Source organism: Xiphias gladius, chromosome 1, assembly GCF_016859285.1.
Source record: "Xiphias gladius isolate SHS-SW01 ecotype Sanya breed wild chromosome 1, ASM1685928v1, whole genome shotgun sequence".
NCBI classification, from domain to species: Eukaryota; Metazoa; Chordata; class Actinopteri; order Istiophoriformes; family Xiphiidae; genus Xiphias; species Xiphias gladius.
This window is the reverse complement of record NC_053400.1, coordinates 21,202,793-21,491,150: the sequence shown is the minus strand read 5'-3', so window position 1 is coordinate 21,491,150 and position 288,358 is coordinate 21,202,793. Positions and strand designations below refer to the sequence as shown.

Sequence of the window (288,358 nt, the reverse complement as noted above, 5' to 3'; positions counted from 1 at the left end):
CAAAAATAACACATGGCAATTCAGTATGAGTTTATTTCACCATCAGCGCTATAAACAATGACATTTTAAAGCTGACATTTCAGATTAATGCATTCCTTAAGTGACTGCCACATATTTCAGTGTGTGTAAGTATATGTAGTTTTGTACTGTGCTGACATAAACAGGAAGACACAGACATTAAAATGAACCCAAAAGAAAATAGCATGGAGCATAATTACGGGATAAAAGGCACATGGATAGAAAACTGGATGAGAAGACAACAAACAATTAGACGAAGGATGTGTGGCTCTATCAAAAAGACCTTGCAAATTTAGTTTTTTATTCCCTTTTCTTTTTTTCTTTTTTTCTTTTTTTAAATTGTGTGGTCTATGCAGAATAGTCAATAGCAAAACATGTTCCCAACCAGAAACTGATAATAAGCAGGCAGGATTTATAAACGTTTTCATTTCCAAATTACATTTTTCTCAAAGATTGGCATAAAGTCCCTTTTATTGACCATACAGTAACATTTCCAGTAGAAGCACACAGGCAGAAAAAGAAAAGAGAACAAGTCTCCCAACATAAACTCTTGAGTTAGGATAGTTTTCAGTCTAAGTTCCTGTTTAATTTGGATAAAACAAACAAGGTAAAAGTGTGTTTGTGTCTGTGAGTCTAGTAGGCTATGGCTAACAGAGTAGAAAGGGCTCTGCTGCTTAAAACAATGGTTAAATTCCAGTCTGATCACATGACTGCCTGCTGGCACAGTACTTGATCTGTATTCAGAAGCTTTTGTAGAAGAATGTGAAGGTGCAGGCTGTGCCACTACCTCAGACTAGGCAAATTCTCCCATGCCCATTCTTTCATTTTTGCTCCTGCAGTATGAAAATATACAGCATAGGGAAAAATGCAAAGACAGTACATCTACATCCATTTACTTGCAATGACTGGTATTCAGGCTTAACCTATTAACTGTGCAGCTGCTAAATGTATTTACGGTGTTTGCCACCACAGAACAGCATTTTCTAGGTCTCTGTATTTGTCCAGCTGCTCTCACTACAATTCAGTTTTACACATGAATCTCATCTGTGAAATCAGCATCAGGGAGACCTGTATGGGATTTTGATTTTGCAGAAGAAGGGTAAATGAGTATTGCAGCCTGAGTAACAGAATTGAGAGAGAGACGGTGTGTATATGTGTCTCTCTGTGTAATAGATGAATGAGAAAGAGAGTGTGACACAGGGGGAAAAGGAGAGAGAGAAAAAGAGCAAGAGCAAGGGACAGAAAGAGAGAGAGTGTTGTGGCCTAAATCTGCTGTTCCTTGCTGCAGAATGGTGCTAAAAAAGGCTTCAGGCTGACAAACACCATTTGACAGAAGCCTTTGTTCGGTTCCCTTGCTTAGACATTCTTACAGGTACAGGCAAGAGAGCGCAAGTCGGTGAGAGACAGAAAAAGTAAAGGAGAAGGAGAGATGCTGCTGCACATATATCAACAAACAATGGAAAATATGGTATTGCCACACCAGAATCTCTTAACTGCAAAAGTCCCAGTCTTTGAAATTTCATATCCACCCATAAGCTTGAAAAATATTTACAGAACAAAGCTGACTAGATACACTAACATCATTTTGTACAACAAAAACAAAATGTCCAAAAGCAAAAATTTACTCTTGTAAACTATAATAAGCTAATATGAAACATATCATTAACTAACGCTAAAAAACATTTTAAAAACAAAAAATAATTACTCACACAAATGTATCTGTAAGGTGAACCATGACACTTATTAAGATGAATTTAAGTTTAATTCCTTGAAAGACAACAAAAAGAGCCTTCTGCCTATGCACAAAGTATACTCATGCTCACTGAGAGACACTTTGGATGAAAGGCGTATTTGATGATCTGTTGTATTCAGGAACATGGAACAGTGTTATGTCCTAGGGAAAAGACTGCCTCTAAGCCCTACAGCCAATCAGGGTAAGCGAACCATCTGGCTTGGGGAAAAGCTCTGTGGGAAGTATGTCAAATTCCTTTTTCCCCTCCTAAACTGGGAGATAGTAACACGATTCCCCTCAATCAGTCTAATGAGTCAGACTGCTATTCCTTCGGTTACTTCTTAAATCACAACCACATGTGAAGCAGGTGTAACTCTTCTTATGACCATTTGTCTGCCAATCAGATTAACCAGTCACACACTATGTGCAATGGTAAACAAGAATAAAAACACTTAACATTTGGTTTTCTTAGTTTCAGAGAGACAAATTTGATACACAAAAATAAAAGAGGGGTCAGGGGAAGAGTAACAAAAATATTTCTGATAAATGCTCAGAATAAACACATACTGGAAGTAATCTGTGCAACAATTTACCATCTAATGAAATGGCAGCACTGGAGGTCCATCTAGTAATATGGCATGATTGACAAACACCTCGTAAGCCAGACAGCTAAACTAACAGCAGTATACTGAGTATCATCCTGCAGCTACAACAGCTGTTTTCAGTCTGTGCGTTCTTTGCAAGTCAAGTAATGTAAATAATTTCTCAATAAGGCTACTGGTTTTTCAGCTAAATTTGAGTTTTGTATCTTTGTTCCAGTGAGACATTTTGCCCTTTAGGAACAGAGTTTATTATAAAAGGCATTTTTTGCACCCATATCTCACGTAGCCAGACATCCATGTCACCTAGATCATTGAAGTCTGGAGAAAAATGCCACTATTTGATTGGAGATTAGTTTGAAAATGACTGCCTCCTGCAACAGCACCTCTTCTTAGTTTTCTATCTACGAGTTCTACGTAGCATAGTGTGCGACTAAAGGCCCATACAAACATGATGAAATGGAGGTCTGGTTATAGATGACTCTGATAGTTCAATCCAGAACAAGTGTTAGATGTCATGAACTCTGGCCCGATTCAATAACCACCCCTACTTCACAGTAACAAACAGAACAGTTTACTGTGAAATATTTAAAGAAATAAGCAACACACATAATAGCTATCAAATAGATAGCTATTATCTGATCCCATTTCAAGCATAGATGATTAGGCAATTTACAAGAGTAATGGTAACAACATTAAAACTTGTGTTAAATATTAAGTACACCTTGCCTTGCATGATTCCGTACTTCCAGTACAGTTCTTCAAAACAAACCCTCCGTCCACCAGGAGATGCAACTATCCCTCCTCTATTCCTGAGCCCTCTCCCAGAGCAAAGCACTATTGGAACTCAGTGATTGCTCCAGAGGGAGTGTGATGGTTTATGCATGCTATGTCTTTATCTATCGATTCATGCATTAATGGTGCAATGTGCTTACTCAGCATCCACTAACCTGTGGGTGTGAACATGATATATGAAGTTGGAATGGTGGGATTATAGATGTATGACTGTGGCATATGTGACAGCTGTGTCCCACCACGAGATTTGCACTCACATGTGTGTGCATGTGTACTTCGCTTACCTGCCATTGCTGATCTGCCGAGGTGAGTGACGGAGATGGTCCGATGGTTCAGGCCTGTCAGGAGAACGTGATCGGCTACCTCGCCCGTGGGATCGATTAGAATGGTTTGATGTCAGTGAATATATTTCTGAAATGTCTGTGAAATTTACATAAACTATGTATTAGCAATTAATCAATGACGTAAATCAGGGTAGATTTAAAATAATAAGGAAGCTGTTATTTCAACTGTGATTTAAATGATCCCTTCTCAAAAATATATAGATCTGTCTTTTTCTTTTTACAGTCACAGCTTGGGCAATCAAATCCTTGCTGGATCCAACAATGCACTGCTACATGTGTGTTGTCTCACCATCTCTGTCGGAGTTATTAGCTGATGGGATACTGTCATCAAGGTCAGGAATGTTGAGCAGTGTGGCTCGCTCATCTCTCTGCACAACCATCTTTAACTTGCCCTTTGACCTCTCAATCAGCTTCTTGGCATCTATAAGTGATAGGTTCTCTGTAACTGTGCCATTGATCTGCCAGAGGAAGAGAAGCAAGTCAGCATAAGAACTGAATAGATAAGTTATCATCACTGCAGAATTTTGCTGTAAAGCTCACAATGTGCTTTAGAAAACGACGGGATCATCACAAAGCAAAGAGGAATTATGAACGGCCTAGTTCTACCTCACATTAACAATATTTGTACTGTAAATATAATATATATATATCCACTCAGTCCCCCCCAGAGACTGAGTGGATAAAAATTCAGAGGAATAATGGAATGTGTGGTATTCCTGCTGGTGAGCCTGCATACTAATGATCTGTGACCTCACTCTGTGAGCCAATTTCTGCAGCTCACAGATTACCCCAGCATACCAGAATAGCGGATACTTCCCCCCTCTTCCACCCCACTTCACTCCTTCTAGTCATGAAATTATTTAAAGCCATTTCTTTACGCATTCATCTTTTACATTTATTCTAGTAATCTCTTTCTCAGTTTTCTTCCCCATTACTGGGTTATATCAACTTGAAACACCCCTGTCTTAGCCATATGCTCTCTCGTGCATTTCTCTCACCTTAAGTACAACATCTCCCTCCTGGATGTTTCCATCCCTGGCAGCAAGGCTCTCAGGAGAGATGTCCTTCACAAAGATGTGGCTGGCTAATCGGAGTCCATATTCTGCTTTCAGAGTTGATAAGAATAACAAAGTAATATTAGCAGAGCACATCAGTCTAACCCTCACTTGGTTCTCTGCAAATAAGATTAACAATTCTCAATTTCTCATTGCACTGATTTACCTTTACTATAAGTACCAGTAAAGATGAGATATTCTGTCTTTTATCTCATATGTGCAAATGTTTTTTTTAAGAATGTGTTTCAGTATTTTCTTATATGTTTTGAGTTTTATGTAAATTGGATGTATCTACAATATGCATAGTGATCTTTGTGTTGCCCACCTTCATTTTTGCGGGACTTGACAAGGGTGACCTTGGCAGGCCTGGGTGGAGCAGACGAGGCTTGTGATCTGCGATCAGAGCGTGGTGAGATGCTCCTCTCCCGCGAGGCACTGTGATCCCGCCTGCCACTGTTGCTGCGCTCACGTTCGTGACGCCTGCCAGTGCCCGTGCCTCCGCTTGCTCCTCCGTAAGCACTTTGGCCACCACGATTACTATGGTGCTCATAGCCATCATCCTCATCACTGTCCTCTTCCTCGTGCTCTGACATTGTCTCCCTGTCTCCTGGCCGTGAAACAGGAATCTGCACTTTCCTTTTCCTACGGATAGTCTTGGAAAACAGTTTTGAATGTTAAAAGGTGAAAACATTAGTGTCTCACTCACATCTAAAATACGCATGACAATATCATTAATGTTGCGAAAACATTCTGTCAAACAACAATTCGAAGTAAGTGAACACAATCTGAAAACCGAGCTCTGTAACGTCAGGGGTCACTGTGAAGGTATGTTACCGTAATTCAGAATTAGTAGATAGTCTGTGTTGAACTTACTATCTTTGCATTTTTGCCACTCTTGCGGAGTTGCTGCACAGCGTAGGCATGCTCTACGTTGTCCATAGAGACAGCATTGACCATCACCACTCGATCATTTTCTCTGACAAATTAAACCAAAAAAAATTAACAATGCATACGTGGTTGTAGAGATTTATGTCGGTCTACATAATGCAGAATAGTTGGTGCTTATATACGGAATAAAATGTAACAGGGAAATATTAAATAGAATCTTATTTCAACTAATTCTGAGGTCAGACTAACTTTGCTCCTACAAACTTTTTGTATTTCAACATTAACATGAAGCAAAAGATTCAACATTATTATCAAACAATAATTATGGCAATATAGTCAAACACTTACTGCAGCAGGCCCTCAGCAGGACCTCCTTTCAACACATCAGATATCACAATGGATGTTTCTCCACTCTGGAAATGGGGGTTGTCTCGTCCACCTGAGATAGCAATGCCAAACCCAAATCCAGGAGCCTATACACAAAGAATTACACACAGAACTGACTAATATGGCATAGATGGCAGATACATTACACCTCCTTTAAACAAAATTAGACTAAATTAGAGTATCTGCAAGCTAATTATCAGTTAAACTGTTACTTCAGTGAAGTAATGTTTTTTATGAAGTGACGGAGGGCTTTAAAAGACTAGGACATTTACTGTAAACAACAACAACATTGCATTTGCAAGTTATTTTGCTAATTTTCCAAGAGGTTTCCATAGAGGCTTTGAGTACTGCTGTGCTTTTGCTTAAGCAAAAGTCAGCACCAAGGCAGCAAGCCATGTGATGTAAATGGCTAATCTTACAACCACACCACAGGAGAGTTGCAAGGCTGAGAACCGCAGGCCACACCACACCGGGCAGCTCCTTCAGCCTCAATAAAGCTGCTACTAATTAGATTACAGCTAGCAGGCCAGTCTAGACAGGTACTCTAAAAAATTCCGCGACACAACAGTATCAAATAAGTAGAGTTTACTGTCTCAAAGCAAAGTACATTCAGAAATTCAGCATGCAATAAGACAATGAGTATATTAATTTACCTGCTTTCTATGGGAGAATATGGCTTGGAATAGTTTGATAGTTAACCTGATAATGCTGATTGTGCCAGAGGGAATGGTTAGTGATATTCACTGATCCTAATGGAGCTACTGAAGTTAGAAGGTACACTCTATCATAATTCCATGTGACAATACACAGGGCAAAAAGCACATGGCCCAAAACTATCCTCTCCCTCCTTCCCTGGAGTTGTGTTAAGGAGAGGAATATGTTGCCAACAGGAAGGAAGTGAAATGAAGTAGTAAGGAAGTGGATGCTGATTTCTGTCTTCCTTAGCATTGTTTCCTGCCATCTGGGTTCCCTGACTATTGTTTCATTACCACACATCCTGCTGCTACAGCTGGCCCACTCAGTACAGAGTGAGAAGGGAGATGGATGGGCAGAGGATAGAGAGGAACAGCGAGGAAAAAATGAAGAATAGACAAGACGTACAACAGGATTAGGATGCCAGAGACAGGCACAGAGGGCAAGAGGCAAAAATAAAGAAAGGGGAGAGTGGATTAAAGAGTTGTACACACTTACCCTGTGAAGGGTCACTGTGTGCTGTTCCCATATGACCGTTTCCTCCATCGCTGCACTCTGCAACACAAGACACAAGGAGGAAAGGATCAGTAACCTAAAGCCAGTTTATTAGATACATATGTACATTCAAATGCAATCAGAAATTAAAATTCAATCTTCGTGAACTGTGTGAACTGTATCCAATGCAATTCGTCTTTTTGGCCAACCATTCCACTGAAACAACAAATTGCTTCTTCTTGAAGAAACATCAAACTAAAAATGGACAAAAGAGATGTTGCTGTGGCCATATTTTTAGATTTAAAGAAGGAATTTGATAATGTCAAATATCAGATACTCATCTTTAAACCAGCAAATTTTAATTTCTCCACTAATGCGCTGAAATGGATGTCTTATCTTGAAGCCAGAGTTCAGCTTATAAGGGTGGGTATTGAAACATCACCCCTCCAGAGTAATGAACTGGGTGTGCCCCAGGGATCCATCCTGGGACCTCTCTTGTTCAGCTTATACATAAATGATTTCCTATCAGACTGCTCAGGGTGTCAAGTTCAGACGTATGCAGATGATACAGTAATTTATGTCCATGATGTGTATGCCAGAAGAAGATTACCATTTCACTAACTTGTAATTGTATCTTTTAACATTTTATCAAGATAAACATATTAACTACTCTCTTATTTTATAATTTATTTTATGTTTTTTGCTGTGCCGCATGTCAGTATGTTATCAAAGATGGTTGTTTGGTGTTTTGTTGCTTCATGCTGCTTGCATGGCTATATGTAGTGAAATGGTGTTTTTGTTGTTGTTGTATTATTGTACTAATGTTTCACTGCTTCCAGTTGCTTTGCATGGCCTGGGTTTTTGTCTGGATAATTCTCATTTGTTACTGTTGGTGTCTTCTGTGGCGTTTCTGTAAATTTTATAGCTATGAGGGCTCTCAAAACATCTTGTCAAAGGACTGCAGTCCAATCTGGCTAAAACTGGCACATTTACTAAAATGTTGATTAATGTGTGTTGTCTTTATAAATAAGTAAAATACTACAGCTATAAACACCTCTCTGAAAGTGTAAAGAAAATGTTAACAATGTTAATATTCATCACAACCATGTGACAATATGATTTGGCTTTGCATGACATAATTTCATATAAGATAGTTCGCTGGGGATGTGTTTCCTATTTTCAAAAACAGCTTTTTATATGATTAATCAAATTAGAACTGACGACAATAATCACTGACTTTACAATATAGGGCATTTTATTATATATGTATTGATGCATGGTTTAATTTTTTTTTTTTTTTTTACTGTGAAATCTTTCTGTATCTATAGGGAAGTGGAGTACTGACACAATGTAGGCACATTTAACCTGCCAAGCCTTAATGCAGCATGCAAGAAATACTTACATGACACATACAAAATGTCACTGGCTGATGAAATCTGCAACAAAATATTGTTTTTTTATGAAGCTTTAGATAAGAGCACCAGTATAAAAGCTACATGTACACTTGTTTTCTTATCCTGTTTGGTTTCAGTAGGCAGAGTTGTCCTTTGCTTACCAGCAAGGTAGACTATTTTGCTTATTTGCATGACTAAGTCCTGGAGTCACAAAAGTATACATGTGAAAAGATTATGAATGACAGCAGCATGAGTAAACAGCTGGCAGAGCGTAGTTGGGGCTCCAAAGATTGAGTGAACATTTCTATATGCACTGTTGCACTTTCAAAATCTTCCACCTGCTCTTCCACCTGCCCTTCAGACTGCATTTCCACTTGGTTTTTTAAAGCTGTATTTCAGAATGTTAGTCCAAATATTTAAGCCATTATTAATTGCTCTGTTTACTGGTATTTTCCCCTCAAATTTAAACATGCCACTGTTTACCCCCTTTTAAATGAGCCTTCTCTAGATCCTTCTGTTTTAAGTAATTTTAGAACCATCTCAAAGCTGCCATTTTTATCAAACATTTTAGAGAAAAAAAACTTCTCCACCCAAACAATTTCCTTTATGAGTAACAATGAAACCTTCCAAAAAATTCAATCTGGTTTCCCCTCTCTACACAGCACTGAGACTTTCCTAGTCAAGAATAAGGGTGTCCTACTACTTGCAGCCTACACTGGCCTGTACTACATTTTAATTCTCCTTGACCTCCAATCAGCCTTTGATACAGTGGACCATGATATCGTATTCAGCAGTCTGAAGAACTATGTTGGCATCAGTAATATGGCTCTGAATTGGCTAATCTCTTTATCTGTCAAACAGGTCCTTCTCTGTAATGCTTGGCGATGCCTCCTCCTCTTCTGCTCCTTTTATTTTCTGGGATTCCCCAACGGTCTATTTTGGGCCCCCTTTTATTCACCATATACGTGCTATGCCTGGGACAAATCTTGCATAGCCATGACATTTTTTTCCGTTACCAAATGCGTGACACCCTATTATATATCCTGATAAAGCCTGGTTCTAGGAATGCAAATATATTATATCCTGTTTTGCTTAAATTAAAAATTGGATTTCCAAGAACTTTCTGCAGCTGAACAAGTCCAAGTCAGAGGTAATTATATGTACCCCCTGTGGCCCCAGCACCAGCGGCATTAATAATCTTACCTTTAGTCTGGGTGCCTTATCCAATAATATTCGAAAAGAGGCCTGCAACCATGGTGTAAATGTCCTTTGCTGCTCAAGTCATTAAAGTGCTGCAGTCCTGCTTGCCCAATTGAGAAGGCTAACCAGGATCAGGACTTTTCTTTCCTCTGCAGATTTAGAAAAGGTCACACATGCTTTTATCTCTTCCAGACTCTATCAGCAGGCAAAACATCCAAATTCTGCAGTTGATAGAAAATGCTGCTGCCAGGCTATTAACACGCACTAAGAGAAACGACCACATTACACCAATTCTTGCTGCCCTTCACGGGCTTCCTGTGAGTTTTAGAATTGATTTTAAGATTTTACTCCTTTTAAAGCCTTGAATGATCTGGCTCCTGCCTACATCTGTAATCTGCTAAAACCTAATTCTAATTCAGTTATATCATAAAGGTTTCTCTGTATGCATGATTCATCTGTTAGTATCTTTCTTTTTTATTTTATTTAACTCTTCCTGACTGTTAATTTCTCTTTGATTCACCATTGCTGGTTCCACCCTATGAAGCACAGAAAATGTGAAAATGTAAGAATCTGATAAGGTTATTATTAGATCAAACAGACACCCCTCAATTTGTGTCTCAAAGGACTGTATTTTTTTTTAACCCCCAGACTGCTTTGTCCCCAGCTTTAAATTACAGTTTTACCCTGCTTCCCCCCAGCTGATGTAGCAACACTGCTGTCCTGTCTCTTTACCTGCAGGGAGTGATGGTACTGCTGTGTGTAGCAGAGTGCTGAGCACAGTTCAATGTGGCAGGAGAAGGAAAAAAGACAAACACCAACACAGGTGGCAGGGTGCTCATTTACTACACCTTCTATAATCACCCATTTAAAATAACATACCTTCTCATCTGTGCACCCTATCATCATAATAATCTAGCTCTCTAACCCCTTAATCATCACCTAACCCTCATACCATCTCACCCATCACCTCAACATCATCATGGTCATTACTGTCATCACGTTACCTTATCCTAAATATAAAGTTTACAGAAGGTTCACACTGCAGAGTTGTCAAGTGCATGTGATGAAGAGACAGACCAACAACCAGCTGATAAGGGTGTGTGGTGTTTGTTGACATGTCAAGACATATCGTTCTGTACGTTTGTTGAGATAAAGACACGACCAAACACAAAAAATGGAAACTAGATACTAGATCTAGATAAAGTATTTGGTTTTTTTCATCTTAAGTTTTATTTGTGTTCATAGCGACAAGGTGTGGAGTCACAGTCAGTACATTTTTACATGCATACAACTTTGAGCTGAAACCTTTAGTTGATTATTCAATTAGTTGACTGAAAGAGAATTAATTGGCAACTGTTTTGATAATCAATAAATCATTTGAGTCCTGTATCAAGCAAGATGTCTCCAGCTGACCTAACAGGTGCTCGTTCATGAAGCAGGTAGTAGTACAACAAACAAGAAAGACACCTCTTTGTTTGCCTATATGTTCAAGGAATAAATTAATGATATTATTTCATATTATTATTTCAGGACAGAGTGCCTTAGTTTTTTTTCAACGGTTTTCTGCATTATTCAATATCTAGGGAGGCTTCTGGGATCTTGCTTTTAGGATAATAAATATATTTGGATTTTGGACTGCTGATCAAACAAAACAATATTGAATATGCCACCTTGGTCTCTGGGAAGCAGACTTAGGCGTTTTGTCACAATTTTCTGACAAAAACAATCAATACTGAAAATGATCTTTAATTACAGTCCTGAACTTAATTATTATTATAATAAATATTATTCTTAATATCGACATTAAAGTTTAAAGTCACTTTCACAGCCTTTAGCATGGCTTTCAAATCACCTCAGTCGCAGTATTCAACTGTCAAGGTAATGTCCAGAATGTTAGGTAGCCTACAGGGAATTGCAGGTCATGTAAATGCACTGTATGAGGGGAGAGGTATTTTCTGCATTTACTGTCTCCTAATCTGGGTTTTTGCTTGAATCTTTCCCTTTCACTCCTCTGCACCAAATGACAATGAATCAGTTGGCCAGAACCTCTAGAATACACAGTTAACCCTTTGACCCTAATTTCCATGGCAGCTCTGTGTAGATGTTATTTATGTCCATAATTGGCGCAGAGGGCTTGGGTGTCCCCCCTCACTATCCCTCCTTCCCCTCTCCCCCCTCCCATGTCTGCCCTTACAACTCCCACAGTAATGCCACTATTATGTGAAGGGACCTGACCCATTTAACCACGGCTCCCCCTTACATTCCCAAACACATCCATTCCTCTAAAGTGTTTTGTGATATATTCATCCATCCATTCATCCATTCATTCATCCAACAGTCCGGGCAGACAGAGAGGGGCTATGACATGAGAAACAACAGCATGCTGGGGTAATGTGACCAGGCGGTCAGGCAGGCAGGTGGCTTTGTCCTTGAACTCTGGATTGCACTGAGAGGCAGGGAGAGAGAGGAAGAGGAGGGGAGCAAGGCTTAGGGCTGCCTGTACAACTTACATCTGCAGTACTAAGCGACAGGGTACATAAAAACTGTATTAGATGACACGTTAAAAGGACATGATTGTTCTTATTCTCTGCTCGCATTTTACACACATTCACACACAAATTAATGATAACCAAAACTAAATCCATATTCAAAAGCAACCTGAAAGAATGTAAAGGACTTGTAAATCTTCCGTGCAAAACATATTTTGCTCCACCCATCTGAATCCTCTGAAAACTTAAAAGTCCTACACACCCACACCTACTCACCCACACACTGACCATAATCCTTAGTAGAGAGGGCTTACAGTAAGTGGAGGATGTATGAGCCATAAGGGTGTAGACAGTCTTGAACCAGTAACAGGCAATAGGTCAAGTATATAAGTCATAAGTGAGACAGAAGACTTACAGATTAATAGCCTGACTTCAATTAAATTTCTATTTAACATTTGACTGGGCGTTGTATGAGAGAAAGAGTCATTTTATGTCCAATATACTGCAGATTTGCAGCGTGGCAGCCGTACTTTCCATTATAAGGGCTTAAGAGAAGGGAATTGCTCACACTGTTTCTAGATTTGGTTTTTAATAAATTAAATGGATTACAACAGTATTGAACAAATTAGTGTTTTCAATGGTGCCAAAGTGTAGGGATATGTTTCGTTATGTTTAGCTTACAAGAGGTAAAATCCCTGCCCCTGACAGGTATATCAGGGGCAGGTACAATCAAGACAGTTTGTGAGATAGGTTGGTTAGGAATGAAGCAGGATATAAATTCAGATAAACTGTTTTTATCTAAATTTTACTGATAACCACATGTGCAGAGGCACTGTCACAGAAGAGACAGAAATAATACAGGCAATGTTTATGAGAGATACAAGGTTAACTGGGAAACTCAAGTAAACTGGTGACAGCCAAGATGGTTAAGGAGAGAGAACCTGTCTGTCTCTTAGGCTGCTTGCAGTATTTACTCCATTGGGACTGTCTCTCAGATGAGATTATTATAGTAATTATTCACTGCAATGTGAAGTGATGATTAACAGACTGGCTGATTGCCTGTGAGATATAAGCAGGGGAGAAAGTAGACAGCAACAGAGCGTAAGTCTGAGGAAAACTGATAATTATGCCAACACTATGATTTATTTTGAGACATCAGAACAATAATAAACAGTTCAGTTTAACCAGGTGAATCTCAACAGCTAATATTATGCAATGTGGATGAGGGAGGCCAGCATGGTCTCATCTTTCATAAAATAAAAATCCACGGAGAGGAATTGGTTATCTCATGTAGTTTGGTACAGGAGCATTTTAGATCATGCAAAAGCAAAGATCACAAAACATGTGGGGCCAAAATAAACATGAGTAAAACAATGATAAAAAATATTGATGGGAACAAAGGATGAGGTTTATCTCTGAAGTCACTGAGTTGTGTGAAACAATGGTGTGCTTGATGTTGCAGAAACTGACTGCAGCCCAGTGTATTTTTTACATCCATATTAGTCAGACTTGAGCTCTGGCCAGTAAGGCCCAGGGCTGGGAAACAAAGAGCACCCATCAAACCACACACGTGTACTTGCCTGTGCACATGTGCACACACACACACACACACACACACACACACACACACACACACACACACACACACACACACACACACACACACACACACACACACACACACACACACACACACACACACACACACACACACACACACACAAGCTGAGATCTAACACTACAGGGCCTCTTTGTTCAAGCTACAGCCAGCCTGGCTTGGCCCTGCCTGGCCCACCATAACACACAGTCCAGTATAGATGATAACAACTCACTCAGGCTCTTCAAAGGCAGAGACTAATCCAGTTCTTTTGGGCATACTGATGCACTGACTGGAAAAATGGGTGCTGAAATGGATAATAATAACCTGCTGCAGAAAGCTATGATAAATAGGGTCAGGTCAAGCATGCAAGTCTTCAACGCATACCTCTCACTGTACATATTCCTCAAATGTGTTCACATTTACATAGAATCTATACGAACTGAGTACACATTGCCAACATCTTAAGAATCTGTGTACTGTAAGCCCATCTACTCTGCGACCAAATGAAAAGTCAGCTAACGAGAATCACTGAATTTTTTTGGAAATAGACACATTCAGCCAGAAACAGCCACAAACAAGTTGACCTGGGTCACATACTCAAGTTGGAGGTATTGAGAACACATCAATAATCAAGCACAGAGTCACGCACAGTCAAACACAACAGTATTTACCCCTAGTTTTTTCTTATCCAATAGAATTACCTTTTTTAACTTAATAGGGAAATTGACAAAGCAGCGGGGGACAATGAAGTCATCTTATGAGTCGTGAGCTGAGAGGAAGTTTAGAAGCTCTTAATCAGTGGTTCACCAATAAAACTGTTGTCCAATGGTCCTTTACTCACCACCTCCCTACATCGAACTTCCCTTCATCTGAACCACAGGAATGCTTCATACAGTGGGCGTATCAAATGCAAAGTCTAAGAGACTCTTTTTGAAAAGAAAAACAGGATAAAATGTTGGACAAATAATTAAAAAAGATGAAAGAATAGCTCGTGGCTGACATTTCTGCTCTTCAGTCAGAACAATTCTTTATTCACATCAGGCTATTCTGAGAAATACTGAGCAAGGGGCTAATAGAAGTGAGTGTCTAGATGACGACAAGTGTGAGGAAAAATCCTGACAAAGCTCTAGGTCAGTGTGCCTGCTCTTCTCTGATAGCCCAAGACAGGATGTAAGCAAGAGCAACCACAGCACCCACAGGAAAACACTCCACTTCCTGTTTGCAGGAAATAGCTTCAGCTTCCAGCAAAATCCTTGTGCACACTATTGAAAATTCCTTCTAATATAGCTCACCTCATCCTACAACCTAAAAAAAATCCTCACTTGGAGGGAGTCTTAGAGGGCAAGCGGTCATGTATTAAAGACCAGGACTGTAAAATATTATAAAGGCTATTTATCTCACTGAATTTTTTTTTTTTCAAATAGACTAAGGTCAAATTGTTGTTACTAGGTGGTCCTAGTTTTTATTCGTGGCTATTAGGCACTCCTGTAAACTCAAAAACATACGCAAACTCAACCACACACACCATCCACGAAAGGGAAAAATTCATCCCTTTACTACATAAATACACAGCTACTATGCTGCTCAGTTGTACTGCGGAGGGGTCGAAATACTGCAATAAAGACAGCCGGGCTGGTTGCATGTATTACAGGCCTATAAATTCATGAACAGGGAGAGGAGAAGAGAGGGAGAAAAGAAGCGAAGAGAGGGAGAAGTGAAGAAAAGAGAAGAGAAGACAAGACAAGACAAGAGAAGACAAGAGAACAGAAGAGAAGAGAAGAGAAGAGAAGAGAAGAGAAGAGGCAAGACTAACAGTTTAAGATGACTGTTTAAAACTGGCAGATCCCACAGAATCACTACCCTGTACTAACAGCTCACCCCATCACTGGGGCAATTGTATCTATGGTAACCATATCTCCCCTACTAACTGGACTCAAAGGAAAGAGTGAGGCAGCAGTACACTCAAACAACACATAATTAGAGACACATGCACATGCTCTTTCTGGAGGGCAAACACTCATCAGCAAACAAATGCAAATGCATGAACGCCACTAATGTATGCTTTTACATTCCGTCTTTCAAATTAGTGTGTTCTGTCCTGTCCATTGAAGTGCAAATGTAACAACAAACCCAAAAAATAACTGCCATCACCTTCATCTAAAAACAGATGACTTCAGCAGTAGCCATTTTTTGGGCAGGTTTTGACTAATGGGAGGAAAAAGGGCTACACACACACGGGTGTGCAGATGAGGGCAAGTAGCCAATAGGCAGATGACAATGGTGATGCAGAGCCTCAGTCAGCAATGATGTACTGTTGTGCTGACATGCTCAAATATGCTTGAGTTAATTAGTTTCAAATAGCAGCTCTACTCTGTCACACAGCTCTGTTAAAACCCCTCCATCAGAACTGTCCTCAGCACAACATACAGGACACACACACACACACACACACACGCACACGCACACACACACACACACACACACACACACACACACACACACACACACACACACAAACACACACACAAACACACAAACACACACAAACACACACACCTCTGACTGAAAACTATCTGACACAGTCACTGCTAGAATGGTGAGGGTAGGAATAAAATACAAAACCTATAATCCAGGCTTTTGGATTAAAATGTTAATCTGAGCCATGCTTCCCTCTGAAGCGTACTGCTGCTGTCTCATGAAAGTAGACAAAGTGAAATGGATGGATGGGTGGATAGATGGATGGATGGATAGATGCAAAACTGGAGAACACTGTCATGTCAGCAAGTATGGCTCTTACATTACACTATTAAACCTTTTGGAAAGAGATGAAAATCCTATTCAAGTAGCAGGGAACATCTGTGAACACATGTCTAACTGTCTTACTGCTGTAGCAACCTGCCAACTAGCAGATGACTAGTCTGTCTATGTTTTATCTAACCTTTAAATACACGGGATTCTGTCACTTTACAAAGAGATTACACATCCCAAAACAGCTATGTGAACCTGGGGTTTTTAGAAATACCCCGAGCAGATCCTAATGATCCATATCAAGGATGATCCAGGCATATTTCAATGGCTTGATATCGGCTAAAATGACGCAGATCAAAATCAGATCCTTTCATTACTTTGCTGTGTTGTGTCCACCTCAGCCTGATCATGTTGCAACTCCTCTTCCTTAGGATAAACGGCTTCTACAGTGCAGCAATCCTGCTGCATAAACCAGTGAAAATTAGTGCGTGAAAGTGAAATATTAATGGGTGCAGCAGTGAGTGACACCGAGTTCAGACACTGAGGTTGGAAATATACACGGATTCACTAAGCTCCGGGGCTAATAATCATTAGCAAAGCAGCATAGGAAACATTCAGCTGCAGCTTCTCATTTTATCCCATGCTGAGCGTCGCTTTCATTGGTTAAACAGACAAATGTTGTCAGTAGTACGTCATATCAGTTGTCACTAATTAATGTTAATGCTGTCAGAAACTTGATGACAGGCCTAAATTAAACGTGGCTGTTGATGGTTTGCGTGCTCTTTGCACACCGCTGTCAGTACTTGTCAAAGATAGTTAGTGAGGGGAGAATCTCCTCCTCTGTAACACCACTAGACACTATATTTTTGGACCAGGACCTTCAGTATTTGAATCAAGAAGCTCATAAAAAATAAGGTGTGAGATTTAACTTGTCTAGCTGTGTTATTTCAATGTGTCAGACCCACAGGCTATTTAATAAACATTTAAGTAACATAAATTAAGTATGGGATCACACTGTATCAGCAGACATCCAATATAATTTGGATTTGGATCGGGGTAAAAAAAACAAAAACTTGATCGAGACATCACTAGTCGTTTTGGATGAGGTAAAATCTGCCTCTGACAAATTTAAGCTCAACATTTTTACCCCTGCGAGATAATGTAATGATGTATACACTCTTATATTTGGGTAAAATCAATAAAGCTGATAGTTAGATACTGTGAGTCAAAATCTTGTTAATTAATCTGATGAGCTTCCTTCAAGGAATTGCTGATCCAAATCAGTTACACACAATGAGGTATACTAGTTTTTAATTGAAAAAGAAAAATGAGCAGTTTAGGTATCAGAAGCACCATTGGGAGAGAAAAAGGGGATCCCTGTATCCCTAATTCTTGGTAGTTGTTCATTAGGAGATTAATTACCCATAACTGCTTAACGTATTATGCTCAATTTTCATAAAACTTGAAATGACGAGTCATTCTCCACTGGAGTTTCTTGTTATGAAGGCTGTCGTGGCAGATATATATAATTTTATTTAACCAACACAGGACATCACTGAGATCAAAATCCCTTTTATATGAGTGCCCCGGCCAAGGTATCAAAACTATATGGATCATTAAACATAAAGGTTACAAAGCATATAACACAGACCTATAATGAATTAGATAAAATATGAAGAAAACAATGAAGGATTAAAAAACACATATGGGGGTCCAAAAGTCAGAGAGCACATTCTCATCACTTGAATAGGAAAGTGGTCTCAGACTTTTGAACCCCACTGTATGGGGTCAAGTATATACCCTTAAGAAGGGTAAAGTAATGAGGAGCTGTATATAGTTTGTTCTCTTAAGCACTTCATCTTTTAAACACTTCGATTGACTTGAGAGCATGCTTTTAAAATAAATGACCACTGTCTACTCAGGAGCCAAAACTTAACATTTCCATACGTGAAGCACAAAGGTAATGTATTTCTGGTTGAATAAAACAAAAGCTTCATTGAAGCCTCTGGGTCAGGTGTAGGCTCTGATCATTTTCACTGACCATAGTGCAGCTCCATAGAACTGATGTGCAGTGGGCTGTTCACTTTTATCCACTGACCCAGACAGACAGCTAAGCTATGCTAGCATCTCATGTGCAGCTTATCCAGCAGCAAAGTCATCCCAGCTCAACCACAATAATTGTTCTCTGCCTAGAGAGACAGGCAGAGTGTTGAGGTCACAGAGGAGAGTGGTTACTTCTGGTGGAATTCTGACTTTCCATTTTTCCACAATCCTTCACATTGGTTTAGTTCAAACTGTGGGTTTCTCACAAGCTTCAAAGTTTCAAATAGCCTCTCGGACACCAGTTCTCACTTTCTGGATTTGAGGGCCCCACTCTCACAAATATGAAATGTTTATTTAAGAGCTGAGAGATGTTTTACTGAAAAGAGCAGTTTTCTTTTTTCTCCTTTGGGACATGCAGGTAAAGGAGGGGGTGGCAAGGGTCCAAAGCTGGAACTGACACTCATTCACATACATAATGTATGAATATATTCCTACCTACTGTGATCTGCCATCCAATAAAACTATGATTATTTTCCTCCTTTCAATAATAAATTAATGAGGTTCAAAAATCTAAAAGGGGGATGACTGATGGATGATCTTGGTTGATTAGAAAGTCATGGGAGGAAATTGTTTCATGAGCAGAGCCTGACCGATATAGCTAACTATAAAATGTATATAATAGTATTTATTGGTAACACTGCATTCATGTACAATATGGAGTGTATATGGGGGTGGGGGGCACTAAATGCTGCAAGGACACATAGTTGATACGTATTTGTTTTTAATTGTTGTTTCGATACACTTATGCTTTTTATTGTTCATTTTTCTGGTGGACTGTATGTAGACGTGTGCATACAAAACATACAAGTGCTTGTATAAAAACACTGCTTTGTTTTGGAATTTGTGGGAGCCAACTGTAAGCCAAGGCACTGAGAACAATAACCAGATCCAGCACTGGAACCTTTGGATTCAGCCAATCACCGTATACACAACTATCAGTATTCTCACCCTACCCCGCCCATCACACACACAGACTCTACAGGAATGCGCAGATAAGGAGACAAGGCCCAACTATGCCTGTTTCTCATTCCAAACGGTTTCCCTCACCTTCTCTATGCCCCACGCTGTGGATCTTACTGCCTGAACCTCCATTTCTGTTTCATTTTGTCTCCTATCCCCATCTCTTCTCTCACTGATAATAAGCACAAAATGAAAGGCCAAAGATCAACATAACCAAGAAATATAATGTGATAATATAATGTAACTGGGACTAGGTCAATTTAGTATCAGAGAGCCAAAAATACACAAGTTTCAGTGACTATATCAGTGACTGTAAAGGCGAGGTGAAAAAGATTCATAGTTTGGTAGTTTGGTTACTGTCATGAGGTTTTAAAGTTTCTGAGAAGTTAACAAAGTTTAAATGAGTCAGTCATTGTTTACTGGAAGATATATGTTACCATGTGTTGTGACACTTTTCTCTAAAATTCCCTGCAACAAACCACACCAAGTGAGCATAACAGGTTGTTAGAGGACAAAAGCCAAGCAGCATAGAGTTCAAAGGGTTAAAGGAGTGTCCCTGTTGTGTTGTAAATATTGTGAAACTGAAACATTTGACTTTTTGGAGTATGTAAATTATTCTATCTTTGTGAGGACACTCACTGAGTGCCTAGTGCATTCCCTAGCCCCTTACCCTAACCTCATCCATCACCATTAAATGCCTATCCCCAACCTCACCCTAACCCTAACCTAAACCTAATTCTAACCCTCACCCTAAAAGAAAGCCTCACCCTCAAACAGCCCTTTGAAGGTGTGTCAGAAGGTGAAGGTGTCTTCATTTTCCCAAAATATCCTCATTCCATAGAGGTAGATGGCTCAAACTGTTACAAGAAGTACACACACACACACACACACACACACACACACACACACACACACACACACACACACACACACACACACACACACACACACACACACACACACACACACACACACACACACACACACACTAAACAAAGGAGTGATTCAGCAAGGGGTCTATCACTTTGCTCATGTTTGCCTGCCTCCACAGCCCACACATGATGACCAAAATTAGCTACTACCAAAAAGGACAAATGTAGTGGGTCTTAATATTTGACACAGAAGTAAAAACATAATGCCTTTCAATTTTCAAGTTGCACAACATTATTCAAACTACGCAACTCTGAACCAGAACTCATAGTCTGCAGATTCACAATGTTGCCATAAAATAAGAAGCCAAGCCCACTCAACAGCATTCCCAAGCCTTCTGAGGATTTTGCTACAATAGGCATGTTGTGGGGCAGAAACTACAGTGAATTAATGAGTTACTGTCGGAGCTGCCATTTTCCCAGCACTCAACTGGCAAAATAATTACCGGTCCCCCAAGAGATGAGAGATGGGGGGGGGGTGCACGCATTCTTTAACAAGATGCACAAGGACATAAAGATACTAAATGACTTCTAAAAAAGAACTCCAAATCACTCTTACCAGAGAGGAAGCTTACACCCTCCAAAGCACCTAATGAACTAATTACAAACTGCGAATAACAAATGTTGCAAATCTGTAATGAAGCCTAATAATCTTGTTGTTCAGTAGTGTACATACAATAAGTGATGGAACAACACTACGCTGTTTTCAGAGGGCTGGAAACTTCAGACTAAAGGACTATGGAAACACATCCATACTGTCCTGATCACATTTTTTGCCCCTGATCCAGGTCCTTTACTTTAGAGTATCTGCAGAAACCAAGTCAGAGTTTTGTTTATGACTGCAGCTGCACAGTACATAGTTTTCATATAGGAGGCATACATAAAGTAATTTAAATAGTAAAGATATATTCAGCCATCAGTCCTAAGTAATATATCCAGCAGAAAATGCTTTCTGTTGATCGCTTCCTATTAATATTATTCCTATTAATATTAATAATATTTGTATAGTTTCTTATTACATAGTCGATTTCCGAGAAAGTGCTTTGAGCCAATATAGCAAAACTTTAGAGGTTTGAAGTACATGTAAACTGGTGTTGCAATAGGCACAACACATTTCAATGCGGCTCTTCTTGCATCACTCACTAGCCCTCATTGTCGTATCATTAACTGTAACTGCTAGCTGCTATTTGTTTATTTTGTGTAATCTGCAGTTCACCTGCTGTTAACCTGCTTGTAATGCTGTGCCTTTCCAGAGTATTAAAGTAATGCATGTGGCATTTTGGACAGCTGATGTATATGGAGCAAACAAAGTAACTGAGAGACACCGGGTTTTACATGGCCAACATGACTCATTAAAAAAAGAAAGCGTGGCTCGGCCCCCATCCAGAGTATATCCTAGGGGCAACCCTACTCCACACTATAGAAAGGAGAATAGAATTCAAGAAGTGACTTTGTATATCTGTTGGAGTTTGTTTTTTTAAAATCAGTGGCAGTACCACCATCTTTGATGCTCTGAGCTGCATTTACCGCTGACAGATTCCTATTTTGTATGAAAAACAGCAACAAAAATCACAAAAGCTATGAGAGGGCTTTTACATTGGGAAACACTATTAGCCTAATAATATAATAAAATAACTGTGCATATGTACTCATGTCATGATTGTTCATGATACAGAAAGTTGAGTGCACATCCATTCCTAAATTTAAGCCAGGTGCATTAAAAATGAAAAATAACAGAAAAAAATAATATCAGGTTTAAGAGTGTTTCCCATTCATTGATTTATTTGTGACAGCCCACCACAATATCAACACTGACCGCCCAACATTAATTTTATATTTTTTTAACTATTTCAGATGGGTAAAGTCTTGTTTCATTGTAGACCTTTGCGAAGTGCCTTGATTCGCTCAGCCCCTCCTTGCCCAACTCTCTCTCTATTTTTCTCTCTCTCTCTCTCACAAACACATTGACAAGAGACCCCTCTGTCATAGTCGGATTGGCCTTCGGGTGCACCGAGAGAAATCCCGCTGCATCGGTGGGCCATCAAAAAATCTATAAAGTTTTTACTGGCCCTGTCAGTCTCTTTACTAGCCCTCTCTGTGTGCCTGTCATCTGGGGTGTGCATGAGAGCGTGCTGTGTGCATGTGCTGGGACTGGGCTCACTATCCAATCGCCAACCCAAGCTGAGTCAGTGAGGGGTTATTTATTAGTCATAAAGTACTTGGCAATTAAAATATTTGCAGTGGAAAACCTTATGTAGGGTATTACTTAATAATTAATTTATACAGAAACATGGTATACTGATGATTCTATGAACTATTCCAGCTAAAGCAGCTCACAAGGTCTCCCATGAGCTGATTAAAATTTCCCCAGACAGAAAAGACAGTGCTATACTCCTAACATTGTGGAAGATAAGCAAATGAACACACAACAGTGTGTGTGTACGTGTTTGTAGGCATGTAGGACAACAAGCCTTGGGATGAATCTGTTCCAGCCTCTTTCTCTCTTCCCTTACCAGCTGAGCCACGGCTGCCACATGCACTCTCTCTTGTCCTTCCCCAATCTTTCTCTCTCTCTCACACACACACACACACACACACACACACACACACACACACACACACACACACACACACACACACACACACACACACACACACACAAAACACCCTGTGTCAAATCCCGTATGCCTGTAGTGGGAATGATAAATCCCTGCAGAGACCTACCCTGCCATGCCAGAAAGCACGTAGGGCTAGCTTGGAATGTCTTAGCTTTGGTGGGCTGTCTGTTTGATAAGGAACAAGGGACTAACCGAGACTTAGGGTTAAATGACATTAGGGAATGTCATATAACCCTAACTAATAGATTTAAGTCTAGAAAGATCCCCTTGAAAACTAATTCAGCCCAGTCAGATTCAAACACGACCAACAAATAAACATTTAAATGAAGACATGACTCTATCTCAACAACCCTCTAAACCTTGCTGACAGCTACTAAAATGATGCATTGAGATCTAAACTGAAGTATGATGATGACTACATGGCCCATTTTTGTGTCATTTTTTCAGAAACTCATATCGGTGAAATGCTGAAAAGAAGTTTAACAATTCAGAACCATACCTATGTCGCTCCAGAAACAGATGTTGATGTCTGAGTGAAGCAGATAACTGTTAATCATCTATTGTACAGCCTACTTTGAATAACATTCCCTTTAAGATATGTTATGCATGGCACTGCCAAAACCAAAATGAGGATTGTTTTTGCAACGCTACCATTTTGTACACACAAGCCCTTGACCCACACCGAAAAAAGGACATTTGCTCCCCCATATTTTGCTGTAGTATTTGAATTAATTAGAAATAGTTATTAATGCGCTATACAATATGCTTTATAACATGAAAAAGGCTAAGAGCTATAATGCTGTGATTATAGTAGAGAGAGGCAGTCTTTTTAAGATCTGCCATGTGACTCAGATTGTAGTCGATGCATCTCCCCCTCCCACTCCTTCCTTTCTCCATTTCACCCCTCCAATAACCCTTCCTCCCACAGAGGGCACTTTCCTTCTTTTTCTCATTTGCTATCCACCTGCCTCATGCTGTGTGTATCTGCCTTGGATTTCCCTCCAGAGATGAGAGTTATGCAAGTCAGATATCCTTGATAACTTCAGATTCCCCTGGCATTAACGCAACACAGACAGCTGCTTTCACTCAAAGTTTTTAGCTAAAGTCTGACAGAAGGTGATACTCAAGTAACAAAAAGCTTACTTTGATCACAATCTATGGTTTTCTCTTTTTCAATGAAAACTGGACTCCTACCTTTAGGATTGAAGTATACTGAATCTGGGAATCCGGCCATAATCATACTGAAATTAAACTTACTCTGTATATGGTAAGTGAGTTAAATTCTGCTGTGTTCCATGAACTAAACATTGTTTTTTTTGACAAAATAAATTATACTTGTGTTTAGATCCAGAAAGGTTACAGCTGGGGACAAACTAGCCAAAAAACTGAAGCCCAGCTGAAGCAACAGACCCCCAGCTGCTGTCTTCAATATGGGCAACTGGCAGCCCTCTCATCTTGTATAGAGACAGCTTACACCTGCTCTTTTTATGTGCTGGGAAGACTTAAAATCAAGGGGCCTTTACTCAAAGCCTCGCCTGTTAGTGTGAGCAAGAATAAGTGCCATAATTCCCACAACTGGACACTACTGGTGTCTTATGTGGTTCTCGACTCACCTGTCTTCATAGTGTTTGGCAGTAGCTGCTGTCTAAAGTGACCCAGACTGCACTGATCACTCTTTACCATGTGTTGTTCTCAAAATTACCTCAGCTGGGCCCAAGACTGTTCCTTGTTACATTTTTGGATAATGACCCCAGATTTTATATTATTTAGTCCTATGTTTCCATTCAATAACAATAACCATTTTTATAGTTCCCACTGCACACCTGACCATCTTCCAAGAAGAATTTCTCTCTAGCCCAATTTATAATTTCTGCCTCCGCACGTCGGCATGGTCTACAAAAGTCTGTGTCACATAAATTTTGTAATCTGCCCTGGGTCTGTCCTGATCCACATGCACCTCAAAATTTATCTCCCTGCAGACCATTGACATTGACAAACATGTTAAGTCGTCCATGCAGATAACCAGTCATTTGCTTCCACATCCGTTTCGGACTATGTCCAGTCTTTCTTGAGGAGCTTTAGTAATATTTTTTAGGAGGTTCACACTGATAAACTAGTTGAGGAGAAGTAAAATGTATCTAAGGGTAAGGCTGTGCGATATGATCAAAATCTCACATGCAAATATAGATCATTTCATATCCAGATAACAATACATATGGACTTATAGCACATTTTCTGTAACTTCAACAAATAAATAGTTTATATAAATATTAGCACCAACTCATGAAATCCCCTGAGTCTGGGTTTTTTTCTGAGCACTTGACTGTACTCTTGTGGCTCTCATCCGTAGACCCTTTGATGTCCCTGTGCTGTTTGACATGATTCTTGCGCAGGTGTTAAAAGAAGTTAGCAGTGTTTGAGTCTGTTGTGGGTACTGGTCTGACGGCATAATTTGCAAAATATTACTGTTACGAGTCGGGCTTTTATACCAAAACCACGTCCATGCAACAGAAGTAGCCCCTGTTTTAGGCATTAGCTCCTGATTTTGTCTTGGCTGGTCAGAGTCCTTCTCCTGTTGGTAATTACCCCATACTGAGTCACGTTCACTCTCCTCCATGTTTGTTTGTGTTGCCTTCATGCAGATTTTCTTCCTGCATGTGTGACATGTGGAAGAAGGCAAAGCATTGTCCAAATGACAAACAATATCGCCATTAAGAGTGGGATTTGCGAAATAATGAAATAAACGATAGAGCATAATACGAAACAATAGATGATCTCTATCGTCACAGGACATATGTCATATCGCATGGCCCTATGTGAGGCCCTTGGGGAAGTGTATCAACGGAAAAATGGGATAAATGCTTTATAAACTGATGATGTAACTCCTGTTACAGACATCCGACATTAGCTATTCCAAACTCTGTTTATCACTTACCACATCAGCCCTGATTCTCCTAAAAGGACATGGAGCCTAGGACAGAGAACAAAAACACCACCAGGACTCTGTTCCTTTCCTGGGCACTTGGTCATCTAATTACATTTCCCTCCTTCAGTGATGTAAATGGAGATGTTTAATCATCAAAGCAAAATAGAGGCCTGCTGTGCAACTCTAATTAATACAACCTCCTCCATCCAAATGCATTTTCCACTTATTTCAGTCTGTCCTCTCAAAACACAAGTCTAAAGGCTGGAGGGACTGCAGATGCTGTAAATTACATTTCTTTTTCTCACAATAGCAAGCAGGAATGGTCAAAGGCCAAACACAAAGAATGATGCCAGCATTTATCATAGTGACAAAAAGTTAATGTCATCTCTTCAGTGGATTAATATGGTTTTCAGCTAGTTTGATATAAGTTAAATGATTGATTCATTTAAAAACAATGTATCAAGTGATCAATAAAATTCAAATTTAAATGATACTATTAAAAATAGATATAATATTTAAAAATTTATATAGTGATCATTTCCATTGCTAAATAAGTAAGCTTTATTAGTCTATCTTTAAATGATGACCAAATAAAGTTTAAATTAAAAATTACTTCATGTGTCATCCTTTCATTTAATATTAGCCAACAAGCACAGCCAGACTTTATCTGTGTCTTTTAAACTGCTAGTTGTAACTATGTATCCTGAGATTACAAGATATCTGTCTGCCCCTGACATAGATATGTAAAATCACTAACTGTCTGTGACTGGCTCAGTTGTTTCTGTAACTGGGGAAAAAGCCATTCATGAAAGCACCAAAACTTTTTTGAATGGCTGTGACTATAATTCAAAGGTCTGGAACCAGGCTAGTTTTCAACCAACTTTGGAAACAGTGGCAACTACAGAGGCTGTCCTTTCCTCTGTCTTTGGTGCCAGGGTAGGAACTTTGGCAGCAAACAGAAAAATGTTTCCCTTTCCGTCTTCAAAGAAAAACATCCTCCTCTAAACAGCAATTAACATAAACTGTTATTTTGTAGTGTAGGTCTATCATGACAAACTGAAAAGCAGTTTCCACCAAGACTGGGTTCGATAAAGTCTTTTACTTCTGTTCATCCCCAATTGTATTTGCAAAAAGGTGTTACTACTGAGTGTTTGCTAAATACGTACTGAAATATCCTACTAACCTAATGACACACTATTAGTACACAGTATTGTGCAATATCATTACTGACCTCTGAGTCATGAGGTCAATACACCCAAATTTGTTACTGTATTCCTGAAAGACGACACTGCACCATTTTATTACGGTTTATCATTATCTGTAGCTTTACGTGTTATGTGACTAACACTGGTGTTATGGCAGTTTATGACAACTCATCAGGTGGGTGTAAATATATGGATATTGAGTGATAAACAGCAGAGCAGGCTAACACAGTGGAAGACAAGTCGTACTTTTTTCACAGATTATTTCTGACATTGCATGATGGAATCTATTACCAGAAAATTTAGATATGACAAGTTCGTCTCACTAGGTGCAGCTTTGGATGCTTATAGTTTTTACTGTCTTTGCAGATTATCGTTGCTCATTTTACTGTAGCACATTACTGAAAACTACGTTGCTCTACGGAAATGCTTTCACAGAACTGTCTTCCAGGTTTTATAGTTTCACTTTTAATGGAAAGCAAACAACAATGTTCGAAAGTCCTACCTACTGAATAAAACACTTTAACACTGGGATTTCCAAGACAATAGAGAATAATATGAAACTTAAAAGTAAACACTGGGATTCCAAATAAGATCATGAAACGCGTTTGGATCATTACTCTACGGCAATCATAATACAGTTGTAAGTTTTATGTCAAGGTGGGACCGAGGCCATTGTGTACAGTCCAGCATAACGTCACCAGTTGACACGATGAAGCTGGTTTCGTCTAACTGGAACAACCGCCCAAACCTGAATATCACTACCTCTATTAAACAAACACAGCACATTCCACACTTGTCAAACTGAAATGAATAAATCCCCTCACAGAAAAAGGCTATTTAATACACTGTGAAATTTTTTTAGCTCTAATATGAGCACTTACCCATTTAAATTCTATTTAACACAACTTTTTTCTGTAATTAAATTAGGTATTATTTTAAAGACATTGCAATCAGATGATGCATGTTTGAAAATGCAGAATTCACCTAGTGATAAAAGCCTGCAGTATATGCTCAAGACTCTTCTACTGTCTCTCAACACCTGACCTGACCTAGCTTTCAACAAATTTTGCAGGGATGCTTCATTGATGACTTAAAATATAAAATACATTACATAAAACTAGAAAACATGCAAGGCTCGCCAGACATTCATCCAGGTATTTTAAAATGGCCAGCAATTACACACAGCTGGTACAGTGCAGCAGGTGAAAACAACACATATTAAGCTAGCGGTTCCCCAAAATGGGCTTCAGGGACCTAAACAAGTGAGTAAAGGGATGCCCCAAAACGGTGAATAGTTCAAGTTTTATACTTCATTTACTTAAGGTCATTATATTAACAATGTTTATAAGGATCACACTATGGATAACAGGTGGCTCTTTCTCCTGGATTGTTATCATCACATTACTAACAATAATAAATGTTTTACAAGTCTTCCATCAAACAAAACCTACAACGCATAACCTAAAACAAAACATTCTCAGAACAGGCTTTCATAGGGCAAACTTCCTCAGTTACTTCTTAGATCCATGGTGATTTCCTATTAAAACTGGCACTCTAGATATCAACAGGTAGCTAGGCTTAGACCTACTACGAACACAGCTGGGCGAGTTATCACTTGACACCTTATCGACTGTAACAGCCAGTATAAATCAGATTACTTTGAATTTCGTACACTAGAAACAGCATGGCTGGTTGTAGGCTATGCTACTAGGTGCAGATTTCAGAATAAACCCTAAGCCAAACATACTCACACACACTCTCACCCACACAAACACAACCACCGTTAGCCATACTATGTTACCACTGCCAATAGTCTACAAAGTTACGTAGAAAATCTACAGTATAATGAACCACTGTTAGCCTTTCAGTTTATCATACACATTATATAAGCCTGCAGCACAATGTTGGAACTAAACACTTAACACTTGAATTGTATACGTCCAGGTACCCACCTTATTTGAAGCTTTGGAGGACATTTTACTCTCCTATTCCGCTTCAAAAGTGGCTGGTTAAAAGTTGCTGCTGTCTCTGTTAAGATAATCACTTGGGAGAGTGCGCTATTTTCCTTCCAGTTGAATTTTCGCCCAGCTGCCGCCACGCCGGGCTACGTTGTTATTTTATTTTATCCAGGACGACGGGAAACATGTCACGAAAAGCCGTGTGGAAAGTACAAAGTTCATTATCTTATCTTCGTTGCCCGGAACGCTAGCGTTAGTCCAGTCAGGTATCGAGTCATGGAAGAAACTCGAGTTGAGGAGAAAAAAAAAAAGCGTAAAAAATTACCTTTCTTTGACGTTTCGTCGCTAACCGCTGGATGAAAAGTTGGGAAGAAGAGGCATCACTCGGACGGCGTACAGCAATGGCAGGCTGAGTGAACCTCTCCCTGGTCTCGGCTCTGGGAGCAACGGCCGTGTCGCGTCTGTGCGGAGCGGACCATTGGACGCATGGAGGGGTGCAAGACTCTGGAAAAACGGGGGCATTGTCCATTTAACCCGAAACGTCTTCCCTAATAACGACTTTTTCGTTGGACTACTGGTGACTATAGATTATTGCTTAATGGTTTCGTTTAATTCTCTCTTTTGTATCTATTTTTATGGCGGCCAAAAAAAATGGGCACCCCTGTTATCCCGTTGAATAAATCGTCCGGGATACAATAAGGAGAAGCGACGCCGCTGTCTCTGCTGATGCTGAATGCTCACTTTCACCGTGTGGTGATGGTCAGTGTTGTGTTGGCATGTGGCAGTAGTTCTGTAGTGGTCTTTACAAAAAAATCTCAAGTTGGAGGGCAAAAACGCATTAGAGCTTTGATGCTCCTCTGTCAGACTCAGCACAAATTGTTGTTATATATAGCTACAGGAAGCCTGCCCCTCAGAACAAAACGGCGTGAGCAGAATATTAAAAAAGTTAGTTGCATAATGACCAAATCTCTTCCCCCTCTCGGTGTTTGTGCAGTGTTTTGGGGTAGTGCATCTGTTAGATTACAAAATGTGTCACGTACCTAAACAGTGAGTCCTTATTTGAAAACATTTCTTAGCACAGCGAAACTTGCAGTGTTTGTGGTTAAGTCACCTCACAGGAAACCACAAAAGCCATTCAGTTATGTTCCTATGACTTCCTAAACCACACCCCACCCACAGGATGCAACAATCTCAGCGAGCATTGTTTCACAGTTTACCTCTGTCTCCAGCAAACAATATATTTGATATTAAAGTGAGCCAAGGTAGAAACACAAAATGATGAAGTACTGTGACATTATGAAAGTTTTCAGTGTCCACTGTTACAGTACATGTGAATCTGAGCATTTAAACACAGAGACACACCCTATCTTTTCCAAACAAACTGAGCAATTACATTCCTTCAATCTAGCCCCTCTAATGATTACTTCCTCTGTGTCTTTCTTGTTCAGCTGTGGAGGAGGGCTTGGCGGCAGTGTAGGTGGTCTAAGGGGTTAATTCCCACCAGACATAATCCTACAAGCCTAAGATACCGCCAATCAGGAGTAGCAGACATGTCTTGAGGGTTGCAAGCAGAGGATGACCTCCATAAAGGCCATTAGAAGAAGAGGATCAAGGCAGATGAACAGCTCTAAAACCTGCAGTCATACATCAGCCAGGGAAACACATACTCACTTCTAAAGTATGTTTGAAGAAAATATTGACTGGGACATACAGTTTTCATCACAAGGGTTCAACAAAAAAAACGAAAAAAAAAAACACGGACACACACAATACAATGTTAAACATGCCCCTGGGATGATACGTACTAGTATTGATGCAGGTCGCTCGCTCCTTCTGAAGCTTCTCAAACGCCTGTCAGGATCGATCAGTGCGGACAGCAGGATGTTCAACATGATCACTCAGGTGTCCACTAACAGTAATTTGCAATCAAAATAACCAAACTTGAGCTACAAAATATTGCTGATCCCCTCTAAAAATGACAATAAACAGAAGTCTTTCCCCTGCTGCTCGCTTCACTCTCATCCACACCTGTGATGGTACCTCAGATGTTCTGACAGAGAGGAACAAGACATTAGTGAGACACTCCAATCAAAGCTATCTTTGTCTTTTATGCTTGCATCTCTGTCCCCATCTCTCTCTCTTTTTCTCCGTCTCTCTCTCTCTCACACACACACACACACACACACACACACACACACACACACACACACACACACACACACACACAGGCACACAACTCTTTCGGGCAATAGGCAGCTTCAAAGCTCAGGTGCGCTCATGGAAGAGCAGGCACATGGAAAACAAAGGCGCACATGCAGGCCCACATTTGGTTGGAGCACATCACAAGGTTCATTCAACCCAGCTTCTCCTGCAGCAAAAAGGCTAATGTAGAGTGAAACAGCATAATGTGTACACCCTAAAAATGTAAATCTGGTTGTTGATGCGCATAGAGGCATTCACTTAAGCAAACACATAAATATGTGATGATGATGATGAATAAAGAAGAATGTGATGTTTGATGTGAACCAGTTGTTTTCCATTGGTGAAAGTTCTTAAACAGATGTTCTTTCCCTGTTTTCATCTGTCCTGCGTTAGGTGCCTGTGTGATCCCTCCTGTGCCCTGTTGACTCATGGCTGCCCTGCAGGTCCAGCAGAGGCTCTGTTTCTACTTACTAATAGAAACCTTCTGGACACACGGGACCATCTGAAGTTCTCTATCAATCTGTGTCACATTATTGTAGAACAGATCAACTACTCTACACTGAGAACCCATTCGGCTGTCGGTATTAATATTAGTATTAGTATTAGCATTTTAATATTCTTTAGTATGCAAATATTGGTAAACAACAATTTTTGTAGGTATTTTGTGTTGAAATAATCAGTTTGAATGATAAGGCTGGTGTTATTCTATTTTTTCTTATTGTCAAAAAAAGGCTAAAACCAACAATGAGTTAGTCTGTCTCAACACATTTTCACTTCCCTTCCCTATCTCTTCGTTCTTACTCAACATGTAAATCTGTGGAAATGGGTAGCAAATACACTATATAGGCTTTTTTTTTTTTTTTAAAAAGGTTAAGTAAGTTTCTTGAACAGCTGAGTAATATAGTTTTTATCAAAAGTTACTCAAATATGAGTAAATTGTAACTTTCAACTGTGAATTGATACAAATTTGATGCACCTTTGTCTATGAGATTGACTCAAAATAAATACTACAGTGCCCTACAGTGTTCATGGTAATGAAGGAACATGTCTTTGGACAACAAAGGAGGCCTATGGCACAGAGGAATAAACTGTATCAGGCTTTGAATACATGTCGGTTTGGGTCTATTTGTTGGAATTTGTTTACATTAAGAAAAATATAGAATATCACTAGCCTTATACTTTAAATATAATTTTAACCTGGATTTCATTTTGAGAAACTTTCACTTACAGAATGTTAATCTGCTCAGTAAGCCAACAGAGGAAAGTGTTGTGGCGTAACCTGCTAATGATCAATATACAAATGTCACATCTCTGCTTAAAAAGGCGAACAGTTTGAGACCAGATTAGTATCATATGCCAGGATTAGCAGGCATCTCTCAAATTCATCCCCTTCCTTCCAGGTCAGTATTGTTCAAGCCTTTTTGAGGGACTCAACTAGCAAACACAAATCTGGTTTCAGGATTTCATGAAACATGGAGTTTACATGTAATAAGATATGGTTTAAGGTTCAATGTCAAATGCAATCATCCATAAAATCATGGTAATTACAGGGCTCCTTTCCTTCCTTCACCTAATTCTGATTACAGAACATGAGAAATAAATATCTATAACACAAAACCATAAATAAACACAGAATAGAACTATATTCCACTATAAAAACTGTTTAAAAGGTGGGTTAAAAGAACCATTCGAACAACAGCTCGGAAGACTGGCTGAAGCTTTTAACCTACATTTTACTTTCCACATATCAGCTTAAATATCGACTGTGCAAACACACTCCCTGACTACTGCTTTACATCAAAAAGGGTTTTCACAGGGTGCGAACAAGGCCAACGGGGCATGGAGTATACACAGCTAACCTTATAATAATAACTCAGGTCTCCATCCTCTAAGAGAGCCTCTAAACCTGATCTTCCACTTAACCTGTCAACTGTTTCCAGCCCTGCAGTCCCTCTCTTCCATATTCAGTCACAGCACAGGACGTCATTCACACCCTGCCACATCATACAGTAAGCACACCTGTTTCCAGCAGCACTGTGCAGGTGAGCTGTTGAGCAGTCTCTGGCTAAACCGAGAACTTCAGCATAGTTAACATATAATAGATTCATTAAATAGGTTTAGATAGAAAAATAATATTGAAGAGTCTACAGCCATGCTAGCAGCTCTGCGAGACTCTACTTAGGCATTAAATACTAATTAGCTAAGTATTGGACAAATAGAAGATTTGACCTGGTGATGACGCTAGAGGAAAGGTCCAGTGATCATCAAGGTCATCACAGTTCATGCAGACGGGGGCATGAATGTGTGCACCAAATTTCATGGCAATCCATTTCTAGAACCACCATGAAGGGCTAGAGAAAAAGTCACAGGATCACCACAGTTATAACGATTCTTTATCTGGGAACCATGGATGTTCAGAATTTCATAGCAATCCACCTGATAATGCCAACATTTTGGTGGCACTAGAGGTAAAGTCAGACATTACCACTGGGGACCATGAGTGTCTTTACAAATTTTCTGGGCAATCCTTCCGACAGATTTCAGTCTGGAATAAAGTACTGGCCCTACCGACCGGCTGACCAACAGACCAACATTGCCATTCCTAGATACATGCCGCTAGCAAGGCTAACAACATCAGCTATTGTAAAATCAACCAGTCTTTTTTCTTTCATCTTGTTTCACAACGTCTACATATACTCTTTGGCATGCTTTCATGGCCTAAAAAGATAAATGGCATTAGCCATCACAAAGCAACTGTAATTAATTTCACAAATATCAAAGGATACACTGTTCTGGGGAGGACTTCAAGAATGGCACTTAGTAAACATTTGAATGAAAACATAAAGATTTTCACACAGTTAAAAGTAGTTTCTTATTATTGGAGTTAATATTCCTGATGTCTTCAGGTCACTGATGTTCCTCCAAATTCATTCACAAGACACCCTGGGTAAGAATAGTCTGAAGTGCTGTTATTTGGAGAGACACTTAGTTCCACTCAGGTCTTGTGATGAAGAAAAAGCTTTTGGAGTACTAAATTTACCATGGAGTGTCTTCAGTCACTGATAGCGAACCAGGCTACTTTTAATCTTCTGAAGACATTTACTCCAAGAGGCAGCCTGTGATCAACCAACCAAAAAAATCTCTTGCTCTTTCTCTTCTCAACAGACAAGGATTGCTGAGCCTTTTATAGCCAGAGAACAGAGACTATGCTGCAGTGAACCTGGTTGAACTCTACTCTGCTTCTTAGCAATATTTCAAGTAACTTAAGTAATGGCCTAAGTTGCAGAGCACGATAGCAGGTCTACTTGAAATTCTACCACTTTCCTACTTCTGTGGTTATTTCTCAGTAAACAGGCTGTTATGATTTTCCTCCTTTGAACCAACCTGAATACTGAATGTTGAACCTCTATTTTTTGTTTAATGTGAGACCCACACCCATTAAAAGTCAATATACTGTATAAATCTGATGAGGAAGAACTAGCCATTACGTCATGCTTTCCATCCACGTGACGACCTCATTGTTTGCTGCAGAATGAGGTTGTAAATTAAAAATATTGCAAATCCCAAGGTACAATCCACAGTGCACTCAGCTAAATCTAGTGTGTGTGTGTGTGTGTGTGTGTGTGTGTGTGTGTGTGTGTGTGTGTGTGTGTGTGTGTGTGTGTGTGTGTGTGTGTGTGTGTGTGTTTTGCCAGTAATTACTTCATGAAAAACAATTCAACCTTTTCCCTTCATTGTTGCGATAGCATAGCAGACAGTGCAAATTTAACTTCAAGCAGTATTTTGTTGCTGCCCAGTCTTATTTGTTTGTAAAGATAAATGTATTACACTGTGTCTGTGCTGTGCCAGTGTGTCCTCCAGCTCAAGACACAGAGAGAAAATACAGACTGTTCTCCAGAGTTTCATATCACTCTCTATGGATAATCGTGTTTTTTTTTTTTGTAGTGATCCACTTTCTAAGACTGATATCAAAATCTAGCAAAAAAAAGAAAAAGAAAACAATTATCATTACAAAAGGGAAAAAAAACAACTCATTAAATCGCTATAAAATAAAGAAACTAGAAATATTCACTCATAAAGAAAGGCGGAAAAAATCCATTGTTATCAGAAAAGATCTGTTAAATAAATTGTACCCAGGCTGCACCTATATGTGATTTTTACCTTTATCAATTACACAAAAGTGCACTAAGTGACAGGTGCGTGAACAGAAATGTCACATTTTACCTTTCAGCAATGTGGGGAAAAGAGTGAGAATAAGTAAAGGCACCTTGAATTTCAAGCAGAATGTCTTTTATCTTTAAGATTTTATCTCTGTCATTTCAGTGCTGCTTCTGACCTAGCAAGAGTGATGTCTAATGAAAATCTAATAGGATTTGTCATGGTTCTTTGAAACAGTAACAGCAAGTTCAGAAAATCTGACTTTAATTCAAATCACTGAGCATAAACAATGTTGCTGTAGTGTTTTCATTAAAAACTAATGATTCTACACTGTTCTTCACTGCTTCCCCCATGATCAGATGAGCAATGCTCAGCTGGATTTGCAAAACATGTGAGCTCAATGGTCAAAAAAGAGACAACATTAAAGCAAGTCAAGAAATGGAAAATTGCTTGTGGGTAATGAATGGAGCTGTGACAAACAAGGACAAAAAAGTGGAAAAGATCTGTGCAAAACGTCAGCAGCCTGACAATACAAATCCTCTCACATCATCAGATAGTCATAATCACACGCTAAATAGCAATCAAAGGAAAAGTGCAAGTTCTTTATACCAGTAACATTTTAATCTGTGAGGGCTGGACAAGGTAAATGTATACCCTAAATGATTGCAAAATGTAGAACAACTGGCTTTCAGTAAAATACATAACTTGTCTAGCATGACTGAAAGGAAGAATATTAGCTTTTCCTAAACCTGCTGCAAAAGCATCCCAGGCAGACCGATCATCGTTCATGTATTGGATGTACTCTAGTTAGTTAGTTGAGGAGGTGCAGGTCAGCTATCCTCTAAGTACATGGTTTAGGAAAAAGTCAAGTAGAGGTACTGAAGTACTGCAACACCTCATGTATAAAAGTCAGCCTTAGGGCCGCACCTGGTAGAGCTCAGAAAAACAAAACAACAAAACACTGACACCAGCAGCAGAGACACATTATCAACCACACAGAAATATACAGCAATTATGCTGCACTGTTACTTCTAACAGGTTTATGTGTCACCTCAGAGAGACTAAGAGAGGGAGCAATAAAAGCAGCAGTGAAACTGTCTGGAAGTACTTTACAAGTTCACTGATGAAACCTTAAAGCCTATCTACTAAATCACAATGAATCATAACCTCACCCTGTAATCCACAGATGTGGACATTAATAGAAGTACAGTGCAATAAGAAAGTGTTACGACAGTGAGATGATTTTTCATTGTTTCTGCGCATTGGTTTTGAAATACAACAATAAAAGTGGGGTAAACGTCCTGACTCTCAGCTTTGAGGGTGGTTACAACCGCATCAGACGAATTTTATGATGGATTGATATGTTAGGCTTTAAAAAGTCCTTGGTTGTCTTGTCTATATCATCTATTTGAAAGAATAGCGTCCTGCTGCATTACCTCTGATTTGGGGACAGTCTAAACAGGGCTGTGAGTCCTACGCTGTTCGGCCAATGTCACTGTAACTCACCATACAGACTTTGTAATTACTGTTCAATTTCTAACCCAACGAGCTGGAGTATAGCTGTAACAATGAGAAACGCATGAATGTCCTAGTACTTTCTAACCGCACCGCATGCCACAGAGGTGAGATTAAACCAGGGAAGGGCATCAATGTTGTCAATGTGCAAGTGCCAATATGTCTGCGTCTCGACCAACCTGTGCGAGTAGCCAAGCATAGTGTGAATCTAGAGCTGAATAAATAGGCAATAGACACAAGGGCTCCAAAGCTGCCCCACTTACACTGAGAGACAGAATTATGTCTCGGTAAGTCCAACAGCTGCAGCTCAAGTTACAGTGTCGACAGCTAGCAGCAGGCACTGAAATGCCGTTTGACACATACTGTAAGTGGCATGTAATTGATTTAACAGGAAGAGTAAAGATTTACAAGTCTAATACAGGCGGCAACTACAGATTTCAGCCTGCCACGCTCTGCGAACACAATTAACTTCCGTCAGAGTAAGATTTATTCTGCAGGGGCCCAACAGCACAGTTGCAATCTCAGCACATGTTGCTTAGGCCATGTCAACTCTAAAGCAATTTGAAAATGCACCTTAGCTTCAAAGAGGGTTCAGTCTAATTCACAAAATCGATCAAATTTTCAAATTGGCTTTGACCCAGTTAACCATCCAAGCAATAAAGAAAGTTAAATCTTGTTCTTTTAATTTAGTTTAATTAAAGAGTGAGAGTTGTTTTACCTCTGTCCACACCCAGCATCACCTATGGGTGTGGTTGGGTGTGATCAGACGTGTGTTTTTTCGGTACCGCCTAAACCACAATGATTTCACAGTGCACTTATATCTGGTGGAGTACATTTCTACATAACTGCAGCACAGTGAGAAGTGAAACCAAAGTCAGAAAAAACAAGTGCGTCAAATAGCAGTTTGCAAACGACAGTTCTGCAAAACGATGAGTCTGGAAGAACAGATGATTTTGACAAATATGCCTTGTTGGCAGCTTGGTGGTTTGTGGACATTTACAATAATGTTTGTTCTCTTAATCTAAATTCTCTTTAGTCATTTATTTTGCAGTTTAATCTCACATCAATGATGCACATATTGTTATATAAAAAATATGGGTATTACCATTGACATTTTGTTGCTGTTGTCACTTTACAGTCTAAACTACTATACAGTTTTAAACGAGCATATTGCAAAGTCAATTACAAAACACATATTATGAGATTGGGCCTTTTGATGAGCAAAACAGGTGATTACCAAAAGACTTAAAGGCGTAGAAAATGTTCCTTGATTTTGCTTCTATTCAAACATTATTATATCTCTGAAATTGACAATCCTCTGTCTACATTTTAAAATGGCTTATTTAGAACTGAAAGCAGGGACAACAATATGCGTTTTCAAATTCAGTGACAGTGATGTGGAATTGGTTTGAGACATAAAAAGCTACAAAAAAACCTTTCGAAAAGAAAGGGCTCATTCCACCTTTTACTGATTGTAATTCTCTCCTGCTTGTGTCTGAGTGTTAACTGTAGTCATCTTTTCACCTGAGGACAAATCTGCAGGTTCATGGAGTAGTCAAATATTTATACTCTATATTTTCAAGGGTGAAAGAGCAAGGGAAGGTCTAAGCGGAGGAAATGTCACCGTGATAAACAAGGACATTCACCATTCACTTAAACCTGCAACACCCAGTACCTGAGGAGGCCAGTGTCAGTGTTCCTGCGTGCCGTTGTATGTTAAGGCAATTCTCTAAATACCCCTTTTACTGGGTACTGTTAGTATGAATGGATCAACCCATGTTATCTTATCTACACTAACATTCTGACACGATTTGCTTTAACCTTTCATGTGGTGACAAAAAGAAAAGAAATCCTATAAAGTTACACCACGTGATCGCCACTGCTTCCAGTGTAAACACTGCAGTGACAACAACCCAATTGTCTGATGTGATGTCAACGCAACTACACATGTAATGATATTTATCCATATTGACTAACTGTCTGGTAAGACTGTGGGTGGATTGTTTGTTTGTTGGCATTAGGCTTGATTCGAATAAATCAATTATATACACCAACAAGACATGTTGTTCTGGGATCTTGGAAACATTCATTCAAGATACGATATTAAACTAATGGCCATGTGAAGCTTCTCTGTGGATAATAAGGACAAACAGTGTTTTCAAATTGTCCTCGTTATCGATCAAAGCTACAGTATATCCCAAAAATGAACAAAGTAGTTTGAATGAATTTTGTTCCGATAATCTCACTTGTAATCACAAGAGAAGACACAGTGTTGTAACTTAGTGGAAACAGCAGACACGGCCATTTTTCATAGAGTGATAAATGTTTTCTTTTTGATCACAGCCTAATTTATCTCTCGCAGATAGAATAATCCCATGTGAGTGTTCCTTGTATTTTTGAATGTGACAGCATCTTAGACCTCAACAGAACAGGTAAAGTTAGACACCTGTACAGTATTACTGTAAACAGATTTTAATACAAGGCTGCAACAAAGGATTATTCTCATTATCTATTAATCTGCCAATTATTTTCTTGATCAATTAATTAATTTTTTGGTCTATAAAATGTCAGAAGATAATGAAAAACGCCCATCACAGAACAAAAGCCGTAGCTGACATCTTCAGATATATTGTTTTGTCCAACTAGTCCAGTCCAAAGCAAAAAAATATTCAGCTTACTATCATATAAGAAAGAAAAGCAGCAAATCCTCATAGTTGAGAAAATGGGACTGATGAATACATGGCATTTTTTGGTGGAAAGAATGACTTAAACAATTAATCAAAATAGTGAAGATTGATCTTCTGTCAATAAACTAATCGCTTGTTCAATCAAATGTTTCAGCTCTATTTGAATGTTTCGCAAATGGTAATGGTTCAGAAACCCAAAGATACACAAACTAACAGTGCGGAGGTTAGCAGTCTACATCCTCCACAGACCAAAAATGCGGCAGGCACATTAGTGAGGTCTGTCTCTGATGATGACAGGAAAACACAAAATGAGGAGGAGATGTGATGATGAGAGCAAGGAAATCATTAAAGGAAAGGAAATAAGATTAGAAGAAAGGAAGGGAAAGGAAATGAGAGGAAAGGAAAGTCAAGGAAAGGAAAGGAAAGGGAAGGAAAGGAAAGGAAAGGAAAGGAAAGGAAAGGAAATAACATGAGAGTAAGTAAATGAACAAAGGAACAGTAAATAGGGGGAGGCAAAGGAGAGCAAAGGAGAGCAAAGGAGAGCGGAGCAGAGGAGTGGAGATAAAACATGGAGAGGAGTAAAGGGCAAAAGAGAGGAGTAAAGGGATTAAAGGGGGAAGAAAGGAGTGCAGTGGAAAAAAGAGTTGCCAGCTTGGAAGAAGAGAGAGGGAGAATAGTGTAATTTAAAAGGTAAAGTTGATAAGATGCGAGAAAAGGGAGAGCAGTGGAAAAAATAAGGAGAAAGGACGGGAAAAGCCAGCAAAGAGAGGAGGAAACAGTGGATGAGATAACAGAGAGAAGGATTGAGCTAAACTACACTAAACTGTACCACAAAGTTGTGACGAATGAGGGAATGTTTCAAATCCGGTGAACTTGGCATTGGCCTCAGTTAAGGACGTGCATCTCACCCCCCCGTCAGTTACTCCTTCCATGGTACTGCCTGTTACTGCCACATTCCAGCGGTATGAAGCTGCTCGCACTGGGCAAAGGAGTGGAAACAGCAGGAGTTTCCAGAGAGCCAGGCACTGGCACTCTACACCCCAGGAGAGGTGGAACAGTTCAAGCTGACAAAAACAGCCCTGATTTTGTAAAATCAATTGAATTAACACATTTACCGCTGTACAGTAAATGTGATTTAATGGTTCAGTGATAATGAGGTAAAATGATTTCTTGTGACTGTTGTAGTTATTGGCAGATAACATCAGAGATGAAATCAGAAAAGGGTCAGTCAGTGAAAACCCCTTGTGCTCTCTATATATTCAATATGATTTTTGAAATGCTGAATATGACACAGTAGATTGAGAATATAAGATGTGACTTGAGCAGCTTGCCGTGTATTCGGTCGCCTTAGTGACCTGACATCACTTCACCGTGAGTTTCAGTAGATTGACAAAGTGTACGCAACTGGATGTGTGTGTGTTCGATAAGTGCTTTGAATCAAGGCTACTCAACACACATTATCTTTTCCCCTCTGAGTTCAAAAGAAACACAAGAACTATTTAAGAAACGACTGAATCAGGCTCCTCCACTGCCACTTAACCCCTTCTCTCTTAAGTTCATGACATTGAATGCTCCTTCAATGAAATCACGAGCCTACAAGAGGAGATGATGTTGTGTTTTGGGCAGAGTAGAGGAAGGAGAAGTGGTAGAGGGTGGTAGCCAGACCCAGCTAGCCAGAGAGGCGGATGGAGACACGGCAGCCACGGGGGCCGCTTCAAGCCTGGTGGTGATGAGATGCGATGGGACCCGACCCTGCAGAAGCCCCAGCCAGTGTGTTAGCTGACTAATCCTCTTGCCGTCCAGTGCCAGGATCCAGACTCATCAGCTTTGGTGTTCTCTTGTCAGACTCATTTTTATAACGTCCCACTGGTCAATTCTAACCACTAATGCCCAACACAACGGCCCCTAATGCCAAGTGATTATGGAGTGCTGTTTTAGCACATTTGTTGCCTGAAAAGAAAGAAAGAGCCACAAGGCAGTGGGCTGGCTCCCTGCTCAAAGGACCAGCCTGATGAACTCAGCAGAAAGGGAGCGGACCTAAAAGCCAATCTAAGCCTCCTCTCTCATGGTGGGCACTGTGGGGCCTGAGCTGGGTCAGGACTGAGCTGGGCGGTGGGCAGGGATTTACAGTGCCCTATTATACAGCATATAGAAAGGTCCCGTGAGCTCATACGTGGGGCGAGACTGAATGCGTATATCCGAACCTTTCCTGCCTGCCCAGCAGAGAGATGCAAGGGTTTAGGTTTCCATTTTAAGCTGGTAGGGACACAAGGCTGAATCAGGACATATCAAGGAGGCAAGAAATGGTTATGGTATGGATTTTAAAAAACGTAGATTTGCTTGCTGGGAAAATGCCACCAAAGCGGTTGGAGAGGAAGGGTGTATTAAGTAATCTATGTACAAAAAAAATCGATTGGTCCATAAAATCTCAGAAAATATTTAAAAAATTGTTTATTTTATAAAACTTCAATATGAAGAAATACAGAGTGCCATATCAAAGTGCTGAAAACGGTATGACGGTATGAGCTAACATCTCCCATGACCCACACTTACAGTACATTGACCCGCTGACAGCACAGAAAAGTTTGTAATTAAATAAGGTGCACATTATAGGACTGCATACTTTTGTCTTTTATTGTAACTACTTTAACATGATAACTATCATAGATATCTGGTGGACTATGTAATTGTGACAGAGTTTTCTAAAATACCTCAAATATATTACATTGACATTTCTGCACAGCAATTTCTTCTTACCTCTTGTTACGTGCGGTATTTACTGATACCAATATAATCGTAATAAGTGAATATTGGTCAGCATATCTGCCCAGACTGGTCTGGTCTCCATTATTATTGGTTAGATCTGCTGGCCAGATAGAATAGAAACTTGAGTTACAACAAGGATGAGTGATGAGGTGATGGTGAGCAACTCATCCTCCCCCCGTGCTTCTCCGGAGCACATGACAGTTTGGATGGGATCAATCCAAGATAAAAGCCAGTTTTAGCCTTGAGATTACAAGATAAAACATTGGTAGGGATATTCTGTGTTCAGATTCAACTTTAAAGTTTGTTTGCCTCTCTGCCTCGTCATTGTCTTTTTTTTTAATAGATAACAGTCTAATAAAAGCAAAAATGAACAGAAAATTAAATGCAGAGTGGGTATGTTGTATTTGCCTTTGCTGCACAACCAACCGGGAACTGAGCTTTGTGTAGAGATGTTATCCACCTCTGTTTGCTTACAGCTCTTGTTATCACCTGGGACCCTGCTCAGTTGAACTAGTGGCACTGGCCTAACCATGTGACATGTACAGTAAACAACATATGGAAGAAGCACTGATGGGACAATATCACCAGGGCAACACAGAGTAAAAAAAACACTTTATTGCATCACTGCTGTTCTACTAATGTTCATTCAAAGCGGCCAAGCCAGCTCGGTTCCGCTATCATTGATACTACAGGTTTTATACACCACTAAGCCGAGCTAAAGTGGACCACAAAGGAAAAAGCTGAAGAATCCTGGCTTTTTCAGATATGATTGCGGTTATCACAGCAATATTAAAAACCTTAGAGAAAGACTGGAAATGTAGAGATAAATGCAAATTCCCATTTTCAGTCATATAAAAGCAGATATTTTAAAGATAAATTGTTCTTCAGCAACATCAAATTAATGTTAAAAGTATATGTAAGCCAGATTAACATAAATCATGAAATTTAATAGTGTTTCTGATTTTGCTATTACTTTGATTTTCTAAGACACAAAAATCAAAATTACAAAATATGAGGGACCTAAAAATCATATGGTCTCATTGCTGTCCATCCCCAACTAAGGGAACATGCATATATTTAATAACAAAGTGTATCAGAGGGAACACTATGCAGGGCACACCTACAAGGCTGTGATTAGTTCTGTTGTCATGCTGTTAAACAGTGTGTAATATGCAAGAGCAGCAGTCCTGTAGGAAGGTCAGACGGTATGACACACCAGGACTCTGCAGGATAACAGCATTGTATACTGGAATGTGTCTGAATCACAGCAGGATTAATCCTGGACTTAGAGATATAAATATAAAAATATACTCTAAAAATCTGTGGCACGGTGGACATTGTAATGTGTTTCATGTGACTTCAATGATTAATTTCGACCTATTCTTGTATGGTGTAAATTCAGGTATAATCAGCAAAATGTAATCTAATTTGAAGAAAAATTATTACTGCAGTTAATATACAGGTGTCTCAAAAATATCTGATATGTTACTTGGTAAGCCTCAAATCTACAGCAGGAATAGTAAAAGGTTGAAAATAATCCCCTTTGTATTTGTATATAAGCTACACGACATTATGCATGGACAAGATTAAATGGATTTCACACTGAAATCCCTTCATTGGAAGAAACACTCAACTGCAAGCTTTATAGGACTGAGCTGCCTGTGAAAAGAACTGGCCATTATGCTTTATCTTTATGCTAAGTAAGTTGTTGAATTAGGAAAACGGTGAATAGCAGTAGCAAAAGTCCAACATGAAACCATTAGGTTAAAGATTGCTAGAAGAAATTTATATTTGGATTAATGTCATGTGAATTACACTTTTTATAAAATCTTTTGGTCTACCATGGAAAATTATGCCATCACCAAAGCCCATAATACAGTTACGATGACTGTAAGACGAAATCAGCACAAGGCGTATTAACTTAACCTCAACATGCCGAGTTTAAAGTTTCTTCACACGGTTCAAACTGTAAAGATACACTAACAGTCGCCCTTTCGAAGTACTTGTTCAGAGAACAGAGTGATCAACAAAAATGAAATATCCTTCAGTGTTTGTTGCAATAAACATATACCTACAAAAAACATCTCCTTAATCGTTCTCCAGAATACTAAGCATTTAGATACGACTGACATGGATTAAACATATTAACATCAAATGCTAACAAATAATATAACAAGCTGGCAAAATAAAACCACTCTGCTTAACTATAACCTTCCAAAAAACGGCATTTGATTAGCTCTGTGCTCATCATACATTATCAAAACGGTTCTCACGTTCACTCACCACACATGCGTGCATATGCCTGACACGGTCTGACTCCAGCTACAGTTAACCCAGAGGGATGCTCTTGCCCATGTATGTGTCCCTCCGCATGCACGAGCGAGTGTGCAAGTCAGTGCGTTTGCCTGTACGAGTGGATGCAGGGTGATCCTCGGCAGCACACACTGTGGACTGAGAGCAGAGCCAACCTGGTGTGACATCTGTGAAGGCCGTGAGATAATCTACATGACACTGCCACTGATAGCAGTGGAGATATTGATTTAAAAAGCAACGGCTCTAAAATTAGACTCCTATGTGTTCTGATTGAGCCACAGGCATGGACCTCTGTGGTAATATGAGCCCATGGGCCGAGCTGACTGCAGCGATCAACGCTTTGATGATGGAAACTCCTACAGCTCCAGCAGTCCTGACTAAAGTCAACCTAACAACGGTGGGGCCCTCTAGCCTGACCTCCCATTCCCTTCCTCCCTCCATCCTCTCTCCCTGTGATAACAGAGACATTCCTGAGCTCCTTCCCTGCCTCGCCACAGGCCTCTCCCTTAATTCCAGCGGAGTGTGTGGAATGTTGGACTGGAGAGCCGAGCGGCCAGAGGCAAACAGACGAGAGGAAATGAACAACATTAATAAACTCAGGTCTGTTATGGCTCCTGGTGCTTGAAGCACCTGGATGCCTACATCAGGATGGGCCGGCACACGTGCATGCACACAGGCGCACACAGTCACTGTCATACACACACACACAAGCAGAGCGAACATCTGCCATACAATGTGCAAATCTGGAGCAAGCCTGTCCATATGTAGCTGTGTAGTTGGATTAACTATCTAAGAGAATCAGAGGGTTGGATTACAGGAAATGATGGGATCTTTTGAACATGCATATTACAGATCAGTTCAATGTGCTGCTTGGGATCCCAACAATAAAATGTTGAAGAACCCAGCAAGAAAGACAAAACATGACTGTGTTTTATGAGAACATTTTAACAAGCTATTTATCAAAATACTGTTTAGGAATGTCTTTTTCTATGATATATGATCTTTCTAGTGATGTACAGTACTGTTACCATGATTCTAGATGCCTAATGAAGTTGAATAAGCACTACTTTTGAATCTAAGATTACTCTGCTACGTAGCCTAAGCCACTCAAACAGAAAATCAGCAAAATGAGCAAATTCCACAAAGTAAGAGGCCGGTCTATTAGAGTCTGGCCAATTTCCCTTTAACAAGTAAAAGGTGTGTTTGTGAGAGACAGAAAGAGAGAGCAGAGACAGAACAGAGCAGAGAGAAAAATAAAGCCGCTACTGGTCAGGTGAGCAGAGCACATGGGCGACTGAAATAGGGAGATAAACCAAGGGAAGATCAAAGGGAAAAAAGGAAGAGATTTGGCAAATGTTATAATCTCAACAAAAAAGAGGGGAACACTGTTCTGGGCGTAACAGTCAGAGGCAGAGTGATGGCCTGGAAAAAAAGATGAAGGGCACAACATATCAGAAAGAGTGATATACGGCACTGCAGCTGAGTCCAACCCGGAGCATAAATCTCCACCACTCCTCCGTGCTTCTGGAAATCAATTCTCTCCATTCGTTGCTCTTTTATTTATGGGTCACCATTAGGGATAAACCATCAGCAGCTAAGATGAGTGAGTTGCTGTTACAGAGGGAGAGGTGGAGCTTGGTGGGGTAGAGGGGGTGTCACCAATACATCCAGCTGCCTCAAATGAGCAACGACATTTGGCGTCAAAGCTTGAAATGTAACTGCTGCAACCTTGCAGGCTATTAATCATCACCCTAGGACAAATACTGGATCAAAATTTCTTCACATCCTAAAACTGTTTACATCGTTTTCAATTTCATTTTCAAATTTGTGAGCATTCGATTTGTTATTGGGGGAGTCAAAATCAGGTGATGTTTTCCCTTCCAACCGGTTTTTGCTCCTGACAAAGCCGATGGCCGTCAGTGTGCGTGTTTGCATGCGTGCCCATATAGATGAATGTGTGTCTGGCTGCCAGTCTGTCTAACAAGAACGTAGCTCTTCACACAGAGACAACAGGATCAAAAGCGACAACGTCGCTGAGATGTCACGTTCACTGTGACTGCACCAACCAGAGGGGTCTGTCGTACTGTAACCTTCTCCAGCACGCACTCGACACATCTCCCTCTCTGCCCAGTTTGTCTACCGCCACACCGTCCCTTCCTGCTATTCCTGCCCACCTTGCTCGGCTTCTCGTCTGCCTGTCTGTCTGCCAGCCTGCTTCAGGACTAAGGAGGCCAGTCAGCTTTATTAAAAGAAAACAAGCAGGAGAAATAACAAGGGATACAGGGATATGAAGACAGTTAATCTGCTGGCAGCGTCACTGAGGCTCTGAGGGAGCTTCCACTGAAAATAAGCCAGAAATATACTGTATATTGTCTGAGGGTGCCTCACTGAACAGGGCTCTTCTGACAATGCTCTTTGGTCAAGGCTAGGCGGGGATTCTGGAAAATACCACCTTTATTCCTTGCAGCCCCACTGAATTGCTAGCTTATTCAGATGGCAGCAGGCAGACTATCAAAAGAGGCAACAGAAAAGTAGAACAAGGATATGATATATGTGCAACAGAATAGATCAGAATAGAATAGAACAGAATAGGACAGAATAAAAAGATAGTAGAGCACTGTTCTTTTCAGTCTTGGAGCGTTCTGGCAGGCTCCAAGAAAAGGCGCTGACCCATGGATGACAAAATCCCTATCACCTGACTGATCAGTCGTTCCCCACTGCTCTTCTCTCTGACCTCCCTCTCACTTTTAATGAAATATCTCCAGCTAAGACTCGACACCGCCTCATAAATATGAGCAGGAGTGCTGGGGAGGTCATATCTTCCTTCTCTGTTTCATCAAAAAGAGCAAGAACAAAACATCAGAACATTTTGCGCTCATTGTCCACGCAGTCTTCTTCAGCTGCTCCCTGTACAAACATCTCTTACGCTTTCATTTCACGGAGTCATGCTGACGTTTGGCTCCAACAACAACATTTGGAATTAAACCCACCACAGCTGCTTATTTTCAAAACCGACTCTCCAACTACTTGCTATCAGCCATTGGATAAGATATGATGTTAAAATTGTTATACTGGCAAATATTTGCTAACAGCACTAAAGTGCAGATAATTCTGTGCCCATCCCTCTCTTTTTCACTCTCTGTTCCTGTGGTGCTACACAGATATGGCACTCTGCTTGGCAGGGAGATCCCCAGTGGGCTTTTCTGGAATGTCAATTTCAGTTAATTAAATCTTTTGGCATCTGCTTTGCCCATGAAGTCAATGGCAGCCACAATAGTACAGGAATCTGCAGAAGATCTCTCACAAGCTTTACAGTGAAATAGTGAATAGTGAAATATACATATTTAGCACACATGTGATATTAATGTGGTAGCTTACTGGAATTCATGGACTGTAGAAATTCACAGGTCCATCAAAAGGAAGAGATCCACCTTCCTGTGACTCATGATTGATGGAGGCTCGGGTGTAGCTCACTTTTATCTATCTGTTTCTTCTTTACCATCCAACCTCCTTGTCTCACTCCACATCTGAACTCGCTCCATATCAGTTCGCAAGTGTAAGAGTGTAAAGACACGTGTGTGACATATGAAATATATCTACTCATGCTGAAGAGCAAATTCATCCTCTCCCGTTCAGACAGTAAAAATGGAGACCAGTGCAGCGAGGGTCAGTGTCCTGCTCATTGGGAGTGTTGAGGTGGTTAGTGGTGAAACTCTGCCCTCTGCAGGATGAAAGCTCTCATTGACCTGGTTTTCAGACAGGTTGACTGGAGAGGAGCTCCAGTGCTCTATTATTCCCGTCAATGTAGCAAAAGCACTATTAGTGGCCACACGGGTGTACTGCACAGTAGTTTTAGAGTAAATAGGTCTTGTGTTGCAGCCTGCGCATGGTAGTTACAAAAACAATGGACAGAACTGGCAGATACATAATATAAGGTATATAAAAATTTAATAAATTGTTTATAAGGCACCTAAACGTAGTTGTAAGCCGATATACATGTTTATTAATGTATGTTCCAACAACTGTAACTGTGGGCACCCATAAGGGGAGGCTGTAAATGGATGAAGAATGACAATATAGTTAAACATAGTACTAATAAAGTAATAAAATATGTCTTCATAGGAGAAGCTTTAATTGCTGACAAATACTTGTCATTACAAATGTCTTTATATCTGCTTATCACTACATTAAATTGTTCTATAAACCATTAAATGTTTATATACTGCCTATAAATGCTGAATGATTCAAACTGTTTCACGCCACATGTATCCTAAAGCTGCAGCTATTTTTATTTAGATTTGACCTTTAACCCCAAAGGCCACAGAGATCTGCTGTGGAAGTCAATCAGCAAAAGATGCTGAGTCATTTTCCTCAAAGAAACACAAACACAAGCACACGCGCACCCACACACACACACACACACGCACACACACACACACACACACACACACACACGCACACACACACACACTCGTGCTCATTTAAATACTGAGGCATCAGTTGCCAAATTGAGGGAATTTTTGATCTTGGTCTTTGGAGTCCTCGGCAAAATGATTGATCATTTATCCATCATTTAAGAAACAGCAACACAAGAGAACGCATCTCCACTCTCTGTACTGCTGTTATTGTTGTTGTTATACCTACAGTATAGTATTCAGTATACAGAAATATCTGAGCTAAAGTAACTGGTCAGTTAGTGAAAATAGGTCTCATCTCAGGTACTCGGCAGCGACACAGGCCATCTCTGCTTTGGTTAATGGACTTGAGAGGAGGGGCCATCAAAACTGTGAGCAGAGTACATCCCTCAGCAGGTAGCATCCTGAAATAGCAACCTTGATCCTAATGGTGCACAGCACAGCCCCTGGCTTCTGACAAATCCATCCTGAGAGCCCCCCTGTCCCCGAGCAAACAGTCCCCCTGAGGCATGCACACACAAAAACAGACACAAACACACACATGCAGTGACGGACAGAAAGACTTACACACAGACACACACATATCTCCATGCACCCGCTGGCTCTGATTAACCCATTTCCTCTTGGTTCTCTTTGGTTTTTTTTTCCATCACTTGCGTTACACCTCTCTGCAGACAGACACCACAAAGCCAGGTTGCAGGTTGGCATCGTGACTTCCCCGGGGGCGTCTCACTTTACAAAGTTTCACATTTCTGGTGGTCAATTTACTTGAGAGGGAATATAAAAGTCAAACGTGAAATGAGAGCCCCTGGAGGTGCCGGCATGGAGGGTAAGGACAGAGCCAGAGAAATCTCTCTGTATATCTGCACTATTGAGGAGACTGACATTGTTGAAAGGGGGCAACATACACAGGTGATAAAATGAAGTACGGGGACAGAGGTGACATTATAGTCTGCAGTTCCACTTATAAGATAAAGACATCAGATGAGTAGGAGGTATATTCTGTTTAAAAACTGGTCATATTTCAAAACTTATATCAAGATGACTGACTAACACGGAACATAGATTTTCCCAACATATTTTCAGCTCAGTGCAGTTAAGTGCTACAACACAGAAAATAAGTCATTTATTAATAAGTTATTTATATGTTGAGTCTTTTATATATGTGTACAGTTATATGTTTTTGTTTATATGTAGCTTCTTCACTCATTATTTTTTCTTTATATCCCATGTTATGTGTTTTTTTCATTAATCTAAATTGTTTGTTTGTGAATTCAAACTTTCACTCGTTTGAGAATCTCTGTTTAGGCATTGGAAACGCAGCCAGTTCCTGTGTGAGAGTCAAAATAATTTTTCAACGATAGAAGTTCAAATAGTGTGGATAGGAAGCCCTAAAAACAACCTGTTCAAGTATGTCACACAAACTACAATTTTGATTTGTTCTCAAAATCAACACCTGAAATAAAAACAAGTCATAAAGAAAATTCAGTACTTTAAAGTTAACTAATGAGGACAAGTACAAAAACAGTGGACTCACTACTTATCTCACCTGATCAGGGATTACTATTTTCATGTTTCTGTTGTAGTCTATGGACCTTGAAATTCATTGATTTTATCATTTTATGTCTGTGTTTTTTTCAGTTAATGAAGATATAATTGTCTCGGGTGTTTGCGGTTTGTTTTTGGTGTTTTTGGTTTGTTGACTGTCAGTTGCAGCCTGTGGCCAGAATTTAATGGTAGAAACTTTGAGTTCCAAACGTATTTAATTCTGACACTTTGTGTACGATGAGTTCACTGCTTTCCTTTGCACCCCTTCTCCCTGCTAATATAAATGCTGAACTGACTGACCTTTAATAGCGAGACATACCATCAGTTGTCTTTCACAACCACGGTACTCATCACACTGATGATCTGAAGTGTGGTAAACTGAGAGGGATAAAATTTAGCATAATAGTAACATATCTAGAGGTGCTACAGTAAGACAATTAAGGGATTAGTCGATCAACAGGCAACTATTTTGTTGATCAAATAATTGTTTTAGTCATTTTTTTGAGCAACGATGCCAAATATTTGCAGTTTCCAGCTTTGGAAACGTGAGGATCGTGAGGACATGTTACTAACCTGAATATTTTTGGGTTTCAGATTGTTGATCGGACAATACAAGGCATCTGAGGATGTTACATTGGGCAGTTGGAAATTATAACAGATATTTTTCACAATTTTCTGACATTTCATGGACAAAACAATTAATATTAATAGGGAAAAATAATCTACAGATTCGATACTGACAACAATTGTTGTTTTGCAGCCCTAAACATACGATCATCATACGGTGGCTAAATAACAAATATACTGTGTTATATAACAGTCATCTTTGATGCAAGGCTAGCTAGCAGTTTGAGGTAAGCATCAATGGAGGAGCAGAAAATAAGCTCTCTTCAAGAGCTACATCAAAGAGCACAGACACTTTTCACCAACTGAATCCCTGAAATAAATAGATAAATAACCTTTTGACATAACTGTACACTTCAGCCAGGTTTATCTCTGTGCTCTGTGCTCTCAACATAAAAACTGCCTATTCACATTACTTTAACCTATTCGCATTGTCACCCTAATGTCCGACACCCAGGGCGAAGTAATTGCGTTGCCATGGAAACAGAGGAGAGAGCTTCCGAGAATCCATCCCATCTCGTTAGACGAGGCTGCCGCTGCCACTTGGAAGAGGATGAACGTTGAAGTCATAAATTAACCCAATCTTCTCTTTCATAATCCAACACGTCTTACGCACGAGCCATCGACTGTGCGTTCACAGCTGACGCAAAAGGGTTTCCATCACAGTGCCTGAACCGCAGCCAAGAAATAAGAGAAAAAATAAAAATACAACAAGCCATCACTGTTTCAGAAAATGGAGAATCATAATGCAATTTAGCTTAGTTTAAAGCTTCGGACTACAAGGTGTTGTGATTGCTTGTATGTGTGAAAAATTATTCGCAGCAAAACATTTCAGCACTGAGACTTGAAATGGAGCTTGGACCAACACGATGACGGATGGTAGAGCAAAGCTAAAATTACATCAAAACACCAGAGCTACTGAAGGTCACTGTGGAAACACTATCATATATGAGGCGAAAAATGACTACTGAGTGTGTAATAGGAGAGTTACATGTTACCATGACTAAATTAAAGCTTATCCGGCACAAGCTCTTTGAAGAGATTGAGTGGAAACATTGGTATCCTACAGGAAAGCAACACAGGGCCACAGTATGTGCCACTGAGAGCGCCGCCGTGTCAGCTGGTCTGATTTGATCAGTAAAATGAAGTCTGCTCCTCTGTTAAGTAAACATCACAGGGTAAAACAAAGAGCATGACGGCGAGAACAATAGGTCATCTTCCAGCTGTAGCACATGAGATCAATAATATAGGGCAGGGACGGGGTAGGGCTGAGCTTCTGGTCATGTGGGCGAAACACCAATACTGCTACTTTTCTTCAATCAATAGATCATTCATCATTCACCTCTCTTTTAATTTTCCATCCTTCCATCACTCCTCGTTGTTCTCCTCCTGTCCTTACTCATCCCATCAGGCTGGTGCCCTCTAGTAATTTCTCCACGCCCCCTCTCTGCCCTCCTCTATCCTGTTCCTCTTCTGTCCCCATTTGAGAAATGCTGACCTGCAGACTCCCTAATGCAACCAATCAATATCACACAGAGGACAGCAGACCGCCGGACATACTAATATGAAGACACACTTCCTGCAATGTATGCAGCCAGGCATCCCTTCAGCCACTTCTTCCAAAGATCTCGCGCACAAACAGCACGCACGCACACACACACACACACACACACCGTGCAAACCAAGAGTGATTGATTAATTTAATTTAATTTCACGTGATCTGTTCCATATGACCCTGTGTTATATAAGGCCTTAAAGGCTGCCGCCAGGGATGTCATAGATCATTGCTCCATCTATATATGGAACCAGCATTGATCCTGCCTGCCCTTCCTGTCTGATATTACAGATGCATAGTGCCGCGGGATCAGCTAACATGAGGGGCAGGGAGCATGACCATTATGCAGGTGGGCTCCGTGCATTCAAACAGCGAATGAATCCCTCTGATCAAAATCAAAGCCACAGGGAACCTGAAAGCTACAGCCTATAGATTTGCTGCTGGTTAATGGCGAATGCAATTAACAAGAGGCTTCATCGGCTGTCCCGGGGGGCAGGCATGAAACCACAGCCTGCAGAGGTGGTCAAACACTATGAGCTGAAAAAGGAACACAAACTGACGAGTGAAAAATACACAGAGGAATGTCAACAGGTGTGTAAACCCTGTCCTTTACTTTGACTTGCTATTCCTTTACTTTAATGCAAATTTATAAATTTGTCTTTTTTGGAATTCAATACTTTTGCTGTTATCATCATCATTATTATAGTAGTAGTAGTAGTCAGTGGTGGAACAAATCTTAAGCTCTTTTATTCAGGTAAAAGACGCAATATCACAATGCAAAATGTACTCATTATCCTGCAGAATGGACCCTGTCAGTTTTATGATATTATATACATTATATGGATTTTTCGTACTGATCCATTAATGCGTGAGACGCAGTTTAATATTATAGCTGGTCAAAGTGTGGGTAATTTTAACAAAATTATACACCGTTGGATGGTTAGCTTTTTAACAATGTATAATATTTTCTAAACTCAGCACGTGTTTTGTTGGTAAGTTCTTGATCCGCAAAGTAACTACAGCTGTCGGATTAATACAGAGGAGTAAAAAGTACAATATTTCCCAGGGAAATGTAGTGGAGTAGAAGTATACAGTAGTATGAAAATGGAAAATGTCAAGTAAAGGATTTCCAAGTTGTACTTACGTAAAGTGCTTGAGTAAATGCACTTAGTTATTCTCCACCACTGGTAGTAATAGTAATAGTAGTAGCAGTAGTACTAGTATTACTAAAATAAAAAAATGTATTGTTGATAGTTAATGGTTGTTGATGGCACAGCCAGAAATCTGACATGAAAGCATTTTGTTTTTCAGCAAAACCATAGCTGATAGTGACAAAACTCTCTGAAAATAAATTATTCGCAGTAATTAATCTCCCTAATATCTGTTATTAGCAGCCGAATTTTTCTATTTCGTACTATCATTATTATTTTTTTGATTTTTATTTTCATTTTAATAAGATTTCACAAACATAGGGCATACATGCCCCTGCCAGTATGTTAACAGTATTTCTTTCAAATGTGGTTTGCAATGACTTATCATGCTAAGAAAATAAAAATTACTCCATTATAATTTCATAGAAATGTGCAGATGTGTAAACCCCCCAATTCCCATCACACACACCTCAGTCTTAAAGAAGTCGTATGAAAACACTGACCTCATGTTGTATTTTTCCTACTTTGATGGGTTTTTTTTCCTCTGTTTAACACTAGAACTGACGCGGTCATTGAATCAATACTGAGAACATACATACAGTATCACATACAACCTGCCTTTGGCTTTATGTACACCACTGTCAATAATAAATGTATTAGTGCAGACCCCAGAGGACGGTGAAGACAGAGGAAGTCTCAGTCAGATGTTACATGCTGACTTCACGTGTAAGTGTCTCTTTATTGCATTATATATCTACCAAAGTTATATCTGCAGCCTCACTGTGAGTGTTTCTGTGTGTGTGTGTGTGTGTGTGTGTGTGTGTGTGTGTGTGTGTGTGTGTGTGTGTGTGTGTGTGTGTGTGTGTGTGTGTCCAGAACAGTAATAAAACCCTAAAGCCAAGACACCTGGCTCTTTTAAAAGTTCGGCCTCATACGCGACACACACAGACACATGCATATTAACATCCGAGATATCTGTTGAATTTCAAGATCGACTTTTTATATATAAATTCTTTAGAAGCCTTGTTACCCTCCGAAGAAGTAGCAGGTGGACTTACACAGCTTACAAATTCAGCAGCTTTCGACTGATGTCTGGTGTTAATTTCCCACACTGATGATGAGTTCCGGAGGCTTACAGCTACTGTGGGCTAAATAATTTGTTCAGAAATAACCACTGTTGCTGCTGTAACGGCATATCCGGACCAGACAGACACGCAAAGGTACAGGCACAGCACAGGCACACAGTCGTAATCACAGAGGCTGCAGACAATTTCCAGTGGCCTGTTTCAACTCAGGTAAGATAAACGACTTTTATGTGGAATGCAATTTTGTCCTGTTGTGCCTTGGGAAAAAGGGATGAAGAGAGTGAGTTATAAGGTGTCTGTGGAGCCTCCTGTCTAACCAGGGAAAATATATTCATCTAATCGGAAACATCCTGCACTCTGCTGTCAAACCATTCTCTCATTCCTCATATGGCCCATCCATGTCATAACGTCCACTCTTCCCTCACATTTATCACTCCGTTTTGTAATCTCTCTTTTCCTCTCTCTCTGTCAGTCAGTGTTTGAGCGTTTGCCATCTCTGGTCTTCACCCACAACCCAGCAGAGAACCACGGGGGCTGCCTCACCACCGAGTACACGATGAAGTATGTTCGGTGTCTACAGGCACCGTCTCTCAAACAGATTTTTCCACACGTGGTATTTTACAAGATGGTTTCGTAAACAGAAATCATTTACCTGCTATTCAATTAAATCTAATGACTTGCTGTACTTGAGCTCTACTTTTGGTTCTGACCACTTGCTTGCTTGGACTTTTCCACTTTGTTTAATCATCAAGAAGGTTTCGAGACCTGCTTCCATTCAAATGAATAAGGAGCATCACCACACATTGGTTTTCATTGGGCATTTACCTGTAGAAATCTCAGTGCTTACACTACCAGTTAAATAGTATAGATTTTATTGAGGTCGATTTCTTTTGGTGTAAAGAGGCAATTTTTTCTGAATTCAACCAATTAGCAAGACATCCATTTGTGGTCATATAAAAAACATTGTTTCTGCAATTGTGGTTAACCTGTTTTTGTGTTTTTATCTCTGCTGAAAAACAAATAGGACTTACGGTATATTTTTCTTTCCCCTTTCATCTCTTTCCACTAGTCTCACTTTCTCTTCTTGCGAGATCTCCAGGTGTACGTGCACACATGCCCATAGTTGAGTTGAGTAACATGTAATGCACTGTGTTGTATGATGTATGCAGGACGAGTCAACTTATGTTTATACGTTGGCTTTCTGTTGTGGATGTACACATCAGTGCATTTGTATGCTGCCATGTGTGCATGCAAAAAAGGGTTACTTCTGGGTGTACTGTACTGTAAATCCATAAATGTACAGTAAATGACACACAGTATACAGACACGTATGTGTATGAGTACATATGTAGCATACTATTGGTGATTTGCTGCATGCATATCTGTAGGCACACACTGCGCTCTCACCTGGGCAGTGAGATCGGGGGGGGGTAACGATGAAATTAATACATTTGATTAATGTATTACAATAAGCAAAATTACTAACTGAAATCAAAACGCACATCTTTTTCTATGAAATTGCTCTGCTAGCTACCCAGAAGTTAATGATCCAGTGTGGTTTCATATGTTGGTTGGTTTTAGCTGGTCACCACAAATCACATTTGATTGTTTACATTCCGCCCTGGAGATTTTGATATAAAAAAATACTCGAAAATGATTTTTGACACGCTTTTATGCCGCGTTCACATAACATGGGATCGTTGGTAGAGATGGGAAAGACAGTGTGACAGTTTAAGGCTTAAGACAATAACTCCGATATGTCGTGTATGCAGCATTAGCATGTAACTAAATGCTAAATAAATAATCAACACAGGGACAGGGATTAGAACTTGGAAAATGTATACTTATTTTCACAGTGTCTTGACAAATAAGTTTTAGTTGCCTGAGCTTTGCTAAACCTGAAACATGTAGGTGGCAGATCAAGTCTTTGGAAACCTATTTTGTTGTTTGGTTTTTTTTTGTTATTCACTTTTAATGGTCCTCTGCTCCATAAGTTGAGAATTTCTGTGTGACACCCTTTCAAACCACAAAGGAATAAAATGAAATTACAATACATGGTGGTAAAACAAAAAAAATGTCTTTTTCCAAAAAACGTTCTTTAACTGACGCTAACCCTCATTAGAAACCTTTTCATGTGTTCTTGTTGTCTTATTTGGACAGATGAAGTGAAAAATTAAGGCCAAAATGCAGCAAGATCTATTGGGAATCAAACCACAGCCCAGTGATCAGACACAGAGCAGTGCCACATGGATCGCACTCACACAGTGTGTATTTTCAGCTCAAGGATTTTGCATCGCGGGTCACACTTCACACTTTACAGCAACACACATGCAAACTCATACACACACATCTGTCTATCCTCTGACATAGTTGCAAAGAATGAACCCTTTGCGCCACAGTGAAGCACACATTGGCAGCTATTTTGCATTAGAAGACAAACAGAGGAGAGGAGCTTTCGGTCTGTATGGGAAAAAATAACAGCTAAAATCCCAGGTGAGTTCACCCAGTTTAACCACAGACTTTAAAGATTCTCTTCTCTCCAGCCTTCACGGTGCTGTTTTTATCACACAAAAATAGCTGTGAGAGAAAGAAAACACTGCATTAGTAGATCATTTCTTCCATCTATTATTCACGCTTGAGACTTACACTCATGGACATCTTGTGATGGTCCACGGCAAGGCTAGAGAAAGGAAGCTAATGCATTTGTCTAACATGCTCCGAGCAGCCGATACCGTTGCGTGGAGTGAAAGCTCAGTGAGATGAAATGGATACTGAGGCCTTTTTAGTCTGCATCTTCGATATTCTTGATGGAAAGGGAGAGGCGGAGTTGAGAATTCTTGAGCAAACTTTGACCTCAGTTGAATATTGCACAAGATAAAACATGCTGTATATGGCCTGAGATTTATTGTTGGTATGTAATGTTTTAGTTGGGAGAGAGAAAGGTTGTAAAGATTGTTGCTTCTGAAGGAATTCACAGGTTCTCTTGAGGCTGTGTTTGAAGACTATCCTTGCTGATGGATGGTCTTTAAATATAGAACTTTGAAGCATCACTATGACTCTTCTTCCAACTCTGGCTTGTCTACGGTGATGTCTTTCTGCAGTATTCACATCATTGACAGGCGGATTTGGTAACGTAAGGCTTGTACCGGAGCAAATCACAGCTTCAGAAGCTGTGAGACAGATTTCCTAGATCGTTCAAGTCTGAAACAACAAAATCACATCTTATTTTCATCTATGGCAAAACAGTTAATTGTATCTATATTGTTTATCCACTTTTGTTTTTTTGATTTCATGGGCTGTCTCTGTTGTTGTCTTGCCTGTTTTGTGGTTAATGTGCATTGACGATGATGAAGTGTCCCACTAAGTTTGTACAGTGTGACAGTGAGCCAGCATGAACAATACCAGAACCCAGAAACTGAAGCGGCTAAATGTGAAATCTTCTGTGAAAAGGGTCTATATGAATTTCTGCATGGTGGCCGTCTGTACTATTTACACTGGACCAAAGGGGACTTTGTTGAGGAAGAAAGCCCCATTCTGTACAGATTTTGTGTTTGAATACATTTAGAATGGGCTGTATTGTTTTACTGTTAAAAGGGACCAACAGAGTGGTGAGTCTTTCTGTAGATAAACAGTCTAACAGAACACCTCACGTCACCTTGAGAGAGGTAGCAAACAGGTTGCTGGGTAGTTGTAAAGTATAAATGACAGACAGCTTGTGAACAGAGTTGTCTATATATCCTCTAAACTTCTAAGCATATCATAACATTGTTTTCAGTTTACAAAACTCCGTAAAAGCTCTAAACTGGGAAGTCAACCTGTCAGTCTGTGAAGCTAACATGAGCTAAAGCAGCTAGCTGTCAACAGTATCAGTCAGACGTCAAAACATTATTATGTGTGACTTAACTGCAGTTTGTCATCATTACCATAACTGGCCAACTGTGGAGCTGTTAACAATGATATAATCTCACATATGAATATTACTGAGTAATGTCATTAATATAGTAATATCTTAAATGTGAGCTAAATTGATACATTCTTCTTTAAAGAATAAAAAATAGCCAAGTTTACTTAGAAGTTGACTTTGCTCTGACTGACTGGTTTGAAAAGAACACGTAACTCCATTATTTTTACCTGACTCTAAACATATAGAAGGACTGATCAGACTGGACTGACAGTATCAGTCAAAAAAAATATTAGTCATAAAAAATGACAATTAGATATTTTCCTCGAATTGCTCAGCCTTATTTTTACCCCAGTAACAGTGTTGCTATGGTTGGACAATGCATCTCCCCCTCAACCCAAGAAGCTCCATGAGTGCTACAAGGTTTTGTTTTTGTGGATGACATAACACCAAAGCCACATCTAACTTTCATTAACCACGTGCCTCTGCAGCTCCAGTGCAACCCACCACTGCCCTTACTTCAATCATGTCTGAAAAAGGTAAGAAAAAAACAGAAAAACCAACAAACTTACATTTAGGCCAAACGACTCACTGCCGAATATTATGCAGCAGAGCACTCAAGGTTAAATTTAAAAATCTATGAGATATTTTTGCCTCTCTCTCAAAATTAGAAACTGACAGGAAACTTCATGCCAGCAGTCAATCAAACTGACACACTTGGTCAAACGGACGCAGATGTTTGTCTGTGTGTGTGTGTGTGTGTGTGTGTCTGTGTGTGTTGCATCATTCAGGTTGGCGAGGCTGTGCTGAACACACCCATGACTGCCACCTCCCCACCCTTCGACTTCCTCTGTCCACCTTCAACCCATCCTTCACATCAATAATGGAGTAACTTGGTTGAACTGCAAATGCTGCCTCTTTTGAACGTGATCATAACGAGTCCCTCTCCTACTCCGACGACAGGCTGGCTGCTGTGCAGGGGAAGAATAATGACTCCTTACACAGACACACCAGGCAGCTCCCAATTAAGGCCAGCTAAAATACTGAACACCCAATGAGTATGCACACACACACACACACACACACACACACACACACACACACACACACACACACACACACACACACACACACACATACACACACACTCACACACTCACTCACTGCAGACTGTCAACATGGAGAGGAAGGATGGGGGTGGATGAGGAAACATCACACTGTGAAAATGTATTAAAGGAGACATCTACAGAGGGTCAAGATGTAAAGAAAGTAGTGGGGGGAGAGAGAGACATTCAGTAGTGATGTGCAGGCGAGAGGTTTATCAGTATCTGAGTGTCCACTGCGTTCCCATGCCACAAAAAAAAAAAAAAACAGCCTTACCAAGCATGCATTAGTGGCAGGTTGGCATGCTTTTACATCATAAACCGTTGGTTGCTTTCCCAAAAGCCACATCACTCATAAAATGACTCACACACACACACACACACACACACACACACACACACACACACACACACACACACACACACACACACACACACACACACAAACACAAGTACGCATGAGTTGACCGGTGGGGAGAGTGGGCCAAAACGCAGTTCTCAGCTCAATGGACAATCCCAGAGTTAGTAAGGGTTTTTAGGTCCAAGCAGCTTACCCAATCATTTATCAGATTAATACTTTTCATGAGAATAAACCAGTCATAGAGAGAGACATACGGAACGTGTTACACTGTGCTCATCTGAAAACCAAAGAAATATTGCATAACCAAAGGTCATCCTGTCTGTGTGTGTGCGTGAGAATTGGTTCTGTAGCTGTTGTAAATGTTAAATTTGAATGAAACCATTAAGATAAAATAATGTGTTTGGACTTCTTGGACATTAATTCTGTCAATTCTGTCAAACTGTCAATTAGTAGATGTAATCCAAGCTTATATTTAATGCAGGACTATAACATAGTATTGCCACAGGAATACATAAACATTTATATATATATATATATATATATATATATACTTATACATATACATATATCTTTTTTTTTCCCAGCACCCCCCTCTGAGGTAGTACATGTTTGACTGTCTCAGCATCTCTCTGTTTCTTTTATGAGATTGAACACAAACTAGAAAGAATAATGGAATAATCATTTAGTCATTTTGTTACAGATTGCAATCTTTTACTGGTTTCAGCTTCTCATATTTGGAGAATTTAATGCATTCACTGTCATACATGACAGTAAGTTGAATATCTTTGGGTTTTGGACTGTTGGTTGAATAAAACAAGACATTTAAAGAAGTCAAGTTGGAGTGTGGGAAACTGTAACAGGCATTTTTCACTATTTTCAGACATTTTATAGACAGAACAATTAATCGATTAATCAAGAGAGTAATTGGCAGATTGCTCGATAATGAAAATAGTCATCAGTTGCAGCCTTAGTATCTTGCACTCAGTTTTTACCCTGTTAAGCCGTGAGTGAGCCTTACATTGGAGTCGAGCAGATCAATGCTGTCTAGGCTCTTGCTGCGGTGAATGCGCCCTTTGATGCGTCGCAGAGAGGGTTTACCCTGGCTCATGGGCAACGAGAGGGTGGAGGTGGCAGGCATCGCCATAGCACCAGCGCCACCGGTAGCACCGTTAGGCCCATCTGAACACCCGGGCGCACCTGAGGGGGATGTGTCTCCATCTGGCGGGGTCACCCTGCAACAGAAAAACAAAGGAGACATTAACATCGTTGCAGGCAAAAAAACTGACGTCAACAAAGCACAATGATACATGATTCTTCAGTGATGGCAAAACTGGATATCTAACATTTCTTATTTTCTTTTCATCATCTGCCAAACCCATTGGTTCCCTGCCTGAAGTCATGCTCATGCACTCTTGTAAATACCCTGCAAGAAATCTAGTTACCCATTTTCAATGACAGAAAATCATGCTGTGTTTACTAGGTTTCTCTTAATCCCTTACCCCGTCCCTTGCTAAAATCACTTTACTGCAGAGAGCTAACCATAATCAGGGTACTTAAAGCTGCGCTAATCAATACGCTTATATGAAAAGTTGGTCTGTTTTCAGTTCAGTCTCGCTGCTCGTCAGTGTCGTTCTCAGCAAAAAAAAAAAAAAAACTTTGATAAACCCAATGTACTCCTACTTCTCAGCCCTAACAGACCGTGGCTGGTGAACAGAGTGGAGCATTTAGCAGTTAAAGAGCCACATATTTCCCTCAGGAGTTGGTGGAGACCGAAAAGGTTCAGAAACTAACTTCAGGTCAGTGTTAATGCTGTTCTGTGTCTGATGAATGTGTTCATTTTGACATATCAGTTTAATACGGTGATATATAGATATGTCAAAGTTGTGTTTACACCTTGTTGAACTGCCCACAAAGTAGCCATTTACATGTTTAAGTGCATGTGAATGTACTGTGTGTCACCTGAATGCACCTCTTACATTTCATCTCTTGCTTCAGGCTGTACGGTGAGTAACTGAATACTCAGCTTTTATTTTCACAGTGATGACACAGCTGACCAGCTTTAATTGACAACACAAACATATCTGAGACTTTGGGTGTGTTTTAAACTCTTGAATGTTTCTGATGTTGTATAGCTCGTGGACTCAACACCTTGACGTAATCACATCCATTAAATACCACGTTTTTCTCCACAATGACCACGTTTTCTCCAAAGAGCAATCCACAGTGCACACAGTGCATGCAGGCACCGCTGCATGCTCTCTTGCTGCCTTTACTTTTTTAAAGGACATCCTCTCCCGTTGGCTGCGGTGGCATTCAAGCAAGTGTGAATAATTGTGTGAATAATTGGGCTGAATGTCAGCGGGTAGCCAGCCATCAGAGACTAGGTATGGAGCATCTACTTGTCTTTTATTATTGGGCCACAATGAAGCTGCTTTGCCTCTTATATGTTCCTCAAAAAGGGAAATCTTTGTAACACCACATACATGTGGTTTAAACACTACTGGGGCTAGCAGACAAACACTGTCCTTTACTGTACGTTGAGTGTACGTATAATAATCTTCTACGACAAACTCAGTGTAGCCAGTTAGAGTTGAAATAACAAGTCGCTTAATTGATAAGTCAATCAATAAAAAAGAAGGTGATCTATTAACCTTTTGGGTAAATTTTCAAGCAAAAATCCCAAACATTTGGTGGTGTCAGCTTCATCATTGTGAGTTGATTGTGCATTTCTCTGATTTACATTATTACAAATCAAATACCTCTGGGTTTTTAAGTGTTGGTTGGACAAAACAAGTCATTTCAATTCGCCTCCTTGGGTGCTGGGAAATTAAGACGGGCATTTGTTCAGAATTTTTCCGACATTTCACACAGAAAAAGATTGACCAATCAAGAAAAGAATCCACAGTTTAATCATTAATGAAACAATCACTGGTTGCAGCCTTATAACCACCTCAGATCGGCAGTACAGTCATGCATCACAGCATGAAACCTTTGAAAGAGAAGATGGACTGTTTGTCGTACTTGTGATGTATCATAATGACAAGTCATCAGTCAGTTCCAAGGCTTGTACGAAAGTATTAGACGGTGTTAGAGCAGACCACACATGACAGTCTTCAGGGGGGGAAAAAAATTAACCCTTGACAGCCTGAATGTCAGCAGGTTTACTGAACTGAATGGAACAACACATATACAAAGCAATATTTCACTATATTGAAATTAGGCATTTATTTTATTTACTTCAAGGCTGATTTTTTTTCCTGTTTTCACCAGTGATAAAATAGGTTTAGCTAATCACAACAAGCAACAGCCACAGGGCTACGTAACATCGACGGCAGATCACATTACTGTTTACCTCTGGCAGCAGCCAGTGCTCTTTGGTAAAGTCACTTAGATCCAGTTAGCAGTAAAATGAGAACACATGTTCTTGTAAATGGAGCCCATAAAGCTGGACAGGTGCTGGCACCGGGTCCCTCCCCTGTCCACTGACACATCAACTTGCCGTAAGATTCATGGGTTCATAGAATAGTCATTACCAAAACACATCATCATCATCATCATCATCATCATCATCATCATCATCATCATCATCATGATGATCTGGTCATTTTTGCATTCATTTATTTCATGACACGCTATATGTTAAAAGGTCTTAAAGCTAAGGATGTTGTTGCATTTGGTTCCAGGAAAGCTTCTTCTGAACCAATAACCAGTGAAGTGCAAAGTGCTTCAGTGACATTGCTGTAATACGATAATGCTGACTACCCGTAGCTGATCACTTGCTCCAGCATTGTGACAGCATGTATGGTAAGCACTTTCCACCTGCATTTAGACCTAAAGCTCTGTCGATACATGTTGCCGTTGCCTTTATGTCCAGTACAAGGTATGGATTTCAAAATGTGTCTATTGATCGAAGCTTCAATAAAATCAATGGAGAAAGTGTCTAAATTACGACCTCACATTGTAGTAACTAATTTAAAACAAGACAGAAACCTGAAAGCAAACTTTCAGTATATTTAACTAAATATATTTTTGTTTTTTCACATTGTCCAATTCCTTTTTCTGGAGCTGCAACTCTGTTTGGATGTGAAAAAGCAAGAAAACTCAAGGCAGATCAATAGCAGCTCAGTGTGTCTTGTATGAGAACTGCACTGTCTTAGCGGAATACTTCTCACTTAAAACTAATAGCCTGGAGACCTGTTTTGTATCTGCTTTGATTCATACCGAACAGTTTGATGCAAAATAAACACACGCATGCTGATTTACTATCCTGATGTTGCCATGGAAAAATTCAGGGCCAAAGAAAGTGCTAGGCACTGTGCCCCGTTCACCCTGGCCTCTCTTATAGAGGAAGAAAAGTACCATGACAGAATATCTTCCTAAGCAGAATTACTCATACTTTCCTTGAATACTAATTAAACAGAATTAAGATTTTTTTTAATTGTGTGTGTTAAAGAACTGTAAAAGCACAAGGGATACTCTCATATTTTACTCTGAGAAACAGTTGCTTGGTTGCTGTGCATACAGTTATTATAGAAAAGACATGAATGTCTGTACCAGATTTAATGGCAATCCATGTAGTTTTGACTCAACACCAAAAATGTTAACATCACGGTGACGCTACAGGAAACATGGGGGAATCAAGTCATTAATATTCGTCCTCTGTGGATCATGAGTGTCTTTACCAACTTTCACTGCGATTCACCAAATGGTTTCATATTTAGTTTAAATATTTCAGTCTTGACCAAAATGATGGACCGACATGAGGACAGACCAACACTGCCATCCATACAGAGCCATGCACTAGCAAGGCAGAAACCTTTTGTTTTTAAACATCCACATTCTGAAACTAAATTCAACATAAACTGAGAAATCTGCCCTCTGATTAGACTCTGCTTTGTAATTGGATTATCATTTTCCGATCAGATTCAGGTGTAAAGACAGGGTCAAAATTTGTAACTTAACTTTGTAAGCGTCACACTCAGTGTGGGAACTTTGAGCCCTGAGTTTTACATACGGTATTCTGTAAAAAGTACTTCTTCACAAAAGCACTTGTGTTTTCACAGTGTCTTTGTGTAACCTCAACACTGATATCCTTTGTTCACAGATTTTAATCACACTAATTTTTTTTTTTTTTACAAATACAAATCTTTTTCTACACATGTACAAACTGGAATTTCTCATGCAGATTTATTTTTCAGGTTTACAAAGGTTGATTTACAACAACTAACTTATGATTTGTTTGTGAACATTACTTTACAAGCTCCAAATCTTAAAATAAAAATCTGAGCCCGCACTTCCAGTCCCCGTCATCTACTGTGACCTGTACACAATGCATTTGGGTATTTACTAACAGCCGGGACTCGCACACAGAATCGAGCGGAGCCTGGTCTCTGTCACTGTAATCCCAGTGTTGCTTTTACAAGGGGAGTCCATTCACACATCCAGAAGCGGTTTATGGAGCTCTGTGGGTTTAAACAACACTGTTTCTAAGAATGAGGAGTGCTGACATGGACTGTATCTGTGTAACGTAAGGAGGGCGGCTTGCAACCTGTAGCTCACTGTGCTAATCTTAGACTAAAAGATAATATAACTGAGGAGAAACAGAGAAACATGAGTGAACATGCGTCCATGACACTGTGATTATGATAAGTAATGTTTTGTTTTGTTTTTTGGAAGATAGTGGTCTATTTCTGCCATACATTCAGCTGAATATCATACTGACATTGTCTGAAAAATAGGGCTTCAGTAGGATCGGAGCAAAGGTTAAGTAATTCGGAGCTGTAGAGTAATTCAGTGTTTGTTTTTGGCATATGCCTGTAGTTTTACATTTGAGTCATTTCTAGGAAAAAAAAAAAAAGATTTTATGACCCGGTACAGACTAAAAGACTTTAGCATTGATTTAGCATTGCACTCCTATAACATTGCCAGAGTCACTGTTCAGTTTAAAACAATAACGCTCAAAATCAGGTGTGATTCAGGTGTGTTATTCTAGTAGCGGCGGATGTAGCCCTCATGTAGAGATGAGGAGCGGGCTACAGATCTCGGGTAGCCTCGATTCTTTCCAACTCCACACCTCCAGGATTTTTTTCACTTTCAAACCTGTAGTCTTCAGACCCAACCGACGCTGCCCCGAGCGATGTCACGTGAGGAAATTCGTCACATTTCGCACAGCTCCGTCTGCAGCCACAAAAGGCTTTTTTTCCTCATACGCAGCAGTACTCCCCGAGACCCTTTAAGATGGCCACTTTCTCTGCATTTTACAGTTAATACACTATAATCAACCCAGACTTACACCACTGGGATATGAGCCACCTACATGTCTGGAGCAGACAGGCAGAGTACAAATATTAAAACTCTACAGACCACCAGAAGGAGCACAAGTATGACTGCTCACTTGCCGCTGACCAATGAATGATTTATCCTCAGTGATGCTGCAGGGTTTTAGGAAGATATATTGAGCCAAGCAAGCCAGTGGATTAGACAGTCTGGCTGTCTGCACAGACAGAGGTAAGTTTCACTTTTCACTGCCCCTGGAGAAATAGGGAGAAACTCACAAGCGGGCCGGAGTGCACTCACAATACGTACTCAAAGTGACCCCTTCAGTAAAAACAACAGACAGAGCCTGCATCGTATAGCACGAAAATGAAGAAATAACAAGAAACATTAGCCACTGACTGCAGTGAGAGGCGAAGTTTATGAATATTTCATGAGACTTCAGCCCAAAATAGAGAATCTCCCTCCTGCCCTGGATTTAAGAGGTCACTGGCAAAGCTTTACAGATTACCTCATCCCAGAATCCCAGCAGTGTGTAAATGTTGTAGACTAATTTTAGAAAGATCTTTAGTTGATTCATTGGTTCGTGTATCGGCAGAATAGTATGTTCTTCAATTATTACATAGGTATATATATAAAACCATGATTAAATTACAGTAGAAAAAATTAATACATTTGTGGAAAAGGACAATTAATGGAAAGAGGATTTTGTTGCAGAACATCATTAAAAGATTATGAAGCTTCATTTTTGACCTTGGAAACAGCAGTTGACAAAACAATCTCATCACAGCATTCATTTAGTAGCTTGGTCTGGGGCATTCAATAATATCCCATGAATCAGCTGTGTAGATTTTGGAAATTCCATTTTTTTTTGTCTGAGGACCACAAGGACCTAAAAGCTGAGATTCAAATGATGATGACCACGTAACCTCCACAACTATTAAATGGACCCTGCTGTGATACTGTGACTTGGAACCTCAGCTTTTGAGCCACTGTGGACAAGAAGTCCAAGAGGTGCAAAGAAATAATGGAAATCCGATCCTCTACATTTCCATGACAACCGGCCAAACTCTATGTCTGCTGATGAAGATCGTGTTATCTGACCGAAAGCTCCAGAAAAGCCACTGTTAGAAGTGAGGTTGTTTTCTCCTAATTAAAGGAGGATTTCGGGCAGCAGGCAGCGTCTGTGGTCGCCTTCCGTTGTTTTAGAGGCAGGACGGCGGCCCTGTCTCGTGAACAGGTGAGCTCAACTCTGTCACCTCGGCGTCGCACCTCGCTGTGTCGCCGTGGCAACCGCGGCGCCCTCGGAGAGGGGGGGGACGATACAGGTGCTGATTTTGCCGCTGCGTCACCAGCAGAGAAGAGACAGGTCAGCGGAGAGAAACGCCACAGGGGCGACATCAGCTTCAAAGTCTGACGATCAGGTCTGACTTTGAAAAGTTGCTGTATCAAACGTGTCAGACGAACCGTCTCCTCTATTTAGCTGCGCGACGTGATTGCACGACGTGGGGGGCAGCAGCAGCAGCAGCAGCAGCGGCAGCAGCAGCAGCCTGCGGTGCACAGGTTGGTGGGATCGGTGATAACCGGGGAACCCGTGCCGGCGAACTCGCCCCCTGCCGCTGCCGGTTTCGGGCAGTGGCAGCTGCGCGCTGCCTCGGGGCACCGTGCAAGAGCAAAACACTAAACAGTGTTGTCTGTATTCCGTGGTCCTGGTTCATTGCCTAATCTGCCACAACAGAATAATAATGTGACATGGTGATGTGTAAAACCAGTATGTAAAATATACAAAAATCTTATAGAATATTATAATACCAATACCTACCAGAACTAGCACTAAAATCAAGCCCTCACAGCATATATTTCATATTAACATTACTGCAAAGCCTCATATGGTCATTTGTCAACTACTGTTTTAAGGTCAAGAATTAATCTTTATCCTCATATTTTCCACTTTATACTTTGTAGTGAATATAAAAATTAAATAAATAACTACAGCCACACAGATTTAAACGTCATGCGTCACCTACAAAATGGCCAGTTACATTTAACTTTAACATTTGAACACAATTCAACCAGTGAAATACTTTTTGTAAGTGTGTAGTCACCAGTTTAGCCTGTTCGGGGTTGTGGGGCAACCGAGCTACATCCCCCCCGTTACCTCCCAGTTATTATGTTATGACAGATTTTCAGGCCGAGAGCACTTGGCAGAAGAATTGTTTCCGCTTAGTGCGGACTACAGGGAGAAAAGCAGGTGTGTCTCATCCCCATCCTGAAACTTCTGACTAAGCAGTAAGGCTCCTAGTCTCTCTCTCTCTCTCTCTCTCTCAAACACACACACACACACAGACACACATATATAGAAATACACACACACACACACGTCAGAGATATGATCCCCCCTCAGAAGTGTATATCATGTCCAATAACTATGGAATGTGGTCTGACCAAATGGGTCCTGATGAGTTGCCTTTTCATCCTGGGATTTGCCTTTGTTCATATCTTCCAGCTCATCCGGTGACAGTGATGCATCCAAAATAGCCCCACTGACTTTTTCTCTTTCCATTTATATTCCTAGACCTTTTCAAAGAAGCTTTTACCCAACCGGTAAGTTAGTCATTTGTTTTATTTTCCATATAAAATCACACATTTGTCAGGGCCCCTATAACAAAGCTGGAGAAAATAAATATAAGAACGAAAAGAAACTAATGGAAACAGGTGAACAAAGGATGAAGGAGCATGGTGCTGAGGGGCAGAGGTAGAAGAAAAGGGGCTGAACGACATAAGGAGAAGAACCATAATGCAAAGGGACAAAGGACAGAGGGACACTGTCAGGGTATGGCTTCGAGGTTGCCCCGACTGCTCCGTAATGCTTGGCTGTTCAGCCGGAAGTCATGGCAGATGATGAACATGCATCATCCTGCTAAGGGGACCCACTCCTACTTCAGGGGACAAGTGGTGACAAGAGGTGCATGACACATCCTACTTGATCTGGATAACCTCACTGACCCTCCCTAACAGAAGAATAAGACAAATGACTAATATACTGGCTGGCTAAAAACATCCTTGAAACAGTCTGAGGAGAAAAAACAAAACAAAACAAGGAAACCCATTTCAAAGGCTGTTATTTACTAGTTGGGAGTCTGTAAGCCCTTTAAAAGCCACCTGGGCAGAAGAGGAGGGGAAAGAAAATCTGTGGCGGGATCAAGATTCTGATTAGGCAAGACAGGCCTGACAGATGGACAGACCAGATTAGGCATATAGACATGTATCAAACAGGATGGGACAACGCTCATGTCCGAATACTGTCTGACTCCTGCGGAGAGGAGGGTAACAGGCAGGTCAACAAAAACCACCGCTCCCATACACGCGTAACAGACATCAACAAAAACGCAAGCACAGTCAGCCTCAGAGCCCGTCAAACATCCATGTATGAGCAGATCAGCTGTGAAGACGAGTTGGGCGAAGAGCGGAAGTGGAAAGCAGTAGCTTGAGTTGCTGCCCTACCTACTGAGTACCGCACATGATCCCACCAATCATAAGCATGTTTTAAACATTGTGCTTGGGGATTGTTGCAGATAACCGCCCATCACCAGGGGTTACGCTCTGAAACACTATATAAACAAACACAGGAAGAGGGGTCAGTAGCAATGAGCTTCAAGCATATATTGACATGTGCTTCAATGCAAAACTAAAAGCGGTAACTCAAACGCGATTGCCACAGCACAAGACTAGTGTACTCTCGTGGCTTCGTAGCTTCATCTAAACTGGCAAACAAGCAAAGATGTAGCTTGTTGTGAATAATAATCAATCAGACACGGGAGCTCTCTGAGGTCATTATGGTCCTTGTAAAATATTCTCCGATGTCTATATAGACCAGGTCGTGATTACAAAAAAAGCAGAATATCTATTATTCACAAATATTTATCCTTCTGTATGAATTGCTCTAACGTCACCTGAAATCTACGATAGTATCTGCCAGGGTTCGGTTTAGTAGGTTGTTGAAAGCTGGAACAGGGCAACAACATCTGCTCAGCTTCTGCTTGAGATGCACGCTTAAACCTTCATGCAGAGAACTCCTGTCCAGGAATTTCTTTGAACAGAACCATTACTGTATATCACAAGGCTTAATATATCTTTGTCCCTCCTCCAGGTTATGCCGTACAACCCCAATATACAGGTTCAAAAATGAGACTAGAGGCCGCAGCCGTTTTGACACAAAGCAGAGTGGGGTGTTAAAAAAACATATACTGAAGATTTTCCATGTTTAGGCAACAAATTTAGGCATAATTTTCTTCAGCTCAATAACTACATATTATATACAATATAATTACGTTACTGCTGAGTTGTACTACAACTTTTTTGTTGTAATAATTTCATACTTTGCAGGGAAGAACATGCCTGAATTCAGGTCAGTAAGCTATGAAAATCAGCTTGCAGAGACATAAAACTTCCTTCCGATGAGACACTTCTGTATAGGTAATCTATAACAGCGCTCCACTGAAATTTGTTGTCATGTGGTTATTATCGCCTGGTATATCAACCCATTTCACTGACTTCACCGTATCAGCCACTTTCTCATTTTCAGACGTCCTCTACTACACTACAGTGTAATTTTGAAACATTGTACTAAAGTGCGTTAAGAAAAACGAAAAGCCTCAATTATGTAACATTAGAAAATATTAATGGTGACAGACAGATTTAAATCTGCCAAGCAGAGGGAAAGAAGGAGAGAGAATAAATTGAGATTTCTTTCAGACAAAACTGTACCCCCTCTGCTGCGTCCTTCTCTATTTGTGGGTCAGCAGTGATGGATTCCATCTTGTCAGCCTCCTGTGAGCCATCGTGACAGTCGAGAGTCACCAGAGGCCGAGAACGTGTGACTCACAGATTCTAAAAGTCATTGCTGCTTCGCGTCCAACTCTGACCGGAGACGATGAGTCTCTGATAGGCCTCTGTTACCGTTACTGCTGCCAACAGGCTCTTTAAGCTCCTATTACCAGACCCCTAGTGAGGCTCAGCATTTCGTGACTCCAGACCTGCCCTGTGTTAGAACCGCAGCTAGGCTCAAGAGGATGCAGCTGGAGAGTCAAGGTTTTGCATCACGGTAAGGTACTTCCCTACTAAGGGAGTAAAATTGGGAAGAGTAATAAAGAACAAAACATCTCGAACAGAGACACTTTGCATTTGCACCGAGCCGTAACAGGAAGGGGTATATAGTTGTTTCGTACGCACCTTATGAACCAAATATGACTAGTTATCATCTCAAATATTTCAGTACCGATGCCATAACAAAGCTTTAGTTTTGCTAACAATGTCAAACTTATATTTTATTCAGTGCGATACTTTTAGGAGTAGAAACATGCCTGAATAAACTAACTAGAGCTTAGCTAAATACCAATTCTGATCATGAAATATCTGTGCAAAGAATAAGTAAACAAGACTAAGAATCTTACCTAGCATTTGATGCCAGCTCTCAGTCCAGGTCCAGAAGTACAGTTTGCACCCAAAATGCTTCAGCAGTGTGTTTTTGGCAACCTTTCCTGTTGTCGTTGTTTTCCGTCTGCCCTACCATGCAAGCCCATAGCCCCTCTACATTGCATTTACTTTTCTCTGCAAATTATAGCAACACTTAACACAGATTACTGGACAGAAACAGTGTTGACGTTGAACCAAATTTACAGTACACTTGTCTCTGCAAAGGCATCAGTCATGCTAGCTCCTTTCCGACGTCACGAACCAGAGTCTGTCTACTTACTATCTGTGCAATACTTTGTAATTAAGTATGAGCAATACTGACATACTTCGTTTTTGCGGATTACTCACAAATACTCACTGATTTCAAATTTTTAAACTACAATTTGATATCGATAACATACTGTAGTGTGAATATGTCAGATGTAAATCTTTTTGCCGGCTGAAATCAACAATGTGATTTCCTCCATATGTCTGCCTCTTTAAAAGTGTCAAACACAAAGCTCACGTGTGAAATGCTGTACTCTTAGTCTGGCAGAGTTGTACAGGATAAAAAAACTCACCAAATTGTTTCGGCAATAAACTGTTGAAATTCAACAAAGCAGTTACTGTGGAAAAAGTGATTTTTTTTTTTCTTCCCAGTTTTCAGTATTTTAATCGGACCCAAAAAGTTATCACTGAAGGCCCTAACCCATAGACAAAGAAAAACACAGACACACTTGCACAGAGACCCAAAAATCTCCCCCCGCGCGCACACACCCACACCAACTAACACATAAACACACACCACAGGATGCTGTAAGGGGGGGTAAGGGAGTGAGCCACGAGTCAATAAACCCTGTGTAATCTGTTCCCTTTAGTGGCATAAACCATCTGAGAGGAGATTACAACCGTTCTGCCAAAGTAAGAACATGCGAGTTCCTAATGGACAAAAACACTGAATACAAACACACAAACACACACGCACGTGTGCGTACCTTTGCTTATACTCTACAAAGAACTGTGGAGAGTAAGAGTAGTGTGTTCCAAGACTCTAATACAGTCATGACTTGTGTTTTTAAGATCAGACTTCATGACTTTAATACAAAAAGGCTTTTCTGACTTTAGGGAGAGAGAGACAGAGAGATACTGAGGAGAAAAAAAAAAAAGAGTATTTCTGCATGTTTTTCAGAAAAGTACTGATTATCATGACAGGCCCACCCTGGACTTGGGCTCCTGCTGAGGTAAGTAATGCGCGGCATTGTCAGTTTGTGTGAGATTATGCACCATGGCCTCCACGAGTGGAGCTGGAAGAGTGGAGGGGGTAGGATAGGGGTTGCTGTATGTCTGTGTGTCATGTGTGTGTGTCTGTGTGTGTTCCTCCGAAGAGTTGGGAGGGAGGACGTGTGGACAGGCAAATTAGAGGGTCTGCTGCATATGTGTGTCTACGTGTGTGTGTGAGTGTGTGTGTTGGGGGGAAGAGGGGACGCTGGCTTTATGGATCATTAAGCAGGTGGACTGAGAACACCAGGCGGAGCTGTCACTGTGGAGGGGAGCAGAGTAGACATCTGGCACACAACCAGGGCGATACACCCACATGTTAGGAAGAGCCTCAACCAGTGTAAGCACAAGTCATCAAGCTAATTATTAATTATAGATCATCTCAAACTAATTACAGTGCAGTGGTTATTACAGACCACTGTGAGCTGTGTATGATAACAATTTGTGTTTCTTGTTTTATTCAGCGAAAGGAGTCCTAGAAGTGTCACTAGCGATGTGGCGGATGTAAGAAACAAACAAAACCCCCCACGATCCACTGCTCGCCCCAGTCGCACAGACCTCTAGTCAGAACTTTATCACCTGCAACTTCCATAACAAAATTTGGCGCTTATTACACGTGGCCTTACGGTGCATGTTTTCAGTTTCAAGTTTTTATATTATTTCCATCTTGGCAAAATTGTGGCAATTATGCCACAGAGATGGATAAAGTCCAGGGGACTTGTTGAGAAGCCGCCCTCCCCCCTAAATGTAGAAGGATCTACAAAGATTGTTGTTGTTACTTTTCACCTTACTTAAATTTCATTCTTATTGCCTCAGAAATATCAAAGCAATTCATATGGTAAATGCATTTTTTCTGTCAAAATGCTCAAGTTACTGCAAATGAACTACAAAACCCTGTAAAGTACATGTACTGACTGATTACATCTTGAAAGCACCTGGTCAGGATATGCTCTTAGCAGCTTTTAGCTTTACTTAAATTAGATTATGAAAGAGGTGGTTATCATGTTTATCTAAAGAAAGCTGAATCATCATTATGCCTGCATCATCACCCATGTAAAAAATGCAAACTGCATACACAGTAGTGCAATAAATGACACCAAGTAAATACTAGCTCTTTAAAAATGACAGACGGATGGGAGTAGATTTTTATTCAAGGAGGTCGATATGTTTTGGAAGATCATAAAACCATGTGGTGCCCAACCAACTCCTCATCTGTACTTGTTCATGAAAGAATCACACCATTTCCCTTTGTGTCTTGCATTGCTATAAAAACCCGAGTCAGCTCTACATTGTGTCACTCCTGTATGTTCACGCAGTTACCGCTTTTAACGCAGCCAGAGCTCACGCCGTCTTTTTCTCGGATTTCACCACCATCATTTATTTCTGCATCGTCTCCCTCACAGCGACACACAAACTCCAACCTACGGCACGGGCAGAGAGTATACCGGTATTTTGCACATTTTACTGAACAATCTCAAAATGACTCTGCCCACTGGTCAAATTACTCGACTGTGCAAAAACAGATTAGTCTGGTTGCTTCCAATGTTTTGATTCAGTGCAGGTGCCACAAAAGTGGAAGAGAAAACCAAATTCGAGGCAATATGGCATGCTACCAAAAATGTGTTTTTCTGGGCTGATAGAGAATTGATTATCATGTTGCAGCTAATACTACAATTAACAGAACTTGGATGGATGGACTGATGGATAAAAATAATAAAATCAACTATGTCCCTTCAGCATCTATCTATTATATTGCTACTTCTATTAGCTCAATCATTGTCACACATCTGGAGATTAACTTGAAGTAGAAGTAAACCTAAGCCATTTCAAATCTTGTAAATGCCTCGCATCACTGATTAGTACCTCATTCTGAGTATTATGAGTAATTGAGTTACTTCGCACTGAATAAACACAGACATGGCGTGCAAGCGAGCCCATGGGGTGACTCCATGAAACACACACTGCAGGCACACGCTGGCTCAGCTTTCCTTCGTTAAGGGCGATACAGTAATCCTGTTTTAATGGCCGTGCCCCTTCCCCCACTGTGATGTGATGGCCCCAGACATGTCACCGCGCCTCTCTTAAGGGACAAGTGTCAAAGCCCAGTCACCACAATGTCCGTTGCAACCCATTTGACGGCAGTCACACTAGCAAAGAGGAGAGAACCCATCCTTTTCCCCTGTGTGATGACTTCTGATTCAGTCAGTTGCGTTACTACAGGCGACTGTGCATGCAAAGTTCGAAAGTCATTCGTTCCTATGTTTAGGATGAACTCCCCCAGGAACCAGTTTGGACATCCATTACAATAAACCAGTGTTTGTCTTCTCACTGCAAAGTAATGCCAATGTGGAAGGATTATGCCTCACGCTGAATGTTATCTATGTGAATTACAGAAGAAGAAGAACTGAATGTGCCCATTGTAATGAGAGCCTATAATTAGACCGAGCAATATTCTGCTATGTCATGTTTTTTTGATTTTCCTTTTTTTTTTTTTTTTTTTTTTTTAAATTAATGAGGCTACTAATATCAATAAGAATCGGAAAAAACGTAGAGCGTACTTTAATATGACCCTAATGGTGACGTCTTCAGACGTCTCATTTTGTATGACCCACAGTCCGAACCCCACAAAAAAAACATCCTGTTTACTATCACATAAGCAAAGAAAAGCAGCAAATCCTCACACAGAAAACGCTAGAATCAGAGAATGTTTGGCTTTCTTGCTTCAAAAATGACTTAAAGGATGAATTAATTAATAATTGCTGATTAATTTCCTATCGACCAAACAATATCAAGATCTATATCAGTGTAAAGTGATAATCTCTGGATATTAGTCTGTTGGTTGGACAAGACTAACATTTTAAAGATGTCACCGTGGATTGTGGGAACCTGTGATGGCTATTGCTTAAGTAAATAGGGGTTTCATTAGATACTCAACATTACAGAGATGAAAACAAGTGAGGGGAGAGAGATGGGGAACAACACGCAACAAAGGCCCCACATTTTGGTTAATGGTCAGCACCTTAAACCCCACCAGGATGCTAGGTGATGGGGCTGTTTTTCACTATTTTCTGGTATTTTATGGACCAAATGATTTACCGATGAGTTTAAAAATGTACAGCAGTTTAATTCCTAGTGAAACGAATCCCTTTTTGCAGCCCGTACAATGCAGTACAACCAATGAAAAAGAGAGACTGATGGTATCAGATGTTTCCAAAAGCCGAAAAGTGACATAACGTCGGCAGCCTGTAAAGTAGAGAGCGGGTAAGTTTAGTGGGTGCGGCTGGGTGCAAGGAGAAAATGCATAGCTGGATAAATAACAACAGACTTTGATGATGGGGAGATGTGTAAACACACGGAGGTATACACAGCCAGTGATAGGGAACCACTTAGCATAACTCCTACACACTGTGCTCTAAATACAGACGGCATGAGGCTACTGAATAAGTGATGAGTGGAGAAATCAGCCGACATTTTTTTTTTTTTTGTAACTACATCAGAGCACAGAAATAGATCTGAGAACTGGGGAAATACAAATCAGCCACATCACTCTTACAAGCTTCAGAATGAACGATCGGTAACAGGCCCGAAGGAAAGAAAAAAACATGGAGTGAGAGCAGGTGCAAGTGAATTTATTTCGAAGCCGACTGTAGGCCATCGGACGGCCCTCAGCATTGTTTGCTACTGTTGCTGTGAATACACCTGCTCTGTGTTGTCCGCCTGCCCCGACCGCTGCGTGTGAACCCCCCCACCGGCGGATCATAACAAACGGAGCCCACCAGGCGACACACAGAATTAACACGGAGGGCCGCGCACGGCGCGCCCGCGCCCGCGCACGCACCGTGCACGGCCGCACAGGCGGCTGCCCAACCGTACAAGCCCTGTCGTCCCTGGCGAGGTGCCCGCTTGCGTGTGCGTGTGCGTCTGCGTGTGAGTCCGCGTGTGTGTTTGTGGATATCACCGGTGCGAGTATGAAACAGTTGTCTGAGGCAAAGGGAGATGGAGGCAGCCGACTTCCGCCAACAGCTGCTCAGCTTTAACTTCACACGAGAGACCCGGGCTTTTTCTTGACAGCCAAGCTGAGGGGCATTTTTCTTTTTTTTTTTTTTTAAGCTACATCCTCTCCACATGAAAGGACACACCACCTCTGCCACTCTTTTCGCGCACGCACCGTCACGCGCTCCCATCCACACGCGCGCCTCCTCCTCCTGCTCCTGCTCCTCTCCCTCCATACTCACCACAGCTGTCTCTTGGCGGGGAGGCAGTCTTTGTTGGAGGCTGTCACTCCCATGGCCATCTGCATCACCGTGATGTATTTCTGGTACTTCATTTTCTCCTCCTTTACCACCGCCGCCGCCGCCGCCGCCGCTGCTTCTGCTTCTACTTCTAGGAATCCGCGCGCCACACAAGCGGCACAGGTGAGCGTGCATTCAAATGTCTGTTATTGTCCCCTGGCATCCGCGGCATCTTCAGCATCAGAAACGCCATTTCCAGGTCTGGGGGACTGCTGGCAGGGAAAACGCTCCCCGAAGAGCTCAAGGAAAGGTACCACGCCGCCGCGACCCATGTCTGCGCTGACTCCCTAATCTCATTAGAGCTCAGAATAGATTGGCTAATCCATTCAATTTTAGTCAGGACCGTGTCATTGTTGTGGTTCGCACACTCATTCCTCTCCTTCTCGTAATTTTGTTTTGTTTTTGTTTTTGTTTTCCCCCCGGCTTGCCTCTGTGGAGCAAGAGGCAACAGAGTCGGAGAGAAGGATGCAGCGGCGATGGCACCCAAACGTCTGCGAGGCAGGAAGGAGAGTGCGCGTGTGTTCAGCGAGACAGAGGGAGAGAGAGCAGGGGAGTGACACGGGGGGTGGGGTGTTGGTGGTGGTGGTGGTGGTGGGAGGGGGGTGCAGGCAGGAGGAGAGGGAGAGAGAGAGAGAGAGAGAGGCAGGCGGCGATGTAATGGCTCGAGAGGGGGGAACCTGACTGATGCTGAGTGAAATCTCGTGCGTAGTAAAAATCGCAGGCAGAGGTTCCGATTCTAGGTGACATTTTGTCCGGGGCTGGTCCGTGAGGTAGAATTTGGGTTGTTAGAACCACAGTTCATGAGATACAACTGGAGTTCAGAGAGGAGGAGGAGGAGGAGGAGGAGGAGATGGAGGTGGAGGGGGGTAAGCAAGAATGAAGCATGTAGAGAAAATCAAAACAACAGCCAAACAAAAGAAAGAAATTTAATGCAACTCATAGGGTTTAGGCAAACTTCCAGATATATCAAGCCGCAGGCTGAAAAATCTGCTACTGTCGCAAATGTAACCCGACCCTGAAGTTTGAAAAGCAGTAACATTTACACAGTCCACAAAATAAATATTCCTATTCCTGTGTTATTGTTTCTCTCATTTCCTACTTGCTGTGTGACCATCCCTTCATGTTCATGTTCAGGTTGATGTCTGCTGCATTTCTATGCTCGCAATGTGAAACCTTTCTAAAACAAACTCACCCTCTTGTACATCTTATTCTCTGCCCATAATTTCTAACGTTGTAACTAGTACCTCACATTTTCACTAATGCATCTCATCGTCATTTATACATTGAACCTGTCTTTATTTTTTCCAGTTTTATTTGATTTGAAAACGTATATATATGTTATTTTTGTTGTGTGCTGTTTGTAGTATATTTATACTATGTATTAGAACTAGATCAATAAATCAGCCATTATGTTTGAGGTCATTTAGAAACCTTGTCACAGTTTGTCCACCAGAGAGCAATGTCAAGTTTTTGTTTTTTTTTTTTTTAAGCTACATCCTCTCCACATGAAAGGACACACCACCTCTGCCACTCTTTTCGCGCACGCACCGTCACGCGCTCCCATCCACACGCGCGCCTCCTCCTCCTGCTCCTGCTCCTCTCCCTCCATACTCACCACAGCTGTCTCTTGGCGGGGAGGCAGTCTTTGTTGGAGGCTGTCACTCCCATGGCCATCTGCATCACCGTGATGTATTTCTGGTACTTCATTTTCTCCTCCTTTACCGCCGCCGCCGCCGCCGCCGCTGCTTCTGCTTCTACTTCTAGGAATCCGCGCGCCACACAAGCGGCACAGGTGAGCGTGCATTCAAATGTCTGTTATTGTCCCCTGGCATCCGCGGCATCTTCAGCATCAGAAACGCCATTTCCAGGTCTGGGGGACTGCTGGCAGGGAAAACGCTCCCCGAAGAGCTCAAGGAAAGGTACCACGCCGCCGCGACCCATGTCTGCGCTGACTCCCTAATCTCATTAGAGCTCAGAATAGATTGGCTAATCCATTCAATTTTAGTCAGGACCGTGTCATTGTTGTGGTTCGCACACTCATTCCTCTCCTTCTCGTAATTTTGTTTTGTTTTTGTTTTCCCCCCGGCTTGCCTCTGTGGAGCAAGAGGCAACAGAGTCGGAGAGAAGGATGCAGCGGCGATGGCACCCAAACGTCTGCGAGGCAGGAAGGAGAGTGCGCGTGTGTTCAGCGAGACAGAGGGAGAGAGAGCAGGGGAGTGACACGGGGGGTGGGGTGTTGGTGGTGGTGGTGGTGGTGGTGGTGGTGGGAGGGGGGTGCAGGCAGGAGGAGAGGGAGAGAGAGAGAGAGAGAGAGGCAGGCGGCGATGTAATGGCTCGAGAGGGGGGAACCTGACTGATGCTGAGTGAAATCTCGTGCGTAGTAAAAATCGCAGGCAGAGGTTCCGATTCTAGGTGACATTTTGTCCGGGGCTGGTCCGTGAGGTAGAATTTGGGTTGTTAGAACCACAGTTCATGAGATACAACTGGAGTTCAGAGAGGAGGAGGAGGAGGAGGAGGAGGAGGAGATGGAGGTGGAGGGGGGGGGGGGGGGTAAGCAAGAATGAAGCATGTAGAGAAAATCAAAACAACAGCCAAACAAAAGAAAGAAATTTAATGCAACTCATAGGGTTTAGGCAAACTTCCAGATATATCAAGCCGCAGGCTGAAAAATCTGCTACTGTTGCAAATGTAACCCGACCCTGAAGTTTGAAAAGCAGTAACATTTACACAGTCCACAAAATAAATATTCCTATTCCTGTGTTATTGTTTCTCTCATTTCCTACTTGCTGTGTGACCATCCCTTCATGTTCACGTTCAGGTTGATGTCTGCTGCATTTCTATGCTCGCAATGTGAAACCTTTCTAAAACAAACTCACCTTCTTGTACATCTTATTCTCTGCCCATAATTTCTAACGTTGTAACTAGTACCTCACATTTTCACTAATGCATCTCATCGTCATTTATACATTGAACCTGTCTTTATTTTTTCCAGTTTTATTTGATTTGAAAACGTATATATATGTTATTTTTGTTGTGTGCTGTTTGTAGTATATTTATACTATGTATTAGAACTAGATCAATAAATCAGCCATTATGTTTGAGGTCATTTAGAAACCTTGTCACAGTTTGTCCACCAGAGAGCAATGTCAAGTTTTTGTTTTTTTCCCCAACTGTAAAATGTCCCACTCAGTACATATATTGCTCATAATTAAAACTAAGTACACTGAAAAAAAAAAAAATTTGTGTATTATTTTGATTGTGTTGAAGTCTGTATCAGTGAGGCTATGCTACGTATTTATTTCGCTATGTGTATCGACCACAAACATTTTCCTCAGGATGAGTGGAGGTATAGCCTATCTTATGTTATCCTTTCTTATCTAATCTTACATAAGAACAACAGGGTTGTTTTCATCTCATATAACTACTGACCTTGTTGCTTAAATCTCAATCTCCTTAAGTAGCTACACAGTCCTACTCTGCAGGTTTGACTGGAGGAGGAGGCGAATCAACATGATCTCATTGGCAGCTCAGTGAAACTGAGCCAAGCAAAGCTAATTAAGAAACAGCTCTGAAAGGACAAAAGTAACAGTAAAAATAATCAAACTCATTTATTTTCTTTTTTTATTTATTTGAATGTGCTTAATAACCAATTACAGTATAAATAGAGAAAATGTTTTTCTAGCTTTCAATAACGAGATTGAACAATATTATGTATACTTTGGGATTTTAAAGTTGATATCAAGATTAGTAAACCCACTGTAGCTCTTTATTATTCTATTGTTTCCAGGCCTCTATGATAACGTGTGTTTCATTCTTTTTCACATGTGCTATCTCTTACTGCCAAACCCACGGAGTAATGTGAGGTTCAGGTTACCTTTACTCACCCTTTAGGGGCAGATAGTTCATAGAGTCTCTGCAGATGCTGATCAATCCAGTGATTGATTTGGGATCAAATTTAAATGCCCAGTAAACAGGAGTCTTTAGTGAGTCCTCAAGGACGAGGGGGGCATCAGAGGAGTCCATGTGCATCTTCAAGTTACTCCATGTGTGCTGGTATGTTTCTGCTGGTATGGCATCTGTCAAAGAGGCAAAATAGTGTTTTCTTTAAGACCGTAGAGTGATGAGGAGGAGTATGATGTAACCATAAACTGATCACAGCCTCCTTTTGGATAAATCGCTTGGGCAGGACCATTAACTGTTAAACAAGTTGGCAGTGAAGCTGGAGAGCATCGCCCATTTTTTTACAATGAAACTGCACCATGAGGAGAGACAGCACATCGCTGTCACTGTATTTACATATTTGTTCAGACTGATAAACAGAGTGAAGAAAGGGAGAGGTGCAGTGTATAAACCATATTCCTCTTGAGATGGCCCATGCACTGGAGAAAGTAAATCTAGATATAAACTCTATCAGGAATGAATAACACCACAATAAAATTGCCAAGGAGAAAAGTCAGGCATAAGCAGGTAACTCTTTTTGGACTGGACAAGCTGGTGAGCAGCTGGCGGGGAAGGTCAGTAGGAAACTGCTGTTATCAGCACTGCTTGATATTGGCAGCTATGAAAACAACAGAAAATTTACCAGCAAAAATCTCAACATAGCCCACCTCGCCTTTCCCCGGACTCCTCTGATGTGTATTTGCAGTTCTTGGAGTTGGAAAGAGGATTAAGTAAACACACACACATACACACACACACACACTAGTGGCACGAAGGAGACTGAGAAGGGTGAGGTCACCACCGCATTGATATGGTTTAAAGCCAGAAGGAGGGTAGAGACTGTGAGTGACGCACGGTCCACAGCAGATTGTTGATATTCTCCTTAACCTCTGGTAATTAACAGAATTTACTGGTACTTTGGTGATACTGACTTGCAAATGGCCACCATTAGCATAAATACTTAAAATAGATTCTGAAGGTCTCTGAAAATTACATACTTACTACATACATGGCTGTTAAAGTGCTTAGCATGTGCTCACTTCTTCTGTGTTTAATTTGTCAGCCTCAAACATATGAACTGCTGAGTGGTTCTCTTACTGTATTTGTCATTCAGACATTTGGGTGATGGCCACAAGCACATGTCTTCAGAATGCATCTTTAAACTTCACACATTTGCTTCAAAAAACTGCACCAGGGGTCTATTTCATTATCTTTATAGTCACAGATATAAATGGCTAACTTGCCCAAAACCCAGCTGTCACAGCTGTGATATTACGGTGGGTTAGTGAGAGATGGAGAAGAATACTGGATTGGTTTAAGAGTGAGATTTCCCTCAGGAGCAGCAACCATCCAAATGTGTTGATCCCCCCCTCACCATAAATTACACTATCCCCTGGCCCTTGGCCATGATTAATCACATGACCACAGCAGCCAGATTAAATCTGTAGCCTTGGACTGTTCTCCTGTCTCACTCTCGCCCTGCCTCTCTTTCATGCACAGGGCACACAAGTAATCAACAAGCGCACAGCACGAGCGGACACATGGACAACATTAGCTGAGCACAGAGTATCATACACAAACAGATTACTATGTCTGTGTCAGCCTAGAAATTAGCCACCGAGTGGCTCTCCGCGGCAACACTGGCTCTGGGCTCGAATGTTTTAGGTGGCCCTAACACATCTTCTTCGAAAGAAAGAAAAATGGTGTACGATGAACAGGTATAGTGAAATCAGCCCTTTACTTTCACGTAGAGCTGAAGTAGTTGATCAATCGGTCGATTGACCATCTGCAACCAATTTCATATTCGGTTAATTGTTTAGGTCAATTTTCAAGCAAAAATACCAAACATTTTGATGTTTCAAGCTTCCTAAATGTGAAGATTTGCTGCTTTTCCTTGCAGTATAGTAAACTGGTTATCTCTGGGTTTTTTGGACTATTGGTTAGACAAAAATAATTAGATTTTTCCTTCTTTTCCCCCTGATGTTTCATAAACCAAATAATTAACTGAGAAAATTATTGATAGGTGAGCTTGTAGTGAAAGTAATCATTGGTTGCAGCACTACTTTGATATCATCTCTGACATTTGATATGACAATAACATAAATCCTGAAAAAGAAAATCTATTGCCACAAATATGAAAGTAGAATTCTCATTTTAGCTTAAACCACTTGGTATGATTTTTCCCTTACTACTAAATCATAATGTAAAGAAATAAAAAAAAAAAGAAAGATACACAACATGCTTGTCAGGTTAGAATTGTTTCTGTAAATAAAGTTTGCCTTTAATTTTGACTAAAGGCACAGAATTATTGTATTTAAATGTTAGTGTGACTAAAATGTGACACTGAATTAAATAATATAAGCAGAATGTCACTATGGACCCATCCTTATTTAATCTGGACTGTAAATGGTGAGCTAAAATTAGATCTAAGATGGCACTGGAAGCACTTCCAAACTGATTTGATCATCTAATAATACAGTAATGTATTTTACTGTAGAGGTATAATGCCGCACTGTAATAAGTTATTATAGCAGTTATGGTTATTTTCTTCATTTAATGTGCTTATTAAACAGAGACAACACAGATTAAAAACAGTTGCATGAGGAAAAGTAACAATGTATGTAGGGGTCTAGCTTAAGCTAATTAGCATCTCCTGTCCCGGGTTTATATGTAGGATCACGGAAAACTTAAAGACAACCCGCTGATGCTAGAATGGTAAAAATGGAGTACAGGTCAGTGCTGTAATGCAGTGTGAAAAGCAATAATTAAGAGCAGTGTCTGCATGATAAAAACCTGCCTGTGACATGTGTGAGACATGCCAGAGAGCACTGATGTGATAAGAAGGCACACATGGACCGCCAGACATGGAAGATGCAGAGGATGCATAAAGCATGTGAATCCAACCAAGGGTGACGCAATATGTAAATGAAACAGTTTGTTGAAGTGAATCTGCCTCCTGTTGTTTCTACAAAGTTGCACGCGAAATGCACAGGACTCGACCCAGTGAGAACACATGCGCACGCGATGCAGTGTTTCTCTCGGTCTACTCCAGAGTGCCTGACTGGCCTCTCTCTCTCTCTCTCTCTCTCGTCAAAGCTACAGAGAGGAAGGTAGAAATGTGGATAAAAACACCTTTCTGTGGCAGCCATGTTAGCTCCAATATCCCTCCATCTAAGTAACAGGTGGACACAGCTGACTTTTTTTTTTAATTTTTTAATTTTTTTAAACCACTCAGCATCAAGCAGTTTTAGGGTAGAGCATGGAGGTGGTTAGGCGTTGGAGGGTTGAGCGGAAGACCAACAGAGGGGGAGACTGGGAATGAATGCCAGGAGCCCTGGATTCTAAATGAATGCTGTTGCTGCTCGGCCAGTGATTTATGGTGCAGCTTCAGGGGTGTGGGGAAGGAAAACGAGGACGGTGCCACAGGGAGAGGGATATACATGTAAACAGATAATTCTGACTGGCAGTTGCAGAGAACAGATAATTTTCATACCTGTGTGTGTGAGTCTATAGATTGGTGTGTGTTTATAAACTGTATTACTTGACAGCAAAGTGAAGCTTTGTGCTCCTGTGACTCCAGTCAGCAGGGTTCGACGCCAGCAGCCCTCTCCCCTCCTGCTCTCCCACTGTCACCTTTATTAATGGTCTGCCAGGGGGAGACTTTCTCTCCGAAGTGTCCCACTGTAGGCTCGGATTTGCTGAGGTAAGTGTTGAGCAGAGGTATAAAGAGCCTGTGGGAGAGAGCAGCTCTGCCTCCTGTTAAAGACGCACCATTTACAGGCAACACACTAGCAATATACACCGTTTGGTCTAAAGGTTGGACAACAACGCTCATCTGCGTGATCACATTGTGACAAAATCTGTTAGGTTCATACCTCACACTTTTGGTTAAAGAAATACCATACACTATATGATGCAAACACACTCGTGTGACAACCAGTCATCACATGGTGTCACCAAATTCACCAAAGAGTTTGTTAACTTTTGACACAGCCAGGCTAGTTGTGCCCCCCCCCCCCGTTTCCAGTCTTTATGCTAAGCTAAGGCGATCAATTCCTGACTGTAGCTTCATCTTTAACGGACAGATATGAGAGGAATATCAATCTTCTCCAACTCTCTAACTCTAAACAAGAAAACGAATAGACCTATTTCCCAAAATGTTTAAGGGCTTCTTTATACATTGCCATGAACTGTATCTGTCGTATCTTTGAGACAGGGCATTCTAATTTTGAAAATCAACGAAATGACAGGAAGGAACCTTTCATATTATTAGCAATCTGTTTAAAATTTACTTAGTGCAAGGGTCCTGCAGAAACAGTGGTTGGTAAAAGGTTAAAAAAGGTTTGTGAGAGTGGGTGTATTTGTTTCTCTTTGAAAGACACTATTCAATTGTCAGATAAAGAACTTGATGCCCTTTCAGTTTGGCTACTGTAATTCAGCAACTCCTGATAGGCTTTAAAAGACACAGCACATCAAAAGTCACAATATAAAGTCATGAGAGCTTCTTAATTAAAAGTCAATATGCAGCTCTTGGGAGGTACAGAAGAGCTAGACATCATAGAAAAAAAAGACAAGGAATACAGAATAAGTAATAGATGGGTTATTGGATAAGCTCTCAGTCTTTAGTCAAACCTCTTTGGCTCAACCTTCAACTAACCCTTCTGAGGTATTAAACATCTGCTGAGTGACAATCCATGGATTTTTGTCACTTAGTGAAGGTTGACAGAGCGTACATTTTTTTTTTTTTTTTTTTTAATGATGCGCGGCTTTACATTCCCACAGTTGCAAATTTCACACCTGGGAGCTGCTCAGTACGACCTCTGTGTTCAGACAGTTTGTTAGTAATTTTGTTGGATTTTTCCATAGTGCATGGTTATAAATCACTTCACTTAAATCCTAAACATGAGACATGAGGGTATTTTTATTTTTTTCTCTCCTCTAATCATGCATGTAGCTGGCTGTGCGTTTGTATACAGTACAGCGCTGTAGGTGCTGCCATGCAGCGTTACATGTGTGTGCTGTGCAGGCTGTTGCTGTGCATCTTATCACAGCGATCTCAGCGAAGAGCTAATAGGCCGTTTATGCCTACATCTATGTAAGCAAGGCATATAGCGTGGCAATCTGCTTCTGTAAATGTGCCTTACTTCGTCAACTGTAAATGAACAGTTATCTTATCCTGGTTCTACTTCTCACATCTAATTGTTAGAGGTGCTAATGATGAGATTCAATGTGAAAAATAAATATGAAAAGCATCAGCACGCCTTTTTGTACAAAATTAAATTTGTTGCAGTAGCTTTCAGTTAGAGATCTGCTTCAAGCATCCTTGCTTGAACACTTCATATGGTTGAAAAAGGCTCTGACAGAAATCTTGCCTTGATAAATACATACTTTACAGACCACAGCATGCAAGCTTTTCCCTTTTTTTTTTTTTTTTAACTTGAATTTGAAATGAACAAAATTAAGACCAGAAAAAATAGTAAAACATGTAACATCTTATTTTGGTGATACTATTTGGTTGCTAATTAATATCACTGTATTTCTATGAGTACTGCATACATCAAGAATTGCATACATCCTGTATCTTACTGTATATCAACCTTTGTTCTAAAAGTTGTCCTTATAAAACTGGCGTGTAAAGTAAGTTACTGGGCAAACAAATAAAGGCACCACTTTGTATTGTTTTGTTTTTCTTTTTAGAGCGCAGAAACCTACATTTGACACAACACATAGTACAAAAGTTGTGCTTTATATTCTCAAGTAGTGACATGCTGTGGTTTGCCAGCCAATTAACGGAGTAGGCAGGCAAACCAAACCACAGCGAGGCCAGTCAGCTTGCATGTCCAAAACGAAACACGAGAAGGGAGAGATGAGACAGTCCTGTGATAATTCATTGGACAGGAGTGTGCAAGCTTCAACTGCATGTACGTACATCGTAGAGTCCTTTGCCCTTTATTGCTATGGCTGCACTGTGTGATGCGTTTCTTACATAACAACACATTCAATGTAAAGCTTACTCCCCAATACGCACATCTGATGTACTTTTGAGAGAGACACACTCCTCCAGGAGCAGTCTTCTCAGGCCATGACATGCAACAAGGGAACACGCACACCAACTTGCACCAGGTAGCCTGTCACATAGGCAGCCTGGTGCTGGGATGTCTGGAGGAGGATAATGATGGATAGGAAGGAATCAAGTTTAACAAGTTTCCTGAACTTTTGATACAGACATCCCTTGGTCAAGTTAGTAACAAGATGCATCACCATGCACATTTCTAGCCTTTCACAATGTAAAATTTTGACCTTTTATCTATAGCACCCCCATTCCTTTTTCATTAATTTGATTTATACTGAGAACATAGTGCCAAAATGCAAAAAGGTACACTTTACTGTAGCCTGGAGATACATTGAGCCTCACCCACCTCACTGGAGACAGCCTGTTGTGGTCTGCAGCCTCAGCCAGAATTATCTCAAATGCTAGTTTTGTATAAATCACACCAGTGGTTTACTGCACATAGGTTTCTAGTTACAAGTATCAACATCTTGATGAGTCATAGCAGCCTCACTAGACCAGTCAGTGTAATCAGAGAGGATGTGTGGATATTTGCAGCTAAATTTAGTTTGTAAGTGAACTTGGATATTTTGACATTTAAAAACAATGTAGCACTGTAAGAGTGGCAATCTCTGTATCTCAAGGTCTGCAAAAAGTTGTACTTTCAGGCTTTCTGCCTTACATACAGTATCACTATTTTGCTGTTTGAATCAATTAATTATCATTTGTCTGAACACTTTGAGGTCTCCTCTCACATTAACAGTAGTGTACATCAAACACATGCAGAAAACTTGGACAGGGACGGAATGCTAAACAAAAGTGCTACAATATGGTAAAATATTGAAACCAAATGATAAAGTGTATATAGGGTTGGGTGGAGTAGGTGAGTACACATGTGCGAAAGAGAGAGGGGGAGCGATTGTGCTGCACGGAGCAGATCTGCAGGGCCAAGGTCAAGGTCACAGCAGGCTTACTTCCTGCCATAGGCAGAGGTAACCTGAACCAACAACTGCAGCACAAGAGAGCACTCACAGTCTCCAGCCGGGGTGTGAAATGAAAAAAAGGCTTGCCCTTGTGCTGGTGTGAATGGAGAAATATGGGAATAATGGAAAACTTGTGCAAATTTTAACATATAAGCAAAGGGAATTTTAAGTCTTATGTCCACAGACTAGATTTTATTGTTAGTAGTGTGATGCTTTTCTTTTTCATTTTGAGATTAATGTCTTATAGCAGCATTTAATTTTAACCCATTCTTTTGTATTGGGATTTCTTCAATTCGAGACATTTGTTAAATTATAATGAATTAATCAATTAAACTCAAACACGAAATAATCATAATTAAACCTCTGGTACACATTATTTTACAGAGACATTTATAACACCTTCTTTAATTCAGCCCGCACAGAAACATGCACTAATGCTATCAAGTCATCCATTTATGTGCTTATATTTATGAAGCAAAAACCTTGGCCATAAGCAATTTACTTTCATTGGCTGGTTGCCCATTTTATTTGAGTTAAATGACCCAAGAGTGCCTTATGAAGACAACACGAGGAAGAAAATATGTGTGAAACCAGAGATAAAACATTTTTAGCAGTGCTGAAATCAGCTCACCAAGAACTCTCACTGAAAGGATCTCTTATAAACTGTAAAATGTCTGTCTAGCTAGGAGGATTTGGATTTCGTTAATCATACTCGCTCCATGCTTTGTTGATGTGATGAGCTGGCGGGTAAAATATCTGAATTTCATAGAAGATCTGAAGGGAGAGGGAAATTACATTCAACAAGCTTCCAAGAATTTAAACCCAGGATGCTAGAGATTTTCTGAAGCCACTGAGGAACCAAAACGCATTAAGTAAAACAGAACTCAGATTTAGACATTAAATATCCGTATTACCCAAGCACAGACCACCGATTAGTAAGTGAAGAAAGGGGTTTTTAAAGCTAGTCCGTCCATGTTTCCATAACCCCCTTTAGAAGAGTACCCTACCGATTTTGCATTGCACTCCTATGCCATGGGCAGTTTAAAACCAAAAATAAAAGATAAAAACAATGAAGTAGAGTAACACAGATCATCTTCTTTATTCCACACATCCTCCTTCCTTGGATGAACAGAGCAGGGAAACAGCTGCTGCGCAACAAGGTTCCACTGAATCACTGAACCCCAACTCAGAGTGGGACCAGTCATCCTGCTGAGGAGATTTATGTCATCTACTCCTATCCATGATTATATAATACCCACAGCTCATGACCATAGGTGAGATGAGTGGCTTACTGCAGATGATCCAAATGTCAGGTACCGACAAAAGTAAGTAAGTAAGTTTTTTACGACTTGCAAGTGTTCGTGTAACTGGACAACTCAAGAACTTTGTGTGATTACAAAGTCATGTGAGGGTTAAAAATAGCCCACTATACATTGACAACATAACACTACATCAACTAAGTTTGAATTGAATTACTTTGAACGACAGACTTTTGTTCATGTGAGCCATCCATGTTCGTTTGGTTATTTTTCACTTACATTACATTAAGCGTATCAACGTATATATAACAGAGAGATATTGGAGATTGTGGTACAGTAAAGCCAAAACATCATCATGACATATAGCAGAGTTGCCAATGTACTGTCACTTATCGTCAGATGTCAACTGAGCCCCCTTGTCGAGACTCCCCTGTCTATCTTGGATGTGTTTGACTTCATGCTAAGAATTCAAACATGCTGTAGCTTTCAGAACAGATATGGGAAGATTTGACGACTCAGCAGTATCTCCCAGACAGTATCTGTCTTGGAAAACAGCTTTGTAAGTATTTTCAAAGCAAAGAAACCAACCTAGATTTAAAACACTCCTCAACCTTGATTAGGTCTGAAACAATTAGTCAATTTATTGATAAGTCAATCCGCGGAAAAGGACAATTCTAAATTGTATGGAAACGGGGAAACAGCTATCCGAGCTCTGTCCAAAGGTCCCAAAATCTGTATACCAGCTCCTCTAACAATCACAGATTTAAATGTTATATCTCATTGGTTTAATTTCAAGAAGAAACAAAGTTTAAAAACTACAAATCGTGGTTATGTACTGAACTATTTGTTGGGTGGGCAACCTCACAGTGACAACACGACTGCTGTTTCCTCCCCTTTCCTTTCGGGAGGCAACCAGCTTCCGTATCATCTCTGAGGTCATCAGCAGAAAGTTAGAGCTTCGGAGTGACAGATTACTGATGAAATCATAAATGACCCCAGGTAAATGAGTGAGCCATCTCAGTCAGGGCTTCTGACTGCGGAGTGACTCACGTTGTATGTTCCTGCCCTACGGAGGCACGCAGAGCAACAGTCAGAAACACTAACCAAATGGCGCTCCTCCGTGCAAAACTCCACACAGCTTGTGCCCTGCTCTCGTTGCCTGTTAGGGAAGGTCTACAACAGTAACACAAACTGGCAGATTAGTCTCAACAGTTTAGAATTTGCCACAATAATGACAGCCTGAGCCTTCCTGCTATTTGGCCTTGGCAAGCAAGAGAAAACTCATAAAATAAGCAACCTAATACAAACCAAAGCATATCTGTAAACTATTTGTATTAACTTTTTTTTTGATGTAAGCTCTGGTTATTCCTTCTACAAAACACTATTAATGGTTGTTTATTGCTATTAAGTATAGCTATTACTGTAAACGATTTTGTTATCTCCTAAATGTTTGTACCAGTTTCACACTAACAGTCCAAGGAAGACACCTTTGTTAAATTAGCAGGTTACAGAAAACGGATATATGAGTTTGAAAGGCAGTGCCAAACACACAAGTTGTGTGTGTGTGTGAGTGTTATAAGAAGAGGATGGTGCCTGTGTTTAGACAAGAGCATCCTGTGACAGTAAAACAAGAAGGTCTCGAGATCACAGAGTCTCAGAGAACAAGAAAGAAGCCAGACGTCCAATAATATTCTTTAAATTGTTCGTGTCTGTCGTCTGTTTATGTTGTTTCATAATAAATGAAAAAAAGCTGACACTTAAGTTCATTTCTATTCAGTGATGTCGTATGTAAACTTTGTTCACATGAGAACTTTTCAAACATTTAAGTGGCTATTAATCAATAAAAATAGCTACAATTCTCATGAAACAGATGCAGTTATGGGTTATGTAAACATCTTTTGACAAATTTGGATGTTAAAGAGTGATTTCACATGCCCTCCCTTGTTCTCACTGTAGAAAAACTGTACCTAAGGACACATCTGAGGTACTTGTACGTTCCTTGAGTATTTCTAGTACATGCTACTTTATACTTCCACTGTTTCAATACTACTTTTAACTCTACTGCATTTATTTGATGTTCATAGTTACTTATTACTTTTTAAATTTTTTAAATGAGCATATAAAATATGATTATTGTTATAAAATAACTGAAAATAGCGAGAAGTATATAACATTAACTCAACCGTGACCACTTACAACATTAAAATGTTGCTTTATGCATCAGTAATAATGCTAAAATATTATTTATATAGAATATAAAACTGACAAGGGCCATTCTGCTGCATGATGAGTACTTTTACTTTTTAGAATTTCAGGACATCTCGCTGATAATACTTGGTGTACAGTACTCCAGTAATTTAGCACTGCACGTCATTATAGTTGGGGGGAAACGAAGACTGTTAGCTAGTAAACATGGATGTAAACAATGCAGGTTTCAATTGCTCAAAGAAATCGGCTTTGCAAATTATTTAATAGGTAGGAAATGCATCAACACGTTTGTTAGACTTCAAGGATGCACACAGTGTGTTTTTTGGTGAGAAACGTTGAAGGTAAACATGACTTTTGTTTGGTTACAAGAAAACTCCACGGGGGGCCTTTCAGTAAAGGATATAAACACTGCTATCCACAGAAAAAAAAAAGAAAAAAAACTGGATGAAATGTAGCTGCATAAAATGAGAGGGCAAATTTATAAGAGACAGAAAAGATGATGGGAGGAAAGTTAAGAAAGAAAGGAAGGTCAGGTCATTAATCTAGATGGCTGGTGCTCAGCGGGGGGGGGGGCACCCCAGGGAGCAGCCATTTCTTAGTGATGCCATCCTCCAAACTCTAAAACATGACTCACTGTGAACCCAAGTAACTAAGAGGGCAAATAACATTCACACATGGTCTGGCATAGCAGTACGAGTCCTTGGTGAGACACAAACTTGGCTACAGTCACTGAAAACTTTGATTCTCTTGGCATGTTCTGTCTCGCAGGTGTCCTCTGTTCAAATGCATCTTTCACTGTGTGTGTTGCCTAACCGATACCTCTGTGCAGCCTTGCGAACATATAAACACGTGCAAGCATGTGCACGTGAATGTGAATGATGTCTGAGTCCACAGTATACGCTTTCCTAACAGTGAGCCTGTTCCCCTAAAGGTAAGCCTGTGGAGCCTGCGACATTTCCTCTCACGCGACTGTCAGACGCTGCTCAGCTGTTGCCTGCATGGTCTCTTAACGGTCTGTGGAGCAATGTACCCTCCTTTCCCTCCTCAGCGCACCAACACACCCCAGTGACCGAAGCAGGGTTAAAGGTCAGCATAGAGCCTACAGCCAGCACCAGAGCGGTCACTCAGGAAAAGTTTCCTTTTCTCCACTCAATAGCTTTCACTGAGATATGTGTAAGTTTACAGAGCCTTAAAAAAACATTTGCCTGTGATATTTTGCATCTTAAGACATTTTGAATTTGAAAGTAGTTTCAAATTTACAATAAAGTTTGGTGGCAGGACTTTTTAGTGTTGAAATGTGCATGTGCCTTGAAGAGACCCTTGCTTAAACATGTATCAAACTTTCTCTGCAGGTCCGACAAACAGAGAAAACACGGCAGCGCCAACATTTCTCTGTAGCTAACACTGTTGCAGTTTTAACACAACATAAAGTGGGCAACAGCAGCATTACATTAAAAATCACACTAGTATCATTATAGCCGGCAAATTTGGTTGTGTGTATTCAAATCAGCTCAGCCCTGGCTATAAAACACAACAGAGACGAGCTAAAAAATAAGCAGGAGGATTTGCTTTTGTTGTGGTTCTGTCACTTAACAGTCAAATACTGTCACAGATTAAGGATAGCATTTAAGTAAGACAAAAAACAGTAATCCATGACAGCTCCCATCTATGGATGGACGATATGGAAGAAATCCTACATCACAGTATATGACACATATATATACTGTATGGTACATTGTGAACAATTTTGTATAAAATCAATTGAGAAACTGTTAATGGACAAAATAATCAAAAATGATTGTTTTTCAGCTAATCCAGAATTTTAAATACCTGCAAATCCAAGTACTTTATCACAATGGTGCAAAAATCGTAAAACGAGAGTTGACAGCCATTCTAGCGGCTCTGTGAGGTTGCACGTAGGCACAACTATGCTTTGAGCTAAATGCTAATGTCAGCATGCTAACATCCTCACAGTGTCAATGCTAAGATGCTGATGTTTAGCAGGTATATAATGTTTACCATGTCCATATCTTAGGGTTAGCAAGTTAGCATGCTGACATTTGCTAATTTACACTAAACACAAAGTACAGCTGAGGAGAATGTTTTTAGTTTTGCAGGGATTTAGTTAAAAATATTTATGAGCAAATATGAAATAAAGGACGAACAGAAGTTCTGACTAGGAGAAAAAGTAGGGGTTGAAACGACCTTAACACTATGAGAGAGGCATGAATGTCTGCACCAAATTTTATGGAAGTCCATAAGATAGCTGTCGAAACATTTTGCTCATGCCACAACTGTCAACCTACAGGTGGCACTACAGAAGAACTAAGGGGATCAACAAAGCCAGTAGGATTCATCCTCTGAGCACCGTGAATGTTTGTACAAAATTTGATAGTAGCCCATTCAGCAGTTATTGAGATATTTCCATCTAGTCAAAAGTGGTGGACCCTCCAGCCCAGGACACTAGCATGGCTAAAAATCAATCATAAAACACTCTGGATCTCTGGTTTACAATATTGCCCACAATGACCAGACTCCCCCAGAGATGTTAAAGGGACAGTTACCAAGGTATAAACAAAAGGGTGAAATCTCAGACAATAGACAAATGTATGTTATCTGAGTGTGTATATCTTCATATCACCTATAGTCCACCTCTTACTGTCAGATGCTGTCTTCATTTGTGCAACTACTGACGTTAATCACTTCAGGACATACAGACGGGTGACAAATTAAAGCCAGCATAAAGTGTCTTGGTAAGGTGTTGGGCCACCACATGCCGCCAGAACAGCTTCAATGCGCCTTGGCATTGATTCATTAATGGATGGTGGCATTGTCATCCTTTTTCTCCACTCATTTTTCAGGTTTTTTTCCTTTAATTTGTCGCTCGTCTGTATTTACCTCGTCCTGAGTGCAGCCACTTAACGTGGCTGCGTGAGAGTGAAGACACTCCATATTTTCATTTTAGCAGTGGACACTCTGGGCTACCAATCCATGTTACAGGTTAGAGACACAAGTGAGTGAAAGAGACACTACATCAAAGATGAGGCTGAGAATAAAAACCCATCCTGCGGTGGCCTTAATCCTTCAACACCTGCGATTTGAAGCATACTCCTTTGATGTTGTTGGTTCAGCTGGAGAGAGAGAGAGACTTGATAGGGAGACAGAGGAAGAGAAAGAGAGACAGAGAAATTGTGAGATAGTAGACTGTTCATTTAACAGAACTACGCTGAATGCAAGTTAAGGTGACAAATTGGTGCAGATAGCAAATCACCTCTTCTATAACTCTTCAATGATATAACTCCGGCAAGGTTTACTGCTCCATCTCGCTGACAAAGTACTGTATGAGAATGCTGACTGGCTATTTGGTGATGTCTGGAAGCAGTAAATATATAGAATTCAAAGCCAGAGGCAACTCATAAAGTCACCATTTGTAAGTGAGCTTGTCTGGGAGCTATGGAGATTATTTTAAACAGGACCCTCCTTGATCCATACCCACCTCTACTGGATAGTTGCCCCACTACGGACAAATGTCTCTACAGGCCTTACATGGTAGGGAAATCTCTAAGAAATTAGCTTTTTGCTCTTGTGCTGTTGTTTTTGTGTAATGTTTAATTATGCTGCTCATTATTTATGCTTTCTGGTGAACATGTTTCATTAAAGATTACATAAATGAGTCAGTGTACCCACTTGAATTCCCCTGTGAATGTAGCCTTCGCTTGACCAAAACCGTCCAATTAAAACATACTGTATGAAGCACAGTTCTTCGTACTGTATTATTCCATCTGAAACATAGCCACAGTAGTGGTGTAGCAAATAGCAAAGGAGTCCAAGCCAAACCAAAACCAGGGCAAACAGAGACTAAAGGAAGACCCACACCACATCTCTGTATCAGGATCACAGCTGAGTCTCATTTGTGAGAAAAATCAAAACAAAGGCAAATCTATGTAATGGCATAATGGTTTTCACATTAAAATATTACAGCAAAATACCAGAGCTGAAACAATTAGTCGATTAACAGAAAAGTAATCAGAAACAAACTTGATATTCAACTAGTCATTTGAATCATTTTCTTTAGCAAAAATGCCAAACATTTACTGGTTTCAGCCTAGCTAATGTGAATATTTGCTGGTTTTCTTAGTCCTCTATGATACCAAATTGAATACCCTTGGGTTATGGATTGTTGTTTGAACAAAACTAGTAATTGAAAGATGACAGTTTGGGCCCTGGGAAAATATGATGGGCAGTTTTCACCATCTTCTGACATTTTATAGAGCGAACAATCACTCACTCAGACTAGAAAATAATCGTAAGATGAATTGAAAACAAAAATAATTGTTAGTTGCAGCCCTAAAACATACTACCACCAGCAGTGGCAATGCAGTAATCTAGGCTACCACACAATGGAACAATATCACAGGGGACAGAGGGGAGATGGATGAGGCCAGGGCAGCCAGCTCTGCCACCGCAGGCCATTTTCTCTGTCTAGCAGGAGGGAAGCTGAAAGGACAAAATCACAAACAGCAAGCAAAGCAGAGGAAGAGGACAGATCCGGTAATTTTTACATAATTGAGATTATATGAATAATTCCTGGATATCAGAGGACACGCAAACACACAACAGACCAGAGTCAAAGAAAAGAGCAAGAGGCATGCAAAATGTAACAGTTGGAGCATGAATGTTCTATCATAATATATGCTCAGTTGCAATATCAACTTTAAGTTAGGACTGAAGTTAATTTTTAATGAAATTATTCATTTGTTAGGGCATAAAATATCAGGGAAATTTGTAATAGGAAACACCCATCACAATTTCACAGAACCCAAGGTGTCGTCTTTAGATTGCTTGTCTTGTCCAACCAAAAATCAATTACCAAAAGATATTTAATTTAGTATATCATAAGACAATGAGCAGAGTCATTAGTCGAATAATCTTTTGTCAGGCCACTATTCAATTAATCAACTAGCTGTTTCAGTGCTCCATTTAATTAGGGATGACTAAATAATTTTTTCATTATAGATTAAACTGATCTCTAAAAAAAAAAAAAAATAGAAAAAATAAATAAATTCACATCATGATTCCCCATAGTTCAATGTGGCATCTTCACATTACTTTTTTTTTTCTTCTTACCAACAGTCCACAACCCAAAGATACGCAATTTAAAGTGATATAGATCAGAGAAAACCATCGAATCCTCAGTTAAGAATCTGGATCCAGAGGATGTTGGGCATTTTTGCTTGATAAATGACTTAAATAATAAGCCGCTTATCAGTACTGTTGTGTATACAATTTATGTCAATACACTAATCGATTAATTGAGTAGTTGTTTTGGCAGTACATTTAATATTTACGGTATTTCATGTGTCATCATTGGGAGAAATACAGTTTCTAATTTTCTGGTAATAATTAGTAAGAAAGTAACTCCAGGGATGTTGTACTGTTTTTTGTGCAAGAAAAATAAAAGGGTAACCGACAAAAATTTTCATTTTTTCATATTTTTATAGAAATTGAGCTGTTGTCTATTTGTGAAGGTCAGTCAACAGCAGATAGATGATTAATGTTATCTCCTGTCCTTCTGCTCATATCAAACCTCAGTGCATGTACCACCATGTACCAGCCCCTCTTTCCAGTGCTTTGTTCTGAATGGAGTGTGTTGGGGGGTTGGGTACAGGGAACAGGGTGTGGCTTCACTGTTGTCATGGCAACAGTGTTATCACTGCTCTGAACCCCCTCAACCAGTCAGTCTATTGAGTGGAAGAACTCGGTCGCCAAACGGCAGTATGTGCAGGCGAGCTGGCCAAAATATTACAAATAAGCACGCAGAAACCTACATGGAGTCTCTCGCTTGGTGCATGCATGTCACACCAATAGAAAGCACACAGAGCTGAGCAGCTACACATGGACAAGAAAGATAGGTGTGCTCACTAGTTTTCCAAGCGTTTCCTGTGTGCAAACCCTTAATAGGCTGGGATAGAGCCCATTCCAGAGTGACGTGCCCATCAGTTATACCAGCAGCTTCATGGCAATAGTGCCGTACGGCAATATCTTCCTTAATAAGCTGCCGCTGTTATAAAACACAAGGTTACATGACATTACTTGGAATTGTAAAAAGGAGTCAATGGGTTCTTTGCGTTTGGCTGTGTGGTAGCAATGAGCGCCTGACCTGCAGACAACCCCACCGAGGAGGTTATAGATCATAAAGGAAAGGTGCTGCTGTCCGCAATGTGAGTGAGTCTAGAAGCCAATGCACACCTCATGATGTTACTGTGAACAAGTGAGAACAAATGAACAAATGAATACTGACAATATACAAATGCAATAACAGCTTTTATCGGCTTTTCATTTGTAAAAGAATGCATTTACCTACAGCAAACACTTCTGGTCCCGAACATTAATTATATCAGCTGTATTAGATTGGAAAGTAGTTTAACAATATGCTAATCTACGGTCCTTTTCACCAGGTTTAGCTAATTAAAAGCTGGGTAAACCCCTTTTGCAATTCCATCAACTGAAAGATTCAAATCAAGATCCAATCTCTAATTCAAAATCACAGTCAACACAGATTTGCTTTCCGAAAGTTGTTGATTTTAGAAGATATGGTGACTCGCTTCCTTAAGAGACAGTTACTCAATAACAGCTGTGCCTAATTTTAAAAAAAAGTCACCTCAAGTCAAGACTGCTTGATCAATACAGTATTTTACTTTAATTTTCAGACTGAACTGTAATAAGCCATAGAAAATGGACTATGACTTAGTTTTCAACTGTACTATATGTTGCAAAATATTACCATCTGGTGGTGAAATGTAGTACTGTTGCAGGGCAGACAAGTGACAAACTATAGTAACTGTATAGTAATTGTATTTTCTCCACTATAAATGAGTGGCGAAAACATAACAAATGCAAATGTTTCCATACATAGAAGGAGGGGTCTTTGAATAGTTTGGTGAGCATGAAAATGATGTGAATCATATGCCATGGCCTTCGCAGTCACCAGATCTCAACCCAACTGAACACCTATAGGAGATTTTGGTCCAACGTGTTAGACAGTGCTCTCCACCACCTCCATCAAGACACCAAATGAGGAAATGTCTTTTGGAAGAATGGCTTGTATCCCTCCAGTAGAGATCAGGAGACTTGTAGAATCAATGCAAAGGCCCAGTGAAGCTGTTCTGGCGACACGTGGTGGTCCAACACCTTACTAAGACCCGCCTGTACCTTACTGTACATCGTATAAGAAATACCGTGGCTTGTAGACACCCAGTTCATTCAGTAACCTGTGTGTGTGACAGTTCAGGAGTAGGGACATTTTACGTTTATCTGCTTTTTGCGACATCCGACATCCAAGGATAAACAGAGACATCACTTGAAAAACCATCCTTTCAATATGTCAGCGCGTTCGTTGATTTGGGAAGAGAGTCCAGGAGACGACTTATTTCTCAGTTTAACAATTTATTAAAAACCAGAGGATCAAATTGAACATGTACATGGATCTTTTCTATTCAGAAAACCACAGTCTGCAAGCAGTTCACTGTAGCCAACTTCTGTCTGTCTTAACGTTTCAACGGGTTTTATTATGGGAATGTACATCTATCTGATTGGTCAAAAAAGTTGGAGAGGCACCGTGGTTTAGGCTTAGCGCTCCCTTGGTTGGTGGATAGGTTGGTCCCTCCTTTCTGCCACAGGCTTCCACCAGTCACGAGAGACAGCGAAAACAAGCCCCGCCTCTTTGTTTACTTCCTGGTTCTGACCCTCGTGACTAACTGAGCTGTTTCTTCCCAATGGGCAGGGATGCTGTCCTGCCACCTGCGTTCAAGGCAGCTCTGTGCTTGTGCACATATCAGTATAATCTTAAGTGTTTTATCTTCTGTGAGGGAGTGTGGGATGTAAACTGTGAACAAAGCATTCTTTCTTTTACAGGTCAGTACTATCACTGTGTTAAGTCTTCACACAGTGGAGCTAATATTTAAAACCCTCTCATTGCATGTAACAGACTACTCTTATAATATGAACTTCACGATGTGCAACAAACAGTATAAAAATAGTTAGTGATTACATTCTTAAAACTTACGATGGGCAAAAAGCATATATCTTTGGCGGGCTCCTAGTATTTGCCTGATTAATAAAACAGCTAGATCTTACAAATCCCTCCTTTTACACCTTTTAAGGTGTAAACCAACACCCAGTGGCAGTTCTCAACTACGATACCTATTCTGACCTTAAGCCCCAGGTACATCATCCGTTTTGACCTGGAGTCTACTCATAAGTAGAGTCTGTTAAACTACACCGTCAGCCTCACTTTCCTCCTCCTTCTCAGTAGGAGCCCAACCTGGCATCCAACTAACGTCTTCCCTGACTCTTCGGCTTCCTTCTCTTCATCTGACTCCACTCCAAAGTCTAGGGGCATTTGGTAAGGGGGAGGATTTGCTTTTTTCGTTAAGGCAGTAGTAATTACGTGATTTATGGTCAGCCCCTATGGCAAACAGTCTCTGATCCGCGTCCTGGGGGTCAGTTAAAGTTAGCAAGAGTTTATTACAGGTGGTGCTAGATGAGCATTCAGAACTGGCTTTCTCAATTACTATCAATCTTTGTTTTAAGCCTAGGTTATCATTTCCTTGCATCTCATAGCCATAATCAGCCCCTGTGGTCCATAGGGCTTGGGACCACAGGCCACACATCCTGCCTGGTTGAGTGTTCCGATATACCATACATATGTACTTGTCCGACCAAGTAATTTTGGAAGCCCATGATTTATCCCCACAGTTGCCACCCACTGAGGCACAGAAATCTACTTCTACAGTGGCACTATGTCCCTTAGAGAATGTTATTTTAGTAGTTGGATATATGCTCCAGTCCTGGGGTGATCCCACTAGCGTGGAGCCTTTACCCATCCAACCTCTGCCAAAGGATTTTATTGCATGTTTTGGTCTGGGATTTATTGGAGGGGTTGTAGGGGGCGTGATTTTACCATTAATTTGGTCAGTCCTTTTGGGGCTATAAGTCCCAAACCACAAGATGGGGAGTACTATAATCAGTGACATCACTACAAGGAAACATTAAGTTCCCCTTACGCCACCAAGGCCAGGCTGTCTAAATGGATGCCACGGACGTCCTCGGGATTCTGACATGTTGTGACAGGGTGTGTAATTTGAATCAAAAGTGACCCGTTTCTTTTGGTCCATATCAGTTTCAGCCAAATCAGTCCTAACCTCCGATAATGTGCGTGAGGGTGGTGGGGCAGGTACACAATGTGTCAGGTGGTGCAAATTGGCTCCAGCTTTACCTTTTACCTGGACGGCGTGAGAGGTAACCTCCGTTACCTTATAGGGTCCTGTCCAACTGGGTTCAAGCCACTTCCTTTTGTGGACTTTCACCCATACCCAGCCCCCTACCTGTACAGCTGGAGTCTCGGTAAGAGTTGCTTCAAGCTCGGCGAGCTGCACCTGTTTAGACAAAACTCGAGTCAAATTAGTCAGGGCATTCATGTATTCATTACAGCTCACCTGCCAAACATCCAGAGAGGGCATATGACCTTCCTCCCTGGGTGGTCCGGGCATAGGTTTGCCTGTCAGCAACTCATGAGGTATCAAATGTGTCTTTGTACCTGGTGAGGTTCTCACTGACATGAGTGTGAGGGGTAGCGCATCCACCCAAGTCGGTTTCGTGCCATAGCAGATTTTTGGCATTTTTCGTTTCAGGGTTTGATTTGCCCTTTCCACTAAGCCCTTGGATACTCCTCCAAAACGGTGAGTTATGCCTAAGGCCTTTTCTACTTCACCTAACTCTTTGTTACTGAAGTGAGACCCATTGTCTGGGCGTATGCTCCTTGGAACTCCATATATGGGTATGAGCTCATTCCTAAACCATTTCACCACTGTTCTTGCTGACTTGTTCCTACAGGGAATAACCTCTACCCATTTGGTAAACCTATCTACCATCACCAGCCGGTAGCCTTGTGTTCTGTTTTCAACCCCCATGTCTGTAAAATCAATTGTAATGTCCTGGAATGCAGCTTCGGGCACTGGGAATCTTACCATCGTACGCTTGCCTGGGATTGTGTTCATTGCAGGTGTGACAGTCAGTAACAGTTGTCCATGTGTGGGTACCACCAGTTTGTTTCAATGTTTCGTGGTGTCCTTTTCTTGTTTTCATGTGCAGGGCCATGTGCCTGCTTTAGAAGCAGGTGGCAGAGTTTAGCAGGTGCAACCAGCCTTCCGTCATGTGACCTCCACAATCCCTCCTTTTGCGTTGCTCCCCTTTTTCTCCCTTCACTTTGTTCATAAACTCCTGCTTGTTCTTGCATTTGACTGATGTCTGTCTCCGTCAACACAGGTATTTGCGCTTCTGTTGCAGCCATCTGCCTTGGTGTGTATCCACCAGCTTTCTTCGCTGCAGAATCAGCGGCATCATTCCCTTCTACTACACTGGTGTTTATTTTTTGGCGTCCCTTGCACTTCATTACTGCCACAGCTGCTGGTCGGTTCACTGCTTGCACTAACTTTTCCAGTGGTGCTCGATGTTTTACTGGAGTGTTGGCAGTCGTTAGGAAGTTTCTCCTAACCCATTGCGGGCCTTCAACATGGACTGCTCCATGTCCATATCCCGAGTCAGTGTAGATATTCACCCTTTTTCCTTCAGCCAGCTCTAGTACTTTTGTTCGGGCAATTATTTCAGCTAGCTGGGCTGAGGCAGGTTGGGTTTATGATCCCCTGATCTCTGGTGGCATGTTTTCTAGTGTTGGGGTCAGCCTGCAGATCCGCTCTGAGTTTTACATCTTTCTCTGCTCTTTCTGCACAATTATGTGCTTGGCTGTATCCAATCCTCTTGCCATGTTAACTCTTTCTGTGTGGAAAGAGATGTGGGGCTGTAGTAGGATGTCTGACATTTGGGTCTTTCTGGCTGTTGAAAAGGTTAACGGACTTGATCCTAGGAAGGCCACTACTTCATGGTCAGTGTTTACTTTTAGTTCATGACACATTACTATGTGGTTCGTCTTTGTGATTGCTTTTGCCAGCTTCTTTCGTGAGGATGAAGGCTCCTTCACCGGCCTGTGTCCAGAAGAGGGTGGCAGTCAGATTGTGACTTCCAACCTCAACCACCATGTCTCTTAGAGGTTGGGTGAGGTCCACATAGCCCGGGACGTGATTCCTGCTGTACCCTAGCAGGCCCAAAAATGCAAGCATCTGTTGAACGATGGCAGGTTTCTGGTTCGAGTGAATGGAGGCTTTCTGTGATGCCGACAGCGTGTGTCCAGCATGAGAGATTTCTCGACCCAAAAAACACAACAATTCTCCTGCAGACCTGAACCTCCTCCCTCGAGCAGATTCAGTAGGGAATGTGTAGCCGTGAGGCAAGCTTCAGCCGCGGGAGCCGCCAGGAGGATGTCATCGACATATTGAAGGACAATAACATCCGATTGGAGGGACAGAAGTGTCAGATGTCCTTTGAGGACATGGTTGAATAACCCAGGGCTGTCTCTGTACTCCTGTGGCAGTTCAGTGTATGTGTATGTTTGTCCCATATAGGTGAATCCAAAATACTCACGTGACTCGAGATCCAGTGGTAGACAGAAAAAAAGCATTGGCTAAATCGACCACTGTAAAAAATTGATGTTCAGGGCCAATGTTCTGTAGCGCTAGATATGGGTCTGGAACTGGAAGTGCCTCAGACACCGTTGCATCATTAACTGGTCTGAAGTCTTGCACCATTCGCCAGCCTTTCCCTTCTTCTTTGGTCACAGGAGGCATGGGTGTGTTCCACGTAGGCTCGTAGGGGATAATAACTCTAGCATTCAGTAGGCCCTGGATCGTGTCTGCAATGCCTTCATGTTGTTCTTGTTTGAGGCGGTATTTTGACCTCCATACTGGACCTTGCCCAGGTTTGAGGGTGATGTGTATGGGCGGTGTGTTGACCAGACCCACATCCTGCGGGGAGGTAGACCATATTTTGGCAGGGACGTCGTCCAATAGCCTGGGAGTGTCGAGGTGGTGTGTTTTCAGTCTGTGGTGATACAGGGGAAGGTCTTTATCCTCAAATATGACGAGTTCTTCCAATGGCACAGAGATGAACCACATGTCCCCTTCCTTGGCTTTCCATACCCGGGGAGCTGCAGTACTCAACCAAGTAAGGGTGAGTGCTGTTTTTACCATGGGTCTTGCCTCATAATTGCTCCCTACCGCAAGGCTGACATGGGGACTGGAGTCTGAACCCAAGGCATACCACTCTTCCTGGCCTGAATTTAATTCACAACAGGCTGCTACAACCTCCTTTTCCTGCAAACATAGAGGAGCTGCTGGAGGTTGCTTTTTCATTTTTACCTCTCCTCTCTGCCTGGTCATAGAGCAGAGTCCCGGTAAAAAAAAGTAAAGGGTACAGTGTAGTTCATCACAAGGGGCTTTGTATGGGTGTAAGGTCTGGAGCCAGGATTTCCATTTAATGCATTGATGCTGGATGTGAGGTGTCTTAGGTCCGTTTGAGAGGAGCTTCATCCAATACAATACACATGAGTGCTTGTTGGCTCGGGGGCCATGTACAACATCTTCATGTATGGTCTATGGGAGGTTGAGGTGTGTGAGTGTGTCTGTTGTAAGGGGATTGGTCCCCATCCGCCTCCACATTCATTCTTCCCAGCATTCCTCTCCTCTCTCTCCCCCCAAGAGAAGGAGCAGTCAGGGCAGCAGCAAGGAGACAGAAACTGGAAATGTGTGGCCTCTGGGCTTTCACAGCCACAGAAGTGAAAACAGTGAAAGCAAGAAACAGCAAGAGAGAGGATGAGGATGAAATGGGCTTGATGATGCATGAATAGTGTCTGCAGTGTACCAGTGTGTCTCATTATCACAGGCCACCATCAATATCACAGGCCACCATGGCGTCTTGTCTGCCCGGACAGTCCTGTCTGCAGTTCCCCGTGCCCCCCCCAGTCCCCCTGGGGGGAGATAAGAGAGTCTAGGTCCTTTCCTTCCTCTTGAGTGGCCTCCTCTTCCTCCCCTCTGGTGATACTGGTTCTGTAGTGGTCGCGCCGGACCTCTAGTAGCGGGACAGTATGAGGCCCAGTGACCCGGTTGTCCACAGTTGTAGCAGACATCAGTCCAGGCACCACCTCGTTGTCCTCTTCCTCTTCTGCTGTTTCCCCATTGTAGCACTTTTTGTGGCTGGGGGTAATGATTGGCATAGTACGTTGGTGGGTCTAGTGGGGGCATCTGGGCAACCACAGCCTCCTTTACAGCTCTCTCCAGTTCATGTTTCCAGCTGTCATCAGGTGGTATGGGAGTGGCAACCACTTGTTTGGCCTTGGCTTTTGCCTTTTTAGTCTCATCATCTCTCTGTGCCACTTGTTGGCGCAGTAGTCTTTCGTTGAGTAATTTCAGCTCGTCTTCCTCTTGATCTTTTTGAGCCCCATGACGGCGGTGGTGGTGTTCCAAAATGTTCTACCCACATTTTTTTGCGAGACCAACAACGTCAGTGAGGGCCTTCTGGACCTCTTCCGGCAGGCCTTCAATGCACTGCATTCTCCACAAGGCTTGAGTAGCATCACTGGAGTCATGTCTGGCCCCTGTGTGCCTAGCCTGCAGGTTTGCAGATCTCTTCAAATACTCCATCATTTCTTCATCACCCTTCATTTTGATGCCACTCACACTATAGACAATTCTCTCATTGGGATATTCTCTGCAAATCCCATAAATTGTTCCGGAAGGAGTTGAGGGGCGTCACATCTCGAGTCATTGATTCCACCCCTGCATCCTTCAAAAGTTTTTTTGCTGCATCTTTTCCCTATAATATTTCCAGCAGGGCTCTCATGTCACCGAGGGATTCTCCCATTGTCTGACCTTCAAGTGTCGATATCCACTCTGCGGCACCACAAGCCAGCGGGGGTAGTTGAGACATAAGTCCTTCCATATCTCAGTGGGCAAAGGGAACATAGGCTGGAGTTCCTTTATTTGCTACTGGCAGGGGGAATTGGTGGGAAATGGGCGGGTCCTTGGCAGGATGATTTTCAAAGGCAATGACGCCTGTGTTGGTAACAGATGTCCTTTGAACTCCCCCTTAATGGTCCCTGTCACTTCATGGTTAGTTTTAGTCCATTGGTCGGAGTCGGGATGCAGGAGCAAATTGTCCTGCCCATCCTCCTTCCCTTCTGAGTCGTCATCTGACAGATCTTCCAGGCATATCTTCCACTGTCGTATTTAGTCTGCCATTCATTTGGCTGACAAGGGGGTGTCATGTTGCCGGGGTTGCCTCGTGATGATGAGAGACTTCTTTCTGACCCCGATCATGAGACTGCACCCATACCCGGCTCTTGACTTCTACTTTGGCTCATAGTTGGCTCTGCCACATCACATCTCAGGTCTTCCATTTGTTGAATGGAATGCTGTGAGAGTTTTGTTACGGTCTGAATAACTTCAGCCACATCCTCCTGGAAAGCCTGGTTTTCCTCATCCTTGGGCCTTTTCCACATCCAACTCTCCTCCCTTTATCTTTTTTACAGGTGCTTTAACAGGGGCCTGTGTTTTCTTTGCTGGTAGAGAATGGTATGGAGGGGTTGCCTCCGGGAGCACGGGATAGAGTTGGGCCGGCTTGGTGAGGCCTGCTTTTGCAATTGATGCTGCTGGGGGTGCTATGGGGACGGCAGGCTGTCCTGTTACTGCTGGCCCTCCTTCCTTCCGGTCCTTGTTTGACCTGTGTTATATTTTTCTGGCTGCTGTTATTAACCCAAAAATGGCTGCCGTGATCACTTCACAGTCCCTCATTTTCTTTATTCGGCTGCGTGTCGGGCCCCAGTTATGTTTTCCCGCTTTTTCCCCAATCTACATAGGCCTCTCTATGAGCGGCAGCTGCCATGGTTATAATACATATAATTGTTTGGGGAGTAGGCAGCCCCCCTTCCGGGTCACCGGTGAGGAGACCCTGTTTTTCCCACTTTTCCCATAACTTTATTGCTCCTTTTCTAGCTTGACTTTTCTCTTTCTCCGGTGCCTTCCCTTCCATTTCTTTCATTACCGAGTTCTTTAACTGCCCTATATTTGTCATATTTTCCATCTTATTTCTCTCTCGTCTTTTCTTGCACTTGTACTATCCCACATTTGTTGCATGCATTTTTTTTTAAAAACAACTCTGCGAAATACATATCAACTCAACACTGCAGATAACAATACACCGTTTAATCCTTTCCAGCCCTACAGGCTACAAAATTACTCTCCTATCATACTGTACTCCGGCATTTTCAACAGTCCTGTTTCTCGGGAATTTCTAGGATTCTCTTTATGTCTACTTCTAACACTGCTTTTATTTTGACACTCACTTTTCAGGAGTTACAGATTACACAGTGAAGCCCTCTACACGTCTGTATGGCGGTACTGACTACCTCTCATCTGTGAAAGCCTTTCATGTGATGTGTGCCTTATCATGCCCGACCTGCAGCAGTAGTAAGCTCAGTCCTGCAGCTTGAGCACTTAATGATTTACTTTCAAATTACCCAGAACAAACTTTGTAGAACTGTGTTAGGACAGCAGACTCTATATATCTGTGATGACCGTACTCGTTTCTTTTATCATTAACTCTGCTCAGGCATTTACGAGGCCCTATTTATGCTACAAATTCCGATTCGCACAGATTAGATCTGTGATCTTAAACCACGAGTCAAGACTCTTGCAATCTTTTTATTTCCCTATTTCTCTCAGTTTATGGCCGCGAGTAGCAGTCTCTCTTATCTGATTTCTTATTCTCCTATTCCACTTGTTATCATTATTATTCTGTTTTAATTTAGATTCTCTGTTTATGTTTTGATACACAACTTTAATTATTACTTTTTGTACTTTTGAATTTCTACGCCATGAGTATTCTTACCTCCTCTCCACTGTCTGAAATTGAGTAATGTCCAATGCACGGAACTTTGGTCTTTAACTGCAGGCTCCTGCTTACCTTTTCTTTGAGCGCTCTCGTGAGTGGTAAGGGGTCCGGAGACTCAGGCCCGGTCTTCAGTCGCGGACTCAGTCGAATCCTCCTCTTTCACCAAGTCACGTCGGGGTCACCAGTTTTGTCGGCGCGTTCGTTGATTTGGGAAGAGAGTCCAGGAGACGACTTATTTCTCAGTTAAACAATTTATTAAAAACCAGAGAATAAAACTGAACATGTACATGGGTCTTTTCTACTCAGAAAACCGCGGTCTGCAAGCAGTTCACTGTAGCTAACTTCTGTCTTGAAGTTACACCGGGTTTTATTATGGGAATGTGCATCTATCTGATTGGTCAAAGACGTTGGGGCGGCGCCGTGGTTTAGGCTTAGCGCTCCCTTGGTTGGTGGATAAGGTTGGTCCCTCCTTTTCTGCCACAGGCTTCCACCAGTCGCGAGAGACAGCGAAAACAAGCCCCGCCTCTTTGTTTACTTCCTGGTTCTGACCCTCGTGACTAACTGAGCTGTTTCTTCCCAACGGGCGGGGATGCTGTCCTGCCACCTGCGTTCAAGGCCGCTCTGTGTTGCGCGCATATCAGTAAACTCTTAAGTGTTTTATCTTCTGTGAGGGAGTGTGGGATGTAAACTGTGAACAATGCATTCTTTCTTTTACAGGTCAGTACTATCACTGTGTTAACTCTTCGCACCGTGGAGCTAATATTTAAAACCCTCTCATTGCATGTAACAGACTACTCTTATAATATGAACTTCACTTTAACGATTTGCAACAAAGCGTATAAAAATAGTGAATGATTAGATTCTTAAAACTCACGATGTGCAAACAGCATATATCTTTGGCGTGCTCCCTAATATTTGCATGATTAATAAAACAGCTAGATCTGACAATTACCATCGCCTCTTTAACTTGTTTTGCTAGCGTTAACTTCCCAGATCGTGTGTTTGGAAAAATAAAAAAGGACATTCTGTCTTTCTGTGGCTGCCGTTTTCAGTAGTAGTGTTTTAGGTTTGGTCTCGTAAGCTCCTGGGGTTCAAACATTAGCTCCAGTGTTGCCAGATTTGACTGGTTAAAAGTTGTTTATACATTTTTTTTTTCATTCAGGATAGGGGTTTAACATGAGCTTAAATATCAGAAAGTAAAATGAAATTATTATTTTTCTAATCTTTTGGCGAATGTTTCATTAAACGTTAAAAATCTTCACTAAACTTTTCAAGGAACAGGAAGTGACGTTTAACGTAAACTTTGCCATGGATTAAGTAAATTGGGCCGTGGGCTAAAAAAAATTTAGGCCTGTTTTTTAGACTTTTTTTTTTTTTTTAACAATTTTTGAAAATTAGAAATACCTGTTTGCTATGTACGTACTGAGGACTATCAATGAATTACTTTGATACTTCGGAAAACTTGAAAATGTGATGAATCTGAGGCAAATTCTGGTGTCATAGGGAGCGTCTACTTTTCTATGATGCCTAAGCGGGATAATGGACCTTTGCTTGCGATGGACATGGGAGATAACGATATTCTCAGAAGGCGTAAATCGCAGTTAAATCTAAAAATATACGTGTCGTGTCTTCGTGCTCAGATTTGAGGGAGCGGTGACTGACTGTTGACACACACTGCGGCGATCGTGCCTTTAAGGGTTTGGAAGTAGTCTACCCGCCGCAGCTGTTGATGGTGTCGACAACCGGGCCAGACTACGATAACTAACTGCCTGTTGTCTTTATAACACCTGCATGCACCCGACCCTTTCACCCCACCCAGTATCTTTGCCTCACTCCCTTGCTAACCGCACAAAGCTTGCCAACCGCAATGGGAGGCAAACCGTTTCTTCGAAGTGCAACATTTCCGACAGTTTTCGACAGCATTTGAATACAGCAGAGCCGTTTGAGCGCGAAAACCGCAGGCGGCGCTGACCAGAGCCCAACAGTGTCCACCGTTTTTGTTTTTTTTCGAGGGAAAAAAAAAAAGGTTGAAAAAATTAAAATAGATAAGGATAGCAGGCTAGCTGAAGAGATAATACACTTAATATATAGTGCTATACCTACGAGCGGAAACTAAAAAAAACAACTTTTTTGTTAAGAGATAGGACTGTGGCTATGTTTAGGAATAAGTCTGCCTGGTTTTCAAGTAGTGTGCCACAGGCGTGTCACAACTTTTGGAGTAAGTATTACAGGGGGCAAGGTTTATAGATTCATTCAAGCTATATAAACAAATAATGTTAAATGTGACGTATTTGTTAATTGTGCTCGTTAGTGGGTAATAGCTATTGAGACGATATTAGCCCCATTTATATCACATTTGGTACATGAGTTTCTGAGGCCTCTACATCAGCAATATCAGTCATGACCTGACAATAGAAAGACATGCAGTGTAATACCCGAGGCCAGTGTACATAAATGTTTTTTTTTCTTTTCATCTGCATTAGTGCAATATCTGTGCAGAAAAGTAATCTTAACCAATAGTAAATTTCCTCAAGCAAATTGGGATATCGATTATATAATAGTGTATAATATGATATATTGTAGTATACTGCAGTGAAGTACATTATAATAAAAGACCAATAAATTAATAAATTATTACACTGATTAAAAATAGATCAATATTTATAATAGACATGTTTGTATTACTGTACATATCTATAACATAAATCTGAATTCTAAAAAGTAAATAAAAGTATATGCACATATACGATATGTATATATAATGTTAAAAGAAAACAAAAAACAATTGAAATAATACATCAGGTGTTTATGGCAATTTATCACATGACACAAACAAAAAAATATGCAATTTAAATTTCTATTTGTTTCGATTCGGTCAAAAAGTTTAATAAACACCTCGGTTTTAAAAAGTTTTAATTTTCTGATAAGTATTTCATGCATGAGGCTTTACAGGTTAAGAGATTCTGCCACTAACATTATGTTAGTTTAACACTATAACTAAACCAAGATTTCTAGATATATCTTTAAAAGGAGAATAAAGTTGGACATACATTGGCACTTGCACACACACTTTGCTCTGGTAGTTTGAGCTGGCTTTTTGGTCATAACATATTTTTCTTGCAGTACTGGAGGATGGGACCGTTGCTGGTTGGAGGACTGCGGATTATCTTTTCAGTGAGGATGCTACATGCCCAGACACTCTGAGGTGAAGAGCAGGATGAAAAAAACAAAAAGCTGCACTTTTATCATTCAGCAAAAGACATTTGTCTATAATCCCTTTAAAGATATAACCTTAGTTTTGTTTTTCAGGATATTTGAGAGCAAAGATTACCTCTGGAACAAGGTGACGGTTTTTCAGAGCTTGTTTCTGTCTGCCTGTGAGAAGCGCCAGAGTGTAAAGTCTGTGCACATCGGTCACTATGTGCTGCCTCCGGCCTCAGTTCAGGATGGTGAGGACTACTTTATGTTCATTAATTCGTTGTAAACAAGGCTGGATTACCAACTGTGCAAAGTGGGAGACTGCCCAGGGGTCCAGGACCCTGAGATGTCCCGAATTACTTTCTGGCGATGTCATTTGAGTAACTGCAAATGGATTCGAAATTTGCGACACTGAAGTAGAATATGACGTATAACACGTCATCCATCCTCCATCTTGTGGCCCGGGTCTTGTTGAGGTACTCAGTCTCAAAATCTGAGTATTAAGACTGTTAATGTTTTAGTTTATATTGAGTTGGTTTGTTGTTAAGTTGTGTTTTACAAATTGCTTTAACTTTTCCTGTGTGTCAAGTTATTAACACTCAGAGAACCTCAGGCAGTGTAGTATTATTCCATCACAGAAATGTAAGTGAGGCGGCAACAGACAGTTATTTTCCTTATCAACACATTGACATGAGTTATTTTCTTTAATAATCGATTGATTGCTCAGTGTGTAAGATGTCAGAAAATGATGAAATGTACTCATCATTATTCCATGAAACCCAAGTTAACTTACTGAAATAGCTTACTATCACAGAGAAACTAGCAAATCTTCAGCTTTTTGTTTAAAAAAAGACTTCAACAGTTAATCAATCATTAATATTGTTTCCTTTTCAGCTCCAGAATAATGGTTGGTTTCTGTTTGCCTTAGTAAATAATGAAACTGCTATGTACAGTGGGGATCAAAAGTTACCCCACAACAAATTTTTGCCCTGGGGCCCCTTAGGAGGTTCATTTAGCCATGATTGTAAACTTTACTCAATCAGTAGTTCCCAACTTTGGGGCCAGGACCCACAATTATGTCCCGGGACAAGAGATCTCTGCTACAAAAAACATTTTTTCAGAATTTATCATTAGTCTTTGCTTTTTTTCAGACCTGCTAAACACAGGGTAGTTTTACCTCATCAGGCCTCTAAAAAGTATTCACAGGGACCAGTCAGAGACAAAATCAGATTGTGATGAAGGGTTGTGAATAGTTGTTGCCTCACTTTGAAGGGTCAAGCCGAAAACACTAGGAACCACTCTAATGAACGATTCATTTCAAAGAAAACCAATTTTGTGAATTATGACTCATGCGGTGTTCCTCTGGTTGTAATTTCAGAAGTGAGAAATGTGGTTGGGAGGTTGATTTGGGAGTGTGAAGATCAGCAGCCAGTTGCACAGGTAAGTACAACAGGCAACTTCAGAGGCAAATCGCTGATCACCTCAGTTGGACTGGGTTCTGTTTTACAGGGTTCCCAGAAGAATTTTAGTTCCCCGACAGAAGATGAGTACAGTGAAGGAGAAGTCAGCAGAGGCTAGTATGTTAAGTCTCCACTTTAAATGTGCAGATCTTACTAAATTGTAAACTGTCCAGTAAACTAATTAAGTCCCTGTTGCTCTTTTTGCAGTTGTGAACCATCTGACACAGACTCATCAGAAAGTGAAGCCTGTCTGTGTGGGTATTTGCAGGAGTATCCAGTTAGTAACATGCTTACAGGTGAAGCATTTATCACAATTTACAGTTTGTTCTTTTGAGAAAATGTTTGAGTTGTTTCTAATAAGATAATAGATAACTGACCTCTGTTGAAGGTCTGGTGCAGTCAGTATTTAGATTATGAGGCAATCGCCAACGTCTGTTGGCGGAAGTTTTTTTGCATGTGCTAACATCACGCTTTTTGTTTTGTTTTTTTCTTTTTTCTCTTGACTTATTCACTCAAGGGTATGTCAGCATGGACAACCTGCAGCAATATTCAGGTGATCTGTGTGATTTCCATCCCAGGTGTTTCCGATGCTCCAACTCTGAGAAAAAGGCATGTTAAAGAGGAACGAGTAGTTGTTGTGCTCCTCTCGGTTGCAAGCTGTAGATAATGTACTGGCAGATGAGTTATTCAGTTTGTTTATTATGTTTGCATTGCCTTCCTGCACTCGTATTTGCAGCGTAGATGTATACACTGACGTAAAATAAATCAGTGTGACATGGCTAGTTCTGATCTCATTTTGTATTTTAGTCCAAACAATTTCGTTGTATCTGCTAATTGTTTCATCCCTTTAACGCAGTCTCTAATTTCTCATGTTGCCCAATTAAATTCTCTGAAAAAGGCAAATGGTACAAATGGGTCAATGTTTGTCCTCTATGTGATCTGTCTCACAGTGTGTGCAACGCTGTTCAGTTTCTGGTATGACAGCAGAGTGAGGACAGACTTGCTCCCAGTCAAAATTGATTCGTTGACCCTAACAGGCATGGACGCATTATGAGTCAATGGGACCCTGGGCACAGACATATAAAAGGCCCCCCACCCCTCCTGCACAGGAGCAAAGCCCCCCAACTGAGAGAGACACAAATTGAGTCTGTGTGGTTGTTTTATGTCTTTTTGTGAGTGTTTGCTGTCTTCCATTTGTAGTCATTTTGTCCTTTTGTAGTTCTTTTGTGGGTTTTTTTTGTGTTCTTTTGTCTTTTTCGTCTCGTCATAGTTGTTTTTTAAAATGTTAACAGACACTCCAAACAGAGGCTCCGGACCATGGGCCCTGTGACCTGGACCTATGCCTATCAGGCCTGTGTAGTAATCCATCCACGAAAAAAAGATGCCACAGGAACTCCTGTGCTCGGCTAACATGCTTTAACTTAATCTGTAGCCATACCTTACTATACAAGACTTAGCTACATGTAAGGAATGCAGCACTAAGGTGTTCAGTGCAGTTGTGCTTCATGTCCTATGTAGTTCGGAATCACCAGTGTGCAGTCGTATAGTGGTAACTGCGGGCAAGTTCACAGAATAAACAAAAACATCAACCAACAGTATTTTCATTTAGTGCACTTCTAATGAGGTTTGTCCAGATCAAATCTGTTATATATCTCTAATTGATTTTCCTTCTCAAATCTGTTCCAATCGTACAAGCTGGGCAACAAGAAACGTGCGTTACATTTATTTTGTGTTGTACAAACAAATGCAATTTCATTACAAAATGTGAAATGTTTGTTTCAACAAAACAAAGTTTTCTCTGACGCCATCAAAAGATGGAAACCTTGGAAATTAGAACAGTATATTATTGTCATATCTAACTTCAGTCACATTATCAATCGTAATGCTAATGCTGTATATCTCATACAAAAACACAAGAAGCACTTTATTCATTCACTTTCAGCCAGTGGTGGAGGAAGTATCCAGATCCTTAGATGAAGGTACTAATACCTCACTGTAAAAATACTCCATTACAAGTCAAAGTCCTGCACTGAAAAGTATGTAAGTATCATCAGGGAAAATGTAGTTAAAGTATTTAAAGTAAAAGTACTCAATACAGGAAAAAAATGTCTTTGAATGTGTTTTCATTAGATTATTATTACTGGTGTACAAATGTGTAAGCAACATTTTACTGTTGTAGTTGAGATGCAGCTAATTTTTAACTATTTTATATAAGGCTGCAAGTAATGATTATTTTCCCAATTAATCAAATGGCGGGAAATGCCATCACAATTATAACTTCAATCTATTTTTATATCCTATTGGGTAGTTTAATCAATAATAGTGCATCTTAATTTATGAGCATTTCGTGTTTTTTTTAATTTAAAACAATCTTAATTTGTGAAGAGGCTAGTAACTAAAGCTGTTAGATAAATTTAGGAGAGTATAAACAAGTATAATATATCCCTCTGAAATGTAGAGAAGTATGGATTCATTATGGATTAATCTGCTGCTTATTTTCCCTGATCTCGAAAATATCAGAAAAAAGGGCATCACGATTACCGAGGACCCAAAGGGACCCCTTCAGATGTCTTGTTTTGTTCAGTCCAAACCTCGAGAGGATGCAGTTTGCTGCCATGTAAGACGAGGAAAAGAGGCAAACTGTCACGTCTGAGAAGCTGCAACCGTGAAGTGTTTGGATGCGTGAAAAGCGATTTAAGTGATTGACCAAACAGTCGCTAACTATTTTTTGATAACTGACTTAGCTGACTAATCGATTAAGCTCACATTGTATACACTGTTAGGTATTTTTTATTTATTTATTTATTTATTTTACAAGCTCTTCGTGTGTTTTGCGTGTAAAAATCTTAATTTGTAAAGTAAATTGAATGTAGTAAAAAAAGTATAAATAAGCGGAAAATGCAAATACACACGTGAAATACTTGAACCACTTGCATAAATGTGCTCAGTTACTTTCCACCACTCCGCTTCATAGGACGTAACGGGTACTTTTCCTAACACCTGAAAACAAACTGTGCCCGTTTTCAATTGGACGGTCGTATCAGGCTGGAGCGTACTATGGCGGAGGTCGCAGGCTTTTGCAGGCCGAATGCATCGCAGCGTGGCGATGATACGGATTCAATAGTCCCGTACGATCAACAGCAACAACAACAACACAGTGCGAACACCTTTCCGAGTAACGAGCAGCAGTAGCGGGAGTTACATGTCGTGTCAGGAGTGCGGTTCGAGCGCTCCGCGCGGCACCGTCCACCTCCGCGGAGTGGACTGTCCCGCACGCGTGTGGCCCAATCAACGCGCTTGGTTTTGGTGCCAGCCCCGCTGACAGGAAGCTCGCTGCCGTCCGCACGGTCTGCACCTTGACTCGGACCGAAGCGCGCCGCGGCTCTGAGGTGCGGGTCAGGACTCCCGTCTGTCTTCCGTCCCGTTTCGTCGCCGCCGTGTCGCCTGCCCAGTGCTGCATTTCGCGATGGCGCAGGAGAATCTGTCCGTGGTGCTGTACTCTCAGGGAGACCTCAGGCTGGTAGGAGACCCACCACAAACCTTGCCCCATTTGCCTGCTACGAGCTCTGTCAGTTAAACTGACTCTCACCTTTTTGCATTGTCCATTTCGCACAGGAAAAGCGCCCCGTCCCGGAGCCAGGACCTAATGGTACATACATACATACATACATACATATATACATATATATATCTGTGTATGAGGTGCAATTTACAGGTTATAGGCCACTTTATCAAGCATTTCATGTTTATATAAATATATATATATATATATATATATATAAAGATATGGAGCTGCACTCCCATTCATTTTCCCACATGAATATATTTTAAACTGATGGAAAACTATCCTTCGATTTTATGGCTTTTATAGCCATTTTTTTATATATATGTGCAAGTCAATTTACAATGCACTGGTGTAAAAAAAAAAAAAAAAGTAAGTTTCCTTTCCAGCTGGTCAGTAGTCAGCCTAAAATTGCATTGCCATTTTGTTTCACTTCATTCATTCACATTTGGATTGCTGATCAAACCAGCGATGTTGTAAATTACTCAGAGGTCTGGAATCAGGCTCTTCTGTAGTGTCCTTTGTCGGCGCATTCGTTGATTTGGGAAGAGAGAGCAGGAGACGAGTCATTTCTCAGTTTAACAGTTTATTAAAAACCAGAGAATGAAATTCAACATGTACATGGACCTTTTTCTATTCAGACAACCACAGTCTGCAAGCAGTTCGCTGTAGTCAGTCCTTGGCTGGTGGATAAGGTTGGTCCCTCCTTTCTGCCACAGGCTTCCACCAGTCACGACAGACAGCGCCCTAAACAGGAAGAAACCCTGCACTCCCTCACGTGTAGCCCGTTCTGAATGTTTTATTTTTGTCTTATCCATCTGACACGACCCAGTATGGGTGTAGTGCAAAATATTGTTTTACATGATCCGATTACGCTTTTATGTTTGTGGCATGGTGTCCATCTACTGTCCTCCTCAAGACATCGCCAGAATACGGAATGGCCTGTTTTCATAAGCCAGTGCCTTTCTACGTACATACGATAAACTCTGTGTGCAAACAGCATATATCTTTGGCGTGCTCTTTATATTCGCATGATTAATAAAAACAGCTAGATCTAACACCTTCCGTGACAACAAAATGTGTATCAGTCAGTACCACCGCGTCCTTGTCTTATATCCTGTCATGTCCTGCACCCAGAGGTCTTGCTCCAGATGCACTCTGTTGGAATCTGTGGATCTGATGTTCACTACTGGCAGCACGGCCGAATCGGGGACTTTGTGGTCACAAAACCGATGGTGTTGGGGCACGAGGCGTCAGGGCGGGTGGTGAAGATCGGGTCGGCAGTCAAGCACCTTAAAGCAGGTCAGCGGGCGAGCAGGTGGTTGGTTATGTGCGTGTCTCAGGGCTGTGAGATAACAATGGCAGTGTCTCATGCAATGGGCAAATATCAGAAATTCTAAAAGGTTATATTACTCAACTTGCAAATCATACCTCCCGGGATATGTTTTCTTATAGTGACGTAAATATAAATATATGCATTCTGTTACAAAGGTACCAGGACAAACTTGTCAAGTGCCGTCAACCCGACTTGTATTTTTTAGGGGACAGGGTGGCCATTGAGCCTGGTGTGCCCCGCGAGACGGACGAGTTCTTCAAAAACGGACGATATAACCTGTCTCCCACCATCTTCTTCTGTGCCACACCCCCCGACGATGGAAACCTGTGCAGATACTACACGCACAGTGCCAACTTCTGTTACAAGTAACAGTTTTTTTTCAGGATTACGTGACTTTGCACCAGATATTACCTAACAACCGCCTGATCTCTGGCTGCCAGCTGACTCTCTTGCCCAACCTCTGCATACATCCTTTTCTGTCTTTCTCCTTCTGTACTCTCACGCTGTCCTTTTTTCAAGGTTGCCTGATAACGTGACATTTGAGGAGGGAGCGCTGATCGAACCTCTGTCGGTGGGGATCCATGCCTGTCGCAGAGCCGGCGTCACGCTCGGCAGTACCGTGTTCATCTGTGGTGCAGGTAAAACTGAGCCAAAACTCTCGAACTCGCACGATAAACCGAGTCACCGGCTGTTGTGGGAATGCTCCTTCAGCGAGATACCACAGAGTGCATTTCAGGGCGTGCTGCGCACTAATATAAGAGAGGCGATTTTCCAGTATTTGAGTAACATGTCTGTGCAAGTAATGGAATCTGATTCGACATTCAGTGGGTACAGTTGCAAAATCGAGAATCATACTGACTCAAAACTCAAGTGAGGCAAAAACCAGTGAAGCTTAACACAGCTACTAAGAGACTTAATATTTAACAAAGCCATTGTGTTGAAAACAAACTAATGAACATTAAGACACCTGTGTTAAGCAATACCAGGTGAAAAAGTTCTTTCCTATAGAGGCGAAGTCATACAGCACAGTTTGGCAGTATGGCATTGACTCTTGTTTTTTTCCCCGTAAGTGAACATTAAAATTTACAGTTCAAAACTTGTTTATAATAACGCTTGCACACTACTGTTGCATGTCTTGAAGTGTTACGTCATCAGACGTTTCATGCAGTGACTACAGTCCGCATCTTGTTTATTTCCAGGACCTATTGGATTGGTCTGTTTGCTTGTGGCCAAGGCAATGGGGGCCTCAAAGGTCGTCATCACCGGTAACACGCAGTTTGTAAACACTCATCTCAGCTGACATTACACAACGTACAGATTCTGGTAGAACTTTTTTTTTTTCCCCCCTCCCAGATCTGTTTCCAGAGCGTCTGACAGTGGCCAAAGAGCTGGGTGCAGACTTCCAGCTGACAGTGAAGAGAGGCGATGGACCCCAGCAGCTCGCCAAGAGTGTAGAGGACCTTCTTGGAACTCAGCCTCACATCACTATTGAATGCACTGGTGTTGAGAGCAGCATCCAGACTGCCATCTATGTATGGGACTTTAACTTCTGATAATGAATGTACATTTTGAATGCAGGACTTTTACTCGTTATTTAATATGTTTAGAGTGTTGTATTTCTACTTTTACTGAAGTAAAGAATCTGAATACTTTCTCCGCCGCCGCCTATTATTACTATAACTGGTCCACTTTGAATCATAAATGCCAAAGAGTTTCAGTATCTGCAGACTTATGAAATAATCCATGTTACAACTGATTTTTTTTTTTTTTGCCCCGTCAGGCAACAGGTTCAGGAGGTGTGGTGGTTCTGGTGGGTCTCGGCTCAGAGATGGTCACTGTTCCTCTGATCAACGCTGCTGTGAGAGAAGTGGACATCAGGGGAGTCTTCCGCTACTGCAACACGTAAGAAATGATCCATTATTTTCACTTCTTGTTCTATACGCGGTTTGTTTAAAGCAAATCTAGAGGCAGTTCCTCTTGTGAGTTAACTTACCGGCAGTAATATTTAGAACGATTATGTCACTGGCTGAAGCTCAACTCATAGAGTGGTTAATTGGGTATCACAGAGAATAAACTCTTGAGTTTAACATTTGTCCTGCTGTGTTGCAGCTGGCCGATGGCCATAGCAATGCTGGCGTCAGGTAAAGTGAATGTGAAGCCTCTCGTGACCCACCGTTACCCCCTGGAGCAGGCAGTCCAGGCCTTTGAGACCACGCGTCAGGGTCTTGGGATAAAGGTCATGTTAAAGTGTGACCAGAACGACCAGAACCCCTGATGTGACCCGCCGCAGTGAAACAACACAGACTGAGTGAGAGCGACTTAGCGTGACAGGCAGAAATCCACAAACTGGACATTGACCCTGAGAAAAACAACAGAGCTAGTTTAAAGAGACACACACTATCAACAGCACTGACTGCTGTACCGCCTGCAGGTCAGACATGTGATTAGCATCCAATGGTACGTGTAATTAATTTATGATGCTCAACTTTGTTATACTGAATAACCAACATTTTAATTGCTTTATGATTGTATATGATTTGTAATTTTCTTACATTTGGAATTTAGGATAATTTTAAACAGTGCCACATATTAAATAAACTCTTTAAATCATAAAATAAAAATTACAAAGTGCGTTGCATTTCTTTAATAATGTTTCTTCATTTACAGAGCCTGCATTTCATAGTTTTAGGCATTAGGTGGAACCAGAGGCTCAAATTGGAACCATTAGTAGGCAATTGTACCAATTCCATGTATAGCACTAATATACTGTATGCACATTAATTAGTTGTCATGCTATACTGTTTTTATAGTTAGTATAATAGAAATCGATGTACTTTGCAGCGCAGGAAACAAGGAGGCAAGTCATGCTCAGATTCACGTCAATCAAGCTGCCACTTTAGAAGGCCATTGTCAATTTAAATTTATTTAAAAAAAATGGTGACTTTGGAACAGCACTGCCAGTGAAACTTCACAAGAATAAAGCTAGTGCTTTTCCAAAGATTTTAACACTGCTTTTACTTCCCAAGATCTTTCTCTTGCCGTGTCACCCTGTTTTCTTCAGTTGTGAGCAGCTCCACTGTTACCTCTGTGCACTGTATCGTGGGACAATAGAGTACCTCAACAGTAAACTCAAAAATTAGGTAGATTTCCTCTGCATACTGAGTTCTTTGAGTACAGGCGCACTTGATGTTCATGTTATTTACGCTGTGCTTTTCCTGCTGTGACGGGTCAAAGTGTCTGCCGTGAAAGGGTTTATTCCATAATACACAGTAGCAGTGTGCAATATGTACAGTATAATAATTGCAATGATATACTGTGATGCAGCTATTATAGAAAAAATATCTCCCTGAAGCAGGATATGCACAGGGAGATATCAATCTATCAAGTACGACTTTGGAGCACCACTGCCCCTTAAACCGCCTAGAATCGGTACTTGGTGTGAAACTGAGACACAAATAGTAACTCCTATAATGAAATAGCCTGATAATCAGACTGAATTCTGAATTTTACTGAAAGTAAAAGTCTTACTAAGAGAAATGTCCAAAAGTTTGACATGAGATTTCAGTTTCAACATGCTAAATCAAAATTATGAGATGGTAATTTACTCTCATAAGTTTGACTTAAGTACTGAGAGTCAAAAGTGTAACTTATTAAAGTTATGAGACAGCAGGTCAAAATTTTGACGATTCTCATAATTGTGATTTACCATGAGTGCTTTTATTTTTGTCACGTATAACTTTTCATATATTTTTATTCTTTCCTGGTGGCAGTGGGCTTCCACAGACAACAGGCCAGCTGTGAAAGTAAGAGAGAAAACCTCCGGTAGGTGCAGACGCCACGCTTTTGTACGACAATACAAACATTTCTTTCGATACACATTGTAGATTGATCCAGCCCAACAACACCAGCCAGGTTTAGCTCAAATTTTATTACCTTGCCACAATGAAATGACACTACTTTACAAGGCATGCACACAGATAATATTCCTATGGTTAAAATTGACTACAATGCATCGTGAAACCACTACACGGTGGTAAGGCTTTTTTTCTGTCACAGTGTGTGATTCACAGTTCTCTCTTAGCCTCTCAAGACTGAGAGCCAACGTACAGGTGGGAAGATGTTTGCAGTGACTAAACCTGTGTGTTTTGTTTTTTGTTTTGTTTTTTAACATGAGCACAATACTAGACAAGTTTCTCTTTATGTACAGACATTCTAATACTTCTTATGGCAATGGGACAGCTCACACAACACAGTTATATCCACAATCCACTCATAGTTTTCATGAGTTTCAGTCAGGGACACTAAAGATGAACATACAGTAGAATAGCACGCAAAAGAAACTTCATTTTTCATACTTGTGACTTTGATATCAAAAGCATAATTAATGCATGTTAATAGTTTTATTCAGCTGCTTGTTATTTAAATGTTCGGAGTGTTTGTACATGAGATTTAGAAAAGACTTATCTTGCCATTCAGAGGTTGAACTTGTGTATTGCCGTAAAATGAAGTAAATCAAAAGGATATGGCGTTTCTCCCATAAACCCCTGCTGCAAGAATTGGTTTGATTCACATGTACATCATATCAACTTACCAACATTTCAAACACTAAAGTAATTCCCCTTTTCACTGGCAGCTACTATGATCCGGCATTTAATGGTCTTTGCCATCATCAAGGTCTGCTCTCAATTCAACAGCAAGATTCAATAAATATTTACAATGCAGCTGTGGCCCTTCCGTCCCCACTGCCTTCAGTCACAATATTAGCAAAATATGTATTTACATGACAAATAAATAAACAGAAGAAAATGAAAGTATAGTAGAAGTATCCTATTGCGTTACATGTATATAAAAAAAATTAATTGTGATGTAGTCACTGGATAAGTCCATCCACACAATCACAGACACAGAAAAGCACAGACAGGACAAATAAATAAACAGTATCCACACGCACACACGCTGTCTCTTCAACTGGAAAGATGGAAAAAGCATCTCATGTCAATAAAATGGCCGTTGCATGTTAAGCACAGACAAGGGAAAGATGATGAGGAATTGAAGTCATCAGCTCAAAGGAAAAAAAACAAACAAACAAAACAAATGAATTGACAGGGAGAGGCCGTCCTTCCTCCCGGTCACTGGTCAGATTGGTTTGCCCTGTGAGATGACCAATCACTGCCGACAGCCTGTCCTGGGGAACGGTCCTTGGTCATCTTTCATATGTACATAGGTGTCTCCTGGCCTGTGAGAAGTCTGAACATGGCTGCCGGCATGGTCTTCATGTGAATCTAGCATTGAGAGGAATAAACAGCCCAATCTCAAACTTTTATTCCGCTTAAAACAGAAACTTGGATTGTGCGTGTCAGTGCTTGTATTCAACTTTCACAGACCAGAAATAAAGATTTTGAAATCCAAAGCAGGAGTTTCAGCAATTCCTACACCTTTAATGCTTTCAAAATTGAACTTTAAACCATAAAACGTCATTTATATTGTGTCTAAAAACATTCAATATCACTATATAGTGATATTAATATAGTCTGCTATATAGTGTGTTTTAAGTTTGTGGTGTTGTTTGAATGTCTAGTTAGAATTTTTATACCCTATATGGCAGTGGTGTAAAATCAACGGACACTAACCAAGATAACTGGGTTATTTCTGTAAACTGAACTTCATGTGTGAAATCAGGGGAATGCCCCTTTATCTAAACATTCAACCTGTGTACACTCTTTTTCTATGCTGTGATCATTATAAAATGGCAGTGATAGTAAAAATCCCAGATAGTACGTGTTGAGAGTGCGGGTGTGCGTATGTGTGTGTTTGTGTGCGTCAGTTTAACCTCGCCAACAGAGTTCGAGAGGGCCTGGACGATCTTCTCGTGTGCTGTGGCCACCACGCTCTGCCCATTGATCTCAATGATCCTGTGACCCACACGGACCCCACCTCGCTCAGCGATACCTCCTCGCATCAGACTGCATATCTGACGGGTAAAACACACGCACGCGCTCAAAAGTCCTCACGTTATAGGCATTTTTCAAAAATACAGTCGCATGCAAAATTAATGCCACTGGAAGGGTAAAATAACTGCAGCAGTATTGGCTATAAAGCTAGGAGAGATAGTTTACACTTCAAAAGTTCAATAAAAAAACTAATGGCACATTAAATCCTTGCTAAAGATAAAGGGATTTTTTTTTTTTTTTTAGCAGGGATTGTAATAGGTTCATAAATATCGTCCGAGTCAAAACAGCAATTTATCACAGCACTGACACAGTGTTTCTCCAGTGTATCCAATACAGAGGAAATAAAATAATGAGCATATTAATCTGAACTGAGACAGGAATGTGAAACATACACGTGCTGTGTGGTACCACAATAAACAACAAAGTTAACAGTCTCCCCATGGGAAAAACACGACAAGGCATTCAATTTTAATGTTTTGTTTTTTTTTTTTTTTTTAAATGCCATCTTTTGTTAATTGTACTAATATCAAATTAACCCATCTACATGCCCATGGTGGTCAGAAAGATGTCAGATTAAAACTCACAATGCCGTTCTGGACACTGAAGCCCAGCTGATATTTAAGATCTGGTCTCTTAATGAGGACAGTGGTAACCGGAGGGCAGCTGACGATGTTCATTTTCACCTGGACCTGGTTCTTTAAGCCCTTTGACACAGAGAGAAACACACAAACATAAAAAGCTTGTTCATTATGACATAGTTTTTAAAAATTTAACAGCATTATCCATCTTAAATTATAATGTATTTCATAGCTTCAGCTGCCTCTTCCAGCAACACTCCTGTGTACTTCTTCAGTGTCTCTGTACCTTAATGATTCCCTGACAGGTGGCGAGTGGCAGCCCCACGAGGCTGGTGTTGTTGATGGACATGATCTGGTCTCCGATGCTGAGCTTGCCAGAGCGAGCCGCTGGCCCGCCGTTCATCATGTTGGCTAAGATAACCGTGGGCAGAATGGAGCCCCAGCCGGACTCTACGATCACCACACCCAGGATCTCCCCTTTACTCTTTTCAAGCTGCAGCTGTGGAGCGGGCGAGTGTGGGAGGAGGAGCAAACAGTTTGTTGGTCATTTTAGGTTTCATCATGTACAGAAACTGACTCCACATCATCATAAGCATGACTGGAACACGCTGATAACTGACTGATTTGAAACTGGTTAAGTGCAAAGACATACGCATTTCAACACTTTTTTCCCCCCTTGTTCTGATGAAGGACACAACAGTGTCGAAAACAGTAGTCTGTTTGCATCAGTGTGCTTCAGTTTCTTTTCCCTTAGGTATTCGCTGTGCTGAGAGGGTCCTTGTTAAGAGAATGCATAGAGAACTCGTTTTCACTTAGAACAACATGCTTCTTTTTGAAACCACATTTTTCTTTTTCTAGCTCTGGATCACAGCAGAAATCTGTTGTATAACAGCAGCCCTGACGCTCAGCGAGTAGGACTGGAAGATATCACGATATATACAGTAACATGAGAAGAGCCAAAATGGTAACACTTCAGGTACCCCTATTTAGCATTTATAAGTAGTATATAAACTTTAATAAATGTTTATAACACACTATAATGTAGTTATAAGCTGATATAAGGACATTTTTAATTGTTTATTAATGCACATTATTTGTCAACAATGAACATTTCATGGTTTCTAATTCTCTTAACACCCCCAGTAAAACTTTCAGGGCACAGTGTTGTGGTAAGGAGGAAATTCTACAGCCAGAAAAAAAAAAAAAAAAAGTTAGATTTTACTGTACCATCTTAATCTGTCTAATTAGTAATTTATACTTGTGTGTTTCTCTAATGGGCTTGCAACATGAGTTTGATTTTTGACACACGTGAAGTCTCACAGTGTTTGTTTCGTTTTTTTCCTGCACTGACACAAACCAAAAAACACATGCTGAGAATCTGCTGTCTGTAAGTTGCAAGGAATTTATGCGTGTACTGCATACTTAATATAGACCAACCTCTTTGCAGTTTTCAGAGTTGGAGAAGTGAATGAGATCGTCATTGTACATCTCCTGGGTGTTGATGATGTCGCTGTACTCCTTCTGGCTCAGGTCCTCGGGGTTAATGCCGTTGGCTCTCAGAAACTCCTGGTAAGCTACACTGAATGCCTGGCCAATGGACTGAGCGATAAGCTGGGCCTGTAGACAGAAAAAGCAGGAATCATGGCACAGACATATTTGTGATCTTGGTCTCTTAGATCCACAGAGGCTAATGTTCACTGAGCTGCATATAAATTACAGATAACACAGTGGGGGGGGGTGTTATCTGGTGGCATCAAACAAGAGTTACATTGAGTTTTCAAAGAATATGTTAAGGCATAATATAAATCAATTTTCATTGTCATAAACTATTTGCTCCCTTTGAGAGAGGCGAGCAGAAAAGAAAAGACACAGGAACACTTTCCTGCTCTGGTTTCAATCGAAAGGATTACTGAAGGCAATGAGCAGAAAAACTCAATCTACACAAAGCTGACTGTCTGTACTACAGTGATGGTGGTGATTTACAGTTTCAGCTTATCAAGTGTCAGCTTCAAGATACAAAGATATTCCAACACTAAAGCAGTTTTTCCCAATGAGGAGTACTCGTACTCCTGTGGATACATATAGTGGAGTAGCTCAGTTAATCAAAAAAACAGTAAAGAAAACAGAGATTGTTATTTCAGTAAGAAACCATTCATCCACATATGTATTTAGGGGATAAAATAAATAAACATAAAATAGAATTAAAAATCAGCGTGAGGATGATCTTCAGTACATCTATTGTCAGAATAATCAATAAACTACCAGCTACAACACAATGTCTACAAAGGACGTGCCTTCAACCATCCTCAACCAAGTAGTTATGCTATGCACACTTGACAAGACCTACTGAAAAAAATACTAAATATAAATGACCAAATATAAACAGACACTTCCTTGATCACTGTCTTGTTTGAAAAAAATACTGTAACAATATCCAATTTTTTATAAGTACCAGTGTTAAAAAACATCCACTTTAAAATAATCTCAAATTTAAGTGAAATTAGTAAAATGTAACATGTAAAAATGAAAACCTGAAGTCCTGACGATGTATTATGTGAGATGTAATATGGATCAAGAGAGTAAAAACGGCACCTCATTTTGCAAGCCATATTTTCCCTATTTTCCTACATAATTGAATTCTATACTTGCATATAAATCTTCTGCAGAATTACATTAATGCCCCAAACTCTCAAAATCAATACACTGTGAATTAGTTTTGTGGAACAATAAAAAAGTCAGACAGGCAGACACTGCATACAGCCAGTGGAGCTACAATAACAGAAACTGTTTATAAGTTGATGGATGAGCGGCTGAATGGTTCTATTATAACTCTGGTCAGACTTTAAAACCTGGCAGCAAAAATTTAGACGAAGAGAGGACAGATTGGAGTCCAGCCTTTATACTGACTGGCACAGACGTGGAGTTGCTGGCTCCTCTGTGCAACATTATTCATGTTGCCAAGTCTTGCTGAATCTGCTTCAACAAGACAAGCTGCAGCTCTGTGGTAAGAAAATTGATTTAAAAAAATCAAAAATGCCCAGCCAATTTACATCATTTCACACCAGTGGGTTGCTCTAATTGGTTGTTAAAGTTCACACAACATTTTTTAGATTTTACGAATATTAGTAGCAACATTTTTAATGATGTGGAGCAAACAAAAAAAACAAAACTAAATTATGGATAAAAAAATAAAATGATGTCTTAGAGCTAAATGGAGGAAAAACATTAATACCGGTGATAACTGGGTAGCTGAGATAATATCCGACAATCAAGTAACACTTGAAAAGCAGAAACATAAGAGGATCCATCTATCAAATGAGTTCTCTTACATAACAACAGAAAAATAACGTGACTTCCTTTAGTAACCCTCATCTGTGTAACTTTGAAAAGATTGAAAATCAATACTTTCTCTCATAAACACCTAAACAGACACAGCAGATTTGTGAACTTGAAAACAGATGACACTTACATCCTCAGACTCAAAGACGTGGCATATCATCTTGTACTGCTTCTTTGCCTCTGGTGCCCCGGGCGTAGTTTCAATACAGTCCTGTGAGGCTGTGCGTGGCATCCGGCGTCTTGCCATCAGGACCACAATGTTCCCAATATCAGCGATGTAGGATATAGTACGAAGTGCATTGTCCATCATTGTTTCCTGTTGGCATATCAATCACAATCACATACTTCAAAGGAAAAAAATCGACGTTAAAACATCAACGCAATTAGTTTTCATAATACTCTTCATCTAAATATAGTTTTAGGATGTGAATTTAAAAGCGAAACAGTCATCTAGATATAAAGCTGCTCTGTAGGTGTATAACAGCAGCTATGTTCATTTTACTGGGGTAGGAAGAAATATTTGATTCACAGCAATCAAATAAAACTCAATTGGACCTAATATGAAACAAAAAAATATATGTGAACACAGACATTTAATAAATCAGTGTCTCTGAAATCTCAAAATAGTGTAAATCCTACTTAACAGTACATTTTCCCTTTATTACATAAACAAGGAGAATTCAAATTAAATCCAAATCATCCAAAAAAAATGTTTTTGCTTTGCTTTTTTCAATTTTGAAAATTTGGTTTGTTGTTGGCATGCACAAGAAACTCAATAAAGAAAACCACTAAACTATAAAAAGTAAACTACAACTGGATCATGACATCGATAGTAAAACTGTGTGTGTTACAAGTGTGTACTGGTGACTCCATGCTGGAGCCAGTAAATGGAGAAATTACTGCATCACAATTGTACATTTTAACTAACAAAATGATTGTGATGTGTTAATGCATATTGCCACATAGCTTTTTATTTGTATTGATCTGGTACTAACATTAACTGTGGGGAATATTTTGCAACTGTTAGTGGTTTTTATCCTGGTTCAGCCAACAGCCTGTTTTGTGTAATATTTGAGAATTTAAAGTACCTGTGTGCAGCACATTTGTTGCCTTTCTTTGTCAAAGCTGCATGATTGTTTTAGGGCAGAGACTGAAATGAAAGAACTGTTGATAGAAATCATACAGGCCTAGTTGTGACTGAATTAAAAACTTCTGCATAATCTGAGTATGGCCCAATAATGCCCAGTGAATTAGATTGAGTACCTGCTCATCTGGAAATAATAAACAGGTGCACAAAAAAACTCAGAAGACGTTTGGATATCAGTGTGTTTGTCTTGATGGAACAAGTGATTTGAATGGCGTAGTCATGTTTTTTCACTCAGCCTAATAACTGCCTCGTGTCATAATGTAGATTTTATGAGGTGTTTTTTCTGAATGCAACTAGGAAACCGCAAATTAAAGAAGATATGGATTTTGAGGGCGAATCTGTGGGTTTGCTGAGAGGAACTTTGAGTTGTTCATATTTTATGATAAAATAATACATTTGACATTACCCTAATGAGTGCTGTCGTTCCATTCCACCTTTGGACTGGTTCTTATTATGAATCAATGTCAGAAACCCCCATGCAAGCTGCATCGACCTTTTTTTAGCATCAGCATCTCTCTCTCTCTCAAGAGTGTCAAGACAAGTGGCAACCAGATGGAAAAGGGAGGAAGATAGACACTGCATTGCAGCACGTTAGTTTCTGCCAGCCGACTGCCCCACACACACACACACACACACACACACACACACACACAATCTGACACTCTGCTCAGACGACCAGACAGCAGCTATGAGTGAAATACTGCAAATGACTCATCTATCACATGTACATTTAACTGTTAGTGTGAGCACAAAGCTCTATTCATCATCTCATGAGCTGCAAAGCTCTCGGAAGCGTCTGGGCTCCTATCAAAGACCCCACCTCCTATGAGGACTCGTACTGCTGCTTCACAAAGCTGCTTGCTGTAAAGCTAGAAGGCAAGAAAACTTTGACAAAGCTTTGCGAGAGTGGAAAAAAATCTGACAGGCAAATGTGATTTTTCCTTAATAAAGACCTTCAGAAAGTCAAACATCAATCTGAATTTTGACTTTTTGGCCGGGTATGGCTCTAAAATAATTGAAAAAACAACTAAATAGTCCATATTGTAACTCTCACGGCATTTTAACAAATTACTAATTGAGTAGAGGTGTGGTCATTATTTGAATATTCATAACAAGGTTCATCTATGAAGAAACATACTAAAACAAGGAGGGCTCTCTGAGTCGCCCTCCATGCACAGATGTCTGTGCAACATTTTTTGGCTTCGCACAGTCCATTCTTATCCTCGGTTAAAGGGAATTCTGACGGTGACGTCATGAGATTAAAAAAACAAACAAACAAAAAACAATCAGTGCTGGGGTTTCATAAGAACCAGTTTGTGTCAGCAGTTAAGCTGCTTTTGTGACAGCTATGACACAACAACACTCCCCTGTTGTGTAGCCTTATATAGCTCAGTGGGTGACTGAGGTAGAAAAAGCTTGGGAGGAAAGGCACTTTGGACAGAAACATATAGTGTGTGTGCTCGCTGGTACTCACCTGTGAGTCTGCGTTGAGGACTTTGATCCTCTGGGTGGAGATGAACAGATCAACCTCAGTGAGGGTTTGAGCATCTCCGTCTGGACTCTGAAGGAACATACAAACAGGAGTTGGTCAGATCAACTCCTTCGACTTTGATTATTCAAGATCTTTGTACTAAACTTGACTGTTCATGGTAAACAGTTATTCACAACTGCCTGGATGGTGTCTGTGTTAAATGTCGGAAAGTCTTAGTTTAGACATCCAAATGCATGCATGTATAGTTTAGGGTCCAGCGAGGGAAATGCTTGTTAGACGGACAGGTTGTTAGGTCTAAAGGTGAGTTGGAAAAGGCAGAAAAGGAAAGCATTTGGCAGTGGTGTTAGTTTACATTAACTGTCCTGGTAAAAGGATTGCACGCTGGCACGGAAACAAGAAACAGCTTAACACTAAACCCATAGCAGCTGGCTGTTACACCCGTGACAGCAACGCGGCTACACCACAGAACAAGCCTGTGCACAGTTCCCTCTCATCACTGTGTGCTGCAGACGAATAAAATTATATTTTATTTGCTTTAAGAAAAATTGCCAGATGCATTTAAAAAAGGGCAATAGTACTAAAATGATTAATACAACACATACAGTACAGATATAATAAAATATTTAATGTAATAAATAGTGAACCATTTATTTGAGACTGTGGCTTATAACATTCATTAGTCCTTCTTTTTTTATCCCTACCAAGGTTCTGAAAATGCACAGAAACTAAGGGAAGATCTGAAAAAGATGTGATTAGGTGTCGTAATTCACCTCTGGGGTGTAAACGCTCTCATTTTTATTTCAGAAGAACAACTTTCCAGAGATGCCTTCAGCTTGAGGACAGGTATGAACTTGTAGTTTTGAACCAATGCTTAGCATACAGTATGTGCACAGCTAGCTAAACACTGGTGAGCATTTATGATTGCAGTCATACCCCCAGAATTCAAAATCCAACCTGTCTTGTGGGTATATGCGTAACAGTCTACAGAGGTTATCATTACAGGAGTAATAAGAATTAGCTTTTTCAGACGACCTCTGCCTGTATGAATGATACAGGCAGAGGTCCATCAGATGATAAGTCTAGAAAGAAGCGATTCTGAAGGCAAATACTAAGACCCGATGTTTACCATTGACATGTTTGATCAAAGCTAAACTGTGACGTCAAGTTATACAATGAAATAACAGAAATATACAACAAAACAACAAAGTGAGATCAGAAATTTAAGGCACCTGACAAATAAACATTTCTTTAAACAGTGCTGAATTGTTATATGATTTTTCTTTTAAGCTCCCCTTAGTTATTAGTAACATTAAGCCTAAAATGCATTAAGTCATAGCAGAGGTTGGTCACAGATGATCCTTCTCTCCGCTGTATGCCAGGATCACCAGAGTGAAAAGAAGCAAGATATGAATGCGAATTAGAGTGTTAGCTGATGTAAATTATGTTAATCACACAAAATTAGGCATGAAGGAATTACGATCTCCCAAATACATAATTTAACTTACTTAAGGGTATCAGCGATGTAAGTACAAAGTATGAAAAAGTATTTGAAAATAGTTTTTGCAAACACGAATTAGAGTTAAGTGATGTTTCTTGCAGTTCTCTTAGCTAAAATGAAGTTGTATGTCTTTAGCCCTGAGTTAAATGTTATAATATTCAATATATTGTGGTTTTTGGTTAGCAAATCCTAAACTAGACAAAGTATTGCCATTTCTGTTATTATTTCCAGTTATCTTGGTATATTCATAATGTGTAGACCTTTCTACTGGCTCAAAGACCTCCATTGCAAAACCAATAAATCCTCCAAAGCTTCTGATTTTTCAGAAGAAACTTAAATTTACCTAAACTTGTTATTATTGGCACTTGTATCACTTACAGCGAATCAAAAAAATCATTCCTGCACTCAGTTAGAGAGCACAGAAAGCTGGAATCAATTATACATCAGACATAACTGTTGTATTAGAGCTTGGGTAAGTGGTTAATTTTCTACAATAACTAAACGTTTTGTACTTACGTGTCACTACACCCTTAAATATGCATTTATGCTCTCATGAAACAATTACAACAGTTGTTGCATACTTACAACTCTATCATTCAGGTTATGGCACCGGTTAATACACAGTAATATTGGCACTGTATTAGGAGATACCTGAGAAATAATACTGTGATGTGCCTGGTTAAAAACTGCGTAACTTGTTATATAGACTTGTAATCCTTTAGTGTGACCGCAGTTTGGAAAATTCTACCACCTTTAGGCTAATGAAAGACTGTCACTGCCAAAATGCATGGCCCTTCACATAAAAACATCGTTTGCTTAAGTTCTGGAAAAATCTGACAATTTGTTCAACTTAACGAATGAAGTCTCAGAAATGTGCGAGACACAGATGGGCGAGACACAGAGACACAGACAGGCACATATGAAATGAAAAAGAAAAGGTGAGAGTGGAGGGAAAGTGGCTTAAGGGTCTTCCTTTTGCTCTGTTTATTACACACCGCCTTTTTCTTGATTTTGGCAGCCTTCTGTACCCTCTGGCAGGCAGGCAGGCAGGCAGGCAGGCAGGCGTTGGGACGGGACAAGGTCAGCGGATACAGGAGCACAAAAAACAGGGGGAAGAGGAGGAGGAAATAAAGAAGGTAAATAAAAGAAGGTAAGACAGTAAAGCCACAAACCAAACGGCAGGTGTGATATCGCTGCTCTCAGAAATAGAGGGAGTGACAGAGAGACAGAGGAAAAGAGAGAGAGTCGGTGTGTACCGTGCCGTGTTGGTTATCAGATACAAATCAAAACAGCAATTACAGAGGGTAATAATTGCTTTTTTCTCTTTTAAACACAGCAAATCAAAAGCGTGCAGACATGAATTGACATGGTTCCTGCATTCTTGACATCTATATAAAGCTCAATTATGAGGGTCTAGAAGGTTTTTGGATGTTGCTTATTTGTTTTTATGAGATTAACATTTCAAGTATCATTTTTTTTGGTTAGACCATTTACCAAAAGAAAGACAGATGGTAAGGCTCCCAATCCTAAAAGCATTACAGTATGTGTATGGACCCTGCTTCTAACACCTTCCGGGCTCATGTCACAGTCTAAACAACATTACCCGTAAAGATGCAGGGAGGGGATAAAGCCCTCAGCAAGGATTTAAAATGTGCACTTGGAGTTAGTTGTCTGGGCTGCATCAAAAAAAAAAAAAAAAAAACGTACAAGGTCGAGTCACTAAAACAGCTCAGATCAAAATGGAGGCAGTTTTACATGTTTAATGTGTTTGATTAGTTCATTAGGAATTCTGTTATTGGAGGTGACCCTATAGTGGTTGGACATAGATAAGTAATCACCTGGAGTCCTTTTGGAGCGCATTGTAATCTTTCAAAATCAGCCCCTCTGTGTAGGGTTCAAGCTGACCCACTGCCCCCTCTCTCCATCTGCCATCAACCAGAGGAAATTATCTTGACCCTCATTACATTTCCGAGCGTGAGGTTGGATGTTTGCCCGAGCCACTGTGCAGAGCTGCAACTGCTAAGACTAGCGTTGGTGAAAAAGAGCAGCGTAAACAGCCCAAAGGGAAGAGTCTTTTTATTTTTTTCACGTTTTCATTTTGTAAAGTTTCCTCCTCCGTGATAAGCTCTCACCCAAGACCGACATCTGAAGCTCTCAGCAACATCAACTGCTCTGCTGAGGAGGAGCTGAGCAGGGAGGGGATAGACAGCAGGAAAGAGTGAGCGGGGTGGGGGGGGTTGGCAGGGGGTGAAGCTGTATAAATATTACATCAAACAGAGAGTGTCATGCTACAAAGATCTGCATAAATAACCTATACGGCCTTGCTGCAATTTACCTGGCATACCTCTTTCTGCTCAGTTCAGCTCCACAGTGTCTGAGTGCCTTCCTGTGTATATACTACTTGTCTGGATGCAGGTTGCTCTGGAGCAAATATAAATGTATGACTGATCTACACTGTGCGGTTGGTCGGGTTTGTGTCCAGTCGACTGCGTCCATTTCAATGTCACAGATTAAATGTTGTTTGCTGTACAGCTATTAATTTGTCCAGGAGGGACAAATCCAGGAGATAATGGACTTCTAGTTCAATGGATTCGTTCCAAGCACGGGAAAGCACTAAAAGGTGAAAGCTATGGTTTCATTCTGACAAGATTTTTTGTAGGGAAGGCAGCTGTGCATGACATGAGTGAGTGAGGGAGTGAGCAAAGAATCAAACACAGATTGGACAGATGTGATATGATGCCAGTAGACATCCTCAATTTGGTGGAAAGGGGTTTTTGACTGAATCCAGACCCTGGTCCGTCACTTTGCCTGTCCCCCTTTCTCTTTGTTTCAGAGTGGCCTTTAATTAGGTCGTGACCTTTCAAAGTGGAGTTAACACGGATTTGGGGTTGAGTCCTTAACTACAAAATTCCACTTGTTTCAGTCATCAGTAATGGATTACAAGAACGTCATACAGACTTGTATGACTTGTAAGTTGTAGTCTTTCATGCGTTTACAGCTCAATATCAAAACTCAGTACTGTTTGGTTTGGACTGAAAAGTGTCACGTACCAAAAGTTGGCACTGAATGCCTAGTCCTTCTTGTAGCTTTGTTTACCTGCTCTTTAATTAGATATTTACTGACTTAAATTAACAATTTAATAATTTTGCCCGTTTTAGATTTATCCAATATTTCATTCAGGAAATGTGCTTGACAACATGTAATATCTGAAAAGTTTAATGTCTTTGTTTAAATTTTATGTTGTGGAAAAATGGGCTCACTGTATATTCCTCGAATTCATTGTTTTTGTACCAAAATTCTGGTGTTGTATTGGCCTACACAATTGTATCCCCATCATAATCCAACAAAATTGCATGTCTATATAAATACTTGCAGACCATTCGCCATTTCAAGCCCTCTTCAGCCACAATTTGATAAACATTAAGACTCATTTTTGAGCCTGCATGAAGACCACTAGCCCTCGATCCTAAGTAAAAGTGGGACAAATTACACTAAGCATGTAAAAATAATGGCTACGGCTGAGTGGTAGGACTAGTGAAGTACAAGGACAGGGCCTTAATCACCTGAGTCTGTCCCTTAATTAAATTATCACACTACATGTTAATTTACTCAACAGTACACAAACATAAGGAACCAGCAAAATTGAGCTAAAATAAAGACAATGCAACCAATTTTGGAGGCCAAAATGAATTTCTTCACAGTTTACTGAAACTGGTTGCTATTTGCTTTTTCATGCTATACGCATATGTATCCATCTCATCAGTGACAAGTCTCATTACAACATGTAAGTTTCTAAAAGTAGACCACTACACAGGAGGTCATTCAATATTTACAAATACAGCCAAGCTTGTCCTCACATGAGAGGGAGATCCGGGTGGCAACTGTGCACCAAAACATCAGCGCTGCATTAAGTCATCTCGTCATGAAACAATGTTCTTTGATCACACAAGATCACCTGGCCTCTGAGGCCACGACTAAGAAATGCCAACTTTCTGAGAAATGCCAGAAATTATGCAAATTAGATTAGTGACAAATTAGAAAACTACAGCGCTGTTTGAAACACAAACAGAGTCTTCCTTTGATGTTTCAGTATGATGTAATAAATTAATAAAAAGGAGACTGAAAAGACTGTCTCCACATAGACGATCTGCTGACTGTTTCATGCTTGTTTTTCTGCTGTAGAACAAAGTCCTTTTTTTCTTGTTCACGCTCTTTGTTTTTCTCATCTCCACTCCCTCCTCTGACATTCATTCGCTAGGTCTCTTAATCAAGGCTCGCTGCTTGCTGCGCTCCCAGTTCGTTCACTCTCTCTATCTCACTCGTTTTTTTTTAACTACTCAGAAAGCCAACTACATCACTTGATGTCAGTAAACAACAACAAATGTCCAACCCTCATCCTAATATCAATACTTGTGCCACCCATTACCTCCCTATTTTGTGAATGAAGCTGTACAAAAGTGGAAGCAGCTGCGGTATCTGTGTTTGACCAGTCAGCAACACTGAGCCCTGCAGACTCCATCCCGATGGTGCCTGAACCACTGGAAAATATAAAACGTGACTCTTTTTCACCTGAAACTATTGTACAGGAGCTGAATGTAATCTCTGGTTCCTGGGGTCAAAATGCAGGTACAGTTATTAAGTTCCTTGAAAGGTTACTGGTCCCCTGGAAAAGACTGTGCAGTGGAAATGACCTCTTAGTACCTGAGGTTCCTGGGACTTTGTGGTCAAAAAGGGACAAAAGAGCTTCCTTTAGATCTGTATAGCTCAACAACAGCATAACTGAAAAAAAAAAACCATGGCCTGCTGATTAAGGTGAGTTATGTTTGTATGATTCTGAAAAATACAGCACTAACTGTGTGTGTTTACATGTTTAACTCAGTGTGTCTGGATGTGAGTGGGTGTATTTGTGAGTACCTTGACCCTGCTGACAGCCTCCTGGGCCTGCATCATGCGTATGTTCTTGGAGGGGTTCCTCTCAGACAGCAGCTGAGTGGAGCCCAGGTAGTTAGCAGCGAAGATAATCCCATCAATCAGGTCTTCTGGCTCACAGGGTCCTGGAACTGGGCCGGGGAGAGGCAGAGAAGATGGTGAAACACAGGGAAGGACAGAGTGTGGTTATACTGAAAGGGTCGGGTGTGTGGTGGAGCAGGTATTGTAATCACTGCCGTCAACAACATGTTGTGTGGAAAAAAAGAGCCAAACGATGTTGCTCTGGAGAAGGAGAGATGGTGATAACAGGCTGGGTGGGACTGAGCAGTGAGATGGCCACTGGCTGTGAGCTAATGGAGGTGCAGTGCTGGTGGGAGGCTGGGCTGAGATTGATCTGTATCTGTGATATGTAGATGTGGATTCTCAGACACCCACTCAGGGACACAATGTGCTGCCATGATCTGAAGGAGCAGACAGGCAAATATGCTCCTCACACATTATTGGGCCTAGCATCCGCCCAGAAGGAGGGAAAGAGCACTGGAAGAGTTATATCAGGTGTGTGATGTGAAAGCAAAGCAATACTAGGAATCCTTCCATGCAATTACAATAGTTTGATTTCATCACCAAACAGGCGTGCAGACGGATTAACTTACCATCGACGAAGCTGGGGAACGATGCAACCTTCTTTGTTGGCTGGAAGACAAAAACAGGATATGACAGAAAAAATGTTGTGAATAGGTTTAGAGTGAATTAAATGTGTCTCTACAGTCTCTGATAAACAAATTGAAAGCTTTACATTTGACTCTGTTTTTGAAATACTCTTAGGTTAGGAACTGCTGCTTCTCCTACAATACTGTATTCAAACAGCATCTTTCAGCTCATGGAGGCAAGCAGTGATTCCTTTATTTTTCATTTTAAAGAGCTGGTCTAGATCAGGCCTTGACTGATGCATACGCCTGAAGTTATGACATGATGCATGGGGAAGCCTGCTGATGAAGTATAAGAAAACATGGATGAGGAGAGATTGAGCAAGGCAAAGAAAAATCCAATTTTTAAAAAAAGTTTCTGACTTTTTATTGAGACAGTCTGAGAAAAAACAGGTTACATTTTATCCACAAACCTGCAAGTCAACCCTGCTATTGTGTAAGACATGATGCCCTTCTGCTATTTTGGTTAGTTGGTTTTCACCAACGACAACAAATCCTGTGTGAACAGTATGTGTGAGTTGACGCGTAAAATTTCACATGACTTGTATAAGAAGTCACCCTGCTACTACAATGATTGTGTTGTTTTATGACTTAAACTCAATCATTGGTGTCAATATTGCCTTCAGCAGCAGGTTAATTGTGGTTCTACTTGACTGCAGTGATGCAAGATAACCCCCCTTGACCTGGTTTAAAAGATCGATGATGCAAAATACATTTACAAAATTTAGTCACATACTCTACACACACAAGACCAGCTAAACTCTTGATCCCTGTAGAGAAATTCCCTTAGGTCCTTTATTCAAAATAGGCATCATAAATATTCAGGCATTTCTAATATTTTCTAGCAATACCCGGCCCCACATTTACAGAGTTACGCGCCTTTACACCTTGGTACTTCTACTGCTGCGTAACTGCGTACATGCACTTTGCTCAAGGGCACTGCAAACATGAGTTTAGAGAGAGTACAAAGCATTACTCATCCACCTCAAACATTGACAAACTGTGATCGGTGGAAGACAGAGGATCTAAAGGATCGAGGAAGAAGATATAGACAAGAGATGGGACAAAGAGAGAGCTGTGAATTGTGAAGAGATTCATGAGATTCAAACACTAATCCCACTGGATCTATTGGATCCTCCAACCTGCTCTCTTCCCATTCAGAATGTTTACTCCACCCAAGGACAAAGTGATATGGGTGGAGCCTCCACCGAAGACATCTCAGTGAAAAATGGCTCTCATAAAACTGCAAGCAGACACGCTGCTCAATTACCAGGATGCTATCACGCCGTAAGCAGTGGACATGAGCTGAGGTTGTAATTACACAATTACTCATTTACCCAGACAGTCACGCACATGTACGCACACAGGCTCACACGCTTAAACAAGAGCACCCTCTGTGTAAAGTGTAAACGACCTCACAACAGATCTAAAGGATGATGAAGGAAACACTGCGAAAGAATATCCAGCAACATCTTACCTCTGGTACGTTGTTGTTCTCCAGGGGAACGTTGAGGTCGGAGCGCTGCTGTTTCCTGGGCTGCTCTGCACCATTGCTCACCTGGCAGGTTAACACAGAAGAACAGCACTGGGGTTAAGTTTCGTCTTTCCCTTGTCCTCCAGCCAGCTCTTTCTTTTGTCTCATCTCTCACCACATATTTGGACATATACAGTACATCCAGCATATTATCACACAGAGGAAGGATTTCCCCCCGATTGATCGTTAATATTAAAATGTATTAATAGCGGAAATTAAATCCTCCTGCCGATAAAACCCCCTCCATCGAGTGGCAGTGAAAAAGTGAACTTCAAAAGGAGCAAGCCTTGTTGTTGTGCATCTGGAATGGAAATTAATTACCAAAAACATGACATTAGTGACCTCTTTTGCAAAAAGAGAACGAAACGTAAAGCTCTGATCAGTATTCATCATGCTGCCCAATTCAGTTGTGCAAACAACCATTAAATTAATGAGATCCATGTTGTTGTTTGGTGGGATGGAATGCTAAACTGTCCCAAGTGAATCCAGTCAAACCTTGTACTTGCTTTCATCTGTTATAACACATGTTAAATAGGCTACATGTAGAACTTTATCATCAATAAATCAGTACCACATCAATTTTAATCCATTAACATAACTGATATTCACAGGACCACTAATGAGAGGACTGGCAGCTTCTACCAACATGTACATGTGTACACAACAAGACAAATTGAGCAGGATATTTTGTAATTGAGTGTGTGCTATTGCACTCGTGTAACTACTTATCAGATCAACCTCAAGTTAAAACTAAAATTATGTGACATATGCTACTTTTCCATATAGCATCCTCAACTAAAGGCAGAACTGAAGTCAATAGATCCATCCACCAAAGCACCTGGTTGTCTGACAGACGAGCTACAAGTTCAGGGAGTAATCTTTACTCAAAATTCACTGCACATGGCAAATCAATTTATGTCACCTACAGAAAAGGGATAAAATATTTACTTAATCTTTAAAATTAAAGATATGAATACTATATTCTTATGGACACAATGTTAAGTAAGCCCATCTGACGGATATACATGTTAAGCTTTTTTAGGCAAAACAAATAACAGAATCCTAATTACAGGTACACTCAGGATTTAACCAGACTGTCAGTGGTCTTTAGCAGACTTGGTGTTTTTTTAATACAGGCTACTCTAATACCACACACATATAGCACATTATTCAACACACTAATAAATAAAAGTGAACCTATTTAAGAAAGGCTGTGGACCGGTGTAATTAAACTAGAACTGCATACATTGTAAATATAAAACTAATTGCTTTTAGTGGACCAACACTTTCTGTCATCGAGGAAAGCCCAAGAAATGTGCTGGATTCTTTTATGGTAGAAAGGAAAATTTTACTACAGCCCAAAACAAACCAAAAGCAAATAAAAAGTAAGACATTTCTCTGATACATGATATTATGGGAAATGCAGTCTAAATGTTTAGGCTGCAAAAGCAGTTGACCATTGTCTCACTGGTGATCATACCATTAGTAACACATAATTTAACACTGACATACTGATGTAGCACCATTTAAAATGAGATTACAATACTGTGTAATACTTTTCTTTCCTCAAATACATCACACCAACAGACTGCGCGTGTAGATGACCTCCCCCTGTTTTGTAAACCTTCCTCTAACATAATCTTTTGGCTCCACGCTGTGTAGCAAAGCTGTTTTTAAATTCATTGTTGTCCTGGTTCATTCAATGGTCATGTTGAAGTGGTATAAAGAGAACATCTCATTTGATAACAGAGGACAAAACGACAGAATCATCTTAGTGAGTCCGGGAGTCATCTGAATCTGTGGTGTACTTTACATTCTTCCAATTTAATCTAGCTACACTGACCCAGTTCTTTTCTACAAATGAGGCGCACATAGTGAATGTACAAGCACATGTGCGCACTGTGGAGCAGGTGTGTATCAGCAGGATGGCCACAGGAGATTATCCCTGTTCTCCTTTTACCATCTGACTTTTGGAAGATGGGGGAGCTCAGCATGTGTTTGAGTCTATCGATGTATCTGTACAGTGTGTGTACATTCATCCACGGCTATGAGAGGGAGAGAGATGAGGAGGGGGACATCTGAAGGTAACATGGGGGAGGGGTGAGGCTCCAGCTATTCTCTGGATGGCAAAGAGCTATTTCACCTGTAACTCATCTCCAGGTCCTCACCACAAAGCTCTTTTAATCATTCCCAGTGGCAAGAGTCTCTGCTACAGCACATTAAAATAGCCTGAACATAAAGTATATCTTCTGCTTAGGCTCTGACCATATTAACATTGTTGTGTTACTGTTATGTTAAAATGTTCCTCCTAATCATCTTGGAGCCTTTGTCCGTACCTTGACTTCTGTGACTCAGCTGACTAAAGACGGAAATTTAACTAGACTAAAATTCAGGTGATCGAAAATACCTTTTGCATTACAATTAAACTGCATTAGCTTTAAATTTAATCGACATCAACTATCAAATTTGTTTTCCCTTGAACATTTTGTTGCTAAAAATCTTTATTGTGTATGCACACCACAGCTAATATGTACCTTCATACATCTTTTTTCAAAATTTGTAAATACATGTTGTGGCTATCGAGGCTACAAAAACACCATGTGAAAACGTGTTCTCTTCTACATGTTTCTGATGCCTATGAAAATTGTTGTCTGGACTGCAATAGCTGGGCCAGCCCTATAAACGTGAATGTTCATAATGAACTGACTGACTGACTGACTGACTGAGTGCATGGTAAAGTTACAGCATTGGTCAGCTGAATGCCACGTGACTAAGTTACACCATTGGCGGTTGCTCTTTCAAAATGAATAGGCGCTAACAGTTACTATTACGTTATCAGGATGGTGTTTACAGGCAGTGTTGCCAACTGCCTTTGTCACTAGAGTTACCAAATCTTCACAGTCTTTTAGTGACTTTTCTTCACAAAAGCATCTAGCAACAAATCTAGCAAATTTTTGTCGCCCTGCCAGCGCAAGGTCAAGCTTTCCCTCCGTAGGCACATCTCTCTTTGCGTCTCACTCAATTGACCACACAGCAGCTGACACAGATGTGAATGAGCTTCTAACTTTCTCACTGAGTGATCATTTTACAAGAAAATATAGCTGAAATCAGAGCACAGCTGTTGTCTTTAACTTATGTGTATGGTGATTTTGTCAGATAATGTCGCAGTTGTTAAATCAGGATTTTAGCAGTGCAGAGCAGCAGCTTGGAAATGGCTTGGAAGTGACTGCTGGTTAACATGTAGTCTTAATGGGCCACGTTTCATTCACTATTTCACACTTGTTCTGTTGTCTGACAAGAGAAACAGAATAACGTGTAAATGAGAACATGAGAACTGAAATTTAGTGGGAATTCAGCTGTATTGTATTATTGTATATGTGAGTATAGAGAGTAGGAGAGAAGCAAACAGATAAAGGGCGGACCAGCCATACACTAGGTTTTGACCTAGTCTTATTGATAATAAAGACCATATCAAGAAAAGCTCAAAAGAGGTTCAGCAATCATCTCCTTTTTCATATAACCACAAAAAAATTGCAATCAACTGAACCCATTTCCAATGCAAACCGTCTGATCACTATTACCATTCATCTAACACTGAATGCAAGAATGTAAACGTGATTACAGTCTTGTTTTCAATAGTTGGCTAAAAAGAAAAACCTTCCCACTGTCTCTGTACCTTATATGACAAAGTAAGTGAAAGAACATAAACACAATCACTTTGGGGCCTATAATTAAACCACAATGTAGCCTGTTAATATTTGCTATTGGATGCTTAACTATAAACGAATTCCATGCAGGAGACGCCTATGGCAGGTCCGACGTACATCGTGACACAGAAGTATAATCCTGGCTTAAGTGAATGTAGACAATGTGAAACAATAGCAATGCCCTGCTTCAAAAAAAGCTCACCTGCTCCTGTGGCCATCTCTGCCTGTCTTCTGGTGAGCGTGGATGTGCCTTGATGCTCCTCTGGAGGTCAGGGTTAGTGTGGTGCATGGAAGGGAGATTCAGAGACTTGGGCCTGCTGTCGTGGCGGTGGTGAGCTGGTGGGTAGGGGGCTGCGTCAGGCTTGGTGTGAGGGTAGTCACTTGGTGCGGGGTCCTGCGCCAGCTCCTCTGGGCTTTGGTCAGTACCACTGCTTAGACTCCCCATGCTCATACTCATCTTGATCTCAGCAACAATTTGGTCAATGTCCTCCTCCGCCTCCTCCCCCATCTCCCCCTCAACCACCAGCAATTTACGGCCACGGTATGGAGAGACTCGCACTGAGTTCCCATTGTCCTCGGGGGCATAATAATCTCCAGTGTAGGCCCTTGCATGTCTCTCCCCCTCATCACCTTCCTCATCTTCTTCCTCATTAGGGCAGTACTCCTCGCTCTCTGCCTCCTCCTCTTCCTCTCGGGTGTGCAGGGTGTCTTGCAGAGAGGTTTGGTGGTGGTGATGATGGTGATGGTGATGATGAAGGTCCAGGATGGGTTCTGGTCTTCCATTGTAGATCTGCTCATCCGGATCTTGCTCCACCACCTCACAGCGAACCTCGCCCTGTCCCTCACCCCACTCCTCCGCCCTTTGCCTCTCTCGTCCTGCCCACTGCTCCTGCCTGACCTGGCCATCCTCTCTCCATTCCTCCCTCACCTCCTCATCTCCCTCTCTCCACTCTTCCCTCACCTCTTCTTCCTCTTCTCTCCACTCTTCCCTCACTGCTCCCTCTCCCTCCTCATCTTCCACCCATTCTTCCTCTTTCACCTCCCCCTCACCATCTCCCTCCTCGGCCCATCCTTCCACAGTCTCTTTACATTCATCAGGGTGGGGTCCGACCGGTTGCATGGTGCTGGCGCAGTCGCCCTGGCTGTGGCTGCAGTCTCCCTGGCTGCTGCAATCCATACCTTCCAGGTAGCTGTCGTCCTCTGGGCAGTAGCGGATGTAGTAAGTCACACCTTCATCCTCCTCGGCCAGTCCTGAAGGGTTTATGATCACAAAGAGAAATTTTTCTTAATGTCCAGGGCTTGTTTATTAAAAGTCACAACTATCACTGAATCACTATGTTATATTTGACGCTATATATTAATCTCAAACAATTGCATAACACTGGGAGCCATGGTTTCCAAGTTTTTTTTCATATGGGAGACTTCAGATACGCTCCAAAAGAAAGATGTTGTATGCGCATTTTACCAAACTGCATGATTTCTAGCAAGGGTGGCAGTACCAGTGATTTTTTTCTGCCATGCTAGGGGCATGTGTCTGGGATGCCAATGTTGATCAGTCCATTGCTTTGGTCCAGAGTGAAACATCTCAACAACTCTTGAATGTATTGCCATTAAATTCCCAGACATTCATGGTCCACAGAGGCTGAATCCTCATGACTTTGGTGATTCCCTCAGTTTTCCTCTAGTGCCACAATTAGGCTGATATTTTTGTTTTTTATTGAAATGTCTCAATAACTATTGGGTGCATTGCCATGGAATTATAGTGTATATATAAATTACATATTTTGCAATGAAATACAGATATTCATATCCTCCGAAGGATGAATTACAATGTTTTTGATGATCATAATCAGTCCAATACTTTGATTTTCGACTAAATACCTACAAAAATATTTACATTGCCATCAGCCTCAGCTGTTCTGTTTTGTACTAATTAGTCAATTTTAGCATGCTAATACACTAAACTAAGATGGTGGACATGGTAAACATTGTACCAGCTGAACACCAGCAGATGAGCATTGTCATTCTGAGAATGTTAGCATGCTGACGTTAGCATTAAGCTTAAAGTGCTACAAGCTTGCTGAACTGCTCACATGGCTGAAGACTCTCATGTTGGAGTATGAATACCTGAATAACCTCTTCATCTACTTTCAGTGATGGTGAAGTCTCTGTTTGACTGTTACTTTTGAGGTTTTATTTATTCTTCTGCTTTCCCCTATATGCTTTTACATTTTCTTTCACCTTAGACTTTGCTCAACAGTGATAAAGAAACAGAACAAAATCACTGCTGCAAGCGTAAGGGTACTCTTTCAGTCCCCCTCAACATTCTACAGAACAAATCTTATTGGAAACCTAAAAAATAAGTAGAATTGGCAGTGGAAAATAATCGCGATGAAAGGGAAAGGAAATATTTTTTCAATGCTAACAATAACAATGATTGTTGACGTCACACTCACCGTCGTCATAGTCTTCCTCGTCATCTGAGGTGTTGTTGATATAGTCAGAGCTGGAGTCATCATCCAGGCTGTCAGCCCCACCACGGAAGTCCACCTGCTCATGATCATCTTGGTCGTGTTCATGTTCTGGCGTGGAGGGTGTTGCTGGCCGCTGATCCTCCAGCTCTGCATCTTCTTGGTTGCTGTACCGCTTCACTTCAGCCTCTGTGTCTACATCCACATCTGAGTGATTGTGACCCACGTCTTGAGACTTGGGAGAAGAATATTGTGCCTTACAGGAACGTGGGAGGTGGTTTGGATCATGTGACTCTTTGGGGTAGCGGACTGTGCGTTGCCGAGGGGGGAGGGCTTTAAGATCACATGGCTCGGTAGGATGAGGGGTGGGACAGGAGACAGGGCCTGGAGCAGCCATACTGCTTCCTCCACTAGTCCCTGGCCTCTTCCTATGAGCCATGATTGGCGGCTTAGAGGCCATGCATTTTTATTGGTTTGATCCTGGGAAACGGATAGAGACACAGGGGCACAGCTTTAGAGCAACATCGAATACAACTGTTAATCCACCGGAGCAAATGCATACACGAGAGAAGAACAAAAAGTGCAACTCTGTGTTTGTGTGTTTCAGCCGGCCAGGCAAATTGATACCATCCCTCATCAAAATCTGCATAAAGTAGATTTTTTTTAATGAAACACATATGTATAGTATGCCCACACAAACGTAGTTAATAATTTATCTCTCTCACTATTTTTCTACACTTTGCATATAGCTGCAACATATTTTCAGTGCCTGACAAACCAATCTATTCCTGTAATTGAGCACAACAGTCTCTGCTTTACTTTATCCACAGTCAGAGCAACACTTATACATACATAGCAAAACTTTGGCTTCAAATATACAACAGTGTGCTCAAGATATTACACAGGTTCACCTTTAGAGCGATGGACATAAAGAGTAGAGCCTTTCTAAGCATACCACCTGCACATAAACCTATTGAGACACTGCCACCCAAAGAATCGATAGATAAATCAAGGTCATCTCTAGATAGAATAGGTGCTGCACATGTGCACTGATACCATTGGGCTTGCAGATGATCAGTCAATCACGACTTTTATTGATTCTCCAGTTTGCTAAGTGAGAATGGTAAACCTGGGAAACAATGAAGACTACTCCTATACAAGACCTGGTTAAGTAGAGCAAGAGAGAAGATAGAAAAATGTTTTTTTACTGTGGTTAGCAAGTAGCCCAATGTATGTGTTAAAACCCAAGGAAATAAGTTCCTGATTTTACCATCTTTAGCTCTAAAACATCAATACCTTAACTATCAAAATCAAGGCCAATCTTTTCCACTTACTACTACTACAACAACTACTACTACTACTACTAACTCCATTACTACTACTAATAATAATAATAATAACAATGATATCAACAACAACAACAATAATAAAGTAATATTAGTAATAATAATAATAATAATAATAATGAAATTTAACAGAGAAACTGAAATCCAGAACAAAAACACAAGGACTGGGATGGGCTCATCAATTAACACAGACACCAACCCATGTACAGTTCGTTACAAAGGAATTTAAAAGGTGTTTTTTTCCCTTAGTTGTGAAAACAAAAAGAAGAAATAAAGAAAAATGCAAAAAATAAAAAAGGAATTAATCAATGTCTGTTTCCTGAAAGTAAGAATCCTATTTCATCCAGTATTTTTCACTCATCTTTTGTAGTTGAAGGGTGTAAATTTTCTTTTCCAAGGAGTTTTACACAGTTTAAAGTGTCTATAATCAAGGTGAATAGCAGGAGGTTTCTCTAAAGTGAGTATTTGGTAACACTTTTTTTTAAAAATTTGCTGCCATTAAGATCTTGAGGAGGTACGTTTTATGTTTTGGCAAACCTTTCTCCAAAATAAAGGCAAAAAAACATAACATCAATACTAAAAACCAATACTCTTAACATTAAATGTATCACTTTCTCCCAAAAAGGCTGAATTTTAAACAGAAGATCTAGTCAAATGAACACGCAGGTATTCTAGCATTGGTTACATTTACTTTCAGAGCAACCAAGAGTGGCCTAATTGTGACAAGTGAGAACAAAAAGATATAAAGCAAGTAGGCTTACTTTCCCCAGTACAAAAAGGTACCCACACAAGACAAAGGTACACTATAAATCATGAATAAGATTTAAAAAAAAAACAAAAAAAAAAAACATGCTACATCAACATACACACTACCAAATGACAAGATTAAAACCATAAGAGCACATTTCTGTTAGTTGTTCTGCATTTTAAGAACCAACTAAAAAAGTTCAGAGTATGTGTCCTGAATATTTCTTTCTGCCAGTTGTGCCCTTGGTGCCCTGTCGTGCATTTTGTCCCCATAACCGCTCTGTTGCGCTATCCAGTTGCCATGAACAACTGCCCTCAGAGGGATCTTTTTGCTGCTTCCCCTCATTTTAATTCACCATAATTAAGTTTTCCAATACCTGTGATTAAACTGGTTAATTAGGTCTGCACAACCTGGCACACAGAAATTCTCTCTAAAACACAAACACACAAATACAGAAAGGAGCCAATACACACACATACAAACACATGCGTACACAGTCGGTTGCTCCTCAGGTAGCCAAGTCGGAGGACTAAGATTACTTGTTCACACAATGTCCATGTTCTGGGCTGACTGGTTCAAAACAACACTAGCATGAAGGTTTAATGATCACAGTATTTGTAAATGCACAATGATGAAATACAGCAACATGTACATCTAATGAAGCAATTTGATCATCATTTAAAACAGCTCATAAAAGGTTTTCACTACAAACCTTTGCCAGTAACTTTAAAAATGATCTTTTTGACATCTAGGAAAATAATTATTGACTGTATCTCTTACCTGAGGTCCCGAGCTGGGATGTGGTATACAATAGCATTGGGATCTGCTGTAACAACGGCCCCGTCCTCCTTCCTTTCCTCCCTCCCATTGCTCCTCACTCCTCCCTTCCCCCACCAGCTGCTACACAGCATGCACCTCCCTGACTCCACCCTCCCTCTTCCTCTACATTATATCCCAGCATCCTGCTGTAGAGACCCAGCCCCACCTTGTCCAATTCCCTAGAGCTGAGGGTAAGGATTGGTAACTATGGGTAACTGCATCCCCTGGGGACTGATACCCTTTGACCTCCTCTTTGTTGCCTCCCTAAATTCAAAAACCTTCATTTTCTGCTACTGTGTTGCCTGACTGTTGCCGCATTTGTGTTTCACATCATGTTTTTGGATTTTTCTTACAATTTTTCTGAGTGCCAATATAACTGCCATGTAAATTCGAAGATCCTATAAGTCCCCGGCCAAGTGGCTTTTTACCAAATCTGTTTTGTTTGGCATTTATTTCAGCATGATTGTATTTATTGAATTTGCATGCCAATTGTACATAAACGGTAATGTCATCATAACAAGACACATAGCCAATCTGCCCCACCTGTTTAGTACCATTACAACAGATTTAAATGTTTTATGAAATACAAGTACAACCATTCTTATACACAGAGGATGTTTCTGCACTTTCATGATTTTTTTCAATTTGTTTATCTATTTGTCCATTTACCAACCAACTCACATCCCCCATTTTAACTGTATTAGCACAATAATCGTCTTCAAAATACTAATCCATTTCTTGTGAAAAGTTAGGGATTTCTTTTTGCATGTTAGCTAACAAAGATACCTATCTAAACACTGCAATTCTTACGCACTAGTTACGACTTTGCATATATGCTCCACGGCATTTATCATAACAGGCAGAATCCTAATTATTATTAGAGATGCCTACTGCTCAATACATGCTTAATTTTATTTGGAAAGGAGAATATTTGTTTTGTAGCAGCCACTGAAGCTGCAGGGGAAGGGTAGCTCAGTACCTTGCTCATAAGCACATTGTCAGCTTTTTTTGTTTCAGTGTCAACAACCAGATTTCCCACCTAGTTGGTGATTAAAGGATAATATAGTTTTGAAAACCCCCTACACCAGCAGGTCAGGTCAGGTGCCATCGGCAATGTGTGACCACACAGGTGGCTCTATTCAGCTCAAGACGGTAGCTGTTGATGCTGAATTGCAATAGAAGGAAGTCGGTGAGGGGGACCTACCTTGCTGAATACGTTTTGTCCCTTATTGCAGTACAGTTTCTCTGTATTTTTCACCTCAATATTTTCTATTCTTCTTTGACAAGCAAAACAAATGAGACAAAACTGTAAAATGCAAGTTGCAATTATATTATCATATTCATACTGACATATTCTCAATTTGTTCCGAGATTAATTACAATCGTAGTGTCATTTAAGTGTTGTTGTTCATCTCTCTATAATGTTATTTGGGGTTGAATTAGACTACTGACCAGTAATTTCTGCTAATACAGGCACAAAATGTATGTGAATATCTGCAGTAAGATGGCCTTCAGCTGTAGTCTCTGTGGATTGTGCAACTTGAAATGGGAAATATTGGGAAACAGTATGTAACATTAGGTGGCATAGGTGACGTGAAGCAACGCAGTTGGCCTTTGTCACAGATAAGTGAACTTGGCTTTGACCACGCCTTTCATCTCATTTCTCCCAGCCTAGATCAAAGTGATTACTATTTGCATCCGTTCACGTCTCAAATAAATTCTAGGGTTTTCCCAGTAAATTTCTGGTATAAATTGCAGACAAATTTGTAGGTAGTCTTAAATCTTTGGGATTGTATCTCACTAACTTTATTAAAGAATAAATTCAGAGTGTCTCCTGAGGGTTTTTTTTATATTTTTCCACCTTTCCTGTCCACCCCGTGCTATTTGACAAGATACATAAAATTGTTAATTCTTGCTCTACAGCAGTTTTTTTTTTTTTTTATTTATTTAAGATCTGGCAGAGCACTTGGTCAGACTCAACCTGAGGATACTGCAGTTACATGGTCAACATCTTAAGCCATAGGTCACAAGGACGGCCCTTCCTCCACAACTTAAATATGTCAAAATAAGTCCTGTGTGAAGTTGGTATGTTCTTATATTGTTGCGGCTCCCTCCTACAAGATTTTGTAATTGCACATGACTACAAATGTAAGTTTAAAATACTGTACTGCCTAAGTATGAAGGGGTATGCTCCAGCCCCACGGGAACCTGAATAGAAATGGGGAGGCTAAAGAAAATGAATCAATGATTGGCGCATAAAGAAATCAGAATCCAGCTGGCTCCATCACTGTATACTTCTTTCTACAGCCCGCTGCACACACACACACACACATACACAACCAAAAGTATCTGTCTCCCACATAAATGTGCTGCAATGTAGGCACTGATTCAAGCTGTTACCTTCATTACAAAAAAGGCTCGACACACACAGGCACTACTAACTGCACACCAGCCTGCCATCCTGCAGTATCCCAATTGTCTGTTTTGAGCTGCAGCTGGGGACCACTTGTGCAGGGCTGTCTCCACAGACAGACCAATTCATGTCCGCCACAAAACGCTTCAGCTACAGCAAGATAAAGCTTTAAATTACCCTCAGACACTCTCCTTGTTTGCTAGACACATGTATTAAAGATGTGTCCGTGTGTGTGTAATGTGTGTATGTGGACAGAGGGCGAGCGAAGTAGTCCGAAAACAGCAGATGGCTCGGTCAGAGTGTGGGCCTTGGGAATACTAATATATGTCTGCCTTGAATTCTAAGTTATGACCTCCGTTCATACTAGTACATTAGACAATCAGTCTACAGCAGAGAAGAAAAAAGGAAGACAGGACTGATGACAGTGGGAAAGAACCATGAAGAAAGAAGAGTATCAGCCAAACTCTAACATAGCAATTCTTGTAGGACAGAATTATGTATCTCCATGGATCCCATTAGCATATGAATTAATAAATCCTATTAGAGTGTGGGAAATTAAAAATCAAAAATCATTGACAGCTCCAACATTCAGGTACGTGGAGGGGTGAAAGCATGACACAGCAATGACCACTCTCTGACACATCTGCTTTTTAATGTTTTCCATCAAAAGGGTGGTTCATCTAGGGCTTGGAAATAATTCATTTGTCATATCATTTATCAACTTTTCCTATCATGGTGATATGAACATACAAAACTCTGTTGTTCAAATTAATCATTCTCAGCAGATTTTAATAAACTATAAACTAAGAACTTCAAAACCTGGCCGAAAAGTAGCGTTTCAAAACAAAGATTTTCAGCTGCTGGTTTTATTTACGTTCTTATTTTAAGAGTAACAGCTTTATTATTATTATTTGAAATGTTTTGCATACAGTTAGCATATTGTGATAAATATCAGTATTAGAAATCGTATGTTATTAATGTTGCGATATTAATTTGAACTATTTAGCCCCACCCTAGCTTCAATAATGTTGTGCAAACCTAAACCATATTCAGACAGGACTAGTTTCTTTATGAAGGTCATAATTTCATTTTTAAAGTGATACTAAGAAATGTTAATCTTGTCCAAATTGGCCCGGTCTGTATTTTTCATGCTCTTTTCCTCACAAAATTCTACATCAAACATGTTTTGTGTTGAAACTGATCACTGAAATTAATTTCCGGTGCCTCATTTCTTGACATGTTTGCTTCAGGCTCAGCTTTCTAGTAACTACAAACATTATCAATTAATGGCAAAAAGGTATGTGAGCTCTGTGGAGTAAAAGTGGAGGAGTGGGAGTGGAGGCAGTGGCTTACTGGTAAGGTGGTGCATCATTCAGTACTGATACATCTTATAATCAGAAGACAGCTGCAATCGCCACAAGGGTAAACATTGTTAGCTGCAGCGTGAGCTGGACCACTGGCATTTCAAAGTTACTGACCCATGAGTGTCTCACTCTGTCCGTATTTGACTTTTTTGGTAACAGTCGTTTAACCTGCAGTTGATTCTTCTGACATTTCTACATAACTGAGAAATTCTCTGCATTTTCTGTAAAATATCTTGATATTTTCTGCATATGACCGAATCACAGCTTCTTTTCCAGCCAGTGAGGCTCCACCTTGTGTGGTCTTTCTCGCTCCTTCTGCTCTGCCTCTGATGCTTTATCTTTTCTATCTACTACACTTTTTTTTCATCTTTTTCTGAGGTCTAACCAGGTAAAGGGTGTCACCAAACACTTTACATCCGGTCCCTGACATATGTAATACACAGAGAGTTGTCTGAGCAAAAGTTGAGTTTCAGCTCATTATTTAGCTGTGTGGCTCACAACTTTACAGTTTTGATTCACTCTCACTGCTTTTGCTGTGTGGTAGACTTAATGAACACTTATGATTATTTAGACCAATTTTTTATTATTTTTTTTAAAGTTGTGATCTTTAGTCTACATTACCTCCTCTTATAATACTACTTGTAACATGCAGCTGTCCCAACTGACTGACTGAAGGCAGACTGATTCTAGTGCTTGTTGCTGTGACAGAAACAAGTAGCACTGTTTACCAAAGTAACCAAACATAAGCTGAAGGGACCATAAATAATAGAAAAGCAATATTTGTTGGGTCTCCTCTGAAAAAACTCTTGTAACACCAGTTAAACAGTAATGTTGATGATATCTCTGTTGTGTAACCAGTGCCTCGCATCAACTTTTATGGACTTCAGTGTGAAAAATTGTGGAGTCTGTAAGGATCCAAGTAATTCTATTTCATATTATTAAAATTGTTATTTCGTTTAAAATCAGAACAGATTGCTCTAATGTGCACGTTTAAAACTAAACTTGTAACTGTTAACACTTAATAAATTCTGCTATGTTTCTGTGGGTGGTGCGGTCTAAATCATTACATTATACATTTTCATTCTGTGCTTTTGGAGCTAAATGTTATCTCTGCTTGTGGCTCATTTTTCACAGGAAAAGGGAAAAAAATGCTGAATTTAAAGTTAAAAGCAGACAAACAGGAATGGAGTATGGAGGAGTTCACTGTGAGTTTCCAGAGAGAAAGTGAGATTGGAGAGAAAGAAATCTTCTCTATTTCATTTCTTTTAAAAATGAAGACCTGGCTACCTACTGCTACAGAGGAAATTGCTATTTCAATTGAAGTGTGCTTTCTGCATGGTGCTCTCTCTCTCTCTCCCTCTTCTGCTCAAACAGACACACACACACACACACTTGCAGAGAAAAATATATACAGAACTTACAATTTTTTGCTTTTAAAAAACTGATAACACACAAAAATGCCTGCATAAATACATCTGCTATAGCTGTAGAGGCAAAATCTCCTCTATGGTGAGGAAGTAAAGAAAGTCTACTGATATTCTAAGAATTTATTACAGAATATTAAATGAATTACAGTGAACAACCAGCAATAATCAGCAATGATCATGAAACAGAGACAGAGACAAGCTCTTCAGTACTATTTGGCCAAATAGGGTGCAGTCTCTCTCCACCACAGAGGTTTCAGAGACTGGACTCTGTCAATAGGAGAATCCTGTCTTTAAATACAATTGTGGTCATGTAGGCACTGCATGAGTTTGTCTAAACTCATGCAGGTTCCATTCCCTCTCCTGAAGAATCTTTGAGAAGATCAACAAGTTCTGGCCTCCATCCGTTTACCAGAATCAGTTCGTACAGTTCATTCAAACAACCTTAGCTCAAAAGAAAGAACATCGGCCTCAGTTGACAGGACATGGGTCAACTGTTTAAACAGGAAGGGGAAACACACATTAAAGGAAAAATAGAACATAATCAAATGAGAAACAAACATTTTCCCATCACAATAGCTATTCCTGTTCTTTAGGGGTCTACAGGGATGTAATGCGGGATAAACTCATCCAAACTCAGTTAAACCACATTTAATAAGTATAGAATAAAATTACCAATCCTTTATGGCTGATATAAATTCATATTAGACATCATATTAGTATTGGGCTAGGGTTATGGTGTACTTCACTCCATATAGGGGGGTACGGCGCTTTGGCAGGTGTTCAGCATCAGTTGTGGCTGTCCTGAAGTCACTGCTGGTCTGCTTCTCACCCAAGGCATGTTGGGATAGTCTGTAGCCCCTTGCAACTATGACAAAATGATACCTATGTGATGGTAACATCACCCTACCTATGTGATCACACTTACACTATTATCCTGCCTCCATTACATGGCTCATTATTAAGCTATAAAATCAGGTGCTTTTATTTACTGTATTCATTCTGGAAGGAGAAAAGACAGAAAAATCTGCAGAAGACAGTCACTGTGTCGGCCAGATTATGAAAAATGTAAGACATCAACTCCTTTGGTTGATTATTGTTCCAACAAATAAAGCCAAAACTGGGAAAGAAGCCAGCCTTGGTCCTTTTAACTGGGATGTCCACTATTTACCAAAACGGCTGTCCTGCGTTCTCTTTCACTGAAAGTAGAGCAACTACAATATACCCATTTCCTAATGTACCATATCGATGAAGCGTCCATAAGGAACAGAGAACATCCAAGCATGATGGGGAGAATCTGAATTTCTGAGAAATCAAGCATGTAACAAAGTCTATGGTCCATGAAATAATCACTGCTGCCAATCATCTGTCATCTTTATTAGGGTCAGCTCTGATCACGTGATCTTGTTAACATTTAACTGTATAACTAATTAAACTACCCTTACAACACTTCCACATCATTAAATATACATTATGTTGATAAATTGTTTAACAACCTGACCATGCTGAGTTATGCGGCTTGTAAATAAAGAATAAAAGCACTCTCAGAGAGAGAGAGACAGAGCGAGAAAATGAGTTTCCTCTCAGCTGTCTCATTGACATTCAGCGTTTGTTCTCCTTTCAGCCTCCCACTCACTTTGGGACGACAACAAGAGAGCAATGCAGGAGACAGGAAGAGAAGGAAAGCAGAGACTTGGTGAGCTGCACGAATGGCACAGGACGACAGAACGAATGGCTCGCTCCGCTGCCATTCTGCCAATGTCCATCTCGCCACTTCAAGCACAACACCACAGACACACCCTCCTCCTTCACCCTTGACTGTTACCATGGCAACTCTTTGTTTTCCAGTGCAGTCTCTCAGAGGAGGACCGTCTCAGCCAATCATCAAATAACCCCTTCTACAGAACAAATCACATGCATTCACACATTATTCAAACAATGCAACTTGGCTTATGTAGCCTTTTTTAATGAGTTTTGGAAACAAATGAAACAGAATCACTTTTGGTATAGAGTAATTTTGCTGCCACACAACAAATGAAAGCAGAGTGAAACTACCACACGGACATCATTTTTGGGTGGCTCAGCCTCATCGGACCACATTCTTTAGCTTCAAGAACACAAGCGACAAGCCTCCAGACACATCACAGTGGTGTAAAACAGTGTCAAAGACAAGACTAAAGGGGAGGCCTTGCCCAGATCTGCATGAAACTAAAGATAATATGGACATTAAGGTAGTAGAGAAAGAAATATACCCAAATTGTATCCTTTGCTTTGTTGATGTTTGTTTTTCCAGTGATGTTTGTTTTTTGTGGCTCTAGGGATGCCAAAGTCAGTCAGTCCACCAATTGTATTATGTTTGGTGATCCCCTGACAGTTCCTCTAGCACCATCATCAGGACAAAAATCTGATTTTGTCAAATTTATGATCAAATATCTGCAAAATTAATGACATTCCCATAAGGCTCAGCTGTACTTTGTGTTTGGTTTAGTTAATTAGTAAATTTTAGCATGCTAACTAAACCCTGATGGTGAACATTGTACCTGCTTGCATTACACCTGCTAAACTTCAGTGTGTTTGCATTGTCGTTATGAGCATGTTGACCTTAGCATTTAGTTCAAGGCACCGCTGTGCCTAAGTACAGCCACACAGAGCCGCTAGCCTGGGTTTAGACTCTTAGGACTCTACTCTCCGATTGGCTCAGGTTGCGGAACACACACTGTTTCCTGTAGCGCACCGAGGTTATTTGTTTGACCGGTTTGGTATCCTTGGGCTTTGCCATGAAGGCCTTTACTTTACTCTTTTAAAAGCCATCTGACGGGAGGAGTATCGGTTTCATCAACGGTCTATAACTGGAGTGATGTTTCACACTGTCAAGCCACAAATACGCCAGGCAGATCTGCTTGTTACAATTTGTGCAAAACGCAATACAGAGGTAGATATGTGGCTGCACCGAGCTTGATTTGATAGAGAGACTGTTCAGGTTACATTTTACAGTGGTGTTCCAGCAAAAATGTCCACACAATTCCCAAACTGTCAGTGTGTCATGACGGGGATCAAAATAATGAATGTGCCTGGATCTGACTGTCACAGCTTCTAATATGGCCACCTATAATGAAGGATAATACATTCTCTCTGAACCCAGCCCGTATCCAAGTGTACCACATTCGCGACAGGGAAGCCTGGCCACAAAAATACCAAAAGTGTGTTGGGAACGCCAAAGTCAACAAACATATTTGCCAAAAAAAGAACAGCAGGAGAACAATACTGAGTTTGCCTTTTTAAAGCTTGTTGCAAGTGACCGCTAGATACAACCAGAGCAAACAATCCCCCATGTTAACTCACAGTATGAACACGTACTTCAGTTTGTGGGCTCTGAGCCTGGCCAGGTGGCCTATGTGGCTAGGTTGGCCTACATTTTAAGAAGAAACATGAAACATATCTAAATGCTACATACAGCTAAATGTCCCCAGAGGGAGACAGATACTGGGGTGATTTCACAGGGTATAATTTAAGATGTTAACTGGGTTTGGTTACTGATGAGAGGGAATGAGTGAGCGTGAGACAGGTAAAAGTATTAAGCTATTTTAATATGAAAAATTATGAACTTGGTGTAAAACAGCAAAAGCAGCCTTGATATCACACTAACACCCATTCATTTTAATTACTGCCACCACTGCACACACATCAACATGGTAGCACCAGGAAAAACATTTTTGTTTGGAGATAATGACAAAATCCTCTCACACTGCTTTCTCCCAACCAGGCTGAAATCTGACTACAAAATAAATGGATATTAATCAAATAGCCAAATAAAAAACTAGGGAGATAATAAAGATTATGGAGATACTGCTTATTAAAAACTATGGTTGTTTGTTCTGTCTGCTGATAAAATTTGGAGTTGGGGTTAGTCATTTGTGTGTGTGAGTTAGTGTGTGTTGTTGTGTGTGTAAGAGAGATTCAAAGTCCTGACAAAAACAGGAAAGAGTACATAAATCTCAGGAAATGAGAAGTGAGATTGAAAAGTTATCTGAAAAGCAAAAAGTCTCTTTTTTTCACAAAACTTTCTATTTAGTAGTTTAAATAATCAGTATATATGGAGTCATTATCAAATTTTAAATTTAGGAAAACAGATGTTGTTTGTGCAAATTCTTTCATTTTTGTACTTTCATCAGTAATTTGAGACCAAACAGTATACACTGTAGGTTGACAAACTTTACTGCTGGAGGTCACACTTTCAAAAAACTACAGTGGCACAGATTTACATATCAAATGTTACTCGCAGGAATTGCAGACTTGCTGCTGTGATGGTCAAGTCATAAGCTTGGGATCTTAGAGGCTTTTGTACAGCTGGCAGTATGAGCTGCAGATCTGATTAGTTCATGTTTTCTGCAAGGAAATTTGTTAAAAACAGTTAATAATCTTGCTTTCGCTGGGTTTTCATTACATTGACAAATAATGACAACATGGATTTGATAAATGTATCACCTGTTTAAAATGTAATAATTGAGATATTTGACTTCCTATGATAAATGAAAAAAAATGAATTTTTCAAGACAAAAATTAAAAGACAAAAAAAAAAAAGTACCATTCTTGTGTCAGTACGGAAACACTCATGTTGGCACAAGTATACTACAAGTAAATTTGAACATTCTTTGTAACTGTAGCAGATCCGTTGAATCAATCATTGTCAGTTTGATCAGAGCATAATTCAGTGGGCTGATGCATCAAATCCCATAATTTTATCAAAATCCAGTCAGTGGTGACTCTATCATATGACAAATGCATATAAATAAGCAAACTTCATATTGTATGACCGTGAGGGCTAATTGGACTAATTATGAAACTGTTATAATACTCCAGCATAGCATTTATACAACTGTCATTACTTTGGTACTTCTGGAACATATCCACGGTTCTGTCTTAAGTGTTAATAGGATTTTGTGGTTTCCACTTAGCATTAGTTCCAACCCTTCAATGAGTAAAACCACAGAAAGAAATGTCACAGGATGAAAGGTAGCTATTTCATATTGTATGGACTTTGGCAAACAGCCAGACAGCAGGATGGACAATACCACTAACTTATACTGGTCTGCTATACTGACCTGTCATTCTTCCTGAAAAGTCACTTACAGCCTGAAGAGATGAAAGTGAGACTTTCTCCCTAGCTGACACAATGGTCCACCTGATCCCTCAGTTAGAGGTCCTGCTTCTTATTGACTTTTTTCCAGGGACAGCTCTCCACTCAGGCCTCTAATCCTCATTCTTTGTCAACTTTTAATCAACAGCAGTAATTTCTCAGCAGCCTTCACTCTCTTAACCTCTGTCAGGTCCTTTCAAACCAGCAGCGGCGGCTTGAAACTGCTGAGCCAGGTGACTTCTTGTTAATCACTGGCGATATTAGACGTTCGACAGCTGCCTCATAATTGCATTTAGACAAGACAAGGCACGGCAGTATCAACTCTATTCTCAAAGAGTCAGCTCAGATATCAGACCATGGCAAAAACAGTGTGTAGTTCTACTCCCACAAAGCTGTCATCCACACTGACAGATTCTTGAGAAAAACGCTAATAATATTCATTGAATGTGGTGATGGTCATTGTATTCAGTGACAGCACAGAACACAGCAAGTGATAGTGGGCCAGGAAATATCCCGTTATCTTGTTGAGAGACAGGCTGAGTGGTAACGGCTGGGCCCGCTAATGCAGTTTGGTGGCAGGCACATGAAATAACTTCTGGGTTCAGTCAATCACATAGCCCCTCAGGGAAAAGAGGAAGAAATATATTCATCAACTTTCACATCGTACAAGTGAATAGACACACTCACACTGTAGTGCGCACTACATCAGCCCTAGCCTGCCTTTTTCCAAATTTATAAATGCTTGCTTAGGCTACATGCATTTCTCACTGAAATGCCTTGAAAACAAAACACCAAAATGTTTTCTGTAATTAACCATAAATTGAAAACAAACCCTGAGCTTGGTGCTCAGTGTTAGTGTTTGCCCCTGAAAAAAAAAATGCTTTACCTCCTCTTTGCTTTGCAGTGATGTGATTTGCCAGTCCAACCTGCACACGTCTGCACATCCTGAAACAGACCATGAGAGCATGCCCAGTGCTAAGCTTTATGTGAGTTTTTTGTTTGGTTTCAGTATCACTCCTGGCCAGCTGACAGGCTGAGGATTAATCACACAGACAGCGCCTGCTCGGCCACAAGGAGGAGCAGCACGCCCCCTGACAAGAACAAAAGACTGACAGACAGACACAAAGAAGCTTGGTTTTGATAATCAGTCTGGTCCCAAGTTGCAATGACATTTTGCTTATCTGTGTGTGCACAAATGTGTGCATTTGTGTATTTGTGTCTTAAATCTGTATGACAATGTGTGCTCGTTGACACAGTGGCTTTAGTTTGTTGCATCTGAGTATGGTATGTGCATGTGTGTGCATGGTTGTCACATCAATCCTCCTGAAGTGATGGCAGGTTCAGGAGAGGGTGTCACATCTCCCAACATCCTTTATGCTTTACTGAACCCAAGGGAAACACACAGTCAAGCTGGAAGATTGAAATCTGCCCACCTCCACCCACACACACCACACCCACACGCCCTCATGTCCCAATAGCAGCTCTGTATGTTTTCCGTATTCCCCAGCAGCTGTTCTTTTATACATTCAAATTTCAAAAATATAAAATCTATTCATGTATGTTGCATAATCTACAAAGGTTTTTTTTTTTTTTTTTAAAGTGCATTTAGTTTTGAGAGATAGAAACACCATCTGTGAATCTCTTCATATCAACTATAAAGCTATGCTAATGAGGTTGGGGAATCTTTTCAGATGTGGAAGCCTGGAGAAAACAAGGAGACAATCATCATAGCAGCAACTGCAGTTTGACAGAGAAGGCGGGCCTGCTATGTAATAATGTATGATTCAAAGCTATTTTAAGATTGCGGATTGCTAAACCTAGAGTTCTTTGGGGAAATCTCACTCACATTGCTCAGTGGAAACTGTGCCGAACAAGAACACAGTCAGAGCCTCAGTTTGGCTGGCTCTGGTTCAGTGTTATACCTAGACAAGGTGCGAGAACACGTATCTGTTCACATTGGTGCAGCTGGGGCTCAGCAGGTAGAGCGGGTTGTCCACTAACTGGAAAGTTGGTGGTTCAATCCCCAGCTCCTCCAGTCCGCATATCTTTGGGCAAGATACTGAAGCCCTAAATCGCATGTGAGTGTGTGTGAATGCAATGTATGAATGTGTGTGTGAATGGGTTAATGTTGCATGTAGCGTAAATAACACTAGAAAAACATTATATAAGTGCAGTCCATTTGTCATTTGGCGTCATCACATCTGTTCCCGTTTGCCCTAGTGAGTGTCAAGTGTCATCCAGGAGCAGACCTGATCACAGCTGTCTCTTGATACATCTCTCTATTCTCTCTCTTTTTTTTCTTAGCGTAAATCCCAAACGAGTCAAAAGATAACAAACTGGATAGTACATTAAGATCAAATAAGTGGTTAAGGAGACTAAGGATTTCATGTCATTTTATGATTAAAAACTACCAAGACCCACGAATATCCCTTAAAAGGGCAAAGTCAAAAACGATCACAAAAATACAATCACATATCTGGGTTCAAGCGCTCAACAGAAGGAAGCATATCAGCCAAAATGAAAGCCGCAAGCAGCAGCAAGCCGGTTTCAGGCTTCACCAAGCCAAAACAGTCACTTCAGCTAGTTTAATTCTGTTTAAAGGAAGAGTAAGACTAATCAAACACTTGTTTTATCATCACGTCTCATCATGTCTGCTATGAAAATGGTTTCTATCTCTTTCACAGGTGCAAGTATGTAAACTGATGTTTAGGGTTGAAACTACTCTGCAGATTATTTTTTTCAATTAGTATATTAATTGTTTAGTTAACAAAATTTCTGTAAATAGTGAAAAATGCCAATCAAAATTTCCAAGAGTCCAAGGTTATATGTTCAAATGTCTTGTTAAGTCTGACCAGCAGCCCGAAACATAAAGATATTTAGTTTATTTTCACGTAAAACTGAGAAAAAGCTGCAAATCCTCACAAATGAGATAATGGAACTAGTGATTGTTTGACATTTAGTCTTAAGAATTGACTTGAATAATGAATTGGTTATCAAAAGAGCTGCAGGGTATTTTTCTGTTAATCAACTAACTGATTAACTGACTAGTCATTGCAGCTCTGGATACACAATTAACAAAAAAAGCTGCAGCATAGTGCCAGGATATTAAAAGGGGACCACTGAATTGTGTTGGATTGTGAGGTCACAGAATTTAAAGAAACCAAATCATATATTTAATTGAAGTATCTGGTTAGCATATGCATAAACCAACGTGAAATGAAATATAAAATTACAGACAAATAAAGTACACTGTAGACTGTACAGATTACAGAGACACAAGATTCCAGGAAACAATAAACACACCTTGAAATCTTGGCACTGGAGACAAACTGACTTCAGACTTCACACAAAAAGCCTATTTGCCTGCAGATTTTGATGGTTTCTTGGCTGTAGCAATGAGGCATTAATGCTTCATGCTCTCAAGTTTATGAAATGGATGAAACAATATATGCAGCAAAGGTTCATGAGTAATAAAACTAAGAGCAGACCAAAATTATTGACACTTGTTGGACATTATTTGATCAACATTGCATCTGTCATTTGTACAAAAATAATTTGGAAGCAATTAAAACAACAGAAATGATGCTGAAAACACATTTTGCCTAAAACCCAAGCCCAGACTGTGGACTGGTTAAGGAAAGAGGGTGTTGTATAGAATGCAAATTCCTCTGAAACAAATTCACTTGTGATTTTGGGCAATTACTTGAGTTGAAAGGACATTTCATTGAAGTGACAGTTAACATATAAATTACCATGCATGTTTGGAGCAAAGATATAATCATCTCCAAAATGTAAGTCCCAATGTAAATGCAGGATTATGTTTTCACTGAAGAAGTTTGTTTTCCATCAGCATGTACAAATTGCTCATTGAGAGAGCTGTCATACTTTTATTTATTTTATGAAAGGTCAGATCGGAGGAGAAATAAATCAATGCCAAAGATGGCAGCTTGTGGATACATTGCCTCAGTCATTTCACTACGGTGTGCTGAGTACTAATTTCACTGTCCCTGGGGATGGAGCCAGGGATCATAAGAGACAGCAAGGACAGAGAAGGGTCTGACAGAGCTTGGCAGTGCTGGCTGACCAAACAGAGCTAACACCAGCACTGATCCCATGATGACAGAAATCTGGATTATTGCAGCTCTCATCCGAATCCCCTTACATCACATCACTCTGTATCTGGTCTCTTTGCTCTGCTCTAAAACTACACTGTGGACCTTTCCCCTATTTATTCGCTAAAGTGTTAAGGGTCAGTTTAGTTGCCGTTGAGATATAAATGCTGTCTTTCAGCTGTAGGTTCACGTGGTGAAGTTTCAATGAGCATGACACTGAATCACCTCAGGTTGCATTTCGTATTCTCTATTTGACCCTGAACCATGACCTTCTCTTATCAACCTACAAGGAGTGAATGAAGTTGTGACATTATCATCACACCATTATAAGCACTTGTAGGAACATCATTGTTGAGCTGTCAACAGTCACTGATGCAGTTTGTTTCTAGTTAATGTCATCAAGCTAATAACCGATAACTAACCTGCTTTTTTAAATAAATTACATTCAACCTCACAGGCACTGTCCATGTTATTGTTTTTTTTCCTGGTAAATACTGCATACTTAATTGCACTTGTTGAGAATCCCAGATATTAATATTCTGTATTAATTAATATTATTTATATTATGTAGTTTTTCTACACAAAGTATTTGCCAGGTGTTGAAAAGGCAAGGCCTGGTTTGGTACATTAGGTAAATCTTCCTATGTTTCAACTTATGTTTTTTTATTGTTTACTCGTTTTATACTGTATACAAAATATTGTCCAATTCTACTACATTTCCTCAATTTAGTACTGATTGTTGATTAGATGAGATTATATTTATTTATGTTTAGAATAACTGAGTCCACTCTAATCACGGTAAACTCAAAAATTCTTGTAGGAGAGATTACAATTAAATTTAGGAAAAAACATACAATTTATTGTGTTACAGTAAATTAATTTTTGTAGTGTGATTTTTACATATTTTGAAAATGTTGCTGGCAGCCAGACACAGTTTCTAGGAAATCCGTAATACAGCAGCAAACTCCTACTAATAAATAAAGAGCAAATTTAAATTAAGTAAGACGCTTCTCACATCACAAAAATGTTTCTATGATCTTATAGGGCTCATACAGGGAACACCAGTATATATCGGATCACTTTAGCTGAGCTACACAGGGCAGGACTGCTGTTGGCAAATTTGACTAAATGGCAATAAGCAGAAGAATTTTCATGCTATAGTATGATGCACATACACACGCACATAAAGTGCATATATACACAAAATACTGACGGTAGATTCCGATGTAGGTATTCAGACAATCCCTGAGAAAAGCAAAAGACAGGAAAAGTACAAATGATTCCTCGCACAGTTAACAGCATATGTGATGACAGATGTGACACACTTCACAGCGTGATATCAAATTCCACCATGACTTTGAGGTTATTTGTCAGTACATTCCCAGTCTGATATCACAGATCCAGTTTACACATTAATGGAGCCGAAGTGGCTTTTGATGATTTATACCAAGTTAGGCGACCAGCAGATTCTTTGTCCTTCCCTTCATCTGCAAAAGATTTAAATCAGAATAACTTAAACACAGCAGCTGCCAGACTGATCAGACATCACTGCCCTGCGTTGGCTGACACAAATTCAAAAGACAGCCACCCTCAAAACTAATCTATAGCTAAAGTTTCCTGTATGAACCCTCACAGCCATGAATTTCCCATAAATACTATCAGTGACATGCAGATGAATGGGGACCTATTTTGAGGCTGATTATGGACCTACTCAAGTGTGAGTTATGGTTCTGAGGCTCATGTCAGTAATCTGGTTCTCCTTTAAAACCACACTGTGGATCATAGTCTGAAAGCCAGAACAGACAGCCCCGCCCTGTCTCTCTTTAATCCCTTTACAGAAAAGGATGTGGTCAAAGTCAAAAGTAAACATCAAATACACAGACAACTGGAAATGGGTGTAAGAAGTAGGTTGATAATGGGTGATATTCAAGTGACTACAGTAACAAAGGTTGTGATACACTGATGAGTGAAAGCATGATACATAACTCTATTAATTTATCTCTCTAGAAGGATGGCACTGTACCAGGGTGGATAATTATTCTAGCAGAAGATTAATAAATGATGAGGGGAGGCAGTGTTGAGAAGCTCACAACACTTTGCTCAACTGTTGTTTTTGCATGCTCTCCCTCCACCCCTGTACAGTATGTCGTCAGTCAGGTTCTCCCATGATGCTCTCCAGCCTCCTCCATCAGCACACAAGCTGCCTGCTTTTTCCCTCTCTCTGTTTCATCTCATCCTGTACTGGTGCTTATCACGAGAAGGATGATGTGCACAATATCGATTCCAGTATTTTTGAATAAAAATCTCCCTATCACACGCAGCTTAGGAAGTTTGATATTAGTTTATGGACTTGGTCTCTGATGCATAAAAATACTAACATAGTGTGAAATGTATGAGTTGATGGCACCGTCAACAAGGACTGGTGTAACACACTCACAAAAAAACATTTTTTTAAAAAACATTACAGATATGACCTTTAATGTAGCCTTTAACACCAAAAAAAAGGTTCGTCACCTTGCTAAATAAAGCTTCATACAACAAAATCTCTTGACCCTTTTCTTCCATATTTTTTCCAACCTTTTGGTCCTTACTCCCTCACTGTATCTCCTCCCTTCACTGTTTGTTTGCATGATTCACCAAGGCAAGTTAAGGAGCTCCCTAGGGCCCAGAGGTTGTTATGTCTATGCCTAATCAGTACCCAGCAACAGGTCTGAGTGTACCAGTACACAGAAGCACACAACACAGAGACACAAAACATTGGACAGTAGTCATTCCGTCATCATTGTTGTGCACCTTTGCCAAGTTTAAATTGTCTCTATACAGTACCTGCCAAGGCAAAGTAAAGTGAACTTACTGATATCCGTAGGTAGGCAGAGTAGCTCTACTGTTTGCTCCAGGCGATGACCTAAAGCACAAAAGGAGAGAGAACGTCAAGCTGAGCATTAAACTGACAACCCACATGGAAGACAGACAGTTCAGCATGAAGATTGAGCTTTGATCTCTTTCTACTGCAAGGATGTGCAGAAGGTACGAGGATTGATGAGGACAAATGGGATTTCTGGGTCATAGTGGAGAGAGGACGTCTGGAGAAAAACAAAACACAGAGTGACACTGTGGGCAGTTGTCTTTTGGCTCTGAAATAAGGACTAAAATTCATAATAGATGTTTTCGCAATTGTATTATTCCAGGGGTGAAAATAGGCTGTCCAAATCCTGCCACAGATCCACACGGACACTCTTCTCTACACAGATATTATACAAAATGGTATGAAATATTATACATTGTAAGAATAATATTACAGGAAAGTAATAAAGGAATGTTAAGCCAAGTAACATGAAGTTGAATATTATGTTGGTTGGAAGGGGTCCAGACTGTGACCAAAATGGCTACATATGCGACTATTTTTGGATGTGTGCGTGTTAAGATTTCACGTGGTTGCATTCGTGCGAGTGCATCATGATCCATTAGGCTGTTTTGGTGCGCATCTAGTGCGGGTACTGCGAAAATTGTACTTTTTCTTCTTCACTGTCTCAGTTGGTCTCTCCCTGCCTGTACTCTCCCTGCCTCTACTTACACATGCACTGATCATGAAAAGCACAAAAACATTCATTTAGCTGTTACCGTGTTACCGTGATGAAGCGATCTGTTTCTGATTATTTTTTTAAAAATGGGGAGAGAGGGGAGGAGGCTGTTGGAGAGGGAGAGCCAACGAGATGTCCTGACTCAGACGCAACTGATGATGAGACTGCAGGCTGCAGGGAGAGACTGAATTAGCCAGTGAAGAAAAAGCAATACTTTCTACCACAATGGCTAATGAAGTACCCATGATTGCAGCACAAGGGGATGTTGTGTGTGTACTGTAGGCAATGTGGCCTGCAGGCAACTCTAAACTTGTTACCGCTCAACCCAGCTTAAGCTTTAAACTTTGAAGTTGCACAATGACAGTAAGAAACACAAAACCTGCAGGGACCATCACCAGAAACCATGAGCCCCTCTCCATTTCTTTTCATTGGTTAGATGAGAGTAACCACCTAACGGAGAAAAATGAAATGGTCATCAAGTTGAACACTGTCTATAACATTGTGAAAAAGGAACCCCCATTGACAAAAAAAAGAAAAAAAAAAGGGTGCGACCAAATCATGTGACCACCTTTGAAAGTTGGATGCACAAGTGCTACCAGTAGAAAGGTTAGTCTGGAGTCCTGAATGGCTATGGTAAATTTAATTAGGTGTACTAAATGCTTAGAAAGAAAATATAAATATCAAACCGATACTTTTAAAGTAAGTATATATAATTTGTAAGTAATATGGTAAAATAAAAAAATCAAACTTGTGCAAACAACAATAAAGAACATTTGACATTTGATCTGCTCAAATCCGCATCTAGATCTAGCGTAATTAGCTTAAACTTGGCAAGACCTTCATTATTTGAGACAAAGGTGTGGCTAGATGAGCGTGACTAACCTGTAACAAGATTTAAGGGCAGGAGTTACAGCAAACCTTGTGAAGCAGCAACATTAGCTCAGCTGTATTTTGCCAAACTCTGACAGCAGGCCTTCACCATATGCCACTAAGCCAAGCCCACTTCACATCGGCCTGAGTCCCCTTGCGACAGCCTCAACGTTGTCGTCCCCACTCAGCAGTTGGATCAGATCAACCAGAAAACACACCAGCGGTACACACATTGTTGGTTTCAGTATGATAGCTCTTTTATTTCAGCCAACTGGGATTGTATTGAGTGAAGTGGTACCGTCAGAAGGAGGTAAAAATGGGCAGGTGTAAGATGTGTTGAAGACATCAATGATGACAGCAATTTACCAAATAATAGAATAGCTAAGCTACCATGACTCCCAAATGAAACAAAATCATATCAAGAGACCTCCACTTGGTTACGCATTAATTACTGTTCAAATGACAGATAATTAAACATATTCATCAAAAACAGCTGTCTTTAACCAAGAATTCAAATCAACTAATATGCTACTGGGTCCTCAGGAGAGATTCATTGGTTCATCTGGCCAAAATGCACATTTGAACTGCAAGTGATCAACACTCAATGACTCATTCTGCCAAGGGAATACAAAGTTTGGTAGATAGATAGAAGAAGAAAAGATGAGCAATGCCTGAGCCTAATACAGAGGACAAAGCAACCATAGAAAAGAGCTACTTCAGTAGTTTGTTATCCAGCAATTTCCTCTCAAACATACAAAAATAAACCCCACTATTAAAGATATGTTTTTTTTCTAATTGTCAATGACAATTTGCACTGTACTTGTGAAGACACTGTTTTTATTTTTAATAACTCCCTGGAGGCTTACATGAACTTAAAATATGGCATGCTTGACCCCACCACTTACTCTACCTTAACCCGAAAACTAAGTCTTAGTCCTCAGATTAACAAGTAGTTCATCTTGTCAGGACCCAATTCTTATTTTCAGATGGTGGATGTGTCCCCACAGAGTGATGATGTGAAGAGATTTTTGTCCCCACAAGGTGAGAAATACATAACACAGAGCGTGAAGTTATAGGAGTTACAATGATAGTGCCTTTCCCATCGAACTGCTGTAGTTCACCATGACTCCCCTCCTACCTGCACACAGCCCCGAGGCTTGTATTGGTCCCACAGGTCCAACTCACACTGCAGCACACTGCAGCTATACAGTGTTTGAGACAAAACACTCAGCAGATCACACTTACCACTAGTCCAAAGGATACTTGAGTCTGCTGCAATCTAGGAATCTTTTTCTCAATTGTATAGCCTCTTTCTCAGCATCATATTATCTTGGGTACTTTGAGGCAAATATGACAAAACCAAATTTTTTACACTTTCTGTACTAGCCAAAATCCAGATACATAAATCAGTATTTTTTTTATTAATTACAGCTGCTACTGTTGTCTGTGTCTATTTTCCTGCACTCCCTCGCAAATGTCATAAATCATTCCTGACCAATGACAGTATTCAAAAGTTGTTTTACTTCACTGCAATATTCAACCACGAGTTTCCAACTCAGAAACTAAAGGCAGAAGTAACAGTGTATACAGACATGTGACTGAATACAAAACAGAAATTTTGCAGAGAAAAATGAACAATTCATAGGTCTATGGGCTGATTATAAAGCAACCCCACCACCTGTAACTTTTTTCCCCATTTCTATTCCTGCCTCAAGACACATTTAAACATGTAAACACAAGTTTCTCAAATTATGATGGTAATAGGTTTGCCTAGCATACTCACTAAAGAGGCAATTAAAAGAGTCCTTTATTTTCCATAGTATCTGCATACCATAGAAGAAACCTTATTTACCCTAATACAAATAACACCATATACGCCATCAAATATACTAAATATTTAAAAGCGCAACTCTTAAACAGGTAACTTGTGGTTCAGACCATCACACAAAAAAATAGTTTGCTAAAACGCAGGCACAGTTCTTGACTTTTTGATTTCCCCCCAGCAGAGTGCCATATTTACCGGTGCCACAGCACTAGCCCTAAACCTACAACAGAAATTCTGATGCGATAAACACTCCCTTTGAAGGTGTCATGGCTTCTTAACTACTTAATTGCTTGATGGATAAATGAGGCTATTCTTTCAATTTTTAGGATTCAACTGCTTTGGCTATGACATGAATGAATGAGCCCCTTGACACTGCAACAAGAAATGCTAAATGTTTTTGCATGGAGCTGGGAACTGATCTGTTCTTTTCCAGCACTTTGGTACCTTCAGTATTTTTAGTAGGGCTTCAACTAACAATTCCTGTTATAATCAATTTATCTGTCGAATCTATTTTTCGATTGATAAATTGTTTGGACTATAAAACAACAGAAAACTGAAATAATTTCCATCATAATTTCCTAGAACCCTTGAACCCAAAGTGACATCATCAAACATCACCAAGAATCCAAAACCCAAAAATGTTTAATACCCTATAATTTTAGGCAAGAAAAACCAGCTAATTATCACATTTGAGAACCTGGAACCATCAAAAGGTTGGAATTTCCTCATAAAAAAAAGACCTGAACGATTAACTGATTATCAAATAGTTGTAGATTAATTTTCTGTCGATTGATTATTCAATTAATTGACAAATCATTGCAGCTATAATGTTTAGTGAATTTTTTACTGGAAGACAAGACTGCAAAAATAATTAATTAGGGCTTCAACTAACAATCATTATCAACTGATCGCTATTATTTAGGAATAAATCAATTATTCATTTAGTCTATAAATTGTTATTATACAGAAGACTTGACACACAGTCTTGACAGAAACTCATATTGGATTGCAATCTGTAAACGGAAAATGTGATGTGATGGGATGATGACTTGCATTCTTAAAAAAATGTTTTTGTTAAAAACAAGCTGACAGCTAAACAACACACCTGTATGCATAGCGATAGTTCAGCTCATCAGAGCCCATTTTCAACTGGAGATCTATCACCACTGATCTCAAACCTCACTCCCTTGTCTCTCATGACAGGCAAAGGCTTACATTACCCTGTTCACTCTGAAACCTTGCACAAGCTGTTCCCTTGCATTTAACACTCCGTCAACATTTTACAAGGTTGCTCACTGCCATGCTGACGTGACGTCCTGTCCCAGAGCAATAACTAAGCTCCCTTTTCTGTACTATAGCCCCAAGGCACCTAAAGATGGAACAGAGGACGAAATGAGAGGGCTTTAAGGCAGAGAGTAGAGATACAAGCTGCTGGCTGCGAACAGTCCAGTTAGGATGTCTCAGTTCTCTTTGACAGTCACTGTTAAGAGGAACACATCCAATTCAACAAATCCATTATTCCAGAGATCCTCTTCAAGAATATGGTGCATTATATTGTGTATAACATCGTGACAGGGTAATGATAAAGTAGTACCGCAACACCCACACAAGAACTCATATCTAATTATTTTAATTATTTTCCGAATTCATTATGTATTCAGTTCAAACCGACCTTTACTAATTCTCTCATCAGTATTCCTCAGTCAGCCTCAACTCAGCCGAGGCTTAGAGGTCAGCACAGAGGGCTATAATTTCAGCATGTAGGACCAAACCAACAGACTGTTTATGAGTTTATTGCTGAGGTGTGGAACATCTCTTCTGACCTTTGAAATGAATCTTGAACCAAAATCAGAAAGAAACTCTTTGATGTAGTGCTTGGGCAATTAGTTTAATGCAGTGTACTACATTTTCTGTGCTGTCAGTTCATTGGTCTACAGATCTACAGTACGTCACAGAAACATTGTCTGAATATATGGCTTACCCAAAACTTTGTTTTTCCAATGGGGTTATTAAAAGGTACCTCTGATTAAAAGATATTAGAATTTGTTCCGTATTTGAAAAATGTTCCCAAATTAGAAAAATATTGTGACATCAATATAGCTTTAAGGACCTCATCAAAATGAGCCTCATTTAGTGTGATTAGGTGTGCCCAAAAGAAACAGTACCTGATAGAAATGTAATTAACACAACACAACCAAAACAAAACAGATGACTACAACCTGCTATCACTCCCAAACTGATTGACAGCAATACTTTCCTTTACTTTCACCTTCCCACTGATGTGAGCATCACTGCTGTTTTGACCATGTGTGGTTGTTTAACCTTTAGAAGGGAGTAGGGCTGAAATGCAATTTTTTCAACCTCCCATAGCCATTTGACAACTTGACAGCGCACAGCAACTTACCAAAATTTCAACTGAGTCGGACATCCGTAGGCAGGTCACTTTCTAAGTGGGTGTGGTCACTAGCCAGTTGACTTAGTTACTCTAGCAAGTCAGTTCCTCTCTCAGAATCATTTTCTCTGACAATTGGCATTTTCCAGACTGTCTTTTTGAGCTCATCATCTGTGATAGCCATAATTCTTGGTTGTTTGACAGATTTTCTACCTGGTTTATTTCTGCGGTTAAGACGACAGGATTTGATATCAACTTGTTTTTAGTCTTAATCCCCTGCAGGTTAAACACTTTAAGGGCTGACTGACTCTGACAGACTCAATATTGACTGACTTGAAAACACTCGCTACCCCAGCAATATTAAGGCTACAAAAACCCATAATGCAACAGTCGTTACACTTACTCTTTCAATTCAAAACTAATATTTGATGTAATGAACACACAATTGTCTCATACTCAAATGTAAGATGACCCCCAATTTTTCAAACCTAATTCCACAAAAAATATACCTTTATGTTTGGGCAAATACAGTATCCTGTCTTTCCAAGGCCGTAGAGAACTCTGCACAGTTTTTTCTGCTCGTACGGGTAAGGCGCTGTGCAAAAACTCTTAGGCGCTGTGCCTAAGTATTACAATGATAGGGAAAACCATGGCATGCATGAAGGAAAACAGATAACAGCCAGTATTAATGTGATCTTATGACTTATTTTAAATTAGATGTTTGTATTTTGCTTTGTACTCTAATACCTGTAACTCTTAATTTAATGCAACATTCAAAATAATTTCTCCAGTTTAAAACCGCAACCAAATACAATAAATGTATTCCTCACTAACCACACTTCAGTCAGCAAATTCCAGGTATTTCATCAGCATTTCAAAGCACAGAGCCAATGACTACACAGTATATTTACAGGCACAATCTCAAAAACAACATACTCGAGAATCCAGAGTAATGACTAGATATTGACTTGCATGTTTAGAAAATTGCCACAGCCACCTAGACACAGACCTGTTACACTCCTGTACTGATCTTCAGTCAAATGTAATTCCAAAACATTGCAATGCATCACGTAAAAACATGACAGTAACTCGCTAACAAGAATAAAGTAATAAATTAGATTAATTAATAAATCTGGCGTTAGAAAATGAATGGAAAATATTTTTTGATAGTGTACTAAAAACGTATCTACTTTGCCCTTAGTATTTTAGTGCTTAAAATTTCACCTTCAAATATTTCAAAGTTATTATATATATTTTTGACATTTGCTGAAGATATATCAAGACTGAATGTGCTCTGGAAATATGCTGATGTGTTGTTACATTATCCATGATTGACGTCGTATCCATAGACCAACAAAAAACAAAATGGGCCCAGAAATAGAAGCCACATCCTCGTCAGCTGCTTTTTGACGGTGCTAAGGTGTTTTAGGATCTATCCTGCTACAATACTTTCACCTGTGAGGTGAGTGAGTAATAACAATAGAGAGATGGCCTACATAACAAGATCCTAGAACAGAGAGGAAGGTCTGGGCCAGACATGTAAAAAAAAAAAAAATGCTGAGAATGGTCTTTGAAGTGTTGCTGAGGTGTAACATTTTTTCTCCACCTTCACTAGATCACACAACAATATATCTCTTACTGAGAATCAACCACCTGATTTTTTTTTTATCTGCATGGTCCCCCATTTCCATGTTCCTCTCTGAGCAAGTCTCACACTGTAGATAAAACAACCATCTGGTTGCTCTCCAACAGCTTTATCACACAAATGATGAACAATCATCTGTGTTGTCACTCAACAAACATGTCTGGCTATAGAAATAATGGCCCAGAGGCTGGTACTCCAAAGCAACACAAAACTCTGATTCATCATACTTTAATAACTACAGTATGCTGCATTTTACATTGAAATAAATGTATCCCTGCATCTTATACACAACACTGTTTCTTCGAATAGCAGCAATCTCTCACTGTTGAGAAAAGAAATTTACCAGATGTGAATTTGTCTGCGCAGCCCAACAATGACAGCGGCAGGTGAGGCTCTCTGCACATCTAAATGCTAATGCCATGCTGCTCCTCAAACAAATGCTGTAACTAATGAGCTTGCTTAGTGAATGCATCTTAGTTCTAAGTAATGAGGTAAGTGACAGCATACCGAGGGAGCGGAGTCATCTTATGACTCACAGCACAGCACAAGGGTTGGTAAAATGGGTATATTAAGGGCATTCATACATATACTAGCACTAACCCGCACACATATAACCTAAAAACTAACAATGCCAAATGTTTGCCAAGGTTAGTTTTTTGAAACTCCAGGTTTTTTAATTAGAGCCTCTGCGTACTTAATACCTGCATCTTCCTCTTTTGTCTACATAAATCTCAAAATCCTCTGACATGAAAATGGTAATTCTGGAGGAATACTGATCCTAGTCCAAAGTGACAATCGTTGACATCTACCATATGCTGCCTCAAAAAGTGGATGCAACCATTTGGGTGCACACTCATACTACAAGTTTGCAAAAGACATGCTGAGAACTAAGAAAGCCAAACTAATAATGAACAGCTAAAACAACTACAGTGTTGTATCTTTGAAAACAATTACGTTGGAAAATCATCAAGTATCTCATTGATTAAAATAGACAAAATCAAAAAGTTTAACTAAGAGGACTAAAGCCTCCTTGGTCTGGCCTGAAAGATAACTGAGTACTTTTAAGGAAGTAGGTGAGAGCAGAAATAGCTGTTGAGTGACAGGAGGACTCGGCCAATAACAAAATAAGATCCACTTATTCAACTTAAAACTCTCTATTACTTTTATCAGTAAGTAATGTGGTATGCATGTGTATGTACATATACGTGTGCCTCTTCATCATCATGTCAGAAACAACTGGCACACCTCCAAGGCTTGTACTTTCAGTACTGGCATGTCCTCACTGTATCTATGAGCAATCATTTTGGTTTATGCACTCTGGCTAGGTGCCCTGGACTGCTGCTTGCATCTACATTTACAGTTTATATTTTTCATGTTCTTGCACCCTGCAAGAACCCAGCTCAATATTAGAGTTGGGTTCCCTTTCAGATCCAGTTCCACAATAACAAAATGTTCAAGATACACTAAACTCTGAAGCTAAATAATCTCTTATCAAATCTTTTATCTCTTCTTGTTGGTCAGGTTGTGAACATTAAGTTAGTAAGCCTGTCAGTCAAAACTGAAGTCTCTCTCTTTCCTCAGCCAACAAAATGTAATTACAGATGTCAACTGAAACTTTGAACTTTGTTATAAAGTTATTTATAACTTTAGTTACCTACAAATGTTCAAAGCTGAACCTAAATAGAGTCAGTACGGGATTTGAAAAAGGATTTGGATTTGATGAGGTAATCAGATATTGGATTCTGATTTGATACACACTAAATAAAGTAGTGGGGCTTCAATCATTCAAGTAAATTAAAATATACTACAGAGCAGAGAAGAGTAAATACAAAAAATGCACAGTAGGTACATTCATCTGGTCAGATTTATCAGATCAGATTTATCAGAATTATACTAAGATCACAGAGGACACAACTGTAAAGGGAAAGTAGACTGATGTCATCCAGATAGATCATGTTAACGAGTTAGGTTGTTTCAATGCTTCTCATTCTCCCTGTCTCTTTCTCTTTGGATGTCGGCTCAGAGCGATTCTTTAGTGCCACCCATGATTAATGCAGCTATGAATGGGTTTCTTTTTTTACCGAGAACTGTGGGAGAGGCGTTTCTTTCGTTCTCTTTCTTTCTTTCTTAGCCATTTTGCTTTCCTCCCAACGTGACCTGATTTAGTCAAAGAGTGTGAAACTGATTTGGACTCATTTGCATGCTAATGCCATAAAGAGAAGTGAAATTATGTGTACGCATCACCTCATTGATTCTAGGGGACACCACCACGCTTGGAAAAATTATCTGCAGTGTAAACTCTGTAACTCACCTACTCATTATTCAAAAATTTAAAATGGGAGCACTGTTAGAGAAAACGCTCTTCAAGTAGTAACATTAAGTACCATTCCATATTTCCACACTGACATGCAAAAAAAAAGAAATTTGTTTTTGTCGGTTTATGGTAGACACACAGCTTGAAAACTTGTCCATTTTTCTTTATTTACCTATTACATACTGAATGTCTTAAGTCCCTTCGTGTCTCAGCAGGTCAGTTAAGACATAATGACCTGGGGGGGTCACCATCAGATCATAAACATAATTCATTAACAAGAAAGGGCGATAAAAAGATCAACACTTTACACAATAAAACTGGACAGTCACTGCTCTTCACAGCAGATTACACTATGGGGAAACATGATGATGTACAATTAAAGCATGTGCATTACCAAGCTGTATTTCATCAACATGCTAAGGATAACCACAAGCCAGTCCCAAAAAATATATTTCATTTGAAATGAAAACAGCTCCAGATGGAGCTCAATGTAATGGTACTACGTTAATTGCCGGTAGTACTCCATCTGTGGATACTTTGAGTCTGAAACGGGATATGATGCTGCTCACTTCAGCATGGGCTTCATGCCAAGGAACACATAAATTTGAGTTGTGTTTTGAAAACTACTGAATTTCTAGGACACATTTTATTGTTTTAAACAATCACAAATCTTAATATTACAAATGTTTAAGTGCCAAGTAAAATGTAAAAAGCACTTATTACCGTCAATTGTGAAGTAAGTCCGAAGCAAAGAACTTTTTTTCTATTATGAGGCCATTAGAAAAATAATAGCTTGCTAAGGTATGCTTAGTTGTTACTAATTTTAGAGCATCTGTCTTTTTAAAGGATTACCTTACATTAAATTCTGTCTGAAGTGGGCAAAAGAAGACAAAAAGGACAAAGTTTGAGATAATTTTGCATCCCATACCTGTTACCAGCAGCAGTCAAAAAAAGAACACCTATGAGGACAAGTGAAGTTTTGATTGTGTAATATCATGTTTGTCTAGTAAGTGGACAGTCAAAAGAGATTTGGTACAAAACCCATGTGTTTTCAGACCTTAGGCTAGAGACACGGGGTGGCCTTGGCCTTCACACTTGACTCAGCACAGTGTCATTTTGAACACTCAGGAAAGTGTAAACGACACATCCTGCTGGCCTGCAACATCTCCCTGAAACCTCTCTGAGCTTCAACTAGTCACTGACTCGAAACTGATTACTTGAGGATACGGGTCACTGATGTGTGTGAAGAATGTCAAGGGAGTAAAGACAAGTGTTTCAGGCTTTCTGGAGACTGACTTCTCAAACCATACAGGGGTTTACAGCAGGACACAGAGACAATGAGAGGGGAATATCACAAGAAAAACAACATGTCATGAGGCGATTTTCTCTCTCTTTTCCTCTGTCTTTGAATAGAAACTATGTTAAAAGTGAATTTGCATGCTATCTCTTCACCTGAAGCATCACAGAGCTCAGGGAAAAAAAACAACAATCAAACAAAACTTAAAAGACTGGCTCAAATTTTAAAAACTGTCACAAACAATGAAACAAGAAAGGTCGAAACACTGCCCCTTTAACCATGCCTGACTGATCCACAGAATGTGACCTGGATTTCTGCATGTTTTCTTTAGCAGCTGGTGAGGATAATAACAAGTCATATCCCTGAGCTTAAAATCAACACTTCATCGAGAATAACGCTTGGTCTCTCATAGACCGATCAAGACACTTCAGATTGATATTATCCAGTGAATGAAAGCTATAGGCGATAGCTTTGTCTTCAGATCAAAGAAGTCTAGTGAGAATTTTTTTTTTTTTTTTAAAGCATGACAGAGGCAGAGACAAAATTCACACTTTCAAGGAAAAACAAAAAAATCGAATGAGACAGCACTGTCAAAACAACTTGAGTAACACTAATATGGCTGTCACATTCATGTGGATGATACTAGTGCAATGTCAAGAGCTGGACCACAAGGGCTGACCCAACTTCTTCAGGATATTCATACTTTATTTAGAGACAATTGACTCTAACTGTTACATGGCCTGACATTCTGTATGGTTATGGTATGGAGAATTATATCCACGATCATATATTACTTAGAAACACAACTTTAGAAAAGCAATATTAACGTTAGATTGCTCAAGTTTTAAAGACATGAATCCACCCATATATTGCACCATGATCACCATGATGTAAATTTAAATACAAAAGGTCAACTTTGTAGATGACTGTCAAACTGAATATGTAATGCGAATATTTCTTAGACGCAGCATCAACATCTGCTATGTGATGGTGAGTCAGTTATCCTTGCAGCTCTGACTAAATGATGCTGTAATCAAGCCCACATGTGACACAATTTCCCCTTGTGATGAATAGTTAATTGTGACTAATCAATAAACTCTGAGGAAAAAGTAAAAATAAAACAGCTGCTGGGAAACAAAAAACAAAAGATTTAAGTCCTTACTATGCAAACCGAACGGCCAGCAAAGCTGTCGGGTGGAAGACAATTGATGAACCGAATAACATACCCTGTAGATAGGTTACAGTGCTATTTAAAATTACCTTATGAAACAAAACCAGTAGGGATAGAGAGGTTCAGCATACTTTAAATCAGCACATGTAGAGGTGAAATGCCTGTGTCATCTCTAAATTCTTTCTCACTGTTGACCACTCTAGCTGGCCATACAACAAAGTTTTTGCCTAGGTTTTATTCTAAATTAAGCTTGATACAGCTGACTGCAAAACAGAACTACTTAGCACTCAAAGAGCACATACCTCTGCTGATGATGCACATTCACCTAAATCTGATATTTTAATAGTAGAAAATATATATATTTTTTTCAAATTTGCATCTGGATCCAGATCTGAGTCAACAAAGGCAACCTGACTGACAATCAGGTCATTGTCTGGATAAAAATCCTGTATGGGAATATGAAGTATTTGTTTAAGAAGGGACTGCACAAACAGTTAGTCAGGCTCAGTTAAAAGTGGTGATTAAAAATTCATATATGTGATTCATACGCATCTAATTTCTATAATATTGTACAGCTCAGTGTTTGTTTGTGAAGCTAAGCAGCAGAGAGATCATAGTGATGATGTCATTTGGAGATAAATCCTCATCAGAAGATGAATAATGGAACAACTTATAGGACAATATGACACCCTAGTGATCTTACTGGAATAGAGGGATGTTTTCAGATTCATTGCTATGCATCCCACATTCACATAAAAACCACGCTGGGGAGCAATGCCATGTATATACTACATGATTTTCAAAGTTGTCAGATTGCTATTGTTCACAATACACAACTTGTAATCAGGAATGCTGAAATCATTTTGGTTTGCACACTACATGACTGATGAGGGACAGGAGGTAACAAATTAAAAAATCTTTCACCAAGAAGATTCCCCAAAAAGTCTGTCTGGTTTTCAAACTACATTTTGTCACAAAAACACACACCAGAAGTGACACGGGAAATTACCCAATACCATGTGCGAGGTAGGATAACCCCGTGTCCTGCACTCTCATTGGCTGTAACTCCTCGCTGCACTTACTGGCAGTCTCAACCAGGTCACAACACTTTTGACACTACTGGATTTGGGCTCCGCGACAGGTCCAGGTAATTAGCCTTCTAGATATCTTTTGATATATCAGCGATGTATCAGGAAGTCTCTCGGATTGCGTCTTTGAACAGTTCACAAATAGCGATCAAATGCCAATTTGCTTCTGATCTGGGGCTTTCCTCTGCGATCTCCAAAAACTGTCAGCAAGTGGAAAATCAGGGCTAAAATTGTGTAGCGTGAACCTGAGGTTAGATCAACTGCAAAAAAAAAAAAAATACTGCTTGGTAACATCATTCATTTCAGTCTCGATGGTCAAATTTCCTCCTTACATAGACAGTGAACCCCGTCTCCTAGAAATTACGTTTATATGCAACTACTTTGCAACAGCAAATAAATTTTGAAGTAGACGTAATGCCAACCAGATTAAGTTTTTTTTGACATGATGAAATGCTGATAACATATGGAAAGTTGCAAAAATGCAGATACTGTAAAATGTTCACTGACAGCTTATTTGTTTTCCATCAAAAATATCAAATCTTGCAGTACATTATCCATTTGTAGTGACTACAGCATTATTATCTTTTATGGTTCTATTTAAGCACCCACAGCCCTTGGTTAAGGTTCGGGAAAGATCATGGTCTGGTTTAATCAGTCCCCAGTGACTTCAGACTCAACACGTATAATAACATTTAACCTAAACCATGATCTTTCCCTTATCTTAACCAATGTGCTTTTTGTTGTCTAAACCCTAACCACAGATGGGAATACAAATATGAACCCAAGTCTCTGGTGTCACAGTTGCACGCTCTGTATTCCCTTCATCCACCCTGAACACCTCATAGTGTGCTTCATTGCTTCATTCATTAAAAAAAAACGTTGACCATAATCCAGCCAGCAATTATGTTTGACACCACAATGTAACTGGGAAAACATTTTAGCAATGTATGAATGTAATTTCTATGAGACACAGTTGAGAAAGTTAACTATGTTTGTAGACACTGACTGTAAAGTCCAAAATAGTGCCAAAACAATCTGTCAATTAGTTGGATGACAGACAATTCATGGAAAACAAATTTGATAACCGAAAATTTGTTGTTTTGTATAAAAGTAAAATGCCAAACACACTGGTTTCAGCTTCTCAAATGTGAGGATTTACATCTTAGTTCTGTCATTGTAATTGAAAATCTTTGGGTGTTAGGAGTGTACATGAGATTAAACAAGCAATTTAAGGATAGCTTTTTGTTCTCTGGAAATGCTGATATGCTTTTTTGAAAGTAAAGAATCATTTCAATCATCATAAAAACAATCAACATTTTAATCAATAAAATAAATATAATCAGATGCAGTTCTACAGTAGTCCAAAGGCATAATGTAAATTCTGCTTTTGGGTGGACATGAAATCTTTTTCTGTCAGAGTGGTCAGTTCCTTTGTTTTGAATGGAACTTACACTTTAACTAAACACATAAAATTATATTCAAATAAATGAATTTCCAGTCGATTAACCTACAGCAAGATCTAAGGTGTAAATTATAGCTAGCCCCCCTCATCTGTAATCCCTCAGCAGGCCTATGTTAACACGCAGCAACAGTGTGATTTACAGCTCATCTTCTACATGCTAAATCCTGTGATAGATGGAAATTTGCTCGCTGTAATTGCTCACACAAAGCTATCTTACAGCAGTACAACTGTGTGTAACACCATTGCAGCTCCACTTATCTTACAAAAGCCTAATAATAAATCATTGTTTCAGTTGCCTTTTTCCCTTTCGAACAGTTTTGCAACATGAAAATCAACACCCACTCTGTATCCCTATCTATAGGCTTTATGGACCATTTTGTTTTTGCCAAAGGACATAACAGTCCTTTATTGTGCCTCTGCCCACACCAATGTTATAACTGTATATGTTTGGTATGTGAAATCCATAGCTTACCGAGCAAAGCTTTTAAGAAGATATTACACATGACATTATGTAATAGGTAACTGATTTCCCTATGCCCACTGCCATCCACAATAAGGTAGACTGAATTCTGCTAAAAAGATACTGTTGTTTGGCCAAACCTCATAACAAGTGTGTTTAGATCAATTGATAGGATAATGATTTAATCACAGATTTCCAAATACTTGTTACTATCCTTCGTAATTTGTGCAACAGGGTTGGAGGATGTTGGCCTATTCCGTTTCCTCCCCAAGAGTCCAATTTAGTATCCTCCGGCTGCAGCATGAAAAAGATGCCGGCAGGCTGTAAGAAGGGTGTTTGTCCTTCAGTGCAGGTGCTACTCAGAAAACTTTCCCAGGCTACGCAGATAGTGGGACAAAGTAGGGGAGTGAAACTGATATGCACAAGAGGACAGTTTTGAGAAAGTGAGGACAGACCTAGCGGAGACGGTGGGAGGAGAAGGGGGAAATAATGATGAAAACTTAGCATCTCTACTTTCAACATAGCAAGTCAACATATTGTGTGCATCCTCCAATGCCTTATAGGTTTCAATCATGGCTCTCTGGGGGCCCCTCACTTTCTCTAATAGATACATTACTCTCCTCTATCTGCCCTCATCCTCTATAGCCCTGGTCATCACTCTCTTCCTCAGCTGCACCACAGCCATTGTTCTCCTTCTCTTTCTGTCTGTTCAACACTCCCTACTGCACAAAACCCTTCTTCCAAGTTTATTCTGTTGACCTCTTTGTTTGCATCAGTTTTACATTCATGTTTCTGCTTTATCAGTTTTCCTCTTGATTCAGTTTAGTAGATCAATTTTGAATAACAAGATGTGAGTGATTTCTTACTTTTTTTTTTAGCTACATTTGTTGTTATTGCTCGTGTTTTTATCAAGGTGTACAAAAGGCTCAATAAAGAGCCTGGTGTCTTTCTTTTTAATCTCAGCGACCTACTATCCAAATATTTACCTCTGGTTTACTTTTAGTGGAATACAAATGTATTTTTTCTTCTGTTCTGTTATATTGATCCAATGACTATATATTACTGAGGCAACCAATCATGTGGAATCATTTGAAGTATAGATAAATATTGAATGGAAGTCGGAAGTCTTAAAGATTTAAATCTTACTGTATCCACTTATAACGTTTACAATACTGTTAGTAACCTAATGCAGTTTAATATGTACTTTATATTCCACTGTGGGCCGTAGCAGCTCCAGGGACAATATTGCTGTTATGAGAGAAACCAACAAACAAGACTTGTACTGTAAATGTCAGACAGCCTGAAGGGATATCATATCACAAGTGGATGATGGCTATTGAAAAGCATTCTGCCTGACTAGATGAGGACAGACGCTAAGGACATAACATTGTATGATGCAAAGCAGACCCTGTGAGCCTGTCCCCAGCTCCCTCTGAACAATGAACAGCCAGACACGACGCCTGTCAGCAACTGCCCTCCCCTGTGGCTGGCAATGGCACAGAGTGGTACAAAGAAGGCACTAAAGGATAAAAAAAATCCTCCACCAAATATAGGCTTCAGATACCTATGAGCCTTACACTACGCTGAGGTCTTAAACAACTTAAAACCAGTTATTTTCGGCAAAGGCTTTTGTGGTGTACTTAGATGCAGGAGTGCAGTGTACCTTACACAGTTTTCAACTTCAAGCTTATGCCTGGCACCATGGATGGGAGGAATTCAACTGAATATGTCATTCAAATATTATACAAGTATGGGGTATTAGGATGCATAAGATATATAATAATGAATATATCCTGATATCAGGTTTGAAAAAGCCATTTCCACAAAGTACCCGGAGTAGCCTGCAAATGCTTAAGGTGCCGTTTAATAAAACAGTGTAGGAGAGGAATTGGACCATTAAGGACACCTAAAAATAAATGACCTTCTTCATCTGATGAGACACTAAAGGCCTATGGCAATATAACTACAATCGATAATTTTAGGCGTAGACTAGGCTGCGCATGGATGAATCACCGTGGATTCTAGCATAACACTAGGTGTGAACTGACTTGCAAAGGCAGCTCCAATCTTTTAACGGAGTTACCCAGGAATACTGCCTAGATTATACACCTGACTTTCAATGTGAGAAACGATTTCGGTCAAAGCTCACCGCCCAGTTGGTAGCACTAACGCCGAGGACAAACCCACAGGCTGAGCGATCAGCATCCATCCACCGCTCCTCCGGATGTCTTGGAGGAGGAACACTATAGGCTCACTAGACGGAGCGGGCTTCATCGATGATTACCGATGATTAACTGTGCCGTTATTACATTTGAATACTACTGTGTCTTACCTGGGGAATGTCATATGCTGATCGAGTCACCTCCTTTTCGGATTTGCGAGGGATGGTGCTGTCTGGTCGCGCATCACTCAGTGTGTGTGGTTCACCGACTGAAACCGTAACGTTACGGAGGCACAGTGCCTGACAGCGGCGCCCCGGAACGAGTATAACACAAGAAGAACCCACTGCAGTTGTCTGGTCCCTGAACACACCGCCCGCACGAGAGCCCACTACCCCACCCGAGCAGCGCGAGCTCGACTGTTACTTCAACAAAGAGTAATCCGTTACTTGGACGTTACCACAAAAACATAATTATATACTGGAAATTTATCCAACGTATTTAACAACGTGACCTTTACTTAACACTGTAACTTAACATGTAATCGCATTAAAAAATAGTTTTAACTCTTCAATTTTCAACGCGTTTGAGTAGTTAGCTTTATGATTAGCTAACAGTTAGCTAACGTTAAATTAGCCCCAGTTTGGGTCTGTCATGTATTAGCATACATTCGTGACACAGCGGTGACTATCGGTTTGTCTAAAACAATATTTCATAAACCCAGAAGTTCGTTTAAAACACTTACTGCTGTCCTGGCCACATTATCAGAATCCCCAAAGACTCTTCCAACTATCTGGGTGAAAACACATCTCGTCCGCTGCACTGTGTAGAAATGTTTTAACCCGTTTCCCAAGTTACGACTCCCGTTTTCTATCCAGGTAGCCGACGGACAGCCACCTCTCTAGCGTGAGTGTTTGTAAACGACCTTACGGGTTTTCCTAAACATCGCTGCTTAAGCGAACTATGTTTTGGAGAAACCGAGCTAACGCCAGTTAGCCAGCTAACATTACCTCAGGGTCGTCCATGCATCTAAAACGTGAGTACAAGCTAAACTTTGAAACACTCAGCTTTGTTAGACATTTCTAGACTCCCCAAAGATTATTTTATATATGAATGATTTTTATTTAGCCAAACGAAGATGGCAGCCAGGAGTGATTTCACACTAAACTAATTTTCTGTGGCACAAGAAAAATAATAATGCTTTATTACCATATATAGAAAATACAAAACAATAGAAAATAACATGTATACTTTGATATGCCACATCCTGCTACCGTCTGGGCCTGAAAAAGAGGTCCAATTGGTTGAAAGGTGGGATAATTTTTTTGTTCAAGCCTTAATGACATTATTCAGCCATGCTCTACCCACACAGGTGTTTTCACTTGTCGTCCTGATGTGAACAGTTCTCAGGGCTGCGCTGGTGCGAACAGACTGTGCTTGATTGACATCCTCATCGTAACGCCTATGTGGGTGCGCACGACCTTTTGAGAGTCCTGGAGGAATTTTTAAAATGTATTTGAATCGGCAGCAAGTCTCTTTAAAATTGGTCCGCTTGAATTTTTAAAGTGTCAGTTCACAAAAAAGTATTGTTTGCAGCATGTTTTGAGATTTCCAGCTCACATTTGCTGTTCAACCCGTTAAGGAAAAAACGTCTATTTTCATAATCTAAACTAAACTTTAAAAGTAAAGTCACATAACAAGGAGGATTCCCTCTGATGCTTCTCAGCCTCAGATGTCAGTTCGAGACTAGCACTGCCACCGAGTGGACATGTCTTAACATCACAGCCGGTTGAAGCACCACGGGCACGGTCACAGATGGACAGGGCTGAACTCTGTCACATAAAACCCAGAAGTGCCACAGAGAACCAGACTTAATCCATTTTTAAGGCAACATTATTTCACCAACGGAGAATTGGTTCTCGCTTTACATTAAAAAAAAAGAAAGTAACTTATGATCTAACAATCAAGTATGATAGAAAAGGAATAGTAATTTGAACATGTAGCTTTTTACTTGCAGAAAAGAGAGACCACTATGTGCATAAATTTTGCTTAAAAATGTATTATCATTTCCAATTATAGTATGTTACAATCGTTGTTGTTTTATCACTCGCCAGCGTCAACTCATGTTGTCATTGCTGCATTATGTTTGTTGATTCATATTTTCACAAATTTTTTTCGTGTGGGAGAATAATGTGAAGAACTGATATTAGAGTCATTATATTGGACTGAATATATTGGAATTAAACTGATATTGGACTTACTGCTAGTATTATTATTGAACGTATACGACTGTTACTGCACCCTGGGGGGGGGGGGGGTATGTCTTTGAATTTCCTCTGCAAAGATTTAACATGTTAGATTAATTTTGTTCTTGTCTTTTTGCAAGTTTTGACTTGGGTCAGACACTTTCTGAGGTGGGCAAATAAAAAAATGGATTTAATCCAATAAATTATCTGAGAATATATTCTTTTTTTACAGCAATGATGGCTGGTAATAAAGAGGCAGGAGGTTACAGGTGTACAGTAATAACCAAACGTAAAAAAAACACTTGTCAGTAACTGCAACACTAGAAATTTCTTTCATTACTTTTATTGTAAGTAAATGGCTTTTATCATCAGTATTTTTTAGGAAGTCCCGCTGGCCTAAAGCGGTCTCTGCCATTACCTGAATAGGAAAATAAACATTGGATATCAGCATAAGCATGCGACAAAACATGACTTTTCAAAACATAGTTACAGCCAAAAAAGGCTCATGGTGCCGAGGGGGGGGGGGGGGGGGTCGTCTGAGGGGGATCAGATAGCAAACCACAGGTTGGACATGATCTAAACTGGATCATTACTGGAATAGGAAAATAAACATTAGATATCAGCACAAGAATGCGACAGAACATGACTTTTCAAAACATTGTTAAAAAGTGCTGTAAAAGGCCCAAGATCAGAAACCGTCTAGATTAGAGCGGCACAATATTTAAAATTAATAAATAAATTATTCATACATTTATAATAATAGTAATTTTAAAAAACTTTTAATTTAATAAATAAATGATTAATAAATTGTATAAACCAATTTCAGCGAGTAAGGCTGTGGGATTATAGACATAGGCAGGAATACATAGCATTGTAATAGTTGTAATTGTAAATTAGCATTGCAGCTGAAATAAACTGCAGGAAGCAGGACTGCAACCCTGATTTCACATAATTCCAAAGATAGTGTTGGAGGATAGTGAACTAAGAGAACGAGTCTGGACCTATAATGATCATCAGAGTTATCTATATTTCACCAAGCAGGTTTAGAGATTGGGCCTCATCGAGGTAGGTTTGGAGATTGTTTTATCGGGTTATGTTATTGTAGTCAGAGGAAATATAGATTTAGTTTTCATCTGCATAGAAATGACAACAGATATAATGCCTTTGAATTATGTGATTTAGCGGAAGCTTATACATCGAAAATAATAAAGGGCCAAAAAATGATCCAAGGCACTCAACAATTCACAACTGACAAAACACAAGGGGCTTCAGCAGAGATAAGAATAAAACCACGCCAAATGGCTCTCAGTGCCATCTTGGGCTTTATTAACAAGAATTTATTGTTGAGAAAAAAAAAACTAATATGCAACAGCCAACAATACTCTAGCAGATAATGCTTCCCTACTCTTTGCTCCTCACCTGATAACTTCAGTTGTCTTTCTGCCCCCTTAACCTGCGCGGGAAGAATCATAATTTCCTCTGGCGTGAAAGTATGTATCTGAGTTGGTCCCATTCATGTCATTGTAGGTTTCCCACATTGTAAAGAATCCTGATCAGACAGAGAACAGACAATGTTTAGGAAAATTATTCAAAGAGAGAGAATTTAAAAAAAAAACTGTCATTGTTGTGTAAAACACATTATCCAGCATGAAGACACACAATTATATACATTGTTTTTGTAAAGATGTAAAAAAGGGCCAAGTTTCTAACCTTTATCACGTTCAATAGGAAACCTATACCACTGAGCGTTGGTTCCCACAATTAGAAGCAGAACAATTCCTGCTGGAAGCAACTTCATGGTTGTAGATGTCTGAAAGAAAAGAAAAACAGTTGCATGTATTTCATTAATAAAAAGCACGATCAATAACATAGTTATATTCATCAGGCTCTATCATCAAATTAAAATTGAAAAAATTTACTTCGCAGTTTCTGCAAAGAATAGAGTAAGTCTTGACGGAGCGTTGAATATCTCATCCGTGAGGACTCGACTGACCTGACTCTTTCTGAAGTATCAGACAGACACAGTGAGGACATCCCCTTAGTTGTGCAACTGCAGCAATCAACAAGGGCAAGGACAACAGCAAGCTTTATGTAAACAAAAAGGTGTAATAGAGTTTTTGCCGCATGTCATGAAAAATCTGTTTCTGTTGGTCATTATAATTTTGAGCCTTTACCTGTATAAATCCATGCCTCATTATTACAGTACTTATTTTCATATTTCTGTACTAGCTCACTACTACCATCTACTGTCTTCTGGGTAAAGCACAGCACAACTTATATTTATTGACTCAGTCACTAGTACAATTATCCATAATATAGATCCTCTTATGTACATCATCTCTCAGGCAAAGGGGCCTAAGAGGCTACACTGCGGCCATAATTTATACCATAATTTTCCTCATCTTGCACACTTTTCTAATCATCCCTTTATTTAAAGGCCTAACCTCCCCCTGCCTCCTTCTCAAAGCATGAGGTTGGTTAATTTACCACTTTTGATCAGCCTTGTGTGAGAGCTTCATTATCCCATCACAGTTTTTGTGTTGTTTCAAACCTTATATTTAAATAATGAGAGTAAACAGGATATGTTGACATTAAAATGGAAATATACACAAACAAACAACCAACATATAATTTTTCGTTTTACGAAATTAAAGTGTTTTTCTTTCTTTTTTTTCTTTCTCTCTTTTCTTTCTTTCTTTCTTTCTTTCTCTCTTTCTTGAACAATAATACTCACTCAGAGATAGCCTGTGCTATGTACAGTACTGTAGAAAGGTTTTATGCACTTTAAGTAAAGAGAGGATGCAGCACCAGTTCTCATCAGTACACTTGAGCACAGTTTTTCTTGCAGGTGAGCTGTTGGAAAACTTGCTGCAGTTCTTCCGTACTCACCATTTGCCACTTGTTATTTAAGTTAACAGTGTGAACACAATTTTCTGTGGAGTGTGCGTTATAATTTGAGTTTAAGAGTATATGTTGCGACTGTTTGCTATTGTGCAAAACAGGTTCAATAATATTTAATGAAAGAAAATGTAGGAAATGCAATTATTGGCAGTTGCACGATGTCTCAAAAGCCACATAAAGTCTGAGCATTTAAGCATAATAAAGTTGTCGGATAGGTAAAGGTAATACCAGTAAAAAGGCCTTCATTGTGTTTGGTTAACCTGCTGGCCTGGATTCTGACAAAAGCACCAGATTATTTGTGCAGTTCTGGTGAAATGGACGCTGTTCTTACAAAATCCAAACAAAACTGTTACAAAACAGGGGGAAATTATTGACATAAAGAACGGTAAAAATAAAGTTGCTCGTTAATTGGCCATTACATGGAAAAGTTCAAATTCCTCTCAGCCTTATCTGAGTTTTGACCTGACTTGAGTCAAATAGGTCACATAGGAGCCATCAGAATGTGAAGTTTACAAAATTGAATTCAAAATTAACTTTATTTTAATCAAAACCTTTATTGCTCAAAGGGAAAAATTACTTTGAACAGTAAATATATTTATATAACATTTATACAGGGTTTCGAAATAATTCAGGCCCCTTCCCTTTTTGCACACTTTATATTGTGTTTTAGATTTAATTGTAAATCGATAAAATTGCCATTTTTACCCATCAGTCTATACTCAGTTATCCATAATGACAAAGTGAAATGTATTTAGAAATTTTTTAGACTCTTAGAAACGTGTTAGAAATTTTTTAGACCTTTGGACCCTTTGCTGTGGCACTCCAAATTGTGGTCAGGTGCCTCCTCTCTGCTTTAATTTTTGTTGACGTGTCTAGAACTTTATTCCACATGTGAAAAATTTAATTGATTGGACATAGTTTAGAAATTCACATACCTGTGTATATAAGTTCCCACAGTTCACACTGTATGTAAGGACAAAAACCAAGCCATGAAATCCGAAGAACTCTGTGTGGATCTCTGTGATGCAGTTGTGGTGAGGCATAGATCAAGGAAAAGGTGTAAAACCATTTGGAAGAAGTTTGGAACCACCACGACTCTTCCTAGAGTTGACCGTTCAGCCAAACAGCAACCAGGCAAGAAGGGCCTTGGTCAGGCAGGTGACCAAGAACCCAACGGTCTCTCTAAAAGAGAAGTTTGACCACCTCAGCTGCTCTGCATCAATCAGGCCTTTATGGTAGAGTAGCTAGACGGAGGCCCCTTTGAATAAAAGGCATATGACAGCCCGCTTGGATTTGCCAAACAGCAAAGAGACAAAAATTGAACTCTTTGGGCAGAACTCCAAATTCGTTAATGTTTGGCGAACACCAGGCACTGCTCATCACATGGCTGTATACCATTCCTACGGTGAAGCATGGTGGTGGCAGGGGCATGCTATAGGCATGCTTCTCAACAGCAGGGACAGGAGACTGGTCCAGATTGAGGGAAGGATGAAAGCATCCAAATACAGAGAGGTCCTTGAAGAAAAACTGCTCCAGAGTTAACCTGACCTGTGACTGGGGCGACAGTTCACCTTCAGCACAATAATGACCCGAAGCAGACAGCCAAGACAACGCTGGAGTGGCATCAAGACAAATCTCTGACTGTCCTTGAGTGGCCCAGCCAAAGCCTTGACTTTAACCCCATAGAACATCTGTTTAGAGACCTGAAGATGGCAGTTCACAGACAACAACCATCCAATCTGATGGAGTTTGAGAGGAGCTGCCAGGAAGAATGGGACAAACTGGCCAAATCTAGGTGTACAAAGCATGTTGAGACTTAACCGGGAAGACTCAAAGGTGTAATTTCTGCCAAAAGGGCTTCAATGAAGTATTGAATTAAATGTCGGAATACTTTAGTAATTGAGAGATTTAATTTTTTTAGTAAATTTGCAAAAAATTATAAAAACATGTTTTCACTTTGTTTTATGGATTATGGATTGTAGATTGATGGGCAAAAATGGGAAATTTATCCATTTAAAATTAAATCTAAAACACAAAAAGTGTGCAAAAAAGGAAGGGTCCTGAATACTTTCTGAAGCCCCTGTATATATGTTAACTGTTCAAAGTAATGTATTCAATAATATGACATCTACGACACAAAGTGTGCAAAAAATGAAGAGGTAAAAAACTTTCTGAAGCAACTGTACATACATCCATCTGATATTGGCGATTTAGACATAAACAGTATATGAAAACATAATTAAGATTTCTTGAGCAGCTGAATTGTGTGTGGGACAAAGTAGTGCATTCTAGATATATTGTACATATGTCCTTCAGTCTTTTGCAATTATTTTATTCTTTCATTTGAATATCTAATACATTGCAGACTTTCCCCAGCCCCTGAGGTTGGTCAATCTGTCGCTCTTCTTTTACTTATTGTAGTTCATGTGACGTTGGAAACCTAAGACCATAGTGATCTCTAGTCTGTGTCACACCTTTCAAAAAATTAATTAATAAAAATTATAGCTAGGGGGAATAATAATACTTGTAGCTCTTCGGCCAGACAACTAAAACATGAGATCATACAAATTATAATATCATTATAATTTAATAGTATTTTTGGAGAATGTCTGTCAGTTTTAATATCGTTATACTTCATGTACCCGTCAATGCTTTGTGTCCATTGGTGTATTAGTTCATGCGTGTTTTGTTTAGCAAGTCTAAATAAATGTGTCATGGCATTGTTGACTTTTAACTAACCCAATGAAACTGCAGTTTGATTGACAACACTGACCTATCTGTCCTCGCTAAGCCTCTTATCACACCCTGACTGAAACTGCTCTTTGTACTGCTGTGATTTTGTAGTAGCTCTCTGAGCTTTATCAGTGCTTTTCTTTTCATCAGAAAATAATCTCTTGTCTGTCAGTTTTCACTTGATAGGTGAAATACTTCTGCATTTGCATGATTTTTTCTTTTGCCATAGTTCATTGCAGGTCACATATTATAGATTTGTTGGTTCACTTTAGATCTGACAGTTTCCCCAACCACAGACCATTTTAAAAACCACCACAAACCACCTAGAATACCGAATGTTAAAGATTTAATGTTAGAGGAGAGATTTTGAACTTTGGCAAGATTTATATTTGCAGATACTTTATTGTTTGGCAAATTTTGTATTGTAAACCACAGTGGAACTGCAGTGGAACAGTGGACGTTAGTGTAAATTTTCTTTCCAATTCGACATATCTCAAATCATATGTAATACATATCCCACATACTGCATATACATTTTCACATTTTTTCCTCTGACAAGTTTTGCAAAACATTACAGACTCCAAAGCCTTTTTGGGGGGGAAACTTGGGTAAATATTTTTAATACAATGACTTGTGGCACTACAAAGCCCCAAACACTTCAGTGAAAGGGTTGCATTTCACTGAACCAAAACTATAATTTAGCCTGATTGCATTTAATTAAAAAATAATGCTAATATATTCTTACCAGCCCAAGATCATTGTACTATATTTGCACCAGTGTGTTAACTGTCAGGTCTTTTCTTCCTCATTCATCTGGAGTATGGACAGAAATAGACCCTTTCTCCTTTGGAATACTTCGGATTAGATTGCACATTATTGTCAGATTTCTATGAAATCTAATGCCTTTTTTCAGAGAGGAGGAAGAATTCATAGGTCTGTAGAGCAAGATACTTCTGCTAGTAGACCTCGACAGAATACAACAGAAGTTGTTTTCTGGGTGAGATGGGTAAAAGGTTGTTTTTCATATCTTTATTTTCTTGCTGTGACATCGTGCAGTTCACTGATGAGGTAAACACTGACCCTCTAAGATGAGCGTATGAAATGCTGCTAATTTGTGAGAGTTTAAACAAATGCAGAGGACCCCGGAGGAAGATGTAGTGACACTATCAAAAAACACCTGTAGAAGGGAAACCAATATTGGTTGGAAACTCTTAATGTCTGAAGATGGTAATGACCAAGACCATGACTAACACCATATTGACCATCCACGCTTAACAGTGAAGCATAAAATCGTATATGGTCTCATAGTTGTTAGCCCACCTGTTTGTTGTGTAGCTGTGTTCTTTGACCTTTGCAAATCTGAGGCCTATAAAACATGCTGTAACAATGCAGCACATTATTCCCAAGGATGCTGTGCACTAGCTCTGCAGTGCTGCTTCAATTCTTATAACAATAGTGTTGTTGATTGCGATGTAATGGCTCTAAAATTACCTGGAGTTTTGTGACTGCTCATGAACCTCTCTTTTATAGTCTCAAATAAAACAACATCCCAGAGAATGAACAAATCTTTGTGAAGAAATTACACGATGTACTGAAAACCGCTAGAGGATTAAAGCATGGCTGGAGTTGTGCTGATGAATGTGTTGTTTTGAGTTCAGAGAAGAAACTGTGACAGGCTAATAAATATTCATCACCAAGATAGTGGGAGAAAAAGTGAGGGTGTGAGAGTGAGGGAGAGAGCTGATGCAATGAGAAGCTTAGAAAAGGAAAAGCTTTTGTGTCTAATGTCTCAGGAATCAATGCACTGTGTGTGCAATAGATTAAGTAGATTCCACACTTGCTATAAAGTAGAACCAGTAAGGCTGTACCGGAATATCTGCTTTACGGAGATACACAAAAATCTCATACTAAGTCAGAAGGGATATTACGAGAGGTATCAGACAGAAATCCGTGTGATAGACAAAGGAACAAGAGTCAAACTGAGACTCAACAGAGCAGAGCACTGAACTGATGAATTACTGTAATCCAAGATAGAGATGTGGCAAATTGAAAATCTTTCCCTGAAATCACCTTTCACTCAGGTTTGTCACTCAGGTAAAGTTGCCATTTCACTATGTCAGAGAGGGAGACATATAAAGCATGTTTTTTTGGCCTTTTCCAATTTAAAAAAAAAAGGTGCATGGATGATTAATCAAAGCTTAGTTTCCTTCGTACGTTTTGGGGCAAACTGTATTTATAGCCAGCAAAAGGCTGTTCCACTATACAGAAGATTTAAGCTTTGTGTTATACGGGATCTTATTTACAAGTTATTTACAATGCAAATTGTGGAGGATAGATAAATCAAGTCAAACCAAGTCAGTTTTATTTATGTTGCCCAAATTCAATAACAAATCACAAATGTTGCCTCAAAGCAGTTTATTATCTATACCACCTATGACACCTTCTATTCTTAGACCCTTGATTCTGATAAGTGAAAACTCCCCAAAGTAACCCTCGGATGGGAAAAATGTAGAAGCCACAGGAGTAGCAATAGAACATGGATCCAGACATGCATAGATACACTCTCATTTAGAATAGATAGAGGTCATGAAAAAGTTACGATTTTGAGCGGACCATAGTAGGCTTATAAGATAGTTCTGTGCTTGGGTTTTCTTTTAAACTCTACACAAAAGCCAGCTGCCATACAATATAAGATACTATCCTGAAGAAAATACAAACACACATACATATAATTATATGTGCAATAAGTGCAATTCAAAGTCAAAAAATACTAGGAACTTGTTTGAAAGTACTTTCTTCTCTTTCTTCTCATTCTTACCTGTCCTGTGTTATATTTGATCATCATTCATATACCGATATATTACTTATGGTCTATTTTTCTCACCGTAGTGGTACCTACACAATGCCCTTTGCCTTTCGCTGCTAGTGAGACGCTAAATGCATGTTGTAAGTTTAGTCATATTAGTCAAAGATTATAGTCAGGTCGAAATCTATCCCGTATCACAAATCATAAGCACCTATGTGTTTTAAAAAGTACTAAAATCACCACTAACCTCGCCCCCCGGCCTGTCTGTCTTATCTAACAGCCTGCAGCAACGGACGAGGGCAACGGTTCCCCGGGTGTGCCTCCCGGTCACTGCCGCTGATCGATGTTTGACACCAGAGGCCGCCGGCGAGCCGCGACGCGCGCACGCCTCCGGGCGAACGTGAACGGTGAGTCAATGCCCCACCGTAGTGTCTTACCGACTGTGTAGAGGCCCCTGCCGGCTGTAGCGGCGCCACGGTCGCAGCGAACGCACGCAGACCGCCCGTGACACTGACGCCGATGTGAGAAGCCGGACTAGCGGCTCAGCACGTGAGCGAGAGAAGTGCGGAGAGGGATTCTCACGTGAATCCCATTGATCATTGATCCCACAGTGAACATCACCGGTGCGGGCATGACTGCTGATCGGGACTGATTGAGGGGGAAAAAAAAAAAAAAAAAAACATTCACTCATGTCACAACTGGTAACATTACCTGCAGTTGCGTTGAATTCCTGTTTTCACCTGCGCTCTCTTCATGTCACAGAGCTGCGGCAGACTTCTGCTGGCTTCTGCACTGTGTGTTGATCATTGGAATCGGCTGCCTGTCACGATTAGCGTTATTATCAAACAGGGTGGCTACGACAAGCCTGAGAGCTGCATGTCATGGCGTTTTGTTTTGTTTGTTTGTTTTGTTCTTGAGCGACAGTGGCCTATATAAAAATACAAATTATGCATATGATTATCTTGATTTATTTCCGTTCACATGTCATCACGAGCTGCACATCGCCGTGCGGTTTCGAAGTGAAAGTGTCTCGGCGTGTTGTGATGTTGAGGACGGGAGCCTCTGGTGAAATGGTCAACGGCAACGAGGGCGCACAGATTCCCCGCCTCGGCTACGAGTAGACGACCTCCTACCGACTTACTTCACGTCACCCCGCCCGTCTGCTTAACGTCTCCTCCTCAAAACCTTTGCTGCGACCATCCCCTTTGAGCGACTCTGGGCTGAGGAGGAAAAAAAGAAAAAGAGGAAAGACAGACCGCGAGAGACAGAGGGAGAAAGTGAGAGAGCCTAAATACATGCACACTCCCAACATCACCTAGACTACCTGCTCCAGCACAACGAGGGGAGGAGGACGCACAAGTGCAGGCGCGTCCATGCGTGCCAGCCGAACAAGACAATAGGAGCACGGATCCAAAACTGGAATAAGAGTTTATCTTCAGAACTCTTTGGAGAAGAGACCACAGCTCTGCTACGAGAAGAACACAGCCTAAATGAGTACATTGTAAGAAGAGTCATGCATCTCAACAGAGAAGAAGATAACAGCAAAGGTGAGGAAAAGACCTCAGCGGCCATCGGTAGATAATGTTAACCCAGGCACGCTGTGTAGTTCAACGCTCTCGCGTTGGTTGCCAGATGCCCTTGAGTGTGTCATGTTGATGTCAAGTAATGGTATTGGGGGTCATTCCGACAAGCTGATGGCAACTGTGGCGGTGATGGTTTTCTGTTGCCGCTTGTCTGCCTCTCACCAATATGCACCGATAAGCCTGGGATGGCCGCGAGAAGGGATGTTGCATACACCCAAGGTGGCAATGTGGTGAGTGTCCGTGTGAGACAGCCACTTGAGCACTTGTTGTACTCTATCTGGATCCCAATGTGGATGTTCGCATCGCCGGTCGTTTTTTTTCCGCACGAGGTGACCTGAGCATAAACGCACAAGGTCATACGTTGTCGGTCATACTGATGTGCAGCCCTGCCGGGTTCGTGTAGCTGCGAGGTGCGCGTGTTTGTATTGTTGTCTGTAATTGAGTCGCCACGGATGTGTGTCCTCCGTTGTGGTCGGATGGGGAGAATTAGGGAGCAGACGGTGTGTAATGACACGGTCCCCTCCATCAGGACAAGTAATGATGGAGTAAATAGCTTTGGATGCTTCTACAGGGTATTTTTTACTCTCAATCTTTTGAACTGAGGTCGAGGTCAGTGACTAACACCTGATGCTGAAGGAGATTTGCCTCTGAATGTCTGTCGACATGACGCAGCCAGTGGCTTGCTAAGCATTATTAAATAAACACCAGTAGCACCAGGACCAGGTCCTGTGCCCACCACACCCACATGGAGTAAGTTAAGCAGCATTTTAATTACTGGCATGCAGGAGCCTATGTACAGTACAACCATCCTCTGCACTGTTTGACCTGTATTGTACCAATCTATTGCTTGTAATGTTCGACAGCTGTCCTATTGTAAATGCAAATGTAAAATAAGTGAGATGTCAGCAGTGCAGTTCTGGTCAGAATTCCATTTAGTAAGTTAAAATAGTGGTAACACTAACACCAGACCATAAGTGTCAGAAATCTCCCTATAAACTCTCCTTTTCTCACATCTGAGCAGCATGCCGATCATAATATGATATCGCTGGCAAGGGAATGCAACATTTCATTTTTTATGTGCAACCGTCGAGCTTTATGGGAGGCTAGTATCTTTGTTTTTATCAGCTGTAAGGCATGCTGTTTAGTGAGGAGATCCCCATGTGGTGAGTGGTGCCCCACACAGTGGCACACTGCGTCGTCCCTCATCTAAAATGTCTTACGACCTCATTGCCAGATTTGGTTTCAACAGGGACAAAAGATGAGTCACCATCTGCAACCAGAAGTGATTTCATGATTACATGACAGGCGCGTTTGTGTGTATGTGTGTGTGTGTGACAGGCATAGAGACTGTGTGTGTGTCTGTGTTAGTGTCTGTGCATCTGAAAGTGAGAACGAATGTGTGAGAGAGAGAGTTATGCAAGTCAAAAGGCAGTGATGAGAAGGTGAAATATAACAGCAGAACCCAGCCACACTGAAATATATACTGAAAATACTGATGTAAAAGTTTTCTATAAATGCTGCTGAAAAAACTTTGATAATTCATTATATTGAAAGGACAATAAATAAAAATCAGTGATGATAGTGACACCAATGCAGATAATAAGAATAAGATTAAGATTAAGAATAATAGAAATTCCAGGGAACATTCATTCATTAAATGATGATTCAGTTCAATTCTTTTCAATTCAATTTAATAACTTCATTCATCCCCAGTGGGGCAATTAAAAAATATAACACTCATAAAGTACATCTTGGTAAAATACATATGATGAATATATAAGTAAAAAAAGTGCATAGTTACAACTAGTGCTGATGTTGATATTTCTGTGAATTACAAATAACACACACCAAAATATTTTAGAAGACATTACCATAAAACTGACTTAATGATGACATAAAAAAAATAGTCCCAAGAAAACATGAACAAACTGGCCGATTGTTTTTGCTCATGTTCAAACTGTTAATCTGTGACTCTGACAAGCTCTTCTAACATTGCAATTTACTGCACATGACATATTAAAGATGCCTGAAGTCCTTTAATGATCTGTAAGGCAAGCTTACTTAGGCTTCTATTTAAACTCTCCACGGGAACAGATGGCGTTTTATGCTTATAGGCTGTCTGCTGTGTCAAAATGAATCAGATCAATAGCTCAGATTCATTACCAATAAAATTATAGCCCAGCCTCCAGCTTTAATTGTCATGTAGCATTACCCTGGGTAGTCTATACGATGCAGAAATACATTTAACACGATTTCCTGCAGAGACAATCTATTTCAAGATTACTTTTAGGAAAGCATTAAGTATTTCTTTACAAAAGCTTTTGTAATTTATGTTAAAAAGTAACTGTTAGTTCCTGAGAATGTGGTTTTTATCAACAGGATAATTTTTTTGTTTTTTCTACCTGTTGGCTCAGAATCTACGAATGAGCTGTAGTTTCAAATCCCTCACAATATGTACTTACCTGAAGTGAAGTGATGAACTGAGAATGAAAAAGTAATCAATATGCCCAAGCAGTACATACAGTAGTATATAGTTGAATGTTATATCATGTTATATCATGTACTTTGAAGCCATGTCTTCTTTAATGCTAGAGGTTTGCCCATTAAGACCAAATGGCTCAGGCATTTGTGTATACTGTATCCTTATTGGGACATGTTGCAGTGACTAGCACTAGACTACCAGTCTACAGCTGCAACTAAGGATTATTTTCATTGTAGATTACTCTGATGATTATTTTCATGATTAATAAATTAAACGTTTGGTCTCTGCAGGAAAATAGTGAAAAATGTTAATCACAGTTATCTAAAGTACAGGGTGACGTCTTGAAACATCTTGTCCAAAACCCAAAGATGTTAAGTTTACAGTAATATAAAATGCAGAAAAAAAGGAAAATCCTAACAATTGAAAACACCGAACCAGTCTATTTTAGGTATCTTTTCTAGAAAAAAATGACTTTATCAACCAATCACTTAATTTTTTCATGTCATTCCAACTTTTTTCTTTCCTGATAGCAATCCCTATACCTCAGCTGAGGATATCTGCCAATATCAGTTCTAATGTGATACCAGTGCTGTTATTGCAAATTTAAAATCTTTATTTTAAACTGTATGGAGGTTACTGTTAGGATACTTTTTATGTAAGGTAAGATGATGCCAGGGTTTACTCTAGCACTTTAAAAAATGAGCCACAGAAACGATGTGAACGGCAAAAACACAGAATTTGACATTGACAGTGAAACTGTTTTTACCATGGATATAACATGATCAAACTCACTACTGGCACCAAAACCAGTCAGTTGTATCATGTCTGCACATCCCTGAAAAAGAAGGCGGGGGCCTTTCTGTGTGGAGCTTGCGTTTTTTTTTTTCCCGTGCCAGTGGTACTTTGGTCCAGTGTCCTCCACAAGTCCAAAGACATGAAGGTTCAGTTAACTGGAGTCGGTAAATTGTGAGCAAGTGTGAATGTGAGAAAACAGTTAGCTGTCCATGTGTGTTAGTTTGGTAATAGACTGACCACCTGTGCAAAGTGTATCCTGCCTCTCTCATCCCATGTGAGCTGGGAGAGGGTCTGGCCCCCTGCCACCCTGCACAGGATAGGTAGGTACTTGTACTTTGCTTTGAGTAAATGCTAGTTTATAATTCTACTCTACGACATTTCAGAGGGAAATACTGTACTACATTTATTAATAGTATATAGTTATTAATTACCTTGCAGAAGAAGATACTTACAAACCAGTTTATAAATTGAATGTATTGTTACAAATTAATCTACACAACAGTATATAAAGTAGCAATTAGTGATTATTTTCAATATCGATAGTCTGCCAATGATTTTCTCAATAAATCCATGATTTTTTTAGTCTATAAAATGTCAAAAAATAGAGAAAAAAATGCCAAATTTGTCAGAGGCCGTGGTGATAAGACTTCAAATGCCGTGTGTTGCCTGACCCGCAGACCAGATCCCAAAGATATTCAGTTTAATATGAGAAGCTGTGTAAAACATGACTGAAACAATCAATCGCTTATCAACATCGGTACTAATAAATTTTCTGTCTATCAACGCACTGTTTAATTGATTAATCATAATTATTAACATAATATATAACAATATAAACACCAACAGCGCTCCTTCTGCTGCATGGTGAGTACCTTGACCTTTGATACTTTAAGTATATTTTGCTGATGATACTTTTTTTTTCAAGTCAGATTTTCAATGCAGGACTTTTACTTGTTGTCTGAGTATTTTCATTATAGCATTATAGCATCACCACTTTTATATAAGGAAGGACTTGAATTCTTCTCCTACAACTGGAAAATAGGTGGATTTCTGTGGAGTTTTTACCTTTTTAATTAGTGGCAGAATTTAGTTTCAACTTCTTTGTTCTTGTGGATTGGATTTGGCATTTTTGTCAATTTTCTAATTATTTAATTTATTTTACATTTGACAGTCTGCAATATAATTAAAATTATTGAAATAAGACCTGAGCCTTTCAACTTTAGAAAGGAGGTTAATTTTACAGTTGGCAGCTTCTCGTGGTGTAATTATTTATTATAGAAGTCTCAATAATACAACAGATTTACTTTCAGTGTTAAAATTACAAAAGTATTCTGGGCCTCATTTGTGTTGGTGTCAGTGAATGAGTATAAATTCTAATGCCATAATGCGATATGAGTGCTGTGGTTTCTGAATCGCTAATTTTCACATATATTGATCAAGCTGTCCTTGTCTAAGCTGTAAGAAAAGAACACATAACCTGCTATCTACAGGATGTTGTTATGTGTTTTTCTTTAGAAGAGCACAGCCAATTGTATCTCCAGGAAAATATGTGATGAATGAGAGGAATGACTGCAGTTCTGAAACATAGGCAGAGGTACATTTCATAGTGTTATAATATTCTGTTTAGTAGTTTAGGTGTCAAGGTCTTTCTGCAGTGTTGTTATAATCTCTCCAGAGCAGGCTATGTGTAAATGTCAGGTGTCAAGTAGGCCTCAATGCAAGGTGCAAAAGAGAATCACTATTAATCCGGCACATGAACAGTGAGAAATAATTGCTTAATATTATTAGCATTCATATTCATAGGGAAACAATTAATTAATATTATAGTTCAAAATTAATTGGATGAAATCTTATTAGTAGTTTGAGACAAACTGCAGGAGAAGAGAGAGACGGAGCAGTAATTAATAGAGTCTCAAACAAAAGTATTTATATTCCCTGTGTAACTCACACTGTTGGGAAGCAAGCCAGTTAGATTTACAGACTCAAGGGACGAGACGATGAGGCCATGAAAGCGGAAATATTGCTCTGTTCTACTTAGCTGCACACATATTTACAACCAAAGAGGAGGATGATGGAAGATCACATCAAAATGATGGCTGAATAGAAAAGTCAGGCAGGAGGGGACCAATAAAAAGACACAGTGTGTCACAGAGAGGGACAGAGATGGGTTTGTGTGTGGTGAGCAGGGCTGGACCAATAAATTCTTCAGTCTTTCAGAAAACTGTCACATCAATTTCTCTCTCATGGTAGACGATTTGAATTGAAGGAATCTAAAAAAAAAAGGAAAAAAAGAAAAACAAAGCCCTCACGGCAAAACACGACAGCAGATTCGTCAGTGCATTATTTGTAAATAAAATCACCAAAATGATCTAGATGTGAGGTGACTCTTGCTTTTTTTTATCAATATTGTAGTGCCTTCTTTTTTTTTTTTTTAACTAGGGAGTGCAACACAACACTGTCTGTATATGTATTTGTTGATGTCACACAAATATCTGTGTTCATATTTAGACCAGAAATTTATACTGGAAGTTGTTAGATGTCTCACTTGCTTCATTTTGTGTGTTAAATTACTTTCCTCTGCCATTTATACTGCTCACATGCGTATGAGTTTTGCTCTCAAAAAAACAAAACATGCTCTGCATTTAAACTGTCTAAGTTTAAGTCTAAACTGAGTTTAAAGAAAAGTTTTTGCGACTGCGAATCGTGCGAGAGGAAGAGCGCTGCGGAAAAAGAACAGCAGGTGGAAAAGTGAGTCACACTGCATGATTTTTCTTTAAAAACCAGATGAATGTAAAGTTTGTATGACGTGTCCATGATAAGAAATGATAAAGCTACTGACAAAAAAGAAGGGCCTTTATAGTTCACTGGGTCATACTGAGACTGTTCTCGAAGAGGAATGGAAGCATTAGTTGTCTCAGCAAGCACCCGAAAATGACATATGCTTACATTGAAGATACAAAGCCCCCTAAAGGCCGTAATCATTTTTAATGAGAGCAAAGGACAATTTATAAAGAGTGGGTGGATGGGGCAACAAAACATGGGACCTTAACACGGGAGACTGCTATTCGTTTCCTGTCGTTGGTCATATTTCATGAGTGATAAAATGAGGTTGTACATGCAAGGAGGGGATGTTTGTGAAAAAAAGTTTTTTTTCAAGTGTCAATGAAAAAGAAACGCTATTTACAACAGTCTGAGAAGCTCTCTTGGCCATACTGGAAGCACTATTGAGATGGTCCCTAACTTCATCTTGTCAGTTGCTGTTTACTGTTATGTTGAAGGAATAAATATTACAGCAACAAATTCGAATGCTATTTATATCTGTTCAAATCACAGTATCTGTTCATATCCTAATGATGTATTCCTATCTGTTAACATCCATATCCTAAATCTGTTGTGGGAAACACAGATTTAGTGTACCGATGTGTATATTTGCGTATTGTGTTTGCGTGTATATTAAATTTGGTGTGTGGTTAGATACAAGCCAATTCTCTTACATAACTCTGTTACAGCAGCCGATCCGTGATAAAGACAGCATCCTAATTGTTCTCTGAATTCACGTTGCTTCCGCCTCTCCTCTCACTTGGCCCTGTTTGTCATCTTGTCTGGGTTTTACTTTGTGCCTCACAATTATTGATAAGTAGCAGCACGTAAGGGAAAACAGAAAGCCAGAGATGGCAGACTAGATTTTGGAATCTGGATGAGTGCATCAAGAAAAGTGGACCACCACTGTAAAGGCAGTGTGGGTTGAAAATGTTACTGGCACATATAGGGGACTGGTGAAGAAATACAGAAATAGATAATTGGAGACAGAAACAGAGAGGAAAAGAGAGAGGCAGTATAGATTTTGGAGAGAATATCTACGATATGCATCCGACTAGTGAGTACTCTTGAGGAGGAAGCAAAAGAGAGAAAGAGACATACACTATGCCTTTTATTCAGTGAACTCACTGAAGCAATACTGGTCTCCACACACTGTACACAGAAACAATTAGGAGGAGAAAGACAGAGGAAAGAGAGGGAGAAACGAAAAGCTGGATGTTCCTTTTTTTTATACTGATTTATGTTTACGGATTTGGAGACAGATGCTCTCAAAGCTTTTCTGTTTGGTAAAATGCTGACAACAACAACAGCCCATTGAAGTATATTTAAAAGAGTTTATTCAACTAAAAATAATCTCTTGCAATCTGAACAGTCTGATGTCCCATTAAGACTCATGGGGTGAGAACAGAAGGATGCCTCTGTATATAGATTTGACTTATTTGCTTATATTGATTTATTTGAATCTTCACATGAACACAACTTTTTGTCTGGCTTAGCTAAATAACCAACAATCAATATCCTGTAAAAATGCACTGAGATATTGCTCATATGATTGTTACTTTTATTGTAATGTTGATTGACTTATTTTGGGGGGACCACTTCTTCCCTGCACTCTATGTCTCTGCTAGCTCCCACTCCTGGCCTAGGGAGGGTGTTGACCACCATGTGTCACAGGTTTTTGCCAGCTTTTTCTTTTCACTGGTCAGCCATGAGCTTCACAAGGTGCATGTAAAGCTTCTTCCGGCTGCATCACACTGCCTCTCCAATTTCTCTCCAAGAACTCTGTCTCTCTTAAATGTCTTTGTAGTCTCTACGCAATGAATCATATAAATATGGATGAGGATGCACACACACTGGTACAGTCTCTCCTACAAAGCAATAATGGAGTTGTACTTTTACATATGAGAACGGACATAGGTAACTTTGTGACAAGTCCTCCTAATTAAATGACAAAATAGGTGGTTTATCCATGCCCTCTAGAATGATACATAGAAGTTTTTTCCGATGTGATGCCCCTACTGGTGGCCGACATCATTCAAATCACTGTTGAAAAATAAATCAGTTATATGATGAATCTGTTTTATTATGTCTAAAGTTAAGGTTTTTGTTAGGTTTAGGCACAAAAATGACTTGGTTAGGTTTAGCAGAAAATCATGGTTTGGGTAAAAATTACTACTTGACTAAGGTTAGTGGACCTCCGTCTTCATTGTTTCAATAATAAACACTTGGTTAAAGTTAGGGAACAATCTTGGTTATGCTTAAAAAAACAACAACAATGACTGTAGGTTGGAAATGCAAAACAAACAACCGTGTTAAAATCTGATGTTTTCTTGATCCATCCATCGCACTTCCCTACATGAAATGCGTCTCTATACGACAACGTCCCCGTCATAATTAGTGGGGCTGCTAGTTGGCTTTGTCTATTAGACGTAAACATGTTGTTTTGGGGCACTTACTGAAACAACTGATGCTAACGTTCTTCTTGAGAGGACAGTCCCCTCTGCGAAGAATTCATTAATGTATGCAGAGTTGTAGGTTATCATCTCCAGATCCCGTCCCAGTTCAGAACAGGTGACCCAACCAGTAGGAGTCGCTTGTGTAGAGACTAAGACGTGACTTGCAAACACTGCCAATCGTTCATACGAGGGCTGCAGACATCATGCTTTTCCAGCAGCTGTTTGAACAGTGAGGCTTCTTGGATAAGGGGATGCTTCTTAAAGGCCCTCTGATTAACATTTTATTTTGATCTCTAAGGTACGACTGGACAACAACACATTTAAATCGGTGATTATTTTGACAGCTATGTTGGATAGGACACAGATATTTTTTGGGACTCCTGTCTCAAGCCACAGTGGTCTTATGTGACTCTGAAAGGCTCTCAGGATGAGTAAGGTGGAGAGCTATTTGTGGTTTGTTCTTTTACCCAGAAGGGAGGCTTGACAGAGGGAGCACTGTCGCATCAAGAGTTAGAGTGCAACTTGGCTCTCCCTGTATTATTGAACAGTACAAAAAAAATTAATTGTTTAAGTGGGGGATTGATAGCTTGCTGGATGTTTGCCTGGCCAGATGGATGGATGGAAGGATGGATGATAAAAAATAGGAAATAATCCAGATACGAGATGTGTGCACCCCACCTAGACTGTGAGAGGTGAACAGGATATTATAAGAACAGATATCAGCAGTCTAGCCAGGAACAGATGGTGAGACAGAGCTATGCACAGACGGGATCTTCCTGCAAATACTGGACTGACAGAGAATAGTGTCAGGATGTACATGCATAGACACATACAAACACAGTCTTGGACTCGTAAAGGTCCTGATGAGGGAGTGTTAATTATCTCAAAGGCTGCATTGCTTTCACTGTCACACGCACAGCCCTTCAATTCCTCTCCGCTTTTTTGTTCCGTTTCATCTTCTTTTCAGTTCTCTGTTACTGTATCAACCCTCAACTTCTTCCACCAACTCCCTCTATCCATTCTCCAGTTTTTCATTTTTGTATCATTTGAAATGTCATGATAATTCATTTAAATACTTACAAACACTGATGCCTCCTTGATATCCTGCACTTTCATTTGATCCAGTTTTGGATTCCAGTTCCAAGTAAAAACATTTATGTTAAACTGGTAAATTATTCATTACAGGTAGCACTGAGGCAATATAATTAAATAAGTGAATTCAAGTGAATGCAAAGAAGCTCTCAGGGAATATTAAATGTAGCATGAATTAGTTTAGTTCACAGTTAATTATGTTTTACTTTGTCTGACGCACATCAGACATCCTAGCCTCAGCATCACCCAGGGATAGGGCATTCATCGGCTAGTGTCCAGGTAGCATATGTAGTCCTGGGAGTCCCTGGGGCCTGTCATACTCAGGAGTTGTGGACCCTGCAGAGAGAGCTGGTGTGCATACCTTCTGCAGCCCACCTTGATGCACACACACTGATCACACTGCTGGCTCTGGCTGTTTCCCAACAAATTCCCATGTTATACTTTTCTTGCAAACCTTCACTCATTTTGACTCAGTAGGTATTTGTTTCTAAAAGGTGAACTTTCAGTTAGAGTGTACAATAAATGATTGACAAGTATTCTCCACAGATGAAAGGCCAACATTAACATTTCTTGCACCTGACTGGATAAATGTACCACTCACTGGACTGTTGAAGGTCTTTGCTTCTTGAACGTAGTTGTTCTGGTAACAATGTCAAATTTGTCTTACATTATTCACCAGAATTGAAATACAGGTCATGCAGTTGCAGAAACATTCTTGATGAGCTTTGCAGCATGAACTTATTGAGAATCAGACTGAGTGACATCATCACCTTAAATCACTCTCCGTAGTTTGCTGTTTGCTCTGGCTTCAAGCTGCAGGCTTCAATAAACTCTTAGTCATTGTCTTCCAGACTAAGATAGAAAATGTATTATACGGTTTATTTGTGAAGTTTAGGGCTGTAACCATCGATTGTTTTTATTATCAGTTAATCTTTTGCTTGTTGTAATCCGGATGGTGATGTTGGTCTGTTAGTTGGCCCACTTTTGGTCCAGAATGAAATATCTTTCAGCTGCACTTTGTGTTTAGTGCTAATTAGCAAGTGTTAATATACTAACACCCTAAACTAAGATGGTGACCATGGTAAATATTATACCTGCTTAACATCAGCACGTTAGCATTGTCATTGTCAGCATGTTAGCATGCTGCAGTTAGCATTTATCCCAAAGCACTACTGTGCATAAGGCTTCATAGAGTTGCTAACACTGCTGTAGATCATCTTGTCACTTGATAAATTACTTAAATGATAAATCAATTATCAAAATTGTAGAAGATTCATTTCTGTTGATCGAGTGTTGATCAGTAAATTAACTTTTTCAGCTCTAGTGAAGCTAAAATTTTGCTCTCTCTGGCCCATCCTACCACTCAACAATCAGCTGAAGTGGCTGAAGAATGCAAAAACCTCCCTTCTCTGCTGTTTCTTACAGAAGCACAATGCCTGACCTGAAAATTCACACTCCCTAGCGTCTGAGAATTTGAGCTACTTCCCTAGTCAGCCGTCAGCTGCCAGTTTCTCTCTAATGTGAGGCCTGCCATGTCCGACTTTTGTTTCCATCCCACTGATGAAAGCAGTGGTCTACATTGCTGGATGAGGTGGCTTGCCTTGGACGGAGCCCTCGAGGATGATGTCTGCTACAGCCTTTAGTACTTGGTCACTGTGTGGCCGCTGTGTCTGTCTCAGGGCCCTTGAGCAGCAGCTGAAGATGTGCAGCAGCGTTCTTCTCCTGAGGCACTTAGGGCATGGTGGTGACTCAGCTTCGCTCCTTAGGAACAGACTGGACGAGCTTTTGCAGAGGCAGTGAATTATTTTAACAAAATTCTGAGCAGGTTACATTAAAATGTACTTCTCCCATCTGTCTCCTCTGTTTTCTTGTGGATTTCCTTCCTGATTGTACAGTACATTACTCTTGCCCTTTGATATAGACTACAAATGTATATTCTCTACTCCTATCACTCATCAGAAGTCTGCTCACTTTAGGAAGGTAGGTCTTGTTGTCTGTTGTTTGTTTGGTCAGTCTGGATTCAGTGGATTTGTGTTTGAGGAGACACAGAAAAGACAGACAGGTTATATATAAAATTTAATATATTAATGCACATATAGAATATAAAGTGCTTTTAAAATCCTGGCATGACCCACACATCCTGCCAGTACAAGCCACCCATATTATAACTAAATGCCCATCCCTTGCACACTGCCACTGATGATTGTGATTGCCATGCTCTTGTCAGCTATCTATACAATGGCGAATGAGATGGAGAAATATGAGTGTGTGTGTGTGTGTGTGTGTGTGTGTGTGTGTGTGTGTGTGTGTGTGTGTGTGTGTGTGTGTGTGTGTGTGTGTGTGTGTGTGTGTGTGTGTGTGTGTGTGTGTGTGTGTGTGTGTGTGTGTGTGTGTTTGTTTGTTTGTTTGTTTACAGGTTAGCATAATGGAGGGTCCCATCCCTTTGTTAATGAGGGTGTTTGCTCATGCACATGATGATGTGTGACAACATTCGCATCAATTTTTGAATCAATGCCAAGCGGATGTTCTGCTGCTCCACTGTAACTTCTGCACCTTTCTCCTTCGAATTCCTTCTCTCTGCTTTTAATGGATTGTTTTTGTTTTCCCTGTGCGTCTAAATCCATCATACATGTTAAATGTTTAAATTATAGTGATGGAAAGTGGTCAGGAATGGAGAGGGAGGGAAAGGAGGAGGATGGAGAGCAGCGATGGCACTCTATTGAGGATTTTGGAGAGAGGAGAGTAGGGAAAGCAGAAGTGATTTTAAGAGTAAGAAAAGATAGACTGAAGAAACATGGGGAGTTAATATATCTGCATGTTTATATTAGAGACAGTAATTCTTTGAATTTTAGTAAATTACAAAGGCAGACCCAAGACAGCAACCAGTGACTGATCTGTACCAGCACTCTAAAACATGTGTCCATCATCCCGCATGAAAGGTGGGGTTTGTGTGTGAACATGTTATGTAATGTAATATGTCTATCTATAGTGGATGTGGTATTAGAAAAATTGATGATATTAATTTGAGCACCAAAAGAGGAGCAAGACTAAGAGTCTATAGCCATGCTAGTGGCTTTGTAAGGCTTTACTTAGGCACAGTGGGGCTTTGAGTGTGTTAACATTCTAACATTTGCTCAGTAGCGCTAAACACAAAGTGCAGCTGAGAGATCATTTCAGTCTGGACCAATAGTGGACCGACCAATAGACCAACATTACCATCCTAAGAGAATTGCCGCTGGTGTGGCTAAAAATGCCAAATGTACTCTGACTCCAGCTTCTCAAAACTGAGGATTGTCTTCCTTTCTCTGTTTTACATCATTATAAACCGCGTATCTTTAAGTTTTAAGTCTCGACAAAACGACCAATGTGAGGACATCACCTTGGGCATTTGTTAGTATTTTCTGATATTTTATAAATGAAACAATGAATCGATCAGTCAAAAAAGAAGACAGATGAAATAATAATAAAAACAATTGATAGATCCGCCGAGGCTGAAGGGAATGCCGTTTGTTTTGCAGGTATTTGGTCATAAACCAAAGTACTAGAAAAACTGAAAATTTTACCAGACAATGGCACTAGATTAAAGTCAAGGTTGTTACAATTGATCCTGTGGGGGACATCAACGTCTGAACCACATTGAAACACCACTTAATAGTTGTCGAGATATTTCACTCGAAGCCGCAAATACCAACCTCATGGTGGTGCCAGACAGAAAGTTAGAGGGATCACTAAAGTAAGTAGGATTCTTCATCTGGAGGCCATCAAAGTCTACAAAATTTCAGGGCAATCCATCCAATAGTTGTTTAACTATTTCCATCCAGACCAAAGTTGTGGACCGACTAACAGACAGACCAACAGACTGCCATTGCCATCCACAGAGAAATGTTAGCATGGATAAAAGATGTACAAGAGAAGTATTGGAAAAAGAAGGAGATAGTGTCAGAAAGAGTTAGATTTATGGTACAGTGAAGAGGACATAAAAAGAGAAGTTCTTGAACAGGTTGAGGGAGTGGTTTTTGGTCATTCACTTGGCTGGATTGATTGGTTGCTGGAGGTTAGAGAGTTACAGGAGAGAAAACTAGACAGCTGGGAACAGGGCGAGTCAGTGTTTATTTATATATAAATGCTTTGAATAATTTAGAGGAACCATCAAGAGACCACATGGGCTTTTCCCAAGTTGCATAAGCAGGGGATACAAAACCAAAACCTGAATTTTCACGGTAATGCCAGGTTTGGAAAAATTCTCAGTCAATTTCCCTGACAGAAAAACGTATATATTATGAAGATTACTCAGATACATCATTAGATTTCAGTTTGTCCCCTACCTTCTAAAAACTATACCAGCAGAAAAACTCCTCCATTTTGCAATCTCCCTATTCATCACTTTTCCCACTCTCTCTTACTGTCCCTTTGTGTCTCTATCTATGTAGGCCACTATAGCTGCCACAGTAGTTATATACACACATTTTTCATTCTGATTGAAATCATTCCGACTGAAGATGTCGGGTGAACTGTTTACATGGGATGTGATTTAATACAGTCTGGTGTTTACATCCGCCTGCACATTTAATCAGAACAGCTGTGTGACGTGCGCAAAAGTGATGAAAACTTCATACATTCGTCTTCCTGAACAGCTACCTTATCTCTCTGGCACGTGTTTGATAGGCTCCCCGAAGATGGATATCTATCGTCTGTTCATGTATTAAAAACAAACTCCCCAAAGAGAACCAGTTCCACTGGGAAGGGATTTTGGAAAGTGGAGAAACGTACGTCCTCACGCATTTACATCAAGAGAGAGGGCATGTGCAGAAAGAACGCAGCCAGAGGATAAAGTTAAATCATTTATATGGTAAAATTTTCTCTTGATCAGTTTATGAAAAGGTTGAAATTACCCATCTGTAATCAATTGAAATCAGTTTTGGCTTGTTTATTCTGACTAAGGTCTTTATATGGAGCATTTTTATTTGTTTGGACTTTTAAAAACGATTATGATCGGAATATTAGGCTCCATGTAAACATACCTAGTAGTGTTTGCAGTGTCTAAACCTTGTGATGTTGTCCTAGATTGCTGTGGCACTGAGGGTGAGAATCATGAAACAATGGCGTGCTGCATGGATCACAGGAGCAAAAAATAGCAAAACAGAAAGAACGGGTGTGACAGTGAAACTGTGTCTGTTGATGTGTGTGCATGGGCTTGTGTGATAGGAACAGAGGTGTGTATTCAGGATAATGAGGTAGAATTGAATACAGTATGTATGCCTGTTGCAGAGTTACATAGATGTTCAAGATTTCCAACAAGCTAAACGCACCACCATAAATATGTAAGTAGCCGTGGACTTTAAAAGAAAAAGCAGCGAAACAACGTCTTCTAAGGTGATATAGATTCAATTCGGTATAAGAGTTAGTGTTTCAATAAGACTCTCATAGGCTTCAGTAATCAGTAATCAGTCATTCTGTTTCTTATGTCCTCTATACCCCAAATCAAGTTACAACTTGTTACATCATCCATTCAGATTTGAGACGTTGGCTAGGTTGGCTCACAGCATATTATATATTAGTTCACAGGGAGAAAAGTCTAGTGTAGAGGCTTTGTTACATCTGCCCTCTCTGCTGCGGATAGAAAGGATATGTAAGTGCAGTATACCCTTATTCAGTGGTTTTGGGGAGTAACTTTAAGACTGGATGGACAGCACTATGTAGGTGGAAAAACAATGTTTATCCCACAGTGAAGATAAGAGGAAAAGAAAAATGTTTCAATTAAATATTAGTAAAGGTAATTGTACATTTACTCTCTAACCCTCTGGCAAAAAGAAGCTTTGTATTTATAAAATTAAATTAAGAAAAAACTCCTGTAAGTCCGTTGTGTTATGTTGACTTGCTGCTGTAATGCAGATGATCTGGGCTGATCTGAAAAACGGGTTTGGTGGCACAATCAAACAGTGCTGAGAAGCTCTAATGGCCGATATGTAACAGATCCATGCACGAAGCATCAAAATTAACATTTTCCTTTTCTTAATGTACAAATTTGTTTATCGTTAGTGTTCCTGGTTTGATTTTCTGATTACATTTTTCATCAACCAAAATTGCTGATCAAAACTAGTAGAAAAGCCATTGAGGGGAAAAAATTCTTTGCAAAATTGTCTATAGCTATGTGATGTATTTGTGATTTGTGTGTTTACATTCAGTGTTACCCACCAAAATGCACTGTGCAAGTTCATGAAGTGTGTTGAACATGTTGAATGCATTTTATTCCTCGTAAAGAATTTGTGAAGCCAAATTTTTGATTACTCTGAAATTTGCATTGGTAACATCTGTGTTTACTTGCTAGCAGTCTCCTTTTTTTTTCTCGTCTTAAATGGTGCATTGCCGTTGTTTCTTGGTGCATTATTCGCCATCTGTAGATCAGTGAAACAGTGTGAAACCATTGGCAGGAATGCCTGTTGTGTCAGCCACATGCTCTTGTGCGTGCATGACAATAAACAACTATGGGACCTACTAATAAAAACATTGCTTCATGCTACACGTCACCATAAACTTCACACAGTTTCCACATAGTTTGTTTATTCACAGTACATTACAGTACAAATAGCTGTGCAGTAAATTTTTAAATTTGGAGATACATTTTTAACAGTTCATGAAGTAGCCTTATTATATTGAAGTGTATTTAATTAGCGTTAGCTTAGTTTTGCTACTTTTCACTCAGTGGTTTAATAGTTTTTATAGTTTCAGTCAGTGAAGTAATTGGTAGCATAGCGACATATAATTCATATGGTACATACCAGTGTCTACATGTGCATAAAACTTTATCAGCTACTGAGAGTATAATAATTTTGCCATTTATGGCTTCACCAAACCTCTCCTCAGCCAACAGTAAGATTTGTGAGACATTTCAAACTTTGAAAGATTATATGTTTACGTTCTCATTTGAAGCTGCTTCTAGGTCATTATTTACCTTCCCTTCCCTCAAATCTTTCATCACCCCGTCTCTTCATTCCACTGTCTCTTCTCTATACATGCTCTCTCTTTATCTCTCACTGTCTCTCCCGGCTCTTTGGTGAGTCACATTGCATGTCTGAGTAATTATACACACCCACAGAAACACACATGCACAACAATGCAGACATAAACAAAATTGGTGTACAGCATATATTTATTCAAAGTGATGAAAAAGATATTCCAATAACTAAATACAAGTTGCATGCCGGAGAAAACTCCATTACAAGCAAAAGATTCCACCCTTAGGTAGGAGTTTAAAGATATTAGCAGTCAGCTGTGCTTAGGTATCGAATGTTTAGTATCAGATCACAGTGTCAAAGTATTGATGCATCAGCCTACAATATGCTTTATAAAGCCTTCAGACCGAAAACAGCCCTGCGTTAAAAACACAAGGCACTGCATGGTAGGGGTGTGTTATTTCAGGTACTGGTGAGAAAATAAAATATGATCGAGGGAGGTTTGGGTAGTACATACATGATGCATACATGCACAGCAGTTAATTGTACTATGAAACAGGATTTTATTAATGTGGAGAGCTAGGAATGCCTGTTTGAACATTTGGCTGAACCATTTAGAAAAATATCTAATTGTGTTTTTTCTGACCAATATTGCAGTTTGGTTTTAATTAAACTCCTCCATGGAGGACTCAGTCGCTTAAAACAATTATATGTGTCGTGTTGAACATAAAATAGTGGGTAAATATATCTCCGGTGAAAAACCACAGAGATTAGCAGCTAGGGATGGCTAGTTCATTAAGAGGCAGGTGAACAGCTGTCTAAATAAACAGTGCACCCTCAGTACCTTAGATAACAATACAGCACCACAGAACAGCACTGGTATTCTGTTACCCGAGTAACAGTACATTCTTTTCATCCTCAACAATTTCCTTACTTTTCTTCTGTACACCACAATATGTTGTGCTTAAAAGTTTAACTGCAAGATTTCAACAATAGTTTTCACCAACAGTCTGTCATTTCCATCCGACAACTACTGGGCCACCTCCTAGCTGCCTGTCTAAAATTGATGTGAGCCAATCACCTATGTCATTTATTAGGGGAAAAAAAAAAACTTGCAATGCTGTTGGTTGTTTTTGAAAGCAAGAAGACAGAACCCATTCCTGATTTTTTTCAGTCATCAAAATGATGATCAGTGGTGTACCTTCTTTGCCAAAACCATCTCTGCTCAAGAGTAAGTAGTACAGACACCAGCACGCGGAGAGCACTAAAAATGATTAATTGTTCAACCCTTCCGACGTGTATTTGATTAGCCAAGGCAGCACCTTGCCAGATAATGTGACATGGTGTTGCACCAAAAGTTAAGCCCTGTTCAGCTTTTTTGGTGGACAGATTTTTTTGTCAGTGGGCATTTGTCAGCACCCCTGTTGAGTCAACGCAGTAGTCTCATCAAAATTATTATGGGGGTTACGTTTTTTTCACGCAGTACTAATGTCAGTCAGAATGAATGACAGATCAGTGTTAATGTAAAATTGAATTGCTGGAGTCATTGTTTCATTATTGGAATGGTAGAACAATAATAAATGTACTTTTATGTTCCTATATATCCAATGTGAGTGCCATTTTGTGTCTGGATGGAGCTAATCCCATGCCCGAGTCCTGACAGACACACCCAAAGCTCTAAAGAACACAGAAAATCATAGCTAATATCCAGCAGCTTCATGCACTTAAAGGCAAGGTGCATTGGGTTACCATCGTCATGCCCCCTGGCTGCTGCAAAGTAGAGCTCAGTGAGAAGAGCTTGACTTCTCTTATGAATTAGATATGAAATATTAGAGAGCTCATTAAATTAACCATGACAAGGGATTCCACCTTGATTCCAGTTTTAAATGGTCTACCTTTAATAATGACTCATTATTTACAGGGTATTATAGGGCCATGATTTTATAGAACCAGTTTCTGATGAGCCAGTCAGGCTGGCTTCATATTACAAGATCTTTCTACAAGGCATGATGTTATCAAACAGCTTAACCCCTAAACATATAGTTGTACCCTTTTCCCCCCACAAGTAACTTTAAGATTATTCTAAGAAATCTCATAATGTTATATACTCAGTATTCTGTATCAGCTTGGTACAGCAGAAGCTTCAGAGTGGGAAACACAGCAAAGAAAGGGAGTATAATGCAACAAATTAATTCCATAACATCAAAGAAAACAATGTGCACTTACTTACCTCCCTCACTAAGAAACGGGGCAGAATAAGGATAATTTATGTGGAAGCCCACCCTTACTATTCCCCAACAAAGAACTGCCATCACTATGACACATACAACATTTTATATTTACACTTCTGCAACAAATGAGGTCTGTGTGGTTGAGCTGGGAGATGAGGAATGAGAGTCTTGCCCCAGCATCAGCAGGTCTCTCTGGCTCCCTGTATGGCCTTATTTCCTCTGGGTAACCAATTGCCTGCAGCTACCTACAGACATTGAGCCAGTCACCACCCCAGTCAATTATGCTACTATCCTCACACACTTGATGCACGGTAGTAATTCTCATCTGTGTCCAAAATACAGACGGGTGACAAATTAAAGGAAAACCTGGAGAAAAATAATGAATGCAGATGCCTCCACATAGGGCACCAGGGGCCACTGAATGGTATGGATGTAGTATGAAAATTATGCGAATCATATGCCATGGCCTTCGCAGTCACCAGATCTCAACCCATTTAAAAACCAATCATTACCTGGTTGTTAAAATCCATACTGGAGTCTATCCCACCATGCATTGGGCAAAAGGCAAGAAAACGCCTAGGACAGGCTGCCAGTAAAATCACAGGGCTCACACTAACAAACACATTCACACTCACATTCAGGCAGGTCAAAGATAAGTGAGTAAAATAAAATTGGCTACTCTAAAATAGATAAAATTATTCTGATGCATGGCTGAGGTTTCACTTTCATTTGCCTCTGTTATGCTTCAGTAAAACCTATTATAATTACCACAAGTGTCCAGTTCCCTTATATACAGATAAAACATAATGGTACAGCAATGTGTAGTGGCTGTCTGACTAAGAAACAATGATTTTTGTAGACACAGGTGGGAGGGATTTTGAGTCAAATGGTATTGGCAGTTGGCAGGTGGATAATCGACGAGTACATGCTAAAGTGGATGAAGCAGAGTTAACATGCGGAGGGTACCAGAGCACCCAGCGGAAACCCACACAAACATGAGAGGAGCCCAGAAAACTCCTCACTGGAGAGGCCGAAGAACAGGACCCTCCTGCTTTAAGGTGACAGTAATAACTGAGCCACCGTCCAGCTCATGACACTGATCATTCACAAAAAATGATTGGCGCTCATACTAGTATTATTGATTAGGAATATCTGATCATCTGTATTATGTGTACACAATCTTAGTCGGAAGCTAAGAATACTCACTTCCACTGAGAGATGGCAGACTTTGAAAAGCGCTTCACAATATAGTCAGAAAGCATTATCAAGGCTCATGACAACAGAAAAACACTGATTAAGTTGCAATCACATCTTCATAGCTCAAACACTAAAACATTCAGCAACAATGCTGAACAACTTACACTAAGTTATTAACAGTGCTGAATCGAGTGCTCATATGATTGCAAGCTGACAGAGCAAGGGAGAAAATAACGAAACCTCCCTATATATATACACTACCGGTCAAAAGTTTTAGAATATCCCCATTTTTCCAGGTTTAATTGAAATCTAATCGGTTAAAATCCAGCAAATAATCTTAAATATTACAAAGTAGTAAACTGCCTAAGGTAAAAAACAAAAACAAAGTTTAGGTCAACAAAAACTGAAAAATCATGAAAATATTTCATAGAAAACTGGCCTTTTTCAGGGATCAGGAAAATGGTTAACTTACAGCTTTCCTGCAGCAATGGAAGTAAATGAAGCCTTGAAAGTTGATGCAAACAAGTCCTACAGGTGTCCCAACTTTTTTTGGTTACTTAAAAACCCTCTGTCTGTTCAAAGGCAGTGTTGGAACAACCTGTGTTACTACACCCTCTGATGCATTATTGGGATAATACTGTACTGCAGGAAGTACTACTGTATATTGCTATCAGCATCGTGAAAAAAAGGCAAGTAACATAGGAAGACAGAGTGGTTGGTGAGGGGTTCATCCTACAGATAGATAATGATCCAAAATATAAGAGGAAAAGAAAATAGACGGGGGCTTCATTTAATGGAAGACCAGCACAGTCTCCAGACTTAAACCCCATGGAGCTGGTTTGGGATGAACTGGACAGAAGGTGAAAGCAAAACAAACTGCACATTCGTGGGAACTTCTGCAACAGTGTTGGGACAAACTTTCTGAACATTATTATTTGATTTCCATTGTAGAAAGAATGCCACGAGTGTGTTTGTCTGCGGGATGGGTCAAAAATTTTGATTAAATTTTTTTCAGCAAGAATATTCCTTGATTACCTGTTTACATCTCCTCAGTCCCTGAAGTATGGTTTAAGATCTTAGAACAGGCTTGTGTAGATACATTATGATAGTGTAGGTGTATGATTAAAAAATACGCTCGATACAAACGCTCTTGGTCAAAACTCTGGGGCTATTTGACATACAGTAATATGGCACTGATGGATTAAACATAACCTAGTATCATCATCAGTAGTACCAGAGCTTAAACGCACCCTCCAAGTCAGGATCAAGCAAGCACAATGTGGTAAATTTCATCCTTATTTAGAGCAAAAAAAGAAAACAGCATTAAGTCTAAATTATGTCGCTTACACTGTTCAAGCCTCTTTAGGGATTAGACAAGATTAAATAAATGAATAAGGCTCACACATTCAGAGGGCATGTCTCAGGTAACAAGAATCCAACATACGACTGAGAGAAGTGAAATCCAGCTGGCTGGGAGGTAAGAAGCAAAGTGGGAAAGAAAAGGCAAGATAGGTGGACTGAGGGCATTAAAAGGGCATCTTCACGGATATTAGATTTGCAAACACGAAGTCAGTGCACTCCACTTGTGTAGTCTGAGAAGTTTCTAAGACTCTTAACAGTTGCAGTACACCACCCTGGACTGGAAACACCTACTGATTTCTAAAAATACATTAGGTTGGCAGTAGTGCTAAGGCATATCTAACCCTGAACCCTCTCAGATCTTTAAAGAGTTATTTTTCAAAACATGACACAGCATTGATAAGTTTCAGTGGATGTAATGAAGCTTTCTCTGTATAAGCTGAGTGCCTACATTGAAGGCTGAGGGCTGAGGGTGACTGAAGATATATCATAAATTATATATTGCAGTAGTGTGCACTTTCCATCACTAACACCTTGGTGATTTAGGCCTTCCAACAACAAACCATATACCTTTCTTTAGCACTGATAAGGGGAAATTGCTTTTAGTAGACTGCACCTACATTATTAAAATTCTGTCACAAGACCAAAACCAACCATTTCGAAAGTCAATAACATTGCTCTCTACAGCAACAGGGAAATGGTCAGGCTGACCAGGCTGAGTTGAGACATCCCATCTAACTGTCACAGCACAGAATTAGAGTCTGTTGATGCTAACTGCCTTTTCAGAATTTTACGTTACCTGCTATTGTCTACAAAATGTAGAATAATTAAAGGAAGTGCTTGGCGTATGGCTACGCACCTCTCAAACAATAAACCGTGAAACCTGTCTATATAGTTCTTTCGCAGCACGTTAACTGCTGGGTGCTACAGTTTAAATTGGTCGGGAAGTCTGTCTTTCCTCAGAATTATTTTCTCGGTGTAAAATTCTGAACAGATATTCATCATTTCCAGAGGATGTCAGACAATTATTTAGGTGATTCCCTGACATCATCAGGTCAAATTTTTCCCCGAGCAGCTCCTTGGTCCATGGCGAGGTGTCTCTGAAAGTAATGAACATAAATTCAGTTCCCGTAGATAGTTGACTTGTAGAATTACAATAAAAGCAAAAATCACTTCCAAATTGTTATCAAATTCACTGAACCCATTTATACTCCAGAGAGGACACAGTCTTTTGATTTCAGGGGCACCATGGACTATCTTCTAGCGTCCTTCTCATAGCAAACTTTGCATTGTTAGCCTCATTATTGGTAGGACTGTAAGAATTACATAACAGTCAGAATGTTGTTCATATGCTCAACACAGTATTGTGGGATCTAGGGGATTTTAAAAGGGTCTAAGACTCACTAGTCTCGATGCACTTAAGGCCTTAACCACTTTTCTTTTTGCTGAAAATGTATGAGATGGTCCTGAAAAAAAAACAAGCCCATAGGTCGTGTGTGCAGGCAGCATATTACGACCCATAGTTACGTTTTGTTTTTTTTTGTTAGGCGACCTCTAGCGGCTGTAGTAATTATGATGGGAGCAGAGGATGGAATCAGGTGAGGTAGTATATAGAGCAACAAAGTCCGTTCTGGGTGTAGGTTGAGGTGGATGTATGGGTCAACCAAACCCAGGACTTACACACAGAAGACCACTGTTTGTTTCCCGTTTCAAACTGATAGTGTTGTTTCTTTTATCCATCACCGTTCCACAACCTTAACCACGTGTTTGTTATTGTAAATATGATGAAGTTCTGTGACCATGACAACTAAGGACGAGGGACAAACGACCTAAGGTCACATAGGTACGCCCAATGCTGGTTCGCTCCTGGGTTGTATCTGAGGGTAGGAACAAACATTTAAGTTGGAAGACTTTTTTTCTTTCTTATTGTTACATTTTTCTAATCAGAGTCAATGATCTAAGGATGGAGGGTGTTGTATGCTGTGCAAACTGAAAAGCCATTTTATGTAAATTTGTGATTTTAGGTCAAGCAGTATACACAAAATGGACTTGACTTGGCACAAACCTCGGTAAGTTATTTTCAACTTCCTGAGTGACCTGGTTGGGTTTTGTTGCGCAGCTTCTGCTTCCCTTTCAAATTATTTAAAGCTCTTCAAGCTTTTTCTGTTCATAGCCTCACTGACTGCACATTCTCAGTGCAATCTGAGGTCTAGAGAATAAACAGCCACTTGAATGTGTTGTCACATTGCCACCTCAGGTTTATATTATGTTGACCTTTGGTTGTATTTTAAGACTTTATCTTTACTTTCTTGTTTTTTATGGTAATTTCGTAAGATAAAAGACATATTGCTCTCTTTAATTTAAAATGTCTTTATGTACAAGTCTTTACACTTTAGGTTTAATTTCTGCTCAATACAATGCAGGTAAAAAATAAAAGATTTTGTCACTTTAAAGACTACGTTTTGAGTGGATGTGTCAAAGCGTTGCTGTATCTGAACACAGATGACATTTGGGGTCTTTATTGATCATTGTTGTGGTTTGCTGATGATGCTTCATATTAGTTATTCCATTCTTCATATTTCACAGTTTTTTCAGGTTGTCTTCTGTCTACAGGTTCATGTATTTTCCTGCTAAGTTTGATAAACTGCTTTTGAACACCTGTCTCTGCGACTTGTCTGTCCTACATGACACACGGCCTTTGCTTTGTCGAGACATTTACCACTAAAACAATGAGCAAGCCATTCTTTTTCCTTTACCAAAGTGTAAATGTGCGTTAAAGTTTTTTGCTTTTCATGGATGAAATTAGAAATATGGCTTAAGTATTATTATTTTAATTTCATAGCGTTTTGTAGTGCATCATGAAATAAATATCTACCAGTTAATATTCCTACGTTTTTGGTTTCTTAAATTACATTGCATTTAAGTTCCCCAGTTAAGATGAAGAAATGATTAAAAATTGAAACAGACAAGGGACTGTAATACCTAAATGTTTTTGTCCTCATCTGGGTTCATCTGTCTCAAACAGCAACACTGTCTCTTAAATGTCTGCTGGCATAATTCCAAGTGGCTTTTAACCAACGAAAATCTCTTTTCCAGGGGAATGTAATATAAATGCAAAACCAATAGGAAATGCCAATAGGTGAGTCAACCATAAAAAATGTCGACTGTCTCTGGTGTCTATTAAAAATAACTCTCAAACCTTCACCACAGAAATCATCTTTTCTAATTTAGAGATTAAACATTTTAAGTCTGTTTATTTGTGGTAGATTCAAATACTGACCAATATTACATTAGTCTTAAATGGACGTTTACATTGTACTTAAAAAAAATGTAAAGTCTGACAAACCCAAAAATGTTGCGCTATAACCGTGTGGATCAGTATTCAGTTCTTGAAAGAAGGAAATAAATGAGCTGTTCTTAGCTCTATTGTTAGACAAAACACCAATTTGTTATTTATTATTATTATATTAATTATTTGGAAACTACATTAATTTGTCACTTTCCATACCCTGGCAGTGAAAATATGTGCTTCATAAAACATTCCCAAAACCCACAGTATCACCATATTTCTTGAGAAATACAAGGTACAAGGGGTGTAAGGATTCATTCTCGGCATCTATGCATGGATTATAAATTGTGTTTATGTTGATTCACCTCCTTTAATTTGCTAAAAGAAGTATGATGAATGACTCTCTCTTCAGCAATAGTCAGAGGCGCATGAAATGCTTGAATTAAACTATTATTGAATTCTTCTTGAGTATTCTTGAAGGTACATGCCACCAATTTGACATGTATGGAGGAGCTTGTCAAGTATGAGAAAATACACAAAATGATGTCATTGGGCTTTTATCGGCTTTGGCTTTTTAACAAAAAACCTTGCAGGCACGGACTTTGAAAGAGGTGGGTGTTTACCACAAAAGGGGTGACAGTTAGGAAATCTTGGTCTCTGCTGCTTCTATTTTGACCATCTGACCATATGTCTCTTGATAAGTTCCCCATTTTTATTTTTTGGTGGGGAATAACACGCAAGTAAGGTTCCTGGTCAGTCTTGAACTGGGGACATTGCTGTTTGTTGTCAGCGCCTTAAACCCAGGGGTTACCAGACTGCCCAGTCCCCCACCTTTATGGAAGTGCAATATCAGATTGTTTGACAATCCCTTTAAGATATATAATAATCAATTTCAAAAACAATAGTAGCAATGACAGCAACCAGGATTTGCCTGTGTAGAGTCATCGCCTTTATCCCTTTAGTCTTTTTTTTTTTTTTTTTTTTAAGTTTAAGACATTTCACTGTTTATCCCAATGGCTTATTTGCTTCTAATGGCAGGCAAGCTGGCAGTATTGTTTTATTCTAATTTGGCATTTGATTTATTTTTTATATTCAATACCAGAGATATTCAGTGGTTACAGTCAAGTTCCAGTGAAGCAGCACTGTTTTGTTGATATAACTTTAAATTTTCAGTGTTTGATAACTAAAATCACTCTTTCATCGAATCTTCATGACTCTAATCAAATCTCTTTTAAGTTGAGGATTGATACCTCTATACGTTGCCTCGTAAAACATCTCAGATAGAAATGCGCTCCACTCCGGTGGCTCCAGTGCCATAAACTTTTGTAAGTATAATTCAGGTTTTGGGCTGTGCAGTGGGATGAAAAGTCTGTCTTTCAATCAGCTACTGTTGTTCAGATAAATGACAAGGTCACAAATTACTGAGAGTTCACTGGTGAGTTACATGTAGGCTTAGACGTTAACATAAGGTACTGCAGCCAAATGGGGGTCTGATTAGTGCCAAGTGGGGCTGAAAAATCTGGAATGACAAAAGTTTTTATGGAGACTTTGGGTGTTTTGGGCCTTATTCAAAAAAACATCTGTGATAAGAGTTACATACCTGAGTCCCCCAATTCAAGGGTGTATCCACCTCTTTCTTTTCATTTTTTGCTTCCACTAAAACTGGGTTTTTATTTGACACAAAATAGTACAGAACTCAGTACAAAACTTTTTTTCTCATGACCTAAAGCCACATTTCAGAAGCTAGCACATCATTTTCACCTTATTTGGGAGTCTGACCTTGAAGCCATGTCTAATCGTTGCCATCTTTCAGAGCGATCTTGATGTAATGGGTGATGAGGGCGTCCTGGGTGATTGTTAATGGGCACAAGCTAGAGCGTCAGATGACAGTACAGCTTCTCCATGAGCAAGACCTTCGTTTGTCAAACAGACAGAACACAATCTGTCTGATGATCTGGCTGGTCCTGAGGCTGTCTGGAGCACAACCCCCTCACCAGCAAATCCACAAAGACACACACAGCGACGTACATCCCGTCCTCTCTGAAGAAACCAGCCCAAAGGTCGTCTGCGCAGACAGCTTACTACGACCCATAGTTCCGTTTTGTTGTTAGGTGCCCTCTAGTTGCCCTAGTAATTATATACGGATAAGTTGACAAAACACAGGACTTTGACATGGGAGACCGCTATTCCCATTTGAAACCAATACTCATCATTGTTTCTTTTATTCATGACCATTCTACAGCTTTGATTGTGTGTTTATTATTGTAAACATGACAACGGAGGTCCTCTAACGTTAACAGGTACTTATTTGAACCCAAAACACAATCTTTTTCCTAGACTTAAGCGAGTACTTTTTGTGCCTAAACCTAACCAAACCGTGACTGTTCCATCACACTCACTTTTTTAGTTTTTAGCTTCAGTTAATCAGGAAGTATCTTCCAATGGAACACTGGCCAACCTTTTGGAAAAGAGTTGCAGAGCATCTGGACCAAAATCCAATCATTAAAAATGTATTAACATTTACAGCTGCAGACTTGGGGAATATTTTTAAGGACTATTTTAAATGGCTTGTTAAAATTTATAATATCAGATTATGCACTAACTTTTGCTACTGTCTTATTAGACATTTACACCAGTCAGCCACAACATTAAAACCAGTAACTGGTTTTTTAATGTTATGGCTGTGACCCTTTATTGATGACTTTAAAGATGACTTTACTATTACTGAATCACCAGCAAAAGATATTTTTTTACAGCCTATCCCAAAGTTATTAATGACGTATAACTGACCTATACAGATTTGTAAACTAAGTATTAACCATTAAGTAGGCTGTAATTTATGACTTAAGAACCCTTTCAAGAGTGGCTTATTAGAAAGTGGTTTAATTAAAAATGACTGTTGTCAGATACAGATTTTTTAAACACTCAAATATCAATATTGGTATCAGTGTCAAATATACAGTATTGCTCAGGCTCTACAATATGCATGCATATGTGTGTCTCCATCACTTGAAGATCCTGAAATCCTTCACACCAGCTTGACTACACGGTCTGTCTGACATTCCTCCTTACTCAGCTTTATGTTCATCAAATCAGTGGGACAAAGTACATATACCATGTACCATGTCCTGCATTATAAGCTTTGGCTGGTTTAGGCTTTATGATGTAGTATATACTATTGCTGTTAGTGGGGTTTGTGTGTGAGTCTGATCTAGTTGACTCTGTTCCTACCTTCCTGTTATGTTTATGTGATTAAGGTGACAGTCAGAGAGCACGGTTCAAAAACACCAGTCACACTGCTCCAGGGAACGCGCTAGTAAGTATGCTACTGAAAAGTTGTTGCTACGTTACCGCTGAAAAAACAGTAGGTGGGTGACAAGAAACTGACAGAGTTAAATTTCAGGAGGTGCATGTTTTCTTAAAGCCATTTTCAGCATGAATGCATTACTTCTCTTAGACCTGTAGTGAGAGTAAGAATTACTGAGTAATGTCAGGAAGTAGGTAGACGTAGGGTATAGTTAAGTGGTTCTCAATCTGGGGGTGTGGTGGATATAAGGGACCAGGCTGGTTTATGGGGTAAGAAAAGAATATTTGTATTATACAGTTAATCATAAACATTTCCATTTTTAGCCATGATAGTGCCATGGCTCCAGGGATGGCAATGTCAATCAGTCGGTCTTTTGTCCAGACTGAAATATCTCAACAGCTATTGATATTGATTGCATTAACATTTTTTGCAGAAATTCAGGGTGCCCAGAGGATGAATCCATTTTACTTACTTTGGGGATCCCCTGACATTTTCTCTTGCGCCATCGACAGGTCAAATTTTTCACGTATATCTCCATATCAATTAGATGGATTGGCACAAATGTTTGTGCAGGCATTCATGGTCACCAGGCAATATATTTTAACAACTTTACTGTTCACCGACTTTTCATCTTTGTCCAATACTTTGGTTTACGACCAAATACCTGCAAAGCTGATGATGTTCTCATCAGCCTCAGCTGTACTTTCACCTGGGGTTATTAGCAACTGTTACAGAACAGCATTGTCACTATGAGCACATTAGCATGGTGATGTTAGTATTTAGCTCAAAGCACCTCTGTGTCAAATTACAGTCTCACAGAGCTGCTAGCAGACATGTAAGCTCTATCCTCTTTTACCAGAATTCCATGTTTTGGTCTTGTGAAAGACTCAATAATTTTGGTCTCAAAGCCCTGTCTCATAGTTCACTAAAGAAAATAACTTGGCAGAGGGAAATTGTTCTTTGGTTGAACTGTTGAACACACGCTGGCCTCATTTTAAGGGCTCATAATGGTCCAGAACTACTGGCTGTCTGTAGCTGTGCCTGGTAATAAGAGAGAGTGGGGAGGGACGTACCGCATGGTAATAACATAATAACAAATCCACACTCAACCCTGTGACATTTACATAAGAGTATTTAGTTAGTTGAGGGTGTAAATGTCTGAGGGTGTAGCCGGATCTCTACAGTCATCAACTGTTAATATTTTATTCTTTTTACATCTGATATGAGATGCTCTCCGGAGTCATATCTTCAACTTAAAGTACATTGCGTAATAGAGAAAACCTGTGTACAGGCTTATGTGTGTATCTGTCTTTGTGTCTCTGAGAAAGAAGAGAGAGAAGGCAAGATACAGGGAAAGAGACAGATCAGATAGGAACTGGACAGACAGCAAAAGAGCTGAGATGGAAGACTGATCTTATCGCTGCAGTGATGTTACACTGAGAGGATTAGAATTTGAATCCTGGCTCAAGTCCACAGCTCAGAAATTAAGGAGGCAGACACTATAATGGCAAAGGGAAATTATACAGTATATTGTGGGAAAAAAGTGCAAGAAAAAATGTTTAATCCTAGACATTTTAAATAAGTCTTTCCTCTGGGTTAATGATGCTACACATTGTTCACAGTAAGATATTGAGAAGTGGCTGTGTTAAGATATAATCTTCCTTTTAAAGAACAAAAAGGAAACACACTGTATATACAGCCCCCTCCTGGATTGCAGCAAATTGGATGCTCTGTTGTGAAGATCACCAGTAGTCTGGCTGCTCTATCTATTCTTATGGATGATTGACAGCAAATCTATGGGAGCATGTGCGGTGAGCCTACGAGATCTTTTTTTTTCCAAGGCAAAAAATAAATAATGAAAAAAACTAGACTAGATTTTATATTCAGAATGTGTGAGCACTGCAGGCAGACTGGCCGACTGAACAAATGTAAACTCTCTCTCCACCTGTTTCATTTCTTTCCCTCGACTGTTCCCACATTAAATTTCTGTCACCTCGGTCAATTTTCAGTCTCTGAAGTATGGCATCGTTATACTTAGGGGCATATTAACCCACAGACATTAAAGTTAGTCACACTAGATAATCAGCAGGTCTGAAACTCAATTTCAGAGTATATTTCAAAGAATCAAGTTGAACCCAGGACATTTATTAACAGTTAATGAAAGTAATAATGTTTCAACATTTTTAAGACCAACAATCTTTAAACATTCACTTAATGTAAACACTTGAAGTGACATGGCAGTCTCATAATCGTGTAGCTTGCACATCATTTTGTGAAATAAAATAATTCAATTTAATTCTATTTACAGTTTGACGTGTACCAGTCGAGAACATACACAGATAGCAAGAATAATTGAGGAACATCACTGGGTATGTTTGGTATTTCATCAGAGGTTAAGGGTTCAGCTTCATTGTTATTATACAATACAGGATTATACAAGGAAGTGGAACTGAAATTTTACAAACAAGACGGAAAAATTAAATTACAATTGAATAAAAAAAATAAGTTAAACAGAAATGGAGCAGGTCAAAATAAGAAAAACACTACAGTTAAAATTGCACTAAAAATAGCACCTTTCAACAAAAAGGCAGTGCAACATGCTTTACTAAGACCTAATGTCTTGACATAATATGTACACTATGACTGTGATAAAGTCGTATTGTAAATAAATGGGGCAGTCGTAGGAGTGGGGTAGGTAGTACAGTAGTAGTACTGCAGCGGAAATGTGGCCCTGAGCTGTGACCAGGTTCTGAATAGAGAGAAGATGTTTGCTGGGGGAGCATGTGGAATGACATGTGGGTCCTCATCACAGAGAATAATTGCTCACACAGCAACAGTAGGCTCTTCCAGATAAAGTGTGCTGGTGGCCTGAAGGCGGAGCAGGGGCATCCTATTAGGCAAATTCTCTCCACACCAGAGAGGCAAACTTGGCTCTCTGCATGCTGTTGCAGTGAAATTTATTCAGTCCTATCTGCCAGTCTCCTGGCACTCTCTCCACATCAGCTGCAAGTGGATTTGTATAGTAAAAATTTCAAAACTGATTTTCTGAGTTTCAGGGTCACCTTCTGTATATTGGCTTTGATGCGTATGTGCAGAGATCTCCTCTTAAAAAAGTACAGGTGGTGCACACATTTGGCGCTGATTGACATGTTAGAGTACCAGTGTTTGCATTACATTTTTTTGTCCATTAATTCAGTTTTGTTTGGAGGGTTTTCTCTTTTTGCATCCTCTGCTGTTTCACAGTCAAGTGCTGGTGTACTCTGCATAGTGGTGCTTTTACTCAAGAACGTGGTAATGGCTTTCTACTCCGCAAATCTGGAATTTCTCATCACATAAACCCCTTTCACGTGTAGAAACTGCTGCATTGTCATGTCAGTGTTTAAAGCAGCATCAGCGGTGTCTACGGTTCACACTATTAATTACAATCCAAAAAATGCTCACACATGATATCACAATCGCAGAAAGCTGAGTCAAACGCGCACCTTTTAAATATGGAAGGGTCACATGACCTTTACTGGTATTACACGTTCACAAGGATCTGATTGTGTTTAATGAAATGTTAATGAAACAATGGTCGCTACAAAAGGGATTCTGGGAAACTAAAGGCTGCTAAAGATATACTGGTTGTATCAAATAGCTGCATTTTTTGGCTGAATTTGGAGCAGTCTTTGAAATGGGACAGGCCATGTCGGCCTGACATACTGTATACCGTCTAGAAATGTGGACTTCAGAGAATCCAGCTTCTGAACTGGGGCACAGAAGAGACTAATGAGTGTGAATTGGAGGTAGAAAAAGGGGAAGGAACAGGAGATGCTTTTTAATTAATGTGAGTTATTAATCTCATCCTGGCTCCTCTCAGAGTCTGTCCACATTTTTGAAAAAGACTAACTCAACTGGTTTTCAAATTCCAGCCTCTTCTGGGCCAAACAAATGTTTCCATGAACAAGTCACACATTGAAATGTGCCTTTGAAATTTATTGGCTATATAAAAGAACAATATATACTGTATGGCAGCTGTTACCATCTGGTTGCCTGATATGGGAATCTTTTTGTTGACATAGTGGAATTAAAAAGGAAGGATCTTGAGGATCTCGCCATTACCTTAAGGTGCCAAATGTGATTTCTTCAGAAGACGTTTTTTAATATCTGGCGGAACTTCTATCACAACTTTGACATTTTAGGTTCCTCGTCAGCTCAAATTAAAAGATCTATAACGAATATGTTGAACAATTTTAATAACAACTGGGACATCCAGAGGTCAAGAGCACTAGAGGTCAGTTAAAAGGGGGAATGCTTAGTGATAAAACGATTCAGAAATTACTCCTAAACCTTAGCTTTAAAATTGGGAACTGTTATTGGGAGTTGTTCTTAAATCGGTTGGTTAGTTAGCAGTTATCCTTGAAACAACCCCAGGCCTTGAGCGAGGAGACTGCTGGATCATCTTGTCCAGTAAATCAGCTGTAGCTCCACCTCTTACTCTATAAAAATACAGAAAACTTGTTTAAGATTTCAGACTGAAACTGCATCTGTGAAAAGGGCTCATGGGATTACTTTCCTTCATCACAAATGACAAGCTCAAGCTCAGACAAGTAGGTTGCAATATGCCAGCTCACAGGTCTTGTTTTACAGGGTTGGAAGAGCTGAAGACAGTGTCTTTATCGGGCAATAGTGCAACAGGGAGTTGTACTCACACGAGCTGCAACCGCAGCAGAGCCAGTCAGAATGAACAAACAACACAGATTCATGGACCACAAAATAAAGCAACATTTATTTTGGGCTGGATGCAGATGGCGTGCCACAAATTCAGATTTACCAAATGGGAGCATGATTTTGTTGGAACTACAGTGGGGTTCAAAAGTCTGAGACCACTTTCCCATCTGTATGTGTGACAATGCAGAATTTACCATTCTAATCATGAGTTACAAAATAGGGGTGAAATAGGTTTTTAGGTTTCCACAAAGTCAATCTTATTTATTGTAAATGCAGCTGATTATAGCTCTACATTTGCATGATAGCACAGATTACAGTCTTGGTTATGTAAATTGTCGTTTTTTTTGCTTTAGGGAAGGGCTGTTCATACTGACTGTGCTATTCCCAAAAGAAAAAGTTATGTGAGTTGAAAATTGAAATAAAGTACTTAATTAAAATACTTAATAGTATATTATAATATTTTCTCACAGAATGTATTTTAATAAACATGCTGAGGGCAAATGTTAGATCAATGTAAATGTTTACACACATTGCTTGATTTTAATTGTGATTCAGACTGTGTTGTTTTGTGACTGTAAAGGCATTTTTAAAGAAAATGTACAATTATTATTGCTCATATAATTTCATGCAGTTGCTGCTGTTGATGAAAAGTGAGCCGGATGTTTTGAAGTTTTGGGGTCACTAACAAAATCATGGGGAGTGTCTTCAAGACCCCCATATATCAAAATTAACTATTTGTATGGACTAAATAATAAAGGCAAAACCCTCAATACGCTAGTCAGATTATTAATACCTTCCGACTTCCCTACCCTGTTTTCTCCAAGCCTATACATTCCTACTGATGACATAAAGGTTTAAAAACAGGTCATGAATATAATAATTTCAGAAAGAATTTTTAAAACAGATGGGCACTTCAGTTTTTAACATTACATTACTCAAACAGGAAAAATAGTAAATTTGATGGGGACTGTTTTCAACTGCAGATTTGGTGCACCAGAAAGTATTTACAGCAGGGGGGCTGTGTACGCGGGATTGACTCAAAATACTGGCCATGTCCATTGTAATTACGGAACATGTAACCCTGTGCAACAGTTTGGCTCACTGATGTGTTTTTAATAGTTTTTGGACAACATTAGAGGTCTGTGGCGCAGAGGAATTCATTGTATCAGGCTTTGGCTACGTAGACAATACTTGTTAGTGGGATCAATTTTTTTGACAATTTTGGTCTTCTCAAGGGATTTTTTGACACTAATTAAAAAAATCGATTATCACCTTACTTATCCTTTACTGGCCGCTACAGCAAAATCATGAATTAATGGATTGTGAAATTCTTGAAATGAAATAAAAATGCAGTAATAAAATGCATAATGCTGCATTATCACATCATGGCATAATAGAAATTGCAATATGATGATATATTGAATTACGTTGTGTGTAACTTAATCAGTAGGAAAATATTAAAGAAACTCTGCGATATTGCAGTTTGATTGTAAAACTCACATCTTTTCCACACCATGCTTACTGTGTCTGTTCCCACTGCGTTTCAGGCAGGCATTTCTTTTTGTATTTCCTACAGTCCACCACTTTATGAGAATTTTAACCTCTTCCTAAAAACCCAGCTTTCATCTTCTCTCCTACTCTTCAACATTTCTGTGCGAGTCATAATGACTCTTCAGCTGTGTCCATTCACCCATAGCCTGCCTTGTCACACACAGTAAACCTCTGGATCCTCCTCATTATAGACAGCAGATCACAGTTCTTACAGAAACACACTTTGATGACTCTGCCTGCAGACTGTTAAGATGTTTTGCCTGGATAAACGCACTTGCCAGTCAAGTGTAGTAAGTTTGGAGTCTGTGATGGATGTGTTGTATTATGCCCCCCTGAGACAACAAACAACAGCCTGTTTGCTGTAGTTCACATGTGCTGAAACAAAATACATGGTGCTTCTGTGTTAACCGCACTGTAGAGATAAACTTATGAGTGATTGTTTTGGGCAAGGTTTCTGTCTTTGCTTGATCCCAGCATCCCATACATCTCTCTCGATAGAGGCAAATGTTGTGTATTGAAATGAAAAAATACAGTTTAAACTGGAAAGCCACCAGTGTTTGGGATGCCCATCCCCTGTGGGGCTTGGCTTGGGTAAGAATCAGACGACAGAGCAAATGCTTTTGACGTTTCAGTTGAATGAGTTGCAGGGTTACAGAGTCACAAAGATTGTTTGGCAGGAGTGTAACCAAGTCTGCTGGCATCCATTAGGGAATGTATGGTTTCCTGAAAAAGATGGGAAACAAATGTCAGGTGAAATGGAAACTCAACTCACACTAAACAGTATGAATGCAAGAGGGATTTGTCTCATCCGTGCCTCATTCACAAACGTGAAAAATACTTAAGTGCAATCCTGTTTTTCAACTGGAGCAACGGTGCATGACACACTCTGGCCATGTCGCACTGTAACGTAAACTGTGACTCCACTACACATTCACAGTAAGAAATTTTACACCTCACCCACACTGTTGTCACTTTCATATCTCTTATGCCCTTTAGTTCAGCTCCGTTTTGTGTTCAACGTGACGTTTTAAGCAATAGGAGTAATTATGAACTCATCAGACAGATGTGTTTGTCATTTAACAAGCCCTTGAAATTAAATGACAAAATATGACGTTCGTCCAAACCGTCTAGAACGACATATACAGTAGCAGCATTTTCTGATCTGCAGACACCCCTACTAGTGGGATAACTTAATTTTTCTGTGCCCTCCAAAACCATTACAAATAACTGTTGAAAATTAAATCATTTTTATGATGTGGCAACACTATGGTTTAGGTTTGGTTAGGTTTAGGCACACAAATTACTTTGTTAGGGTTTGGTAAAGATCATGGTTTGGGTTAAAATATTGCTTTGCTAACGTAACGGGACCTTTGTCATCATGGTTACAATAATAAACACATAGTTAACATGTTGACTGTGTGTTTGAAACAAGAAACAAACAGAGGTCTCTTATGTTAAAGTCTGATGTTTTGTTGACGCGCCCATCCACCATGACATCCTCTATAATCTAATATAATAAAATCTAACATCTGACTTCCTCCTTTGCTCCCATCATCATTACTATGGCCACTAGAAGGCTGTGTCACTTGAACATAAACATATGTTGCTTTGGGGCACTTACTGAAATGACTGATGCTGTTGTTCTTCTCGGGAGAACAGTCTTTTTCTTTGCTTATTGATTGGACAGTTTTGATGACTGCCATCACTACATGGAAAAAAGATAATTCCTGTGACTGACAACAAGTCATCCTTTACTTTATTGCACCTTATGTACTACTGCAACTTTCCAGGTGTCACAAAGAACTCATAGAGAAATAATTGATCATGAGCATTATTCAAGACTGTAACAGGACACCATATGTCATGAGTAAACAGGTAAAAAACAGAAAGAGGCATCCGTAAGATTTAACAGTAGTTTCGTTTTTAGAATTAGATAATAGGTCATATGCTATCACAAAATATTGATGGTGGTTTGCTTTGTTTTCACCATATAATCAAACTTTACCAGAGTTTGTCTGAAACCAGAGGGACCAACCTTTTTAAGTGGTTTCTGCCTTGTTGTTTGGTGGTTGCCAGTGTTTGAATGACTGCTTTCACACTAGTATATATTAACCAAGCCAAACGGGCAAATAAACCCTTTGTAATTTTGTTCTATCTGCTGGTCTTTGTTTTTTCCAGTCCATTAATTTTATTCAGTCTATTCTGTTTTCTTGGTTTTGGAGCAGATCAGAGAACAAGACTAAGTCAGAACTTAATATGTGGCTGGACAGCCCTTTATCTGTTTGCTTCTCTCCTACTCTCTGACCTCACATATACAGTAATTTAATACCGCCGAAATCCTAATAAAGGTGTTCTCATTGACATGTTTTTCTGTTTCTGTTGTCAGACAATGGAACAAGTATGAAATAGTGACTTTAACGTGGCCTTTAAGACTACATATTAACCAGCAGTCACCTCCAAGCCATTTCCCAGCTGCTGCGCTGAACTGCTAAAATCCTGATTTTATAACCGTGACCTCGTCTGGCAAAATCACCACACACATAAGTTAAAGTCAACGGCTGGGCTGTGATTTTGTCTATATTTACCATTAAAATCTCTTTATATTATCAGAGAGAAAGTTAGAAGCTCATTCACTTCTGTGTCAGCTGCCATGCGGTCAATTGAATGAGACGCATACAGAGGTGTGCCTGTGGAGGTACTGACCAACCTCGCACTCGAAGGGTAACACTGATGACTGAGGTTTGTCCAAAAAGTTGCTAGATTTGTCACTTGATGCTTTTGTGAAGAAAGGTGAATCTGTGTGAAAAGTCAGTAAATCTCTTCACAAAGGCTCTAAGCTCGCAACACTGCCTGTAATTGCCCCCCTGATGACACAATAGAAACTGTTTCCAGCAATTCATTTTAAAAGAGCAGCGACCAGTGGTGTAACTTCAGCACTTAGACACGCGGCATTCGGCTGACCAAAGGTGTAACTTTATAACTCAGTCAGTCAATCAGTCAGTCACAGTGATTCGTGTTTATAGGGCTGGCCCCGCTGTCGCGGTCCAGCCAAACAGTTAGGTCCCTTTCTAATGTTAAGAGCAGGAAAGAAACAAAACCTTTTGTTGCACAGGAATTAAAAAAAAGGGCTAGTGACCTGGTTTGGCAAAGAGGTGCAAGCTACCCCCCTTCACTACATATACTATGAGTCTGGACTGACATGGATGTAAACTGCAACTTGACTGGTTAGCAGAGGCATACAACAGTGAGGCGGTAATTCTAGTTCGACTATAAATGTAGTAATTTTCCAAAACTTTTTCATTGTGTAGACCCTTAGGTCTATAATGTTAGTGTCAGGTGAAGGGATCATTAATTGCATGACGTCCACATTTCAACCCCCCCTTGACTGACGCATTTATTTTGATTATCCAAAGGGAAAGTGATTTTTGTAACCTGTAAAAACGTAATGCCTCAGGTGGTACTTTGGGGGAACACACTGGAAAGATTGAGATACCCCCCACCCCCCAACCCCACTTTCAACAAAACTGAACTCTGCCGAGAGTCAGGTGGTTTCATTTGAGACAAACATGCACCTGCTGGGAATTCAAGATTCAGATGGCTGGCTATCTACTCTACCTGCCACTGTTCTCAAAGCTTCCTCCCTCTTCTCCATTCCTGCCATTGATACCGAGTCATTAAGGGGGTAAATAATGTAATCTTCTGAGTTAATGACCTATACCCATATTTTCTTGGTGTCTCACTCCATGCAACAAATAGTCCAAAAACAGATGCCTGAAGTAATGCTTTGATACAGTCGTAGTCTTTTAAAGAGACATGCTTTTCTCTTGAATTCCCCTTTGGGTTTCTTTATAATTGAATACACATGGTCCTCCCACTGGTCGCCATTCTTCAGGCAGTGCGTCTGTTGTGCCAGTCAGGGGTCACCTCCCTTGGTGGCGGCCTTCTACATGTTTTGCCAACCTACAGCAGGTAATGCTCCTCCAGAGGTCTCCAGTGACTAATGGTGCTTATTCTCTGTGTCGTGCCGGCGTCAACACCCGGGGCTGAGTGAACTGAGCACAAACAGATAAGCACAGCAGGTGGAAGAGAGAAGACGCAAAGAGAGTAAGGGGCACATTTGACAGAGGAAAATCTTGGTGCCCACAGGAGAAGAGAGCATGGACTAAATCAGGAGGGCAGTGAGGGGGAGTGTTGGAGAGAGAGCCAGAGAAAGAAGGTGAGACTGTGTGAGCCTCACCTTAAAGGATAATTACAGTTTATTATAACTTGGCCTATATTCATAATTTTGGCTACCCTTCCTATCAGTGATACTAACAGTGCACTCACCAAATTAGGCGGCTTTTAAATAACTAGTTTGAGATTTTTAACTGTCTCTCAAAGAGAGAGAACTAAAATATCTGTCCGTAAAGGTAGGGAAATATCTGGTGCTTTAGCTTGAAAGCCTTTCGACTTTATTCACTAGCTAGTTTTGCAAACTTTGTCTGAAATTTGGTATCTCAGATGTAGCATACAGTGATTTATTTGAAGAAAAAACTGAAAGAAAAGCAAAAGCAGTTTATGAGGGCTAGTTTTCAGATGAACAGTTCTAATCATTTGAGTTATAAATTATATAATTACCACATGATTGAAAATAATGGCAGGTTGAAAGAGTAACTGCAAGTAGCAAGATGGAAGACAACAATAGCAATTAATAAGAGAATATTAAGAGTGGCACAACACTTCTGCCTGTAATTAAATATGAAACAGTCTCAGCCTTACATTTAATGACTAAATGATCTCAGCCTTTGTATGCTGTCACTCCAAAATACATGGATAGACCGAGAGAGAGAGAGAGAGAGAGCGTCTGAGTGATGGCAGCAGTACTGCAAGAGTCTCTTGTTTACACTTGAAGCCATGGGAGGTACCCAGTATGATACCAAACAGAGCACAGTAGGTGCTGAATCTGGAGGTAATCCACATTTATGAACCTTCCATGACCTGACATTCATCATACACTGTCATAGCATGTACTGTTCAAAGACAGGGTATCAACATACCATGATTGTTTTTTCCAAAAGAAGACAAGTAGCACCATCAAGCTCAGAGCTGAGACACAGTACATGGACTAATAAGGAAAAGTTTGGAAATACACATTTCAGCTGTCATAAAAATACAAATAAGCTTTTCTCTAATGTGATTGTGGTTTTGAAACTGTGTTTAAACTATTATTTTAGTTAAAGCTCATTCTTTACCTTAGAAATAGTAGAATGACAAACACAAACAATCACAACTCAAGATGCACTTTCTACCCTTTTCCAGAGCTTTTAAATGTATCACACCGTCTTCATCAGCAGATGGAGTTTACTTCATGAAGCCTTATTTTTAAACCAATACAAAAGAAGAATCCTTAAAGAGCTAAAATGGGCTAAAATCATACCAGCCATAGAGCTTGCATGTCAACAGATCCATCTCCATGACAACTGAACAAACTCCATCCGCTGATGCTGAAACAAGAAATGATGAGAGTGATGTGTGACATCAGAGTCAATCTCTAGACAAAACAAGTAAAATCTATGCTAAAATTGTCATTCATAAAGATTTATCAGTTAGAAGCCAAAACACTGACAAAGATAGATATCAAAAGCCACGTCAAATAGTTCAAAATTTTCAAAAAAAAAAAAAAAAAAACTAAAGTATTCACTTTGATGCTGAGAGTTTCTCTCCAATGGGTGAGAGATTTGAATATATTTTAGATTCTCTGCAAACAGAGTGAAGGTTTTTAGGTGATCATGACAATCAACTTTATCTGTAACATACATGGAAAACCAGTTAATGTTTTTTCTAAATACTTCAAACAATTACCGAGCACCTTAGTTTATCAGTCTTTCAAATATCAAATATTTCAGTTTCATCATCGATTATTTCTATAATCACTTCATTTTGTGGGACGGGTCACAATGGGCGGTGGATTTTGGAGTGTATGAGCTCATCTTGTTGGCAAATATCTTGTCTTCAAGTGAGAAAATCGAGATCAAACAGATTCCTGTTGGTGCGCAGCAACTGAAGTAGTACGAGTGTTGTATCGGACCACCATAGTAAAGTGAGAGCTGAAACCCAGAGCAGTGTTCAATCTGCGAATGAGACCCTAAATTAGGTTTCTCTTTAGGGTTGTTGGCATCTCTCTATGTGACAGGAGAAATGCTCCTGAAAACATTTGTGCAATCAACTTCGTGTTTAGATTCAGAGAGGACATTTCTGGGGTTATATAGATTCAGGCACCAGGCATTCTTGCAGTTGACTTAGTAGTTATTGTACATATTTACTACAAAAACCGAATGATGAAATAGGAAAACAAACATGCTGCTAAACTCCATTTGTTCCAGCTTAGCCCAACCTGTTCACCTGGTGTACAGATCTCACTTTAACCTGTGGGTGGAGGACCAATGGGGATGGATGCTCTCAATGGCGCTGAACTGTAGCCCTACCGAAATAAAATCCTTCCAGAAACGTTGTAACAATGGGTAAACATAGCTGACAGAGTGTTGTATGACATAAAGTCAGTGGTTGAGTGCTGTAAGATAACTGGTCAACAGCCATAATGGTTTAACTAGGGCCCATTTTCTACCTGGTATAGAGATGCAATCTGTAGCTGGATATGCTATCTGGATCATTTCATCTTATCTTTACATTTACACCTGATATTAATAAGTCATGTCATTATTTCAATTCCGCTCACACAGCTATTAGATCCCAACATACAAATACGGTGGGCGAAGCTGAGGAACATCTCAACAAACCAGCGAGTACCAGTTCCAGGGAAGCGATGTTTCAGTATAGAACCTACTTATTTTTCCTTTTGTGCAGAAGAGGTTTTCTTTAGCTCTTTGCTAGGTAGCTTGAGAAAACAAAAAAGAGGAAGAATTATCTTGCAACTTGTTGGGTAGATTTTTCTCTTAACAGTGTGGTCAAACTGTACGAATTTACTTCCAGCTGAAATCTGATCACAGAAGGAGCCAGGCCATCTCCAGATGTGGTCTGGCTGATCTGATAGCATTCTGATTGCAATGTACTACACCCTGAATTAACATGCAAGCTTGCATGTTAATAACAGGTGTAAATGGGGTCTACTTAACAACAGTAACAACCAACACATGAAATTAAGTTCAAACTACCTCTCAAACTCACTTTTCTCAGTAGAATGGTTCCAGAAAAGAAACTGATTGGGCAGACTGGGCAGGTGATAGCAATTTGTCAGTTATTATTTCGAAGCTATAATCTTTAGGATTGGTTGATTTGGCAACACTTGTGGTTACTGGTTTTCACAATGCAGGTCCAAGAACACCTGCTGATCTACCAGGAACAATGAAAACTAGTAATGCAAAATACAAAAATAACATAATTGCAGGATTTTATTGCTTGTTTGTCAATATCAATTATGATTTGTTTTGTTAAACTCTGGTATTACCAAAGTCCTTATAGGCAAGTCTCGCCACTCGGCAGCCATCTTGGCAATGCCCCCGTGCAGTTATTTCGGGGTAACAAGACCGGGCCTCTACCTAAGTAAATGGGGACAGAGCCATAACTGAAATCGCAATGGTCACCGGAACTTAAAAACTATATGTATAGAATCACCATTCAAATTAGATAAAAAACGCTTTAAAAATTTGGTGACTCTGCCCACAAATAAGGTATAAAATGCTTTTTCCCCCACAGGTTCTACTGCGCATTTGCGAGATGGCGGGATATGTGTCATATAACCGCCATCTTTGGCGCTACGGACTTTTCTATTTAAAATGGTTTAAGTGGTTTGTCTCTTCTCTTATAACGTATCTGGTATAACATAGTTTACCTATACTGGGCCAGTTTTGTGAAAAAAAATCACTTTTCTAGTGGGTTAGTGACTGAAATCATGAAGTCCCCTTGCTGACAACACCCACCAAGTGAAAAACTGTCAGACTTGTGTGTCAACAGCCGGAGGTTTAGCAGTTCAAAAAAGTCTGAAAGGAGCCATTCTTCTTTACAGCTGGTTGTGTTCCCTCCGGCTGTCTTTTGGTTTTTCTGTATGTGTTGCTCTAAATTGACAAGGAAACACTGGTAAGGCTGAGACTTATCTGTTAAGCATTTAAACGCTTTTGAAAGCGAAGTTACCACAACGCAGCCTCTGCTGCCAGACTGAAAGGCTCAGAGCAATAGGTGGGGGGAAAAATTCAACTGTGTGATCTTAATTGTCACCATATTCACTATCTAAAATCTGATAATTTATCAAACAGGTGAAAAGACTTCAACAAATTTTGGTGAAGCTGGTGGGTAAAAAGAAGCTGACACTTTAATAATTGGAGAAATTCAAACCACTAAATGCAAGGATACAAGCCTCTGCATAAATGTAAACTGGATGATACTCCAGGAGAAATAGAAGGGTAGATTCAACTGCCTTGCAGTTACTTTTTTTGTGAAAGAATGTCAAAGAATTACGAGAAATCCCTTTCTAGACCTCTCTCCTAATATTCATTGTACATGTCATAGGCCTCATGCAGTGTATTTTTTAACTTTTCTCAAAAACAAAATGAACAGTTAGCATGGATTTTTTTCTATTTAAGTATTGTTGGAGAATTTATATAAAGTTGACAGTAGTGAGAGATAACAGGAAAAGTGAGGGGAGAGAGAGAGATGGGGAATAATGTGCAACAAAACAGGGAGCCTCCAACTTAGCTTTGTTTGAATCCAACACAGTTGTGGCAGATGATGATAGGTATGTTAGAAATGTTTGTTTAAGGAGCCAGCACCTTTTGGGTATAACCATCACAATTTGCAACCTTAAACAGCTTTCTGAAGACATAGAAAAGCGGTGTTACCAGAGAATAAGTGTATAGAACTTGATTTAAAAGGTGCATAATACATCTGAAGCTGATGACAAAGGGAGATTGTGAGGGAAGAGAGTGAATAAGGAAGAATAAGTTGTTTTAGCTAATCCACTCCCTCTATTTATTAGCCCCAACAAATTTATAAATTTTGACGGAGAACGGGCAGGGATGAAAAGAGAAATGGAGGAATAAAGGAGAAAATTTGCAGCCAGATACATTTTTCAGGCAGAGGGACTCAGAAAAAGATGGACTGTATTGCAGAGAAAAAGGATGTAGCAGTTATGAGCTCACTGTTTGCCGACATTGTTTTGCCAGCGTGCCAATGCATTTTGAATTACTTTGTAGACAAGGGGGCAGACAACTGAATGAACTGCATAGTTGAGAGGCAGTAATTGAAAGAAATAGAGATGAGGAATAGAAGGCTCTGGAAGAAGTTTTCATCCGTCAACATGGGAACAAAGTTGCTGAAGGATTTATGCAATAGAAGTGGGAAAACGGAAGCTGGTAATTGCATGGCTTCTGGCCCCATGATATTATCTCTTCCTGACATGTGCGCATCTCCTATTGATAAATGCAGGGAACATGAGCATGAAGCAATTTCTGTGCCTCTATGTCTTTTCCCCCTCACTCTTGTTTCATTTCTCTTTGTGTCTTATTGATGACAGATGCCAGATGACATAGATGAATGGAGAAAGGACAGAAAGAAGGAAGGAAGGCACCTTGCAAAGCATTGCTTCCAATTATACCCTTATATTCCCCTAAAAGTGGGAGTTTTGTAATACTTCAACAATTACAACAGTGAACTAGACTTTAAACCTCAGGAGGGCAAGAGTTACATTAAATGCACTAATACCCTCCTCTCTATGTGTCTCTCTCTCTCTCTTCTGTCTTTGTCTCTCTCCCTCAGGCTCAGTGTCTCTCAGTGTATTCCTGGTGTCTGTTGCGTTCGTAGTATGTGCCATTTGGCTGGTAGCTCTATGTGGCGTCTGCACCTGGTGTCAACGTAAACTGGTAAGTTACTGTGCTTATTTTTCACACACTCCCATATTAATTTGAACTGTGTCCTCTGTGAACCGCAACATTTTGGGGGAATTTTTTTTGTGACCAAGTTTGTATTAAAAGGTTTCTGTTTTAGGGAATGGGCAAGCACAGAAACATTTTAACATTTCATCACAGCTGCGCAGAATAAAGATTAGAAAAAAAACCAGACCAAAAGTAATAGCAGGTGACACAGATGATCATGCAGTTCTTTTAGATGGGATATTAGTAAAGGTGATCGTGTAATGTTGATTGTTTTCTTTGTTGTTTGAATTCTGCTTGTGACAAAGGCAAAATTAGTATTTAGTAACACTCATTAAATTTACATCGTTTACTGTCAAGTAATCAGGTTAGAACTAAATATTAGAGCTCACTATCCTCAATGTTGTCCATGCACAAATGTTTTTGTACACTTTTAGTACATTAAAATGTTCATGTTTGACATGATATCTTATAATAAGTTATATTGCTAATTAATCATTAACAAATAATCATTAAGTTATTGTTTTTTATTGGACAATAGGTAGTAAATAAAACAAGTTCTGTCCTCTATGCAGCTTGAATGAGTTTCACATCTTTTTAGCCATCTGTTATCTCTGGATTTTGGACTGTTCATCAGGCAAAACAAGACATTTAAAGACATCGGCTTGAGTTTTAGGGAATTATAATAGCCATTTTTTTGCATAAACCTAATAATTAAGCAAACAATTAATTGAATAATCAAGACATTAACTGTCTCCTTGATTAGTTTATAATGAATATAATAGTCAGTTGTATCCCCATACCAAAACACTGCTTTTTTTGAAACCTTATTTTAAACAAGACTGGGTAAAAACCTAATATATGGCTGGGCAGCATAGGGTCGATGTGCTAAATTGCGGAAGTGGTTGAAAACTGTTGTGGAACCTCTGTAAACCACTGTAATGTAGCTAAAGCCGGCTCCAAAAGTCGCTAAAAGTCGGTCCATGACATCATATGGTAATTAGCATATTCATGACGTCATCACGTCGTATTTGTTTTCTGCCTAGTGACATCTGGTTTCAGCTCTCTATCTGTTTGCTTCTCTCCTACTCTCTATTCTCACATATGCAGTATTTTAATACAGCCAAATTCCCAATAAAGCTGTTCTCATTTACATGTTTTTTTTGTTTCTCTTGTCAGACAACAGAACAAGTATGAAATAGTGACTGAAACTGCTAAAATCCTAATTTTATAACCACCACGTCGTCTGACAAAATCACTATACACATAAGTTGAAGACAAAAGCTGTGCTGTGATTTTGGCTATATTTTCTTGTAAAATGATCACTCACACTTGACAGGTGTGTCTGCGAAGGGACAATACTAGCGACTCTCTTCTATGGAAAGTTGCTAAGGTTTGTCCAAAAAGTTGCTAGATTTGTCACTAGGTGCTTTAGAGGAAAAAAGTTGTGAAAGGGGTATGAAAAGTCAGTAAATATAGCGACAAAGGCACAAAGTTGGCAACACTGCCTGTAAACACCCCCAATTTTTTTTAAAAGCGCACCAGCCAATGGGGAATCTCCAACAGTCGGCTGTCAGACCAATGGTTTAACTTTATCAGTCAGACAGTCAGTCAGTAAGCAGGATTCACGTTTATAGGGCTGACTCCGCTGTTGTGGTCCAGCCAAAAATTTAAACATGTTTTTCTACAAAACCTGATTTTCATTAAACAAAAGAATCTGAACTCTCAAATATTAAATGATGTCTAAACATAACATAAACTGAACTTTGCCAATATAAAATATAGTATAAAATTAGAAAAACTGTGATTTAAATCAAGATATATTTGACCCAAAAATATTAAATAAGATTAGAAATCTGACGAAGCGTTTTTGATACTAGTGCTACAGACATATGGCAGCTGGTAAAAAAAAAACCCATTGCGGTTCAATACCCAACTCTATGACTGAGGGAAAATGGATCTCATGAAAACACATCTTTCTCCACAACTTTACATTTTACAGTCGACCATGTCGTGTTCTTTTCTTACATGTTTCTGAACAACACCACAGCATTGAAGATAAACTGTTTTCTTTTGATGACACTGTGACCTTCAATTGAATGTATACAGTGATTTCCTGCTGTGTGTTCTAGTTGCTGTTGAATAATGTTTTGCTTTTTGTACTCTCTGGCAACTGGAGCCACAGAGAAGCTGTATGTTTGGCCATGAAAATAAACATGATCAGAAATCTTAGTGCACTCTGTAAACATGGCTTTGTGCGCTCTGAGCTTTGTGCATCATGGCTTTTTGCCTCCAGCCTCCAGCGCCGTGCTAATGATTCATATGCTAATGAGCATCACTCAGAGCTATTGGCTGCTTTTGGAGCAGCTGTAATTCCTCCTATATATTCTGTTCTGCTGGCATTTCCTACACTCTGTCCTGCTTCTTCCCTCCCAACCACCCTCTTTTTCCCGCTCTCTCATCTCTGTCTTTCTGTTTGAGGACTGACTGCAATACAGCAGTTGATGAAACATACAGAAGCTGAAAGTTAACTGGGGTATTCAGAGTAAAAACAGCTAAGCTGAGTGGCATAATTTTCTAATGTATCATTTACAATGGTTCACTCGATGTATAAAGCATGTTAAGTGCTCTTTAAAATCAAAACTTTGGAATACTTTGGAATAAAAACACCTACTGAACCTGAAAAACAAACCAATTTCTTATCTTTGTTTACCCTCAAAGTTATCTATGTCTCTGTCTTTGTTTTTGTGTCACCCTTCTTTACCTTTTATACCGAAGGGTCTGGTTTGTATTCGCTCCTTTGTCACTTTATCTCTGTGTCCTTGTCAGAATGTCACTGATTTTCTTTTTTCCAGGATTGCTCATCTCTTTTCTCAACTCTGCTGCAACTGTAGTCTCCCCTTCATAGTAATTGTCTCTTTTTTTAATCTTGCATATCATTATCTTTTTTTCTTTTGTGTCACACTCCTAAAGGTTAAATAAATAAAGATCTACAGGTAAAAAAAAAAAAAGATATAACGTGAAGTGAAAATATGAAGAGTCCGTAATACTAACTAATGATTATTTTCATCTTCTATTAATTTGTTGGTTATTTTCTCAATGAATTGTTTTGGCTGTAAAATGTCAGAAAATAGTGAAAAATCACAATTTCCCAGAGCTCGAGGTGGCATTTCCTTATTGCTTGTTTTGTCCGATTAAGAGTCCAAAACACAAAGATTTAAAGTTTACTATCAGATAGGGCAAAGAAAAGCAGCAAATCCTCATATCAGAGAAGCAATTGTTTGTCATTGTTGCTCAAAACATAACTTAAACAATTAATCAATTATCAAAATAGGTGTCAATTAATTTTCTGCCTTTTTTTAAATAACAATTTGGAACACATATTATTCAACAACAGGTACTTACATGAGCAACCAAGTGTACTCATTATATATATATATATATATATATATATATATATATATATATATATAATATATAACATCAGATAACTACTGGTTTACGACAGCACATATGTTTTGAAGGAAATGTAATTCTGATCTGATTATGTTTTCTACTAACAAAATTAGGAAATGATGATAATTATTGTTTCTGGGAAATTGCAGTGTTGACACTGGATATATCTGCAAAATGTTCACTGACAACATAATTATTCGTTTTCCCTATAATATCTGCTCTTCCGGTCACAGCAACTAAAGCATTAAACATTTTTATGGTTATTTTTAAGCACTCACAGCATTTGATTAAGGTTAGGGAGAGATTGTTCTCTTGGTAAAAGGAAGAGTAAGGGATTCTAGCGAAAGACTTGATCTTTGAACTCAACAGCAAAACAAAGCCAGCCCTCTCCTCAGTGCTCCTTCAGAAGCTCTGCCCCCTAAATTCATGGACGCGCATTGCCAAGGCAAGGCACACAATGGTGAAATCCAAAGTGTTTTAAAAGGCGTGGAAGTGGATACCATTTCTCATAGCTGAAGCAAAACAAACCTTGTAATATAAAATGTCATTGAACAAATTAAATGTACACAAAAACAGCCTCCAAAACAAAAATAAGTAAAAACTAGTGAGGACTACAGTGACAGAGGAGAGGACCGTAGGTTTTTAGCTAAGCTAACAAGGAAGGTAACATTACCATAGGATTTCATAGAATAGAATTATGCATAGAATTATGCATCCAACCAAATAAATCCACTACGCTAGCAAACCTGTGTTTTTAGGTCTTTGTGGCTATAAAACCCTTCGCACAGTTACGGACAAATACCATGATATAGTGCAAACAATGAGACAGCAAGTAATGTAATTAATGTTAGCTAGTTTGTGGGCTAGCAAACTGCTGCTACAGTTGCTGCTGCTAACCTAACATGCAAATGAGACGGTTTCCCAGAGCCAGCACACCAACTAATGTTACCTGCCTGTCAAGCAGAAACAGACCATTCTCCAAATCCTTCTTCATGCTTTTCAACTCTCAGTTGGAAAGCTTCGCCAATGTTAACGCAGCTCTTCAACTTTGCCCGATCATAGCACTTCTTTTTCAGTTTTTGTCCTTCCGACCTTCTCCTCTTTGGCTGTTCCTCAGTCATCTCTCCTTCTTGACAATGCGATTATGTTGTGGACTAAGCGCCACCATCATGCTGCCACCAGTAGACATTCATTCCATGAACTCGCCTTTACGTCTCCGCCGGTCTCTCCTCTGGAGTCCCAATCAATCCCATTCAAAAATCCATACAATCTGGCAGTGACAGAAGGTATACTGTTCCTTCTCCTTCCCCTGGTAATCCTTAAATTGGCACCATCCGTTAGCATGTTCCAGATTTACCCTCTGTCACTCCCACTGCCCCCTTTCCCCTGTCTACCCTCTTTTCTTATTCTTTCCCCTTACCTGTGCATGAGCCCTAACGCTTGACTATACCTTTGAATAAAGAAAAAGTCCACATTGACTTGAAGCATGAGACAGGTTGAGTTTACTTAACATTTAACTGAAACTTTGATCTTTCCCTAACCTTAACCAAAGTGCTTCTGTTGTCTAGATGTATCCAGGGACCATAATCGAGGTAGCATACACATAATTGGGAAATCAAATTAGTAGTATATGAATGTAATTTCTTGGAGACAGGGTTGGTAAAGTCAGGTTTTGTGTGTTTAAGATATTCAAAATATAAGTCACTTACTCTTCAGATGAATCAAATGAATATGAATGGTGAATTTCTGGCCTTAAAAGAAAAAGATTTGTAGGAAAACATTTGCTCCAGGAGTGATGAAGCTGTCTGGAATTGGTCCAGTGCCATTGGTTGTCTTATAGGAGTGGAAGGAGGAGGAGAGCGTGTGTGTGTGTGTGTGTGTGTGTGTGTGTGTGTGGGGGGGGGGGGGGATAAGAGGCAGAGGCACAAACAGCCACAGAGGCATACAGATGAGCAGGAGGAGAAGGTGCTGTTGAACATCCAAGTATGTTACAAAACACAATGACCGCAGGACTAAGGAGGACGCTCCAGAGGAAAGCAGAGCCACATTGCTCTGAACATGGAATCCCCCTCTGTCCCTGTCACATCTGCAACATCTCCTGTGGCATCATTAGCTTCTTCTGCACAGCTATGGCACCTTCATTATTCTGGATTTTGTTTCAAACCATCTCTATCCCCTTTTTCTCTCTTGCCCCTCTACTCGTCGTCATCATACTCAGTTGCTCCTGTTCCTCCCCTTTCTCTCACTCTTCCGTTTTGCTTCTCACATCCTCCCACAATTTCTCAACATTGTACCTTCTCCACCCTCTCCAGCCTCCTGAAGATTTTATTATTCTCTTTAATGATAGATGAGCTGCACTTGATAGCATATTCTTGACTGCCAGAAATCTATCCCTCTCTGAGTCTCTGAATCTAATATTATTCTATCCTGTGTGTATGCACTGTACAGTATGTGTGTGTTTACAGTTTAGAGGCTTGATGTAGGTACAGATCGGGTTAGGTCCAAAGCTTTGCTCTTTATTGAAAATATTTGTGCAGACCTGAACATATGAGATGTGAAATGATAAATAATAAAGTGTATTGTGGATGCATTAGAGATAGATACAGTAGGATACATAAAGGGGCCTGTCTGCAGGACACTGAAAACTGTATTCAGATAAACTCTCAGCACTGTGCTGTGTCTGAAATCCTCCAGGCAGCATGCTGCTTAAAATAATTTATTAGGTACAAGTACTTTATTCATAGAGTTTAAAAATGAACTATAAATCTCTTAACCAAAAAGAAATCCTCTACCAAAATCGTGTAAATATAAACAGCATTAGCGATAAACATATGTTTTCCCTTTTTCCAAGAATGCATTTTTTAAGGACAAGACAATGAGTAGGAAATAGCAAGAACTAAAAATTGGAGAAGTCATAGAAACTATCCTCACCACAAAAACGTCGGCATTGGTAGTTTGTTGAAACACTTAAAACAACCTACTGTGTTTTTATGTTTCCCTGAACAGTAACTTCTTGCTGGTGGTGAGAGTAGATACTATCCTCTAGCAAAGGCTTGAAGTAGCTTGACATTGTAACATTCACAAAGCTTGGATGGTAGTATCAACAGCACTTGTGACTTTTTTGGTTCAAGTGTCCTAAACATCACCGAACCCTCACCACAGAGGTGGTAGATCAGAAAACATGTATGATTCCTTCTAGGCCTGAGGAAGCTATAAACTCATAGTCCTCTCGGTCTACATCTGAAAACCAGCTGTTTTAAGCTCTTCAATATTTATAAGGTTGCATTAAAAACTATCCACACTGCATGTAAAATGCCTGATTCCACCCAGAGCCTTTAAACGAGGTTCCTCCAAAACCCTTCTACTGTCCCCCTGAACCTGTTTCAGGTGTTTTACTGAATTTTTTATCTTTTCTTTTTTTTTATATAGCTTTGACACAGAACCCTACTGGTTTCCACTCTTACCCTGATAAACTGTCATAATGTCTTCATTGGGTTTATACTGTTGCTTTTGTTTGTAAAAATTACAATACAGTCAAAAAGTTGTCTTTTTTACTAGAAAATCTGTGAAAAGTGCTCCCTCGGTGATTCAGCTCACTTTCATAAATAATTGGAGGAACACAGTTTCCCTCAGCTCAGCAAATAATGATGTCTGACTGCCCTTATTTTGAGACTTTCTGTTTTCTCCTAAATGGCTGCATAGTGGCTCGGGGGTTAGCACTGTCACTTTTAACACAATGATCCTGGGTTTGAACCCATTGCTCAGCTGGGGGCTTTTAAATTTGTATGTTTTCTTTGTACATGTGTTGGTCAATCCAGTGTCTTCCAACAGTCCAAAGGTCAGGTAGCAGGTCAGGTGATCTGGAAACTCTAAACTGTTTTCAGGTGTGAATATGATTGTTATAGCATGAAACATGAAACGTCACACACTACACACCAGGTCTACTTAGTGTACCTGATGCGGGGGCTTAACGTCCTCAATTGCAAGAAAAGCATGAGTAGTAATAGGACGTGCACATTACACTGTTTTGTGAGAAGGGCGTCTGTTAAAGTAACTCCACTATAAAATGACAACTCGTGACCTGTACATACCATCAGATGCCAATAGCCGAGAGCAGAACAGAAACCAATAAAATACAGATTTTGTTCTTGTGACATTTAATTTCACAATGAACATTCAATGGCTGATTGCATCCTCATGAAATCTGCCATTGAATGTTAAACTGAAAAATCTCAGTTTTTAGAGAACAGGACACTCTATTAGTAACTATAACTCTAAGTAAATGCAAGTACTAATCTTCTCATACTTGTAATTTGTCATCCTGGCACTGTGTGCTGGTAAAAGACCTTGACTTGTATTTTGGAGGTTCAATTTTGAATCCTTTTTTTTAATCTGTCTGGCATGATGTGATATTTTTTTTTACTGATAGCTAATTCGGAGGAGTCATTTGCAAAGTACAGCATATTTTGTCAAAATATGTCATAAGTAATTAAAATGAATTCAACTTGATAAGGTAGATAATTATCTAAAGGAACAGATGGTAGTGTAGCTGAGATGTCTGAATGGAATCAAGTCCAAAATGTTTTTTCCTTGATGAAAAACATCAAGGAAAAAAGTTTTATCCTTTATGGATAAAACTTCACTTCAGAACATAGTCTAATTTTTTTTTTCAGCGGGTTGAGAAATGAAGAGAGGACTTGTCTATTTAGTGAATATTTTATGGCATATGTGATCTTCATGTCCTTGTTGTGAGGTTATGATGGAAACACATTATGTAAGACTAAAGGGTCCGCGTGACTCAGCTGGAAAGAGCTCAGTGTTATCAAACTAAAGTACAATAAATATAAAGTCCAATAACTGTATCTACTGTATATTGCTCTGATCATGTATTGTACTTGATCAGGTCATGTCTTTCTTCAATTATATTTCCAACAATAATTGCATTCTTACTTAAATTCTTTTATTCACTGTGGAAGAAATCAGAAGATTTGAAGTGGAGATTGCTTTGCTAGATGTGTGTTACTGAAAAGAAGAAGACTACTGAGGTTATCTCCAGCTTACTTAATGTTGTCTTCACTATCAACAATCTCGCACTGGCACTGGAAACTGGAAAAAAAGACATGTAGCCCAAGTTCACCGACGCTCACAGAACACCGTTCTTGTAGTTGCCAAGTGGTACCATTGTTCGCGTAGTTGTTTATGGGGAGGAGCACATCAGCTACAGCGCAGCCTACGACGGGGCTAAGTGCATTGGCTCTGTAGCTATGCCATAACCCCTTAACACACAGCAATACAAACAGCCTTTGCAGGTGTAATAAACCATGATATGGCAGCTCCTTAGTGTTTCATTAATGTTTACGGGACTTCCTGGTTTGAATTCTGATATTTATTCAAAGTTCTGCATAGAATCTGACGTAAAGCTTACTCTGCATTGTGTAAGTGTGTACTTTCCTTTTTGTTTGTGTGTAAACACCTGTTCCTGCATGTGTCATGCATGTGAGAGTGAGAGTGTGCTTTTGTATGTCATTGTAGTTGAGTGGTCCCTCATCACGTTTTGATCCTCAGAAGCCGGCTGTAGTCCTGGCATCAAACCAATTTGTTGCTCTTCCCTCATTCATCACATTTTACAGCATGTGTTGGAACCTGATGCTGCTCTGAAGCATCTATAATGAGCACTTCAATTGCAAAAATGCTTTTGTAAACAACAATCAAGACATGGCTCTAAGATCTGTCTCTCCCCGTCGTTTTCTCTCTCTCCATATCCCCCTTGTCTCTTTGCAGGGAAAGAGGAATAAGCCTGGGGTGGAGGCGGCCAGCTCTCCAGATTCTGTGCGAGGTCGAGGGGAAAATAAAGCCATCAAGTAGGTGTCAGGGAGGGGGTAGATGGAGGCATATGGAAATGATCTATGATGTGGTGATAGTATCGCATTTTTAACAGCCATCTCTGATTCGAAAGCTAATCTTGTAGCTCTCTATATGGCCTGAAATCTCCCGCCTGAAATGATGCCTTCGAGACAGTGTTATATGGGAATATTTCTCATTTATCAAAGAGGTTTAATCTTACAACCTCTAGGAAAGGTACTTGTATATTCTGTTGTATAAATCAAAGATTGGGTTGTGGATAAATAAGCTTTACCTTAAAATAACATATTATTAAAAAAGACTGATGTCTAGACATGACAGTCTGCACAAAATTACAATTTGATCAGTTTGGAATATACAAACAAAACTGCAAAGCACAGACATTTAAATACAGTAGTCACACACTATTACAGAACACTAAAATCTACATCTTATCTACAACTTTATGTTGAAAATATCAAATCCAGAATATTCACAACTTCTTTAAAATAATTGTGAACTTGAACTTTGATGCTCCATAACTTTAGTTATATCAATTTTTGGACTGAAATATTTCTAATGGGAACCTTGACTTTATGATGTCGTTAGCGTGATTTGAAATTTAGTCGAGCTGAAGAGTGGTCATTGAATAACACAGCTAACAATTTGTCATGTATATTGCTTGCTTGTTACTATTTTACTCACTGTTTCACAAATTTTATTCTCTCAGATCATATCTGATGTGTGTTTTCAATAACCTGTTGTTTTTGTTTGATACTGACTTTTCTGCTTCCTCTGTTGTAATTGTTTCCTCACCCCTGACAGAATGCTAAAGAGTGAAGGTCATTTCTTTTCTCTCCATTCTGATTTTTTTTATCAAGAACTAATATTTCATGCTATCAGGTTTTTGGGCATGCAAATTACAAACACTTATCTTAAAATTTTTCTTTACTTAAACTTTCATCTTGCGAAACCATATGATGAATGTAACATTAAACTTCTCATGAACAAAAGGGTTCAGTATCCATGTTTAACAATGAGTGCCCAGTTTTACAGTATAACTTTATAGGCATTGAAATTATCGAATTTCTCCAATTTATTATGACTCTCTCCCTGACCTTTAGATGTAAGAGACACTATTCAAACTTTGCTCTTTTTGTGGTGGTTTCTCTCTGCCCTGTTTCTGAGCACTTCTCTCATCAGTCATGTGTTGCTTCTATATAACTGTCTCTGATTGTTTGCTGCTCTTACCTGTCTCACCTGTCTCTATCTCTCTGGCCACAGTGATCTAGACAGAGACTTTTGGAATAACAATGACAGCAGCAACGTGCAACAGCGGTGGAGCTCCTACCCGCCCAAGGAGTTCCTCTTAAACATGTCTCCCTATGCTCCCTACGGAGACCCTCGCCTCACGCCAAAGTGAGTCTCAGTCATGGCTGGTAAGGGACCCCTCTATCTGGGCAGGGCTGTAGTGAACAGGGGCTCGTGTACACCTTGAAAAACCCCCACAAAGCTGTATGACTGGTTGACATCACAAAATTAGACATAAATAGCAAGGTAGAGATTTCTTGCGTGCTAAATCTGTGATTTTAACAAAGTCTTGGCTATTTGTGTGCATAAGTACCTGACATCTAACAAAAATACTCTGAATCAAAGCCAACAGTTGGTCAATATATCCCTCTGAGCATTGAAAAGGTCACATTTAATAGTCCAAAGGGGGTTAGAAAGCCTCATTTTGCAGCGCTGTCTGGCCACATGTCTTTTAACCGAAGTCCTCTCATCCCTGGTAATCCTCATGTTTTTGCATTCAGGCATGTCCACAGTGAGGTGGTGTTTAGTATGCACTGCTGGCCATGCAGCACCTGATAGAGATGTGCAGCACCATTGCTCAATATTAGTGTGATTCTTAGGACTTCCCTAACATTGACAGAAATAACGACCATTTTCCAGACGAATGCTATTAGATAACGGGGCAGTGTTTCTGACAAAAGCCATACAAAATGAATTCATATATAATCCTATCTGAAAACAAAAATCAGGCTTTAAATCATAACTGTTTATGAGCGTAGATTCCAGAGAGAATCAAAATTATGCTGGAGACCCTCCTTTTTGAGTACCATCTGGATGTCACAGTAAAAAATCAAAACACAGAACAATACATCACGAAAATAACATTTTATTATTTGTTATTATTACCTTATTTCACAGTGTACAGGGTGTACAGGTGCAAAGGTTTGGGTGTACAAGTGCAAAGGTGCTCCATTACCTACAGCCCTGCTAGCCTCATTAGACCCTCTTCACCTCTCACCTGCAGCCCATGGGGTGTTACCATGGCGACAGACAACCCTCAGAGAGCAGATCTAACTGTTTCACCTGAACCTTTTCCCCCTTTATACAATCAAGCCTCTCAACTCCAAGTGCTGAAATCTGCTCTTCAGGATACTGTAGCGGATGTATACTTACCTAGGTCATCTGGGTTTCCACAGAGGGTTGACTGTTGTTGATTTTTTAACTGTTTTTGTTGTTTGTTTGTTTGTTTGTTTTTTTATCTTTGACTGGGTTAGTTTGAAAGAATAGCTCCTGTCTGGCAGAGAGTTAGATGAGAAGCTCAACACCAGTCTCATACGGTATGTTTCATTAAATATGAAGCAGCCAGCAGCCGCTTAGCTTACCTTTGCTTAGTTAGCACAAAGACTGGAAACACGGGGAAACAGGTTGCCTGGCCGTCCAAAGGTAACAAAATCTACTTATCTGTACCTCTAAAGCTCACTGATTAACACCTTATATCTTGTTTGTTTAATCTCTACAGAAACCATAGGTGAAAAATGACAATTTGCTGTTTTACATGTTCAGGTACAGGTTATGTGCCGGATTTTCATGGCTGGGAGCTACTGCCAGGCAACTAGCAGAGAGTCCAGAAAGATACAGTACCAAGAAATAGTCCAATGCATAACCAACCCTGTAAAATGGTGAATCGCTGTTTTTTATACAGATTAAGCAAACAAAATTCAACTTGCTAATTAGTGAGTTTAAGAGGTGTTGGTAGACGGATTTTATTACCTTCAAACAGCTGTTTCCTCATGTTTCCAGTCTTTATGCTAAGATAAGCTAACTGGCAGCTGGCTGTTCATATTTAACAGTCGGCTCTGAGACCGGTATCAATCTTCTCATCCAACTCTCCGACAGAAAGTCAATAAGGATATTTCCCAAAATGTCCAACTGTTCATTTAATGGGGTCGTTTCTGTTCTACTTTTTTCACTGTTTTTTTTTTTTGTGCGTGTACAGTCGTTATGTGTTTTTATTCCTCTTACCTCTTCCTCCACTCACTCTGTGTTTTCTGCTCATTTGTTGTCACTACTCCCACTATCCCTCATGGTACTATGAGTGCTTTGAGGCTGGCTGATAGTCCTCCTGTGTCTAGTCTACTGAGCCCTGTTCCAAAAATAGTGACACAGTATCTGTTGTGTACAGTACAACATTTTTGTGTTTGGATGGTAAAAGCGTCTGATTCATATCAACCTCCACTCCATCACTTAGATGCATCTCACACGTAACTGAGCCATGAAGCGAACCTGTTCTTTCTTATCCTCTATAATTAAATCTCACTTGAGTCTTTCAAAAACACAAGATCAATTACTCAGTATCTGTGCGGTGATGTTGAAGTTATAGTAAAATCAGTGAACAGCAGCAATTGTTGTGATCGCATTGCATTATTGACATATTTATATTATATTTGAAGGGCATTTAATAGGCTGATGATAGGGAAATATCTGGGATATGTGATAGCAGATCAGTGAGTCAACCATTTCTTACTCCTTAGTGTTGACATAATGATGCTATTAGGTAGGCAAGGCAAGTTTGTTTCACCTTTCAAACTCAGAGGCAATTCAAAGTGCTAAGGTGAAGAAATGCATAGGCAAAATAGATTTAATAATAATTAGAATCAAACTAGGTTATTCAAATGCACAGGAGAACAGCAGAGTTTTTAGGATACAGATTAAGCATGTGAGAGTAGTATGGACACTGTTGAACAAAACTGTAGCCCAGATAGCCATAAAATATCTCATTGTTCAGTGAGAAATCATTCATTATACCGTCAGCCTACATTTAATGTCTAAATGTTGTTGAAGTCGTCGTTCTGGTGTGCAGCTGTGTGTTGTGTGATTTGTCCTCACTCGGTGGGAGCTCCCTGCACTGAAGTTGACGTTCCGTCTGCACATGTCTCTGTGACTAAGTCTAGGTCAGCTGGGCCGGGCCAGGTGGCATGTTGAGAAATAATGGGGAAACTGGATTAAAATAGTGCCTTTTCCTGCAGAAAATATTTGCAAGTTATATGAAAAATGTTAGTCATTAGATATTTAAGTGCTATTGTTTTAATCATAAGCTACAGGTGAGTTGCTGTGGGACATTAGTGTTCTGTTCTCATTGCCTTCATCTGCAGTCTTAAAATCTGAAGATGATGCATCTGCATCATTACTCAGCTATTATGCCCAATTCGCAGAGCCAGCAGGTCGGTCATTGTTGTCCCCCTTTGTGGAGTGAAATGGGGCAGACCTGCTGCATCTCTTGGCCCATTTCTCACCTTAGATATTTCCAAAATGGATGGTTGTGGTTTGTGTAAATGCAATAACAAAAAGTTCCCTATAGGTTTTGCCAGTATCTTGCCATTATTTGCACTGCCCGAGTGAATTGGGCTTTACAAGTTATCTTTGTAAATTATTTACACTGAATAAAGTCATCTGTTGGACTTCAGTTTTTGTGCAGTTTTGAATGGAACTGCTGTACTTTGGAAAATATGTTTTGTCTCAAGTGTCCAAAGAGCAAAACAACTTTGCTCTCCAATTTACTCAAAGTATTACACTGTAAGTGTCAGCTCAGACCTCTTCACTGCTTAATTTACTGACTGTCTGGCTGACCAGCAGCTATTCTTCCACGTTTTTGTTGTATACTGGACGCTTGTGGCTGGACTGAGTGTCCACAAAGTGTTTTTCTCGTCGGTTTGACTAACTTTATGATTATTTTTGCTCTCCGGCTCTGTACGTCTGTGCGTCTGTCTCTCATCTGTTCGTCTCTCTCTCTCTTCTTTGTATCCTCTCTTGGTCCTTTCTTCTTGTCTGTCCGTGTTTCTTTGTCTATGATCCAACCCAACGTTTCCTCCCAGTGGGGCCGTGGATAAGGGTGGGCAGGGCGGTGCTGGACCCTCACCAGGGGCCAGTGACAGCGGGGGTGGTGCTTGCTCTGGGAGTGGGGCGGGGCCCAGTCGCAGTGACAGCATTCGAAGCATGGTGACGGGGGGCAGCAAGGCCGGGCGCTGGCAGACGGTCCAGAGCCACATGCATGCCGGAGGCCTGCGGTTTAGCAAGTGAGTGGCGCATGGTTACAGGGGGCACGCATGACGGGGCTACAGTGGGCACAACAACAGCATGGTGTGGACATCAAGGCAGAGTGTGAGTTTGTAAAAGCATCATGAATGGTACTGTTGCATGTACTCTCATATGCAGATGAAGATAATATGAGAAGGCCTGAAGGAGAAGCCAGCTGCTTTGCTGTGATGCGTTAGTAACCCTTGAAGTCTGTTGACCAAAAAGAGCTTCTCCACTCGTAAACAAATAACATCTTTATGTCAGCTGCCAAATATCCACCAGCTGATGTCAGGACAGTCTCAGACAAAGCGAATCCGCACACTCACACAGCTCCTCTGCAGGCTCCAATTTACTGAACGCTATGACAGTTTCAGGAATTTCAAACGAAGCAGATGCTCACAGAGGATCTTCAGAAATAGCTTGTTTATTCATCAGAAGTAACAGCTTTTGAAACTCAGAGTGGGTTGTTGCATAAACAGCAGGAGAGCAGGTTTATCAGGCTAGTGATGCAAATGAAACCGTATCCTGCAACAAGGTTGAATGCAACGTAACTTCAACCAAAGTTCACTTTGTATCACCCTCTGCAAACAGCTGAGAAGGTGCTTTGTTTTCGCAATTAGGTTTGTACAGCAGCCCGTCAAACTGCAGGTTGCAATCACATCGACTTTCTATTGGTTACTACTAGAGCCAGATGATATTCAGTATGATCAGCTGATTGTGTAAACAACCATTACTGAGAAAACATTGTGTAACATGACCAAAGAAAAATGAATCACAAAGATTAAGTATTGTGGATAACCACAAATACTACTTATACTTATAATTTTGTGGTATTTTTTTCTAATTAACCCAAATGACAAATATCTACTTGTGGGATGGTATGTAGTACTGACCATAACTCATTAGAGTTATGGTCAGCACTCAGAATATTTAATTTGAATGATTGTTAGAGCCCTGAAATGGTGAAGGTACCTAGTATTTCACACAGAAATAGCAATGATCATAGATAATCTGACGAAATAAACAGCTTTGTGTGGCAGACATAGACTTAGATTTATCCCCCATGGTTTCGACCAGCTCCAAACATGAAAACTTTGGGCAGCTGATCCCAGCACACAAATCACACAAGCTGATAGTAACACCACCTTTGCAGAGCAAAATGGCTGATGTAAATAAGAGCCTAAATGCCATAATTGACTCTATAAATGCTCTGTATCTAAACAATAATATATTTCCACATCTAGCTCATATATATGAGCTAGATGTGGAAATGATAAAACTAAACAAATTCTTGGCTGGTAAAGGCTGCATGTTTTTAGAAAATGCCAGTAGCACATTGAAGAGGCTCATGAATAATAGATACAAGATCTCTGTATGTAAACCGTAGTCCAGAAAATCAAACATTTGTACTGTATCGCCTAAACAGTTAATTCATTAAATCCAGAGCAAAATACAGCAGAATAGATTAATTAACAAGTGTAGCCTTAAGCGGATCACAGTTAAAGTCACCCTACCATTCATTCATTCACTCTTAGCCAACTTTGTATTTATAATACTGTGTCCTTGTTATGATACAGCAGATTGATTAGAAACAAGAGAGCAAAACTCTATTCAGAATCAATATTTGCCCCTTGATGTGACTGTAGATGTTATAAAGTGCTTCTACAAATAATAAATGAATTATTTGTCACTTTCACAAAGTTTTAAGTAAATCTTATAATGATACAGTATGCAGCTTTTCAACTACCTGACCTATTAGACTTGCAATAGAATATTTGGACTTTTGGACTTAATTTTTAGTTCTCCTGTTATATTATTCTTCACTCATTTTACTCCTTTCAAATCTACCTGAATGTCAATTTCTCCTCCGGAATTGATTTCTATTTTGGGGCAATAAACCTCGCTGTCTCTCCTCCCCTCTCTCGCTTTCACTCTTCGCTGTCGGTATTTTTTTTTTTCTCGCTCTGACTCTGTCTCCTTGTTTTTCACCCTCTTCAATTTTCCTTAATTACAAAATCATTCAAGGTTTATAGTCATTTTAATTGACTTTCAAGCAAGAAGAAACGTGATAATAGCCCTCTAAGTCAGTAATAGGATACAGTATATAAAGACAGCTCATGCACAGTGCGTACGAAAAACTGGCACTGGTGCTGTACAGACAGTAGATACAGACGACAGTAAAGACTTACAGTACCTGAAAGCACAAGTAGATACAACCATTGAAGAAATCCCTGTGAGGACTCTGGGTTGGAGAGGCTTTGAATTTTTAATTAGTTAATTCTTTGCCAAATTAATGACTCTGAACAGACTGGCAAAATTTATTAGCACATGGACTGGCTCTCAGATGTCTGGCCTAATGCCACCATGAATCCAGCCAGATGTATTGAGTACTCATGATGTCAGTTATGATAACATCTTTGTTGGACCCAGAAATTATGTGCAATATATACACCCAACAGGTGGCTGATCGATGATATTTACACTTGACCAAATATTTTGGTTCATATGCTTAGATGTTCAAATAAAAAAAGTTTATTTTAGTTTATTTGAGCATGAAGCTGCACTGAGTTAGCTCCAAATATAAGTGCACACAGCCATCAATGAAAAAAAAAGAAAAACAATCAAAAATTATTTTGACATCAGTGGCAAAGTGTGAGGAGCTGCTGGTTGTGGAAGTATTTTTCCCTACTGTAAATAATAATTTAAGTTTTCTTTTAATAATTACCTTAATGATTCTCAAGAGACTCTCCTGGACAGTTTTACCATTGCACAGGTTTATTTAATGGCCATCAGAACTAATTATTGTAACTATGTTTCTGAGAAATCATGTCTTTTCTGTCAGTGACATACGGCGGGTAACTCTAAGTACAAGAATACCCATAAGCCTCAGCTGGAGTTGCTATGGAGAAGAAGCCAGTCCAAGGTGCGATCAGAGCCGTAACAAAATCAGAAAACACCCTTTTGTTGCTTTTTGGGAACAAAACACTGGGCTAAAATTGTCCAATTCTGCCAAAATTGACAAAGAACACAAAATTGAACAGATTAAAACTGAGGAATACTTTGTTGTGTTTTTAGCATTGTCCTTGGCTTCCACTGGCTGTTAGCAGCTCACATAAAAGTTTTAAGGTCCTTGATTGGATGTTTCTTACTGAAACCTCAGGAGACATAATTAACTTCTCTAGCTAGGCTTTTAGGAACACGGGCTTGTACCTTTGACTTTTCATCAAAGAACCAGATAATATCAAATGCAGTTGCTGATCTTTTGTACCAGTGATTCAACTGCGTAGTTTCATCCGAGTGCTTGGAAGTTCTCCAACTAACCATCGCCTAATGTTGATTACACAGAAAATACATGAGACTTTTACTTCTGGAACCCTAGATGCTCACAATATCTCCTCCCACTTCAAAACTCAAAAACACTTCTGCTCAACGGAAATCCAGCAAACAACTTTAATACACTAATTCACATTTAGTCAGTTACAATATTTTGCACAAGTAAGTAAACATTTGCATCCTCAGGAAAGATTCCAATGAGTGCAGTTTGTGTGTGTGTGTGTGTGTGTGTGTGTGTGTGTGTGTGTGTGTGTGTGTGTGTGTGTGTGTGTGTGTGTGTGTGTGTGAGAGAGAGAAAGCCTCCCAGCATGAATGCATGTATATGAGCTCTGTCCTGTATTTACTCGATCCAGCATTGCTCTGCTCCCCAGGGGCTTGTCTCCTGGCTCTCCAGCAGAGTTAGAGGCCAAGTTAATACTGAAGAGCACCGCTAACACAACTCAGGTCCAGGCAGTAAATCCTCCCTCACAGTATTAGTTCCAGACAGAGCTGTTTAGCCCAGGCTTACAGTCATCAGGCAGGGCAGTGAATGAGGGCAGGGTAAGGGGTGAAGCACTATTACATGATAGTAGGAGTAGCAGACCGGTAATTAGAGAGCAGACGTAGAGAACAGTGATTGGAGGTGGTGTGGAGATTGATGTGAGGACTGAGGGCGGAGAAAAGATGAATGGACAGAGGAGATGAAGAGCAGTTGAGCTCAGAAGCACAAAGGTAAAAGGAAGAGTGGGAAGAGAAGACATAGCAGGAGCAGACAGGACTGGTGGTAGCAAAAGGCAAGAAGGCAAGAAGGTAGAAGTAGGTCAGGGCTAATTAGGGAGAGAGGTAACGTACAGAAACTATTTAGCGCTGCAGCTGGAGAACAGGCTCAAGTTAAGTGATAGTGATACTTTAACATCAGCTTGAATTCAATGCCCCGTAAGCAGAGGGTTTTTTTTGGCACCAGTTTGGAGAAGAATAATCGAATGTTGACACATTGCATGCCTGCCCATCCACACGCTCATACACTGTCATTCAGCATAAGCTCAAAATTCTACACAATTGGTTTCATACAGATGTTTAACAGTAATCGAAAGCTTGTTTGACAACCCTGTTCTTCTTTCTGTCCCTCCTCTCCACCTCTTTCGCTGATCTTCTTTTTTGTTTGGTCTCTTTTGATCCTCTCTCCCTTGGATATTCATTGCCGACCACTATGTTCCCACATTTCAATCTGTGCTGTATTTATATATGTTTTTTCCATTTTTATCCTCTTCACCTAGCTTTTGATATCAACAACTTTCTTTATATTTTCATCTTTTCTAAATCCTTTCAAAAACTTCCTGCCCTGTATCTCTCATGTTATCTCTAACTCCGATGTCTACCTTGTTGTATCCATCTCTTTTCCGGTTCTCCCATGTATCTGCTCAGTTTCGGGGACACTTCCCTCTCGTCCGCTTCCACCCTGGAGCACATCCCGTCCTCGGCTGTGGCACGCCCTCGGCCCCTGGTCCGGCAGCAGAGCCTCCAACAGCCCCTCACTCACCAGCCCCCTCCGGGTCCCAACGACCCCCCAGTCACCTCACAGAGCCTGGGCCAGCTACACACGGGCCCAGGCGGCGGGGGCCACCGTGGGGGCCCACGGGGGGTCCGGGGGAGTCCGGCTGGAGCCTCCCGGTACAGAGGAGTAGGGGCAGGCCGATCGAGGTCAAATCCAGGCAGCTGGGATCACATGATGGAGCAGATCCGCAACAGAGGACTGGATGTCAAGTCGTTCCTGTAAGTGTCGTGAAATTTTCTACTCTGCAAAATGTTGCATCAGGAAAACTTAACAGAGAGACACTGCTGAATATGAAACCGCTGATTGACTGCTGCTCTCATCAGTGATACAGTGTGCATTACATCCTGATGATATATGTTGCGCCGCTGACCTGATTTTTAGTTAGTTTGACATAACTCACTTGCCAGTGTATTGGGTACACTCACATACTGCAGTCCAATACAACAGTCCTGCAACAAATCTTAGCTTAAGGTTTTGTCGAAACTGTTATAGAGAAATTTAGATTCGACTTTATTGTCATTTTGGAGGCTGCACTGTAGTTTGTGGCTGTGCTGGAAGAAATATTAGGATTCTTTACTTAAGTAAATGTAGAACTACTAAATATTACCTGCAAAATGTACTTAAAGTATCAAAATTAAAAGTACTCTTTGTAAAGAAAAAATAGCCCCTGTGAGAGCTAATTTTAGCTACTTTATGTGTTGTTTGGTAGTTGAAAATATAGTTTTCCCAATATAGACTGATAACAATTAGAAAAAAAGTAGGAAAACACGATAAAATAACCTTATCCCTAACCTGACCAGGGTTGAAAAGACCAATACCAAGACCCTACAGTTAGCAAAGGTCATTATAGTTTTTACGACACAAACGTTTTCCAATTCATCTGCTACTGAATAGGACGCTGATTGGTTGAGGTGCGGAGCACAGAGAGCTCTCCTCCTCCACTTGACATGAATGATAGATTACACATGATGTGCTCTACATAGCAGCCTCGCGCGAACGCCCCCTCCCCTCCTGACCCTGAACATAAACACTCACACACATCCACACACACAGCTGTACACTCCTGTGCTTTTTGCGTGTCTTCCCATGAACAGTGTCTCCAGGGCAGTGGCCTCCCTGCCTATTTGAATCATCATTCAAATAAGGCTCGGCACATATATACGGAGGTGGCATCACCCATTGTCCCTATCCACATGAGTCTCACTGGACCAAACACGTCAGCTGTTGATCCTGTGGTGGGGGATACTGTGGGGAATGTGAATATAATGCGTTTGAAATCAGTGGGGTATGAACGACCAAATGCAGCAGTTTTCACCTTCCGTGTGTGTCCGTGCCTGTCACACAGCGTGGCAACTGAGCCACCTCGCTCATATTTCAGATCGATACAGCTGGTGGAGGAGCTAATGATTTCAGTGCCCTCCGGTTGGAGTGTGCGTGTCTTTTTTTGGTCATCTATACAAATCCATTCACCTTATCGAATAGCCTCATGTTGGTACTGTTTACACATCCCCAGTGGATTGCTGTCTCTCAAGTGATAATGTGTTCTTCTTGTTTTCGATATTGCTTCAGCAAACAGCCTGTTGTTAAGGAGGGAATGCACTACAGAAACCGCATGCGGGCTGAGAAAATAGATCGGAAGTATGAGATATAGAGAGATACGGGGAAGATGAGAGGAAAACTCAAGAGAAACACAGACAAATATATTTAAAACACAACCCATACATTCAAAAAAAGGATGACTTTGATCTTGATTATATTTGTTCGTGCTTCTTGGCTATCTGCACAATTACACATTTGTCGTCATCATTGCAGGATTTAAAACTTTACAATTTGAAAAAAGTGTTTTTTTTCTGTTTCATACTGTTAATTATCAATATTCTCTGAATGAAAGAAGGATCCACCTTCTTTCATCCATCACCTGGTCAAGCTCTGATATTAAAACCAAACGAAGACAGATACTAATCCACAAAATAACCATGGAAAATTAGGCTAAATCTCGTTACGTCTTAAAATTCTCTGTCAGGCTATGTAAAGGGGTGCAAGAAGTGAGCAAGATCATTTTGGAATGCCCCTTTAAGAAATTACTGCAGTAAAAAAATTACATCAAGGTTGCTCTTGGATCAGCACGCGCTGTTGTAGGCTGTGTTAAGGGGGAAAGAATTTGGTAGAAGCAGAGAAGAATGTATGAGAAGCAAGAATTTTGTACATTATGTGCCTGCACATGGGTTGTTATTTTGTGACTGTGAATTACAAGGTTAGTTGTGGGCAAATATTCATTTGTTAAGGTCACTGTTTGCATGGCTTCTTGAATTCAAGGTGCAGCATACTTTAGTAAGATGTAATTTAAATGATTTCAGGCATGTTTAGAGGGTGATTATGAGCTGAAAATCAACGTGATATATTTCTTTGTTGCAGGTTTTTGTTAAGGCCACCTCCATTTTCATGGATTTCCTTCGCTATTTCTTCTATGTTTTTCTTTTTTTTCTGCATGTCATTTCAATTATATATTTCTATTATTCTCTCTGAAACAATCCAAACCCTTCTCTTAGGCTTTTGCTTTTCTATACTTACACATTTATTTTTCTATGAAACAGATAACAGGAGATGATAAAGCCATGGAGCCAACAGTGATTTTCTACCTTTCTGCTAATGATGCTCATTTTATGAAACACATTTAATGACCACCATATCTGCAATGGATTTAAAAAAAAACTCATAAGAAATTGAATACATCCTTCTGCTTGTTAGAACTCAAACTGTTCACTGATGCATTATATAACCTCATATATTTTAATGATGAATTGCAGGGAAAAGTATCATATGGATATTTCTAAATGGTTATACATCAAAGGTTGGTCCATGATGAATATCACTTGTATTATCCCCTGTATTTTACACTGACTGTATTTTGTGCTATAAAAAAGTAAATACTAGAAATGCATGGGTACTCTAATATGATCCATACAACATCAGGTCAGTGTTAAAGAACTAAAGAAAGAATCAACCCAGCTTGTTACAAGTAAACAGGGACCAAAATCATTGGTTTCTCCAGTAGAAACTGCTCGTGCTAATGGTACAAGTCGCCTTTGTCGGTCATGCTTTGTAGGTGTTGTGGTTTGTTCTGCACATAACATAAACCAACAAAATCCACTGTTTTCCATGTTTTGGAAGTGATAATGTCCAATGATATTAACATTTAATCGGCTATAAGAAAAAACTTGGTGTACAAAATGGCGAGAAATGCATGAAGTAAAGTGTTACTAGATTAATAAAGTCTGTATATTGTATTCTCAACTCACTCCATAGCACAGAGGTCTGGTTGAGATGCACTGCAATGTAAAGTATGGACTGAGTATTTGTTAAAATGAAATAGTGTCCTCACAACAGTCTACCACCTCTCTCCTACTCTCTCTTTGTACATGAAATGAATGTGTGTTGCTGTGTTTCTGTCACTGCCTGTGAATGTGTTATTTGTGTATGTTGGAATATGTCTGTGTGTGTGTGTGTGTGTGTGTGTGTGTCCTTGTGTCTGTTTGTCTACATACCTGTGTGGTCTTGTGATGTCTTGTTTGTCTGTGTATCCAGTGAGGGGAAGATGGTTGTTCTGTCTCTAGCAATCGGGCTGGCTGAACAGGATGACTTTGCCAACCTCCCAGATCTACAGGAAGCACCAGCGAGCAAAGAAAATGAAACCACACCAGAAAAGAGGTAATGAGAGAAAGACATAGAAGAATAATGTGAGGAATGTGGTCAGTTAGGCATAAAGATAAAACAAGTAGCTGTTTATCAGGACTGTTGATCTCTGTTATGTTGATGCAGTGGTCTACAGTGAAGCGTGACCTTAAAGATCAACAGTTCATATTCTGAAATGGTGAAGTAACATTTTCATGTTACCCTAAAAAAACGGAATAAATCTTAGGTGTTAAAGTGCTGTTTATTCTACTCATAGGATTATCATGAAAAGCAACACAGACTAGGACTGACTGCCCTTTTAATAATGCTTTTTCAAAATTTAAATATATTCTCTTTGAAAATATATCATTAGAAAGAGGTTAGTAGTATATGGTGATGAATCATGACCACTGTTTCATTATGCTTGATGGATTCTGGAAATCTGGGGGAAAAAAACTGTCCTTTTTCAAAGACATTTAAAAATGTAATATTTTATTCACATTAATATCAAAATTGCTTGATACCAGGGCGTAGCCAGGATCTTCGGAATACTGATGTCATGACAGCAAATTTTGAAGTCTTCTCGACACTGCCAGAAATATAATTTTGGAGGAAAAATACTGCCCTATTGTCATGAACTAAAAACCCATCGTGGGTAATCTACTGTTGATGTAATTATATGTAAACTCCTGTTCAGGCCATTCAAACCCCCACATGCCCAGAAACAACACAGAGGACATGACCTTGGTATTCTCAATGGTAGCTATGGCCCTGCTAGGTACTGATATATTAGTTGGCTTCCTCTATCTCTAACCATTATGTTGTTCTATGACTTCCAGCATTGAACTAAAGACTACGACTCAGTCTTTTTCCTTCTGTTTGTTTCCTTTTGCTATTATGGTTAGCTATATGGTCTCTCACATTTTTATTTTGCGCATCACCACATTTTTCTTTCAAATTTAACACTTTGAGTCCCTTTCTCCTGTTTTTCGTGTTCTCGTTCTTCTCCACCCGGGCCTTTGTAAGTCTGCTTGTCTGCAGCTCCTCACTGCTGGTTTGATCTTTGAGTCGTAGGCACAGAAAAAAGGGCACCCTCATTATTTAGAAGTAAGGTTCCTCGCATGAAACACTCGTCTAAAAATACACTACCCTCTCATCTACCAGTGATCTCTCAGCAGATATCAGAGACTAACACAGTCTCTCGGCTGGCGAATAAAGGACTAAACAGGCTGTACTCTCATCACGTCAGACTGTTAGAGGGATACAGTGCTTAACCTACTGTTTTGACACTGCATAAACCTAGGTGTAGTCCCACATACCCCTGCATACATTTTATTTTTTTTCAGAAGTGCTGCTTGTGAATTCCATTAAATTTCTTAAAATGCACAAAGTTTTCTCAAAACCTCTCTGCAGTGCATCCAAATTTGCTGTTCTAACTAGGTCATCTGTGAATTTGTGGTCGATGGGAAAAAAAAAGCAGTCTGCCTATGTAGAAAAGAACATGATAAATGTCTTTTTTTTAATGTTTTAGCAACAATTCTGATCATTTTTATGCATTCAGAATTCAATTTAAAAATGTCTAAGGGTCAGTCAGGGGATGAGGATCAGCTTACCTATTGTCCCCCCATCATCAACTCTCCCTCTCTCAGTGCATTGGTCTGTCAAGCACCTAACTCTAATCACAGCCAGCCAGTGAGCCCCTACCCCGAGGGGTTGCATGGGCCAAGTTGTCTAGTGTCCTTCCACAGCTAATATCAGCTCTCCATCATCATCTGTGTCCGCCTCTCAGCTCTCTGTCTCTGTAGTTACCCCGTAAGCTCCTTGTGTTGTCAGCTGGGTGCTCCCAGCTGTTTTCATGGAGCCCAGCAGACTGAGAACGATGGAACAGGATGATCCCGCCAAGAGTATATGTGACAAGACAAGACACTGTCAGACAGTGAAAGAGAGACAGAAAGAGTGGGAAACCTTTGCTCTCAGCTTTCTAGAGAAGTATGCTACAAGATAAAAATAGAAACTTCCATAGAGGTTTGAGATTCTCTTGGTTTATTAATGAAATCAAATACAGCTCGAGGCACAAATATCTACAAAGACTAAATCTGATAAAAGGGAAATAATACGATAAAAGCAAAAGCTGTGTGCGCTGTGTATTGGGTCAGATCTATATTTGTTCAGACAATTCTTCTAAATACAGACAGTAAACAAGCAGACCAAGTAGCACCCTGTCCTTATCCAACGTCTTATATATATCTAGACATTTATAATTAAAGCTTTCTAAAAACTGCTTTGGCCACTTGGGGGCAGCAGAACAAGCTGTAAACACAACATCTGAGAGCAAATTTTGAAGTCTTCTCAACACTGCCAGAAATATAATTTTGGTGGAAAAATACTGCCCTTATGCCATTAACTAAAAACCCATCATGAGTAATCTACTATTGATGTAATTAAATGTAAACTCCTGTTCAGGCCATTCAAACCCCCACATGCCCAGAAACAACACAGAGGACATGACCTTGGTATTCTCAATGGTAGCTATGGCCCTGCTAGGTACTGTTATATTAGTTGGCTTCCTCTATCTCTAACCATTATGTTGTTCTATGACTTCCAAAGGCTCTGTCTCAGTCTTTCTCCTTCTGCTATTATGGTTGGCTTTATGTTCTCTCACATTTTTATTTTGCATATCACCACATTTATCTTTCAAACTTCACATTTTGAGTCCCTTTCTCCCATTTTTCGTGTCCTCTTTCCTCTCGACCCAGACCTTTGTAAGTCTGCTTTTCTGCAGCTCCTCACTGCTGGTTTGGTCTTTGAGTCGTAGGCGCAGAAAAAAAGGGCACCCTCATTATTTAGAAGTAAGGTTCCTCGCATGAAACACTCGTCTAAATAATAGGATAAAAGCAAAAGCTGTGTGCGCTGGGTATTGGGTCAGATCTATATTTGTTCAGACAATTCTTCTAAATATGGACAGTAAAGAAGCAGACCAAGTAGCACCCTGTCCTTATCCAACATCTTATATATATCTAGACATTTATAATTAAAGCTTTCTAAAAACTGCTTTGGCCACTTGGGGGCAGCAGAACAAGCTGTAAACACAACATCTGAGAGCAAATTTTGAAGTCTTCTCAACACTGCCAGAAATATAATTTTGGTGGAAAAATACTGCCCTTATGCCATTAACTAAAAACCCATCATGAGTAATCTACTATTGATGTAATTAAATGTAAACTCCTGTTCAGGCCATTCAAACCCCCACATGCCCAGAAACAACACAGAGGACATGACCTTGGTATTCTCAATGGTAGCTATGGCCCTGCTAGGTACTGTTATATTAGTTGGCTTCCTCTATCTCTAACCATTATGTTGTTCTATGACTTCCAAAGGCTCTGTCTCAGTCTTTCTCCTTCTGCTATTATGGTTGGCTTTATGTTCTCTCACATTTTTATTTTGCATATCACCACATTTATCTTTCAAACTTCACATTTTGAGTCCCTTTCTCCCATTTTTCGTGTCCTCTTTCCTCTCGACCCAGACCTTTGTAAGTCTGCTTTTCTGCAGCTCCTCACTGCTGGTTTGGTCTTTGAGTCGTAGGCGCAGAAAAAAAGGGCACCCTCATTATTTAGAAGTAAGGTTCCTCGCACTAAACACTCGTCTAAATAATAGGATAAAAGCAAAAGCTGTGTGCGCTGGGTATTGGGTCAGATCTATATTCGTTCAGACAATTCTTCTAAATATGGACAGTAAAGAAGCAGACCAAGTAGCACCCTGTCCTTATCCAACATCTTATATATATCTAGACATTTATAATTAAAGCTTTCTAAAAACTGTTTTGGCCACTTGGGGTCAGCGGAACAAGCTGTAAACACAACATTTGCGTACTCATTGTAAACATGTTGCAAACATTTTTCTATTTACACAGCCACCAGACACAGAGCAAGGTTAGCATTTATTTGGAGTCATTTTTGTGTCTTATTCGCTCTCTATTTAGCTCTGTTTTTGTCTCCACCAGTTCCCGAGAAAAACATGTGGGTGCTAGATACTCAACTATGTTCACCAGCTTATCGCTTTGTCTGTCCCGTTTGGTGCTGAGCAGGTATGTTGGGTTAGAGCTTTTCCACTGACAACAGCTGCCTCTGGAAACAAGGTTGATAGAGCAGTTAGACCGAACCACCAAAACAGTCGGTTAAAAGAAGCTAAAAAGCTCTTTAGCACTAATGGGAACTGCAGAGTGCTTTGACAGTACACACAGTCTGTGATCCATTGTTAATATAATAATATTTGTCCAGATTTCGTGTGTTGTCAGGATTGAATCAGTTGTGACTAATCTACATCACAGATGGTAGGTAAACTGTTGTCAGGAATCAAAATAATCTCATAAAACAGATCAGATGTCTCCCTTGCTACATAAATGAAGAGATGTTTGACTTGTATATTCATACTGAATATAAATAGGATGTTTGTGAATCAGTAGTGATATACTGGTAGATAATGTAGTGGTGTACACTCAGATGCCAAGAAGTGCTCATCAAAGCCTGCAACACGCGATACAATCTATTTTTATCACTTGTCACTCATTTAAATTACTTGCCTTGCCTGTTTTAGTCGATTACAGCTAAATTCACATGCACATGCAGGTGAGAGTGATACAGTAAAATCACCCCCAAAGTTACAGAGTTCATTATAACCGGTGTGTTGTGTTGTGTGAGAGGTTTAATGTTAATCAGGGATTTGGGACACTGCAGCAGCTAAAGCTGTTGCAAATGCTGTCTTGTATTTATTACATCATAGAGATCAAATCCCTTCAAACACCAATGTTGTGATCACAGTAAATTATATTATTGTCAAAGAAAACATTTCTTTCTAGCTGATCTGCTATCTACAAACAAAGAAAACAGTGTTTTTCTCACTCAGTGTTATGTGAAAGGTCTTCTAATCGCTTATGTGGAGCTTCTTGTTATGTAAGTCAGTTTGGGTCAGTGTGGTAGACTGGTCAAAGCCCTGCGGTGGACTGGACATAATCACCCACCTGCAGATAACTATGATGGGAGCTCTGAAGCAGTTTGTGTTATTGCCATCTCAGAAAGCTGTTGTTGCATGGCAGAGGTGCATCTTAATGAGCTCAGAGATTCTCCACACAGAGATGCAACAGGGAAATAAATATGAATAAACCCAAAAGAGTTCACTGGCCCCGGACAACCTCCACTCTGAATGTTGAGTCTGTAAAAACTGTAAAATGTGCGACCGTTTCTTAAATGGAGCATATCAAAGACTGCCTCCATTTAATACAAGCCAAGAATGTGTTGTGCCCACACAGACTGTAACTGATGGGACTTTCAAATTAAGTGTGGATCACACATTTGATTGTAGAAAATCCTTTTTTTTCTTTCACAATGGAGATGATACTGCAGTATTTTGTCACAATTTCAGCTATGTTGTAAGTTCTTGTGTGGTATAATAAGCACTGTCAGTCTGGTTGACCATTCACAACCTTTAAATGAGCAACATGCACTACAGTTACCACAAAAAGTGTTTGCTTGAAGCTAGAAGCTCAAGTGGGAAAGAGAGACAGAAACCTCACAAACGTATTCTCACTATGAATAAGAGAGGAATCATTTTCCTAAACAATCAAATTTAAAAGTATGCCTTACACAGCTGTTTACAGATAATATTTCTCCTCTTCCGCCCCTTACCAGCTTTTTTCTATGTTTCTTTGGAATTGGTTGCTAATTCTTTTGCAGTGTGAGTGAGATGCGGGATGAAGGTCGTTATACCGAAATGTAGCTATTTAAAGCTAAATTAATCCATAATTCAATGTTAAAAGTATATTAAATGACTGTAATGCGAAAGGGGTCACTCGTAGTATATTCCAGCGCCCGTCAGGTCGTGGTTTTGCTTTTAGGGCCCACAACTTTAATGTTTTGATTCAGTCCCACCGCTCTCATTTGTGTACTTTCAGCTGCTTTGAAATAAAAAGCTTTTACTTATTGGGTGGTCAGACACATGACTTAAAATGAATGCTCCATGTCTTCTGGATGTGTAAATAGGAAACTGTTTGCTAACACATTGATCGTAACACCTTTATAAGGTGATAATCTGTCAGTGTTGTGTTCGCAGCTTGTTTTGCTATTCACAAGTAGTCAAAATTTGAGAATATTGCTTTAGGAAACATTTTATTTTATCAGATTGTTTTATTAGACTGTCATTTAGAGATGAGGTTAAACCAACTATACTGTCCAACAGTACATAACATTTGATGGGTTGGGTGGCCTCTGTGGGAATCAAAGTTCTAATCTCGGCAGTGGTGATGTTATACTGCACTCGCTGACTTGCACAATGCCAGACTGTACAGTATTAATCAAGCAGGAAGTTGTTGCCACCCTTTATCAACCAGCATATCCGACTCTTTCAATTGTGTGCCTGAGCCGGCAATCACAGTTAGTCAGACCTCCTAATGACTCTCCAGGCTGGCCACTGGTCCCCATGGCAGCCTCTGGAGCCGACAACAGCCCGGGAGGAAAAATGATTGGAGAGAAAAAGCGATGTAGGTCAGCACAAACGAGGCATCTTTTTAAAAAACCTGTCAGATCTAAGTCTGGAGCTCATTCACCATTTCCCTGGTCGCTCCTTTAAGGCTACGGGCAGGGAGCTGATTTAAGAGAGCCCATGAAAGGAAAAGTGAGGGGGACGTCACAGTGAAGGTGACAGTGAGTAGTGGAAGAAAAAAAACAGTGTTCTCAAAGTCATTTAACAAAATGTATCCGCTTTTATCTCTAATTTTGAAAAGGATATGACATCACTACATGTTATTTTTCTTCCCTCTTTATACAAGGAGCATGGTTTACAAAAACAGCAACTCATGGATGAATTTCAACAAGGCAGTAGAAGTCTATTCAAAGAGCATCAAGCCAGTCGTACACTGCAGATGGCTCCATTAGTTGTATCTGGCTGTGTGTTGAGGGGGTCGGTGGCTGAGTGATTTGTCCCTGTTGGTGGCGAGCGCTGAGTAGGCTGACATTGGAGCCTGGGTCTCATCCATCACGGGACATGGGACCTATATTGTGTTTCATGGCCTCGTAAGGCTAGTGTGTGATCAGCAAGACCCAGATACAGTATGTTTATGGAGGCACACTTCCTATCCAGGCCCTGCTGCTAACCCTCATCCCTCATGTTCTCACCCGTCCATCCACTTTGCCTCCCTCACGCTCTCCTTCCCATTCCTCTCCCCATCCCCTCATCAATTTCCTCTCTACCCACTGTATCCCTAATTTTCTTTCTCAATAAGACGTTGTCTCCTCATCTCTGCTTCATTCCAACTCCACCTTTGCCTTCTTTCAATCGCTCCGTCACGCTTTATTTAATTGCATCTGTTAAACCACTTTTTCTGACTTTGCCCTGCTTTTATGCCAATTTGTCTCCTTACCTTTCTCCTTATCCATTCCTCTATCCCCTTGTCACCTAATCCACCCTTTCCTGAGGGTGTTGACTGGCGTTGTGAGGGGATGATGTCACAGTAGCACTCCTCTATTAGTGTAGATGACTGTCAGCTCAGCCAGACCCTAATAAATCTGCTTCATTGTTGAACATCAGAAAAGGGAATTAAATTCCCCTGTGGACAATTTTCATGCATTGATATACAGTATATTTGCTCACAAACCCATCAGCTTTCTGTACCATCCCTGTATCACCTTTAAATGAACTAGTTGCAAATGTTAAGATTTAAGGTTTGGCTCTGAATGTTAGGTTTTAAGTGCCACAGTTTTATACTTAGCTAGTCTCATCTCTGTTTCTTGCTTGTTTAATTCACCTAAATGACAAGGAAGTCAATATTATTACTTACTGCTTTCCAACATGAAGCCAGCTATAACAACACACGCAATAAATCTCTGTCACTTTATAACTTATCTCATACCCTAAAGCAGGTTAGCTTAATTATCATGGCATGACTTCCAGAGACAGATAACTGAAACTGAGAGAGAGTAAAATACCAACAAAATAGCTCTGTCAAATGAGCTCTCTGAATCTCTGTTGGAGGTGTAGTTATTTTCTGGGTGAAAAATAAGTCAGATCATACACAGTGGATTACTAAACTATAAGCAGGTATTGTAACTTTTTTTTAAATTTGAATTCATACACTCTGAGATAAAATAATGAAGAATATTCTCATTCAACCCTGTCTCTTAGAAATTAAATTTCTAGACTACTGCTTTGTTTTGCCAATTACATTGAGACTAGAAAGGTTATTGACTATTTTCACTGGCAACGTTTTTTCCAGTGAAGCAAGTGTTGTGGTTTAATATCACAAGGAAAATAGGGAGGACATCAGGGTGGATGGTGGGTGTTCAAAGCACAGGACTTTGATAATGGAGACCTGGGGCCATTTTCATAAAACAGACATTGGCTATGGCTTAGATTAGATCACACTAATAGTCAGATTTCAGATAAACATCTAAATTCATCTGTTGCACAAAAATGTCTAAGGCTTAGACGACCTTAAAGGTACTAATATGTAAGAATGTGAAGCAATTTGCATGTATTAATGGCTTTTTTTTTCTTTTCTTTTTTTTCATTAGCACTGTGGGAACGGGTTGTAAGGTAACTTTAAAAAGGAAACCTTCCCGGGCTCTCGCGGCTGCCTGTAACAGCCTGCGGACTGATTTCTGTGCAAAGCACTCAGGGCGAATTTTCCGGGAAAATCCAAAGGATGTGACGCCAATGCTCGCCCCCCCCCCGCAGTGCCTTGCCCCGGTGCCCCGCCTCCGCCCACCTACAACGCCGGCGGTCTGCGGCTAGCGTCAGCGCGGAGACCGAGCCCGCTAACGGGCTAACAGTCGCCCGGATCCCAGCACAAAGCAAAACGTCTGTTCTGTAGCACCTGTCACTCTGTTGATTTTTACGTGCAGTATCTCCAGTCTATCGCCCCTCACCCGACGCCCATCATCTCATAATAACTGACGCTAGTTTAGGATCGGCGTTGTCTCAACCCACTGCCAGACACGTTCGGTGCGGTAACGTGACTGAATCGTTAGCACATCGACTTAGCGAAATGCGAGTTGTGGCTGAAACCGTCACATCAACAGTGAACTGTGGCAACACATCTTAGATATAACCTTCCATCCACTTCACCAACCGTTGGCGTTATCATGCAGGGACTGTAGTCAGCCATGCTGACATCGCCGAGCCCCTCCGTGGGGGCTAACGGCAATGCAAACCGCGATCGGCTGGCTAAGGTCCCCCTATCACACAGATGCAGTCAACGTGTCACGCAACGAGGAATGGGTCAGGTCAACGTCACTACCCAATGTTGTGCTAGCTAGCAATAACGATATTGTGCTTTTATAAATCCCACTTCAGAAACACATAACGTTAGCCAAACCGGAGTCTCGCATAGCCAGACCTATCTCCACACTTCGTTTTAGCAGTGTACCAGTGTCAAATATAATCCATTAGTTTCAAATATAGTTTTCTAGTCAAACTAAACTGTAAATTTCGTTACCTCATTTATCAACATGATGACGATGTCCTCACTTCTCTATACTGTATTACCAACCGGTTAATACCACCTCTAAAAACTCTTTCCGTTCTCATTACTTGCTTCACAAATGTGTTAACAAACTACAAATTATGATCCTTGCTTTCCTTTTTTCTTTTTTTTCTTTTTTGCCTTTTGGGAGCACTGGTCAGCAGGTGTCACTGACTGTTACCATGAAAACATGGCTCTTAGCTCTTAGTTAGCCTAGGCTTAAGAGAAGTCAGTTTTTATTTTTCTGAAACTGTCTACCTTGCATCAGTCCAATTTTAGAGCAAGATTAAGACTGGCGTAACATTTCAGACCAGACTAAAATACCTCTGGGAAACTGGCCCTGGGGTTTGCATCTGAGGCCTGTATGTGGATAGGTTCAGGGTTTAAAAGCACATTGGTCAGGGTTAGGTGAAGAGTGTGGTTTCAGTTAAATGTTATAAAAGTAAATACACTGTGTTAAAATGACTGTTTATTTTCTATATTAAACCAAGACCACAATCTTCCCCTAAGCTTAACCGACTGCTGTGAGTGCCTTAATATAACCATGAAAAGTTGTATCTTGCTTCAGTTGCTACTAGTGGATGTTATCGGAAAACAAATGAAATGTGTTGTCAGAAAACATTTCGCCGATACTTTTGGTATTAACATTTTGAGACTTACAGGGTTTTCTCATTAGGTTGATACAACATGTAATCAAGGCCAAAACACATTTGCTATTGTAAGAGACAGGGCTGTCTCATTGCAACAGTGCAAACAGATCAAGAGGTTATTTGTCAGGTAACTCGAAAAAATCTGATTCCTTCGACATCTGATTGAAACGCAACTTACTTACAATATTCCATTTAGATGAGTTACAGTGAAACATAAACACTCATGAGCAAATCTGTGTAGTGAAGTGCTTTGAAGGGTTAGTTGAAGACATACTGTAGATGTTTTGAGACAGATTCTGCTGAATGTTCTATTGCTAAGCATTTGATAGAGTTTTTATTCCGATTAGCTCTCATCCCTCATCATGGTTATATTTAGAAAACAAAAGACTCCACGTCTATTTACTAAGGTGAGCATAGATACTTTGGTTCCATCTCTAACCAAAAACAGATGGCAGCTACATGTTAGTGCTCAGCAGAAATCCCATTAGTTTGCAGTAGGACAATATGGTCCCAAAGAGCAAAGATTTGGTTCTGACACGTGTGTGGAAAAACAACAACACACATTTAAATTCTTGTTGTCCAGTAAATGCTGAACAGACTCTCCATCAGAGAATACCCATGTGGCATAGGAGGAGATAAGATGTCTCTGCATTGTCCCCTGAGAGGTAATGGCCCTGCTTTGTCCAGTAACACAAAGGATGTCTTACAACTCAGCCCCAGATTAAGGCCACAAGGTCAGAAATCGGGGCTTTGAGTTTCTGTGCATCAGATCGAAGTGGTCATTCTCCAGGAACATTGCCCTCAACCTCCTCCTGGAGGTGGAGGAGGTGTGTGTGTGCTCTTTTCTTTTGTTTTATAGACTTGCTCGCAGTTAATTTGCATTTTCCTGCTATCAAAAAAGAGGCGTGCAGAGTGAGAATAGAGCTTGTTTCAGTCTGATGATCCAGACTGATTTATTAACAGGGGAGAGGGTAACACTATAGTTGCTCATTTCTGTCTTTGCCTGTTGTTCTGAGTATCATGGCTGGAGGTTATTCTGCACTTTTTTTTTTTTTAGCATTTATGAATCAGTCATTTTCGGCATGAGCTCACACATACCCAGTGGTGTGTGCTATGGTGTTTTCGCAGGGTCACGGGGTTGGAGAAGTGTAGGTATGAGGGAAGTCAAAGAGTGTGTTTCAAAGGCTTTCTAGTGTTTGGTCCCTTTGCCCTGTGGGCTTTGCTATTTCCAATATAAGGCCCTCTCTGTGGAACTTCCTTGGATTGTACTGCCCTATTTTGAAGGCTCCTGTTACCATGGTTACTGCAACCCCATGTAAAATACACGATGGTGGTGAGTACAACCTCAAGTGGGAGCACACATTTCAGTAGTCATGGTTACAACAACCTCTAAAGGATGAATTATGTAACTGGTGTTGTGTTTCAGACCAGATAGTCACTGGCAGGCAGAAACGGGTAACTCATAGCTACACTATATTTTTTCTTCTGTTTGGGCAAACTCCAACGTTTATCACTGTGGCGTGATACACGCGCATGAACTTTTACTTTCTAATAATTGCAAAAATGTTGAGTTCATGGCAGGCTTTGTCAGTGAATCAAAATGACTTTCAGGGAGAACGATTCAGTTGTTTTCAGGCAGAGCTGATTGAGTGGAACGAGAATAACTCCTCCTCTTTCTTCAGCGTTTCTGCAACACGTCTCATCATTTTCTTTATGTCTTCGGACAACCAGCTGATTTGAGGATGTTACCGTGTCTGGCTGAGATACTGTGCAGCACCAGTGCGCGTGTGTGAGTGCTGGTGTGTGTATATCTGACGATGAGTAAATATGTGTATTTACACGCATGGATTAACTCACCTCCCTGCCACACCCAGTTGCTCCATGTCCCGCAGGCCGTTGCCGTGTAAACAGTCATGATTTGAGGACACAATGTACAGCAGCAGGTCTTTATTTGCCTTTCATGTCACTATACATTAATCTGTGGTGACGGTGACTATGACAAGCAGATGCCACAACTGGGCTCGTCCTATTCGAATCCTTTAGGAAAGCAGGGTGTTGATGAAACAAGAGTATCATTATGCTGATTTATCTCTATTTAAAGTTTCGGTTTCCCCAAAACAAACTCAGAAAAAAGGCAGCCCTGCAGCGGTTAAAAAAAAAAAAGAGAGAGAGAGAAAGAGTCATCTCATGTTTTGATCATCAGCTGACATATTTCGGCATGAAACCTTCACCAGAACATACATGACAGCACTGAACTCTCTTTTTAATTGCCAAATCATCCAAACAACAGGAAAACAGCTGCACTTGTACGCCCTCGAGAAGATCCACAATGCAGGAGAAAAAGTAAAGACAAAAAAAAAATATATAGAAATTGTTTACTGGTCATAACTACGACCGCTGCTAGAGGTCGGCTAACAATAAAACGTAACTATGGTTTGTAATAAGCCGCATGCACAGGCAACCTATGGGCTCATTTTTTACAGGACACTCTCGAAATTCAGTGAAGCAGAAGTGCACCTCTTTCCTCTTATGAACGGATTCCCGCTCTTAAAATATGACACATGGATGTCATCACGGTTACACACAATAAATAGGGATAATTTTTACGTTACTAAAACTAATTTGGTTTAATTTGGCTAATTTGAATATTTGATTTTATCCTCTGTCAGTTAAATTTATGAGTTGACACTGACTCCTCAAAGACATGTTGTAAAGAGACAGCAGCTGTGTAATTAATGATGCTGCGTTTTTTTGGTTGCTGAATTAGATCATCAACCTGAAGTGAGGTATTCCACTGCTTTGATATGCTTCTTATTACTGGGATAAAACTCTCTGTCCAGATTTAGTGTTCTACTTTTTGAGAGAGACATCGTCTTCACCAGGTTAACTGCTTATTTGGATGCATTTAATCTCATCTCGAATGCAATTTTTTGATCAGTTATCGCTTTTCATGTGTCTGTCTGGCAACTGAACGCCTAATTGTGTGTCTGTGTGTCTCAGGTTAGATAAGAAAAGGAAAGATTTACAGTATCTGCTCTGTTCAGTAATGTCCGAGAAAAACTTTTTTCCACTGATTACTTTTTGTGAGACAACTGACAGTCTTTGACTCTACGCCACATCAAGGTTATGCAAATATTACAAAAGCGGTCTGACTCTCTGGTTGGCTCAGTGCTTCATTAGAGTGGAGCCGGCAGAGCAGTGAATATGTTTACAGTCAGGAAAATATGCAGGCCTACCTTAACTACAACAGTTTTTATATGCACGGTCTTAAGGTGTTGCATGTGTTCTGCATGGCTGAGAGGATTTATAGCCAAATATTCACAGTAGCATAGTAGAATGAAATACCGATCTCCATTATATATAATGGAGAAAATGCCCGGCTGTGTTTATGTAAGGTTGATTGTTCAAGATCCATGCGGTCTCCGTCTTGTGTGTTGGGTGTTGATTTAGTAGGGTTCAACAGGCTGTCATTGAGCCAACCCCTCGGTAAGCATTTATAGACTCTTTGGGTAGAGAACCAGCTGACAGGCGTATATTATGTACTCTATAGAGAAAGTGGGGGATGCCTCTACAGTGTGGCTTTGCTTCAGCTGAACTGTTTGGAGTGGAGTGGGTGATATAGGGATACATCGGAAAAAAATCCTCGTCTTAGGAGCTTTTAAAAGTTTTAAAAGCACAGGTGGTTGCTGTTGTGCCACAAAACCTGCCTGGAAGATAAACAACCTATCGGGTATAACAACTGTGAATAGGCTTGTTTTACATTTTACATTTTCACGCTCTAATAGCGCTACTGAGATTTTAGCATTGGCGGTTGGCATTCAGAATTACCTTGACTGTTTTCAAACCAGTCCCTACTCTCCCCACACATTGAAAACATACATTTGAAAACATGAAGATGACAAAACAATGATGGATTACAAACAGGTTTTTAAGCATCTGCACGCTGAATTTCATTACATGGTAAGTAAATTGAAAATACAACCTGGATTGGAGCAAAATCAAAAACTAAGTCAAAAACCCTTTAGGATACTGGTAAGACTTTACTTTCGACCCTGAGAATGACTGATTCCATGAGTCTCTTGTTTCTGTTGTCAAGGGAAAGATGGTGATCACATCATCCGGTTATAAAAGTTTATTAGACATTCTGAACATCCTTCAATTTCCATCCAGAAATGTAAATCCTTCTAAGCAAAGAACATTTGTTAAAACCCAAACTCTGCTCTTGTATATGTTACACGTTACAGTCAAAAACCTTTTTTGTACCACTAAGACTAAGATGAACTTTGTTCCGTAATAAGTCTATGAGCTAAGATCCTCTTAGCTGCAAAAAAACGGAATCATCCAAAACTGTTAAGTTCACAGTCATACAGAATAACAAACACGTAACACGTATACAAACAACAATAACGACAAACTTAATTCAGTCATCATTTTTTGTCCTTGCAGGCTGCATGAAAGAAAAGAAAATTATCTAAAATGTCCGGGCATGCTTTGTAAAATGATCAGCTATAATACAAAGTTTACATGTTTTTTAGTGAAAGGGCTAAAATGCTGTAGGTAAAACAGCGGGTATGGTCCTTGAACACAAAACACCACAGTGCAGGTGGGAGTTGTGTCATTGGCACAGCGAGACAGCCAGGTGTTAGGTGTGTGACTGCCATGTGTTATGTGATTATTTTAAGGTAAACCATTGTTTCTTGATGTGTTAGGGGCTGTCATAAGAAGCTGTAATTGAACATTTTTAATCTATGCAGTTCACGTATTTATCAACAGATACAGCCAAAAGTAAGTTGTATTTGGCAGGCCTCTGAAACAGAAACCATTCAATTTTGAATTCAGTCTGCGCTGCATTGTTGGTGCTCTGACCTGCAGATCACAGGAAATAAATGCAGAGTGACGAATCAATTCTTTTCTCTTCCACACCGTATCCCTCTCTCCTCCTCTCTCTACTTTTGCTTGTCTCTTTGCTCCACAACCCCTGTCTGTCTCTCACCCCCTCCTTCTCCAGCCTTCCTCCTTTTTGCTTGCCCGTGTAATGTGTCAGTTTGCTTCCTTTCTCTGCTTTAGAACAATCTTTAACATAAACCAAGTCTGGTATGTTTTGTTTCCAGGCTTTATCCTGTCTCTCCCTTCTCTCCTCCACTTCTCTTTCAGCTAATGTTTGTGTGTGTTATTGTGTGTATCTAGCGATGTCTCAGTCTCACATTAATTTGAGTCGGTAACCTCGCTTTGTTCGTTCTATTAATCCCCCAAGTCTTAACAAAGAGAAATCCTCTCCTTCGCGTTCTCTCAACCTCTGTGCATGGATAAGTTTTCAAATTTATCTTTCCCTCTCGGATCATCTTTCCCACAGTACCAATCTTCTAATCTCACTTCTGCTTTTACCTTTGTGTTTTACAGCTTACCTGTTCACTTGCTCACTATTTTTTTCTCTCTGACTCTCGCTAGCACTGTCTTTTTTGTTTTTCTCCCTGGGTCGTCTCTCTCACAGTGATAAGTGGTCATTAGTCTTATTTGTCAATACGCCTAAAATGGCATTAAATCTTTGTATTTTCCATGTATACCAAATTGTTATGTAATATGAGCCAGGAGCAATTTTTACGCTAATTTTAGTATTTTCTCTATCTTTCCAGCAGATATGTTATTGTTTATTTCTAAAGATCTTGTACTGTAAATTTTGTTTTGTTTGATGGCAAATTTTGTGCATGGACAATCCTCAGAGTGTGTGAAGCGGTAATGATGGACAAAGTTTCCCATCGGTGTATGTATAGCTTTGGGCCTTTTTTGCTATAAATACACTCAAATATAGCTAGAAATTGTTTCTGGATGACTGTTTGTATGTTTCTTTACTCTCACGCTGTTGCAGTCCAGTGAGGCACACCACAGCCTCTGTTGCTGAAGAGACAAACGCTACATGGCCAAAACACTTGAAAGTAACTGTTGAACAACTTGTTCCAAAATCATGGGCAATAAAGGGATAGTTTGCCTTTTCTGGAAATAAACTTATTCATTTTCTTACCAAGAGTAAGATGAAAAAATGATATTACTCCCATGTTTGTATGGTAAATATAAAGCTACTACCAGCACCCCGTTGGCTTAGCTTAGCATAAAGACTGGAAACAGTGGGGAAACAGCAGATGTCAGCATAGTCAGAAGAAGAAACCTCCCATAAAACCCCAACTAGTCAATTTTAGATCTTGGCTTTTAACGAGTTAAACAGACGAGATATTATTAAATAGTGAGCCTCAGGGGTGCTGGTAGACAGATTCCTTCACCTTTGGTCAGAGCCAGGCTAGCTGTTTTCCGCAACTCCAGTTTTTGTGGTAGTCTAAGATAACAGGCTGCATATTTAGCAAAGTAGATGTGAAAGTGGCACCAATCTTCTCATCTCACTCTTGGCAAGAAAACGAGTCAGTATTTTTCAAAGTGTGCTTTTAATATTCTGCTACATTTTTGCATTGATTAGCCTATCACGGAAATAAGGCACAGCTTTGTGCAAACTAAATACTGCAGAGGTTAAAGAACACAAAAAGCTCAAAGGTTTGTTGACAAACTTTACTGTGTTTTTCCCTTGCTCTAGAAAGTAAAGTAGAAAGTAGAAAGCATAAGTAGGCTACTGAAAAGTAGACTACTTATGCTTTGGACTGCATTCTTCTGTCACATAATCCTTACCTTAATGGCTTTAGTGTTCCCTCAAGAGTCTCCCATGACAGCCTCCATTTTTTTTGGGAAAGGCTTTCAAAACGTGTTGGAACCAGGTTGCTCCTATTCAGCCACAAGAGTATTAGGGAGGTCGGGTACTGATGTTGGGCCATAAATCCTGGCTCGCAATCGGCGTTCCAGTTCATCCCAAAAGTGGTGGAGTTGTAGAGGTCAAGTTCTTTCATGCTGAATGTGGGAAAAAAAAATTCTACATGGACCTCGTGTTTGCTGGGGCCTTGTCATTTTGAAACAGAAAAAAACAACCTTCCCCAAATTATTGCCACAAACTTTTAAGCACACTATTGTCTAAAATAGAATTGTACGCTGTAGTGTGAAGATTTTTCCTTCTTTGGAACTGACGGACCTGGTCCAAACCATGAAAAAAAACCCCAGGCTAAAAGTACACCAAAGTACATACTTTTGTCCGTTCAGTGTACATCAGTGCTGAATATGAGCATGTTTATGTTAATATGTGTGTGTTCACGTCCGTTTTAACAGAACTCCGGGTAACAAACCAGGCAGTAGCCCAAGGGGTCAGACACCAGATGAGACCGGACGCCGCCAGGGGCCAAGCCACGATGCCAACTCCTCTGTTTCTGACTTGGCCAACTCAGTCACCAGTGACATGCTTATGGTAACACACAATATCAACACAGCCCCGTGAGACACAATTTATTGATACACCACTAGTTCATCCATGCTGTGTCTGTTTTCTGCTTTGCTGAACTCATCTATATTAAGAAGAGGAGGACTGCTGTCAGCAAAGCCTTTTAAATCATAATAAATGAGATTGCTGAGAGACTTGAATGGTGCTTCCACATCATCTTTCATAATCTAAGATGAATGTTACATCCAGGCGTAGAGACAAGGAAGGGGAAGATGAGCCAAGGGAGTAGAGGAGATAATGTAAAAACCTCAAAATAGGACTTCAGCTTAGTAGTGATTAATCACCCCTGTACAAACCTGGTTATATTGGCTTAAATGAAATTTAGCAGGACATACAGTATAAGCCTCCTATATAATGTTTATGTTCATTATGTCTGTGTTGCTTAGTTTTTAACTTGTAGAAAATACCTGTTGTTTGATGCAGTTTGAATATCGAGGGTGACAGCAGCTGACAAACCAAACACTGCTCGAGGTCCACTTGCTCACTGTAGCACACGTTTCGTTATCGGCAGAGGAAGGTTGCTCACTTTTCATGGAAATGAAGCCCGAATCAGTTCAGGCAGAGCACAGTAGTCGGAGTTGTTTTGGCATGGGCTGTCTCACACATGCTTCACAATCATTGGTTCATTCACAGCTGTGTGAGTAGAAACAGGAAATCCTATTAAGGCAGGTGTACAGGGCGGCCATTATAATCTCAAACCTGTAACCATTTCTCTGCTGATACTCTCATGCCTTCCCGACCTCCTCCTTATGTTTTACTTTTGGTATTGTTGGTATAACTAAGATTTATGTTCAAATCTTAAAGAGTTCTCAAAGAACCAGGCGGTCAAATCTGTTTCACCGTTTTCTTTAAATGGTCAATTTTTTGACGTGTCTCTGACTGAACTTTAGGTGTATAAACTTTACTTGATTCTGAGCAGTTTCAAGACACCTCATCCATGTTGGCTTTAAATTTGAGGTTGACAATTCAGTGACACCTGACAGTTGAAGCTTAACCTGCCGATGAAAAGTGGGTGTTACGGTGGTCAAAAGCTCCAGAACGAGCTTGAGTGTTGACCTTGAGTGGTGATTGTTTTTGGGTCCTATTTTTTGTAGTTTTGCCCATGGCTCCTATCATTAATAATAATAACACTATACTTACAAAATTAATTGCTGAGATCTGGAAACATGGCAACATCGCTAAAAATAAGTCCACTGGGGTGAAAAGCACAAGCTGTCAGGAAATCATATGGGTTTAATCCAACCTCCAGATCAGCCAAACTCATTTGGAAGAGTAAATACTGGCGTTAAAATTATTTCCAAACCTGTCTGCTGTAAACATCCATCACTATTTAATTTGCCCGAAGTGCTTGCCAAATCACAGTAGTTATTTTGGTAAGTGAAACGTTTGGCTTTATTAAACGGATAGAAATGATGGACAAAGCTACAAAAAGACAACCAAAGTTGCAATAAACCAGAATTATCCTTTAAAAACATTTTGTATGAGGTGTTTACATTTATTATTCCACCGCCTACAGTATATAATACACCTTGTTGGTTCTAGAGAGGACAGTGAGAAAAGAAAGCCTACACATTTAAGTTCGATTGAGCAAAGTCCTATGAGAAGTGTTTCCTCCTCCCAAGTCTTTCATCACTCAAAAAGTTCTGTCTTCATCCCACTCAGCTCACCCACCTGTATAGCATCACAGTTAGTTACTGCCGTACAGTATCTCAGCTAACAGAAGTAATCGTCACTCTGAAGTGAGACACTGGGAGGGGAGGGGACATGCGCCTTATTCAGCGAGGTTCAGTAATTAGCTATGAAAGAACACACAGTGCTGTGGGTGCTGCGAGAATATGGCAGAGATGGGTATGAGCAATGTGTAATTATGTGGGTCTCATGGTGTGTCTGAGGAATTCACAGTAGTGGCGCTTAATGATAATACTCATTCTAGGCAGTTTTGCCGAAGGCGTCTATATATTACACAACCCTCCTTTCATGCTGAAAATACCCATCCAGCACTTTTGAGCCACTTTTGCCGCTGTAGGAAAAGCAATGGCAGTATACACAGACTTTATTCCACACACTGTATCGAGAAAAAGGATGCTGTGAAATGGCACTGAACGTCAGAGTGTATATACATCCAACCCTCTCAAGCGTCTCAGGTGATAGGGGTTGGGGGAGGACGGGTGGGGGTCCTGTCAGCATCACATGGTTCTTATCAGGATGCACTCTGACACTGCTTTCATTTTGTGTGATGCTCACAGAGCCATGAATAGTGCGGTGTGAATGTCTCTTTGCCCCTGTGTCATCACACATCCACCTATTTGCGGAGGTTTACATGTGCTTTATTCAGTGAAGGATATGGCTGGCCGTATTCAATTTTTAATTTTTTTTTAATTAGTTAATTTATTTTTTTGTCAACAAATCCCTTGAAAAGACCAGACTGGCAACTTCCCAAGCCTACAGTATATGTGGCACTCAGCACCAAGCCCATTCATTTTTACAGAGGACGTAAATCTTTAGAAATTGGTCAGAGATATTAATTTTCAAAAAAGGCTAAATAAGCTCAAAATAAGCTACAGTCCATGTTCACATTCACTGTAATGAAGGAGCATGTCAGTCCGTGCAACATGTGGCTCATTTTTGAGTTTTTAATTGTTTTTGGACAACAATGGAGGTCAATGGCAGAGGAATAAGCTGTATCAGGCTTTAGCTAGAGAGACAGTATTTGTTAGAATCAGTTCATTGCTGGTGTTGGTCTTGTCAAGGGATTTGTTGACAATAATAATAAAAAAATATATACAGTATCGGCAGCCTTATTCTTTAAACAAATAATGCACATATATACTTCCGCAATTGTGCAATTGTCATTAGATTCCACAATAACAAAAATATAAAACATCACAGGATTTATCCTTTAAAATGTTGCAAAGAACTGGCCATGTTTTGTGCTCTGAGAGAATTTAAGAATTGAATGAGAAGAGAGGACTGGGGGGAAAAAAAGAGAACGCACCCAAATGCAGAAATTGGGGAAAAGCAATTTAGTCCAGCTGTTGTGTAGAGGACTGCATAATGAAAAGTGATCATATTCAGCATGGAGAATGAAGTTGAGCAGCACCATCAGAAATGTGTAGGAGAATATAGGATTGGATATTAAATTTCTAGAACGGCTCCTTGAGTAAGGCCTCCAGCGATTTCCCCATCAGATAGCACTTTTCACACTGGATTTCTCTCCCTCCCTCCAGGCCACAGCACCATCAGTCAGAGGGTCTGCGAACCAGCAGATAATCTGCCTCTCATCTCCACACAGCCATGGACACTTTGTGCCCTTATTGCACAGCAGACAGCGGCCATGTGACATAACATTATGCTGGTCTGCCAGTTAGGAGCTGGGTTTTTTGTTTGTTTGTTTGTTTTGTTTTGTCTTTGAAGGGCAGAATTAGCGCCCCCTGCGGATTGGAGTCCAAGTTTCCCATTTAGTTTGATATGTGATACCACCTGTCAGCTCCCCTGAGAGTGTTTTACCTGTGTGTGTGAACATGCTGTGACTATGGCCAAGTTTTGACCCTGCGGTCTGATAACAGTAGTAAAATTCTCATGGGCCTACATTTTGTATAGTTGTAATGCTCAGTTTTTGTGGAGACTGTTTTAGAGGTATCGATTCAGCTTTATGGTGTAATCTCAACTCAGTTTCAGTTTACTTGTGTTGTTCTGGAGCTTTCGACCATATCAAACAGTCCTTATCAACAGACTGAGTTTGCTCAGTTGCTAAGGAGCTGTAGATGCTCGGACCTTCCTTGACTCTGAGGAACTCTAGCGCTGTATCCAAAATCACTTTCTCGTTCACTCATTCACTAGTTATAGATTTTTGTGAGATGTTATAGACCCTCAGTAATTAATGAATAGTGAGCAGTGAGCTGAGATTTCAGACACTTATGAATCATCATCATTTTGAGTCTTCACTGACAAATGTAGTGTTACTCAACAGTTTAGCCCATCTTTAATATACAACACAATGCATTGTGGGATTGTAGTTGTTTTTTTTCCACACTCAACAAGTATATATGTTGTTGTATACAACACTGTATAACTGTTGACTCACTGTCAACTTTTACAGTGAGTCAACGTGGATGGATCAGAGCAAATGTAAACATCATATCAACACATCAACATACAGTTCCATGCAACTGAGCAAACTGAGGACTGGGGAGCTTGATTTGAGGTTATTTTGTCAAAAAACGTGAAACTGAGTGTGGCTTTACTGGTTCACTTTATAATAAAACAATGAATATAATCTAAAGAACAAACTAATTTCAAGTGAAATGTGATTTAAATCTCACCTAAAATGTTTCTCTTGGAGATCTTAATTGAAAGGAGGAATCATTTTTCTCCTCACAGGATATAGGTGCTCCTGAAAACTTGGAGTCCACTATGAACTGTGCATACCTAATGAACAACACTAAATTTATCAAAATATTATATCTGGCTTCAAAATAGAACAAAACTAGTAATAAACCCATAAACGTTGTATATGCTTCCCTCTACAATATAGCTCAAACCTATCAACCACTGAGAATGAAATTTAAAAAAAATAACATTTGTCTCCTCTCTCTCCTGCATCTCTTAGTTGTCTCCAGGTTCGGAGGAAGATGAACATGAGGGTCCAGTGTGTGAGAAGCTGGGTCGTATTCAGTTTAGTGTCGGATACAGTTTTCAGGACTCCACACTAACTGTCAAAATTCTGAAGGGCCAGGATTTGCCTGCTAAGGACTTTTCCGGCACCTCTGATCCGTTTGTCAAACTCTACCTGCTGCCGGACAAGAAGCACAAATTGGAGACCAAAGTGAAGAGGAAGAATCTAAACCCCCACTGGAATGAGACCTTCCTGTTTGAAGGTTTGATGGAGGAGGCATTCCTAATACCTTAAACATGAACTTGACAATGTTCACAGCACATGCAGGCACTCCAATGCTATTTTTTTTCTATGTGCGTCACTTTGACTTTTTGGGACTGTGCTGTGTCCATTTCTTTCTCAGGGTTCCCCTATGAGAAGGTGGTCCAGAGGACTCTATACCTGCAGGTTCTCGACTACGACCGCTTCAGCAGGAATGACCCCATAGGAGAGGTGTCCATCCCCCTCAACAAACTGGACCTGGCCAACATGCAGACTTTCTGGAAGGAGCTGAAACCATGTAGCGATGGCAGCGTGAGTGAGAAGGAAAGGGGGGGAGGGAAGGAAGGAGGTAGAGGAAAGAAGGGGAACAGGGAGGAGAGGGAGGAGGGGAAAGAGACGATGGGACAGAATGTAACGGGTGATGTCATTCCTGGCTGCCGTGAGGCTCCCAGGGGAAATGTGGCAGTGCGCTGGTGGGTGAAGAGATAGAAGTGAATATGGAGAGGCTGACAGGTAGACGGAGAGAACACAGACAGCCAGAGGAAGAAACAGAAACACACAGTAAGTAGCAAAAGGGAGAACAATGTGAAAAGGGCATAAAAAAAGTAAACATTTTGCTGTTGTTGTGTATGATTTCTTCAGGGGAGTCGAGGGGATCTGCTGGTGTCTCTGTGCTACAACCCCACAGCCAACACCATCACTGTGAGCATCATCAAAGCCCGCAACCTCAAAGCCATGGACATTGGAGGCACTTCTGGTATAGATGCTCCCTCATCTCCCATGTCCTTTAATTGTTGTCTTTCTACATCATTGGTGCTTCAAAATAAAACTGATAAAAATGATTCATTACTACAAAATGATATTAAATCCATGATAGCAGACAAACTAAACAGGAACGAGATATTTTGAACGGCATACAAACAGGCATATTTCCCTCTCCACAGACCCCTATGTAAAAGTGTGGTTGATGCACAAAGACAAGCGTGTGGAAAAGAAGAAGACAGTGGTAATGAAGCGCTGTCTGAACCCTGTTTTCAACGAGTCCTTCCCCTTTGACGTGCCTGCCCACGTGCTGAGGGAGACTACCATAATTATCACCGTCATGGACAAGGACAGGCTGAGTCGCAATGATGTCATTGGAAAGGTATCTCCTTCCCTCTTCCTTTTTGTTCCTCCTCTCCTTCTTCTCCTTCTTCTTCTCTTCCTCTGTGTTTTTCTGACTCTCTGACAGACCATCAGCGGCGGATCACTGCGCCAGTCTCTACTGACCTCTGCTGGAACGTGCAGACCGATCCTCTAAATTGTAAATGAATACATGGGCAACAAAGGAGGCAGAATGGCACACACCTCATTTTTTAGGGTGAACCAGTTGCTTTTAATTAAACTTACACCGGTGACCAATAAGCATCACATGCAGGCACGTGCAGGTGCACGATCTCGTATGTAAAAGCATATGCCTGAACATTTCCGTTATGATTCATCTCTGAATTATTTGCGTGTCTCAAAGAAAAATGCATCTATTGCCCCTAGGAGAAGATTGGCCAGTACAAATCTTTCAGACACGGTAATAATCTTTGAACCGTGTAATGCACAGATGTGCTACTATGCCGTCTGTCATTCATACACATCTACAGTAACTGCAGCTGCTATATATGTTGCCATCCTGACCGCATATATTATCTGCCTACACACGGCAGTTATTAATATGTTTCCTATTGTACCACACTCATATATAACTTGAAACTGTGCAGAGGACGCTGAAACTTGACCAGTATTTCTTGTGACGTGTACAGATCTGGAGTTTCTTTCTACATGAGAATTACTTAAAGACTCGGTGTCTGATCTTCATTAGTGTCAGCATTAGCCTTTCTCAGAGTATTTCAGCAAGTAAAATCTCTTTCTCTAATGGCTCTTTTTCTGCCCAGGATTTGAGTTAAATTCAGATTAGAGTGGCAGGCTTAGCGGTGAAAGCAGGGCTAGACCTTACTCACAGTGAGCTTTTTTTTTTTCACTTAATACCCCACTGTTTTTCGGGAAGGCTTTTCAAATATAACATCAATCTCTGTTACATGAGTTGCACTGACTCTCTCTTTCTCACAGATTTATCTTTCATGGAAGAGTGGCCCTGCAGAGGTAAAACACTGGAAAGACATGATGGGTCATCCTCGTACTGCCGTGGCCCAGTGGCACGCTCTCAAGGCCTGAGGGACCCAGCGACCAACCTGCCTACAGTGTTTTTCCCCTCAGAATTCAGCATCAGCCGCTCAGCCCCTGCCCTCAGCACATATCCACTACTTCCTAACTGCAGTCTTGGGCTGCAGGAAACTGTCTGTCATCTCTTTGTTCTCAGGCCTCTTTGATATCCCCTGCCCTCAGTCCTTGTGACACTATCTTTAAATTTCACCGTTGTCAAGATCTTTTTCCCCACCTGACCCCCTCTCATCCCTTTGTCTGGACTTAATGTCTTTGATGTCTTTACTCACTTTCTCCTTTTGCCCTCTTTCTATGAGATTTGCTTTTTTTTTTTTGCAAGATATCCCTTAGTCTTTCATCCACCTCGTCAACCACCCTCAGTGTTTAACATCAGAGCAGTACCTCTTGCCACCCATGAATACAAACTACCAACCAAAAATGGATCAAACTGATATTCCAACCATCCTCCATGGCGGGAAGGCAGGCTGCATTCAAACATGCACATGAGTGTGAATGACGCTGACCTGTGCAACCCATTTACCACCCACATCTGTTGTTGCAGTGAGGAATCTTCCACTCTCCTCCTGTTAAGTCCACTTCTGTTACCGTCACTAATCCTGCATACCCTTAAAATGCCTGAAAAATCAGGAAAACCAATGCAGGCAATGGAAGAGTGATGGCCTGTATTTAAAATGAACTGGAACTGGACCATGTCACTCAACTCAATCTTGATCTTTTTCACTTTTCACTCTTTCTCTGGCACCACTGTAATAATTCTCCCTTGGCTGGAACCCTTTGTTGTCTGTGCGTGCTGTGGGTGATGTGCTGTAACCCCAAATGAAATTCTTCAACAACAACAAAAAAAAAAAAAGGATATGAACATGATCATTTAACACGGGTCCATTAGGGCAAGTTTCAAAAAAACACTTTCCTATTTTCTTGGAAAAGAAACCCTAACAGACAGAAAAAAAAGTAGAGTGATTAATGTTGTGTTTTATTTTTTTGTTTTCAAAAGAATTTAGAGGATCATCCTGTTCTTCCAGACAGAAAATAAGCAAAAAGCCAGCTTCCAAAAGTGTGCAAGTGTGGGTTAATGGATGTGTGCATGTGTGTGCGTGTGGGTGTGTGTGCGCGCGCGTGTGTGTGTGTGTGTGTGTGTGTGTGTGTGTGTGTGTGTGTGTGTGCGTGCGTGTGTGTGTGTGTGAGTCTGTGTGAATGAGGGAGTATTTTGGACTTTCACAACTAAATTAAAGATATTGTTGAAAATAACATTGCCCTGGATATTGTTGTATTGTTAGAATTTGTGGTGTTGAAGTTAGCCGAGGACGTGGGGAGGTCACTAAGGTGAAACAGTCCGTCCGCCCAACATTACAGACACACAGCATTTTTTTAATGCACCTGTAGTGGTATCCAGCCAGACAGAGAGACACGCATATGTTTATGTTGGTTCGATCCCCTGAAATCACTGCTGCCATCCCCAAAGGAAATCAACAGGATTCCATTGTGGTGCTCACTGCATTTGAAATGGCTTGTGAAAAATTCAGCACCAGCTTT

The 288,358-nt window shown here is 40.0% G+C and overlaps 6 protein-coding genes across 23 annotated transcripts in view; 3 read left to right on the top strand and 3 right to left on the bottom strand.

Moving 5' to 3' along the window:
* The window catches only part of tjp1a (tight junction protein 1a), a 71,464-nt gene extending 26,452 nt beyond the window's left edge, over window positions 1-45,012 (bottom strand). For 4 of the 10 annotated variants that reach the window (XM_040130465.1, XM_040130506.1, XM_040130514.1 and 1 more), the window contains exons 1-8: window positions 29,462-29,708; window positions 7,010-7,066; window positions 5,780-5,904; window positions 5,417-5,519; window positions 4,869-5,196; window positions 4,487-4,593; window positions 3,778-3,946; window positions 3,429-3,564 (exon numbers count right to left, since the gene is read on the bottom strand). In XM_040130465.1, coding sequence (XP_039986399.1) covers window positions 3,429-3,564; window positions 3,778-3,946; window positions 4,487-4,593; window positions 4,869-5,196; window positions 5,417-5,519; window positions 5,780-5,904; window positions 7,010-7,066; window positions 29,462-29,665 — 1,229 coding nt within the window. In that variant the 5' untranslated portion in view covers window positions 29,666-29,708. Of the gene's footprint in view, window positions 1-3,428; window positions 3,565-3,777; window positions 3,947-4,486; window positions 4,594-4,868; window positions 5,197-5,416; window positions 5,520-5,779; window positions 5,905-7,009; window positions 7,067-29,130; window positions 29,442-29,461; window positions 29,709-44,747 lie in introns of those variants that run through there. The other 6 variants (XM_040130474.1, XM_040130496.1, XM_040130542.1 and 3 more) reach the window with 3 other exon arrangements.
* Window positions 45,013-99,983: 54,971 nt separating this feature from the next.
* Window positions 99,984-113,869, top strand: terb2 (telomere repeat binding bouquet formation protein 2). Of its 4 annotated transcripts, none has more exons than XM_040130560.1 (7): window positions 99,984-100,169; window positions 111,219-111,300; window positions 111,405-111,544; window positions 112,672-112,733; window positions 112,803-112,870; window positions 112,961-113,049; window positions 113,281-113,869. In XM_040130560.1, exons 1-7 carry the CDS (start codon window positions 100,031-100,033, stop codon window positions 113,418-113,420), a joined length of 720 nt encoding a protein of 239 aa, XP_039986494.1. In that variant the 5' UTR covers window positions 99,984-100,030; the 3' UTR covers window positions 113,421-113,869. The 4 variants fall into 4 exon arrangements, with proteins under 4 accessions (XP_039986494.1, XP_039986503.1, XP_039986511.1 ...); XM_040130569.1 differs by having other exon boundaries at window positions 99,990-100,169; window positions 113,271-113,869; XM_040130577.1 differs by lacking the exon at window positions 99,984-100,169 and adding an exon at window positions 109,931-110,313.
* A 2,215-nt stretch (window positions 113,870-116,084) lies between these two features.
* sord (sorbitol dehydrogenase) lies at window positions 116,085-120,603 on the top strand. Of its 2 annotated transcripts, none has more exons than XM_040130447.1 (9): window positions 116,085-116,273; window positions 116,369-116,402; window positions 117,453-117,617; window positions 117,857-118,016; window positions 118,171-118,289; window positions 118,851-118,916; window positions 119,005-119,183; window positions 119,432-119,529; window positions 119,761-120,603. In XM_040130447.1, exons 1-9 carry the CDS (start codon window positions 116,220-116,222, stop codon window positions 119,924-119,926), a joined length of 1,041 nt encoding a protein of 346 aa, XP_039986381.1. In that variant the 5' UTR covers window positions 116,085-116,219; the 3' UTR covers window positions 119,927-120,603. The 2 variants fall into 2 exon arrangements, with proteins under 2 accessions (XP_039986381.1, XP_039986296.1); XM_040130362.1 differs by having other exon boundaries at window positions 119,432-119,553; window positions 119,761-120,600.
* A 781-nt stretch (window positions 120,604-121,384) lies between these two features.
* Window positions 121,385-183,485, bottom strand: apba2b (amyloid beta (A4) precursor protein-binding, family A, member 2b). 4 transcript variants are annotated; one of them, XM_040130412.1, is made up of 15 exons: window positions 183,377-183,485; window positions 165,222-165,272; window positions 144,990-145,484; window positions 142,736-143,784; window positions 138,770-138,850; window positions 137,239-137,278; window positions 136,571-136,716; window positions 132,652-132,687; window positions 130,141-130,227; window positions 127,650-127,835; window positions 125,618-125,797; window positions 124,467-124,679; window positions 124,187-124,306; window positions 123,482-123,622; window positions 121,385-122,933 (listed from the first exon to the last, which is right to left on the bottom strand). In XM_040130412.1, exons 3-15 carry the CDS (start codon window positions 145,462-145,464, stop codon window positions 122,862-122,864), a joined length of 2,826 nt encoding a protein of 941 aa, XP_039986346.1. In that variant the 5' UTR covers window positions 145,465-145,484; window positions 165,222-165,272; window positions 183,377-183,485; the 3' UTR covers window positions 121,385-122,861. The 4 variants fall into 4 exon arrangements, with proteins under 4 accessions (XP_039986346.1, XP_039986337.1, XP_039986355.1 ...); XM_040130403.1 differs by lacking the exon at window positions 183,377-183,485 and adding an exon at window positions 182,805-183,320; XM_040130421.1 differs by lacking the exon at window positions 165,222-165,272 and having other exon boundaries at window positions 183,377-183,477.
* On the bottom strand, window positions 165,055-193,938 carry saa (serum amyloid A). The gene is given in 7 exon segments (XM_040127240.1): window positions 165,055-165,077; window positions 165,222-165,272; window positions 165,399-165,450; window positions 167,957-168,020; window positions 186,297-186,426; window positions 186,588-186,687; window positions 193,565-193,938. Coding segments are annotated over 6 exon segments (408 nt in total). The 5' UTR covers window positions 186,676-186,687; window positions 193,565-193,938.
* syt7b (synaptotagmin VIIb) lies at window positions 183,538-287,675 on the top strand. Of its 2 annotated transcripts, XM_040130441.1 has the most exons (14): window positions 183,538-183,667; window positions 184,004-184,101; window positions 193,598-194,864; window positions 238,890-238,993; window positions 248,240-248,319; window positions 249,584-249,718; window positions 258,401-258,748; window positions 262,116-262,238; window positions 279,567-279,702; window positions 284,345-284,612; window positions 284,754-284,923; window positions 285,254-285,368; window positions 285,556-285,755; window positions 286,712-287,675. In XM_040130441.1, exons 3-14 carry the CDS (start codon window positions 194,831-194,833, stop codon window positions 286,814-286,816), a joined length of 1,818 nt encoding a protein of 605 aa, XP_039986375.1. In that variant the 5' UTR covers window positions 183,538-183,667; window positions 184,004-184,101; window positions 193,598-194,830; the 3' UTR covers window positions 286,817-287,675. The 2 variants fall into 2 exon arrangements, with proteins under 2 accessions (XP_039986375.1, XP_039986386.1); XM_040130452.1 differs by lacking the exon at window positions 184,004-184,101.
* Window positions 287,676-288,358: the final 683 nt, after the last annotated feature.

Coding starts and splice junctions, on each gene's coding strand:
- terb2 (XM_040130560.1), top strand. CDS start 100,031: ATGGGCAGGGATGCTGTCCTGCCACCTGCGTTCAAGGCAGCTCTGTGC. Junction 112,871..112,960: donor GGAGAAGTCAGCAGAGGCTA/GTATGTTAAGTC, acceptor CTCTTTTTGCAG/TTGTGAACCATCTGACACAG. Junction 113,050..113,280: donor AGTTAGTAACATGCTTACAG/GTGAAGCATTTA, acceptor AGGGTATGTCAG/CATGGACAACCTGCAGCAAT.
- sord (XM_040130362.1), top strand. CDS start 116,220: ATGGCGCAGGAGAATCTGTCCGTGGTGCTGTACTCTCAGGGAGACCTC. Junction 117,618..117,856: donor AGTCAAGCACCTTAAAGCAG/GTCAGCGGGCGA, acceptor TGTATTTTTTAG/GGGACAGGGTGGCCATTGAG. Junction 119,184..119,431: donor GCATCCAGACTGCCATCTAT/GTATGGGACTTT, acceptor TTGCCCCGTCAG/GCAACAGGTTCAGGAGGTGT.
- apba2b (XM_040130412.1), bottom strand. CDS start 145,464: ATGGCCTCTAAGCCGCCAATCATGGCTCATAGGAAGAGGCCAGGGACT. Junction 136,717..137,238: donor GTTCCCCAGCTTCGTCGATG/GTAAGTTAATCC, acceptor TCCCCGGCCCAG/TTCCAGGACCCTGTGAGCCA. Junction 123,623..124,186: donor TCAGTGTCCAGAACGGCATT/GTGAGTTTTAAT, acceptor TTTACCCGTCAG/ATATGCAGTCTGATGCGAGG.
- syt7b (XM_040130452.1), top strand. CDS start 194,831: ATGCATCTCAACAGAGAAGAAGATAACAGCAAAG. Junction 279,703..284,344: donor TCACCAGTGACATGCTTATG/GTAACACACAAT, acceptor TGCATCTCTTAG/TTGTCTCCAGGTTCGGAGGA. Junction 285,756..286,711: donor GCAATGATGTCATTGGAAAG/GTATCTCCTTCC, acceptor TCTTTCTCACAG/ATTTATCTTTCATGGAAGAG.